The 288,358-nt window shown below is 38.0% G+C and overlaps 4 protein-coding genes, 3 long non-coding RNA genes, 2 other non-coding genes and 1 pseudogene across 12 annotated transcripts; 6 read left to right on the forward strand and 4 right to left on the reverse strand.

The window, feature by feature from the left end:
• Positions 1–29,021: 29,021 nt before the first annotated feature.
• Positions 29,022–33,097, reverse strand: LOC107826314 (uncharacterized). 3 transcript variants are annotated; one of them, XR_012699905.1, is made up of 6 exons: positions 32,728–33,097; positions 32,023–32,628; positions 30,819–31,106; positions 30,327–30,702; positions 30,022–30,170; positions 29,022–29,225 (listed from the first exon to the last, which is right to left on the reverse strand). It is a non-coding gene; the product is annotated as an uncharacterized LOC107826314 (long non-coding RNA). The 3 variants fall into 3 exon arrangements; XR_012699906.1 differs by lacking the exon at positions 29,022–29,225 and having other exon boundaries at positions 29,823–30,170; positions 30,819–31,045; XR_001657248.2 differs by lacking the exon at positions 29,022–29,225 and having other exon boundaries at positions 29,823–30,170.
• Positions 33,098–34,124: 1,027 nt separating this feature from the next.
• LOC107826315 (uncharacterized) lies at positions 34,125–38,615 on the reverse strand. 2 transcript variants are annotated; one of them, XR_012699907.1, is made up of 5 exons: positions 38,245–38,615; positions 36,347–38,146; positions 35,826–36,248; positions 35,074–35,530; positions 34,125–34,490 (listed from the first exon to the last, which is right to left on the reverse strand). It is a non-coding gene; the product is annotated as an uncharacterized LOC107826315 (long non-coding RNA). The 2 variants fall into 2 exon arrangements; XR_012699908.1 differs by lacking the exon at positions 35,074–35,530 and having other exon boundaries at positions 38,245–38,612.
• A 94,287-nt stretch (positions 38,616–132,902) lies between these two features.
• Positions 132,903–138,156, forward strand: LOC107822364 (uncharacterized). The gene is made up of 6 exons (XM_016648897.2): positions 132,903–133,140; positions 134,105–134,166; positions 134,251–136,500; positions 136,639–136,735; positions 137,215–137,292; positions 137,380–138,156. Exons 1-6 carry the CDS (start codon positions 133,032–133,034, stop codon positions 138,003–138,005), a joined length of 3,222 nt encoding a protein of 1,073 aa, XP_016504383.1. The 5' UTR covers positions 132,903–133,031; the 3' UTR covers positions 138,006–138,156.
• A 19,993-nt stretch (positions 138,157–158,149) lies between these two features.
• On the forward strand, positions 158,150–158,221 carry TRNAK-UUU (transfer RNA lysine (anticodon UUU)). Its single transcript has one exon. It is a non-coding gene; the product is annotated as a tRNA-Lys (tRNA).
• Positions 158,222–168,196: 9,975 nt separating this feature from the next.
• Positions 168,197–171,785, forward strand: LOC107814940 (glucan endo-1,3-beta-glucosidase 7). Its single transcript, XM_016640443.2, has 4 exons — positions 168,197–168,385; positions 168,859–169,523; positions 170,246–170,572; positions 171,006–171,785. Exons 1-4 carry the CDS (start codon positions 168,319–168,321, stop codon positions 171,333–171,335), a joined length of 1,389 nt encoding a protein of 462 aa, XP_016495929.2. The 5' UTR covers positions 168,197–168,318; the 3' UTR covers positions 171,336–171,785.
• A 3,100-nt stretch (positions 171,786–174,885) lies between these two features.
• On the forward strand, positions 174,886–175,957 carry LOC107814938 (uncharacterized). Its single transcript, XM_016640442.1, has 2 exons — positions 174,886–175,089; positions 175,520–175,957. Exons 1-2 carry the CDS (start codon positions 174,886–174,888, stop codon positions 175,955–175,957), a joined length of 642 nt encoding a protein of 213 aa, XP_016495928.1.
• Positions 175,958–181,661: 5,704 nt separating this feature from the next.
• Positions 181,662–181,733, forward strand: TRNAE-UUC (transfer RNA glutamic acid (anticodon UUC)). Its single transcript has one exon. It is a non-coding gene; the product is annotated as a tRNA-Glu (tRNA).
• Positions 181,734–182,834: 1,101 nt separating this feature from the next.
• LOC142170635 (uncharacterized) lies at positions 182,835–185,789 on the forward strand. Its single transcript, XR_012699910.1, has 3 exons — positions 182,835–183,807; positions 184,529–184,714; positions 184,838–185,789. It is a non-coding gene; the product is annotated as an uncharacterized LOC142170635 (long non-coding RNA).
• Positions 185,790–196,361: 10,572 nt separating this feature from the next.
• On the reverse strand, positions 196,362–225,961 carry LOC107819550 (DExH-box ATP-dependent RNA helicase DExH12-like; annotated as a pseudogene).
• Positions 225,962–259,881: 33,920 nt separating this feature from the next.
• Positions 259,882–261,735, reverse strand: LOC107826005 (deoxyuridine 5'-triphosphate nucleotidohydrolase-like). The gene is made up of 3 exons (XM_016652935.2): positions 261,386–261,735; positions 260,394–260,485; positions 259,882–260,303 (listed from the first exon to the last, which is right to left on the reverse strand). Exons 1-3 carry the CDS (start codon positions 261,544–261,546, stop codon positions 260,113–260,115), a joined length of 444 nt encoding a protein of 147 aa, XP_016508421.1. The 5' UTR covers positions 261,547–261,735; the 3' UTR covers positions 259,882–260,112.
• Positions 261,736–288,358: the final 26,623 nt, after the last annotated feature.

The following is a 288,358-nucleotide window of genomic DNA, read 5'->3' on the forward strand; positions in this document are numbered from 1 at the left end:
TACAGTTCAGATAATATCAAAGCGGTAAAAAGCAATATTTCACACTTTAAGCACAAACATGAAAAAATAATAAAGCCAAATTTAACAGTTACTGTAAGCTCGAATTCTTGAACCCTGAACCAGAAATTCTGGGTTCTTGTCCCCAGCAGAGTCGCCAGAGCTGTCACACCTCTTTTTTACACACCTGAGGGGTATAAGAGAGTTTTTCCAATTTAAGTGGCATTATTCGAAATGAGATTATTTATTTAATTCTAGAGTCGCCACTTGGAATATTTTAAATGGTGTCCCAAGTCACCGGTTTATTTTAAATCCCAAATCGAGGAAATTTCGACTTTCCTTTTTGAAGTCTGCGAACCAGAAATTTTAAGTAAGGAATTCTGTTAACCCTGGAGAAGGTGTTAGGCATTCTCGGGTTCCGTGGTTCTAGCACGGTCGCTTACCAATTTATACTCGACTTAAATTGTCTAATTACTTATTTTAGAACCTATGTGCAATTATCTTTTTACCGCATTTAAATCACTTGATTTATTCGTAATTAAAGAATTGAGTTACGCGTACGTATACTCTTTTCCTTTGGCACGTCAAAAATCATGTCATGCGAACGTGTCCACAATTAATAACGCTTCGTTGATTCATTAGGAGAATTTGGTTGAAGGAGCGCGAACGAATCCCTCAAGTCTTTTAAGAGTTAAATTTGCAATCATATTACGCGAAAGTATATATAATCACAATACTAATCTAAATCGGGCCTAAACCAAATTACGATTGTTCAAATTTTTAAATGCAATATTTGTGAGGGCCATGGATGATTTAATTTATTTATGGCACACCTCAAACATTTTCTATAAGTGTTGGTTCTTAATCTAATCTTACGAGTGCCATGAATTATAAATTTTGTTTGGCATGACACACCTCACTTATTTTAACAAAAGGAAGTTGCATTTTTATTTTAACAATTAATCACGCTATATTAATTATTAAGAAAGTTTTGCCGAAGTTGCGCGAACACATACCTCAATTTATTTTAGAATCATAATTATATCACGCGAACGTGTACACAATCACGATGGTTTATTTATTAATCATGCCTAAAGCATGCTACAAACATTTGTCATTTTATATCTAAGTCGTGAAGTTAATACGGGGGCCACAAATGATAAAATTGTGAATGGCACACCTCAAGCTATATAAACTAAAATTAATTAATAGCCCATGGAAACCCATTTTTATTATTAACAAAAGTTTGATCGAAGTTGTGCGAAGGCATACTCCGAATTGGTTATTAGAATCATGATCATGTCACGCGAACGTGTACACAATCACGATAATTGCTAATTCAACTGCAATGACTAACTAAATTACAGAAACTACATATCCTCCAGTCCAAGTAATTATCAAAACATAACTTGTGGAAGATTATTATAGAATTCCTTTTGTGAAGATGAAACAGTGTAAAAATCACATATTGCACTTCTTAAAGCACTTGAAGAATGGAAAGATGCTAAACATTATAGAAAAGAAAGAGCTTTCTGTTGGGAAAAGTTCTTATCTCCTGCGTATATCATTAATCAAAAAGGTCACAAATAAGTGTCATTACAATATGTATACGTCTTCCAAATGACACTTATTACAATATTACAAAATGTATATATTAACAATTACTTTATATGAATTAATGAATATAATCCTTAACTGAAAATTGGATGGTTTTCTATTATCAAAATGACGGGCAGTACCGTTTTCTTCTCCTTATAACCAAATTAATCATGTTTCCTTACTTTGTTGTAAATCAAACAGAAAATAATACTTGCAAAATAAACTCAAAATGAATCCACACCATTACCATTAGAGAAACATAAGAAGAAGTAAGAATTGCACCTGAAAAATAAAGTTTCAATTCCTCAAAGCATTCAGCAATTACACAGACAAAATCGACACCGCAGCCATGACAGGAACTCAAATGGACGGGAGCTCGGACCTCGACGGAACCTTGTCGGAAAATTTTAAAAAAAATAGTCGGATCTGATTTTGTAGAACAAAGTCACTAAAATAACTAAAAAATGAGAGGAGAACAGTGGAGAGAGACAAAAATGTGATTTCGTCGGCATTAATGGAGGTCGCCGGAATTTCTCGAACTAACTGAAGTCCCATGAATTCCTGTTCTTTCTTTTATTGTGTGTGTGTGTGTGTATCTGTTTCCAATAGTGAGGACGAAGAAGACAAAATAGTGGTCGTCTGGGGTGGGGTTCATGACCTTGTATTTTTCAATGGCTGCCCGTGTATATCCAGTGTATATCGGGAGTATCTCTAGTGTATATAGAATGTATAGTGACTGTATATCGAGTGTATACCCCCTGTCTCCTTTAAGAAGAAGCCATCCCTTTTTTTCGTCTGTGTTTTGAACTTCTCCTTTCGTTTCTTCTTACTTGAATTTTTTTTCTCTCTTCTTTTTTATTTTTATTTGTGAAGTGTATTATATAGATGTGTATGTGTGTTTTTGTGTAAGATCGTGTGTGTGTGGCAGTGATTGTGTGTGTGCGCATGATGTGAGATGTGAGGGAGTGAGCACTAACATAAGGAAGTAGGGATTGGGACATGACCAATAACATGAGGAAGTGGGGAAGTCAATAATATGAGAAAGTGGAAAAGTCACTACTATGAGGAAGTGGAAAAGTCACTAATATGAGGAAGTGGGAAAGTCACTAACATGAGGAAGTGGAAAATGGGAGTTAGGAGGAGAAATCGTGGGGCGATTGAGGAGATCATGGGTAAAAGGGATATTATTTTGTATCTTTCTTAATTTACTGATTCTTGTTCTTCCGTTAGTTTATTATTTATTTTATTTTAACTTTTCTTGGCACCCCTTTTTTTCTAAAGTAAAACATATTAAAAGTAAGATAAAAAAATTTAAAATATTAAGATTAGACCTAAAAGAAATATTTACACTAAACTAGTATAAAATTTGAGTGCGGTCAAAAATTAGGTGTTCACAGAGACTATACTCTCGAACACTCATATTACCCCTACTTGAGGTCATGAAACTAATCAACTCGGGCCTATCGGATCTCCCCGCGGTAAGTACTGGTCAAGAAAGGCATCTGAAAAATTCTACCAATTAGCTGGAGGTGCATCACGTCCCGTGGACCTTTCCCATCCCTCATACCAAAGGATGGCTATAGCTGTGAGTCGAAAAGCTGCTAGATCAACTGCCTCTTTCTCCGTGGCATGCATAACACGAAAGATCCTGTGAAGGTGATCTATGAAATCCTACGGGTCCTCCCTCTGACCTTTAAACTCCCAGACCCCTCAAAAGGTCCTGCACTAGCGGATGCCCTAGCCTGTTGCTGGGTAGCTATCAACTGTGTCAACAAATGCACCGCACTCCTCAAGTCCTAATTTGATTGAAGCGGAGGGGGACCACGGTAATAACTCTGAATAGGAGGTGCACTGATAGGAGCGGGCGGTGCACTGTAGGCTAGCTAATCTGTATAATGCATATGAGGACCACAACCATCTGAAGCACCATGGGATGCCTGGAGCGCTGAATGAAACGGCCTGGGAGGATGGCCTCTAACAAAAGTACCTTGACCTCCAGATGAGTCCCCACTGAATCCAACGAAGTGACGCGGCCTCTTGTCAGACCCCTAACCACTCCCCTGAGCTAAAACCATCTCGACTCGTCTGGCAACATTGGCTGCCTCCTGAAACGAAATCTCACTCCCAGTCTCCTTAGCCACCTGCTATCTGATAGGCTGAGAAAGTCCCTCAATAAACCTCCACACCCTCTCTCTCTCTCTCTCTCTCTCTCTCTCTCTCTCTCTCTCGCTCTCTCTCTCTCTCTCTCGGTAGGAAGTAGAAGAATAGCATAATGGGCCAGATCCACAAATCGAGTCTCGTACTGAGTGACAGTCATAGAATCTTGCTGTAGACACTCGAACTACCTCCGATAATCCTCTCTCTGAGTGATAGGAAAGTACTTCTCAAGAAATAGCTGAGAGAATCGGTCCCAAGTAAGAGCCAGCGACCCAGCTGGTCTGGCTAGCATATAATCCCTCCATCATTTCTTGGCGGAACTCGACAAATAAAATGCAGCAAAGTTGACCCCATTGGTCTCCACTATCCACATGTTCCATAACACCTCATGACAACTGTCTAGATAGTCTTGGGGATCCTCTGAAGATGCACCGCTATAGTGAACTGAGAAAAGCTTGGTAAACCTATCCAATCTCCACAAAGCCTCAGAAGATATAGCTGATCCATCACCAGTCTATGCTGCAACACTCGGCTGAATTACCCTAATGGGCTGAGCTGTTAGAGTCTAAACCTGAGGAGCCATCTACTCCAGAGTGTGGGTAGCGGGAGTCCGTGCTAGTCCCCCAGCCTGAGAGATGGTTGGTGCCACAAGAAATGTGCCGGTCTGACCAACACTCTTCATAAGGCCCACTAGACGGACCAAAGCATCCTGAAATACCGGGGTGGCGATGAACCCCTCTAGGACCTGATCTGGTCCTACTGGGACGATTTGGGCCGGAGCCTCCTCATCAAACTCTACCTGAGGCTCTACCACTGGTGTTGTTGCTCGGGGCTGAGCTCTGCCCCTGCCTCGGCCTCTAGCACAACCTCGGCCTCAGCCTCTGCCTCTGCCTCTCGTAAGAACTGCTATTGGGGGATTTGGTTGCTGCTCAGCTGAAGATGCGGTACGCGTTCTCGCCATTTGCGAGAGAACAGAATAAAAGAGTTTAATCAACAATGATATAATAAAATCGTACGACAGAGAAGAATAGAAGTGAAATTTTTCCTAACTCCATAGCCTCTGGAAGATAAGCACAGACGTCTCTGTACCGTCCTCCAGACTCTACTAAGTTTGATCGTGACACGTGAGACCTATATAACCTAGTGCTCTAATACCAACATGTCACGACCCAAAATTTTCATCGTCAGGACCGTGATGGCGCCTAACATTTAACTTGTTAGGCAAGCCAACATTAGAACAATTCATCCATTCAATTTAATTAAACAACGAAAGATAACAAGAATAACTGAAATATCAATGTGGAAGATAAAATTGCCAAACATCTATTACATTTCCCTGAACCAGGTATCACAAGTGCACGAGCTTCTAAAGTAATACACATAAAGGTTTAAAATAAGTACAACGCTGTCTTGATGAAGTTGTACAGCTAAAAAGAAGAGAGGATGGGGACTCCAGAAGCTGGGGACGCTGCATAGCCAACCTCAAGTCTCCGTATCAGTCTGATATGAGCTCGCTAATAACCGCTGCTAGGACCATCTCCAAAATCTGCATAGTGTGCAGAGTGCAGTATCAGTACAACTGACCCCATCTACTAGTAATTGCCGAGCCTAACCTTGACAAAGTAGTGACGAGGCTATAGTTTTCATTCTCTATTGACTGTTTAATTGTACGCAGTATGTAATAATGACAAAAATAATGGAAATACCGAACATAAATTAAACAGTCAATAGAGAATGAAAACTATAGCCTCGAAAATAAACCAGTGTTGACCAGAGTTACCAATCTTTACTGGTTCAAACAAAAGTATATTTGAAAAACAACGCCGCTCAGGAAATGGAAATATGTATATTATTGCGGCGCGCAACCCGATCCCACCAGACAACACACAATCCTCCCTTATTCTATCGTATTAATAACAATATCAGTAAATAATACATATTTGTTGTGGTGCACAACTCGATCCCACCATATATCAACATCAATATCATAATTTACCTTTATTTTACCATATCGATCCACCCTTATTCCACCTGTTGCGGCGTGCAACCCGATCCCACCGAATATACATATCCACTCTTATTCCACCATATTAATCCTCTCTTATTACACATGTTGCGGCGTACAGCCTGATCCCACCATATCAATACCAAACACTCAATGTGCACAGACAAATCAACAATCTAAATCACAAGGCCTTTACGATAACTATATACAAAACTAAACCAAGAAGAAACCTTGTTCAATATAGAATCTACACAAATAATACTACACAGCGAGACCAATCCAGAATATGCCTTGAAAGTACCAATAACCCACATAAGAAAATAATATGACAACAACAAGCTACGAAATAACCAATACTTTCAACAAAGAGAAACAATGTCTAGCAAGTAGCAATTAAGCATGTAGCAGTTAAGGCAGAAAAAGATAATATAAGAAGAACGGGAAGGAAACAGGCAAAATAGATAAATTGGAGGCGCATAGGTACTCGTCACCACACCTATACGCCATTCACATGGATTTCATATAGCAAATAAGTCAAGACTTCCTAATCCTTCGAGTCAAAGTTAGATACGACACTTACCTCGCTCCACGAGCCACTCAATGCTCAATTTACCGCTTTTCCTCTAGTATCCACCTCCAAACCACTCGTATCTATCCATCATTAACTCAATAACATCAATTATCGCTAAAGGAATCAGCTACAATGCACAAATTTAGAATTCCCAAATTTTCCCTCAAAAAGTCAAAAATTGAGCCCGGGCCCGCTTGATCCAAACCCAAAATTCGGACCAAAATCCGATTACCTATTCACCCCCGAGCCCGGAAATATAATTGGTTTTGGAATTCGACTTCAATTTGAGGTCTAAATCCTCAAATTTCGAAATCCCTAGTTTCTACCCAAAAATCCCCAATACCACCATGAAAACCTTAGATTCTTGGTTGAAATCTTGTAAAATAAAGTGAAAGATTGAAAGAAACTAGTTAAGAATCACTTACCTATGATTTGGGAAAGAAATGGTCTTTGGAAAATCGCCTAGAGGATTTCTTGTTTTGAAAATTTTGAAAAATAAGCAAAAATCCCGTTTAAATCAAGTTTTACTAGCTACAAATGTCGCAAATGCGACCTGGGCTTCGCAAATGCGAGAAGCCCATCATATTTGCGAAGATTCTCACATTTCTGCCATCTTCGCAGATGCGGAGAAAAGTTCGCAAATGCAAACTAAGCTAGCCGCAAATACAATCCAATGATCGCAAATGCGAAGACTGTCTCCCCCTGTCCCAGTTCGCAAATATGAATGTTGGCCTTCCCAGCCACTCTTCGCAAATGCGATGAGTGGATCGCAAATGCGATGCCTGACCTCGCATTTGCGACGTCTGAAGCCTGCAACAAAAATATAATGCACCAAAAGTGTTCTAAGTCCTATTTTCACACCATAGCCAATCTGAAACTCACCCGATCCCTCGGGGCTCTAAACCAAACATGCACACAAGTCTTAAAACATCATACGAACTTGATCTAGTTATCAAATCGTCAAAATAACACCTAGAACTACGAATTTAGCACCAAATCACATGAAATTCTCAAGAACACTTTAAAATTCCTATTTTCACAACCGGACGCCCAAATCACGTCAAACTAACTCCGTTTCTTACTAAATTTCACGTAAAATTCTTAAATATTATAATGAACCTATACTGGGCTCCAAAACTAAAATACGGACCCGATACCAATAAGATCAAACATTAATAATTTCTTAAAAACCATTAAATTTTTAGACTTTTAATTTTCGTCAAAAATTAATAACTCGAGCTAGGGACCTCCAAATCCAATTCCGGGCATATGCGCAGGTCCCATATTTTGATACGGACCCACCGGGACGGTCAAAACACAAATCTAGGTCCGTTTACCAAAAAAATTGACCGAAGTCAACTCAAATAAGTTTTTAAGCAAAAATCCTTATTTTTATCAACTTTCAACACAAAAGCTTTCCGGAAACACGCCCGGATTATGCTCGCAAATCGAGGGGAAATAAAATAAGGTTTTAAAGGCCTCGGAACATAGAATTTAATTTTTAATCATAAGATGACCTATTGGGTTATCACAATTAACCACCATTTCCTATATATAGCCTACCCGTTCATTAGCGCACGTTACAATCACGATAAGGTCCTAATTGATTTTGGACTGAGAGGACCTATATTAGTAGAGATTTACATAACGGTCAAGCCTATGGTACCTTTTGTACGCATGTGAACTTCTTTGAGAGTAAGGGTGGCAAGTGGGCCGGTCCGGGACCGAGACTGGCTCGGGACCGCGGGCCAAATAGGCCGGGACTAGTAGGACCAGTATTCGTGGTCCTGGTCTGATCTCGTGGGTTGGTTCAACAGTTTGGGCTGCTAGGACCGGGACCAGACTGGTCCCTGGCTGGCCGTATGATCCCAACGGTAAAATTTGAAGAAAAAAAATTTGGCCGTTGGAAAAATTGTAAAAACAGTCATTGGGCTTTCAAAAATAGTCGTTGGCTATTTAGAAAATAGCCATCTAACCCCCTCCCCCCAACTTTGTTTTAACCCCAAATTTTTTATAATTACACTTTTCCCTATTTTCAACTATAAATACTCCCTCATTCTTTTATGTTTCTTACAAAATCATCAATCTATCACAATCTCTCTCTAATTTTCTTCTATACTTACTACTATTGCTTACTTTACTGTTACAATTTGTAAAAAAATTGTGAAGTTGGTGAATTGAAGTCTTCAAGTCTTCAATGATAATCAATTTTCAACAAGTTGTTCGTCAATTCGGTAAACTTGTTCCAACTCTTGAGTTTTAATATTATAGTTTTGTTTGTTTTATTTATTTTCTATTACTTTATTAATTAATATGGCTTCCTTAACAAAAAATTGGTAAAAATAAGGGAAAATCCAAGAGTGGCGAATCTAGTGGTCATGTTGTTCCTCCTCCACTGCCCCCGGCTACCCGAACCAAACCCCATATCCGTTCTACACATGATATTCTTGATAGCGATAATAGTTTATTACAATTTACTGAGAATCAATTTTGCCATAATATTGCAGCTGGTGAAAAATTAGACCATGAATTAATGAATTCTCTTTATTCTAATCCAACTATTGATGAAAATGATGATGAGGAAATTGATTTTATTGAAACTCAATCGGATGATGATACACCTACTAGTACTAGTTCAAATCAATTTCATCCGGGAATTAACACTGTTACCGTAGTATTTTATATTATGATCTAAACAAAGATCGGGAAGAATTGGCAAAAATGATAATTGTTATGTGCTTACCCTATAGTTTTACTTCTGATCCTAACTTTGTGCATTATATTAGAAAAAATTTTAATCTTACTTATAAAGGTTTTCCTCGCACAACCGTAAAGAGCGATATTTATAAATATAAACATGAATACGAACAATATTTGTGCTATTTATTTACTCACATAAATTATCGTGTTGCTATTAACTCTGATATTGGTAGAAGTGGCAATGACTCTGATTACCTTACTGTTACCAGTCATTGGATTGATGAGGATTGGATAATGCAAAAACGCATTATTGCTTATAGAATAATTAATTCACGTCACACAGGGCAGTTTATTGCTAGCACAGTTACGGACTAGTTTATTTTTTTAACATCTTTTTGTCTCTAATTTTTATTTAATTTAAAAAAAATTAGTCGTTGGGTCCACTTAGCCTGCAGGCCCGGCCCGTTTAGCTCGAGACCATGACTTCATAGGCCCCGTCCCGAGTCGGTTCCTACAAAAAGAGCATTTGACCCGGGACCATTAGGCCCATTTAATTTGGGACCGGCCCGGGATCGGGATCTTTTAGACCGCCCCATTTAGGGACCGGACCGGCCCACTTTTCACCGTTATTTGAGAGACTGAGTGATTTCCTCTATTGTTTGAAGTCCTTAAATTACGTTCGAATTTTAGTTGAGCGTGTGGACTATCTCTCTCTATTTTGTGGTGAGGGCACATGTTTCATGATAGATAGGTGACTCTATTGGGCTTTTTAGTCAAAGTAAGTAAGTTGGCCTGAAAGTAGTTATGCTAGGGAGTCAGTTTGTGAGGTTGAGATGTCCCGAATTTGCTATTTGATTAGGTTGAATTGTTCAACAGCGTTATAGGCATGGTTTTAACATGGGGAAGAAAGTACAAGAATGCATATGCAAAGGATAATTGTTGGTATCAACCATAGTCAGGCGTGCTTGAGCTTAATTGAAATGTGTGGCTTGATAGTGATAAAATTAATTTTGTTCGATCTACTGTAGATTGATTTTACTTTGATCAAAGACGAATAAAGGTTTAAGTGTGGGGTAGAGATGTTGGGTATATTTCTATATGTTTTAATGTTATGTTACTCATGTTTTAACCGCTTTTCTGTGCTTTTTGATCTTTAAAATGCCCAACAAATGTTCATTATTGGTTTTATGACTAATTAAGTTGTGTGTGATGATTTAGGATGTTTGGAGTGCAAAAATATGAAGAAAAGGTGCTCCATCTATAGGAGAAGAGGGTGGATGTGTTGCATCCAACCTAGGAAAAAAGGGTATTTGGTTTATCCTTGGTAGTGAAGTCGGGAGAAGGCATCTACCTTAGCATGTACACCTGGGCACAACAAGGATGAGGGAATAGAGGGTGGATGCGAAGCATCCATCACAGCATCCGATGCTGAGAAGTTCAAGTTGAGGCAGACACGAAGCATTCACCCCAGCATCAATCCCTGAGGCTGGGTCAGGATAGGAAAAGGAAAACGTTGGCGCACAACATTTATACGTAATATATAAGACAAAATGCTTCTTTTAGGTCATCTAACATACGAGGAAGCAGAGAAGAGCCATCACAGAGTTTGGAAATCACGGAATTCGTCTTGAGTTCTTACTTTTTCCTTCTTTTATTGATTTTTATGTATTCTTAGGAATTACTTAAGATTGCTACCATGAGCATGCGTGGCTAAACTCATTCGTTCTGCGGTTATGAGTGCTACATGAATGTTGACGTTTGAAGTTTAAATTGATGAGTTTGATTTTATCATATTGGGTTGTTTATTTAATCTTGTTCGTAATTATTTTGTTGCATAGCTAATGGTGAAATATTATTCACGAATCTAGAGTTGAACTCGAATGTTGGAATTCTAGATTGCACATAGGATTGAATAGAGAAAGTTCTTGAACTCGGACATCGGGAATAGATTTGCAATTAGGATAGAAATATACCTAATTGTCTTGCTTGGTTGAAACACATGAATTGTAAATGATTTCTTGTTAGTCTTAATTATATAGACATATAGGCATTAAGTTAACTTGAATAGGCGAGTAAGAACTCGACAGATTCTTATGAGTAACATTAACTTTGTCAATCAACAAATCAAATAAATTAATTGGTCAATTTAAGTCGAGAACGCAACAAGATTGTTAGCTAGCCTATGACCCTGGAATATCCTCTCCTACTGATTTTTATCCGAAATTTCCTACTTGTATTAGTCGATCTCTAGTTTATTTAACTGCTTGATAGTTTCTTTGGTTGTTAATTAATTACCTACACATTTTGAGAAAAATCTCTTGAATAGATAAGTTGTTTGAGTTTGAAGCAATCAAAAGTTAATCATAAGTCTCCATGGGAACGATACTCTACTCACTGCTTTATTACTTGACGACCATGTATACTTGCATGTGTGTTTGGTCGCAATAGCACATCTATCAAATGGATGAGCACAATGCTTTTCTACAAGGGGATCTATTTGAAGAGGTATATATGCAATTTCCACAAGGGTATAACATCAGGAGGGGTCCAAGACCAAAGTGTGCAAGTTAATAAAAATCACTCTATGGTCTAAAGAAATCTTCCAGAGCGTGGAACTTGAAGTTGACAGAGGCTTTTCAAGATTTGGGCTTTGTTCAAAGTCATTTTGACTACTGTTTTTTTACATAACAGAGAGGTTCAACCTTAGTTGTTATTTTAGTCTATGTGGATGATCTCTTAATGGCTGAAAATGACCCACACATAATTCAGTCTATTGGAGACACTACTAGAAATCCGGGCAAAAACGTCCAAAAAAATCGATCAAAGTTGGTCGGTAATGGCCAATAATCATCCAAAGGCGACCATTTATGTATGGATGGTATTTTGAAGGTCGGGAGGGCATACCAACCAAAGTTGGTCGGAAATTACCGACCAATATTGGTCGGTATGCATTAGACAACAATCTGACAATATAATTGGCTTACCAACCAAAATTGGTCGGAATATTATTTTATTAATTTAATTTTACCGACCAAAGTTGGTTGGTGTATTAAATTTATTAATTTTTCATACCGACCAACTTTGGTCGGTACTGGAAAATGTATTTTTTATATAAATTATTAAAATTCTAAAAAAACAACCAACTTTGGTCGATAATGGAAAATATATTTTTTTAAAATAATTAAAATTTAAAAATACCGACCAATGATGGTCGGTAAACTGAACAGTGCAGGCAGAAAACCGACCAAAGTTGGTCGGTAATGTTGAATTCTGGGAATCCATTGTACATTAACCGACCAACATTGGTAAGTAAACTGCAATTTAATTTTTTTTATTAGTAACCGACCAAGGTTTGTCGGTTTTCTAAATTTTAATTTTGACAAAAAATGCTTATTTTGGTAGCTACACCACTTGCCAGCATACCAATACCTCTAATTCACATCTAATAATCACCAATTCACCTCATACAACCCCTAATTCACCACAAATCCAACCGAATATCCAACAACAATAACCAAACATCCAGCTAATACTTTAAAACTAACAAATTAAAGTTCAATTGAACATCACAATCAAAAACCAAGCAAAAACTAATTACAACAAGTTACAAATTATTCAATCTAATTCAAAACTAGTTCTATTAGTCTAGTTCAAAGTATATCAAAGTATTGGTCAAGGAGGTATTTTTTCTACAACATCATCACCATCTGATGAACTTTCATCTACAAGACGGTATAGAGAAAGGTCTTGTGGAGGACGGGAAGAACGATCACGTCGAGATCGAGCCTCTGGCGATGGCTTATGAGACAGGGGCAATGGAAAAGCCCAGTAGAAAGGAGAGTTCTCATCTAAGCTTGCATACCAGGGAATTGAGCATCTCTAAGCATTTCTCTTTCCTTTGTCGTTTCTACCTCGGATGTAAGCTTTGACACTGTCTCCCACATAGCCAAGAGGCTCTCCCTATTAAGTTCCTCGCCCTGTGAGGGAAGTCCATATTCCTTGCATTCCACACCTATAGCGACGAAATATTTTCGTAGGAAGAGTGTATACATTCCCCCATTTTGGACCACCAACAGCCTCCAACCATATTCTTTCAGCATTCTCGTCCGAAGGTTGGGTTGGCTCACCCGATTCACCTGCTAGCTGACTACGAATGAAGTCCTCCACATTACTTTGATAGCGACCCTACATTATTTTAAATTAAATTAGTATTTAAAAATTCTTATAAAAGTAAATTATATCACTTAACGAAAATTGAAAGCTTACATATGCAGTCTATGCACGGTCCTCGACCCACCTACCTCCATCCCCCTCTTTCTTCTTCTTTACAATATGTGTCTCCTTGAATAGCTCATCATGGCTCATTGGACACTCATACTTCTTTTCCTGAAAATAAATTAATCTAGTTAATAAATAAAATTGATATACTTAGAAAAGTAAAATACTTTAAGCAATTATCAATCTTCTTTTTATTGTCCCCGGGCTGATAGCACCCCCAGTGTGCAAGGAGCCTCCCCTCTCGGATGAGCGAGCTTTCTTTCCTTTTTTGCTTCTCTCTAAGAAATTCGCGGTCTGCCATTGCCTTAACAAATCATTCCATAAATGCTCAAGACACTAGCCAGGCCTATTGTTCTTCTTTCTACCATCTGAGAAATGATCCGCCAATCTCTTGCGAGCTTTATGATTAAAATTTGCAGCCACTTCCGTGCTATAGCGGTCTTCTCATACACACTTTCTCTGCATTTCAAAAGTTAAATATTAGGTGGAAACATCATAAATATAAATTATTATACTGCTTAAAATTATATTTATATTATTTAGATAGTAAATATTAATGTGATTCAAAATTTTAACCATGTTTGACCTATTAACTCGTTTACTTAATGATAATAACTTCTTTCGTTTCTTTAATTTGTGATCCATATATATATACATGTCTGTCACGACCCAAACTGGAGGGTCATGACTAGCACTCGGGCCATATTTGCCGAGCACCAACGTACATTTTATCTAGCCTTCTTTATTATCTTTAAGGGCTGACAAGATCAATATAAAGGGTAGACATGGATCATAAAAAACCAACAATGAAAGATAATGGCATGAACATATATAACATGGGATGACCAAAGAGTCAAGAAACTATATATAAGGTACGAACTACCACACTGCCATGAAAGACTATACAGCAAAAAAATCAACCGACAAGGCATACTAAACTATAGATGAGTCGACACCTATCTATGAGCCTCTAAAAGAACATAAGTGCTGCAACATTGTAGGAACAGGACCCCGACATACCCATAATATCTATAATACCAAGACCACGGCAAGTCCGAAGAAGGGATCTCGCCAATAACCACTGAACTGGGTAGCCTACTATGGTGGGGGAGCCACATCTACCCATTTATCAAGACCTGCAACACGACATGTACCATCCACAAATAAAAAGGACGTCAGTACAAATAAATTACTGAGTATGCAAGGCAAGAAAGCATAAGCATGAATAATAATATAAATAGGGATAAAGAATATACAACTTGTAACATTCGGGTACCTCTGAGGGCTACTAACATGAAATGCATAATACAAATATACGCCTATATGGACATGAAATGCATGATACATAAACTTTTAAAACATACGCCTATGTGGACATCATCATCATCATATCGTACCCGGCCGTAATAAGCTAGGTAAAAACGTACCCGGCCATCATAAGGCTCGGTAGAATCGTACCCGGCCACGTGGAGCTCGGTAAAACCCAACTGATCAGTGGTTGCACAATAGGTATCGTACCCGGCTGTCTATAGCGCGGCTCGGTAGAGTAAAATAGATACATATATATAATGAATGTTGGACTCATTGGAATAATATTCTGAACCTTTCGGAGTGACGTAAAGTCGGTATCCACTGTACACGTTATTAGGACCAACTCTTCATCATGAATCTTATAAGAATCAGGAAGTACTAGCAATATTGATAACATAAGAATAATAGAAGCAACATCAACATCAATCGCTCCATAAGAAGGAAAACAATGTAAGTACTGCTAGCTTCTAAGAGTAAAGTATCTTTAGAAGCTCGTTCATTACATTATGTACAATCGAAGTCGTGCAAAATAAGGAAAGGGATAGCCTCACATACCTTGTGTATACTGCCCAACCTCAAGCTATACAAATGTGACGACTCCTGAGTCTACAATAGGAGAAATGACATTATCGTTACCGTTTAAGCGTCATAACTGTTATGTATCGACCGCAACCTATTTTACGATGAAATGGACAGCACCTCCCCTATTTATATGACTTACCACAATTCAAAACAATCACCAAACAGCCAAACAACATCAATTATAATAATATTGAGCCTCCCAAAATAGTCCACCAAACAACAACACTACTATCAAACCTTTCGATATATATTTCACAAGTTCTAGCTTTAACGACTTAGCCGCAACTTGGATAATATTAAATGCGTGTAAAGTAATAGATTCCTTACCTTTAAACAGAAATAACAACTCCAATTTGACCTTAATTTTCCACGAAATATCCCTCCAATGTTGCCACAAGAACAAGGAAGCGAAACTAGCAATCAATTAGGGTTTTTCGGCACTAGAATCATATTAGAAGACTTGAAATCACTTAGGGTTGATATTAAAAACTTAAGGGAGTATTTATAGAACATAAACCACTTTAAAAAACCTCCCACACGAGCTGGAACAACACAAAAATTAGCAACAAGAAGAAGAACAAGAAACTTACTAGCACCACGGGATTCCCGACACTTGATTTGTGTTGTTTTCCCTTTGTTTGGGTCTTGGATCATGAGAGGAACTTGAGAGAATGTTTTTAGGGTTCTAAGGTCTGAATACACTGAAAAATAATGACTTAAAATGGGGTTTTGGCATTTTATATATATCCATGTCTTAAACCGCCTATGTGGGCCCCATAGAGAGCTGCTTGGCGCAGTCTCGCAAAAATACGAATATCTTTCTACTTCAAGATTGTATCGACAAACGGTTTAATGAGTTGGAAACTACACTCATAGATCTTCAGTTTGGTGGGTAGATCACCCCGTAATTCCAAGTAAATTTGGAGAAAAGCTTAGTAATATTTGACCTAAAGTTTAGGTAAAATTATGAACCTAAGTTGCGATAACTTTTGTCAACTTTTGTTTCATAACTCGTTTGACTTCAAGACTTATGATACGGATATTATATGATTCAAATACCTTAAAATACGACCTCTTGAGAATATATACATATCACCTCTAGGTTTACCCGGAAATATGGGTTATAACATCCTTGATTCGTTTAACTTCTAATACTTGTTAACCATCCTTATACACCCTTGTACCATTTAAAACCAATAGGATTAACTTCTTATCATCTCAAAGATAATATCTTCTTGGATTTATGTCGCCCAACTTACGGCATGAGCTAACATACGTGAATATGGGTTGTAACAATGTCAAAGATATTTAGTATTAATTCTTCTATATTTTATTCATTCATCCAGGGGCGGCTCAACATAATATGGGGCCTAAGGCGAAAATAAAAAGTGAGGCCTTAAATTTTTTTAATTATATAATTTATCGAAATAAAAGAAGTTATAATCAATTTTAATTATTGCCAATGTCTAACCAATTTGTTTAATAGTGTTATCACGTTGAACTTTATTAATTTAGTTTTGAAAAACTTATTCAACCGAGGCAACTGATGTAGAAATTATTAACAGTAATTAAATTAATATATTTTACAATTAAGTTTCTCAGTTAGAGTATTCTTCTGCTTATACAGTTTCTCTTAGCAATTTTAATTCTACGTATAAGTCGCAACAAATAATATTGTAATAACTATGTTTCAAGAGTCACTCAATATTAAGGACGAATTTAATACTAGTTACTTATCAAAGTAGCTTGAACAATATCTACAAAGGCACTCAAAGAATTAATAAAAATTGTTCTAAACTAATGTTGTACGAAGATCGATTTAATTTGGAACGAATTAAAGACAAAAATAACTAGCAACTACAATTTAAGATGTGTAAAACTTTTAGCTATAACTATTTTAACCAAATAATTTAAAAATTCATCAATAGTACATAATTATTAAATATTATATATATTATTCATAGATTTTGGGGACCCAAGTATTTTAGGGGCCTAAGGCCATTGCCTTAGTGGCCTTAGGCTCCAGCCGGCACTGCATTCATCACTAATAATGCATGATATAGATTAATCGATATAGGTCGAGACATTTTATTTTTAATATTCATCGATATAGGTCGAAAAGTTTTGTTTTTAATATTCATCGATGCATATAGGTAACTTATAAGTCGATGAATCAATTTACAAATAGATATATTTGATGATGATCAATTATATATACAAATTAGATTATTGCTTCTTCACAAGTCTATCCCCAAAAAAACCCGACCTTGTGGCCCTAGCGCTTCACGTATATATTTACACACTTCGTTGTATAACTATATATAGCTTATATATAGCTTGTTATAGTATGTGTTAATGTATTCATTATTTGTATTACAAAATAAAGTATTAACGGATTACATTTATATTATTTAGATAGTAAATATTAAAATGATTCACAAGTTTGACCATATTTGACCTAATAACCGACCAACTTTGGTCATTTAGTTTCCAGGAAATAAAATATACCGACCAAAGTTGGTCGGTAAATGCTTCCCCTGCAATAACCGATCGACTTTGGTCGGTAAAATTAAATATAAATTCTATAAATTTTATAAAATATTTTAAATAATAATATAATTATTAAAATTTAAAAAAAGTGGGTCCACATTACCGACCAAAGTTGGTCGGTAATAAAAAAGCTGCTTTGACTAAGCAAGTCTGACCACTTCGGTCAAATTTTTTATCAATATACCGACCAACTTTAGTTGGTATGTAATTTTAGAAAATGTAAAATAATTGTTTGTAGTTTACGTCCGTGTTGGACGGTTTTTTGATCGCTTTTGTTGATCGACCAATATTGGTCGGTATGGCTTGATCGATTTATTTCTGGTAGTGAGACAACCTACAGAAGAAGTTCAAGATAAAAGATTTGGGTAAGTTCAGGTTCTTTCTGGGCATAGAATTTTCCCAAAGTAAAGTTGGGATTTTAATAAACCAAATAAAGTATGCCCTTGATTTGATTGCTGACTCTGGGCTAGGGAGAGCTAAGCCAATGTCTACCCCGAACCTTACCAAAGGTTGGTAGGGAGGCTGCAATATCTCACTATAACTTGGCTTGATATAGCCTACGTTGTTCAGGTCCTAAGCCAGTTTATGCACAGACCAAAGAGGTCCCACATGGATGCAAGTCTGAGGGTGATCAAGTGTGTGAAAAATGCACTAGGGTTAGGCTTATTGATGTTTTGATGTCTTCACAACAATCTAACAATTTGGTACTAGCATGCCCGTAGTCAAGGAAATCTGTCACAGATTATCTAGTCAAATTTGGGAGTTTCTTAGTTTCTTGGAAGTCCAAGAAGCAAAATACAGTCTCCGGGAGCTCGGTAGATGTAGAGTTTAGAAGTATGACCTCCACAGTAGCAGAACTATCATGGCTAGTGGGGTTGTTCAAAGAGTTAGGTGTTCCTGTTTAGCTACATATTGCCTTGCACTGTGACAGTAAAGCAACTATTCAAATAGCTTTCAATCCCATTTTCCATGAGCGAACAAAACACATCGACATTGGTTGTCACTTTGTGAGGGAGAAATTGCAGCAAAGTCTTATTCAAACTTATCATATTAATACCAAGGCACAGCTGGCAGACATCTTCACTAAGGGTCTTGGAAAAGCACATCATTTTTTTTACTTATCGAGCTGGGGGTTGAAAATTTGTTCTTACCTTCCAGTTTAAAGGAGAGTGTTGAGATTAGTAGTGCTAGTGGTGGTTAGCTTTATTAGCTGTCTATTAGTTATAACTAACTTACACTAGAGTAGAGTTAGAGTGACTAGAGTTAGCATTAACTATAGTTAGTTAGGCAACAGAGTTAGTTTTGTTTCTTTACACTATATATACGTGTACAGATGCATTTCATAATTAGATTGAAATATTACACATTCATTCTCTGCAATCTTTTTCTCTCTTACAACTAATAGAGGAATTCAGTCCTTGGCAGAGCTTCATGGATAGCTGAATTCAACAAGATTAATTCAGGATAAGATAACATAACGGTAGATGAGACTTGAGAGTTAACCGTAAAGAAGGGCGGCAAAGAAGTTGACGACGAATAGGGTACGCAAATACTTGGACGGCTGTAAATCGAATAATTTTATCAGAGGGAAACCGTTGTTTTATTTTGACTAGGACATTTTAACTTTTGTTACGTGTTTCTTACGTCTAATAACGAGATGATTTCAGAATTTTCACATTTTTATAATTAGATGAATATATTTCGACTTAAAAATAATTACAATTTGTGATCCTTTAAATATTCTAAATGCCACGTATTTTCGATTCGTTGAAAATATTGGATCTTGTATCAAATAAAATTAAATGGAAAATGTGTACTTTGTTCCATTTATACATGGAATATATTATTATAATATATTTAAATTATATTATTCTCAACAAATGAAGTACAATACAAATTTCGAGATTTAACTATTTATTGTAAGGTAGAAAATAATATTTACAACACCTTTATGCTATTATCTATATCTAGAGGACCATAACATCTATACTATATTAAAAGCACAAAGGCCCTTAGCGAAATGTCGTTCGCCTTTTTTACCCTTTTAACATGTAGCTCACGCTGGACAAAATAGTCATTAATTATTTTCCTAATATTTAAACTTTTCAAATTAATTTAAAGTTTGACTATTAAATCTTTCCTTATTTGAGTTAGGTAAAAAAAATTATTTCCTTATTTAAATTAATTTTTTTCAAGGAATTATTAGTTGAGCTTTTCAATATCTTCTAAAACAATAGTAATTAGATGACTTTAGAAGTGGTTATCCAAGTTTTGACAATTCTTTTTTCTGAATCGAAAAAAAACCTGTGGGCTTGTCAAAGAAATAAAAAAAATATATACTATAATAGTAGGCAACATTTCAAAAATATAGTGAATTTCTAAAAACAATTACAACTCTGTTATATTGGTTGTACCTTTTTAATTAAGGAAGAAAATAATAAAGTTCTAGCCAATTTTTTATTAATTTGACCCAAAATAAAAATACATATTAAAATAGATAGTTATTTGCCTATAAAAAATAACAAATAATACACAATTGGTACTTTATTATTTTAGCTAAAACTATTTTATTTTGCTAGAAAAGATAAAATATATAATTGGATCAAATAGACACGATATCTAAAGAAGAAATTAAAAATACAAAGTGGATAAAGTATACGTTTGTATATTAACATGAAGCAAGAAAAAATACATAATTATATTGTAATAAATAAAGAATTATATTAATGATTAAAAATATTAGTACATCTTATCAAAGTTAATTTTTTATTTTTTTCACTTTTACGCGCCTAAATGAGAGTGCAAGTATTACGCTGTTTACCACGTTAACGTCCAGGAGTAACAACAATCAAATAGCCAACTTTGGGGGTAATTAAGACTACAATTTATTTAGGGATGTAATTGATTTTGTGCAAAGTTTAGAGGATTTTTTTTAACATAACCTCCATATTTTTGGCTCATATACTAACATGGTCCTTTTAGAATTCATTAACGGTAATTAATCCATTACAATCTTACAGCTTATTTGGATGGTTGTTACCCATCGTTTTATAATATATTTGTATTGTATTGTATTGTATTGTATCATTTTATAAATACAATGTTTGGATAGATTGTATTGTTTGCGGTTGTTAAATAATATTTTGCTGCTTGGTTTGATTGTATCGTACTGTACTATAACTGATAAGTTTACTAAAACACTCTTAATTGTTTAAATATTAAATTTATCAAGAATTAACGCATAAAAATAATTTAAGAAAACCTCTTTCTACTAATTTATCACCAAATATGTCTTATAAATAGATTAAGCAATTAAATTCATGCAAATTCTAACAAAATTAGCAATTTTACATTGGAGTTAAAAGCGGCAGAAGTTCCGGAAAAGAATGGACGAAGACAAAGTAGGTTATAGGTGGGAGATTTGGAGTGAAAAAAGAAAAAAGCAAACGGTAAAATAGAATTATGGAATAATAAGTTAGGGCATAATTGGAAAGTAAAATAGGAAATAATCCCACCACACCAAATCGGTTGTTTCAAAAAATGGAACTTTTCATTGTTCCGGAACAATGAATTTAACAATATAATACAATCAATTTTAATGAAACAATCAAAACAAACATTGTTTTGGGATAATAAGTTATACGATACGATACAATGAGTAACAATCATCCAAACAAGCTGTTAGACTCTTACTTCTATAAAAGAAAATATCGAATGCATAATTATGTGCTTGCACAAAAAAAGAAAACTCACTCCAAAATAAAGAAATAGTAGATTAATCAAAATGTAACAGTTAAATAATACCTTTTGCAATAATAATTTAGTCTTATCTAATATGTTAAAAATAATTGATATGATATTTCTTATTGATCATAGAAATAGAACAATTGTATTTTGGTCTTGAGAGTTTCCTTAAGTTAGCTAACTAGGATCAATAATTTTTAGAAACTTAATCTTTTGTTAATTTTTAATTTATAACTCAAAACACAAATTTTAATATAATATTTATATAATTTTCTAAAATCTTATATTCGTTAAGATAGGTTATACGCGCAACGCGCGTATTCTAAAACTAATTATATTAAAAGCACAAAGGCCCTTAGCGAAATGTCGTTCGCCTTTTTTGCCCTTTAAAATTTAATTTCACATTAGGCAAAATAGTCATTTAATTATTCTAATATTTATTAAGACTTTAAAATCAACTAAAAATCTTGCATATTAAATAATTACCTTATTTGAACTACTAGGTAAGAAATTCTAATATTAAAAATCAAATGTTAATTAAAGATTTACCTTATAGAGCTATAATATAAATATAGTAATTAACTAATATATAAAACGTAACATAGAAACTTCAGATAGCTTATATATACTTTCCTTATGGCGTTGAATCAAACGGTAAATAAGGAATAGAAAGAATCAAATCAAATTTGACATTAGTCTTGTTTATTAATGTTACTCTGTAATTTTTCTTCTTTTATTTTTTGGACTATCATTACCATGAATCCATGACAAAGAATAAGTTGATCAAATATTTTATATAAAAGACTTTCTGTGGATTAAGTACGTAATAAATAATAGAAATTAATATTATGTGTATCTATCTATATTTATATCTATCTATACTATATTAAAAGCACGAAATCCCTATCGAAATATCGTTCGTCTTTTTTACCTTTTACAAGTGCATTATATGTTGGATATACTTGTAATTGTATTCACTACTCTATTTTTATTTTTATTTTTGTGGGCAAAAAAAAAATTGTAGTGTGCTTACTTTTAGGTTTAGGATTCTTTAGAATTTTTATTGTTTGGGATTCTTTTCTTACGGAATTTTGTTTCCTTTAGGTTTTGTTTCCTTTAGTTGTAGGAATCTTTTAGATTTCTTATTTATTACGATGTGCATTGTAAATGTAATTAATTTTTAAGACATAATTATTTTCTATCACTATTATTATATCAGATTCAAAAATTCATTCATATTAAATTGGTACAATTACACTCCTATTCATAATCAAGGAAATAAATAAAAACCTACTTAAAATAGAAAAGCACCTACATAAAAGAACGGTAACAATGAAAAGAATGTGTTTGGCTACAATTCTATTGTGTGTGAAAACAACCAAAAATCACTTATTTTGGACCGGAGGGAATAATTATTTTCTATCACTATTATTATATCAGATTTAAAAATTCATTCATATTAAATTGGTGCAATTACACTCCTATTCATAATCAAGGAAATAAATAAAAACCTACTTAAAATAGAAAAGCACCTACATAAAAGATTGATAACAATGAAAAGAATGTGTTTGGCTACAATTCTATTGCTTTCCCAACCGTGTTGCTTTAACGTTGTTAAAAGAACCATAACAATGAAAAAAAAATATTATATTAGTTTTATTTTTGGCTTGATATCATGTGATTTGAAGCTTTAGTTAATAAGTTCACTTCCATAGTCTTGGTATTATCTGATATATCATTTTGGCGGATGTATCATTCTTAAATCTTATTTTTATTTTCTTGATGCCTCCCATGATGTTTTACGTGTAGTTTTTGTTTCATGGCTTTGGGAAATTAATTTTATGTGTTCCACGTCATACCGTAAATTAGTGACAGATATATCGGGCCAAGGTCAGCCTTCGAGGTTTGGAAGAAATATTCTTATCCTACCCGTGGATTGTTGCAGTTTACTTTTAATCAAGAAAAACAACTTTAATTGGCGTTGCTTTAATATCAGGGATATGCGCCGATCTATTTAGGATGTGTAAATTTCTATATCCATCAATTGCCTCTAGAAAACTAGAGTCCTCCAAAAAATATTGTACTATTTAGGAACACAATTTTAATTTATTTCTTTTTTAAAATCCTACTCAGTTAAACGCTATCACATAAATTGAGACATTGAATATATTACTATAGGATATGCTAATTCCTTATTTCATGTTGTAATTTTTAGTACTTTGGATGACACTGTCCCTGATTAACAAAGCTATGAGGTAGACTATCCATTCATATGTCTTTCGTTGTTGTTGTTTTGTGTTTATTTTCAAGTTTCTTACTTAACGTATGAACTTCTCTTAAGGTTTATTATGAATTTCAACAATCTTTTATGCTTAATTTGATTTTCATCATGAGAGGAAGACCACCAAATATTTTTACATGCTGATTTCTACATCTATGGCGCGACTTAGGGTTACTGAGGACATGGCCCTAAACAGGGAATTGTGGAGATCGAGCATTAAGGTTGTAGGTTAGGGAAAATTGTGATGTCTTTTTTACAGCGCACTAGAGTGAGACTAGCTAGTTAGGAATTAGTCTTAGGATGCTATTGATCAACTACTGATGATGGGCTTTATCTTTTGTGTATTAATACCCTACATATTCTCGTATTTCCTATATCTCTTATATTGTTGTTACTGTGTTTTTATGCTATTTATGTTATGTTATGGATTTTATGGTATTTTATGGTATTTTATTATGAGTTTATTGATAGTACTAATATAGTGTCTCTTGTTGCCTCTTTGAGCCGAGGGTCTCCTGGAAACAGCCTCTCTGCCCCTCGGGGTAGAGGTAAGGTCTGCGTACATATTACCCTCCCCAGACCCCACTTGTGGGATTACACTGGGTTGTTGTTGTTGTTGTTGATTTCTACATCTATGCAATATAACAACAATTGGAATGCATGACACATTTTTTAATAGTCACATCTTGGTCTCGAAAAGAATATCAGGTAATAAAAGAGAAAATATTCATATTAGAATATCTTTTATAAACTCATTTAGGGGGCTGTTCACGGTTTGGTGGAAAACCGATCCAAACCGAAAATCAAACCAAACCGATTATGTAACCCGATATTTTTTTTTTTTTGATTTGGATTGGTTTTGGTTTTAAATTTTAAAAACCGATAATATTTGGTTTGGTTTTGGTTCTATTATAAAAAATCGAAAATTAAACCGAACCAAACCGATTAATTATATACAAAATTTAATAATTATTTATATACAATATAATATCTTTTTCTAAATAATTTTAAATATTTTATGCAATTTAATTGTTATTTTAAATTTTGGTTTATCCTACTTATATCTTAAAAGATTGTCTAAGCCCAAAACAATAAGAATCGGCCACACTTGCTGACTATCTGAGTTCAACATTTCACAAAGAGGCTCTCCATTCTTTACCTCGCCCTTCTTTGGAAAATTATTTTCCCAAAATGTGACATCTCGCGATTCAATCTCAGTAACACTCCCATCTTCTAATTCACCAATGAACATATACCCTTTGGAGTGTTCTGAATATTTTATAAAAATACATTTCTTGCCCTTTGGACCTAATTTACCAAACTTGCTAAAAGAATCTCTTACATATGCATCACTTCTTTTCCTTAAGAGACTTTAATTCTCTAACCCTCCGCACATACTTTTGCCTAACAGAAGAGGTAAAAACAAATCCTACCATAAGAGTAAAGAAAGCAAACTCAAATTGCAGGACTACAGTGGCTAAAGCTTGAGAAAGCAAACTTTTAGTTTGTTTTTTTTTATCATTCTTTTCATATAAAGAGGTAAATAAACTTTAAGTTCCGAAAGAAATATATAAAAAAATATAAATTTAGCAAATTATTTTCAGATTATTGTCTAGTATTGCTTTACTATTATCGATTTATTATTAGCTTACTAAGAACCAAAAAATCGAACCAAACCGAACCAAACCAATGACAACCAAACCGATGGTTTGTATCTAATTTGGTTTGGTTTTGGTTTTAAAATTTTAAAAATCGATTAAATTGGTTTGGTTTTGGTTTTAATCAAAAACCGATCAAATCGAACCGTGAACACCCCTAAACTCATTAGTTCCTTACTCATCATATGGCCTTTTACTTAATTAAAGAACCTTATTTTATTTTCCTTGTATTAACGAAGAATTTCATTATTTTCTTGTACGGTAATATTAGAAAAGTAGCAAACCTTTATTTTTGGAATTTTTAAGTTTTATTCTAAATTTTCATGTTCACAATAAAAATAAGAAATATTTCAAAATACACATTTTCTTACTTTTTTTAAACCTTTAAATCTTTTTTTTGATAAATTATAAATTTATGAAGCCCGAAATGAGATGTTGATAGATATTATTTAATACAAATATTACACCAAAACTTTTCACCAATAAAGGTTTGATATAATGAAAAGAATGGGTTTGAATATCTCTCAAATTAATTTCGCCAATATTTTATAAGTCGCTCACTTTTTGTGAAAAGTCTGCTACAATTGCACAATAGTTCAAATTTTGATAAATCACATTTTGTTTTTATATATGTGTCACCAGTTACCATAGTAAAGCTCATATGAATTTTGCATCATGTTTTAGTGTTTTTTTTCAGTTCAATTGGTATATACGTATCTTATTTTGTTGGTCGCATCTAAAGAATTATTAAAGCGCATGTATACTATTATAAAGTATGAAACCCTAAGCGAAATATTTATTAGCTATATTAATATTCGATAAAGATAAAATATAAAATATATTTAAACTTTGATTTAACTTCATATTTTGGAATTTGAAGGGATTTTTTTGGGAATAAAAATTGAAGTTAATTATAAATTTACCAATATTAATGTAGTTAAAAGAGCACATCTATTAAAATTACAAAATATTCCTCCATGACATTAGTTATATAAGTTTGATATAACTTAAAGGAACTATATCTCATTTTTCCTATTTTTGTTAATGTTAGATACCGTATAAATTTATTGTTTTGACATATAACTTTTTATAATTACGCAAAATGACACGTGCAACGCATAAGTATCAATTTTAAAAGATGTTGTGTGTACCCCATATATATATATATATGTATTTATTTATCTATACTATATTAAAAGCACAAAAGTCCTTAGCGAAATGTCGTTCGTCTTTTTACCCTTTAAAAATCAGTTTTACATTGGATAAAATTGTAATTTAAATTGCTTTCCTAATGGTTAGGACCTTAAAATCAAGCCAATTTTTTTACTAAATCAAAACTTATTTGAATTAGGTAAGAAGTTCTTAACATTTTCTAAATTTTATGATCTTTTCAATTAATAAAAGAATAATGGCATTATATCAATTCATGGTAAACTTCTTCATATGCACAAAGTACACGTTAGGTTTGACTACTTTTTCTTTTTTGCTTAAATACAATTAATCATTTAAATTATATTAGAATACATTTATTAGTGGTAAATATTTATACAATTATGAGAAGTAAATATATCAACAAAAATATACATTCCATGTTAGATATAATGATAACTGCCATTAATATTTTATATGTTGGATATTTCAATTGATTTTCTAAATTTTTAATGAACTAATATCTTAATTGTGTATAAATTCAGTATCTTAATAAAAAAATAGAGAAATTTTCTTAGGAAACTATATAGCCGCTCTCAAAATAATAACCGAAAAATGTATATTTTTTGTATTTATATATACATTATGTATGTTATATACAAAAATTATACAAATTTTATATATTTTTTTCTGCTACTGAATGTAAATAGTTTCTGGCATAGGCTAAAAGTGATAATACTTCTTTTTCTTACTCTTAATTATATAAATATTATATTTATCACGATGTCAATTATTATTACACGTAATTCATTTTTATTCTAAATTTTATACATTTTTTATTAATAGACGTAAAAACACATGCAACGGACGTACCCTAAAATAGTACTTTTAAGAAAATGGAACTCCTATTCATTTTGTTAGGTACAACAACTCCAACTAGCTACGTCATCAGAGAATGACAAAAGGAGCTGTTAGAATACAAACTTTAACTAACCACTCCTATTCATTTTTGTTAGGCACGGAAAAACTTGGACGGCTGTAAATGGAATAAATTTATCAGACTGAAATGGTTGTTTTATTTTGACTAGGACATCTAAATTTTCGTAACGTGCTCCTCACGTCTAATAACAAAGATATTTTCAGAATTTTTCACATTTTTATAATTAGATGAATATATATTGACTTAAAAATAATTAAAGTTTGTGATCCTTTAACTATTCTAAATGCCATTTATTTTCGATTCGTTGAACATTTAGACCTTAAATCAAATAAAATTAAATGGAAAATGTGTACTTTGTTACATTTATACGTCAAATATATTATAATTAGATTTTAAAATTGCAATTTTCTCAGATATGAAATACACTAAAAATTTTGAGATGTAACTATTATATTATTGTAAGCTAGGAATACTAATATTTACAGCACCTTTTTTCCTAATGCAATTATACCTCCAAGAAAATGGAACTGCTATTCATTTTGTGCCCAGCTACAACCACAATACTCCAACTAAGCTATCATCAGAGAATTAAAAAAATGAGCTGTTAGAATACTAGCTCAGTATGAAGATTAAAATTAATGCCACAGTATGAATATTACATTACTAGACATTTAAAAATGTTATTAATTCAATCTCTTTGTACTTCCAACCCAATATTTTATACTTTTGAGTAGGGGTGTCAATGATTCGGTTCGGTCAAGAATTTTATAATATTTATACCATACTAATTTTTCGGTTATTCTATTATGTATAACCGAAATTAGACTTTTCGAAATCGTCCCAATCATCTCGGTTTCTCTTCGGTATCGGTACGGTTCGGTAAATATTCGGTAATTTTTTTTAAATGTCATCTAAAAATCACTATTATAAGTAGAATGCAATAACATACGTACTTTTATAGGACTTAGCAAAACTCTCTAGATATTTTTACAGTTTAAAAGGTGATAAATTAAGAAAATATAAAAGATGGCTAGAGTATAGATCCATCAATTATTCTACATTAGCGTAAAAGAAACTAAGCAAATACAAAAAATATAAATCACACGAGTGGAAAGATATTAACCAAGATGGGTCTAAAGAATAAAGTCTATAGAAGATTAAATATCCAAAAAAATAAATCTAAATCATACGAGAGGAAACATATTCAATACATTGTAGTTTTCTACTCATAATCACTACAATATCTTGTGTTTTGCTAGTGAATATGTTGAAAATAATTTAGTTTCAATAGGAGTAGCATAATAAATTTGAAAATTAGGATTTTAAGTTTAATTATTTGTTGGCTTGTAACTATTTAATAATTCCAAGGTCACGGAAAATTTTTAATGCTTTATCATTTTTAAACGTAATATATAAATATATTTTTCACATTGTAAATTTATTCGGTACGGTTCGGTATATTTTTCGGTTCCTACCTTAATTATCGGTACGGTTATATATTTATATAAAAACTTGCAATTTTATTAAAAGAAACCTAAAAATCGATTCGGTACGGTACGGTTCGATCGGTTTAGTCGATTTTAAATATCCATTGACACCCCTACTTTTGAGCCCCAAAGATGTTACCGTAATCACGAAAATTTGATGAAGTAGCAATACTCTAGTTGATTTTTAGGTGCGACCAACCATACGGAAATAGCAATCTGTAAGAAGATTAAGGATTGAAATGTTAGTTCCACCATTGCAATTACTAGCAGCAGAGAAATATTTCAAATATGTGATAATACAATAACTACATCAAGAGAAATAAACACAATATTACACTTTCATTAAAAGGTACGTGATCCAGTGGTAGTGCCATTGTAAAGTATATGTAGCTACATGTTCGTACAAGCTTAATTTAAAGGTGTTAGTTCCCAGAAAAAATACAAAGGTAAAGAAAAAAATGCTACAATAATACCCTACAGTTCAAATTAGGGATCTAGGTGGATTCGAACCACCGACCTCTCGAATGCAGTGGCATCGAGCGCTCAACCATAAACCGAGCTCTTAGATCCATTGAAAACAGCATCTTATGACGTTACAATTAATTATACTAAATAAAGAAAGTTGTTTTTTAAATATAAGATGAATAACAGAACCCCTTACATTGATTTAGTGGTGAGAAATAGGAAGAGTGTTTGATCACTAATCTGTTGGAGGTGACAATTAGAAGAAATGCATTAACATTAACATAACGACACATTTTAGTACACCCCAACAAACAGGGTGAACAGTGAATCAATAATCAATAATAATAATAATAATAATAATCTAAAATATTATAACTTATTAAAAAGATGAACATGTACTGCCCAAGACTACCACGTCACCCAACCGTACTGTGTCAAGAAATATTGCAAAAATGTATCCTGCATGCAAGTTCCCTTCTACTAATAAATACAATGCCAATCTGAAACCAAATTATCAAGGGGAATTAACGGTCTCCCCAAACTGTACCTCTATACTACAAAGACAATCTTATGACTGGACAGTCGAACCGGCGGATTCGCAACAGCAGACCGCCTGTGTAAAAACTGGTAATGCCACATTCTTACAAACATGAGGAACGGTCCGGTTTGCAGGCAGGCAATTAAATTATTCATGCCCTGCAGGAGAAAAGCAATTTAAATATGCTCACAAATATCAAAAACAAGAATAAATTAAAATAGGTTTTACAAAAAAAACTATAATTAATAATGAGATCCAACAGGACAAAACATTTTATAAATGTGCAAGAGCACTGGGTGTCGGAATAAATTTACCTCAGAATGCCAGAAAGCACAACACAGTTCAAGACTAGATATCAGTTGCTTGTTGCCTGTTACAAGGTTTTCCTGAGAAAATACTTCCAAAAAGAAATACCATACCAACTCTTCAAATGAGCTAGCTTCAGTTTTCCATTCAGAAAATACGCTTCTTTAAATTCTTTGGGATATACAGACTTGACAACCTCCGTCTGACACTTCATCTTGGATGAACCTGCTTGCAAAACCAACTGGTGTTGAAACTTTTGCTCACAGCTCGCAAACATAATGAAAACCACAGACCCAAACAAGCAACAGCAACAAGCTCTAACATCTTCCGTCACACTTCATCTTGGATGAAACGACTTGTAAAACCAACCAATGTTGAGACTTGCTGATCACACAAAAGCACAGCTTCAAAACATAATGAAATCCATAGATTCAAACCAGCAACAGCAACACGCTTCTCACATATTCCTCACCAAAGCGAGATATCCAGGAGAAAATTACCTGGAGCAGAAAGCACAACACAGGCCATCAAATCTTCAACAGCAGCAGCAGGTCCATTACTTGATGATCACGGGTGAACAAAGCTTCACAATCACTAGAAGCAGCACTATATGTCAAGATGCAGCACCAAAAATTTGAACTTCAGTCAGCACCAATGCGCCTCCAGCTTATTGGAAGGAACGGCCACCCACCATCATTTGATATGCATCAAATCTAACCGGAATACACTGAATTGTTTTTAAGGTCAAAGTTCCAAACCTGCCTACACAAGGTACCCCTCCCAAAAAACTACAACAGGGGTACCATAACAAAGAACTCCCATTGGAATGAAACTATTACATCATAGATCAAGAGAACACAGCTAAGCACCGACTAGACTCTTGCCAAAGAAGACATGACTACTTAAAAACAATAACTCATGAATACTAAATAACTAGGTATTATTTACTAAGTAATCAAAAATTGGTATATATAAAAGGAGAATACCGAATTAAGTTGAATATGCAGAATTAATGAAAATGGAAGTTTCAGTTTCGCGAGCTTTTGTAATAACACCATGAATTTCCGCAACATTTCGTAAGATGACAGCTTGTTAATTCCGCTATTTTATCCACCATATAGATAAATAAACCAATTACTATTCCAATATCACTACTGATTATAGTTTCTTAAATATCTGGGGAAACTTTAGGCTTAAACAACGAGATCAAACCTTATTAGAGAATAATAAGGAGCTTAGATACAACTTTGCAATACCAATTCTAATTTTATGCTCCATGACCAATCGCAACTAACAGTTGGTTCCATTTTCAGATTTCATTAAAACATAAGCTTACCATAACCAATAAAGGTGTAATTACCATTTTCATGGAACATCATGAATTAGGGATCCTATTTAGGAGCATAAATTTTATTAAACCACTTTGTGGGAATATTATGAGGTGCTCAAATTGGCAAGTTCACAAGCCAATTAACAGCGGCCAAAATATATTCTAAAGTAACTTCCAAAAAGAGGTGCAAGTGCTTAACATAAAAGTACAGCATGTGAGCATTTCAGCTTTTTTTAAATATTTCCAGAATTGCTGTCAGGAAGTTTTTATATGAGTATTAGTGTACGCGTGATAATTAAGGCAATTATTTTAGAATTGACTAATATTATGAAAAATGTGAAAGTTAACTTAAACTAAGAGAATTGATATTGTACCTCTAGTGACGTGCTGCAGTAGAAACGTTGCTTGTGTCCATCACCGTGGTGAGCAAATCAACATGAATTACTTGTCCTTGAATAGGCCTCGCCTCAAAATACACAACAGTAATCACAAGGCCTATTCAACGACAAGTAACCACTGATCGACGCAAAGTTTTTGAACGCAGGAGCAAGGAAAGAACAGGAAAAAATAAAAAAGAAGCAGACAGACGAAGAGAGGAGAGCCGGGCAAAACTCCGTGCCGTCTCCTCTCCCCAACACCGAAAATAAATACTTTTATTAGGTACTTTTGACCTGCCATGTGAGCGCACCCAACATGGCAAAGGCCTGGTAACATGAACAATAAATACCTCACTTTTTCCTCTCATATCTCACACAAAGTCACTCAATCTTTCATCCTCTCGTACATATGCATGCATAAAATGAAAAAATAATGCACATGAGCCATTCAAATAATTATAGACATCAAATTAAACTATTATAACCTTAGATACACCATCACGCTAGCAGATTTCAATCCCCGACCGATGATCACCGGTCCAAACCGATTGACTCAAAACGACGGCAGCAACGATTCAGTAGTCCTTGCATCTCTATTCAGATCTGTAACATGTAAAAGGATTAGCTTGGTTTCAACAAACATAACTTGCTTAACACATCTTCTCCAAATAAACAAAACTCAAATAAGCATATTTAGCTCACCGGTAAAGCTCTAGCAAACTACGGTTGAAGCCTCGGTAAAATAACACCTTGGTTGCTCAAACTACTGATCCAACCTCAACATATCTCTGAAGACCAAACAGATCTGATGCTCACCTACATCGAGCCATTGCGAAAAGCATCAGATCTACAAGCTCCTCGTCAATCAACGGCCATAGTCGACGGAAATCGAACAGTTACACAGCTCGGTTGATCAATGGCTGAGCTGTTACAGAAACACAGCACAACCATATTCAAAAGGTAGATCGAAAACCGATCTACACAGATCTGAACATGAAATTTGAAGAAGATAAACTACGAAGATGAGATCTGGAGATACAGATATTGGGCATAGATGGAAGAGGTAGGTATGAATGATAGGAGGAGGTCGTAATTTATTGAGAATTTAGAAGGATCTAACGGCTCAGATTAATTTAGGATAAGTGGTTGACGACGAATAGGGTACGCAAATACTTGGACGGCTGTAAATGGAATAATAGCCTGTTTGAGGCCAAAATTGTTTTTTTTTTACCAAAAATACTTCTTTTTTTTAACTTGAGATGTGTGGCCAAGTTTTTTGGGGAGAAAAAAATATTTTGGGAAGAAGTAAAAATAGCTTTTGAGAAGAAAAATATAATTTTTTTTCAAAAACAGAAGTAAGAGCAGTTTTAAATTTTCTTCTTACCTAAAATACCATTAATAAAATATAGTATATACCAAAATAACCGTTAACTTAATACTTAGGATATTAATGTATAAATATATCTTCTTATTTTTAGGATAGCTTTCTAATATATAGTGATTTTAATGGTGAATGCTTTTATATTTATTAAATATATTTTAATATATTTTACTTATATTAAAAGAATTAAGTACTTTTTAATTTTATTTTCGTACTTTACTTAAATGAAATACAAAAATTAATTATTGCATGTAATGATAAATTTTTGAGATTATTTATTTACTTATAATATTAACTATTAAGTAAATTTATTCATGTCCTTATTCGTAATTTGATACTTAAAAGCACTTTTTGAAAACTTGGTCAAACATAAATTATTGTTCAAAAGTGTTTTAGAGTGATTAACCAAACACAAATTGTTTCTTTCCAAAAATACTTTTTTTTAAAGTACTTTTAAAATAAGTATTTTCACATTTTTATAATTAGATGAATATATTTCGACTTAAAAATAGTTAATACTTTTTGTTATTCTAAATGCCATGTATTTTCGTTGGACATATTAGATCTTAAATCAAATAAAATTAAATGGAAAATGTGAACTTTGTTCCATTCATACATGAAATATATTATAAGTAGATTTTAGTATTATAATTTTCTCAAAACTGAAGTACAATACAAATTTTGAGATTAACTATTTATTGTAAGCTAGGAAATAATATTGACAACACCTTTATGCTATTATTATACTTTTAAGAAAATGGAACTCCTATTCATTTTGTGTTAGGTACAACCACAATACTCCAATGCTTACATCATCAGAGAATTAAAAAGTGAGCTGTTAGAATACTAGCTCAGAGAGCAATACCTAATAACAACTCAATCGAGAAATATGAAGATTAAAATTAGTGCCACAGTATGAAGATTACATTACTAGACATTTAAAAATATTATTAATTCCATCTCTTGTACTTCCAACTGAATATTTTATACTTTTGAGCCTCAAAGATGTTCCTGTGATCAAGAAAATTTGATGGAAGTATCAACCCTCTTTAGGGGTGTTTATCACCCATACGGAAATAGCAACCTGCAGGAAGATTTAAGCATTGAAATGTTAGTACCATTGCTGCAATTACCAGCAGCAGGAGAAAATATTTCAAATATGTGATAATACAATAACTACATCAAGAGAAATAAACACAATACCACACTTCCAATGGTCGTACTAGTTTCAAAGTATCTGTTGTTACATAGTCGTAAAAGCTTAATTTAACGGTGCTGGTTCCCAAAAAAAAAAATCAAAGGTAAACACAAAGTGCTGCAGTAAATAATCTACAGTTCAAATTAGGGATCCGGGTGGATTCGAACCACCGACCTCTCGAATGCAATGGCATCGAGCGCTCAACCAAAAACCGAGCTCTTAGATCCATCCATCCAAAACAGCAATTAATGACAGTAGAATTAAATTATACTGGACACGAAGTTAAAGTAAAGAGAAAAATCCTTTTTGTGGTCATAAATAATCATATAAAGATAAATTATTTCCAAATAAGTGAAAACATTCTTTTTAACAAAACTAAAAAGAATAAGTTCACATACATTGCAACATAGGGAGCATTAAATATGAAAAGTTGCCTTTTTTAAATAAGATGAATAGAAGAATCCTTTACCATGTTTAGTGGTAAAAAATAGGAACAGTGTTTATCACTAATCTGTCGGAGATGAGAATTAGAAGCAATGCATTAACATTAACATAGCCACTCATTTTAGGGTCCCATCAATTGATCCATTGTAATTCCAGGAAGCTCTCTTATTTAGTACCCCAACAATGACTGTTTGCAGACTGAAACAACAATAATAATAATCTAGAACATTCTCGAGTTTAATAACTTGTTAAAAAGATGAACATGTACTGCCAAGACTAGCACAAAACCCAACCATACTCCGTCAAGAAATATTGCAACACTGTATCCTGCATGCAAGTTCTCTTCTACTAATAAATACAAAGCCCATCTGAAACCAAATTATCAGTGAAATTGACGCTCTCTCCAAACTGTATCTCTATAATAGAGAGACAATCTTCTAATTAGACACTGCCGAACCGGCAGATTCGCAACAGCAGACTGCCTGCGTAAAAACTGTTAATTGTCAACATTCTTACAAACATGAGAAACGCTCCAGTTTGGAGGCAGACAATTATTCATGCCCTGCAAGGAGAGATTTTAAATATGCTCACAGATATCAAAAACCTATTGCTAAAATTAAAATAAATTTTACGAAAAAAACTATAGCTAATAATATGATCCAACAGGACAACGATACTTTATAAATGTGCAAGATCACTGGATGTCTGAGAAAATTCTACCACATAATAAAAGTGCAGAAAATTATACAGTCTTTAGATGAAAACCAAATGAATTACCTCAGAATGCCAGAAAGCACATGAACAACACAGTTCGAGACTAGATATCAGTCGCTTGCTACAACGTTTTCCTGAGAAAATACTTCTAAAAAGAAATACCATATCAACTCTTCTAAGGAGCTAGCTTCACTTTTCCAATCAGAAAATAGTAAAGGCACAGAAAATACGCTTTCTTTAAATTCCTTTGGATATACAGACCGACATCTTCTGTCACGCACTTCATTTCTGATGAACCTGCTTGCAAAACCAACAGGGGTTGATACTTTTGCTGATTACACAAAAGCACAGCTTCAAAACATAATGAAAACCATAGATCCAAACCAGCAACAGCAACAAGCTCTAACATCTTCAGTCAACACTTCATCTTGGATGAAGGCTTGTAAAACCAAGCGATGTTAACTTGCTGACCACACAGAACCACAGCTTCAAAACATAATGAAAACCACAGATTCAAACCAGTAACAGCAACAAGCTTAGAGTTTCACAAATTCCTCACCAAAGTGGCATCCCGGAGAAATTACCTCATGCAGAAAGCACATCAAACACAAGGCTATCAAATCTTCAACAGCAGCAGCAGCTCCATTTCTTGATGGACACGGAGAAAACTAAGCTTCATATTAACTAGAAGCAGCATATACATCAAGCGCAGCACGAAAAATTTCAACTTCAGCCGCCAGCACCAATGTGCCTCCAGCTTATTGGAAGCCACAGCCACCCACCATCATTTGATATGCATCAAATCTAACCGGAATACACTGAATTGTTTTTAAGGTCAAAGTTCCAAACCTGGCTACACAAGGTACCCCTCCCAAAACACTACAATAGGGGTACCATAACAAAGAACTTCCATCGGAATGAAACTATTACATCATAGATCAGGAGAACACAGCTAAGCTCCGACTAGACTAAGAAACAATAACTCACTACTATTGACTAAGTAAACCAAGAGTACGCATTTATAAAAAGAATAAACCCGAATTAAGTTGCATCTGCAGAATTAATGAAAATGGAACATTCAAGTGTCAGCGAGATTTTGTGATGCCAACACAATGATTTTCCGCAACATTTTGTAAGAAGATAGCTACTTAATTTCAGCTATTTTATCAACCATATCGCTACATAAACCAATTTATATTCCAATATCACTACTGATTATAGCCTCTTAAATATCTGTGGAAACTTAAAAGAGTAAACACTGAAATCTAACCTTAATGAGAATAATACACAGTTCAGATACAACTTTGCAATACCAGTTCTAACGTTATGCTCCTTGCCCAATCACAACTATCAGATGATGGTTCAAATTTCAGATTTTATTAAATAAAACATAAGCTTACCATAACCAATAAAGGTGTAACCACCATTTTTTATGTGACATCATGCATTAAGGTCTTATTTACGAGCGAAAAATTTATAAAAACAATTAATGGGAACATTATGAGGTGCTCTGTATAAAAAATTGGCAAGTTCGCAAGCCAATTAACAGCGGCCAAATTATATTCTTAAAGTTACTTCCATAGAGGTGCAGGTGTGCTTAACATAAGTTACTTCCAAGCTGTGAGCATTTCAGCCTTTGTATAATATTTCCAGAAGTGCTGTTTAGAAGCTTTTATACGAGTATAAGTTAGTGAAGGTGATAATTAAGGCAATCAGTTTAGAATTGATAAATGTTATAAAAAATGTTAGTTAACTTTAACTAAGAGAATTGATATTGTACCTCTAGTGGCGTGCTGCAGTAGAAACGTTGCTTGTATCCATCGCCGTGGAGCATATAGCAAATCAACATGAGTTACTTGTCTTTGAATAAGACTCGCCTCAAAATACACAACAGTAATCACAAGGCCTATTCAACGACAAGTAACCACTGATCGACGCAAAGTTGTTGGACGCAGGAAAAAAGAAAGAGCAGAGCCAAAAAGGACACGAGACACGCAAAGAGAGCAGAGCCGGGCAAAACCCCGTGCCTTCTCCTCTCCAACACCCAAAATGAATACTTTTATAATGTACTTTTGACCTGCCATGCGAGCGCACCCAACATGGCAAAGGCCTGATAACATGACAATAAATACCTCAATTTTTCCTCTCATAACTCACAACGTCGCTCAATCTTTCATCCTCGCGTACATATGCATAAATAAATAAATAAAAACTAATGCAAATGAGCCATTTAAATAATTGTAGACAATAAATTAAACTATTATAACCTTAAATACACCATCACGCTAGCTGATTCAACCCTCGATCGAAGATTACCAGTCTAAACCGTTTGATGCAAAACAACGGCAGCACCGATTCAATAGTCCTTGCATCTCTATTCATATCTGCAATATGTAAAAGGATTAGCTTGTTTTCAACAAACATAAATTGCTTAACACATCTTCTCCAAATAAACAAAACCCAATAAGCATATTTAGCTCACCGATAAAGCTCTAGAAAACAACGTTGGAAGCCTCGGTAAAATAACACCTCGGTTGCTCAAACTACTAATCCAACCTCAACAAATCTCTGAAGACCAAACAGATCTGATGCTCAGCTCCATCGAACCATTGCGAAAAGCATCAGATCTACAGCTAAGGTCAACCGGCGGCCACACGTTGACGGAAATCGAACGATTCCACCGCTCGGTTGGCCAATCGCCAAGCTTTTATGGAAGTACAGTAAATCCACATTCAAAAGGCAGATCGGAGGACGATCTACACAGATCTGAACATGAAATTTGAAGAAGCTAAATTACGCAGAAGAGATCTGGAGAATACAGAGTTGGGCATAGAAGGAAAAGGTATGTTTAAACGACAGGAGGAGGTCGTAATTTATTGAGAATTTGGAAGGATCGGACGGTTCAGATTAATTTGGGATAGGATATTTAACGGTAGATGAGTTATAACCGTAAGAGGCGGCAAAGAGGTTGAAGAGGAATTAGGTACGCAAATGCATGGACAGCTATTATTGGAATTATTTTATTATTATTAGGGGGAAGGTTCTGGATGTAGTGTTTGACTAGGACAGTTTAACTTTTGTAACGTGTTACAACATGCTTCTCACGTCTAACAGATAATATCATAATTTTCGCATTTTCAAAATTTTACTCCCTACGTTTCATACGATGAAGCAATATTTTCTTATTAGGTTTATGTTATATTTGATAAAATTTAATTTAAAATTTTTATTCTATTCATATTGATACGTTCTAATAATCATAAAATGCTATAATATATATTTAATTATAATTTTGAGTGAATAAAATAATATTGCATAAATTAAATTAAAACTGAAAAAAGGCGGTAAGCGCGAATGAAATGCGTAGCATTTTCGGCGCAATGCATCTGGACCTACATTTGGTGCGAAATTTTTGCCTTAATACTCAAGGCTAGTGCTCACGTGATCCACGCCACAAGGCTTCATCGTGGCTTAACAAGTGTAGGTTCAAACTAATCAAAGCCAATTTAGACATAAAGCAGAAGCAGACCCAAGATTTGAGCATCACGGATATTTACCCTAAAATTTGAGTAACAATTAAATTTATATTGTAATTTTTGTCTTGGTTTTCATCGAGCACTTCGATCTTCAAGTTGTATACTCCGCCATCGGGCTCGAGCTAGGTCCGTTTAGAGTTTTCCCTCGAAGCAGGGAATCGGGCATACCTAATTTCAACCGTATACAGATAGTCCCCGCATTTCTTAGAATAAGATGATAAGAAATGATTTGAGCCTCGATTTTTCGGAGCCCCTGATGATGATGTCATCCTCGTGACGTAAGCGCTCGAAGTAACCAAAGTCGGTTCGCTTCCCCAAAACATTAAATGTTTGCCAGTGGCGGTCGGCCACTAGCGCCGTTGAACTGTCGTCGTTTGCCTATAAATGCAAGGCTCCTTATTCGAATCAAAACCTTTACTTCCGTCTTCAAACCACCTTCAAATTTTTCTGATTTCTCCCCCTCTTCATCTCTCTCTCTCACTACCTGTTATTTCCGCCTTTTTAACGCCAAAAGATATCAAACTACGCCTCTTTCTGCTTCCTCTAACCTAAATCAATGGCGAAAACCTCCAAAATCGTTCCTCAAAAGGAGAAAGCTTCCTCCTCATCTTCCTGGCCAGCCGGCGAAAAAGCGTCGGCCCTTCACAAGATTATTCCCAGCCCATGTGTCATAAAGAAAGACTTCAAAATTGAAAATCCCCCCGCGATTCCTGGCCGATGTGAGAATGTATCGAGGTATATTTGCTCGATTGAGGAGAAGCACCTCGAGGCCATTGTATTGAAAAAAAATTGTATTTAAATATAAATGTGGTGTGTCGAGACACGTAGACTGGTCAAATGGTCAAAGAATTACAACTAGCCAAGGGGCTCGAGTTGCAACAGATAGGAGCAAATGGCAAAGGAAGAGGCACGGGCAGTTATTCAAATAACTCAGCGCCCGTACCTATCTAAGTCATTTATGTCCGAGAATCAAAAGGAATGAATCTGACAATAGAAAAAAGTGCAGATACGGCATTTAATAGGCATTAAATGTGGAATACGTTAGAGAATTTGTATTGAATGTAATGATTATGCAATGTAGCATTCAATGTCTTTAATTACTCATAATAGCTTCATTATGATTTGGGCAAAATATATATCTCCAAGATATCTATAAAAGGGAGATATCTAATCAATTGTAAGGATACGAAACACTACTGAATAAACTTTGGTTTACTTGTTTTTCTCTTGATTACTCTCTGCTACATAAATTACTTCCTTTTATATATTCTTTTGATTATCAGTAACCCGTGTTCTTCTAAATTCTAGTTTTGACTAAAATTTCATTTTTTGGTTAAACAAATTGGTTCCGTTACCAGGAAACTGATAATATATTTTCTTTTCACTTAACTTTCCTTATTGCGTCAATTATGTCGAACAACAATGACAACACTCAAGGAAACCAAGAGAACCAACAAAATCAAGGAGATCCACATAATATTAACACTCAAGTTCCTACTCCACGAGACTCTCCACGGCAATCTCGTAAGGGTACTCCTGATGGGTCTTAAATAAACGAGCATGCTCAATTTGAAAATGTTGAAGCTGTTGATGAAGCTTTGCAGAAATTAATTGTTGCTCAGGTCAACAAAGCTGTTGAGGCACTTGTTAATCAGTTACCTGTTGCAACACCCACACATACTCCAAATAATAACATTTTGGAAAACCCTCGTTTCGGGATTGTTAACTCAGGCAACGGTGGAACTCCTAGTGAATCACAGGAGAGAGAACCAGGTAATGTAATTCATTCTGATTTACAAAATTGAGTACTAACCTTGCAGAAACAACTCAAGGAGCAAAATGAGCGCATAGAGCAGATACCCGGAGTGCCGCCCATAATCAAAGGGGTAGATATGGATAGATATTCGCAACAACCCTGGAAGTCAAGTGCTGCTCCATTCCCAATTCCAAAAAAGTTCAAAATGCCTGATATTCCAAAATATAATGGAACAACAGACCCACGAGATCACGTGACTACATTCACAACGGGCGTAAAAGACAACGATTTGACTAAGCAGGAGATTGAATCAGTATTAGTCAAAAAATTTGGTGAAACGCTCACCAAAGGAGCACTAACATGGTATTCTCTTTTACCCGAAAATTCTATAAATTCTTTTGCTGAGCTTGCAGATTCTTTCATCAAAGCACACTCGGGAGCTCAAAAAGTAGGGAAAAGAATGGAGGATATTTTCAAAATCAAGCAAGGGGACTCAGAACTGCTTAGAGAATTCGTGGACAGATTTCAACGTGAAAGAATGACATTGCCACGTGTACCTGACAACTGGGCAGCTATAGCTTTCACAAGTAATTTGAATGAAAAAAGCTCGGAAGTTACGAGGAGACTCAAGGAAAGCCTTCTAGAATTCCCAGCTACAACGTGGAATGATGTTTATAACAGGTATAGGAAGCTGAGGATTGAGGAAGATAATGTTCCACGATTTCAAAAAGAAGAAAAGGTAAGTTCGAGACGTGCGGAGACCAAAAAAAGATCCGGTAAAAACAGGTACAAGCCTTACATGGGACCTAAGGGAAAGGACTCGCGGTCAAAGCAAGATAATCAAAGGTACGATCACAGATCAAGAAACAGAGAATCAGGTTCTTCATCAAGATTCAGGAACGAGCAAAACAACTATGAGTCACGAGATGATGATAGAAATTTAAAAGCGAGATTCGGTGGTTACAACTTCAACGTCAGCACCTCTGAGCTCATAGCTGTTTTGAGAAGCATCGGAGATAAGGTTCGATGGCCAAAGGAAATGAGATCGAATCCAAACAGGCGCAACCCTAACCATTGGTGCGAGTTTCATAATGAGCACGAACATAAAACAGCAGATTGCAGATTTCTACAAAGTGAAGTTGATCATTTATTAAAACAAGGATATCTTACTGAGTTGTTCAGTGATAAAGGCAAGCAAGCTTACATGAAAATAGGCAGGAGCCTCCAAAACCACCTTTTCCCAAAAGAACTGTCAACGTTATAAGTAGGGGTGAAGACGTCAATGGTATATCATATACTACAACTAACAAAATTTCCAAAGTAACAATTACCCAAGGGAAAATGGTGCGGTATATTTTAGAGGAAGACAACATTACATTTAATGACGTAGATGCAGATGGCGTAATAACCCCTCATAATGATGCACTAGTAATATCTTTAATTTTACATGATACTAATGTGAAACGAGTTTTGATTGATCCAGGTAGTTCTATGAACATTATTTTGCTAAGAGTATTACGTGAGATGCAAGCTGAAGATAAAGTGATACCAAAGGTGCATACTCTATTGGGATTTGATAATTCTAGTGTCCTCACGAAAGGAGAGGTAACACTCACCACATTCACTGAAGGAGTCGTCAAAGATACAAAGTTCCAGGTGGTAGATATGGAGATGTCTTACAATATGATTCTTGGGAGACCATGGATCCACGAAATGGATGATGTTCCTTCAACCTTGCATCAAGTTATAAATTTCCATCGCCATGGGGAATCTGTCAAATTCGTGGAGATCAACATACAACCAGGGCTATCAACTTTGTTGCAGATACAAGCACGAGAAATGAAGGTAAATAACAATCATAGAAGGCAGTTGAGGACACCACAACACAAACCTCAACTGAACAAGGGCAAACAGATGTAGATTCAAGGCCTGATACCATTCAAGAACTAGAAGAGAATGAAAATATCAAAACAACAATAGAGGAATTAGAGCCTGTAGTGTTATTTGCTCAATGGCCTGATAAAAAAGTCTATGTTGGAGCCAATCTTAGCCAAGATATGAGAGGTAAGTTAATTTAATTTTTGAAAACTAACATGGACTGCTTTGCTTGGTCCCACTCTGACATTACAGGAATACCACTGGAGGTGATGACTCATAAACTAAATGAAGATCCATCATACCCTCCTGTCAAGCAAAAGAAAAGAAAGCATGGAACTTTCAAGAATAAGGTGATTCAAGAAGAAGTCTAAAAATTGCTAAAAATTGGTTCCATTCGTGAGGTAAAGTATCCTAACTGGTTAGCTAACACTGTTGTAGTTTCAAAGAAGAACGGTAAGTGGCGGGTTTGTGTAGATTACACAGATCTTAATAAAGCCTGCCCTAAAGATTCTTTTCCACTACCACACATAGATCAATTGATTGATGCAACTCAGGTCGCGAACTATTAAGTTTTTTAGATGCATATTCAGGTTATAATCAGATTAAAATGGATCCGGGAGATGAAGAAAAAACTTCATTCATAACAGACAGGGGGACTTACTGTTATAAAGTAATGCCCTTTGGTCTAAAGAATGCAGGTGCAACGTATCAGAGGTTAGTTACCAAAATATTTCAAGAGCATTTAGGAAAGACTATGGAGGTATATATAGATGATATGCTTGTTAAAACTCAGTATTCAAAAGATCACATATCACACTTATCTGACACATTTTCAATTTTGCGCAAATTTAATATGAAGTTAAATCCCGAAAAATGTGCATTTGGCGTTGCATCAGGTAAGTCTTTGGGTTTTCTTGTTTCTAACTGTGGTATTGAAGTGAATCCTGCACATATTAAGGTCATTGAAGAAATCTCTAATATACTTTCAAACAAGAAAGAAGTTCAAAAATTAACAGAGAGAATCGCAGCCTTGGGAAGATTCATTTATAAATCATTAGAGAAGTGTTTTAAATTCTTCTCAACCCTTAAGAAGCATGATCATTTTGAATGGAATGAGAAATGTCAACAGGCACTCAAGAATTTGAAAACGTACTTACCAAATCCATCTTTACTGGCGAAACCAAAGGCTGGGGAAAGACTACTCATTTACCTTACTGTTTTAGAAGTTGCGGTAAGCGTTGTTTTGGTCCGAGAAGAACAAGGTAAACAATACCCTATCTATTATGTTAGTAAATCTTTGTTAGATACGGAGACGCGGTATCCTCAGTTAGAAAACTTGCACTTGCATTTGTCACGCCTCCTTTTTCACCTACACCCCCCCCCCCGCTAAGAAGGGGTATAGAAGGGAGTTTTTCCAATTAAAGGACAATCGAAACGGGATTTTATTTAAAGATTCAGAGTCACCACTTGGGAGATTTATGGTGTCCCAAGTCACTGGTTGAATCCCGATCGAGGAAAAGATTGACTCTGTTTAACAGTCTGTGCACCAGAAATCCGGATAAGAAATTCTGTTAACCCGGGAGAAGGTGTTAGGCATTCCTGAGTTCCGTGGTTCTAGCACGGTCGGTCAATTGTCATATTCGACTTGATTATCTGATTTATACAATTATGAACCTAGTGCAAATTTTAACCGTTTACCGCTTTTGTTATTATTTATTCAAAGAATTACAACGTCGTGAGAATGCATCTCGAATTGCGCCACATAAATGTACCCACAATTTTCGATACGTTTCGACCTCTTTGAGATTTGGATTTGGGTCACATAAATGTGCACCCGAGTTTAGGAAGATAACATTATTAAATACGCGCCTAAAGATACTAACGCGTTTGTTATTTTTGAGAAAAAGCCGTAAAGTTCGCTATGCGGCCTGTCTCGAAATCTAAGCATTTGAAATAATTTTCCGTTGAGGGCCCCACAGTTTGTGTATTCTTATTTGTCGAGGCTCGTCACATTCATTATTTTTTTAAAGGAATTTGCAACGTCATGGAAATGCATCTCGAACCACATCACAATCAATGTACCCGTGATTAACGATATATTTCGACTTCATTGAGATTTGGATTTGGGTCACGTAAATGTGCACCCGAGTTAAGAAAGTAAATTATTAAAAGTACGCGCCTAACAATGACTAACGCGTTATTACTTTGGAAAAAAAGGCCATGAAATTCGCTAATCGGCTGATCCCGAGTTCTAAGTAATTAATATATATACAATCGTGAGGGCCCCGCAATCGGTGAGTTTTGCGAAGCTCGTCTCATTTTATTAATTACAAGACAAACCTAAAACGACTACGATTTTCTATATTTTGTTCCTAAGAATAAAGAAAAAGAGGCCCTAAATAATTGGAGTTACTTAAACAAAACATATTAATAAGGACCCTTTAGCAATTCTGGGCTCAAGTAATTGGCCCAATACCTGCTGAATTGAAACCAACCAGCGAGTTGGGCCTTTAGAACATGCTGCTCAGTCTGAGTTCCCATTGCAGAGCGTGAGCCACACCTTGTGCTCAACTTGGCCCATTAGCAAAAATCAGGCGAGATCAACAGCAGCATTAACGTATCCGTGTTATAATTCAGGGTCTAGTTTTGTGTTAACACACACGTGATGTACTTAGCATGCTGAGTTTGAAATTCTACACTAATTCTATGCTAATAACGTTCAGCCCAGTTTTGCTTCAGCTCCTAGTTAATAATACTTCCAAACTCATGTTGCAATTAACCTTAACTAATTATCCACAATCATTCAAATATCTAATTATCAACTAAAAATGCAAGTCCAGAATTAATTTTCAAACTTATGTCTTTTAACAGAGCTAATCAACAAACTATTCTAGGCTAATTAGTGATAAGCAAATCCAACAGTCAAATTACACGTCCAGCTCTAAACTAACTCACAATTACCATTACTAAATACAAAACAATGTGACTCCAGGATTACACTGCCATTTATTAGGACGAGTGAGTACTGTGAATCACAAGATCGCTTTATGTTTTGAATAACTTCTGATTTTTCAAAACTTAACTACACTAAATGAAATTAAACTACCACATGTTTAACGAACGATCAAATGTCCCGAACAGTCCATGAGTTTAACAGTTCAAACCAATCTAAATCATTGTAAAACAATTTTAATTACAGTCCAAACTACTACAATCAACTATGATAAAACATGGCAAGAACTAAAGCTTCCAATGAAGTTATAATTCCATTTATACTTCCTAAACCAGACAAACAATAAAAATAGCTATTCTTTTTCAACTTTTTCAGCTTTCAGAATTCAATTTTCAGTCCTCTTTCTACAGACCTCATTTTGCCCTCTTATACAGACCTGCCCTCCTTTCCACTTACTGCCTTGCCCCCCCTTTCACTAAAAATTTGAATTATTCCACTTTAAATCCCACTAAGGAAAATTTTTCCTTATTTTCAGCCCCTCATTCCCTTTTGTTCCCCATTAGTGTATTAATTTAAAGATACTAATATCCCACTAACAAAACACTAACGTTAAAATATTATCCTAACTGTTTCATTCCCAAATTACCCCTAAAACCCCTTAATATTACTGTCCCTAATACAATTATTCAACTGTATTAAAACTTTTTTAATTCTGAAATCTGTTCCATCTAACAAAGATTTGAAAACTAAACCTGACTAAAAGCTATAACCAAACTTATTGATAGCTAAATGACTAAGGTTGAATTCCAATTGAAACAAAATGAACTGAATTTAAATCACCACACAGAACTCAACAGAATCATTTAAACTGAAATTGACAATTGAATCAAAATACACATGAATGCAGGTAACATGAATGCAGGTTTATTGTCAGCCTATTGATAATGCCCTGAAGCTAAGTATCCATAGATCAAACATACGCAACAACCATTTGACGAGCTTATTGATTTACAAACAAGAACGAACTAATCGACGAAACTATTTATAACCTATGTTATTAATCGACAGAACATAAACTGATGGAGAAGAGAAAAAATAACGGACAATAGATGAATTACAATGAACCTAATTTAGGTAAACCCTGAGTTGATTGAACTACTCAAACAACATTGGAATATTTAATCTAACCAAAATCAGAAAAAGAAACAGAATATATATACTGGATTAACTTAAACTAAAACCCCTAAAGAAACGACTAATCATACAGACAAACAAACACATAGAAAAAGAAAAAGAAGTTAAGAAGACCTCACTGTTCTTTTCTCGGATTTCAGCCATATGCCCTTTCGAACTTGATTTCCAGTTAGTATTATACGTTTATTTCATCGAAAATAGACTTATAATACTAACCAGAAACCATTCGACTCTGACAGCTTCGAAACAATCTCGAACTGTCGAGCCCTAGATCCGCCATTCGATGCATTTTTACTCGGATTTGAACCAATCTGGTTATGTATTAGCAACGAGGAGGTCAAGGGGATTATTGGGTGTGATTTTGGGGTTAAGTGGACAAGCTAGGGTTTGGGACGGGGTCTTTGATCGAAGATTCGAGAAGCTGGGATATGATTCGAGGACAACGGAGTGGGGATTCAGGTTGAGGGTAGTTAGAAGGCTCAGGGGTGTTAATTTCATGGCCATCGGAGCCGGCGCCGCCACCGGAAGGCTGTGGTGAATGGTGGCGGCTGCTAGGGTTCATCCCTTTAAATCTAGATTCGAACCATTCTAGGGATGTTCGAGGGAATCTAACTACGGATTATGAAAGAGGGGATCAAGGGGGTTCTGAGGGGTGAGTTTGGTGGCGAACGGAGCCGGCGCCGCCGGGTTTATGGTGAAGGAATGGGGTGGCGGCTATTAGGGTTCCTCGTCTCTGAAAGAGACGAGGTTTGGGAGAGAATGAGAGGGGGGGCTTGGTTTGGGGGGCGGGGTTCGTTTGGACAAATATATATACTGAGGGTGAGGTTAAATCCAGGCCGTTCGATCAAACGAGATCAACGGCTTGGATTGTTTGATTGGTTTGAACGGTGTCATTTGTTAAGGTTAGAGGCTGGATCGGGTTCAGTGGGAAACGGTTTAGGGTCGGGTAATGGAAATGGGGCAAAATTCTGGTCGTTGGATGTGGATGAATGGACGGTTGAGATCTATTGAAATCAAAACGAAGTAGTTCTGTCCCTATACTACGTCGTTTCGATGGTTTCAGAGGCTGGAAGTTTGGACCGGGTATGGGGTATGTTTTTGGGCTGGGTTAATTGATTTGGGCTTTGGGATTTAATTTAGATTTAGCCCAAATTTTATTTCCTCTCTTTATTAACTCTTTTTTTTTCTTTTCCTCTCAAAAATTAAAACTCAAAATCTTAAATTAAATTATAAAATACCAAATTAACTTAAAAATACTAATTAACTCTAACTAATAATTATCACAAATAATTAAATGACAAATTAAAAGAAAATCACACAATTTAACTAAAATTACAAAAATATGTTATTATTATTTTTTTGAATTTTCATTTTTGTAAAACACCTAATTATTAATTAATTCCAAAAATATAAAAATCCAATCTTAAATGCAAATGCTATATATTCTTTTTTTTAATGCATTAATAAATTAAACATGCACACAGATTTATGCAAACAAACAGGAAAATCGCACAACATTTCCTAAAAATAACACATAATTAAAGAAAAGACCTAATTTTGGGAATTATTTTGGAGTTATTCGTATGAAACAAAAATCACGTGCTCACAGCTGCCCCTCTTTGTCCGGAAACACGAAAAGTTTTCGTGCAAAGATAAAGTGAGCGGATATGAGCGATTTTTGCCTGTTTGAATACTCTGTGGGAAGCATTTTTTGAAAGATTTGACCGAACCTCTGCTTCAAAGGTTTCCTACATATCCTTGGCTATAAAGGAATCAGGTCAATGTAGTTCGGGAAGTTTTGGGTAGCTGGGACTACCCTGGGACTGCCTTTTGCTGTTACTGTTGTTGCTGCTGATGTTACCTCTTACTGACCTCCTTATTACACCTCGATGAAAGATAAAGAAATTATACTAAGCTATGATCTATGAATTACAAAGATTTATTGTCGAGCTTGGTCATGTGACTATTGCTGCCTTGTTGCCTTGTGTTTCCTCTGAAATTTCTTTACTTCTAATTTGACTTGTATTCCCCCTTGATCGCCGATCTCGCACTGTTTATTTCCCTTCTGGCGAGCTTCGCATTATTTTCCTTTCAAATTGTGGACTGCCTTCCTCTGCTGAGATTTTTGTTGTTTCCCGCTGGGGATTTTGCTTGCATTTCTCCGCTTTACTGACTTTGACACCAATTACTTCTTAAAATATAACACCTCCATTCTTCAGGCGGGCTCCTGATTTCAATAACTTTTTCTTAAAAAATATAACACCTCCATTCTCCAGGTGGGCTCCTGACTTCAACAACTTTCTTAAAATATAACACCTTCATTCTCCAGGCGGGCTCCTAACTTCAACAACTTTCTTAAAATGTAACACCTCCGTGCTCCAGGCGGGCTCCTGACTTCAATAACTTCTTAAATGTAACACCTTCATTCTCCAGGCGGGCTCCTGACTTCAACAACTTTCTTAAAATATAACACCTCCATTCTCCAGGCGGGCTCCTGACTTCAACAACTTTCTTAAAATGTAACACCTCCATTCTCCAGGCGGGCTCCTGACTTCAATAACTTTCTTAAAATGTAACACCTCCATTCTCCAGGCGGGCTCCTGACTTCAACAACTTTCTTAAAATGTAACACCTCCATTCTCCAGGCGGGCTCCTGACTTCAACAACTTTCTTAAAATGTAACACCTCCATTCTCCAGGCGGGCTCCTGACTTCAACAACTTTCTTAAAATATAACACCTCCATTCTCCAGGCGGGCTCCTCACTTCAACAACTTCTTAAAAATACAACACCTCCATTCTCCAGGTGGGCTCCTGACTTCAACAACTTTCTTAAAATGTAACACCTCCATTCTCCAGGCGGGCTCCTGACTTCAACAACTTTCTTAAAATGTAACACCTCCGTTCTCCAGGCGGGCTCCTGACTTCAATAACTTCTTAAATGTAACACCTCCATTCTCCAGGCGGGCTCCTGACTTCAATAACTTCTTAAATGTAACACCTCCATTCTCCGGACGGGCTCCTAACTTCAACAACTTTCTTAAAATTTAACACCTCCATTCTCTAAGCGGGCTCCTGACTTCAACAACTTCTTAAAATTTTAACACCTCCATTCTCCAGGCGGGCTCCTGACTTCAACAACTTTCTTAAAATGTAACACCTCCGTTTTCCAGGCGGGCTCCTGACTTCAATAACTTCTTAAAAATACAACACCTCCATTCTCCAGGTGGGCTCATGACTTCAACAACTTTCTTAAAATGTAACACCTCCGTTCTCCAGGCGGGCTCCTGACTTCAACAACTTCTTAAATGTAACACCTCCATTCTCCAGGCGGGCTCCTGACTTCAACAACTTTCTTAAAATATAACACCTCCGTTCTTCAGGCGGGCTCGTGACTTCAATAACTTGAATCATCTTCTTTCAATTGCTTCCCTCAAGACTGGTGTCTTATTCCTCCGAAAACTGCTGGGGACAACACCGGTGTTTTATTCAAAAATATATCATTTTCCTACTTCAAAGACTATTTTCTTTAAAGATGGCGCTTTCCTTCCACTGGAATTACTTCCCTCTGACTGGTGTTTTCACTTCTCTGAAACCTGCCGGGAATAACACTACTGGGGAATCATCTTCCTTCTTTAAGACTAGTTACTTTCCTCCCTTTAACAATGGTGGGGATGGCACTGATTCACGGACCACTACCCTTAAAACTCGGGTTATCCTGCTTCTTCCAAGACTGCTTTCTTTAAAACTTGTATCGCCTTCTCTAGTATACTGCTGGGGATTTCACTTCCTTCGAAACTTGTGTTATCTTCCTCTTCCCCAAGTGGCTATCTTATTTTTGAGAAAATTTTCGCAATGAGAGAAAATTTTCTGCCCCAGTTTGATAATCTTCTTTGTGGCCATGTCTTCCTGCTGTTAATAATATTTCATTTCCCTGCTTCAAATCAAAGAAGAATTTGTTAGTTTAAAACATGGTGAGTGGTCGTGCCACTCCTGTCGGGGATGGTTTTCCCTTCTCCCTTTCCGTGCTTTGCGTTTTATTACAAAAACTTGCTGGGGGATGATATTATTCGCTGGGGATGATATTCCTGCCGGGGATGGTTTTTCTTTTTCCTTCCCTCTCCGCTCTATGTTGTCCGACCATTGCGGAACTTGGTTGAGAATCTGTCGGAGTTGTTCCTATATCTCGCAAATCTGCTGGGGATCGTCGTAATCTGTTAACATGCTATTTTTTCCGTTTTTCTCCAACTTCCCCTGGAAATTTGGTCTAGGATCTAGACCCATTCATCAATTGGTCTTACGACAAACTTCTTTTCGCTTTGTTGCCTTATCTTTGGCCTATCCTATCCACATTGTGTTTTTGCACCATTTTGGCAGCTGGTATTAAGCTTTGAAAATCCTTTTCCAAAAACAAACTGCTGGGGAGGTAAAGTCTTTAAACCAAGAAATAATAAAAAAAAATGGTGATTTCAAAAAAATAGAAAAAATAAGAAGTCTTTCTGAACAAATGTTGGGGAAAAAGAAAGAAAAGAACTTATCTGAATGATATAACCGATCCCAACGATCATGTCGTGCATTCTGGATTAATCAACCCAGTCTATTCGTATTAATCAATTTTTTGGACGGCCTCATCCTGCTGGGGATAAACAGGCATGCAGCTTTTTGCCAACTGCGGATCCTTCCCGCCAATCTTGTCTTGTCGCCTCATAGTGCCCTTCGAGGGGTTTTCACTAATAAGACTCTCTCATTTCTCTCAACTCCCGTCGCCTTATGGTGCCTGTGAAGGTTTTCACCGATAAGACTCTCTCATTTTATTTTATTTTTCAGCTGGGGATTGGAGTGCTGCCGATATGACTCTCTCTACTGGGGATTCTTTTCGGCTATCAATTCATTTCCAGTTCATGCTCCTCTTCTCTGCTGGGGATCGGGGTGTTATCCCCGACTTCCGTTTGCATGACTGGGCACCTCTCGGATACTCGGGAGGTCTTTTTGGACATCAATATGGGTTTCGTGTATGGCTACAGAAACGGAGTATCAAGAGTTCAAAATAATTTTGATGGGTAAAACAGTACAACTCTTGGAATCACACTTTCTTTCCAAAATTACAAACATAAACTTCTGCCCAAGTTTTTCTTGCTTGGGGATTTTTATTTTTTTGTTACACTATGACCGAGCCGTGAGGCGCCTACGTATCCTTCTTTGAGAAATCAGGTCAAACGTAGTTCCCAATTCCTTTATTTTCTTGTGACTTTCTTTTGTCTTTATTATCATTATTTTTCTCTTTTCTTTTTTTATTTTATTTTAATTATTGATTCCAAAAGAGGGATATGAAAGAATAAATAAGGCTCAAAAGGGGAAGCAAAGGTTAAAGTGTTTGGATAGAAGAAAGAATTGTCTCCGTCATTTCATTCTCTGATAAATGCCAAGTACAAACAAACAACAATTACAATTAAAAGAAGTCATACATAATATCTCTTAACTGCATCAGAATTGATAGCCATGTCGACGCATTTCCCTTCGATGTCTGTTAAACATAAAGCACCATTGGACAACACTCTGGTTATGATAAATGGTCCTTGCCAATTCGGGGCGAACTTGCCTTTTGCTTCGGCCTGATGTGGCAGGATTCGTTTCAACACCTGCTGTAAGCACGTGATTTTTGCCCTATGAAAGAATTACTCCCAAAAAATTCAAAATAAAACGATTTTTCCTTGGTATGCAATTTTTGAATTTTTGTATAATTATTTGTATTTTTGTCTTTGCATGTTTATTTGTTTAAATTAATAAAAATATAAAATATGTCGCATTTTCGTTTAGTATTTATTTTAGTTTGTTTTACAAAAATGAGAAAATCATAAAAAAAAATAATGTACGTTGCATTTTAGCATTTAACGTCTAAATTGTGCGATTTTATCGTTAATTGCTATTTAAATATGCGATAATAGTTATTTGGAATTAATTAGTATTTTTTGATAAGTTAATTTAGTTTATAACTTAATTTAGAATTTTAGTTTTATTAATTAGAAAGTAGAAGAAAATAGAGCAAAAAATAGAGAAAATCGAAATTGGGCCTCTTCTTCAAATTTGAACCACAGGCCCAAATATACCCAACCTTCTTCTACGACCCGGTCCATTCCAAACCGGGTCGACCCAGTCCATAACCCAAATACCCAACACCCCATCTCTCTATCTTACATTTCACAAAAACAAAACAAGAAAACCCTAAAAATCCCATCCGTCCCCCCCCTCTCTTTCCCTCTTCTTCTCCAAAACTCTCCAAGCCCCTCCAATGGCTGCCCTTCCCCCCGTCCTTCACCTTCAACACACAACACACACCACACATCAACAAACACACACTCATGCAACACACAACACACACACACACACATACACAACAAAAAAAAACACACACACACGCAGCAGCCCGTCCATGGCTGCTGCTTCTTCTTCTTCATTTGTCCTCAAACTCACTCCAAACAGCCCTCACCACTGTCACTCCGCCATGAACGACCAAACCAGCCCTTTAAACTCAATCCGCGACGCAGCCATACCCAACCACCATCGCCGCTGCTCCGAGCTCCGCCATTGACGAGCATGTAGCGATGTTGCTCATTGTTTCTTACAGCTCCTCCGTCGATGCTGTTGTTACTACTGCTCGTTGCTTTTTCCAGCTCCTTCGTCGCCTGCTGCTTCATCTTCTTCAGTCGACCACCAACGTCCATCGACAAACGACCACCCCCGTTGCTGCCTTGGCCCGTCCAGCGGCTGCTTCTGCTGCGTTTGTTGCTGCCACGACGAGCAGCTGTTTTAAAACCAAATCGCAGCTGCTTCACTTTTGTTTTCGTCGCCCTCAGTCCAAAACCCAAACGAGACCTCACCATTTCGTTTATTCGAGCTTTGGTCGAGGTCGTCGTTTGTTGTTTTGAGTTCGTCAAGGTTAAAAGGAAGGTGGGTTTGTTGTTGAATTCAAGATCCGTTAGGTTGTTGGCAGTCTTGGTGCGACAATCGTTTTCGGACAGATTTGTTTTCATCCAAGTTCTTCGTCGTTTCGATCCGGTTAGTGGGTTGAGTTTCATTTTTGTCCGTAATTTGTTTGATATTTTCGGATCTAAAATTAGATATGTTCGATATTAATTTCATGCTTATCGTTTTGTTATTTTCTTCAGTTTGTTTCATTTTTCTTGTTTATTTTGTAGAAATTGTTAGTTTAATTATAATATTTTTAGATTTAAATTGAAGTTCAATTAATTATTTGTTTTCAGTTTGTTTTACTAATTTAAAATGATTTAGTTTTAATATAGAAAAGTGTTAGTTTAAATCATTTGAATCCGTCATGTTTGTTGTTTAATTTAGATTTAATTCGTGTTCATTTTGTTTGAAGTTCGTTTTTAATTCAGTGATTTAATGTGAGTTTATGTTTTGGTTTTTAATTCTTTGATTTAGTTTGAATCATGTATCTTTGTTGGATTTTGTTGGATTTAATTTGAAGATCAATTGATTATTTGAGTTTAGTGATTTGAATCTGTTTATTTATTTTGTTTAAGTTTAATTTGAATTTGAGCTCATGCTTTGAATATATTTGTTTGTTATTGTTGGTGAATCTGAAAATAGATTTGTTGTGTAAAAACATTGTTCAGTCAAAATAATTCAAGTTGTTTCTTTGTTGTTCATCATATAGTTTGAGTTTGTTCATAAAATCTGATTAGGAATTGGTTATAGCTGCTATATTTTGGTTAGAATTGATTAGTTGAACTTGTTATAGCTGACGGGGTAGATTGGTAAATTACAGTGTTTTCAAGGTCAAAATGGTAATTTCAATAAGGTCAGAGGGGTATTTTTGGAATTAAAATTCTGAACAATTATTTATTTTGAGTGCTCTGTCCATTAAGATTAAGATAATATTAAAATAATCAATAATGGGGGGACAAGATATAATGGTGGGGAATAATGTAATTGTTTAATATAAGCATGAGGGACAAGATATAATGGGGTATTTGTTTAATGTAGTGGGGGACAAAACATTAGGTAGTGGGATTAAAAGGGGATAAGTGGGGAAATAATGGGTTTTATATTTAAAAAATGCTGAAAGATGGTAATAAATAGAAAGGGACTTGATCAGATTTTTAAGAGAAAAAGAAGAAGAAGGAAAGATAGAAAAAAAAAGAGTTGGATATTAAAGAGAGAAAAAAAAATCCGAAAATATTAAGACTTCAAAAAATAAAAAGAAAAACATTCTGGAAATCAAAAGAGAGAGTAGTATACACCCGATATACAATTTAAATATTCTGATATACGGATTCAAAAATTAAGGGTTGAACATTAATTAGTCTTTCAAATCTGAAAAGATTCCTTTGGCTTCTGTCCGTTGATTGTTGTCGGTGTTTCTGGATTTTTATCTTGATTTTAAAATCTGTCACTGGTTTCTCGTTGCTGGTTGTTACTGGTTGCTGGGGTTGCTGTTGTTGTATGCTACTGAATTTCTGCTGATCTCCCTTTTCTTTTGCTTCCAATATCAGGTACACGACTGTAACACTAGCTATTGCAAGCTAATAATGTGGTAGCATGAATACATATGAAGAATTGAATTTTGAAGTTTTAATGTCGCTTTTCTTTGTTCCTTTTATTGATTGTGTTTAGGCTATTTCATGTATTACTGAATAATAATTGGAATAAGAGAAAATAACATAAGTTAGTCTTTAATGAATCAGTTTGGCAAAACGGGTTAATTCACAAGTTATGAAGGTTTTAAGATTATCAACAGTAGGTTAATCGTGAACAAGTAGCTAAGTTTAGCTAAGGTATGAATTTAAACTGAATTTCGTGAATTAGGCATTAAGGCACGATTTGAGTTCAAACAAGATTAGAAGAACGTTTAAGTTTAATAAACTTTCTAATAAGCATTAGTAATTATGGTTAAATCTAGTTTCAAATGGTTGTGAATAATTAATCTCAATAGTTTTTTTTATAACAATGCGAGTTTTAATAGCTATATTTGATTCTTTTGAATATTAGTTGTCGAATTTTTATTTTATTTATAATTTCGAATTTTTGAGTAAAATTCCTTTTCATCAATATTTGTATTAATCTAGCAATTAGTATGTCATGCTTTCTTAAATAAATAGATAAAAAAAAGCTCATAATTAATTATGATTTTTCTTTCTTTATTTTAGAGACTAATTTTAATAGAAAAATGTAGTCTCTTTAAGATTTGTCCATTTAAAATAAATGAGACGAGCCTCGCCTAGTAAAATATGTAGATTGCGGGGTCCTCAAAAATGTATGCATTAATTATTTAGAACATCGGAGTTGGCCGTCTAGTGAAATTTTACGGCCTTTCCCAAAACAACAATACGCTAGTCGCTCTAGGCGCATCTTTAACAAATTATTTTCTTAAATATGGGTGTGCATTTATGTAACCCAAATCCAAATCTCAACGGAGTCGAAATGTATCGATAACCACGGGTGCATTGATTGCGACGTGGTTTGAAATACATTTTCACAATGTTGCAATTCTCCGTAAAATAATAACAATAAATAAAAATAATAAAAGCGGCTAAAGGATAAAATTTGCACATAAGTTTATAATATGTATTATATCAGATAATCTAGCCGAATATAATAGTTGAGCAACCGTGCTAGAACCACGGAACTCGGGAATGCCTAACACCTTCTCCCGGGTTAACAGAATTCCTTATCCGGATTTCTGGTTCGCGGACTGTAATACAGAGTCATTCTTTACCTCGATTTGAGATTAAAATTGGTGACTTGGGACACCCTAAATCTCCCAAGTGGCGACTCTGAAATAAATAAATAAATTCTGTTTCGATTGTCCTTTAATTGGAAAAACTCCTTCACCCCTTGCGGGGACGGAAAAAGGAGGTGTGACACCTGCTGCCCCACTTCAAATTTTCTGGGGCACACCTTCTTGTTGTAGGCTCTCGCCATTCTCTTTTGATATAACTGGCCATGACACACAACGGCCAATCTCTTTTCATCAATCAAATTCAACTGCTCCAAATGGGTTTTGACCCACTCGTCATCATCAATCTCAGCTTCAGCGACAATCCGAAGGGATGGAATTTCAACTTCCGCCGGTATTACTACTTCAGTTCCGTATACCAACAAATAAGGAGTTGCCCCCTACCGAAGTACGGACAGTAGTGCGATAACCCAACAATGCAAATGATAATTTCTCATGTCATTGTATGGATCCTTCTATCATCTTCCTCAGTATCTTCTTTATGTTTTTGTTGGCCGTTTCTACTGCTTCATTCGCCTTGGGACGATATGGGGTGAAATTGCGGTGTGTAATCTTGAACTGCTGACATACTTCTTTCATCAAACCGCTGTTAAGATTAGCACCATTGTCCGTGATGATCACCTTTGGGATCCCAAATCTATAGATGATATGGGAATGAACAAAATCCACCACTGCCTTCTTGGTTACCGACTTGAAAGTTTTAGCTTCAACCCACTTAGTGAAATAGTCGATGGTCACCAAAATGAACCTATGATCGTTGGTATCTGCCGACTCAATAGGTCCAATGACATCCATGCCCCATGCAACAAATGGCCATGGTGCTGACATTGTATGCAATTCTGTCGGCAGAGAATGAATCAAATCTCCATGTATCTGACACTGATGGCATTTTCGCACGAACTTGATACAATCATGCTCCATAGTGAGCCAATAGTACCCTGCTCGAAGAATCTTCTTCGCCAACACATATTCTATCATATGTGACCCACAAACTCCAGCATGTACCTCTGTCATAACTGTCGTAGCTTGACTAGCATCTATACATCTCAGCAATCCCAAGTCTGGTGTTCTTTTGTATAACACTCCCCCACTGAGGAAAAATCCATTTGCCAATCGCCGAATGGCTCTCTTTTGATCTCCGGTGGCCTGCTCCGGGTATATCCCCATCCTGAGGTACTCCTTGACATCATAAAACCATGGCTCACCATCCATTTCTTCCTCTATCATGTTGCAATAAACATGCTGATCACGAACCTGGATATGCAACGGTTCAACATGAATTTTGTCTGGGTGGTGCAACATCGATGCTAAAGTGGCCAAAGCATCGGCAACCTCATTGTGAACTCTTGGGATGTGTCTGAACTCCATTGATCGAAATCGCTTGCTCAAATCATGCAAACATTACCGATATGGTATGAGCTTCAAATCCCTTGTTTCCCATTCACCCTGAATCTGATGCACCAGGAGGTCCGAGTCTCCCAAGACCAAGACGTCTTGGACATCCATGTTTGCAGCTAATCGTAGACCCAAAATGCATGCCTCATACTCAGCCATGTTGTTGGTACAATAGAAATGCAGCTGAGCCGTAGCAGGATAATGACGTCCTATTTCAGAAATAAGTACCGCTCCTATTCCAACTCTCTTCGCATTTGCGGCTCCATCAAAGAAGATCTTCCAACCTGGTTCCTTGGTCATTTCCAACTCATCTATATACATCACTTCTTTATCAGGAAAATACGTCCTCAATGGCTCGTATTCTTCATCAACAGGATTCTCAGCCAAGTGATTGGCCAGTGCTTGGGCTTTCATGGCCGTCCTCGTCATATAGACGATGTCAAACTCCGTGAGTAATATTTGTCATTTCGCTAACCTCTCTGTGGGCATAGGCTTCTGGAAAATATACTTCAGTGGATCCAAGCGTGAAATGAGATAAGTAGTATATGATGACAGATAATGCTTCAATTTCTGGGCCACCCAAGTTAGGGCGCAACATGTCTTCTCGAGTTGAGTGTACTTAACCTCATATACTGTAAACTTCTTGCTGAGATAATAGATGGCTTGCTCCTTCCTTCCTGTAATGTTGTGTTTTCCTAGTACGCAGCCAAACGAATTCTCCAAGACCGTTAGATAAAGAATTAACGGTCTTCCCGGCTCAGGTGGAACCAACACAGGTGGATTTGATAAATATACTTTGATTTGGTCAAATGCTTCCTGACATTCTATCGTCCATTCTACTGCAGCATCTTTCTTCAGTAGCTGAAAAATGGGTTCACAAGTTGCTGTGAGTTGAGCAATAAACCTACTGATATAATTCAACCTTCCCAACAGACTCATTACTTCTGTCTTGTTCTTCGGCAGTGGCAAATCTTGGATGGATTTGATCTTTGACGGGTCCAACTCAATGCCTCACCGACTAACGATGAATCCCAACAGTTTTCTAGATGGAACACCAAATGCACACTTGGCCGGGTTGAGTTTAATATCGTACCTTCGAAGTCTTTGGAAAAACTTCCTTAGGTTTGTTACGTGGTCCTCCCGACGCTTGGATTTTATGATCACATCGTCCACGTACACCTCAATCTCTTTGTGTATCATGTCATGAAACACAGTAGTCATTGCTCTCATGTACATTGCCCCAGCATTCTTCAAACCAAATTGCATTACCCGGTAGCAATAAGTCCCCCACGCCGTAATGAATGTCGTCTTTTCCACATCTTCTTCATCCATCAGAATCTGATGACACCTAGCATAGCAATCTACAAAAGACCTAATCTCACGTCCGACACAATTATCGATCAAGATATAGATGTTGGGTAATGGAAAGTTGTCCTTAGGGCTAGCCCTATTCAGATTGCAGTAATCGACACACACCCTGATCTTCCCATCTTTCTTCGGCACTGACACCACATTAGCCAACCAATCAGGATATCGAGTGACCCGAATAACCTTTGCTTGCAGCTGCTTGGTTACTTCCTCTTTAATCTTCACACTCATATCCGTCTTGAACTTCCTCAATTTCTCCTTGACGGGAGGGCATGCCGGGTCAGTGGGCAATTTGTGAACCACTAAATCCGTGCTTAACCCCGGCATGTCATCATACGACCATGCAAAAACATCTTTGAACTCAATAAGTATTTTGATTAGTTCTTCCCTGATATTTGGTGCAATGTGGATGCTTATTTTAGTTTCCTTGATATCGTCGACATCCCCTAAATTGATAGCTTCTGTGTTATTTAGGTTGGGCTTGGATTTCTCTTCAAACTGGCTTAACTCTCTGTTTATCTCTTCGAAGGCTTCATCCTCATCGTATTTCGATTCATTATCATAGTCGACCTCTTGTATAGTTAGTTCGGAATCAGATTTATCTTTTAGACTAGGTTGAAGATCCGATGTGCACGCCATGTCATTAGAACCAATATAAAGGGAACTATTCAGAAAAAGAAAAGAAGAAAACAAAAATAAAAATAAAAAATAAAATAAGGAATGAAGAAGAAACTTTTTATTTTATTGAATTATGGGATAACAAGGTTTCACACTTTGATGAACACAATAAAACAAAGGAATCTGGATTACAACCCTGGAATAATCCAGAAAACATGAAGGAAAATCAGAGCCAACTACCAGGACTCCCTCTGAGTAGGAAGAGGAGTAGCTGTCCAATTGTTGACATTGGCCCTAGGCCTCACAAACTGTATGTCTGCCTTACTGGAACCTTCTCCAACTTCTATCATGTTGACATCAGCGAACAACCTTTCAAAGCCCTCATTCAAATCTCCATCTAGCCCGATCAGTAGTCCGAGAACTTTCAGGACCGACAACTTTCTGAAACCTGTTCTGACAAATGATCTGGATAGATGCGGGATTGGCTTAGGAAGGACCCAGACTCTTTTCTTCAACTTGCGGGCCCGCTTTACATCCGTTGCGGTAGGCTTGAATCCCAACCCAAAAGTATCCAGGTTCTTGGGCAAAGAAACTGGCTAGACAATACCCTGCAGATCAACCCGCAAACCTTTTTCGGGTACAAACCCGCTGTTTAACATCTCCGAGGCTATCATAAAGGTCACAGCTGCGATTCGGGGAAGTGGAAGGTCCCCGCCCTCAGGAATTTTGTCCACTGAGACTGTGTCAAAAACCTGATAAACCCATGGGCCCTTGTCATCGTCGGTTTCTATGAAGGGCACAATGGTATTACTAACGGCGCTTGTACCGTCATCCCCGTGTACCAAATATCTTGTTTATCCCATTCAAATTTGACCATCTGATGCAGTGTAGAAGACACTACTTTGGCTGCATGGATCCAGGGTTGCCCCAATAGAAGGTTGTATGATACTGCCACGTCTCGCACTTGGAATTCCATGGTGAATTCGACTGGACCAATAGTTAATTCCAGTATGATATCACCCACCATGTCAGTACCGCCCCCATCAAAACCTCGGACATAGACGTTGTTCTTGTGAATCCTATCATCATCAACCTTCAGTTTGTTTAGAGTGGCCAAAGGACAAATATTGGCACTAGACCCATTATCAATCAGTACTCGAGTGACCATCGAGTCTTCGCATTTCACAGTCAGGTAAAGTGCTCTGTTGTGTTCTGTACACTCTACTGGCAACTCATCGTCAGAAAATGTCACTCGGTTTACCTCAAAGATTTTGTGCACTATTTTCTCCAAATGGTTCACTGAGAGCTTGTCCGGAACATAGGCTTCATTCAGAATCTTCATTAATGCCCGACAATGATCGCTTGAATGGATCAACAAGGATAGCAATGAAATCTGGGCTGGGGTCTTCCTCAACTGCTCTACAATGGAGTAGTCATGTGCCTTCATCTTCTTCAAAAACTCCTATGCTTCTTCCTCCGTCACTGGCTTTTTTATTGTTATAGGATTGGCCCTTCTCAATTCTGCGGGAACAAAACACCTTCCCGAACGAGTTAACCCCTGGGCCTCGCATACTTCTTCCACAACCTCCTTCCCCTTATGCATCACTGTCACTTGACTGTAGCTCCAGGGCACAACTTTCTCACTTGTTATCGGCAACTGCATTACTGGCCTGATAACAACTGGTTCTACATGGGCCCCTTTCACAACTAACATTGGTGTGCTTGATACTCCCTGCAGCACTACCTTGACCGGCTCTGGCTTCTTCGCAACGACAGACGAACCTTTCCTCATTACCACAAATGGCTTGTCATCTACCCTTCCCAACTGTACCACTGCCTTTCCACTGGTCGTCTTCTCGCTTGGACTAGCACGATTCATCATTACCGTTTGTGAGGGTTTCTTGTGCTTCCCTCCTTCGTGCACTAGTTCGATCATGTAGGCCTCATGGTGCACCGGTAACGGGTTCTCATTGATGTTGGGTACCTCTAGTGCCTGAACCTCGATCTTATTTGTGTCAATAAGATCTTGTACGACAGTCTTCAACTTCCAACACTTCTCAGTATCATGCCCGGGAGCCCCCGAACAATATTCATAGCTTACTGAGTGATCCAGATTTTTGGGAAGGGGATTTTGCAATTTGGGCTCAACAGGACTTAATAGGCCTAACTGCCTCAACTTTTGTAACAGAGTAGTATAGGTTTCTCCCAGTGGAGTGAATGTTCTCGGCCTCTACACCCTTTCGTTCCTGAAAGCCTGATTTTCGCAGAAGCTTGGCCCTGAAGGGTTCCTGTAGGCCCTTGGTGGTGGATATGTGCTTTGCGGAGGTGGGTATGTGTTTTGTGGAGGTGGATATGTATTCTGGGGAGCGAGCGCATGCCATTGCGGGCGAGCCGGAGGCTGGGTGTAAGTTTGGGTGTGATGGACGGAGAAATGTGGCTCTTGTGGTGGATAATAGGGTTGTGGAGGGTTGTATGGAGTGTGTGGATAATTTGGGTAATGGGGTCTGGGTTGGTAGCGAGGGAAGGGCCTCTGGATCTAGACCAAGTACCTGCTTCGATTGTTGCGACCTCCTCTCTCTTCTTTTTCCCGAGCGCACCTCCCGTGCCGCTTTGGATAGCCTGAGTTGTGGCCTTGATTGCCGAATAACTCATTATTTTGTTGGACCTGAGTCCCTCTTCAACCATACCGCCCAATTTTACTACTTCATTGAAAGATTTACCAACCGACGTCACTAGGTGACCAAAGTAAGTTGGCTCCAAAGTTTGTAAGAAGTAGTCCACCATTTTACCTTCCCTCATTGGTGGATCGACTCTTGCTGCTTGTTCTCTCCAACGGAATCGGAATTCCCTGAAGCTCTCTCCAGGCTTTTTCTCAAGTTTTAACAGTGTGAGACGGTCGGTGACGATCTCAAGATTATACTAGAAATGACCTGCAAATGCTTGTGCTAGATCGTCCCAGGTATACCACCTACTAGGATCCTACCTAGTGTACCATTCCAGTGCGGACCCGCTTAAACTTTGACCAAAATAAGCTATCAACAGCTCATCCTTTCCACCTGCCCCTCTCATCTTACTACAGAAACCTCGTAGATGTGCCATGGGATCACCATGTCCCTCATATAGATCAAATTTTGGCATTTTAAAACCTGCCGACAATTGAACATCGGGGAAGGGACACAGATCTTTGTAGGCCACACTAACTTGGCTGCCCAATCCATGCATATTCCTGAAGGATTGCTCCAGGCTTTTCACTTTACGAAGCACTTCGTCCTGCTCCGGATTCTTAGCCGGCCTCTCAGTTTCTGCCGGGAGCTGAAGGTGAGGGGCGTAAGTGTATGGCTCGGGTGCTTTGAAGGTGAGTTCAGGAGGATAGTATTGGTTTTCGTGAACCTGAAACACTGGTTCATTGGATGACTTTTGCAATGTGTCGGGTAGAGGTGCCACGAAAACAGGAACAATTGGTGGAGGAGGGTTTTGTTTGGGTGGTGGAGCTTGGGGATTATAGGAAGTTTCCCCCTGATAGTATTGGGAAATGGGGAAGCTTGTTGATGGACCAGTGGGAGGGTGTTCCGGAGTCCGAGCCAGTGAGAGGGTAGGAGTAGGGGGAAGTATTGGTGATGTTTGTCTCCTAGCCCAGGCTAGGTGCATCCCAGCTATCTCTTGTCTCAACCTGTCTACTTCCTCCTTCATCATTTGCATCTCCGTCTTTTCCTCCTCAACACTTTAGTCCGAACCAGACATACTTTCCGGAATGGGCCCTTTAGATCTTGTATGGTAATGGTAATCTGCCAGAACGTTCTAACGAGCTAACTGTTTCGAAATCTCTTTCTGGTATAAACAACAAACTTGTTAGCATTAGAGTTTAACACATATTGCAATTTCACATTGGGGAATGCAATGTTCCTAGGCAGTTTAACCATTTCTAACATGTCTTTGCTTCAACTGCATGCGTAATTCCGGCTTATGTCCTTTCTTTTATTCAATTTGCCTTTTTTTAGTGATAGTCGAATCTTATGTGGATTGCCTACGTATCATGTCTCCGCATGAATCAGACCGGGCGTAGTTCTACCTCAAGTGCGGAAAATAAAGACACCATTTTTGGATTTTTCAACCTTTACTAGCAAAATGTTTTATTATAAGACAAAACATTTTTGAAAGGAAATTAACAGACATGATACAGACTACAGAATTTTATAACAAAAAAAGGGAAATACAAACTTCGACGGACAACAGACTCTGAAGACAAGGAAAATACAGACTCAAACTATGAATGTTTCAGAGTTTTGAATTTTGGCGCCCGCGGGGCGTCGTTCGGCTTCGCCGCGGATTTTGGTGCAAGGCCCTTTGCAGATCTTTCAAATCTTCCATGATCTGGTGGACATAAATCATTATTGAATCAAGGAAGGCGGTGCGGGACATATCCTCACAAGCTAGGCACTTTATGGTGATGCAGTGCCCGATATCGTCGATTCTTCCCTTGATTATGTCCCTTTCCATAAGCAATCGCTCTATTTGTTGATTCCGCGTCCCCAACATTCGAGCGTTGTAAAGGAGTTGATCCTGAAACTCATTCATCTGTTTCTCCATTCGGGCCATTAGATCATAGTAGTGTTTCCTATCTGCTCTGGCATCTCGGGCTTGTCTGAAGATCCGCTTTTCGAGAGTGGATATTGTTTCTCTCAATAGAGCGATGCTCCTTTCGTAGTCCCTCTTTATTTGTTGCATAGACCGTGCTCGCTGTTCTGCCTTCTTTATCCATTTCACCTGGATTCTCGCTAGACCAACTTTAGATTTTTCCAGGTCTTCTTGATACTCGAGGACTTTCTTCTTCAGACCGTTTATGAGCTTTTCATCAGCCCGACTTCTCTTCGGGTTTCTGGCAACTATTTTCATTTCCCGGATTTGAGCTTTGAGGATCTCGCTTTCCCAAGCTAATTTGTTCTTCTCTCCTTCATCGGCATCAACTGGCACCTTGTTCTCAAATTTCAGATACTTAATTTGTTGTTTCAGCTTGCCTATTTCGGCCCGGTATTCGCGCTCTTTGGCCAACCAGTCCCACGGTTCTTATGATGCCTCAACGAACTCTTGAATGTGAGGTTTTTTGGTTGGCCGTTCTAGCTCATCTCTTACAACATCTCTCTTCTTGTACCAAGCGATATAAGTCGGTGAGACTTCATCTCTGGTTAGGTCGTGCACTCGAGTGTTTACCGTTAAATACTGGCATTCATTCCATATAGAACGAACGACTTCTTCATGAAATTGGTCGTTGGTACCAATCTCGATTGCATAAACACTGAGATCTTCATCTGGGTGTATCACCTGACACCTCCCTAACTGTCTCATCACCTGGTAAGGCGCATAAGGCTGAATGCCTCAGAGTCCCATTAAGAGGAAGTAAGGACCCGTGGTGGGAATGTACACAATTTCTTCAACAGGAAGCCAACCCAATGTCCCCCCTATTTGTGCTGCAGTGATGGCACGAAGGCAAGATACCCAGTCTTCAAACCCTTCTGGCAATTTGAGCCCTGAAACCCTTGTGTTATATTCTTCAATGCAACCTTCATTTGTAGATCTATAGCTCGTATACTGAGGATGATGACACAAGTGCTCGATCATCCACATCTGCAATAACAAATTGCATCCTTCGAAAAAATCTGCCCCAGCTTTACAGGCTGTGAGAGCTCGGTATATCTCGGACACTATCATAGGGTAAAGCATGCTTTTGTTGTTGGTAATCAGGACCTTGACGACTCCATCCACCTTCAAATCAATATTTCTGTCTTTCCGAGGAAACACCACAATGCCCAAGAACACTACCATGAAGGCGAACCGCCTATGTTCATCCCATTTTGTCCGATTCCCTCTGTTGCAAACCCCGTTTTCCAGATCGTTGAACCCTCCTATATGCCCATACCTCTGGTATATGAACTGAGAAAACCCCCTATCCAATTTAGAGTACGGGACTCCCTTGCTTATCTTCAGCAGATCCATGAACTTGTGCGAATTGACGGCTCTTGGAGCAATCAGATATTTGTGCCTTAGCCCCTCAGTAATGTCCATATAACCTGCTACCTCTTCTAAGGTTGGGGTGAGTTCAAAATCCGAGAAGTGGAATACGTTGTGGGCCGGGTCCCAAAATGTAACCAAAGCTTTTATGATGTCACATCTGGGCCTGACGTTCAACAAACTGGTGAGACCTCCCAGATGTAGTTTGATCTTATCTCGCTCTGACTTTTCCAAATCCTCCCACCACAAGCGCAACTCCAAAGGGATCTTGCTCCTAACTGTTACTGGCAAACTTGGACCCGGGCTCATTCTGTATGTTTGTTTGGGGTGATTAACATTCATTGGACTCAAAGAAAGAATAAACTAAAATTGACGTACATTTAAATAAAACTCCGGTCTTGCCAATACGGCCTTTCAGCACTTCGAAGAAGATTTAAAGGTTGTGTTTTACCAACCGGACAAAAACCTTAAAAATGACCAAAAGTGACTATTTTCGCAAAAAACAGCCTTCCGGCGTCTTTTTAGGGACATTCGGCTATTTTTACAAGAATGGAATCACCCGACTTATTTTGACGAAAGATTAAAATTTTTGACATTTTTTTGGCTATTTTTTGCAAAAGGGGAGGTTGGACCTGATGAGGGCTGCCTACGTATTTCACATCCTGTGAAAATCAAACCGGCGTAGTTCGGGCCACGACAATAAACTGATTCTGACAACAAGACTTGTTTAAACAATTTACACTAAATTCATTTTTCATTTTTTTTGGATATTTTAGTATTGTCAGAAGCCAGTCAGCATACAAGTCTGCGACAAATAAATGCGTAAAACAAACAGGATGCAACAGGATGGTCTTTTCATTTCAGGTTGCTTGTCCTAGACGGACCTAACCCCTGTATTGAGTCCCCTAAGTCAAGTGCACATGATGTAAATAAGCGTTCCTACTAGGGATCCGGCATGGGGTTTTGTTATACTAGGTTTATCCTGGGTGTTTGTTCTAGAACTGGCTTACCCGAGCGGACAACTCAAGCCGAGGATGGGAACTGCGTACCGATAACCAAAAGATCATCCAGTTTTGCAACTCCTCCGAATCCTCGTTCTATTTTGGGATATGACACTAACAGAAAGAAGTCACGACCAGCGTGCACTCCTCAAGAGAGAGAAGTGAGGGATTTCGTAGCAGTTTATATATACAGTTCAGATAATATCAAAGCGGTAAAAAGCAATATTTTAGCACATTAGGACCAAACATGTAATAAAGCCAGATAATAAATAAAGCCAAATAATAACAATTATTTTAAGCTCGAACTCTTGAACCCTAAACCAGAGATTCTGGGTTACCTCCCCAGCAGAGTCACCAGAGCTGTCACACCTCCTTTTTCACCTACACCCCCCGCTAAGAAGGGGTGTAGAAGGTAGTTTTTCCAATTAAAGGACAATCGAAACGGGATTTTATTTAAAGATTCAAAGTCGCCACTTGGGAGATTTATGGTGTCCCAAGTTACCGTTGAATCCCGAATCGAGGAAAAGATTGACTCTGTTTAACAGTCTGCGCACTAGAAATCCGGATAAGGAATTCTATTAACCCGGGAGAAGGTGTTAGGCATTCCCGAGTTCTGTGGTTCTAGCACGGTCGCTCAACTGTCATATTCGGCTTGATTATCTGATTTATACAATTATGAACCTAGTGCAAATTTTAACTGTTTACCGCTTTTGTTATTATTTATTAAAAGAATTGCAACGTCATGAGAATGCATCTCGAATTGCACCACATAAATGTACCCGCAATTTTCGATACGTTCCGACCTCATTGAGATTTGGATTTGGGTCATATAAATGTGCACCCGAGTTTAGGAAGATAACATTATTAAATACGCGCCTAAAGATACTAACGCATTTGTTATTTTTGAGAAAAAGCCGTAAAGTTCGCTATGCGGCCTGTCTCAAAATCTAAGCATTTGAAATAACTATCCGTTGAGGGCCCTGCAGTTTGTGTATTCTTGTTTGTCGAGGCTCATCTCATTCATTATTTTTTAAAGGAATTTGCAACGTCATGAAAATGCATCTCGAACCACGTCACAATCAATGTACCCGTGATTAACGACACATTTCGACTTCATTGAGATTTGGATTTGGGTCACGTAAATGTGCACCCGAGTTAAGAAAGTAAATTATTAAAAGTACGTGCCTAACAGTGACTAACGCGTTATTACTTTGGGAAAAAAGTTCGTGAATTCGCTAAGCGGCTGATCCCCAGTTCTAAGTAATTAATATATATACAATCGTGAGAGCCCCGCAATCGGTGAGTTTTGCGAGGCTCGTCTCATTTTATTAATTACAAGACAAACTTAAAGCGACTACGATTTTCTATATTTTGTTCCTAAGAATAAAGAAAAAGAGGCCCTAAATAATTGGAGTTACTTAAACAAAACATATTAATAAGGACCCTTTAGCAATTCTGGGCTCAAGTAATTGGCCCAATACCTGCTGAATTGAAACCAACCAGCGAGTTAGGCCTTTAGAACATGCTGCTCAGTCTGAGTTCCCATTGCAGAGCGTGAGCCACACCTTGTGCTCAGCTTGGCCCATTAGCAAAAATCAGGTGAGATCAACATCAGCATTAACGTATCCGTGTTATAATTCAGAGTCTAATTTTGTGTTAACACACACGTGATGTACTTAGCATGCTGAGTTTGAAATTCTACACTAATTCTATGCTAATAACGTTCAGCCCAGTTTTGCTTCAGCTCCTAGTTAATAATACTTCCTAACTCATGTTGCAATTAACCTTAACTAATTATCCACAATCATTCAAATATCCAATTATCAACTAAAAATGCAAGTCCAGAATCAATTTTCAAACTTATGTCTTTTAACAGAGCTAATCAACAAACTATTCTAGGCTAATTAGTGATAAGCAAATCCAACAGTCAAATTACACGTCCAGCTCTAAACTAACTCACAATTACCATTACTAAATACAAAACAATGTGACTCCAGGATTACACTGCCATTTATTAGGATGAGTGAGGACTGTGAATCACAAGATCGCTTTATGTTTTGGATAATTTCTGATTTTTCAAAACTTAACTACACTAAATGAAATTAAACTACCACATGTTTAACGAACGATCAAATGTCCCGAACAGTCCATGAGTTTAACAGTCCAAACCAATCTAAATCATTGTAAAATAATTTTAATTACATTCCAAACTACTACAATCAACTATGATAAAACATGGCAAGAGCTAAAGCTTCCAATGAAGTTATACTTCCATTTTCATTTCATTCCAACTGGACAGCTACATGATTTGAGATTCAGGACATGTACCTGGTATAGACAATACAAGAAGAGGAAGAAGAGGGTCAGCAGCAGCAGTAGTAACCCACAGAAATGGCAACGAGCAGTGCAGCCACAAATAACCAGCAACTATATACTTCCCCAAGTATAGAGCAAAAATAAAAGGAAGAAAGTTCTAGCTAATTTCAAATCCTAAACCAGACAAATAATAAAAATAGCTATTCTTTTTCAACTTTTTCAGCTTTCAGAATTCAATTTTCAGTCCTCTTTCTTCAGACCTCATTCTACCCTCTTATACAGACCTGCCCTCCTTTCCACTTACTGCCTTGCCCCCCTTTTTCACTAAAAATCTGAATTATTCCACTTAAAATCCCACTAAGGAAAACTTTTCCTTATTTTCAGCCCTCATTCCCTTTTGTTCCCCATTAATGTATTAATTTAAAGATACTAATATCCCACTAACAAAAGACTAACGTTAAAATATTATCCTAACTGTTTCATTCCCAAATTACCCCTGAAACCCCTTAATATTATTGCCCCTAATACAATTATTCAACTATATTAAAACTTTTTTAATTCTGAAATCTGTTCCAGCTAACGAAGATTTGAAAACTAAACCTGACTAACAGCTATAACCAAACTTATTGACAGCTAAATGACTAAGGTTGAATTCCAATTGAAACAAAATGAACTGAATTTAAATCACCACACAGAACTCAACAGAATCATTTAAACTGAAATTGACAATTGAATCAAAATGCACATGAATGCAGGTAACATGAATGCAGGTTCATTGTCAGCCTATTGACAATGCCCTGAAGCTAAGTATCCATAGATCAAACATACACAACAACAATTTGACGAGCTTATTGGTTTACAAACCAGAACGAACTAATCGACGAAACTATTTATAACCTATGTTATTAATCGACAGAACATAAACTGATGGAGAAGAGAAAAAATAACGGACAATAGACGAATTACAATGAACCTAATTTAGGTAAACTCAGAGTTGATTGAACTACTCAAACAACATTGGAATATTTAATCTAACCAAAATCAGAAAAAGAAACAGAATATATATACTGGATTAACTTAAACTAAAAACCCTAAAGAAACGACTAATCATACAGACAAACAAACACATAGAAAAAGAAAAAGAAGTTAAGAAGAACTCACTGTTCTTTTCTCGGATTTCAACCATATGCCCTTTCGAACTTGATTTCCAGTTAGTATTATACGTCTATTTCATCAGAAATAGACTTATAATACTAACCAGAAACCGTTCGACCCTGACAGCTTTGAAACAATCTCGAACTGTTGAGCCCTAGATCCGCCATTCGATGTGTTTTTACTCGGATTTGAACCAATCTGGTTAGGGATTAGCGACGAGGAGGTCAAGAGGATTATTGGGTGTGATTTTGGGGTTAAGTGGACAAGCTAGGGTTTGGGACGAGGTCTTTGATCGAAGATTCGAGAAGTTGGGATATGATTCGAGGACAACAGAGTGGGGATTCAGGTTGAGGGTGGTTAGAAGGCTTAAGGGTGTTAATTTCATGGCCATCGGAGCCGGCGCCGCCACCGGAAGGCTGTGGTGAATGGTGGCGGTTGCTAGGGTTCGTCCCTTTAAATCTAGATTCGAACCATTCTACGGATGTTTGAGGGAATCTAACTATGGATTATGAAAGAGGGGATCAAGGGGGTTCTGGGGGGTGAGTTTGGTGGCGAACGGAGCCGTCGCCGCCGGGTTTATGGTAAAGGGATGGGGTGGCGGCTATTAGGGTTCCTCGTCTCTGAAAGAGACGAGGTTTGGGAGAGAATGAGAGGGGGGCTTGGTTTGGGGGAGGGGTTCGTTTGGACAAATATATATACTGAGGGTGAGGTTAAATCCAGGCCGTTTAATTAAACGAGATCAACGGCTTGGATTGTTTGATTGGTTTGAACGGTGTCGTTTGTTAAGGTTAGAGGCTGGATCGGGTTCAGGGGGAAATGGTTCAGGGTTGGGTAATGGAAATGGGGCAAAGTTCTGGTCGTTGGATATGGATGAATGGACGGTTGAGATCTATTGAAATCAAAACGACGTAGTTCTGTCCCTATACTACGTCGTTTCGATGGTTTCAGAGGCTGGAAGTTTGGACCGGGTATGGGGCATATTTTTGGGCTGGGTTAATTGATTTGGGATTTGGGATTTAATTTAGATTTAGCCCAAATTTTATTTCCTCTCTTTATTAACTCTTTTTTTTTCTTCTTTTCCTCTCAAAAATTAAAACTCAAAATCTTAAATTAAATTATAAAACATCAAATTAACTTAAAAATACTAATTAACTCTAACTAATAATTATCATAAATAATTAAATGACAAATTAAAACAAAATCACACAATTTAACTAAAATTACCAAAATATGTTATTATTATTTTTTTGAATTTTCATTTTTGTAAAACACCTAATTATTAATTAATTCCAAAAATATAAAAATCCAGTCCTAAATGCAAATGCTATATTTTTTTATTTTAGTTTTTAATGCATTAATAAAATTAAACATGCACACAGATTTATACAAACAGACAGGAAAATCGCACAACATTTCCTAAAAATAACACATAATTAAAGAAAAGACCTAATTTGGGAATTATTTTGGAGTAATTCGTATGAGGCAAAAATCACGTGCTCACAGCATTAATCATGACATCTAGAAATTTAAGACCTTACTTTCAGTGTCATCCAATCGATGTAATAACTGCCTACCATTTACGTAATTTATTACATAAGCATGAGTTATCAGGTAGGTTAGCTAAGTGGGCAATAAAGTTAAGTGAATATGAAACCACATACCAACCTAGAACTACTATAAAATCACAAGTGTTAGCTGATTTCGTGGCTGATTTTAGCCAGGGGATGCAATTAGAAGCAGAAAAAGAATTACAGGTATTCAATGGAGCTAACCCGGGAACTTGGACTTTATTCATTGATGGCTCATCTAATGTAAAAGGTGATGGTTTAGGGATTGTCTTGGTACCACCTACCGGTGAAACCATTCGACAAACTATTAAATGTCACTCCATAACTAACAATGAAGTGGAGTATGAGACTGTGATTGTAGGTCTAGAATTGGCACGAGAGCTTGACATAAATCAGATTATAATCAAGAGTGATTCACAACTCGTGGTTAGTCAAATGCTGGGGACTTATACAGCTAGAGAAGCAAGGATGCAACAATACTTAGAAAAGGTACGAGAATTGATAAAGCAATTTCAAACCTAGAAAGTTATACAAATACCAAGGGATGAAAATGTTGAAGCGGATGCCCTAGCTAATCTCGCATCTGCAGCTGATGTGGCAAGCGATGCAAACGCCTCAGTTATACATTTATTCCATTCAATTCTCGATCCTGATAAAATGAGGTAAATTTTAATAATTTAACTTGGGATTGGAGGAACGAGATTGTTGTTTTTTTGCAGTATGGTACCGTCCCTGATGATAAGAAAAAAGCTCATGCGCTTCGAAAGAAGGCTGCTCGATACTGCTTAAAGCAAGGCAATTTATATCGTAAAATGTTCGGTGGTCCCTTAGCAAGATGCCTCAGACCTTCGCAAACGGAGTATGTAATGAAAGAAATACACAAGGGACATTGCGGGAATCACACAGGAGGAAGGTCATTGGTAAGAACCTTAATTAGTCCAGGTTATTACTGGCCTAAAATGGAAGAAGAAGCAGAAAGTTTCGTGGCCAAATGTTATAAATGTCAAAGGTACAGTAACAATATGCATAGACATGTGGAGTTATTACATCCGGTCATTGCGCCATGGCCATTTATGAAATGGGGAATGAATATCGTGGTCCATTATTACAAGCAAAAGGACAGGTAAAGTTTCTGCTTTTACTCACTGATTATTTTACTAAATGGGTGGAGGCAGGAGAATTTAAACAAGTGCGAGAAAAGGAAGTCAAAGATTTTATTTGGCGGAATATCATATGTTGATTCGGTGTACCAAAGGAGATCGTGTGTGATAATGGCCCTCAATTTATTGGAGCTCAAATCACGGAATTCTTTCAAAGTTGGCAAATTAAAAGGATTACGTCTACACCTTATCATCCGGTGGGTAATGGGCAAGCAGAATCAACGAACAAGGTTATTATCAATAATTTAAAGAAACGATTAGAGGAATCAAAAGGCAACTAGCCTGAAGTGTTACCTGGAGTTTTATGGGCATATCACACAACTGCAAAAATAAGTATAGGAGAAACACTGTTTTCATTGGTTTATGGAGCTGAGGCTTTAATTCCAGTTGAGATAGGGGAACCAAGTACACGGTTCACACAGGCGACACAAGAATCTAATGACGAGGAGATGCGAGTCAATCTAGATTTACTCGAGGGGAGGAGAGAAGCTACATTAATAAGAATGACAACATAAAAGCAAGTCATAAAACGATATTACAACCGAAAAGCACGCCTCAGATTCTTCAAAGTGTGGGATTTCATGCTTAAAAAGGTTTTTCAATCTACAAAGGCAGCTAATGCGGGTAAATTAAGTCCAACATGGGAATGACCCTATAGAGTTCGTGATATTGCAGGAAAAGGAGCATATGAACTGGAGACAATGGATGGCAAGATACTACCTTCACATTAGAATGTTGTTCATTTGAAAAGATACTATTTCTAAGGAATACCCATGGTCAGGTATCACCATTTTAAATTTAATTTTTGAATTGTTAAAATTTTACTAACGATTTTAGATGATAGGCAAAAAGCTAACCCGTACTAAATGATGAGTCACGACCTGTAAGGCATACAGAATAACCTAAAATTCCTGGCCTAGGGTTACAATTATTCTAATAGAAATTCAAACGAGTTAAGCAGTCTTCGTCTATAATCGCACCTCCGAGTCTCGTATGTTTTTCCTTTTCAGGAAAAGGACCAAATGAGAGAAACTATCAAGTGCTCTAGGCTTCATACTTCAACACTCAAACACTTGGGGGACTATATAATATACGCAGACATGTGTATAAAGAAGGCAAAGAAGATTGAGGAAAAATCAAGCCTAAAAGAGTCAAGTGCAGAGTAAAAGTCACAAAGTCATGAGATGGAGCCACGAGCTAAGGCCAAAGGAAAACCTCACTATAATTAGGGTAAAGGCTATGTACTAAAACGGGTTACAAGGAAAAACCCCGTGTCTATTATTCTTCTTTTGTAAAAATCTGTTACAAGAAAAATAATTACGAGAAAGTTATAGATGTAATTCAAATACATGTAAAGTATTATTCAAAACTTTTCAAAGTTATTTCAAAGAAACATTATGAAGTTGAGACGTCTTCTTCATTAAGTGACGAAATATAAAAGGGCCCTCTTTTATAAAACTCATGTTTATATTAGTTAGTTATGAGATTAACAGAAGCATTTTCGAAGAACAAAAATGCAATTATTCTATAAGTCCTTAAAAATAAAGGCAAGAATAAAGCAGACAGAAGTTTAAGATAATAACATGAAATTTAGTCATACTATGAAAACTATGAAACTAGTCATAAAACTATGAAATTGTTTATACAAATTGCCCCATAAAAGACTTGGGGACTTGCATTTCCAAAACCAACTCTCAAATGAAGCTAAGGGTTTGATTATAATTTTCCAAAATAAAAACAAAAAAAAAATCATTCAAATGATTAAAACTGGTCATTGAGAAGTTTGTGGAATTGAAGTAGGAGCATCAATAGCAGCGGACTCAATTTGGGCAGGTGCATCAACAGATGCGGCTTCAACTTGGTTTTCAACAACATGCTCGATTGGGCTTGAAAAAGTTGGGATACTCGTATCAGCTTCAACATTCATGGGAGCTTCAACCACGGGAGAAGGGAAGTCCTGAGTTTGTTGAGATTTTTCAATGGTTTCATTGATCTTAGCTAACTCCGACTCCAGTTTGAAGTTTTCTTGGTCAGCTTCAATTAGGGTATCACGACGTGAATTCAAAAATGGCCAACTTACCTCAACAACAGATTTTTCTTCAAAGATCTCATAATCCTTTTCCCAATCAGCAATCTCATTCTTTAGCTCTTCATTTTCAGCCAAGGCAGAGTCATAAGAAGCTTGAAGAGAGGCATGGGAGCTCTCTAAAGCACGCACCTTATCAGCAGAGACTCTAAGGTCTTCTTGTGCTTGAGTTAAGCTTTGCACTAGCTCCCCAGTATAAACTTCTTTTTGACTCAAAAGAGCCTTCAACTCTCTGTTCTCTTCACTGGCCTTAGATAGTTGCTCTAAGAAGGAGGATTCGATATGTTCTTTTTCTTTTTCTACTTGGCTTGAGGAAGCTTTTACAACCATTAACTCTGAAGTTAAAGCCCACACCTGATGCTCTAAGGTACTCTTGCTCTCTTGTAAATCTTTCATATCAATTTGTGCACTCTCAAATTGTTCCTTCCAATTGATCGCCTCCAACTAAGAATCACGTGTTATCTTCTCTGAATCACGTGCTACCTTCTCCAAGAGGGGGATTCTGTTCATCATTTCGGTGCCAATAAGATTGGCCTAAAAAAGGAAGGGAAATAAGAATCCCAAAGATAAAAAATTTTACAAAGTAAAGAAGGGAGAGAAGGAAAATACCTTCAAAGTGGCATGCACGATATCATTCATTAGAGTCAGGGAACTATGGCTCTCCAGCTTTGCTTTTTCAATTGGGTCAATTAAAGGTTCCAGCCATACATCAATAGGTTGTTATCAGTAGGAACTTCAATAGTTACCCTCCTCATAGCGACACTTCTACTTGAAGAGCCCACTTCTATATGATGGACGATAGGAGGGGGAATTGTCAAAGGAAGAGCGGTAGAAGAAGTGAAAATAGTAGAAGAAGGAACAGAAACAGCTGGGGCTGGTAAGGAAGGAATCACAGGCACATGAGTTAAAAAAGAAGATAAGGGTATTTCATCTAAAATAGGCCCTAAACTTCCACTACCAAAACCACTGATGAAAAGTTGATCAATAGACTCACGGGTATCATTAGGAGTGACGTCATCGTCAGGAATTATTACTGGGGTTTCAACAAGTTCGGTAAGAGAAACAGAAAGACGAGGGGAAACTTCAGCTTCGTCTTTAGAGATGATGCGTCTCCTAGCTCGAGGCCTCGTCACCAGGGAGCCCCCATCTTCCTCTTCTTCAGAGTTTTTCTCTTCAAAAGCTTTCCTTTTCGTAGAAGAAGAACCCAAGACTATTTCTCGGGCTCTTTCTAAAGAGATACGGGTCCCTGAAGGAGTACGGGTTCCCGAAGAGACACGAGAGGCTGCAACTGCTTCAGCAGTAACTCCTCGAATAGCAAATCCTGATAAAAAGATGGATGGGAGTTAGAGCAATAAAGAAAAATATATATATGCATGAAAGATGAAATAATTTTTTTTACCATGAGTCTTTACTTTCCAACCATAACAGTTAGAAAGTGTTCTCTAAGACCTACTATCTATTGGTGCGATCTTCTGCAATTTATCTACCCAACCATAGAAATTGGGAATATCCTCCACAACTCTCATGGTTGCTAAAAAAGGGGGGGGGGAATTAGAGAAGTTGATAAACTTGAAGAAAAAAGGCACGAGAAGGATAAAAGACTTACGTGCAAAATTCCACTTCTCAGGGAAGGGAACGTTATCCTCACCCACTAAGCCAACAGTGGGGGCAACAACAAATCGGGCATACTAGCCACAGTCCTTGTCATCTTCAGGGCTCACCAAAACCCTCTTACTCTTGGACACTAGGGTAAAAATGCCATTACGGAAAAGCCTAGGGGAGTAAAGATGAATCATGTGAGGGAAATTAAAGGAAACATCAGCCATATTGGTTAAATGCCTCAAACAGGCAACAACCCTCCATATGATTGGGCCAATTTGACCCAAACAGACATTAAAGAAACGGCAAAATTCAAGAATGACTGGGTCAATAGCTGGTTGAACCCTAAAGTGAAAGGGTATGTATAAATAAAAGAGAACCCAATCAAGTAAGAAGTAATTCTCTAATTTGGATTAGGGATAATAATGGAAAATCATTACTCCAATGGCAGTCTTTGCGAACTACAGGAGTCAAAACTTTTGTAATTTGAGTGGGGTAAGCATCAACACGATCTAAAGCGGAAACCTGGTTTCTAACAGATTCCCTATCATGGTAAAAAGATAGTTTTGTAGGGACTATCTCCTCTACTAAAGGCTCACGTAATGGTTTAGAAGGATTTTTACCCCTAGAAGAAGATTTGTGAGAAAGCGAACCTCTGGTTCTAGAAGAAGGACCAGAACTAGGAGAAGGTATAGACGAACCACCACCACGAGTAGACCCTAAGCTACGAAGCCTACCTCCCCTTCTATGCCTAATGTGGGCATTGGGAAAGGTATCAACAATGGGAACTCTCATAGGGTTAGGGTTTGGTGAAGACATGGCAAAGAAGAATAATGTGAGGAAGAAGTGAACTAAGATTTGATGAATTAAGTGTTCAATAAGCTTTATGTGGTAAAAGACAAGGAAAGAAGTTATATTCATATTAATAAGCAACCGCCAAAGGTAAAAGTGCAGTGATGGAAGGACCATAATAATGATAACTGGCACTTCGTGAATAGTGGAGCCGTAAAAAACCTTGAAAAGTGCTGCAAAACTATAGAACCAATGGAAAAATGACACATGTACGGAGCATTAAATGGAAGCGACAATTGAAGCGTCAATTTTGTCATAGCATTAATGGTGACAAAAATTCTCTTTTAATGAAATCCACTTCCCAAATATTCACTGATGAATAAATGGAAAGTGGGGGGACTATCGATATTGGGAAAAATTGTATTTAAATATAAAGGTGACGTATCGAGACACGTAGACTGGTCAAATGGTCAAAGAATTACAACTAGCCAAGAGGTACGAGTTGCAACAGATACGAGCAAATGGCAGAGGAAGAGGCACAAACAGTTATTCAAATAACTCAGCGCCCATACCTATCTAAGTCATTTATGTTCGAGAATCAAAAGGAATGAATATGACAATATAAAAGAGTACAGATACGACATTTAATAGGAATTAAATGTGGAATACGTTAGAGAATTTGTATTGAATGTAATGATTATGTAACGTAGCATTCAATGTCTTTAATTACTCATAATAGCCTCATTATGATTTGGGCAAAACGTATATCTCCAAGATATCTATAAAAGGGAGATATCTGATCAATTGTAAGGACACGAAACACTATTGGAATAAACTTTGGTTTACTTGTTTTTCTATTGATTACTCTCTTGCTACCTAAATTACTTTCTTTTATACATTCTTTTGATTATCAGTAACCCATGTTCTTCTAAATTCTAGCTTTGACTAAAATTTCATTTTTTGGTTAAACAGCCATGAAGAGGGATTGTGGTTGGGGGATGAGATCGTGGTACAGATCCCCGCCCTTGAGGAGAGTATCACCACTCATGTGGAAGGGTTCCTAAGTGTTTACACTTACTCCTTCACACTAGGTCCCATCAACCCAATCGCGATCGACTTCTGCAAGAGGTATCAGGTCACCCTCGGCCAAATCCACCCTTCTTTCTGGCGCATAGTGATCATGCTTCGCTATTTCTCCAGTAAGGTTGAGGGGCTAGAGTTCACCCTCAATCATATTATTTGATTGTATCGGCCTCAGCTAGAGTTGTGCACGGATCAGATCAAATTTGGATTTCGGATTTTGAATTTTGGAAAGGGCAATCCGAATCCGATCCGAATTAACATTGGATCGGATCATATTTTAAACTTTGGATCGAATAATTTTTTGGATTGTCGGATCGGATTGTCACTCAATTAAGTCATACCCATTACTCACCATTCCCCAAAGACATTTTAAAAGTTGCTGAATTAAATCATACTCACAAGATTACTCAAAAGCTGCTGAATTAAGTCCTAAAACACCACTCAATCAGAATCAAAAAAATTGAGTGAATAAACACCATTCATCTCCTAAAACACCATTCAATCAGAAAAATATCATTCATCTCCTAAAACAGTTCAGCTACTTGGAATAAACAAACCACAATCTGAAATATTACATAATGCAACGATTGTCTTTCAAACCAAACCAAACTGAAAACCCCAAACAAAAACAATCAATTATCCTTCAAACCATATTGTCATAGCAAAATAAAACAAACCAAACTACTAAAGTCCCCAATAGTTCTTTAATAGATTACACAAAACAAAAGAGTTCCAAGTTCCAACTTTTGGGAAGCCACAGATATACTGTTAACATAACAGTCAACACCAACCAGCAACCAGGCCTAATGTAGCTCTCAATCTCCGATTCTCAGTAGGACTGTGAGACAGCCAGTTAAAAATCTACAATTTCAAACAATTCAAAGAGCATTTTCAGAAAAAGAAGAAGATAGTTCAAGCTATCTAGATTCTAGAAACATACAACAAAACAAGAAGCAAGTGTATAATGAAATACCTGAGCTTTTACGACAAATGGAAAATCACTATATATCGATAATGCAAGGCTCTCTTCTCATATTAATAAAGTTTGTAGAATAAGATAGTAACACAAGAAATTAGTTTAGAAGTAATCTAAATAAACATACAAATAAAGTATACATTAAACACAAGTAATAAGATAGGCTTACCGCTTCAAGTTGTTCAAGATTATCTAAATCTTCTTCAATTTTAACTAGAGTTGTTGATTCATTCCGAAGTCAACTTGGACACATACAAGAGCTTGAACCAATCTAGGAGTCAATTAACTCCTAAATGGTCAAGTATGCGTCCGTCGGTGCTAAAGGCTTATTTTGAGGCAACACTAGAAATCGGAATGGCTAGCACATTACGTGCCATCTCAGCAAGAGTGGGAAATCTAGGTGAGTTCAAATTCCACCACCCAGAATTTTTAACTTTTCATGGTCTTCCTCAACATCTTCATGCAAATATTTATCTAATGCAAATATTTATCTAACAACATTTTAGAATCAACTCCGTCACATTTCTTATGTTTCTTTAAATCTAGCATGAATTTTGAGAGCAATGCTGAAGAAGATGGACCAGAAGATGGACATGAACCAGAACCACCATTTTTCATTGCATACATATTGAACAAAGTATCCATGTATGTTTTCACATCCTTTTGTATTTTCAAACCTATTGTTTCTCCAAACATAGCAGCAAGCGCAAATGAAGAGTATGAAACTTATGGCGTGGATCAAGCACACATGAGATAAAAATCATTTTGTTCATCTTATGTGGATCCCCCCAATACATGAAAGAGTATGAAACTTATGGCGTGGATCAAGAAAGCATATTCATTTTGCATCTAGTCTTTCAAAGAAGAATCAACAACACATATTTCAAGAAAGTGCACATTAGACGTAATATAAAGTGTACCTGATACTTTCAAGGTGAGTTCATAAAAAATTTCTAGAAACTTCAAAATACGTCTTACACTATCCCAATCACTACTTAAAAGTGGACTTGTAGGTTGTCCATCCTCATAAATGCAGTTAGAAATACATGATATCAAACCATAATCAATATCACAATATTTTGTAAAGGCTTCCTCATAAACTGTAGCAACCTTCAACATCAAATATGTGGAGTTCCACCTAGTAGGAACATCAAAGCACAATGATTTTTTAAAAGTTATCCTGTCAAGATCACAACATTCTTTAAACTTTTTCCATCTTGCGGGAGATTGTCTTATGTACCTAACAACTTGTCTTATTCGTTCAACAAACACACTCCCTTCTCTCAACCCATCAGTAGTAATACATATTCTCTGTTTTTATTCTTTAAGAATTGACTTCAAAGCAAGTCTCTCTTCATGGTACATCTCAAAGCAATCCCTAGTTATAGTAGTACGAGATGGAATATAAAAATAAAGATTGAAGAGTTCTCACAAAGTCTCTAAATGCATCTTTTTCAACAGAAATAAAAGGGAAGTTCATCTTTAATAATCATACGAGCTAAAGCCCTCTTACATGCCTCTTGATCAAATTTCCAAGGGATAACTGAAACATCACCTGTTTGACCTTTCTGTTGAAAAGCTAATGTTGTCGGGCTTGTTTCTACCTTGTAGGGATTGGTCATACATTTGGGAATATGCAATAACAAATTGCTTGTGCGCTATGCTTGGTATCAACTACATATTCTTCTGAACAATACTTGCATTTCGGCTTTTTCACACCCTCGACATCAGCGAACTTGTTGAAGTAGCGCCAAGCAATTGATCTTTCTTTAACCATTTTTCTTTTTTTTTTTCGAACCAGATTCAGATTCACTTTGTTGGTTGTGGAATTAGTTGAAGCATTACTTTCACCAAATTTTTTAACAATTTGAAGTTCATTTGGTGTCTCTGCCTCATTTTCCATCTAACAAAACAAAACAAAAAATCAAAGTAAAATCAGAAGTAGAAGAACAGAACATAAAAGAGACATAAAAGACAGAACATAAAGCCAAATTGATACATACATACAAAAATTGAAAAAAGACAGCAAGAAAATTCAAAATAAAGATGTTGTAATCTCTCTCTAACTCACACAAAAAAGCCACAAAAAACACATACAAAAATAACTATTTGATTTCTGCCGTAATATAAAAGGTGTAAAACACTACATTTGAGCTCTAAGAAAGAAAGAAAAGTAAATATGAAACCAATAATAACTAATAGTTAGAGAGAGATGCCAGTCTTACCGTCAATTAGGGTTTTGCGTCGTTTTCTCTTGATTGGAAATCGCATTGTAAAGTGCGAAGACTATTCCGATTAGGGCTGTGATTTCGGTTGAGGCTTGAGACTTGAGAGGATGAAGGTCATTTGCGTCAGTTGAGATTTGGACTTTGGAGTTCCCTGAAGAGTTGAGAGAGGCAGAAGTTTGAGACTTTGAGAGTTGAGACTCTTCAGTCTTCACTGAAGAGAGGCAGAAGAGAGGCGGAAATATGTGAGAGAGAAATATATCGATATAACCTGAGTGAGTGAGGAGCTGTGTGAGAAATGAATAAGCCTAACCCTAAAATTTTAGTGTAGTATTTATATAGGTACATATAATTTCGGATCGGATCGAATTAAAATCATACCAATTTGAATCCAATCCAAAAATCTGAAATTTTATAAAATATAATCTGTATCCTATCCGAAAATCTGAAATAGAGTAGATCAGATCAGATTTCGGATATCCGATCCAAATGCACAACCCTAGCCTCAGCTTTTCCGAGGGTTGATCAAACTCCAACGCCAGTCAACCAAGGCCTTCTTTGCTAGCAATGAAAAGGATAAGGACCGAGGCTGGATGAGTCGGTTCATGCGAGTGAGGACCTGCGACATCATCCTAGAAGAGAAAATGCCGTTCCCAGAGAAGTAGAACCCCGATCGTAGGTGAAGTTTTTTCCCAGTAGCCTTCTGTATTCTGTTTTTGCATTGCGTGATGCCTTTACCTTTTTTGCAGTGGCTGCTTTGATCCCCATGCAGTTGCTGACCTAGAAGACTGGGTCCGAAAACTAGTTGCGACCTCCTCGTATGACGAGCGCCGCTGGCATGACTTGGCGAGGGGCAGATGGGGAGCCAAACACCACGGTAAGTTCTTTTTGTAAGTTTTTTATGTTTTCCCTATTTATCAGAGATGTTACTTCACTCATACCTAGTTTTCATTCATGTAGGCATTGGAGATGTCTCTAAAATAAGGCCGGCCCCACTCGGGGAAGAAACCGAGTCCCCGATTCCGAAATCGAGGAAGGATAATAAGAGAAAACGGGTTTCGAAGCCTGAAGACCCCTAAGATATAAGGGGCCCTACTGGAAGACACATGAGGAATCTCATTCCTGTGGAGATAGACTTAGTCCACCAGCTGAACGATGAAGAAGAACACGAGTGTGAAAAATCGGCACTTGTGACCCGAGCTAGGAAACCAGTTGAAGCTGCCAAGCCCTCCGAACCGGTGACCCTACCTCGTGGTAAGGAAGCTCCGATAAAAGACACGGGCAAAGCCCCCGAATTGCCCGAGGTCGAGATTGTTCCTCGGCCATCAACAAACACACCGAAGGGGACAAGTTCCAAAATCCCCAGGCCTGAGCAGAGCACTCCGAGCGATTTGCTCGGGGCCATGACAATAGGTCACTCTCCTCCTCTACCAGCTTATTCTGAGGAGGCCATAAGGGAGGCTCGGGCTCTGTAAATGCCTGACTTAAGCGGAGTCCCCAGTGAAGAAGATCCTTTCCGGGATTGCTTTACTGGGGTCGATGATGCCGCCGATCTCAACGATGCATCTACCCTCTTTGAAGAGGCTCGACGCCTTTTCTCTCAAGTAAGTATTAATTCTTATCGTTGCAATTTTCTTTTTCGTCTTCTCCCCTTACACTAAATGATATCCTTTTTTCTGTGTAGGCTTTCACCAGGTTTAGGGCCGACATGAGCCACTGGGAGGCCGAGATCTAGAAGACCTCGGATGAAAGGAATGCCTTGAAGCTCCTTTGCAGTTAAAAGGAGGAGGAGCTCAAGGACCTTCGGGCAGACTTGGACAGGGCTCGTAAAGATTAGGCCGAGCTAGACAAGCAGGCAACTGTCATTTTGAAAAAGTATGGTCTACTTGAGCCAACTGTGGAGGCTAATACTTCAGTGTCTCAACTGCAGCAAAAACTAGATAGGATCGAGCTGTTTTGAAGGGAGGTCGATTAGGTCAAGGTCGACTACAACCGGGGGAAGGAGAATATGGACTGCCTTGCTGTGGAGAAGGAGGCTACTTTAGCCAAACTGGCATCGGTTGAGGCCCAACTCCGGGGCGCTAAAGAGAAAAGTTCGGCCCCGACCAAAAGGATCGATGAGCTCGAGGTCAAGCTTGCTGAGGTCATGGCTGAGGTCGAGAAGACAATGGTCACAACTGATAAAACCATTGTTGTATACTTAAGGGATACTGAGGCTGATCAAACTAAGCTAAGGGAAGTCTCCGACCGAGTGCGACAAAGAAATTATTTGGCCAAGTGCCAATCCCGGAGGGAGACCCTCGAGGAAATCCACGCTCGAGATTTCGACCTTACTGAAGAGATAGTTCAATCAAAGGCGCTCGAAGCTGATGCCAGATTTCTCGTCTCCTCGGACGACGATGACGATGATGAAGGCAGTCAAGGCAGGTCTGATAATGAAGAGGGGCCCGAAGAGGAAGCTACTCCTGAGGGAGAAACCAAACCCGGGCATAACTAGGATTTTTCTTTTTCTTTTTCTGTATTTTTTTTCTTTTGTAAGACCCCTTGTCGGTTTCTTGTACATATCTTTTTCCAGATATATATAAAAGAAAAATTTCCTTAAATGTCTTCTCAATTTTCATGAACATATTTCTTGCCTTGCAAATTTTTTGCATAGTTTCATGCTTTGAATGGCATGTTCGAGACTTTGTCTAGGATGGCTTCCTCGAAGTTGCCATGGTCGAGTTTGAATAAGGTTCAAACTTTGGGGCATAAACCCTTAAGGGCTTGTTGTTACACTCCGTACTTTAATATTAGGATAAGTCGTAGTAATCCATATGAGCTCGAAGGGATTAAAACCATTCATGAGATTATAGAGGAATTGTGACTATGTTATTGTAAGACCCCGTAAGTTTAACAACCTTGATACCGTTATATACATTTGATATGGTATTTTGAGTAGAACATTTTTGTAAAAAAGTTTGAAAAATATGATTTTATATAGTTATTAATATTAATACTTTTAAATATGCTTTAAATTATACACATATATAATATAAGAAAGTTTATGAGATTTTTTTTATTGTAAAGATAGAAATTATTTTCTCACAAGAAAAGAAAGTTATCTTTTTACCATTTTAAGAATTATGCGTAAGAGAATTTTTACTCTTTATATGAGATTAGGGAAATTATAAGTTGAGAATATATATATTTTTTTATATGAATGTTTTAATGAAATAATAGTGTATGTATTAATTTTATATGGTACCACATGACTATGATAGTAAAGTATATGATAGTAAGAGGTATAAAGTGTCTTAAAAGTGAGCAGTATTTTAAATAAGTTAAGATAATTTTTAATTATGTAGGTAATTGATTAATTATTAGGTAATTAATTAAAAAGTGGGATAAGATTTAAGCCCAACCTTGCAATCATCCATTCCACTTAGATAACTAAGCATTAAAGATTTCAGGAAGTGTGACACCAAGCCACCTAAAAAGTTAAGAATAATAACTATAGTATCTTATGAAAACAATTTTAAAAAACACTTTTCATAACTTCAGTAACATGACTTCTCTTAAGGTTTTTGTTAAAGAATGACAATCATAATCTCTTCAAATTTCAACAAGACTTTCCATATTTTAACGTCATTTTCTAAAAGAGCTTAATTCAAGCTCACATTCACTTAAGTTTACGCTGTTTAGATCTTATTATTTAGCATTCACATGATAAGTAGAGGCAGATACTTATTGACATTGCTCAATTATATTAAAAATCTTTCAACAACTCAATTAATCAAAGAACTAATGTTCATCTAGCTGGAGCTTCCAGCTATCTTTAATGGAAATTTAGGCCAAAGGAGGAGTCTGAAAATAAAAGCACGGATGAAGAAGATCCGAACACGCTAAAGAAATCCAAATCAAGAGAATCGACTCAGGTATGTTAAGGTTATTCCTTCTTTTTTTTGGCATGATCCAAGAAATGATACGTAAACGTAATGATATTCCATAAGTGGTTCTGCTCTTAGTAGTTAAGGATATCTATGTTATTCATTCTCGTAAAGTGATATTCAAGCATGTCTAAGTATGTATCTAGTTCCCTATTGAGGTATTTGATAAAGATGTTAATGTTTATAATATAGTAATACATGCATCTTCATGCATATGCATTTACCACCGAGCTTCGGCCGGTCGGGCAGTCAGTTATGTATCATTATTTACCACCAGTTGGGCAGTCATGCATATTTATTTACCATCGTGCTACGACCGGTTGGGCAGTTACATATTTACCACCGAGCTACGGCCGGTCGGGCAGACATGCATTTACCACCGAACTACAGCCGGTCGGGCAGTTACCATTGATTAATTGGGCAGTCATGCATCACACGATACGGATAATAGAGATATTCTAAAGGAGAAGCAGCGTGTATATATATATATATATGTGTGTGTGTGTGTGTGTGTGTGTGTGTAAGTATAATAAGTATGTATATACGGTGGCACTTCAGAGATTTAGGTTAATTCTTATATGTCTTCAATTAATGTTGACTTATTGTTATGTTTCAATTCTGCCTTACATACTCAGTACATTATTCGTACTGATGTTTTTTATTGGGGACGCTGCATACATGTCTGTAGGTATAGATATTCAGTTTGATGAGCCCTTATATTAGACGAGATTGACATTCAGCGAAGGATCGGTAAGACTCCACCTCATTAGGAGTGCAGGCGAGTCTATGAGTCATCGTGTCAGAGTTTTGCTACAGACTTATGGGTAGGCTGGTACCCTGTCTCATTTGATGTCAAATAATCTTAGAAGCTTTGTAGACAGAGGTTCATTTTGTACAGTATGTCAGAGGCCTTGACGACCTATATGTATTCATGTTTAAAGAACGATGGTTCATTGACATAGTGTTCGCCCACTTACAGTTATGCACTACGAGTTAGGCCATGTTGGCCCATAGTGGTTGCAGAAGAAGAAAATAAGTTACAGAGCGGTTCACTCTGGCCAGTAAAGCACCGGGTGCCAACCACGCCTCCCTAGGTTTAGGGCGTGACAAAGTGGTATCAGAGCGGGTCGTGTCCTAGGGAGTCTACAAAGCCGTGCCTAGTAGAATCTCACTTGTGGGTGTGTTGCGCACCACATTTATAATTGAGAGGCTATAGGGCATTTAGAAAATGTTACCCTTCTTTTGTTTCTAAACCGTGCCATAGAGCTGAGCCGTAAAAAGTCAGTATGAAGTTTACGCCAAGTTTTGTATGCACTAGAGGTGTAAGTATTACAATAGAGTTTTAAGGCATAATTTCCACCTATGTTGAAGGAGGTTATGAAAGAAACAGAAGATACGATGCGAGATTGAAAGGTAAGTAAGGTAAATGTGAAGAAGATACGAGATACTCCAGTACAAATGGTTGTTAATAGTCGAGACTTCGGATATAGTTTTGGTTTTAGTTTAAGTTATAGAGGAGACTTTAGTAATCTCTAAAAGTTAACATTCGAGGACGAATTTTCTAAGGGGGGAAGAATGTTACACCTCGTACTTTAATATTAGGATAAGTCGTAGTAATCCATATGAGTTCGAAGGGATTAAGGTCATTCATGAGATTATAGAGGAATTGTGACTATGTTATTGTAATACCCCATAAGTTTAACAACCTTGATACCGTTATATACATTTGATATGATATTTTGAGTTGAACAATTTTTGTAAAAAAGTTTGAAAAATATGATTTTATATAGTAACTAATATTAGTACTTTAAATATGCTTTAAATTATATACATATATAATATAAGAAAGTTTATGAGATTTTCTTTATTGTAAAGATAGAAATTATTTTCTCACAAGAAAAGAAGATTATATTTTTACCATTTTAAGAATTAAGCGTATGAGAATTTTTACTCTTTATATGAGATTAGGAAAATTATATGTTGAGAAAATATATGTATTTTTACGTGGATATTTTAGTGAAATAATAGTATATGTATTGATTTTATATGGTACCACATAACCATGATAGTAAAGCATATGACAATAAGAGGTATAAAGTGTATTAAAAGTAAGCAGTGTTTAAAATAAGTTGAGATAATTCTTAATTATATGGGTAATTAATTAATTATTGGATATTTAATTAAAAAATGGGATAAGATTTAAGGCCCCAAACGTGGCAATCATCCATAACACTTAGATGACTAAGCATTAAAGATTTCAAGGTGTCATACCTTGGCCAAGAAGTGTGACACCGAGCTTAATTGTGGGCCACCTAAAAAGAGTTAAGAATAATAACTATAGTATCTTATGAAAGCATTTTTAACAAACACTTTTCATAACTTCAGTAACCTGACTTCTCGTAAGGTTTTTGTTAAAGAATGACAATCATAATCTCTTTAAATTTCAACAAGACTTTCCATGTTATAAAATATAACCTAAAATAACAATACAGAACAAGCAAAAACAAATTAAGAGATATAGAGAGAAAGAGAGGAAGAGAGATTCTTATTTCTTCTTCAATTATTTGTATTTTTCTATTTATTACAAGGCCTTTATATAGGCATAAAAAGTGAAGAAAATATGTTATGAAATATGTCATTGAACATACAAAATATGTCATTGAATATGTCATTAAGCATTTGAGATGAAGATCATGGAAGAAGAGTAGACATCCACCATAATGTGATATTTATCATAACACTCCCCCTTGGATGTCCAAAGATAATGTGCCTAGTTAAAACCTTACTAGGAAAAAACCCTATGGAAAAAAAATCCTAGTGAAGGAAAAAGAGTACACATGATTAGAAATACGCCCTTTTATTGCCTCATTAAAAACCTTGCAAGGAAAAATCAGTGGGGCAAAATCTTGTAAGGGAAAAAAAGTACAACGCGTATTAACTCCCCCTGATGAGAGCATCAACTCACATCCTTGAGCCTTCGCATCCCAATTTTGTACACCAGTTTCTTAAAGGTTGATGTTGGTAGAGATTTGGTGAACAAATCAGCCATATTATCACTTGAACGAATCTATTGCACATTGATATCACCATTCTTTTGAAGATCATGTGTAAAAAATAACTTTGGTGAAATATGCTTTGTCCTATCTCCTTTTATGAATCCTCCCTTCAATTGGGCTATGCATGCTGCATTGTCTTCATACAAAATTGTGGGTAGTTTTTCACACTTCAAACCACATTTGTCTCGGATAAGATGTATTATAGACCTCAACCAAATACATTATCGACTTGCTTCATGAATAGCAATTATCTCAGCATGATTAGAAGAAGTAGCCAGGATTGATTGCTTAGTCGATCACCAAGATATGGCAGTGCCGCCACATGTAAACACATAACCTGTTTGAGATCGAGCCTTATGCGGGTCAGATAAATACCCAACATCGGCATAACCAACAAGATCAGGATTGCAATCATTGCCATAAAATAAGCCCATATCGGTAGTCCCTTTTAGATATCGCAATATGTGTTTGATCCCATTCCAGTGTCTCCTTGTAGGAGCAGAGCTATATCTTGCTAAGACATTAACCGAAAAAGTTATGTCAGGCCTTGTAGTGTTAGCAAGATACATTAGTGCACCAATTGCACTAAGATATGGTACTTCAGGACCAAGAAGCTCTTCATTCTTTTCTTGAGGTCGAAACAGGTCCTTATTCACATCAAATGATCGAACAATCATCAGAGCACATAATGGATGTGCTCCATCCATGTAAAACCATTTCAATACCTTTTTAATGTAGGCAGATTGATGAACAAAAATCTCATTTGTCAAATGTTCAATTTGCAAACCGAGACATAATTTGGTCTTTCCGAGATCTTTTATCTCGAATTCCTTCTTTAAATAATCAATTGCCTTTTGGAGTTCTGTAGGAGTTCCAATAAGGTTTATATCATCGACATATACGACAAGTACAACAAATTCCGATGTTATTTTCTTTATAAAAACACATGGACAAATGACATCATTTATATAACCCTCCTTTAATAAATACTCACTAAGACGGTTATACCACATTCTTCCTGATTGCTTTAGACCATGCAAAGATCTTTGCAATTTGATTGAAAATATTTTCCGGGACTTTGAATTCTGTGCGTTAGGCATTTTAAATCCCTCGGGAATTTTCATGTATATCTCATTATCAAGTGAGCCGTAAAGGTAGGCTGTAACTACATCCATTAAATGCATGTTAAGCTTTTCATGGACAACAAAACTAATGAGATAACGAAATGTTATAGCATCCATAACAGGAGAATATGTCTCTTCATAATCGACACCAGGCCTTTGTGAAAATTCTTGTGCAACAAGGTGTGCCTTATATCTTTGTACCTCATTTTTCTCATTCCTTTTGTGTACAAAGACCCATTTATAGCCAACAGGCTTAATACCATTAGGTGTTTGGACTACAGGCCCAAAAACTTCACGTTTTGCAAGTGAACTTAACTCTAATTGGATTGCTTCTTGCCATTTTGGCCAATCAAGTCTTTGTCGACATTCTCCAACAGATTGAGATTCAAGATCCTCACTTTCTTGCATAATGCTAGATGCAACATTATATGCAAATATGTAATCCACCACTATATCCATTCGATTCAAATTTGTCTCAATATAGATTGGATTTATTGATAGTTCCTTATTTTCTTGAGTCTCAGGCTCATTGATTTCCTCATGAATCTCAGGATTGGTTAAATCGTGAATTTCATTATGAGACTCTTTCGTAGTGTCATCTTGATCATTTGTTTTCCTTTTTCTAGGATTTCGATCCTTAGAACCTAATGGTCTGCCACGTTTTAGGCGTGCTTTTGACTCATTAGCTATGATACTAGAAGATTATCCAATAGGGACATCAATACGGATTGGAACATTCTCTGCAGGGATATGTGATTTTGTTATCCTTTTCAGATCCGTAAATGCATTTGGCATTTGATTTGCTATTTTCTACAAATGGATAATCTTTTGCACCTCTGTGTTACAAATAGAGGCATGTAGATCAAGATGAAGAGAATGATGTATTTTTCCACAAAATTTCACGTTTGGTTTCACTAATTTCTCCCCCTAATTTTGGGAAGAATGCCTCATCGAATCGACAATCTGCAAATCAAGCAGTGAACAAATCTCCCGTTAATGTTTCAAGGTAGCGAATAATGGAGGGCGATTCAAACCCAACATATATTCCTAACCTTCTTTGGGGACCCATCTTGGTGCGATATGGGGGTGCTACAGGCACATATACAGCGCATCCAAAAATTCTTAGATGAGATATATTAGGTTCATGACCCAAAACTAATTGCAACAGGGAATATTTGTGATAGTTTGTCGGTCTGAGACGAATTAGCAGTGCTGCATGGAAAATGGCATGACCCCAAACAGAAGTGGGCAACTTCGTTTTCATGAGTAACAATCTTACTATCAATTGCAGACGTTTAATTAAAGACTCTGCAAGGCCATTTTGAGTGTGAACATGAGCTACATGATGTTCCACTTTTATCCCAATTGATAAGCAATAATCATTAAATACTTGGGATGAAAACTCAGCAGCATTATCAAGTCTAATAGGCTTAATTGGATAATCGAAAAATTGTGCCCGTAATCAGATTATTTGTGCCATTAATTTTGCAAACGCGAGGTTGCGAGATGACAATAGGCATACATGAGACCATCTAGAAGATGCATCTATTAAACCCATAAAATATCTAAACGACCCACTAGGTGGGTGAATAGGTCCACAAATGTCCCCTTGTATACGTTCCAAAATACAGGGGACTCAATCCCAACCTTTGTCGGTGATGGTCTTATAATTAACTTGCCTTGATAACAAGAAGTGCAAGAAAATTCATTATTTAAAAGAATTTTCAAATTCTTTAATGGATGCCCATTTGAGTTTTCTATGATTCGTCTTATCATAATTGATCCAGGATGGCCTAATCGATCATGCCAAAGTACAAAAGTATTTGAAGCAGTAACCTTTTGGTTTAAGGTAGAATGTGCCTCAATTGCACTAATTTTTGTCCAATACAGGCCACAAGATAAAGATGGGAACTTCTCAATAATTCTTTTCTGGCCAGAGACATTCTTGGTAACGATGAGATATTCCATATTATTCTCATCTATTGTCTCAATATGAAATCCATTTTTGCGGATATCTTTAAAACTCAACAAGTTCCTCTTGGACTTGGAGGAGAACATTGCATTCTCAATGATAATTATTGTTCCCATAAGCAGAGTTATAGTAGCTCCCAGAGCCTTCAATTAGATTACTACTACCAGAAATTGTAGTAATATCTGCCCTATACATACTTAAATGAGAGAAATATTTCTTCTCTTTGAATATTGTATGTGTCGTACATGAATCAATTAAGCAAATATTTTTACAATTGAACTTTGATCCAAGCTTGCTTTGAAATATATCCATATTTTCTTCCCGTAGTTTGACATACAAAAGAAGTATATGAATAAATATTAGTTTTTTAGAGAAAAATGGAAAAGAAATAAAGTTAAACCAATAATTGAATATAAGCCTTTAATGCATTTTCTGGCAAATTCTAATTATTATACAAATAATTACGCAAAAATAATACAAGTACACATGACTAATACAACTACAATAAATTTATTTACACGTATAAATTATTTGCATTTTCCTACACATTATATGAAAAATAATTGATCCGTGTAAGAAAAGAACATACTCATAAAAAAAATTGAGGGTGAAGTAACAAAAGTTATTCCAGGGTGCTTGTAAACCTTTTCTTAAAGAGAATTAAAGCAACGTAAAGGAAAGTTAAAATTGTTAAAAGATCACTGAGACTAGAATACTAATTAATAGGATATTACTCCTTGTTTGTGAAATTTATAAAATTTCGGAAATAAAAATATTCTTAAGAACTATATAAGAAGAATTATAAAGTGCAATAAAAATTACGAGATGTTTATTCATTACATACTACGAGTAGGAAAGCATAAAAATTAAATTGCTCAATCATCTCTAACCATAGATCCATCACCGATCAAGTGGTTTATTTTTCATCAGGGTGTTCAAAAATATCTGCCACATCCAAGTGGGTGATGTCAAATTTATTGTCATAGACAAAATTGGCTTCAGGGCCTTTATTCTTCAGAGATGCTTGATAAAGCTCAACCAAATGTTTTGGTATGCGACAAATTTTTGCCCAATGCCCTTTTCCACCGCAACGATATCATTTAATTTCTGAACCCTCTGCGTTTCGCTTCTCATCTTTCCCTTTCCATTTTTGGAAGTTATTTTTCGGTGGAGGATGATTAACACCAGGAAATTTTCTTCCTTGGATATGGCCACGACCACGACCACGAATATGACCACGACCTTTCCCACGATTAGCATAATGGGAATACACCTCATCCTCTTTAGGAAATGGTGTAGACCTAGTGGGTCGATTTTCGTGATTTCTCATAAGCAATTCATTGTTTCGTTCAACCACAAGTAGAAGAGAAATCAACTGAGAGTACTTTGTGAAGCCTTTCTCTTGGTACTGCTGTTGCAAGACCATATTGGAGACATGAAACGCTGTAAACGTTTTTTCAAGCATATCATAGTCACTGATATTATCTCCACAAAGTTTCAATTTAGAAGTAATTCTAAACATAGCAGAATTATATTTAGAAACAGACTTAAAGTCTTGGAGCCTAAGATGAGCCCAATCATATCGTGCTTGTGGAAGAGTGACCAACTTTAAGTTGTCATATCTTTCCTTTAAACTATTCCACAAAACAAGTGGATCTTTCACTGTGACTTATTCAATTTTCAACCCTTCATCAAGATGATGGCGCAAGAAAATCAAGGCCTTAGCACAGTCTTGAGTAGATGCTTTATCTTTATCTTTAATGGCGTCTCCAAGACCCATTGCATCTAAATGGATTTCAGCATCCAATACCCATGTCATATAGTTCTTGCCCGAAATTTCAAGGGCAGCGAACTTTCTTTTCATAATATCAGACATACTTTAAAAAATACAAATTTGAGAAAAATTATACCTTAATTTTCTCAAAGATCTTCTTGAGATGGTAGAGCCTCGTGCTGATAACGTGTTATAAAATATAACCCAAAATAACAATATAGAACAAGCAAAAACAAACTAATAGATATAGAGAGAAAGAGAGGAAGAGAGATTCTTATTTCTTCTTCAATTGTGTGTATTTTCCTGTCTATTGCAAGACCTTTATATATGCATAAAAAGTGAAGAAAATATGTCATGGAATATGTCATTGAACATACAAAATATGTCATTGAATATCTCATTAAGCATTTGAGATGAAGATCATGGAAGAAGAGTAGACATCCACCATAATGTGATATTTATCATAACATTCCATACTTTAACGTCATTTTCTAAAAGAGCTTAATTCAAGCTCACATTTACTTAAGTTTACGCATGTTTAGATCTTATTATAGCATTAACATGTTAAGTAGAGGCAGATACTTATTGACATTGCTTAATAATATTAAAAATCTTTCAACAACTCAATTAATCAAAGAACTACTGTTCATCTAGCTGGAGCTTTCAGCTCTCTTTAATGGAAATTTAGGCCAAAGGAGGAGTCTGAAAAAAAAAAGCACGGATAAAGAAGATTCGAACACGCTAAAGAAATCCAAATAAAGAGAATCGACTCAGGTATGTTAAGACTATCCCTTCTTATTTTGGCATGATCCAAGTAACAAAACGTAAACGTAATATTGTTCTATAAGTGATTCTACTCTTAATAGTTAAGGATTTCTATGTTATTCATTCCTGTAAAATAATATTCAAACATGTCTAAGTATGTTTCTAGTTCCCTATTGAGGCATATGATAAAGATGTTAATGTTCATAATATAGTGATACATGCATCTTCATGCATCTACCCTGTGCTACGACCGGAAGGGCAGTCATGCATATTCATTTACCACCGTGCTACGGCCGGTTGGGCAGTTATGCATATTCATTTACCACCGTGCTACGGCCGGTTGGGCAATCATGCATATTAATTTACTACAGATTAGGCAGACATGCATTTACCACCGGGCTACGGCCGGTGGGGCAGCCACCACCGGTTGGGCAGTTATGTATCATTATTTACCATCGATTGGGCAGTCACAAATTTATCACTGTGCGAAGGTCGGTCTAGCAGTTACCACTGATCAGTTGAGCAGTCATGCATCATACGATATGAATAATAGAGATAGCCTCAATATATATAAGTACGTAAGTATAATAAGTATGCATACACGGTGGCACTTCAGAGATTCATGTTGATTCTTATATGTCTTTAATTAATGTTGACTTATTGTTATGTTTCAGTTCTGTCTTACATACTCAGTACATTATTCGTACTGACATCCTTTTGTTAGGGACGCTGCATTCATGCCTGCAGGTATAGATAATCACTTTGACGAGCTCTCGTAGTAGACGAGATTGGCACTCAACGAAGGATCGATAAGACTCCACCTCATTCGGAGTGCAGCCAAGTCTATGAGTCATCGTGTCAGTGTTTTGCTACAAAAACTTATGGGTAGGCCGATACCCTATCCTATTTGATGTCAAATAATCATAGAGGCTTTATAGACAGAAGTTCATTTTGTACGGTATGTCAGAGGTCTTGACGGCCCATATGTATTCTTATATAAAGAACGATGGTTCATTGACATAGTGCCCGCCCACTTAAAGTTATGCACTACGAGTTGTTTCCATGTTAGCGAACGATTATCACAGAAAGAATGAGTTACAAAATGATTCGCTCGGGCCAGTATGGCACCGAGTGCCAGCCATGCCACCCTAGGTTTGGGGTGTGACACTTGTGCCGAATAATGGTGAGCCCCCGAGCCATAATCAAGTTATTGTTTTATTTGGGCTCAGGGTAATCGAACCCTTGGGTTCGGATCGGGTGAGAACAAGGCCTCGAACCCTAAGTGTATTGGCCTTTAGACTCTTTTAGATCGGGCCGTTATGTCCTCTAAAAGAGCTATTATTTCCCCCTTTTCGGCTTAAAAGACTTAGTAAAAATTTCTTTATGCCTTAGCATGTGTTTTTACCCATTGGGTTTTTTGAGGGTCTGATGTCGATTGAGACCTCTTTGCTTTTTGTGCTTGAGCACGGTTATGTTAAGGTAATTTGATACCTCTTAAGATTTTACGACGACTGATTTTATTGAAACCCCTATTTTAATCATTTTGTCGGGAATAGCCTTTTAATCGGGTTTTTCAAAGTATTTTAAGGTCTATTGTTTATTGCGGGATTCGGACGCCTTCGAGCGCGTTATTTCGGCCGTAGCCTTCAATATAGCCGTAGACTTCTGGTATGTCTATTGGACTTATTCCCCAATAACATTTTGAACTTGTTCGAAATGTCAGTCCCCGAGTACAATGGCCTTAGCCTATGTGTCGAGGGGTGCCTCTTTGAGGTCTTATGAATTCGAGTTTATATAACTCGAATGGTTGACTATCAATGACAATCCCCAAGTGTTTGAGGTGTATTTGTGTTTGACCTTTGAGTCATTTCTCACAAAATCACAAGTATGGAGCTCGTATAGTAGCAAATTTCTTTAAGACACAAAGAGTTTGATATAGAAAGAATGCTTCTTTGAATAATTAATACATACATGTTTTGCTATCGGAGCTCGACTATTCTATATGGACACGGTTCATTCGACCATTTGACCCATTACAAGGTTTTACTATCGATACCCTTTGACAGGAAGTATTTTCCTTGAAAATATAACCCCCAAGGGTGATTCCCCCAATATTCGAGGTTGATTGAAAAGAAGCCTTGAATACTGTTGAATTTTTCTTAGGTAGCACATAATTGTTACCTCGTTAAAAACCTTGCCAAAAAATCCATTCGGGATAAAAACAGATTTAAGGGAAAAAGAGTGCAACGTGTGCTTTAAAACCTAAGATTTTCGGGCTGAAGAGTTTCCTGAATGCCTCGATCGAACACCTACAATAAGTTAGTACTAAATACAAATGGAAAAGGGAGAGAGTCATACCTCAGCAATAATATCATTTGAGTAGTGATACGTTCCAATTGTTCTGCAATTGTTTGCCTTCCATCGTGCCAAGTTTGTAAGATCCTTTTCCGATGACTTTGATGACTCGATATGATCCTTCCCAATTTGGGCCTAGTTTCCCTTTGTTTGGGTCTCGAGTATTGAGGGTGACTTTCCTTATAACTAAGTCCCCGATTCCAAAGTGTCCAAGATTGGCTCTTCTATTGTAATATCTCTCGATTCTTTGCTTATGTGCAGCCATCTGAACAAGCGCAACTTCAAGTTTTTCATCCAGTAGTTCGAGGCTAGTATTCATGGCCTCGTGATTTGATTCCTCCGTTGCATGTCGAAATCTGGTGCTAGGTTCCCCGACTGGCTTTGGAGCCATATACTAAGGAGAACGGTGTTGCCCCCGTGCTAGACTTTGATGTCATTCGATACGCCCAAAGAACTTCGGGTAGAACTTCTCTCCATTTCCCTTTAGTGTCGTTCAACCTTTTCTTTAAGTTTTGAATGATAGTCTTGTTCGCCGATTCGACCTCTCTGTTTCCACTTGGGTGATACAACGTTGATAAGATCCTTTTTATTTTATGTTCCTTGAAGAACCCCATTACTTTGCTGCCAATGAATTGCTTTCCATTGTCGTATACGATTTCAGTAGTTATCCCCAATTGACACACGATGTCGTCTCAGATGAAGTCTATAACTTCTTTTTCTCTAACCTTCTTGAAGGTCTGTGCTTTCACCCATTTAGAAAAGTAGTCAGTCATAAACAAAATGAATTTAGCTTTACATGGGGCCATTGGTAGAGGACCTACGATATCCATTCCCCATTTCATGAATGGCCATGGGGATAGGATTGAATGAAGTTGTTCCCCAGGCTAATGAATCATTGGTGAAAACCTTTGATATTTATCACATTTTCGAACAAATTCCTTAGTGTCTTTTTCAATGTTATCCCAGTAGTACCCTGCTCTAATGATCTTGCAAATCAAAGATTCAGCGCCAAAGTGGTTCCCACAAGTGCCTTCATGAATCTCTCGTAAAACATAATCGATGTCTCCCGGCCCCAAACATACTGCCAATGGTCCATCGAACGTCCTTCTGTATAATGTTTCATCTTCATCCAACGTGAATCAGACAGTTTTGGTTCGTAGATCCCTCGACCCTTTAGGGTCCGATGGAAGCTTTTCATTCTTTAGATATTTGATATATTTATTCCTCCAATCCCAAGTAAAGCTATTAGAGTTTATCTCGGCATGACCCTCCTCGACCACAGATCTCGATAACTGGATGACAGTCCCCGATATAATATCATCTTCCTTGACTGATGATCCCAAATTTGCAAGTGCATCAGTATCATTATTTTGTTCTCGAGGTACGTGATCCAGAGTCCACTCCTTGAAGTGGTGCAAAGTCACTTGTAGCTTGTCCAAATACCTTTGCATTCTATCCTCTCGAACTTCGAAGCTTTTGCTTACTTGGTTCACCACCAATAAAGAGTCACACTTGGCTTCAATGACTTCTGCCCCCAAGCTTTTAGCTAGCTCGAGACCTGCAATCATGGCCTCATACTCGCCCTCATTGTTAGTCAACTTAGAAGTTTTGATAGATTGTCTGATAATGCTACATGTGGGTGGTTAAAAAATAATGTCAAGACCGAACCCTTTCACATTCGAGACACCGTCCGTGAATAGGGTCCATACCCTCGATGATGTACCCAATTTTAGTAGAAGTTCCTTTTCTACTTCGGGAACGAGGGTTAGCGTAAAATCGGCCACGAAGTCTGCTAAAATTTGAGACTTGATGGCCGTTCTGGGTTGATATTTGATATCGTACCTGCCAGGTAAAATGCCCCATTTGGCCAACCGATCCGATAACTCGAGCTTGTGCAAAATATTTTAAAGTGGATAAGTGCTTATCACACATATGGGGTGACACTGGAAATATGGCTTTAATTTTCTAGCTGCGCTTATTAATGCAAGTGCCAATTTCTCTAAGTTTGGATACCTAGTTTCAGCATCTCCTAAGGCCCGACTTACGTAATAAACAGGAAACTGCGTACCTTGCTCTTTTCGAACTAGTACACCACTTACTGCTATTTTGGACACTGCCAAGTATAAGTACATCTTCTCATCTGCCTTCGAAATGTGGAGCGGAGGTGGGCTTGATAAGTATCACTTCAATTCCTCCAATGCTTGCTGACATTCCAGGGTCCATGCGAAATTATTGTTCTTTTTGATTAAGGAAAAGAACCTTTGGCTTCGATCTGATGAGCTCGAAATGAATCGACCCAAGGAAGCTACCCGTACAGTTAGCCTTTGTACGACTTTCACACTATCTACAACTGTGATATCCTCGATGGCCTTAATCTTATCGGGGTTGATTTTGATTTCCCGATTTGATATCATGAAGCCGAGAAATTTGCCCGAACCGATCCCGAAGGCACATTTTTCGGGGTTAAGTTTCATGTTATACTTCCTCAAGATTTCAAATGTTTCTTGCAAATGAGTCAAATGGTCCTCTGCACGCAGGGACTTAACTAACATATCATCAATGTAAACTTCCATTGAATTACCTATTTGTTCCTCAAATATTTTGTTAACTAGGCGTTGGTATGTAGATCCTGTGTTTTATAGCCCGAAGGGCATTACATTGTAACAATAAGTTCCATACTTAGTGATAAAAGAAGTCTTTTCTTGGTCTACTGTTGTGATGACCCAAAAGGTCATCTCTTGTTTAAGAAGTCAAATCTATATTCTGAGGCCTTAAAAACCTCCTTTTTTCTCATCCCGATTTGCATGCGCAGTCCGGGCGCGTTTCCGGAAAGCTTTTATATGAAATTTAAGAAAAAGAGTGATTTTGGCTTTTAAATTTGATTAAAGTTGACTTCGGTCAAAATTTTTGGTAAACGGACCCGGACTTGTGATTTGACGATCCCATAGGGTCCGTAGTAAAATATGGGACTTGGGTGTATGCCTGGAATCGAATTACGAGGTCCCTAACCCGAAAAAAGAATTTTTAAAGAAAATTATTTGCTGGAAAATATATAGACTTTTGGAAATGAAATGATATGTGATATGGATGGTATCAGGCCAGTATTTTGGTCCTAGAGCCCGGTACAGGTTTAAAATAATAATTAAGTCAAATCTGTGAAATTTGGTAAGAATCGAAGTTGATTTGGTATAAATCGGACCCATAATTGAGAAAAATGGAAATTTTAATGTTCTTAACAGTTTCATGAATTTTGGTGCTAAATTCGTATTTGTTGATGTTATTTTGATGATTTGATCGCAGGAGCAAGTCTGTATGATATTTTTAGACTTGCGTGCATGTTTGGTTTAGAGCCCCGAGGGCTCGGGTGAGTTTTGGATTGGCCACGGAGTGATTAGGACTTAGGAAACTCAGTTGTGCATCTGGTATTTTTGCACGTGCCTCTGATCTTGCAATTGCGAGATCAGGATTCACAATTGCAAAGTAAGTAGGCCTGGGAAATGCGACCATTATGTCGCAAATGCGAACCAGACTTGGGCAGGCCACCCTTGCAAATGCGAACTCTGGGCCGGAATTGCGAAGGCCCTTCTATCGCAAATGCGAAGGCAACAGTATTTCAAAGGGTTCGCAATTATCGCAACTGCAATAACTGCGACCTATTAAGTGGGATTTCATACGGGTTTTTCATTATTTTGCAATTTTCTCAAACCATGAACATCCCTAGGTGATTTTTCAAAGGCCCAAACTTCTCCAAATCATAGGTAAGTGATTTCTAACTCTTCTTCTTCAATCTAATTCATCTTTTTACATGATTTCATCTCAAAATCTAGGGTTTTTCATGGGAAATTGGGTGTTTTTGGGTAGAAATAGGATTTTAAAATTTTAGGGGATTTGGACCTCAATTTGAGGTCGGATTTCAAAACCAATTTCATATTTGAGTTCGTGGGTGAATGGGTAATCAGGTTTTGGTTCGAACTTTGAGTTTTGACCAAGCGAGCTCGGGGTCGATTTGACTTTTTGGAAAAAAAATTGGGAAATCTATATTCATGCATTAGAATTGGTTTATCTAGCATTTATTGATGTTATTAAATAAATTATGACTAGATACAAGCGAATTGGAAGTGGAACTGAGAGGTAAAGCGGTAATGGAGTCTTGATTCTATCAGTGGAATTGAGGTAAATGTTTGGTCTAACCTTAGCTTGAGGGAATAGGAGTTGTGGTCTTATTTGCTACGTGTTAGTGTTGAGTACGACGTATAGGTGTTGTGACGACTATCTATACGTTGGTGTCAAGCATGCCCGTGAGTCTTATACCATGATTATTGTGATTCTATTGTGTACGACCCATGCTTAAATTGATGATTATCAATGTTGAACATGACTTATGATAATTCGTGGTAATTGACCATTGTTGAGTATTGGCTCAAGTGAAGATCTATTTTGTAAAGTAACTATTCAAACGAGATTGGTTATAGCTAAATCCCTTGCCGAGATGTTCTTGTTTATATTGTTAACTTCCTTGCCGAGACGTATTATTTCTATTGTTTGGGTGAGGAAGAGTGTAAAGCACGAAGGGTGATGCCGTGCATGATATTGTGAGTGGGTGATAATGCACGAAGGGTGATGCCGTGCCGATATTGTGAGTGTTAATGCATGAAGGGTAATGTCGTGCCATGATTTGAGAGCTAATGCATGAAGGGTGATGCCGTGCGGATATTGTGAGTGTTAATGCACAAAGAGTTATGTCGTGCCATGATTATGAGAGGTAATGCACGAAGGGTGATGCCGTGTCGATTCTGTTGTTTCATATGGTGAGAACGAGAGTAAAAACACGAAGGGTGATGCTATGCACGTGTTATTGTTTCATTATTCTTGTTAATACAAATATGGTGTTCATTATGCTTCTCTATTTGGTTTACTGTTAGAATTTGATATTCCCAGCAGCATGACCCCTTCCCATCTTTATCTATTATTATTGTTCTATTAGTATATGACTTAACTGCACAGGTTTATATGGTTGTCGTGTCCTAGCTTTGTCACTACTTCGCCAAGGTTAGGCTCGGCACTTACCAGTACATGGGGTCGGTTGTACTGATACTGCACTCTGCACTCTTTTGTGCAGATTTTGGTGCCCGACTTGGTGAGTAGCTTGAGGTAGCTGCCTTCAGTCCACGGAGACCAAGGTAGATCTACTGGTGTTCGCAGAGCCTGAAGTCCCCCTTTTTCCACTTTAGTTTTTGCTGTCTCTTTTCATTTGAGAACATTTGTTATTCCCTTTCTGAACTAGTGTTTGTAGAAATTCGTAGATGTTCGTGAAACTTTGACACTAGATTCTTGGGTATACATGTATTGGAGTATTTAAATTGGTTATAACACTTTTGTACTTTATATCTGCTTAGTTTTAGTTACAGTTTATATCGGTTTGGGTTGATTGCTAATGTGTTAAAATCGTAGTAGTTGGCTTGCCTAACTTTTACGAGTAGGCTTCATCACGATCCCGATGGTGGAAAATCAGGGTCGTGACATCTGTATCCATTCGGATTTGATTGTACCCATAATAGGCGTCGAGAAAGGTAATGATCTCGTGGTCGGCCGTGGCATCGATCATGCGATCGATTTTAGGCAGGGCAAAAGAAACTTTCGGACACGCTTTGTTCAAGTCCTTATAGTCTAAATACATTCTAAGTTTGTTCCCCTTTTTGGGGACTACGACTACATTAGCTAACCATTCAGGATATTTTACTTCCCGAACGGATCCTATTTTGAGAAGTTTGGTTACCTCATCCTTTATGAAGTCGTGTTTTACCTCGGACTGGGGTCTTCTCTTTTGCCTAAGTGGTCTGAACTTGGGGTGTAGGCTCAGCCGATAAGTTGTTATCTCCGGTGAGATCCCTGTCATGTCTAAATGGGACCATACAAAGCAATCCATGTTATCAATAAGAAATTGAATAAGTTTTTTCCTGAGTTTGAGGGTCAACCCCGTTCCTAGGTATACCTTTCGTTTGGGTAGATACTCGATTAGTATCACCTGTTCCAGCTCCTCGACCATTGACATGGTTGCATCTGAATCTTCAGGAACAACAAAAGTTCGAGGAGTATGAATCCTCTTCTTCTTCTTTGATTACCTATTTCTCCGATTCGGTCGAGGCTGGGAACGGTGATTGCTAATTGGCCGTCTGCTTATCTTTGGTGCTCGATTTTTCTGAGGTTTAAGGTGCTGATATCGGTGTCACCTCGTCGACTGCAAATATTTCCTTTGCAGTGTGTTGTTCCCCGTAAATTGTTTTCACACCATCCATTATCGGGAATTTCATCCCATCCATTATCGGGAATTTCATCATTTGGTGAAGGGTCGACGGTACGTCCTCATGTTGTGGATCTAGGGCCTTTCGAGCAGTGCATTATATCTCATGTCGCCTTCGATGACATGGAATTTATATCTTGGATGGTCGTGGCCACATTTATTTTGTAGGATTATCTCCCCCTTTGTTGTTTTACTTGCCATGTTGAGGCCGTTTATGACTCGAGATGCAAGGACAATTTGGTCCTGCAGGCCGAGCTGCTCTATGACCCTCAATCTGATTATGTTTGTTGATCTACCTGGATCCATTAGAACACGTTTAACTTGAATTTTATTTAACAAAATAGAAATTACTAGGGCTTCGTTATGCGTCTAAGAAATGCCTTCCGCTTCTTCGTCATTGAATGATAAGATGCCTTCAGGCACATAATCCCAAGTCTGCTTTTCTCTGGTGATCGACACCTTAGTACGTTTGAATATAGGCCCTTATGAGATGTCAACTCCGCCAACGATCATACGAATAACATGCTGAGGCTCTTCCTGCTCATTCTTTCTGTTGGCGTCTCTCTCTCTCACTGAAGTGATTCTTATCTCGATCACTGAGAAACTCTCGAAGGTAGCCCTCGTTGAACAATCGTGCTACTTCCTCCCTTAGTTGTCTGCAGTTTTCGGTCCTATGGCCATGTGTGCCATGATATTTATACCTCAAGGTTGGATTCCTTTGAGAAGGATCGGTCTGTATAGGCCTGGTCCACCTGGTGTCTTTGATCCTTTCGATGGCCAATACAATCCCTGATGCATCAACACTGAGATTATACTCCGATAACCGAGGCGCTTCGGTAGGATCAGCATTCTTATCAAAACCACTCTTGCTCATAAATCCCCGAGAATTTTGTCCTTGATAATTTCTTCGATCATTCCGTGTAGGATTGTGCCCCGAGCCACTGTTTCTTCGATCTACGATATGAGGCTAATATCGTTCTCTATTCAACTTTGTCTTCCTGTCGATGTCCCTCGGGGCTTTAACTGCCAACCTATTTGGATGTACTGAGCTGGAGGGGGCTTCTAATTGGTCGTCCTTGACCCTAATCTTCAATTAATATCGATTGTGTACGTCTGCTCAAGTTACAACTGGATACTTGGCCAAATTTTGCTTCAATTATGGTGATGCAATCGAACTCTGCTCGTCTAACTCCTGGGTGAAAGCTTGAATGGCCCAATCATCTGTGACCAGTGGTAATTCCATGCGCTCCATTTGAAATCGGGACATGAACTCCCTCAGCATTTCATTGTCCATTTGTCTTATCTTACAAACGCCCAATTTTGTTGTTGCGGCCTTTATGGCCCCGACGTGTGCATTCACAAAAGAATCTGCTTACATACAAAATAAATCGATGGAATTTGGTGGCAAGTTGTGATACCAAATCATTACTTCCTTTGATAGAGTTTTCCCAATTTTTTTCAACAAAACAGACTCGATCTCATAGTCTTCTAAGTCTTTTCCCGATATCCCGCATGTGTAAATAGTGATATGTTCATTAGGATCGGTGGTCTCGTTGTATTTCGGTATATCTTGCATACAGAACTTCTTTGGAATGGGCTTTGGAGCCACACTCTGAGGAAAAGGCTTCTGTACGAACTTTTTTGAATCCAAACCCTTTAAGATCAGGGGTGCCCCCGGTATTTGATCAACTCGGGAGTTGTATGTTTCTACCTTTTTGTCATTGTCTTTATTTCTCCCTACTCGATTCTTTTGGTTAGCTCCTCGAACATTTTCATAATTGTAGGATCAGTCCCCGGTCCGTTACCGTTCGTCCTTTCTGGCACTAGCTCGGTACAACGAGTGATTTCCGGCTCGACCATACTCGGAGTTCTGTGTTGACTCTGAAGCTGAGCAATAGTGGCCTGTTGAGCCTGTAACATCTCGAATATTACCTGGAGAGAAACTCCCCCGTCTCCTACACCCTGTGTTCCTTGGCCACCATATCGGCCTTCCCTGTGCACACTCCCTCTGGGTTCTGTGCCTAAGTCCGCATTCAAGGTAATGTGCGAACTGACATTGACTAGATCGGCAATCGGCACTTCCCCAGGGTTAATCGGTGGTACACCGGCTCCTGGAGCAATTACATTATCGTTTTCCCCGTGAAATCCAAGACCATCATTGTCATGCACGGGTACGTTTTGTGAGTTTGACATGTTTTAACTTGAGAACAATATATTTTTGACAAGAACAAGTGTGAAATAACGTGTGTTATCAAAATCAATACTGAAACAATCACTATTATCCTTAGCCCCACGGTAGGCGCCAAACTGTTTACCCTAAAATCTAAATAACAATTAAACTTATATTGTGATTTTAAAGATATATGATTTAGTCCAACACCAATTGATAAATAAGAAATTAAATGTCTAAATTGAAGAAATAAAGCAAGTCAAACCAGTGTGCAAACCAAGTCTTGACCTCTATGGTGGCCCCGAGGTAGGTTAGCAAGAACAACAAAATTGTAAGGAAACTATGATGAATAGTAAGCAAGAAGTGTAGAATGTATATTTCTTTGTCAATGAATCGTCGTTGCAAATGAATGGGCTCCCCTTTATATAGTGGGGTCCTAAATAAGGTACACTTCTAATTACAGTAAGGAATCTCATTGTACAGCTGTCTAATCGCCAAATACAAGTCCGTTTCGAAATTTACGCCGGATTTTCGGGCCGTTGCGGGAATCTCGCTCTTTCTGTTATTAAATCATAACGGTATTATCTCGAGGTTGATCATACTGGGCCTTGGTTTTCATCGAGCACTTTGATCTTCAAGTTTTACACTCCGCCATCCGGCTCGAGCCAGGTCTGTTTTGAGCTTTCTCTCGAAGCAGCTCCCTGAGCCTACAAAATCGAGCATACCTGATTTCGACCGTATACAATGGGGTTCACGCTTAGGTATGAATTGCAGGAGCTCGGATTCAAACCTGGGTCATCGAAGGTACTTCAACACTTCTACAAACTAGCTCCTCTGTCTAGTTTTTATAATTTTAAGGGGGCTCATAAAATATTTAAGGGGTCCTTACTGTATCTATAGACTAGGCTTAGGATACGCGTGATGCGCTTGAATCCTATCTTAATGAGTATAATTTTTTTTAAATAGTATTGAGTTATAAAATAAAAATGTAAGTTCCTAAAGTTAGTCAGGACTATTGGTTGTGTATAACTAACTCAATAATTGAAGAAATTATCTCAGAAGTCCTCAATCCTCAATAATTCAACTTAACATTTGTTTTAGGTTTGTAATTTCATAATTTTAGTTTCACGATAAGAACCTTGAAAATTTAAATAATCTTAAAGGATATAACTTACAATATATAAGCAGTCAACTAAGAATCTACGAACTTTAAATAAACGCAAAATCAAAGTACAATAATAAACAAAAAAATATTTTTTTTAAAAAAAATAAAGCAAGCTAGTTAAGCTAGCTAATGAACTCACTCATATTTAGCTAAATGTATCATGGACTAAAAATTAAATATCTCATAAATTATCTTGTTGTTTTTGTGCCTATTATTGATTTATGTTCCACAATCCGCATAATTGTAATAATGTATTTAAAAAATTTTAAAGTTAAAAAGTATAATATTGAATAATTTTATTGGTGAAGAAGTCTTGTATATTTTTAAAAAGTGAACTATTTATGTTATTGTTCAAGAACCCGTACCTCTTCTTTCTTAAATCTTTTATTTTTCCTCTATCTATTTTTTATCATTTATATATAGTTTAATTGTAAACATATACAAAGTGAAATCTAATAAAGCTATAATATTATAACTTTCTACGTTGTTCAAATGAGAAACAAATTAATAAGTAAATTTTAATTAGTTTTAAACTCCTAAATATTAAAAAAGTAATTAAATGACTATTAAATGAAGTGTTTTTATAATATTTAATTTTTTTATAATAAATATCAAGTTTGAAATAAAAAGGAAAAGGTTGGTTTTAAATTATATACTTTCATTCTAGGTAAATAGTATTTCATTAATAGTATTTTATTGGACAGTAATATATACTCACGTTTTTTTATTTAATCAATATGTAATAATGGCTAAATGCTAAAAATTAGGAGTTCTCTTTAGTTTAATAAGAAAATATTTAATAAAGAATTGAGCGTCCTAAATATTTTAAAAGTAACTTAAATTACAATTGTATCCAATGTAATATATATTTTTAGAGGGTAAAAAAGTCGAACGATATTTCGCTAAAGACCTTCGTGCTTTTAATATAATACTAGTTTCAGGGTATATGCTTTGCACGTGTACCCTAACGAATGCACTTAATAATATAAATTTGGGTCCATGTCTGGCTGCTAGTCTTATTAGATTTTGTTCATTCTAGGGTTTAATTTTATCTATAATTGAGCATATAGCCAACAAAATTCTTGTCAAAACTTTATCAAATTTCTTCTTATAACATTTTTTGGGTTGTATTTTTGCATAATGACTATTTAAATGTTGTAACTTTTGAGGTTCTTCTTAATCTTTAAAATTTTTATACTTAGAGATCTAGGATAACGTTTATTATGTGAATGGTATTAAGGTTGAATGATTTTGATAGCTTTTTTTATGCGAGTACTGTTAAGGTTAAAATGATTTTCAGTTTCATTTTTTTCCCAAAGTACAATTTAACAACCAATAAATGCAACATATTAAAATTATCATCAAACTAACAAAATATTACTAAATTCAAGCATAAAAGAATTGTGCGATTTTGCATGAAGCATCGTTAGCATAACATGCATGAATTTAGGGGTGTCAATGTATCACGACCTGGATTTTCTATCCTCGGGAATCGTGATGGCGCCTACTAGTGTTAGCTAGGCAAGCCAATTCTTTAAACTAATTACTTCATTATCCAATTATTATTTTTTTTAACAAATATAAAGCGATAGCGTATAAACATCGGAAATTTAATTTAAGCGGAAGAAAATAATAAAATATCTGAAATCTGTATCTATTACAATTGCTTAGGCCTTAATCACCCAAAACCTGGTGTCACAGTATCACAGACGGTCTAAGACTGCTAAATACAAGGTCTGAAAACAAAAGACACACTGTTTCTGAAGCAAAAAGATGAAACAAGAAATAAAAGATAGAGGATACGCTAGGACCTGCGGATGCTTGCAGGTCTACCTTGGGTCTCCGCGTGGACTGAAGGTAGCCTCCAAACTACGGTTCAAGAGCTGCTCCGGGATCTGCACATAGTGCAGAGTGTAGTATCAACACAACCGACCCCATGTGCTGGTAAATGCCTAGCCTAACCTCGGCGAAGTAGTGACGAGGCTAGGACTAGACCACCAAATAAACCTGTACAGTTATATAATATACAGCGGAAAGTAAAGCAGGAATAAACAAGTAAAGATGGGAGGGGGAAGGCATGCTTCGGGGAATAACAGGTAAAAACAGAATATCAAGAGAATTATAAAGGAACCAAAATCCAACTACTAACAAGGATAAGGAAAACAAAGACAGATTTCACTTTCATTTCACATCTTGTTGCAGGCGTGCAATCCGATCCCATTTCATTTACCTCGTTGCAGGCGTGCCACCCGCTCCCATTTCAGGTATCTTGTGGCAGGCGTGCCACCTGCTCCCATTTCAATTATCTCGTGGCAGGCATGCCACCCGCTCCTATTTCAAAAATCTCGTGGCAGGCATGCCATCCGCTGCTATTTCAAATATCTTGTGGCAGGCGTGCCACCCGCTCCCATTTCAATTATTTCGTGGCAGGCGTGCCACCCGTTCCCATTTCAAATATCTTGTGGCAGGCGTGCCACCCGCTCCCATTTCATATATTTCTGTGGCGGCGTGCCACCCGATCCCAGTTACAAACCAACAATAATTACAAAGAATCCCGCCAAGGGAATAAGAGCAATATAACAACTTTCCCGGCAAGGGAACATTAATATTTCAACAACATCCCAGCAAGGAGACAATGGTATTTCAACAATATTTCGGCAAGGGAACAATAATATCAAGGCAAACACCCCATCAAGGGAACAATGATGATAATAACATGTGAGGCACAATAAACCACAACGGAGTCATAACAATTACAATACAAGACTCACGGGCATGCTTGACACCAACGTATAGATACTCGTCACCATGCCTATACGTCGAACTCCACAATTAACATGTAACAGATAAGACACAACTCCTAATCCCTCAAGGTAAGGTTAGACTAAACACTTACCTCGATGCCACAAACACAATTCACGTTTCAATTATAGCTTTACCCCTTGATTCCACCACCAATTCGCTCAAATCTAGCCACAAGTTACTTAATTACATCAATAAACGCTAAATGTATCAACCCCAATGCATGAAAATGAGTTTTTCCAAAGTTTTACCAAAAGTCAAAAATCGCCCCCGGGCCCACATGGTTAAAACTCGAGGTTCGAACCAAAACCCGATTACCCATTCCCCCACGAACCCAAATATATAATTTTTTTTGAAATCGGACCTCAAATTGAGGTCCAAATCCCCAATTTTAAAAAACCTAGGTTCTACCCAAAACACCCAATTTTCCCATGAAAATCATTGATTTTAAGTTGAAATCATGTTAAAAGATGTTAATGATTGAAGAAAACTAGTTAAAAACGACTTACAATTGATTTGAAGAAGAAACCTTTGAAAAATTGCCCTAGTGTGTTTATGTTTTGAGAGGATATAAAAAATGAGTTAAAATTCGTCTATGTATAAAAGTTGCAGGTATCAGATGTGGGAATTGCGAATTGCGAACCCCGACCTCTGCTAGGTTGGAAATGCGGAGGGGGTCTCGCAATTGCGAGATGGGAATTGCAAAGACAGGGTCGCATTTGCGACCCAAAAGGCAGAAAAAGGGAGTTTCACATTTGCGAAAGTAGTCTCGCATTTGCGAGACTGGGGCTGGCCTGGCTTCTTTCGCAATTGCGATCAGCCGCTCGCATTTGCGATATCGCATTTGCGAGCCAGGCTTCGCAAATGCACCTCGTGACCTATCCAAACCTCACCCGAGCCATTGGGGCTCTAAACTAAATATACACACAACCTCAAAAATACCCTACGGGCTTATTCGTGTAATCAAATTACCAAAATAACATCATGAACATCGAATTAAACCTCAAAATCAATAAAACTTCTCAAAACTTCTTTAAACATTAAATTTTGCATTTAAGGTCCGAATCACGTTAAATGGATTCCGTTTCTTACCAAACTTTATTGACAACACATATAAATCATATTGAACCTGTACCGGGCTTCGGAACCATAATATGGGCCCGATACCATAGGTTTCACATAACATTTCACTTTCAAAAACCTTTATATTTTTCAGAAAATAATTTCTTTCAAAAATTCATTTCTCGGGATTGGTACCTCGGAATTCGAGTCCGGGCATACGCCCAAGTCCCATATTTTCCTACGGACCCTCCGGGACCGTCAAATCACGGGTCCGGGTCCGTTTACCCAAAATATTGACCAAAGTCAAATTAATTCATTTTATAGTCAAAATTTATCATTTTTCACATATTTTCACATATAGGCTTTCCGGCTACACGCCCGGACTGCGCACGCAAATCGAGGTGATGCTAAAAGAGGTTTTTAAAGCCTCAAAATGCAGAATTCATTTTAAAAACAAGTGATGACGACATAAGAAGGAAGTACCTGAGTCGGAGAAAAGATGGGGATAACGGCTCTGCATATCGGACTCGGACTCCCAGGTCGATGCCTCAGGAGGCTGACCTCTCCACTAAGCACGAATAGAAGAAAAACTCTTCGATCTCAACTGGAGAACCTGCCAGTCTAGAATAGCTACCGGCTCCTCCTCATAAGACAAGTTCTTGTCCAACTAGACAGTGCTGAAATCTAACACGTGGGATGGATCGCCGTGATACTTTCGAAGCATGGACACATGAAACACTGGATGCACGGTTGATAAGCTCAGCGGCAATACAAGTCTATAAGCCACCTCTCCCACTCGATCGAGAATCTCAAACGGGCCAATGAACCTAGGGTTACCCTTCTTCCCAAATCTCATCACGCCCTTCATAGGCAACATTCGAAGCAATACCCACTTACCGACCATAAATGCCAAATCACGAACCTTGCGGTCGGCATAACTCTTCTGCCTGGACTGAGCTGTACGAAGCCTATCCTGAATGATCCTGACCTTATCTAAGGCATATTGAACCAGATCCTTACCTAATAACCGAGCCTCCCCCAGCTCAAACTATCCAACCGAAGACCGACACTACATACCATATAAAGCCTCATAAGGAGCCATCTAGATACTCGACTGGTAGCTGTTGTTGTAGGCAAACTCTACTAAAGGAAAAAACTGATCCCATGAGCCTCCAAAGTCAATGATACAAGCTCGGAGCATATCCTCCAAAATCTGAATCGTCCGCTCAAACTGCCCATTCGTCTGAGGATGAAACGTTGTGCTCAACTCAACCCGTGTGCCTAACTCTCGCTGAACTATTCTCTAGAAATGTGAGGTAAATTGCGTACCTCGATCCGTAATGATAGACACAGGCACACCATAAAGGCGAACAATCTCCCAGATGTAGATCTCAGCTAGCCTTTCGGAAGAATAAGAGACTGCCACAGGAATAAAATGCGCTAACTTGGTCAGCCTATCAATAATAACCCACACTGCATCGAACTTCCTCTGAGTCCGTAGGAGTCCAACAACGAAGTCCATAGTGATATGCTCCCACTTCCACTCAGGAATCTCAATCTGCTAAAATAAACCACTGGGCCTCTGATGCTCGTACTTGATCTGCTGACAATTCAAACACCGAGCCACATATGCAACGATATCCTTCTTCATTCTCCTCCACTAATAATGCTACCGCAAATCCTGATACATCTTAGCGGCACCCAGATGAATAGAGTACTAGGAACTATGGGCCTCCTCTCTCGAAGCCCATCCACATTAGGAACACAAACTCAACCCTGCAACCTCAAAACTCCATCATCACCTAAGGTAACCTGCTTGGCACCTCCGTGCTTCACCGTGTCTTTGTGGACACACAAATGGGGATCATCATACTGTCGATCTCGGATATGCTCCAATAATGAAGAACGAGCGATTGTGCAAGCTAACACATGGCTGGGCTCAGAAATATCCAACCTCACGAACTGATTGGACAAAGCCTGAACATCCAAGGCAAGCGGTCTCTCGCCAAACGGAATATAAGAAAGACTGCTCATACTGGCTGACTTCTTACTCAAAGCATCGACTACCACATTGGCCTTTCTCGGATGATATAAGATGGTGATATCATAGTCTTTCAACTACTCCAACCACCTTCTCTGCCTCAAATTCAACTCCTTTTGCTTGAACAAATACTAAAGACTCTTGTGATCCATGAACACCTCACATGCCACGCCATACATATAATGCCTCCAAATCTTCAACGCGTGAACAATGGCTGCCAACTCCAAATCATGAACCGGATAGTTCTTCTTATGAATCTTCAACTGCCGCGAAGCATAGGCAATGGCCTTGCCATCCTGCATCAACACTGCACCATCGGTGCCGTAGTCAAAGATGTCTTGAGCTTCTGAAAGCTCGCCTCACACTCGTTCGACTGCCTGAACTAGGCACCCTTCTGGGTCAACCTAGTCATCGGGGTTGCGATAGATGAAAACCCCTCCACGAACCAACGATAATAGCCTGCCAACCCCAAGAAACTCCGAATCTCTGTAGCTGATGCTGGTCTAGGCCTGTTCTTGACTGCCTCAATCTTCTTCGGATCAACCTGAATACCCTTTGCTGATACAACATAACCCAAGAATGTAACTGAACTCCACCAGAACTCACACTTCGAGAACTTAACATATAACTGACTATCCCTCAAGGTCTAAAGAACCACTCTAAGATGCTGCTCGTGCTCCTCCCGGCTGTGGGAATAGATCAAAATATCATCAATGAAGACTATCACGAACGAATCCAAGTAAGGACTGAACACTCGGTTCATTAAATCCATAAAAGCTGCTGGGGCATTTGTCAACCCGAATGACATCACCAAGAACTCATAATGCCCGTACCGAGTGCGGAAAGCTATCTTAGGGACATCGGATGCCCCAATCCTCAACTGATAGTAGCCAGATCTCAAGTCAATCTTCGAACATACCTTGGCACCCTGACGTTGATCAAACAAATCATCAATCCTCGGCAATGGATACTTATTCTTGATTGTAACCTTGTTCAACTGCCGGTAATCAATACACATCCTCATCGATCCATCCTTCTTCTTAACAAACAACACCGGTGCACCCCAAGGCGAAACACTAGGTCTAATGTAACCCGTCTCAAGCAAGTCTTACAACTGCTCCTTCAACTCTTTCAACTCAAGCAGGGCCATACGATACGGCAGAATAGAAATGGGCTGAGTGCCCGGAGCCAAATCAATGCAAAAGTCAATATCCCTGTCGGGCGGCAAACCTGGCAGGTCTGAAGGTAATACCTCAGGAATCTCACAAACAACAGGCACAAAATCACTAGCTAAAAGCTCAACATTAGAATCACGAACATAGTTCAAATAGGCCAAACACCCCTTCTCGACCATATACCGAGCCTTCACATATGAGATAACACTACGGGTAGAATGACTAGGAGTCCCTTTTCACTCTAAACGAGGCAAACCCGGCAAGGCTAAGGTCACAGTCTTGGCATGACAGTCCTAGATAGCATGGTAAGGTGATAACCAGTCCATCCCCAATATGATGTCAAAATTAACCATGTTCATAAGAAGCAAATCTACACGAGTTTCAAGACCTCCAATCACAACTATACATGAATGATGGACTCGATCTACCATAATAGAGTCACCCACCGGTGTAGACACATAAACAGGATCACTCAAAGAATCACTGGGCATAACCAGATACGGTGCAAAATAAGATGACGCATACGAGTATGTAGACCTTGGATCAAATAACACTAAAGCATATCTATCACAAACCAGAACCGTACCTGTGATAATTGCGTCAGAAGCCTCAACCTCGGGCCTTGCTGGAAGAGCATAACATCGGGGCTGGGCCCCACCACCCTGAACTACATCTCTAGGACGGCCTGCTGCTGGCTGGCCTCCACCTCTAGCGGCCTGAGCTATACCTCTAATACCTCTACCTCCACTTCTAGCACCTCTACCCCCACCTCTAGCTGACTCGGCGGGCTGTGGAACACTCGGTTCCTGAACCGTGGCACGGGAACCCTTATGCTAAGAGCTACTCGGTGCTCAAGGGCAATACCTAGCAATGTGCCTTGTGTCGCCACAAGTAAAACAAGCCCCCGGCTGCTGGGGCCGATGACCCTAGAAAATATTAAGCGGCGGTGCACTGATAGGAGCTGGTGGTGCACTATAGGACTATTGATCAAAATACTGTATATGGGAACCGCGACCACCTGAAGCACCATGAGAAACCTGAAGCACTGACTGAAAAGGCCTGGAAGGATGGCCTCTACCATACAAATCCCTACCTCCAAACGAGGTACCACTGATCGGCCTGAATGACAAGGCCTCTTATCAGAACCCTGACCACATTCCCTGTCTCTCTAGCCATCCGAAGATGAATCGGCTGAATAAGTCCCTCAATGAACCTCCTCACCCTCTCTCTCTCTCTCTTTTGGTAATAAGAGCATGATGAGCCAAGTCGATGAATCTGGTCTCATACTGGGTAATAGTCATAGAACCCTGTTGGAGATGCTCAAACTGCCTCTGATAGGCCTCTCTCTGAGTGATAGGGAGAAACTTCTCCAGAAATAGTTGAGTAAACTACTCCCAAGTCAAGGCTGGCGATCTGGCTGGTATAGCCAAGCAGTAATCTCTTCACCAAGTCTTGGCGGATCCAGACGAGCGAAAAGTAGCAAAATCGATCCCATTGGTCTCAAATATCCCCATGTTCCTGAGAACCTCATGACAGCTATCTAGATAATCCTGGGGATCCTCAGTAGATGCACCGCTGAAAGTAGTAGTGAAGAGCTTGGTGAACCTATCCAACCTCCACAAAGCATCGACAGACATAGCTGCTCCATTACAGGTCTGAGCTACCACACCCAGCTGAACTGCTCTAACTGGCTGAAGTGCTAGAGTCTGAAATTAGGGAGCTACCTGCTTTGGAGTGTGAGTAGCAGAATCTGGACTCATACTCCAGCCTAAGAGACAGCTGGTGCTATAGGGAGCAAACATGCCCGGGTGACACTCTTCATAAAGCCCACTAGATGGACTAGAGCATCATAGAGAACTAGGGTAGTAATAAACCCCTGTGGGACCTGAGCTGGGCCCACCGGAACTGCTAGGGCCGGAACCTCATCATCAAAATCAACCTGAGGCTCCACCGCTGGTGCTGCTGCTCGGGGCTGAGCTCTGCCCCTACCTCGGCCTCTAGCACGGTCTCGGTCTCGCCCTCCTCAGACTCGCCCCTCGTAGGAGCTGCTGCTAGGGGCTCGGGCTGCTGGTCAGTGGATGAGGAAGCGCGTGTTCTCTCCATCTGCGAAGGAACATAGTAGAAATTCAATTAGCATTGAGAAACCAAACCGCACGATAGGAAAGAATAAATGTGAAGTTTTTCCTAACTCTGTAGCCTCTTGGGGATAAATACAAACGTTTCCGTACTGATCCCTCAGACTCTACTAAGCTTGTCTGTGAACTGTAAGACCCATGTAACCTAGAGCTCTGATACCAACTTATCACGATCCGGATTTCCTACCCTCGGGAGTCATGATGGCGTCGACTAATATGAGCTAGGCAAGCCAATCCTTTAAACTAATTACTTCATTATCCATTTAGTTCTTTTTAACAAACATAAAGCGATAGCGTATAAACAACAAAAATTTAATTTAAGCGGAAGAAAATAATAAAATATATGAAATCTGTATCTATTACAACTGTTTATGCCTTAATCATCCAAAACCTGGTGTCACAGTATCACAAACGGTCTAAGACTGCTAAATATAAAGTCTGAAAATAAAAGACACACTGTTTCTGAAGCAAAAAGATGAAACAAGAAATAAAAGATAGAGGAGACGCCAGGGCCTGTGGATGCCTGCAGGTCTACCTTGGTCTCCGCGTGGACTGAAGGTAGCCTCCAAACTACGGTCCAAGATCTGCTCTGGCATCTGCACAGAGTGCAGAGTGTAGTATTAGCACAACTGATCACATGTGTTGGTAAGTGCCTAACCTAACCTCGGCAAAGTAGTGGCGAGGCTAGGACAAGACTACCAAATAAACCTGTGCAGTTATATAATATACAGCGGAAAGTAAAGCAGGAATAAACAAATAAAGGTGGGGGGGAACATGCTTCGGGGAATAACAGGTAAAAACAGAATATCAAGAGAATTATAAACGAACCAAAATCCAACTACTAACAAGGATAAGGAAAACAAAGGCAGATTTCACTTTCATTTCATATCTTGTTGCAGGCGTGCAACCCGATCTCATTTCATTTACCTCATTGCAGGCGTGCAACCCGATCCCATTTCACATATCTTGTGGTAGGCGTGCCACCCGCTCCCATTTCATGTATCTTGTGGCAGGCGTGCCACCCGCTCCCATTTCATGTATCTTGTGGAAGGCGTGCCACCCGCTCCCATTTCAAATATCTCGTGGTAGGCGTGCCACCCAATCCCATTTCAAATATCTTGTGGCAGGCGTGCCACCCGCTCTCATTTCAATTATCTCGTAGCAGGCGTGCCACCCGCTCCCATTTTAAATATCTTGTGGCAGGCATGCCACCCGCTCCCATTTCATATATTTCTGTGGCAGCATGCCACCCGATCCCAGTTACAAACCAACAATAATCACAAAGAATCCCGGCAAGGGAATAAGAATAATATAACAACTTTCCCGACAAAGGAACATTAATATTTCAACAACATCCCGACAAGGGAACAATGGTATTTCAACAATATCTCAGCAAAGGAACAATAATATCAAGACAAACACCCCAGCAAGGGAAAAATGATGATAATAACATGTGAGGCACAATAAACCACAACAGAGTCATAACAATTATAATACAAGACTCACGGGCATGCTTGACACCAACGTATAGATACTCGTCACCATGCCTATACGTCGTACTCCACAATTAACATGTAGCAAATAAGACACAACTCCTAATCCCTCAAGCTAAGGTTAGACCAAACACTTACCTCGATGCCACGAACACAATTCACGTTTCAATTATAGCTTTACCCCTTGATTCCACCACCAATTCGATCGAATCTAGCCACAAGTTACTTAATTACATCAATAAACTCTAAATGAATCAACCCCAATGCATGAAAATGAGTTTTTCCAAAGTTTTACCCAAAAGTCAAAAATCACCCCCGGGCCCACATGGTCAAAACCTGAGGTTCGAACCAAAACCCGACTACCCATTCCCCCACGAACCCAAATATATAATTTTTTTTAAATCGGACCTCAAATCGAGGTCCAAATCCTCAATTTTTGAAAAACCTAGGTTCTACCCAAAACACCCAATTTTCCCCATGAAAATCATTGATTTTAAGTTGAAATCATGCTAAAAGATGTTAATGATTGAAGAAAACTAGTTAAAATTGACTTACAATTGATGTGGAGAAGAAGAAGTCTTTGAAAAATCGCCCTAGTGTGTTTATGTTTTGAGAGGATATGATAAATGGTTAAAATTCGTCTAAGTATAAAAGTTGCAGGTCTCAGATATGGGAATTGCGAACAGGGGTTCGCAATTACGAACCCTGACCTCTGCTAGGTTGGGAAATGCGGAGGGGGTCTCGCAATTGCGAGATGGGAATTGCGAAGACATGGTCGCATTTGCGACCCAAGGCTGAACAGGGGAGTTTTGCATTTGCGAAAGGAGTCTCGCATTTGCGAGACTGGGGCTGGCTTGGCTTCCTTCACAATTGCGATCAGCCGCTCACATTTGCAATATCACATTTGCGAGCCAGGCCTGCTATGCACAACTAAAAATTTGCAATTTTTCTAAGTCTAAAATGCACCTCGTGGACTATCCAAAACTCACCCGAGCCCTCGGGGCTCCAAACTAAATATACACACAACCTCAAAAACATCCTTCGGACTTATTCATGTAATCAAATCACCAAAATAACATCTTGAACATCTAATTAAACCTCAAAATCAATGAAATTTCTCAAAACTTCTTTAAACATCAAATTTTGCATTTAAGGTTTGAATCACGTCAAATGGATTCTGTTTCTTACCAAACTTTACCGACCACACATATAAATCATATTGAACCTGTACCGGGCTCCGGAACCATAATACGGGCCCGATACCACAGGTTTTACATAACATCTCACTTTCAAAAACCTTTATATTTTTTAGAAAATAATTTCTTTCAAAAATTCATTTCTCGAGCTTGGGACCTCAGAATTCGATTCGGGCATACGCTCGAGTCCCATATTTTCATACGGACCCTCCGAGACCATCAAATTATGGGTCTGGGTCCGTTTACCCAAAATGTTGACCGAAGTCAAATTAATTCATTTATAGTCAAAATTTATTATTTTTTACAGATTTTCATATATAGGCTTTCCGGCTACGTGCCCGGATTGCGCACGCTAATCGAGGTGATGCTAAAAGAGATTATTAAAGCCTCGGAACGCAGAATTCATTTTAAAAACAAGTGATGACCTCTTGGGTCATCACACAATGGTTCGGTTCGGCCGGCTATTTTATAAACTCTATACCATACAAATTTTTCGGTTATTATATTATGTATAACCAAACTTAGACTTTACAAAACCGTCCCCATCATGTCGGTTTCTCTTTAGTATCGGTACGGTTCGGTTAATTTTTGGTATTTTTTTAAATTTCACTAATAAAAGAGAATGCAATACTATACATACTTTTATAAGAACTAGCAAAACTCTCTAGACAGTTTTACCGTTTAATAGCATGTTTGGCAAAGATTCTAAAATCAGCTTATTTTGAGAAGTGCTTTTTCTCAAAAGTACTTTTCTCATAAGTACGTTTGGCAGTTTGTGTTTGGCTAATTAATTTGAAAAACACTTCTGAGCAACAATTAGTATTTGACCAAGCTTTTAAAAAGCGCTTCTAAGTGTATTTTTTTCAAAAGTTCTTTTCAAAAAAATACTTTTGGGGAGAAACTACTTTTTTCTACTTCGCCAAAACTACTTCGGCTTCTCCTCAAAAGCATTTTTTTTTCTTCCAAAAACTTGTTCAAACACTTAAACTTTGAAAAAATACTTTTTTAAAGGAAAAAAGTACTTCTACGTTTGGAGAAGCTTGGCCAAATACGCTATACATGGTGATGATTAAGAAACATGAAAGATGGTTAGAGTTATAGATCCATCAACTATTTTATAACAGCGTAAAAAAACTAATCAAAGACAAAAAAAGGTAAATCACACGAGTAAAAAGATATTAACCAAGCTGGTACTCAAGAATAAAGTCTACAGAAGATTAAAAATTCAAAAAGATAAATCTAAATCATATGAAAGGAAACATATTCAATACATTGTAGTTTGCTACTCATAATCGTTAGAATACTTTGTGTCTTGCTAATGAATATGCTGGAAATAATATAGTTTCACCAAGAGTGGCATAATAGGTTTGGAAATTAGGATTTTGATTTTAATTACTTGTTGGCTTGTAACCATTTTCAAAATTCCAAGGCCCAAGGAAAAAATCAGTGCTTTATTATTTTTAAATTTAATATATAAATATATTTTTCACATATAAAAATATTCTGTACGGTTCGTTATTTTTTCAATTTATTTTTATAAAGAAAATAAAAACACTAAATAAAATTATAAGAAGAATAGATCTGCTAAAACCATAAGGTATACCAATAGATAGCATAGATATTTGCAAACCACGTCAATCGGAGCAAAACAAAGACTCCATAATCAGATTTAGAAACTAAAGTGTGATGATCCAAAAGGTCATCACTTGATTCACAAGTCAATTCTGTGTTCCAAAGCCTTAAAACCTCCTTTTTATCTTGCCTTGATTTGCGTACTCAGTCCGAGCGTATATCCGAATGCTTTTATGTGAAAATTTGATAAAAATATTAATTTTACCTTTATAATTGAATTTAAGTTGACTTCGGTCAAATTTTGGGTAAACGGATCCGGACCCGTGATTTGATGGTTCTGGAGGGTCCGTAGAAAAATATAGGACTTGGACGTATGCCCAAAATTGAATTTCCGAGGTCCCAAGCCTGAGAAATGAATTTTTGAAGAAAATTCTTTAACTGAAATTATAAGAGTTTTTGAAAATTTAAAGATGTTTGAATTTGATGGTATCGGGCTCGTATTTTGGTTTCAGAGTCCGGTACAAGTCTTATATGGTATTTAAGTTGTGCCTATAAAATATGGTAAGAAACTGACTTCATATGACATGAATCGGACCCTCGGTTGTGAAAATTTGAACTTAAGAGTTATTGAGATTTTTCTTTGATTTTGATGCTAAACTCGTAGTTCGAGGCATTATTTTGGTGATTTGATCGCACGAGTAAGTCCATATGATGTTTTTAGGGTTGTGTGCATGTTTGGTTTGGAGCCCCGAGGGCTCAAATGAGTTTCGAATAGGCCACGGGATGTTTTTACACTTAGAAAAGTTGTAGGTTTTGCTGCTTCTGGTGCACAGACGTTTTGTGCTTCGCGATCACGAAAGGGAAACAGGGTTGGGGAGGATTTTACCCTATGCGAACGCGAGATCTAGGTCGCGAATGTGGAGCATTAGGGGGTTTGCTCCACAGGAACGCGAAATGCGTAACTTTAGAATGGGCTGGTCAGGGAACCTAGGGAGAACTACGCGAACGCGACCCCTTTATCGCGAACGCGAAGGCGGGGCTGGGCTAAGCCTTCGCGAACACCAAGCTTCTCCCACGATCGCATAAGTCCTCAACTGGCAGCTCTTCACGAACACGATAGTGCTCACGCGAATGCGATGAACACTGTCGCCCAGCACTTAAAACAGTAGCAAAATCAAAAATTAGCCCACAACTTCATATTTTCAAAACTAGAGAGCATTGAGGCGATTTTCAAGAAGCAAGTTCTTCCCCAAAGTATTGGTATGTGATTCTAAACCTTTTTCTTTCGATTTCCCTTTGTATTTCATCAATCTTCATAAAAAATCTAGGGTTTTTATGGTAGAAATTGGAAATTTGGGTAGAGTTAGGGCTTTTTGAATAATTGGAATTTAGACCTCGTTTTGGGGTCAAATTTTGAAATTAATTGCATATTCGGGCTCGTGGGTGAATGGGTGATCGGGTTTTGGTCCGAATCTCGAGTTTTGACCAAGCGAGTCCGGGGTCGATTTTTGATTTTTTGAGAAAAATGATAGAGAACCTATAATTTATCATTGGGGTTGAATTCTTTAGCATTTAGTGATGTTGTTAAATTAATTTGGGTTAGATTCAAGTAAATTGGAGGCAAATTCTAAAGGAAAAGCGGTGTTTGAGGCTTGAGTTGGCCGTGGAAGTTCGAGGTAAGTGTTTGGTCTAACCTTAGCTTGAGGGAATATGTATTATGCTTTATTTTCTATCTGCTAGTATAGTGTACGGCGTATAGGTATGGTGACGAGTATCTATACGTTGGTGTACATCATGCCCGTGAGTCTTAAATTATGATCGTTGTGTTTCCTAATAAGTACTACAATTGCCTAAATTGTTGATTATCCATGTTGAGTAAGACTTATGATTATTTTCTTGGTATTGATTTATTATTGAGCATTGGCTCCAGTTGAGGTTCATTTGTGAAGTTAATTGTTGGTACAAATTTGGTTATAGCTAATTCCCTTACCGGGACGTATTTAATTCTTATTGTTGATTCCCTTACCGGGATGTGTTTATTCTTGTTGTTGATTCACTTGTCGAGATGTTGTAGTTGCTATTGTTTGGGTGAGGAAAGAGAGATAAAGCACGAAGGGTGATGTCGTGCACATTTATACTTATGAATATGGTGAGGAAAGAGTGATAAAGCACGAAGGGTGATGCAGTGCACATGTACATTGATATTGATGCATGGTGAGGAATAGAGATAAAGCACCATCAGTTGAGGATTAGGGAATCCAATGTCCCTAATACAGCTTTTCGCATGCGGTACGGGCATTATGAGTTCTTAGTGATATCATTCGGGTTGACAAATACCCCAACAGCTTTCATGGATTTGATGAACCGAGTGTTCAAGCCTTATTTGGATTCCTTCGTGATTATCTTCATTGATGATATTTTGATCTATTCCTGCAGTCGGGAGGCGCACGAGCAACATCTTTGAGTCGTTCTTCAGACTCTGAGGGACAGTCAATTATATACTAAGTTTTCAAAGTGTGAGTTTTGGTTGAGTTCGGTTGCATTCTTGGGTCATGTTGTATCAGCAGAGGGTATTTAGGTGGATCCTAAGAAGATTATGGCAGTCAAGGACTGGCCTAGACCCACATCAGCAACAGAGATCCGAAGTTTCTTGGGTTTGGTGGGTTACTACCGTCGGTTTGTGGAGGGGTTTTCATCTATTGCAGCCCCGATGACCAGATTGACCCAGAAGGGTGCCCAGTTCAGGTGGTCGGACGAGTGTAAGGCGAGCTTTCAGAAGCTCAAGACAGCTTTGACTATGACGCTGGTGTTGGTTTTACCCACAAGTTTAGGGCCATATACAGTGTATTGTGATGCTTCGTGTATTGGACTTGGTGCGGTGTTGATACAGAATGACAAGGTTATTGTGTATGTTTCACGACAGTTGAAGATCCACGAGAAGCATTATCCAGTTCATGATTTGGAGTTAGCAGCCACTGTTCACATGCTAAAGATTTGGAGACATTACTTATATGGCGTGTCGGTGAGGTGTTCACGGACCACAAGAGTTTGCAATACTTGTTCAAGCAGAATGAGCTAAATTTGAGGCAGGGGAGGCGGTTGGAGCTATTGAAAGACTATGATATCGCCATCTTGTATCATCCAGGGAAGGCCAATGTAGTGGTCGATGCTTTGAGTAGGAATTCAGCCAGTATGGGCAGCCTTGCGTATATTCTGGTCGGGGAGAGACCACATGCTTTGGATGTTCATGCTTAGCCAATCAATTCGTGAGGTTGGATGTTTCTGAGCTCAGTCGTGTTCTAGCTTGCACAGTTGCTCGTTCTTCATTAATTTAGCATATCAGAGATCGGCAGTATGATGATCCTCATTTGCTTGTCCTTAGGGACACGGTGCGGCACAGGGGTGCCAAGCAGGTTACAGTTGGAGATGATGGAGTTTTGAGGATGCAGGATCGTATTTGTGTGCCTAATGTAGATGACTTCGTGAGTTGATTCTAGAGGAGGTCCATAGTTCCCGGTATTCTATTGATCCGGGCACCACTAAGATGTATCAGGATTTGCGGTAGCATTATTGGTGAAGGAGGATAAAGAAGGATATAGTTGCGTATGTAGCTCGGTATTTGAATTGTCAGCAGGTAAAGTACGAGTATCAGAGACCTGGTGGTTTGCTTCAGAAGATTGAGATTCCTGAGTAGAAGTGGGAGTGAATTATTATGGACTTCGTTGTTGGACTCTCACGGACTTAGAGGAAGTTCGATGCAGTGTGGGTTATTGTGGATAGGCTGACCAAGTCAGCGCATTTCATTCCTGTGGTGGTTTCCTATTCTTTTGAGCGATTGGCAGAGATTTATATTCAGGAGATCGTTCGTCTTCATGGTGTGCCCGTGTCTATCATTTCTGATCGGGGTACGCAGTTTACCTCGCATTTCTGGAGGGTCGTACAACGTGAATTGGGTATGCGGGTCGAGTTGAGCACATCATTTCATCCTCAAACGGACGGACAAGCTGAGCGTACTATTTAGATTTTGGAGGATATGCTCTGAGCAAGTGTTATTGACTTTGGAGGTTCTTGGGATCAGTTCTTTCCATTAGCAGAGTTTGCCTACAACAATAACTACCAGTCGAGCATTCAGATGGCTCCTTATGAGGCATTATATTGTAGGCGGTGTCAGTCGCCGGTTGAGTGGTTTGAGATGGGAGAGGCTTGGTTGTTGGGTACAAATTTAGTTCAGGATGCCTTGGACAAAGTTAAGATCATTCAGGATAGGCTTCGTACAGCTCAGTCCATGCAAAAGAGTTATACTGACCGTAAGGTTCGTGATGTAGAATTCATGATCGGAGAGCGGGTGTTGCTCTGGGTGTCGCCCATGAAGGGTGTGATGAGATTTGGGAAGAAGGGCAAGATAATCCCTAGGTTCATTGGTCCTTTTGATATTTTTGATCGAGTGGGAGAGGTGGCTTACAAACTTGCATTGCCGCCGAGTTTATCAGCTATGCACCCAGTGTTTCATATGTCCATACATCGGAAGTATCATGGCGATCCATCCCAGGTGTTAGACTTCAGCACTATCCAGTTGGACAAGTATCTGACCTATGACGAGGAGCCGGTGGCCATTCTGGACCGGCAGGTTCATCAGTTGAGATCGAAGAGTTACCCTTCTATTCGTGTTTAGTGGAGAGGTCAGCCTGCCGAGGCAGCTACCTGGGAGTCTGAGTCTGATATGTGAAGCCGATATCCCCATCTTTTCCCCGACTTAGGTACTTCTTTTCTATGTCCGTTCGAGGACAAACGGTTGTTTTAGAGGTGGAGGATGTGATGACCCAAAAGGTGATCACTTGATTCACAAGTCAATTCTGTGTTTCGAGGCCTTAAAAACCTCCTTTTTATCTCGCCTCAATTTGTGTGTGCGGTTCGAACGTATATCCGGAATGCTTTTATGTGAAAATTTGATAAAAATGCTAATTTTGCTTTTAAAATTGAATTTAAGTTGACTTTGGTCAATATTTTGGGTAAACGGACCTGAACCCATAATTTGACGGTCCTGGAGGGTCCGTACAAAAATATGAGACTTGGGTATATGCTCGAAATTGAATTCCGAGGTCCCAAGCCCGAGAAATAAATTTTTGAAGAAAATTATTTAACTGAAATTATAAGAGTCTTTAAAATTTAAAGATGTTTGAATTTGATGGTATCGGGCCCGTATTTTGATTTCGGAGTCCGGTACAGGTCTTATATGGTTTTTAAGTTGTGCCTGTAAAATATGCTAAGAAACGGACTTCATATGACGTTAATCGGACCCTTGATTGTGAAAATTTGAACTTAAGAGTTATTAAGATTTTTCTTTGATATTGATGCTAAACTCGTAGTTCGAGGCGTTATTTTGACGATTTGATCGCGTGAGTAAGTCCGTATGATGTTTTTAGGATTGTGTGTATGTTTGGTTTGGAGCCCCGAGGGCTTGGGTGAGTTTCGGATAGGCCACGAGATGTTTTTACACTTAGAAAAGTTGCAGGTTTTGCTGCTTCTGGTGCACAGACGTTTTGTGCTTCGCGGCCGCGAAGCCATTCTTGCGATTGCGAAAGGGAAATAAGGCTGGGGAGGATTTTACTCTATGCGAACGTGATATCCAGGTCGCGAACGCTGAGCATTGGGGGGTTTGTGCTACGGGAACGTGAAACGCGTAACTTTGGGATGGGCTGGTCAGGGAACCTAGGGAGAATTACGCGAACGCGACCCCTTTATCGCGAACGCGAAGGCAGGGCTGGGCTAAGCCTTCGCGAACGCCAAGCTTCTCCTGCGATCGCGTAAGTCCTCAACTGGCAGCTCTTCGCGAACACGATAGTGCTCACGCGAACGCGATGAACACTGTCGCACAGCACTTAAAACAGTAGCAAAATCTAAAATTAGCCCACAACTTCATATTTTCAAAACTAGAGAGCATTATGGCGATTTTCAAGAAGCAAGTTCTTCCCCAAAATATTGGTATATGATTCTAAACCTTTTTCTTTCGATTTCCCTTTGCATTTCATCAATCTTCATCCAAAAATCTAGGGGTTTTATGGTAGAAATTGGGAATTTGGGTAGAGTTAGGGCTTTTTGAATAATTGGAATTTAGACCTCGTTTTAGGGTCGAATTTCGCAACTAATTGCATATTCGGGATCGTGGGTGAATGAGTGATCGAGTTTTGGTCCGAACCTCGAGTTTTGACCAAGCGGGCCCGATGTCGATTTTTTACTTTTTGGGAAAAATGATAGAGAACCTATAATTTAGCATTGGATTTGAATTCTTTAGCATTTATTGATGTTGTTAAATTAATTCGGGTTAAATACAAGTAAATTGGAGGCGAATTCTAAAGGAAAAGTGGTGTTTGAGGCTTGAGTTGGCTGTGGAAGTTAGAGGTAAGTGTTTGGTCTAACCTTAGCTTGAGGGAATGGCTATTGTGATTTATTTGCTATGTTCTAGTGTAGTGTATGACGTATAGGTATGGTGACGGGTATCTATACGTTGGTGTAAAGCATGCCTGTGAGTCTTAAATTGTGATCGTTGTGTTTCCTAATAAGTACTACAATTGCCTAAATTGTTGATTATCCATGTTGACTAATACTTATGATTATTTTCTTGGTATTGGTTTATTATTGAGCATTGGCTCCAGTTGAGATTCATTTGTGAAGTTAATTGTTGGTACAAGTTTGGTTATAGCTAATTCCCTTGCCGGGACGTATTTAATTCTTATTGTTGATTCCCTTGCCGGGATGTATTTATTCTTGTTATTGATTCCCTTGCCGGGATGTTGTTGTTGCTATTGTTTGGGGTGAAGAAAGAGAGATAAAGCACAAAGGGTGATGTCATGCACATTCATACTTATGCATATGGTAAGGAAAGAGTGATAAAACACGAAGGGTGATGCTCTGTACATGTACATTGATATTGATGCATATGGTGAGGAATAGAGATAAAGCACGAAGGGTGATGCCGTGCACATTTCTAATATTTATATGGTGAGGAAGAGAGATAAAGCACGAAGGGTGATGCCGTGCATATTTTCATTATTTGATTGCATTGGTGAGGATTGAGAGTAGAAGCACGAAGGGTGATGTCGTGCACTTATTGCGTGTTTGTTATGATTTCTTGTTGTTATCGGTTCAAGTGCCTTAATTATCTTATTCCACTATTACTGTGATTCTTTATGTTGGTATTTTTCTCCATAGCATGTTACCCCTCCCCTGTTACTTTTGAATTACTTCTATTACTGTTTTCTGCTAGATTCTATTTAATTACAGGTTATTTGTTTGTTGTGTCCTAGCCTCGTCACTATTTCGCCGAGGTTAGGCTCGACACTTACTCAGTACATGGGGTCGGTTGTACTGATACTACACTCTGCACTCTTTTGTACAGATCCCGGTACTGGAGCATACAGACCTTAGTTAGGGGTTGCTACCTTCAGTCCATCCGAGACCCGAGGTAGTCCTGCAGCGTCCGCAGGCCTTGGCGTCCCCTTCATATCTAGTTTCTTTCTGTTCTGTTTTTTTTCTATTTCAGAGACATACATGTACTTTCTTGTTCAGACCCTATTTGTAGTTTTTCTTAGATAGTCCGTGAGATTTTGACACCAGTTCTGGGTGGTTATGTTTATGGATTCGTATTGGTATTAGCCTAATTGTTAAATTTCGTTCTTCCGCGTTATTATTTCTGATGTTTATAATATGTTAACTTGCAATTATTGAGAGATTTAAAATGAAAAGGGTAAATTAATCGGAATAATTGGCTTGCCTAGCTTTCACTAGTAGGCACCATCACGACTCCCCAGGGTGAAAAATCCGAGTCGTGACATAAAGCGTCAAATATTATTATTTAGCTTAATATTTGTAGCACTCCAAAAACATTTCGAAGTGCTTAAGCGCTATTAAGAAAGTTGATGTGTGCTAATTATATTATTTTATGTGCAGATGAGGACTATTAATATGATGGATATTAATTGATATGATAATAAGTGTACGAGGCATATTATAAGTGATGTGGGGTCTAAAGAGAGCCCTAAGTCTAAGTCAAGCTGGAAATTACAAGATAGACTAAAGTTCCAAATGAGTATGCACAAGACCTAACTTTTGACGAACATATATATAGATATAAGGATTTATGTGGTGGACAACTTATCAAATGAAAGATCTTCGAGTCTAGTTTCTAACGCTCCAAACCGTTTGTCATTTGGACATTCCTACAAGAAGTTATGATGAAATTATCAAAGGATGGTAGTGAAGTACCGCCATAGCGTCCACGTCCGGGATTCGAAGAGGAGTGAACTGGTGATGCGAAGCATCCGGAGCCACATCCGAAACCCAGAAACTTGGGTCTAAAGTACAAGGTCGGATGAGAGGGTATTTTGGAGCTAGGATTTGGTGCTTTCATGGTAGATTCGACCTTTGGGGAAACTTAAGAATATAAGGTGAGTTTTTATGGATATTTTAAGTTAATAACATCCTATTAAACCTAGTATTAACATCATTCAATCTTTGAAATTCCTAAAATCTTTTAAGTTGTTTAAAAATACCAAAATTTTCAAATATTGGATTTTTATGGAAAAACTTCAAGAAGGTAATCCTAATTCTGCAAAATCATTTCTTATGAGTCAATGAGAGTAGTTATAATATTTTATTTCAAGTTGTTATGGTTGGATATTGATTTAACAAACCCTAGTTCGTGGCATGAATAGTGTTTTTGAGAAAATGGGGAAGATAAAGAGTGTTCTTAGAAATGAAATTAAAGGATACGGTAAACCTATGAAATCATTTTCTAGATAAATCAAAAGTGTTCAACTGAGTAATCACCAAATTGAATATTTTGGAAATGTTGATAAATGAAGACGATGAGTAGTAATTTGGCAGTATTGGAGAATTAATATAGTATCATTGACGACTTTAAATGGGTATTAAATGATAAGAGTGGAGTTGAATCTGCTAGTAAGTGAACCTATTTGGCGATTTGAGTTGTTGGAGGCTTGTAATCAATTTATGAGCTATAAATGGATGTTGATCAATATTTTAGATCATATTTTGATGTATTGTAGATATCAATTTGTTGGTGATGTTTGAGCATTTTAATCAACATTGGAATGATGGGAGAGGATTGAAAGTTTGTGAATGTTAATAAAGCGAAAGTGAGGTAAGTTGATTAAAACTTACTCTTCTAAGGGATTTTCTCTAAAAGCATGTTTTGAGTTAATGCTTAAGTTGTTTGCAAATATGCTTTCATGCTTATGGGGACAAACAAGTACGGATGTCTCCATGTACTAAAATATTATGTTGCATATGTAGTGTCGTGTTATTTTATAAAATTATTTTAAATCTTGTTGGCAATGATACTTAAGGTAAATATTATAGGTTTTTTTTTTCAAAACTTACATATTGATAAGAGTATACATATTTGAGTGCTAAAGATAAGTTTTCATGAAAAGTATTTCTTTTAAAAATTGATGAGTAGAATAACACGTGTGGTATCTTTTAAGGATTGATATTAAATTGCTAAATGTTTTAACATGTAAAAGGTTGTTTATTTAATTTTTGTTCAAATGGTTTAGATTTTCTATGAATGTTATGATTTGATAGAATAGATCCTTTGAGGCTACTATACTATGAATCTATTTTGAAGTATCAAATGTTTTGAGAGTCACTTGTATTCATCGAGATTGACTTCAGATATATTGTGTTCATCGTCATGAAACTACACGTGCACGTGTAGGCGTAGATGGCCACTTTGTGGTATAGACTACGGAAGAGTGCTCTCCCTTGAGAGGGTACTATTTTGCGCTATTATTAGCATGACTGAGTCGATTCGTACGACACTACAATGAGACGACTTGAGCAAGTAGAGTATATAATACTTGCCGTTAGGTACATAACCTAGTTGACCTTCTTGTGTCGGTGATGGTATATTACTCCTAGTGAAAGATACGGATGATTTTCTTATGTTTAAGCTTAAGGAGCTGAAAGTGATTTCAATGACTTAAAGCAAATGGAATGATTTTGTATGATTTTATTCAAAATCTTGGATTGACATAAATGTTTTAAAAGTTTATATTGTGGGTATATTTCACTTGTCTTTTATTTAAAATAATAAAGATTATGAAGTAATAAAATTTCTTATCGTTTTATATTAAATATTGATGCATTATTTTTATAAAGTTTGTCCCAAAAACTTAAGTTAGAGAGAGCCTATGACACTTATTGAGTACTAATGTGGTGTACTCAGCCCTTAGGGGCCTCCCTCCAGGGTCCGGCTTACTTTATATGTTTCAGGATGAGGTAGGATACGTGGCATGCGGTCAGGGCTAGGATGACTCTCTTCCTTAAGTATATGGTGAGGCACCACTCCTACTTCGTAGTAGCTATCATGTTGTTTTATTAATTTATGTTAGTTGGATATTAGCCCAAGTGTTTAATTTTATTATTTGGTATAGAGGCTCCATAAATAGTTGTAAAAAATTGTAGTATTGAAGTTATACACGACATACATAAAAATATATTTATTTTACTTAGTCTCTCGAGAAGGAATAGGAAAAGCTTTTGCCTCCTATTCAATCGTTGTTAACTCATAAATACTGAGTACATGCTTCAGATAAGCTTATTCTATAAGGATCAAACACTTCTCAAGAAATAGGAAAATAACATGGTAAGAGATTGGTCTTACTGATGCAAAAAGATTGAGCCATAATCGGATACTGCAAACACAAAATTTGGCTCGAGTTTAATTCTAAGGACCCTTTAGTGACGAAGCTCATTTTGAATATTTGATTATTTCATCTTGTCAGTCGGTTATTATCAATTAAGGCCAATTTAATCTGAATACATATTGCATACAATACTAAAATATTGTATTTAGATATGAATACTAAATAACTTAAATTGATTGATTTTATGCATTTGAATATTGATAAATCTCTATTTAATATCTAATTTATATAGAATTCGAATAAATTATCAATAAATAGTACATCTGCTCCTAATTAAGTTCATCCGGGTCTTCCTTCCATCTTTAAATTAAGGTTCAGATTCAATCGGCTGTCCTCTCTGATTGGCGAACGTCGAAAGAGAAGGCGAAGGAAGGAACTGATTGCATTAGTCTCAGGTCAGGTATATAGCCATGTATTACGAGGTTAGGCCGATCAGAGAATGCCAATTATTAATTAATAATAAAAGAGGTATCGAATCTTTGCTTTAACGACCAGCAGCGGGATGCTACTTACGAGCTGGTCAGGGACAGGTTCCGGTCACTCTAAATATTTTAGACAGCATATAAATTTACTTGGTAATATATATTGATTCTTAAATGAAGTATACTTTAAAAGCTAGTGGTAGCAGCTAACTATGATGACAATTATTAGGTGGCGTCGGTGGTGGTTGTGGTTTGTATAGAGGAAGTCGCAATGGTGATTGTGCTGATTGAGCACGGACTCGACCCGTAGACCTTCTCGGTAAAATATATCAAATTTATTATTATTAAAATGATATGAACGGTTTCGAAGATCCAACAAGCATTTTTTTTTTTTTGCATTGGGCTTCTTCATTAACTGATATAAATAGCTGTCAGTAAAGGTGATAATTGTGCGACAAAAACTAGCGATAGAGGTAGTTAGTTGGTGATAGTGCTAGTGAAGAACTTCTAAATAAATTGAGAGGAAAAAAAAACTATTTAGGTTCATAAACCTTCTAAAAAGGAACATACAGTACCCGTTAAATGGAATTTTATCATCTCTCACTTGAACATACAGTTCCCATTCCAGCATAGCTCAAAGTAGCTTTAGTAAAAGGTAACCAACCCATACCCAAAATGAAAGCTGCAAATTCTCCAACATAGATTATTCTTCTAGCTGATGTAACAAGCCAAAACCATGTTACGCCCATACTAGAGACTATCTTTAAGCTAACGAAAGCAGATAATAGAACGACAAAAAGGAAAAAACTTACTCACACCCGATATTTATGCTAGATTATAGTAGTTTATAAAGAATGAATTGATGTGAGAATACATACTAATTAACTATGGTTAGTGATAAAAATATATATATGAAAGACACGTCCATCTACTTATCGATTTGGATTTTGGTGTAAAAATTGAGCGTGAGTAATTTTTTTAATTTTTTTTTTTAAAATTCTCCTGAGAGGTAAATGTGACCAGAAGGTCACGGGTTCGAGCCGTGGAAACAGCCTTTTGCAGAAATGCAAGATAAAAATGTGTCTAATAGACCATTGTGGTCCAGCCCTTCCCTGCACTCCGCGCATACTAGGAGCTTAGTACATCGGGCTGCCCTCTCGGAAAGGAGATTGTTCATTGTTCATAAAGAAATCTTTTGTCTGAAGCTATTTGGTGCCCATACAATACATTGCTTGGATTAGAATGAAAGCCAAGCAACCACAGTGTTTTTGATAGAGAAAAAACAGTGAGTGAGAGAGCTAACTTTCACGTCAATCTTCTCAAGTGGTGTGTGATTAACAATTTTTTTTTTTTTCAAACATCAAAATATTATTGCTTTTTTCCCAACTTTCCACCTTACCCAACACTGAAAAAGCCTTCTCACCAAAATGACATAACAACTTCACATTACATTCCTATACCTTACCAATCTACTAGGAAATTGACCTGCAACACAATCTAAGAATATTCTTCCTTTTACATTTATTTGCTTTTATTGATTTTGCAGTTCATTTATGGAGATTTAGTCCAAAAACTCTGTTCCACATTCAGAGTGAAGTAAGACAGCAAAAATGTCAGCTAAGTCGGATTTCGCGCAGAAGCTACTGCATGATCTTAGGCTTCGTAAAGAAAGGGTGGCTGCTGCTCAAAATTCAAGCTATTCATACTCCACGAGTAGAGGTAAGTTAATGAAATGCTAATACATGATCTTTACATTTTACATCTTAAGATGTCATGATTGAATTATGCACGAGGATAAATAGAATCAAGATAGTAGATCACTTCTTCCTGAAGCTAGTAATGCAGTGATAACTTTGATATTTTAGACTGAAATGTGTTGAACTCGATGATAATTACACTGTGACAGAGAATTAGTACGTAGTTTGAGCACTTCGGCTCGTGCTCATGAGAGATGCAAGTTTGCATTGTTCAAAGACAAATTTTCAGAATAGAAGAATCACAGATAAAGGCTTTTGCAATATACAACTAAGAGTTGTTAACCTATCAAATGACTATTCATACTTCATTGAACTTCTGGTTTTCTTTCTTTTTCTCGTGTCCAAGAATGATTTGTTGACGCCCTTTCATGATTTGCACCATATCAATTAGAATATGTACCTTCTCTATCTTTGCTTCAAGAACTAGAAGCATGAGATGCAAGAGTAAATCAAAGAGAAGCACACAACTTATATAAAAGTTTAGAGAAAACATACTTGGAGTATATGTACATTCACCAAAATATTGTTCACAATCAATCAGGAATTCAAGCCATGTGACCAGGAGGTCACGGGTTCAAGCCGTGGAAACAGCCTCTTGCAGAAATGCAGGGTAAGGTTGCGTACTATAGACCCTTATAGTCCGGCCCTTCCCCGGACCCCACGCATAGCGGGAGCTTAGCGCACCGGGCTGCCCTTTTTAATCAATCAGGAATTCCACTGTTTCCACATAGGTGGAACAAATTTTTCTGCAGGTTTCACATAGTAAGATGTTAGAGACAGAAAAACTCTTTCCTACTACTAAGCAACAAAATGAAACTTATTTAGAACTTCTACATTTAGTCATATCATTCCTCAATTTTAAAGTTTGCAAAAGCATATGTTACAGATAGTGTAAAACTAAACTAGCGATACGTCTGAACTGACAGATGCTCATGCTAATCCGGGACAAATTTACAAAGGATCTCGACAAACAAAAACTCTAGAATCCGTAAGTTCACTTGACAATATCAGGACACCTTGAGAATTTCTTGTAACAATAAGTTCCATTCACCTTACATGTTACAATTTGCAGGTTAATTCAAAAGTAGGGAACTTAGGTAGTAGGTCTAGCACCAGCAACCGATCATTTCGGATTGAAGAATCTTCAGGACAGATTGTTCCCTATGCTACTGGAAGAGTACAGAACTCTGAGAAAGTGGGAGATCTTTCAATGGCGCTCGCCTTTGCTATTGAAAATGGAGGAAAGTTTACTAAGATGGATTCTTCAAGTAGAAATCCTGTGCTAACATTTCTCCATCAATTTGGTCAGAGATCAATGGATAGAAGTAAGATGGAAAGGAGAACCAGCATCGATAAGTATCAATATGCGAATAGTCAGTTCCCTTCCATCTCTCATGTTCATATCAATGAAGTATCGAAAGGGATACAAAAACTAAACCAGATTCTAAGAGCTTGTTCCAATGGCCTTAATTTTGATAAGAATTCAATTGAAGTTGGGACGGAACTGTTGAAAGGAGCAATGGATTTGGAAGAGTCCCTGAGAATGCTTGTGAACCTACAGGAAGCTTCGGATCATATGATCAAGCCACAAAGCAAAAGCAGGATTACATTGCTCGACGAGGATGAGGAAGATGACAACAGCATTGTCAAGATAGGCGATCAGAAGCAAGTAGAGCGGCCAAGATTTTCATTCGATAAGCCCTCTAAAAACTCATATATCACCAAAGAGACAACAAAAAATGACATCAAACAGCGGCTTATGGCCCTAACATACCCCAATGAAACTCCTAAACTGCACGAAAAGCAACCTCTCGGCCCTAAGAAATTGGTGGCCCATAAAAGGTCAGCTAGTTGTGCCCCGGACTTCAAAAATCTGGACCAGAAGAACCAGTCAAGTAGAACGAAATCTGGATCAGAGAAAGGGAGAATTTCAAATGTCATTGCGAAACTAATGGGACTGGATGAACTCCCAGCAAAAGAAGATAACAAGTCATCGAGGAAAGGGTCGGATTCCAAAAAGAAGCAACAGCCAGTTTTGAAGAAAACTGCAGGTCCTCTTGGCACTCCGGGCGCTGAGAATAGGTCATCTCTTAGTGTTGACAAAAACATGATACAAAGAAGTAACATGCTACCAGTTCAGGAGGCAAAATTCGCGCTTAAAGCTGAATATGTCCCTGCATCTCCAGGCAGGAGCAATGACATGGTTTCTTCTGGTAGAGTTAAACAACAGGAGGAGCGGAGTATAGCGGGTAACAAAGATACAGGTTCGTCGCCCTCGGGCTTGCCAATGACAAACAACATGATGGATAAGCAACATAGTAAAATCATCCAAGTAAATCAAGTACCAGGAGATCAAGTTAACTTCCGGCAGAAACAGAAAGAACAAAATCAGACAAGTGTTAAGGAGAAAATCACAAAAACAGTTGAAATCAAGGAGCCTATCCTGAAGAGTGACTCACAGCCAAAAATGCCACAAACATCGAGGGTGCCTCCAATCGATATTGTGTTACAAGAACTTACTGATTGCAAAGTGGATAAAATTTGGACAGAAAAGAAAGAGACAGACAGATATCTTAAAAAATCTGAAGGACAAGATGAGAAGCATCAGGCAGGTAAGAAGGAGAAATTGCTCTCAAATAAAACTGTGCAGGCAAGAAAACACAAAGCAAATCAAGTGGAAACCATAACTTTACCAAAACCAAGGAATCGTTCAGCAAGTTTAAAGAAGAAGCAGTTTTCTCTGAACCAAGCCACACTCGGTACAAAAAATTCTACAAAGTCCAAAAATGGAACACCTTCAAAAGATTTTTCTAATGGTATAAAGCAAGTTGCTCTTGCCAAGAATCGGAACTCTTCTACCTCTATAGTGATCACGCAAAGCAGCAAGAACAAAAATGCCGATCAAAATGCATTGTCAAATGAAGTATCATCTAGAGAAGGGAAGCTAAACAGTATCACTCAATCATCTAAGCAAGAGAAGCCAATCAATCTGCTACTTACAGAAAGGAAGGGATGTCATACCGAAATTCATAGAACTGAGACCTCTCCAAAAATAGAGGAGTTATCCGCAACTTTGCAAGACATGAAACTGCAGAAAGATGACAAAAGCTGCTACAGCAGAGAAGAACAGTTGACTGAAAGCTTGGCAACAGAAGCAAATGTGGACAACAGAAGATCCGACAAGCCAGATGTGAGCATGGAGATGCTCAATTTGCAGACAGAACTACATAGTGAAATAGAAAAGAGTCCCTCCTGCAATGAAATAATGGAAAAGGAATGCAACAACCTGATAGGTTCAGAAACTGTGATTTCAAATGAAAATGTAAGTTCATCTGTGAGAAGAAAATTCGATCTAATTTGTGAGCTCGACAAGTTTTTAATGATTCAGAGTAATTTTATGTCTAGAAACTAGTCGAACATGTGCAATATCTTCATAACATGCTTTTTTATATTCCTGCAGCATCAAGATAAAACACTGGAAGTACTTGAAATATTCATGGACCAGAATCATGGAGAAGATATGCCAAAGATATCAGAAGCTATCGACCAACTTAAGGGTATGTCAGACCATGAGTATTTATTTCAATTAGTTTGATTTCAGAAGAAGAGTAGTCAGATATTCTTAGTTTTAACACTTTGGTCGCCTTAAACCAGTATTATCACCTTACAATTATAGATAGCAGTCCTATTATCCCTTCACCCCAATGATTAGTGCTTTTCAAACTCCAACAAACCATAACCAAATATCACCAGCATCAAAACGGATGTTTCTAAGCCAAATTATTCTTACTCTTCAACCTTCTTCAAGTTTTGAGGTCTTGCAAAATAAGATAGTTCATTAGATGAAAAGCACAATAGACGAGCCGTGGAAACAGACTCTTGCAAAAATGTAGGGTAAGGATGCGTAAAATAGACCCTTGTGGTCCGGCCCTTCCCCGGACCCCGTGCATAGCGGGAGCTTAGTGCACCAGGTTGCCCTTACTAGATGATATATAGCTATGATACTGTAAGCTGGTTCTCATAGTTGATGTTGCAGGGATTCATCAAGAAGTCTCACAGAACATTAAGCTTTTCAATGATGAACAAAATAGAAGTTTTTCTGCCAAATTGACAGGTACTGATATAAAAATCTTATTCCATTCATTTACATGTAAATAAGATAAAAATTATAGATGAAGTTCCTCACCCTCTGATATTGCAGAAGAAGGAGGCACAGGAATCTCCAATCTTGTTAGAAACGATCAAGAAACAACTCTCCGGTTAGTGTCACAAGAACCATTGACAGAACCTGAAAAGCACTTCAAGGAGTCAGTTATTAAAAGTCAACAATTCCTAAACACAGCCGAGGCACTTTTCAAGCTCAATATACCGATCAGCATTCTCCATGCCAGCGATCAAAATAACCAAGGGGAAGACGTCAAACTTATGCTAGACTGCGGTTATGAGATAATGAAAAGGAAAGCGAGAAGACAGGAGCTAGCATTACATCCTTATGCAACAATGTCCATCGGATATATAAAGACAAGGTCTTTGGATGATCTTATCAAGCAACTCTGCAAAGATTTTGACACATTAAAGTTCTATGGTGGCGATGGGAATATGAGCGATGAATGTGATGCAGCAGACTACCTACATAACATGATCGGAAAAGATATGCATAACAGAAATCCAGATGTGAACTCCATGTGGGACTTTGGTTGGAGTGAACAAATAATGTTTGCTTTTTTTGAAAAAGATGATGTTATAAAGGATGTGGAGAAGCATTTGCTCAATGGACTCATCGACGAGATTACAATGGATTTATTACGAATAGCCATTTCAGTTTGATCGTTTGATAGAGTAAGAAAGTCATTTTGAGAAAGATCGTTGGTCTTATAATTATTGTGCAGTCTAAGTAGAGTTGAAAGTTATGAAGCAAGTCTTGTAAGTAGTAAATCAAAAGGCAAAGTTTATAAGTAACACATTTTTGGATTTCAAGTCTATGATAATTCATTTACAATCATCTTATTTATTTAATCAGCAGCCTTGCTGATACAACTACAGTAATCTAAGCTAAGTTGGACTCTTCGTTTTTGGTGCCGCACCCGTCTCCACACGGGACGGGTGCGGGATACGTCCCTGATTCGGTCAACGAACTTCGGATACTTTGACCTGAGTCCATCACAAATTTGGGGGAAATTGAGATTTTAATTTCTTAAAATTAAAAATAAAACAGATTTAAGATATGGAAAATGACATACCTTCAATATTGTAGTACTTTTGTCTCATATTGTGTTTTAAAAAAACCAAGAATACAAGGGATCGTGTTCGGAGTTCGGACTTCTGGCGCAAGTCTCTCCGCATTTTGGGAGCAGAGCATGCAGCAAAATCGAGCAATGGATCTTAGAAGAATTCCACTTTGAAGGCCTGTCAGGGTGAATGCGGGTAGTGGATGTAGCTTTTCTTCTGAAGCGTCTTAGTTCGTAGCTGCCGATTTCCCATAGAGGAACTGCTTCTTGCGTCTGCGGCCGTTGCAGCTAAACTAACGGAGGAAGGAGGAGGGGGGGGGGGGACATCAAATGAATTTTTGACAGTACTCATTAGCAGCAATATAGATGGAAGGCCTTGAATGACTTTCTTTTTCTCTTTATAGCTCTATTTTTTATAATTTTGAATTTTCTTAGCCGAATTTCCACATTTTGCCGAATCTTGACACTCGGATCCGTGCCCGTATAGGTGAAGAGAAATACAAAACTTTCATCTTTTCATATCGCTCAACACATATCAGGAGATCTTGACCAAAAAGAAAATGAAATCAGACACTCAACATGAATACATGATATTAGCTCTCACTATTAATCTCTCCTTGTAACAGACCTTAGGGATTTGTACATTAGTAAGCTTATCAACAACTACTAATAAGATATTAGCTTTCTTCTACTATTTTGCTGCCTTTCAATTTATCATTGCAATTACCCTGCTAGTGCCCTTTCTTCCTAATTGTTGGATTTTAGCATACACAATAACAAATATTTGTCCTGAAAGTATGACAAAGAAATGAACTTTGGACCTAACTCAACACCCACCGCACACTGATAGCCAAAATCTTTCTAACCCAAACATCTCCTTACTCACTTCTCGTCCAAAGCTTTTGATATCCGATTTCTCTCTTTCAATCATCCATTGTTACAATCCCAAAATTGCAGATTCTTTCCTCTTCCAAAGCTTTTGATTTCAGATTTCTCTCTTTCGATAATACAAAATCTCTTTCTTATTTATACAATAAAGAAGAAATTCGAAATTTTGCTCTACAATCAAGTTACGGGTAAGTCTTGAATCTTGTTGTCTTTCTTTATTTTGTCTAATTTTCAAGCTTCAATCTACATTAACAATGTCTTTTTTTCTAATTTATCTGTATTTTGTTCTTATTCATATTTTTTTTTATCCATTTTAAAACTGTCTCTTTAATATTCTTTTTTATTCCACCTTTTTTAGAACTAACAATGGGTAAGAAATCTTTGCATAAATTTGTGAGAAAAAATATTCTGGAAAATCTATTGTTGATACACTAATAGGTAACACAGCAGTTCGAAGATCACCCCGGAAACATTGTGAAAAAGTTGTGGGTGAAATACCTAGTTTTGATTTAGGTGTATTTTCACAAGAAGAAAAAATTAAAAATCGAATTCTAGGCATGCAATACCTGTATTAATGACGATATTAAAGTTAATGACGATACTAAATCAAAAAAGAATAATAAGGTTGATCCGGATTTCGGCTACCGTAAAGATGAATCTGATCACAAGGTATTGTACAACTTTAAAAATATTTCCTTTATGTTGTATTATGTGGCTATTTTAGTAATTTGTTTCTTTTTTGTATGTTTTTTGTATACTGATTGTATGAGTTTTTCAGAAAAATTATATTTATATATTTTTTTAATAATTAGTTGTACATATTTTGTATGTTTAGTGTATTACAAATGAAGTTGATTGTGTATGATAGTAATTCTTTGACATAAATGATTTTTTTTTGGTATTTTCTCTGTATGTTTTTTGTATGTACGCTATTTTTTGAATGTATCCGCCTTTGTAGCGTAGTGCTGTTGTTCGTTTGATAATGATATATTTATATATTATTTGTACATTAGATTGTATGTTTTGTATTGTGTTTTATATAATTAGATAATTTGTTTATTCTTGTATGTTTTTTGTATACTGATTATATGAGTTATCCCACAAAATTAACTTCACATTATTTTTTTATTATTGTTGCTGTACATATTTTTGTATGTTTAGTGTATACAAATGAATTATTTTTATCAATTTCATATGTTTATGCAATTTTAGAAATAATACTATCGATTAAAAAAATACTTTTTTGTATATACTTGTGTCTTGTTTTCTTTGTTGATATGTGGGGCGCTGCATTTATTTTTCAAAGATTTATCCTTACTATTTTGTTTGTTAATTCAGAGATAAAAGTTCTTTATCAAGGGGGGTGCGAAATTTGGTGTGACTCATTTGTTTACCCTTAAATTTGGATAACAATTAAAATTATAAAGTGGTTTTAAAAATACGTGATTTCACCTAATATCAATTGATAAATGCAAAGAGAAATAATAGGAATTAACAATAATATAAAGCAAACCAGTATTTGAACATGATTCAGCCATCGAGCTTGAATACCCTCGAACCAGTTTATGCAAAAATAGTTAAAATATAACAAGCTGATGAACAAGAATATAAGCCAGAAAGTATATTATTTGTACATTAGATTGTATGTTTTGTATTGTGTTTTATATAATTAGATAATTTGTTTATTCTTGTATGTTTTTTGTATACTGATTATATGAGTTATCCCACAAAATTAACTTCACATTATTTTTTTATTATTGTTGCTGTACATATTTTTGTATGTTTAGTGTATACAAATGAATTATTTTTATCAATTTCATATGTTTATGCAATTTTAGAAATAATACTATCGATTAAAAAAATACTTTTTTGTATATACTTGTGTCTTGTTTTCTTTGTTGATATGTGGGGCGCTGCATTTATTTTTCAAAGATTTATCCTTACTATTTTGTTTGTTAATTCAGAGATAAAAGTTCTTTATCAAGGGGGGTGCGAAATTTGGTGTGACTCATTTGTTTACCCTTAAATTTAGATAACAATTAAAATTATAAAGTGATTTTAAGAATACGTGATTTCACCTAATATCAATTGATAAATGCAAAGAGAAATAATAGGAATTAACAATAATATAAAGCAAACCAGTATTTGAACATGATTCAGCCATCGAGCTTGAATACCCTCGAACCAGTTTATGCAAAAATAGTTAAAATATAACAAGCTGATGAACAAGAATATAAGCCAGAAAGTATAGTATTGTCTTGATATGCGTGACTGTAAGGTGTTTACAAAATGATCAAAACCCTCTTTATACAGTAGAGGAATCCTATCTATGGTACAATTCTAATTACGGAAGTAAATCCCATGATTATCTTGAACAATCGCCCTTGATTTGATCTGTTCCGGAATTTCCGCCGTGATCTTTGACCGGTCACGGATATCCCGCTTTTCCGTTATTGCGCTTTGCTTGAAGTCTGCCGTATTTGGTCTCGATCGTTGCCGACCTCGATCTCGACAGGCACCTCGACCCCGAACTAGATACCTCATCTTCGTGCTCTGGTCTAATCCGCTATGAGGCTGGCCTTCGATGTAATTTCCTGGCCTTGATCAAATAGTAAAATCGGGTAGGCCTGGTTTTAACCGTATACAGATAGTCCCCTCGTTTCTTGGAGTGTAATGAGAAGAAACAAATTGAGCCTTCGATTTTATACCTCGACTTGTCATGACGTCATTCTCGTGACGTAAGCGATGGAAGTAACTAAAACGTCACGTCAGTTCATATATCGAGGCATTAAATGACTATCAGTTGTTGTCGGCCACTATTGATTCTGAACTGTCATCTTCATCCTATAAATGTATTCTCCTTCTCTTTGCTCAAACATTTACTCTTGATCTCTACTCTAATCTTCAAAACTCTTTACATCTCTTAAGCTTTTCAGTTCTGCACAATCTCTAGGCTTCGTTGTCAACCTCCCCTCAAAACACCATGCCTTATTCTCTTCTTCTTTCTCTAAACTCACACGAAAATGGCAAAAATATCAAAAATTGTTCCTCAAAAGGAGAAAGTCTCTCTATCGCGGTCGACCGACGACAAAACACCGGTGGAGCCGCACCCTGAGGAGTGCGTTCCCGAGAAGGGGTGTGTCCTTGATTCTGACTTCAAAGTCGAGAAGACTTCGTCGGTCTCCTGTCGGTGCGAGCCTATGTCGAGATATGCATGCTCGATAACTGAGAATGACTTTGAGAAGGTAAAGAAAGACTGCCATTGGGAAGATAAATAGGTGGTGATTCTGGCCCCCGAAGAAGACATCACTTCTTATGTGGAAGGGTTTCTAAGTGTTTACACTTACCCTTTCACCCTGGGCCCTATCGATCCCGTCATTATCGATTTTTGCCGCCAATACCAAATAACCCTTGTTCAGATCCATCCTTCTTTTTGGCAGATTGTCATTCTGCTCCGATTCTTCGCGAACAAAGCCAAGGGGATGCATTTCACCCTCGACCACCTCATCAGGTTGTACAACCCCCGTCTCTTTCAAAACAGGTTAATAAAACTCCAACGTCGGGCTACCAAGGTGTTATTCTCGAGCATAGATAAGGACAAAGATCGAGGGTGGATGAGAAGGTTTGTTCGAGTGAAGACTCCCGACCTAATCCCAACAGAGAACATGCCATTTCCTGAGGAGTAAAATATGAACTGTAAGTATAATCCTGCCTTTAGCTTCCATTTATTATTTAGTTTCCTTTGCTTCTTCTTATAGACATTCCTTTCTATGATGTAGTGGTCTCTTGGATGCCCGGAGCAATTTCTGACCTCGAGAGGTGGGTTAAGAAACTGGCTTCTACCTCTTCGTACGATGAGGCTCATGGCGCGATTTGGCAAAGGGCCGATGGGAAGCCAAAAATCATGGTAAGCCCTTTTTCACATATTTGATGATTCTTGCTAAAATGTTTATTTTCATACTTACTTGACTCCCTTTCATATAGGCCTTGGAAAAGAAGTTGTCATGAGGGTCCCGTCTGGGAAGGAGGAGGTTTTACCCTCGGTCCCGAAGCTAGCAAAGGACAAGAAGAGAAAAAGGGTCTCAACCTCCGAGACTCCAAAGCCTAAGAAGAGTAAGGCTCGTAAGTCGAAGAAAGACATTGTCGTCCTGCCTGTGGATGTTGTTCAACGACTAAGACACGAAGAAGAGGAAAATGAGGATGTTGGTTTCGAGCTGGTGGCTTGAACGAAGAAAAGCATCGAGGCCCCAAAGGCCGCTGAGCTGGTGAGGGTCAAAGAGATTCAGCCTCGAACCGAGGAGATCTCGAAAGAGGGTCGAAGCAAAGTCCCCGAGTTGTCGGGGGCTAAAGATGCCTCTTGCCGAAATGAGCAATCGGTGGGTGTGCCTGAAGGAGTTGACTCCGAGGCCCTTCAGAATGAAGAGAACGCCCCAAGTGACTCGCTTGGGGAAATAGAAATTGGCAATTCGTCAATCCTCCCTACATTTTTTTAGGGGCAAATTTGGGAAGCCCAGGCCATGGGGACCCCCGATATGGAAAGAGCCCACAAAGGGAGGACCTTTTCCGTGGTTTCTTCACGGGAGTTGAAGATGTTACCGACCTGAGTGATGTATCAAGTCTCTTTGATGAGGCTCAACGACTTCTGAGTCGGGTAAGCCTCAGCTCCCTTCATCGATATTACGCTTGTATTTATTTCTTCTTGCCTAATTTCCTTTCTTTCTACATAGGCTTTGACACTTCATCAGGAAGCATTTTCTAAATCCCGAGCAGAGCTGAGCCGATGCTAACCCGATCTTCAAAAGCTCATGGAGGAGAGAAATGCCCTCAAACTTCTTAGCGGGCAAAATGAAGAGGAGATCAAGGACCTTTGAGCCGAATTGGCCACAACTCAAAAAGAGAAGACCGACCTAATTGAGTAGGTAATGAAAATTTTTATAAGCTCGATGCATCAATTCGGGAATGACGACTAATACTTCGATCCTGCAGGTTCAATAGAAGGCTGAGAAGATCGAACAACTCCGTGAGGGGCCAACTTGAGGGCGGAGACTTTGGGGTGGAAACAGAACATGGACCACCTTGCCTCAGAGAAAGATACTGCTCGAGCCCAACTGTCATCGGCCGAACATCAGCTCCAAAGCATGAAAAAGGGCCCGAGCCAAGAAAATTGAGGAGCTTGAGGCTCGGTCGGCCACCAAACTTGCAAAGGTCACATCTGAGGCAGAAAAAGTAAAGGCTGACATGGAGGCGATTGTGATCGTCTACCGAATTGATGGTGAAGCTGCTCAAGCTCGAGCAAAGGAAGTTGCTGATATCGCTCAGACTCGATCATACTGGGCTGCCGAGCATGCCAAGTACCAGTCTAGAAGAGAGACTCTTGAGGAGATTCACGCTTGTGGCTTTAACCTCGCTATCGAGATCAAGAACGCGAAAGAGCTCGAGGCCGAAGCCAAAGCGTTGCTCTCTTCCGATGATGACGATTCCGGGAGCATGAGTGGATTCGAAAGCGGAGGGGATTCCGAAGGCAAAGGTGTAGCTCCTTAGGAAGATTAGGCACTTAGTATTTTTTCTTTTTGAATTTTTTGTGTAGGATCCTGACCGATCCATGTAAATATTTTCATATATAAAAGATTTCTTTTCTCTTTAATTTGACTTTATTTCAATTTCCGCCTCGTACAAATTCTATTTTGACCATGTCTTGAAATTTTTCATAAATTTGATCGAAGTTGGACTAGTGTAGTCTTTATAATCGAGTGAGTATTTGCTCGAATTCAAAATAGGATGACCCTTAGGTTTTAGTTGAATGAGGATGATTTCTCGAATTCAAAAATAAAATGGCCCTTAGGCTCTTGAATTAGGCTGATATGGCCTCAAAAGAATGGCTCTTTTCCCTTTTCGTCTTAGAAAAGTTTAATCATATAAAATTTTGTTATGCCTAGCAAGAAATGAGGTTGTCTCGAGAGTTTGAACAATTTGGTGCCCTTTTAGGGTTTTAGAGGGTTGATATTATTGAACCCTTTATAATTTTGCTGAGGGTAGCCTTTTTAACCGATTTTGTGAAGATATTAAAAGGCCTATTTTCATTACAGAATTCGAACATCTCCGAATCGTATTAGTTTGGTCGTAGCCTTTAATTTGAGATTTGCCTCTTGGGCTTGCTTCTTAATTACATTCTGAACTTGTTCGAAATGTCAGTCCCCGAGTGTAGTGGTCGTGGCCTATAAAAACAAGGGTTGCCTTTTTAAGGTCTGATGATCTCGAGATTTTAGTAGTTCGATTACATCGATTTTTCGGACGGCAGTCCCCGAGTACGGGGTAAGTTGTTCGAACTTCAGTTGTGATCGGCCCTTAAGCCTGTTTTCACAACAGACCAAAAGTAAGAATTTGTAAAGTAAAATTTTCTCTAAGGCATGGAATATTTGGCAAGGAAAAATACTTTTCTCAATAGATTGTTCATGTTTGTCTTTAGGGCTCGAGTAATCTACATGGGCATGGTTCGTTTGACCGTTTGGCCCTTGCAAAGTTTTACCTATCGAGACCTTGTTGACATGAAGTACCTTCCTTGTAACAAAGTTAACATCCGAGGGTGATGCCCCCAGTATTTGAGGTTGATTGTAAAGAAACCTCGGATACTGTTGAATTGCCTCAAGGTAGCACAAATAATGGTTGCCTCGTTAAAAAGCTCGCCAGAAAAACCCATTTGGGGCAAAAACCGATCCAAGGGAAAAAGAGTGCAATGGGTGCTTTAAAACCTAAGGACTTTGTGTTGGAGAGTTCCTCGATGTCTTTAATCGGACACCTGCAATTAGTTAGTATAAAATACAAATGGAAATGGAGAAGGTCGTACCTTAGCAGTAATATCGTTTGAGGAGTGATATGTTCTAATTGTTTGGTAATTGCTCGCCATCTATCATGCCAAGTTTGTAAGAACCCTTTTCGACAATTTCGAGGACCTGATATGGTCCCTTCCCGTTTGAGCCAAGTTTTCCTTTGTTTGGGTCTCGAGTATTGAGGGTGACCTTTTTCAGAACTAAGTCCCGGATTTTAAAGTGTCAAAGATTGGCTCTTCGATTGTAGTATCTGTCACACCTCCTTTTTCACTACACCGGTAAGGACATAAAGGATTTTTTCCATTTAAAGGACAGTCGGAACGAGATTTAATTATTAATCATTCAGAGTCGCCACTTGGGAGATTAATGGTGTCCCAAGTCACCAGTTGAACCCCGAACCGAGGAAAAATATGACTCTTTTACAGGCTGCGAACCAGAAATCCGAGTAAGGAATTCTGTTAACCCGGGAGAAGGGGTTAGGCATTCCCGAGTTCCGTGGTTCTAGCACGGTCGCTTAACTGTTGTGTTTAATTTTATCTGATCTTAATACATGCTAGCTTATGTGCCTTTTATAATTATTTTTAAAAGAATTGCAACGTCATGAAAATGCGTTTCAAACCACGCCGCAATCAATGCGCCTGTGGTTGTCAACACACTTCAACTTCGTTGAGATTGGGATTTGGCCCGCATCAATGCGCACCCGAATTTAAGAAGGTAATTTAATTAAAATCGCGCCTAAAGATTCTAACGTAATATTATTTTGGGGAAAGCCGTGAAGTTCGCTAAATGGCCCTCCCAAATTCTAATCATTTTTAATAAACCATTTATTGAAGGCCCCACATTTATTTATTTTGTTCGGTGAAGCTCATCTCAATTTATGAACCTATTTTCTATCATTATTTATTTTATAAGAATTACGATGTCGTGAAAACGCGTTTCGAACCCCGTCGCAATCAATGCGCCCGTGATTGTCAACACATTTCGACTTCATCGAGATTTGGATTTGGGTCGCATCAATGCGCACCCGAATTTAAGAAAGTGATTTAATTAAATCGTGCCTAAAGATTCTGACGTATTATTTTTTTTTGGAGAAGGCGGTGGAATTTACTAAACAACCTCTCCAAACTTAATCAATTAAATAATTTTACTGTTATCTACTTACTTTGTCTCTATGAATCCTAATTAATTAAGGCCAATACTTTGTCAAATCCGAGTTCAAATATCCAGGAAAAAGTGCAGAGAAGATGGGTCTTGAGCCCATAAGGCCCAAATCATGTAATTGCACATGCTGCGAGCTCAAACTCCTACAGCTCCAAGCATCGGGCCTAACGCAGGCCAAAATTTTAAACCCAATGATAGGCATTTGTAAAGCCCAGGGATCGAGCCCTTGGGGCACCCTTCGGTTTAACTAATTGCTTCAGGCTTTTAATGCACCTAAGCCCAATTCAAATCACTACTTGACCAAGACAGACCTGGGCTGCCTATTAATACGCCCTGGCCCAAATGAAAAATTGGCACAGTATGAAGCTATTGAATATGCAATTCAGATTAAAACCAAAATTGAAACCAATTACGCGTATTGAACTCAAAATCAGTTGTAACTTTGCAAATTTAACTTTAACAAACTGCTAAACTTAAACAAGCTGAAAGCTACAGCTACATAAACATGGAATGCAACAATCTGAACAGTCTGGAAATGGTTTGAATTAACAATCCCTAATACAATTCAGTCCAAATGAATCAGATATGTATAATCACTTATCAGTCAACCGATTACAGCTATATACATCCAACGAGCACAGATTGATCAAGGTGATTGCATTTCAACCCAGATTGTGATTACATCAAGGTGATTTTGAAAGTGTACCTAGAAATTGGAATATAAATAGAGAAGGGGAGGTTAGCTGCAGTAACAACTCAACAGCAGCTCAGAAACTAGGGTAATAATCCCGTCACAGTCAGTGAAGGAGTATTACAGTCCACCCAGGTTCAACAATTCAGAAGAAATGAGTTGAAATGCATAGCAAACTCAATGAATCAACCCAAAACACACTCAGGAATACCAACCATTAAAAATCCTAGATAAATGATTCCAAACTTGACTTGTTTGAATTTAGAAACCACTCGAAATTAAACCAGGAAAAGTGTTGTAATTCAGCTAATTGAATTTCAGATCTGGAGACTAAAGAATATGTTTAGTGGAAATTTTTTAGGCTGAAAGTTCCCCCCTTCCTCAAGGCACTTCCTGCCCTTTTATAGATGATCCCAGAGGGTTAATCAGATTTTTGGTTTTCTTTTTAGTCCCTCCCCTATTTTCAGTTTAGTCCCTCATTTCTTGACTTGTTTCCCAAGCTAATATCCTAAGTTGACTGAAATCTACACTAAAATACCCTTCTAGAAGGCCCTAGGATGCTCTTTTACCCCTAAAATACCTATACTACCCTTACCCCTATTTTGAAATTACTATTCCCAAAGAAACTGCCTTTTTCCATGCCTAAACTACCCCTGAAAGATTCTCCAAGTTACTGATTCTACCTATATTCTCAACAGCTATAACCAATCCCCTGAATTAATTCAAAACTAACTAGGACTAATTAATTAGAAGTCAGAAATTAACCAATTGAACTAACCAATCCCAATTGTTCAATCACCCAAAACCAAACAACTTTAAAAAAACAGGATCAGCCAATATTAATGGGGAAAAAATGGTACTGAATCCAAACTAATTAATTATGCCTATTCTACAATTAAAATTGTGATTAACTAATAAACGACACATGCCCCAATCTAAATTACAAATGCGAAGATGCTTTACTGATCAAGGAGCAAGGAACAAAGAAGATTTAAACTATACTAATACATACAAAAACAAAATCGTAAAATTAACAGAACACCTTAATGAAATAAAAACTTATAACTAAAACTGTAACTATGCAAGTAAAAAGGAAACAAGAAAGCTCACTGAAGCACGAGAAATCCCGGCCGATTGCTATCATCCGAATCTTTCCAGATTTTTGACTCATAACATCCCTAACCATGTGTTTTTACAATAAACACATGGTTAAGGATAGTACAGTCCAAAATCACAAGATTTTGTGTTAGGGTTTTGACCGAAAATTTTCAGATTTGAAGTCTGAGCTACTTCACCAGGATTCGAAGGAAAATAGTCATGGATTTGGGTTGAGGGAAGTCTGGAGATTGTGTGGTATGATTTTGGACGGGTTTGGACAAACTTGCGAACTGGCCGGAAAACTTAAAATCGATATTCGACGAGTTCTGGCCGGATTCGAGGAAAAGCAAATACAGGACTGGAAAGAGGTGGAAGAGGGGAGTTGATGGTGTTAATTGGGTGACCGTTGCTGTAGTTGACGTTCACCGCCGGCGAGGGATTTGGGGGCGGCGTGGATTAGGGTTTGTGAGAGTGAGGGAGACGATACAAATGGGGTAGGGGGGGTTTCAGACATTTATATACAAAACATCCTAGTTAGATCCGGACCGTTGGATTGATGAGATCCAACGGTCATGATTGAGGGCTGGGGAAACGACATCGTTTCATTGACTGGGAGGAGGACCGTGTAAGGGATTGGGCCCGGGTTGTTTGGTCGGTGGAAATGAGTATTGGGCTAAGGGAATTGGATCAAAATGGCCCATATTGGTCTTTTGAAGGGCCACCCCTTTTAAACTCTTATTTTTCTTTTTCTTTTATTTCTTTTATCCATTTTGTATTTTGTTTTCCACTTTGTGTTTCATATATATACCTATATATATTTTTCTGATTTTATAAAAAGGCAAAAATTAAAATGAATTCCCAACATATTTCAAAATTAAACTAATTAATTCCTAAAATTATTTTAAAAACGACTCCAGGACGAATTCGCGATTAAACAATTAAAAATGCAAAAATGGACTCTTTTTGTTATTTTCCATATATTTTGTTCTTAAAATCCCTAATTAATCTTAAAATATGAAGTTAAATCCTAAATGCAAATGCCAATTGTATTTTTGTATTTTCATATAAATTAAAAAAAATGCACAAATGGAAATGCAACCAATTGAAACACAATTCACAAAATTATGAGGAAAATCTTTTTTATTTGACTTTTGGGAATAATTCATATATAGGGCAAAAATCACGTGCTCACAGTATCTTTCAATCCGCTGTTTTTGTGCGGCCATTCGAACAAGGGAGGCTTCTCGCCTTTCATCTAGCAATTCAAGGCTCGTATTCATAGCCTTGTGGTTTGACTCTTCCATTGTATACCGAAACCTGAATCTAGGTTCCCCGACTTCGACCGGGATCAAAGCTTCGACACCGTAGACTAAAGAGAACATTGTTGCCCCCGTAATGGATTTCGACGTTGTTTGATACACCCAAAGGACCTCGGGCAACATTTTTATCCATTTTCCTTTGGCTTCGTTCAATCTTTTCTTCAGCTTTTGGATGACGGTCTTGTTTGTCGATTCATCTTGTCTGTTCCCGCTAGGATGATACGGTATTGACAAGATCCTCTTTATTTTGTGATCTTCGAAAATCTTCGTGACTTTGCTGCTGACGAATTACTTTCCATTATCGCATACGATCTCGGCAGGCATTCTGAATTGGCATATAATGTGATCCCAAATGAAGTCTATAACGTTTTTTTCTCTGACTTTCTCGAAGCTCTGTGCTTCAACCCACTTAGAAAAATAGTCTGTCATAAACAAAATGAATTTATCTTTACCTGGGGTCGATGATAGAGGGCCGATGATATCCATCTCCTATTTCATGAACGGACATGGGGATAAGACTGAATGAAGTTTCTCCTCGGGCTAGTGGATCATCGGTGCATCCCTTTGACATTTGTCGCATTTTAGAACAAATTCTTTAGTGTCTTTTTCCATATCGACCCAATAGTATCCTGCTCTGATGACTTTGTGAACCAATGACTCGGCACCAAAATGGTTTCCGCAAGTTCCCTCATAAATTTCTTGTAGAATGTAATCGGTGTCTCCTGGTCCCAAACATTTTGCTAATGGTCCATCGAACGTTCTCCTATACAGTGTTCCATCCTCGGCCAAAGTGAATTGTGCAGCCTTTGTGCGTAGAGTCCTTAATTCTTTAGGATCCGATGGAAGCTTCCCGTTCTTTAGGTATTCAATGTACTTATTCCTCCAATCCCAGGTTAGACTTGTGGAGTTTATCTCGGTGTGTCCTTCTTCGATTATTAACCTTGAAAACTGTACGACAGTCCCCGAGATAAGCTCATCATATTCGATCGATGATCCCAAATTTGGAAGGGCATCGGCCTCGCTATTTTATTCTCGAGGTGTTTGTTGTAGCGTCCATTCTTTAAATCGATGTAAAGACATTTGTAATTTGTCTAAGTACCTCTGTATCCGACTTTCCGAACCTCGAAAGTTCTGTTGACTTGATTTACCACAAGTTGGGAGTCACACTTGGCCTCGATGACCTCTGCTCCTAAGCTCTTAGATAACTCGATACCTGCAATCATGGCCTCGAACTCGGCCTTATTGTTAGTTAATTTCGAAGTTTTGATAGACTATCTAATTGTATTTCCTGTAGGTGGCTTCAAAACGATGCCCAACACGGACCCCTTCATCTTTAATGAATGCATGTTTTACCTCGGACTGAGGTCTTCTTTTTTGTTTAACCGGGCAAAACTTCGGGTTCAAGCTCAGTCGATGCGTAGTGATCTCTGGTAGGATCCCTGTCATATCTAAGTGGGACCAAGCAAAATAATCCATGTTATTTAAAAGGAATTGAACAAGTTTTTCCTGAGCTTGGGAGTTAACCCCGTGCCTAGGCATACATTTCGATCAGGCAGATGCTCGATCAGTATGACTTATGCCAGCTTTTCGACCATTGACTTCGTTGCATCAGAATCGTCAGGGATTACGAAGGTTCACGGTATGATATAATCATCATCCTCAAAAATTTCCTGCTCCTCTGATCGGGCCAAGGCCGGCGGCTGTGGTTGCTATTTGACTTCTTGTTTTCCCTTTGACTCCGATCCTTTTATTGATGACAATGCCAATACTGGTATTACCTCATCGGTTGTGAACATTTCCTTCTATTTTGATTTCTTCTGATGTTGGGAATTTCAAGACTTGGTGAAGCGTTGAGGGCACTACTCTCATATTATGAATCCAAGGCCTTCCGAGCAGCGCGTTGTACCTCATATCACCTTCAATCACATGGAAATTTGTTTCCTGGATAGTTCCGGTCACGTTTACTGGTAGAATGATTTCCCCTTTGGTGGTTTCACTTGCCATGTTAAAGCTATTAAGTACCCGAGTTGTGGGCACGATCTGATCTTGGAGGCCGAGTTGCTCTACGACCCTTGATAAAATAATTTTTTCTGAGCTACCTGGATCAATCAACACACGTTTAACTTGAATTTTATTCATAAGGATAGATATTACCAGTGCGTCGTTGTGAGGTTGTTCGATCCCTTTTGCATCCTCGTTATTGAAAGACAAGGTTTCTTCTAGTAAGTAGTCCCGAGTTCGCTTTTCCCTCGTGATTGTCACTTTGGTGCATTTGAATACCGATCCTTAAGGGATATCGACCCCACCAACGATCATATGAATTACGTGTTGTGGCTCTTCCTGCTCGTTCTGCCTATTCGAATTTGTATTTTTGAAGTGATTCTTGGCCTGATCACTTAGGAATTCTCGAAGGTGACCCTCGTTTAATAGACGGGCTACCCCTTCCCTCAGCTGTCTGCAGTCTTCAGTTCTATGACCATGGGTACCATGGTATTTGCACATTTGATTAGGGTTTCTTTGAGTTGGATCAGTCTGTAAGGGTCTGAGCCATCTAGTATCCTTAATCCAACCAATGGCTGATACAATAACTGATGCATCGATGCTGAAGTTGTATTCTGACAGCCGAGGTTCTTCTTTGGTCCCGTCATCCCTATCGAAACCACATTTGTTCATAATCCCCTGGGAACTCTGTCCCCGATTATTCCTTCTATCATTCCGTATGGGGTTGCATCCAGGCCCATTTCTGATCTCCAATATATGGCTGGTATCTATCTCTATTCGATCGTGGTTCCCGATCGACGTCCCTTCTAACTCTGTCCACAGGCCTGCTGGGATAAATCGAACCAATTGGAGCTCCCAATTGATCATCTTCGACCCTAATCTTCTACTGATACCGATTGTGTACCTCGGCCCAAGTGACAACTGGATATTCAATCAAATTTTGCTTCAATTGTTGTGAGTCTATGGAGCTCCGAGTGTTGAGACCTTTTGTAAAGGCTTGAACAGCCCAGTCGTCGGTGACTGGAGGCAAATCCATCCTCTCCATTTGGAACCGAGATACGAATTTCCTGAGCATCTCGTTATCCTTCTGTCTTACCTTAAAGAGGTCTGATTTCCTCGTTGCAACTTTAATGGCTCTAGCATAGGCTTTCACAAAAGAATCTGCGAGCATAGCAAACGAATCAATAGAGTTGGGTGGTAAGTTATGATACCATATCATGGCACCCTTCGATAAAGTTTCTCCAAATTTCTTCAATAGAATAGATTCAATCTCATCATCTTCTAAGTCATTCCCCTTTATTGTGCATGTTTAAGAGGTGACATGCTCATTAGGATCGGTGGTCCCGTTGTATTTAGGGATCTCTGGCATATAGAATTTCTTAGGAATGGTTTTTGGAGCCGCACTTCGAGGGAAAGGCTTCTGCACGAACTTCTTTGAATCTGACCCCTTTACAATCAGGGGTGCCTCTGGTATTTGGTCAACCCGTGAGTTGTACGTCTCTACCTTTTTGTCATTAGACTCAATTTTCTTTTCACCTGATTCGATCCTCTTAGTGAACTCCTCAAGCATCTTCATAATGGCAGGATCAGTCCCTAATTCATTAGCATTTGATTTCTCCAGTATAGGTTCAATTCTATGAACAACTTCTTGTGATGTTTCAAGCTCAATTCTGCTTGGTGCTCGATTCTGATTTTGGAGTTGCGTTATCGCAGCTTATTGAGTCTTCAACATTTTGAATATTATTCCAGGGCTAATTTCGCCTTCTCCACCGCTTTGCACGTTCTGATTGGCTGCTCGGGCATCTCTACAGACACTATTTCCAGGGTGAACGCCCAAATTTGCATTTAGGGTGACATACAAACTAATATCGACGGGGTCTGTGATCGGTATTCCCTCGTGGACAGCTTGAGGCACTTCGATCCCTGGGGCGGCTACATTATCATTTTCTCCATGAAAATCGAGGTCGTCATCGGAGTGAGTGGATACTGCTTGTGAGTTAAGACATATTGATCCTGAAATCAAAAACACTTACGAGAACAAGTGTAAAACAGTGTGTGTTATGAGAATTAATACCAGGAAATCACTATTATCCTTAGTCTCATGGTGGGCGTCAAATTATTTACCCTTAAATTTGGATAGCAGCTAAACTTATAAAGTGATTTTAAGGATAAGTGATTTCACCTAATATCAATTGACAAATGCAAAGAGAAATAATAAGAATTAATAATAATATAAAGCAAACCAGTGTTTGAACATGATTCAGCCCTCGAGCTTGAATACCTCGAACCAGTTTGTGCAAAAATAGTTAAAATATAAGAAGCTGATGAACAAGAATATAAGCTAGAAAGTATTGTATTGCTTTGATATGCGTGAATGTAAGGTATTTACAAAATGATCAAACCCCTCTTTATATAGTAGAGGAATCCTATTTATGGTACAATTCTAATTACGGAAGTAAATCCCATGATTAGCCTGAACAATCGCCCTTGATTTGATCTGATCCGGGATTTTTGCCGTGATCTTCGACCAGTCACGGATATCTCATTTTTCTGTTATTGCACTTTGCTCGAAGTCTATCGTATTTGGTCTCGATCGTTGCTAGCCTCGATCTCGACAGGCACCTCGACCCTGAACTAGATACCTTGTCTTCGTGCTCAGGTCTGATCTACTACGAGGCTGGCCTTCGATGCAATTCCCTGGCCTCGATCAAATAGTAAAATTGGGTAGGTCCAGTTTTAACCGTATACATCGCTGGCAATCATATACGGATCTTGAAATACTGGAACACATCAAGGAAAATTTGGCAAGTGAACAATTAAATTTATTTAGGGAGTCATGCTTTGAATACTTCCTCGATTTGCCCCCTAATATATGTACACAACATCAAATGATTAATGTATTGATAAAAAGGGAGTTGAATGACTATTATGCTGACATTTTCTCTGTAGAGATCAATGGTCAAAGGTTGAATTTTGGTTTGCGTGAATTTGGTATAGTTACTGGTCTAAAATGTGTTGCGTCGGAGGAAGATCTTGGGTTTGATCCACAAGTAAGACCAAACTTAATGGATAGTTACTTCCCAAACAAGGACAAAGTATAGAAGAAGCTTCTTCGAAATTGCTTCTTGACCAAGTCCTAGAAATGTGATGAACATGCATTCAAGCTTGCGATCTTGTACTTTATAGAGTTCTTCTTGTTTTCCACTGAGAAGGACATTACTGCAGTTGACATCTACAGGTTTCACATAGTAGATAGTGGACAGTTCAACTATTACCATTGAGGAATAGATGTTTATAAGGCATTGCTTCTTTTGGTACCGCATGTGCTTAGTACAAACGTGCATTACTATAGACTTGGTGGACTACCTCTTGCGCTTCAAGTTTGGATATACGAGTATTGTTCTATGGTTGATAAACAAATTGTCGTCCGTCTCCCCGGCAATAAAATACCTCATATTCTGAGATTGGCAAAATCCCAACTTTGGCAAAAAACCATAGAGAACCTTATATTCACTCCAACTTGGATCAAGGTAAAAAACTGTTTGTTTTTTTAATGCAATAGTTAAATTCTTAATATATATATAGTACATATACATCTGGCAAGTCAACATTGTATAATACAATATTATGGCATACAAAAAATAACACAATTATCATATAGTTATAATACATATTGAGTACATTATACGTATCACCATTGTATGGTAACTGTATCAGGCTATTTTTTGCATTTTCGAAGGACTCTGCAATGATATTATCGTTTGTCGTATTCCAGTCAAGCGTGAATTCCTTCAATGTTATATATAATGGATACATTCTGAACTTCTTGTAGTTCCTTTTCGTCTCTATATACACTCATAGCCCCATATCATTGTGAATTTTCATGGGAGGGCACTTGTCACTAACTATATATTTGATCTCCATTATTTTAACAGAGGTATCTATAGATAATTGCCGAGCAATGACTAAAATTAACTCATTGTAGCTTGACTCTATGTTAATTACAACTCCGTCGACATTGAAATCGACATACGACCAGTAATATCCCATCGGCCTGAGTGTTGAAGCATGATTGCCATAGTTGCCATTTGAATCTCTATCAGGCTTTGAATTAGACTCGATGTCAAACTTCAAAATTATATCACAGTGACAATAATTTTTCTTCTCCGGACTAATTTTGTTTGTCAAATATAGAAGAATACCGATTTAATCTATTCTATTTAGATTTTATGCTGCTCCGTTTATGGTAGGAAAAAGAAGAGATGGAGATTATGGGCAGAGATTGAGGTATTTTGAAGTAGATGAATCCCAGATACTTCGCTTGTAACTGAACGCGTTTGTTACAATAGTATTAAAAACCTACGGGCTTGGAAAGTTAATATACTTATTGTATAAAAATTGTTAAAGAAATTAGGGTATTTCTGGAAAACTATTAAACCTAGAGAAAATTGGTAATAAAATCTTTATTATAATATTACTAGGAAAAAATCCCAATCTGGACAATATAAGATAACCTATATAAGATAGGGGCCAGTATCGGATAAATAATGAATTAGCGTGGCCTAACTTTGATACCATGGAAAAGAAACGAACCTTAGAGCTAGCTTAACCCCGAAAGTTAGTTCATGAAGTGAGATTGTCCAAGACTATTTAAAGAAGCACATAAATATCGATGTAGGATTCACCAAAAATCATAAGGTACAAACTACACGTAAAGTAGTATGGAGGAAAGCAAATCAATGCCGACTTTCTTTGCAACCAAGGCGCACAAACATGAAGAAGATTTGCTAACGTGAGAAGATATAATCAAGGATATGGAGTTTCTTCTCCTGATATAAGCCATGTGGCTTATGAAAGATTTTAAGTTTTTCTAGTTTATTTCAATATACCAAAAAGAAACGTATATTATATACAATTCCATTTGTTGGCGCATATACAATTTTCTAAAATCATTTACACTGACAGAAGAGTTTTCACTTAGAATAAGAGAGAGAACATACAACCATCAATTATGCTATGAGATGACACCAATAATGGAATACTGAATGCAACTAGAATTTTCACATAGTTTCATCGTTATAAATGTTATACTTACCTTCTTTTCTTGTTACAACACTATAAACAATCACTAGTAACAGGGCGTAAGCAGAATTTTTTGTAAGCGGTGTCGAAATTTAGAGAGACGTACAAACGAAGAGATTACTTTAATGAAATCACACTTTAGAAAAACACAATTCAAATATAGTAGTATAGTTCTTCCCAACGAACTTTTATTTTTATAAAATGTACTCATAATAGACTCAGTACAAATATTACCCAAAAAAAACTATATAAGGCAGCAAAAATTTACTAAATAGCTCATTATCCACTCGAATCCATAGGACACTGCTTCTTTCAATAAATTTCCAGAAGAATACTAAAACATATTAAGAATAAAGTTGTTTTCACCGTGGGAAGTCGAACGCCTGACCACAAGTAGAAATTGGATTACTTCACCAACGGGCCAATGTAGTTGTTAACATCAAGTTGTGCCATTTATTATATTTAGACTATATTTCCTTTTGCAGATTATTTACATATATATTTAATAAATAAAACTTTCTGGCCAAGCGGTGTCTCAGCGTGCCTCCGCCCCTGACTAGTAATATCTATTAAACCCGAAAAGATTAGCCAGCTTGAATTATAGTACCTGCTCATATTGCAAATATAGTTTATGATTTTAGATTAAATTGTTTTAACTCCAAAGCTTAAACAGCTAGCCGTCTTAGCTCAGTGGTAGAGCGCGTGGCTTTTAACCACGTGGTCGTGGGTTCGATCCCCACAGACGGCGTAAGTTTAATTTTTGAAATGACTTTGTTTTTTTAAAGCATGCCCTGCTTATGAAAATTGCATCTTTTTTGTCTAGAGGAATGGGAGAGACGTATCCAAACACGTAACTACTTATTTTTTAAATCAGTTTTAGCACTTAAAAGTGTTTTTCAGTACCTAATACTTATTAGCTACTCTAAATCAGCTAAGCCAAACGGTTAAGTAGTAGTATTTGTGCAACACATTAATTTACTATACATATACTTTGATTTGAACCATATATATATAGAGAGAGAGTTGGATAGTCTTAATACTAGAATTAATTTCGATGACAAAAAAGTTATAGGAAGTGTAGTAATATTTTGTACTCATAGGTTTATAATCTTCAGTCACGTTTCATTTATGAGAAAGAAACAGAAAAATAAATAACCTTACTGTGGCTGTCTATTTCTACATTTCTTCTCTGCGTCCTTTTCAAACTTACGTGATAGTTAGGTCCTCTACCAAAACTTTACCAGCTGCCCTCCCTTTAGTTTCAAAATTAACTTTACAAAAAGAAGTTATGTGCATACTCAATTTAAATCAATCATCACTTTTTTTCTTTCTGTTCAAATTTAGCGTAGAACTTTTACTGTATACAGTGACGTACGTAAAAAAAATTCATAAGCGGTATCACAATTTAAAGAAGTGAACAAATGAATAAATTAGGTAATGATATATAGCAGTGTCATTTTCTATATTTATCTTCAACATACTTTTATTTTTCTTATATATATCTACGAACTAAAAAAATTTGACACACCGCATAAGAAAAGATGCATACATCCCTAACTGTATATACTTTTATTTGATTTGTATATATATACTCAGATAATTTTAATTAATATATTAAGTTTCAGACAACAAATTTCTAAGAAGTGTATAGCATTCTGTATTCGTCGATTTAAAACATTCAATCATTTTTATCTGTTTTTGAGAAAGAAACATGAATCAGCGACTATCCATTTCTGCATCTACTGCTGTGCGTAAATAGATTAATCAGTCTTCTCCGCTTCCTTTTCAAGCCTACGTGATAGTTAGGTCCTCATCAAAACTTTACTAATCATTACTTTAGTTTTAAAACTTTGTAATTGTTTACTCGTAAAACAGTACCGTTGAATTTATACATGGTTTATAGACAGGTGAATCGATTTGATCTCAAAATGAGAAATAAATTAAACAAGAATGTAAAACTTAGCATTGAAATCGAGATAAGACAACGAAAATCCTGATTTCGAGAGCAGAGCTTCCGGAGGCAGTAGTAACGATATTAATAAGCAAGAAGATAAAATATTATAGAGCTTTGAACAATGTATATTATAAGCTTGTCGGGAAATTCTCTCCCTTTACAATGGGTGTTGAGCTCACTATTTATACTTGTTCCTAGGGAACTGGGTCTTAGGATCAAACTCCTCTTATATGACGATTAAAGGGACCATTAGAATGTGTAATGGTAGGCAATGAATGTCATGTTCTCTGTAATGGACTACGTACTTAATGCTACAGAATATTCTCCACTAAATGCTACCGGATGACAAACATTTATTTTATCTTTATGAACATCATTTCCCTCGGGAACAAACAGGATTGTTGCCTTCGGAATTGATTGCCATTTGCATCGCTTTCCATTTGCCTTTGGCTCCACGTGTCGCATTATTATGCGAGCATCTAATATGAACATATTTTACCCTATACAGTGTTGGGTTTAAGCTTAAAATAAAGAGTGAATGAGAAATGAAGGAAAAATAAAATATTTGGATTTCCCTCCTTGACAAAGGGACATTGTCCCATATTGGAGGAGGAAAAGACTTTTGATGGGTACATATACAATTGCTCTTCTTCTAGCTCTTAAAGAGTTAAGAAGAAGGAAAGCTTCGTGTCGTCGTCATCGTCGCTCGCTTAGCTCGACTTCGGCTTCGACTTCGGATTTGGTCAAAGATTGATTGATTAATCTTTTTGGATAAAATTTCTTTCCGAATTTTTATTTAAACTTCCCTCCTGTTTTAAGTGATTGTTCTAAAAGATTGTAAACTTTCAGAAACAGTACTTTCATTGGCTATAAATTCGTTTGATTCCTCCCGTGGTTTTTGGTACCAATACACCGGTGAGTTAAATCGTTCTATCCTGGGAGGATAATATCCAGCACCGCGGGTACTTGAGGGGAATAATTTTCTTAAAGACACATTATGCATTTAGTGGGCTCGATTTATTCCGAAATTATATTTTTAGATATTATTTCGACATTCTGTTGCTGCTAACTTTCTGTTTCTGTTTCAGAAAGTTTACTATTTCGTTATTTATTATAGTAATACAGATTAACTAACATTCTTAATGAAATTATTTTATTGTAATCTGTATTCTGTTTTTGGAGATTAAAACTTGTGTGATTTTCTACTCCTTCTGAATTTTTCTATTTTGATTTGAAGATATAAAAACTTCATCGGAGTATTAAAATTCAGAAACGATTTGAAGAACATAAAAATTTCATCGTTTTCTGTAAAACAGTATATAAAAACTTCGGTTTTTATTTATTAAACGTACTATTTATCATTAATTGCAGTACTGTTTACTGTTCTGTTTTTTGCCATTAATTGAATTCTTCTGTTGTTGACAGTGAAAAATTACAATTGCTAATGAAAATCCTTCTACGACTATTGCAGCAACAATGATAGCCTCGTCAAGCCGAATTGTTGTTCCACCGGCCGAGAAATCGGGGAAATTTTTTGGAGCCAACTTCAAAGGATAGCAGGAAAGAGTGCTTTTCTGGCTTACCACACTTGGTATTCAGAAGTTCACCAGTGAAGATCCTCTCGTTCCTGTCGCCAACATGCCGGACAATGAGAAGTTTACGATTGTTGAGGCGTGAAAACAGGCAGACTTTCTTTGCAAAAGCTACATCCTAAGTGCTTTGGAGGATGACTTGTACAATTTGTACCGTGCTGGAAAAACTTTAAAAGAATTATGGGACACACTTGAGAAGAAGTACAAGACTGAAGATGCATGCTTGAAAAAGTCTGTGGTTGCCAAATTTATAGAATATAAAATGATAGACATCAAAATTGTTGAACCTAAGTTCAAGATCTTTAACTTATTTTTCACGATCTTATTGCTGAAGGTATGGTCGTGAATGAAGCATTTCAAGTGGATGCAATGATTGAAAAATTGCCTCATTCGTGGAGAGATTTCAAAAACTATCTTAAGCACAAGCACAAAGAAATGAAGTTGGAAGATCTTGTGATTCGTCTCAAGATTGAGGAAGACAACAAAACAGCCGAAAAGAAGTCTCGTGAAAATTCAACGATTATGGGAGCTAATATTGTTTAGGAGACTGCTCCAAAAAGTAAGAAAAGGAAGAGGTCTTCTGGACAGACTAAGGAGCAAACCAAAAAGAAATTCAAGGGCAACTGCTACAATTGTGGAAAAGCTGGTTACAGAGCCCCTGATTGTCGTCTCCCGAAAAAGGATAAGAAAGAGGGACAGACTAACATAGTGGAAAAGAATGATGACATTGAAAATCTATGTGCAATGCTTTTGGAATGCAATCTAGTTGGAAATTCAAAGTAGTAGTGGATTGACTCTGGAGCCACTCGATATGTTTGTGCTGTCAAAGAAGCATTTGCGACTTACTCTACTGCTGGTCCCAAAAAAAAGCTTTCCATGGGAAATACTGCAACAACCAAGATTGAAGGTTATGGGAAGATATTCCTAAAGATGACTTCTGGCAAGGTGTTAACGCTCAATAACGTTCTTCATGTTCCTACTATTAAGAAGAATTTAGTTTCTACTTCTTTACTTGTTAAGAATGGATTCAAATGTGTATTTGTATCTGACAAAGTTGATATAAGTAAGAATGAAATGTATGTTGGAAAAGGCTATCTCATAGAGGGCATTTTCAAACTTAATGTAATGGTTGTTAACAGTATGAATAAAATTTCAGCTTGTTCTTATTTATTGGAGTCAAATGATTTATGGCATATTCATTTAGGACATGTCAATTACAAATCTTTACGAAAGTTAATTAATTTAGAAATATTGCCTAAATTTGAGTGTAACAAATCAAAATGTCAAATATGTGTTGAATCTAAGTTTGTAAAATATTCTTATAAGTTTGTTGAAAGGAATTCAAATCCTTTAGGATTAATTCATACTGACATTTGTGTTATGACACCATCTCAAGGTGGAAAAACGTATTTTATAACTTTTATTGACGATTGCACTCGATATTATTATGTTTATTTGCTTAATAGTAAGAATGAAGCAATTGAAGCATTTAAGCAATACAAGAATGAAGTGGAGAATCAATTGAATAAAAAGATCAAAATGATTAGAAGTGACTGGGGTGAAGAATATGAATCTCCGTTTGCAAAAATATGTTCGGAATATGAAATTATTCATCAAACTACTTCCCCATACACACCTCAATCCAATGAAATTGCGGAAAGGAAAACCAGACGCTAAAGGAAATGATGAATTCTTCATTAATAAGTTCTGGATTACCGTAGAGTTTTTTTTTTTGGGGAGGGGGGAAGCTATCCTTACAGCTAACCGAATACTTAACAGAGTACTCCATAGCAAAACACAATATATTCCATATGAAAAATGGAAAGGAAGAAAACTCAGCTTGAAATATTTCAAAGTATGGGGGGTGTCTAGCAAAGGTACAGTTTCCTTTACCCAAAAGGGTTAAAATCGGACCAAAAACTGTAGATTGTATTTTTATTGGATATGCTACAAACAGTAAAGCATGTCGGTTTTTGGTTCACAAATCTGATAATCCCGAAATTCATTTTAATACGGTAATTGAATCAGATAATGCTGAATTTTTTGAAAGCATCTATCCGTATAAAACTGAATGTGAGTCATTAAGTGAAAGACCTAAACGACCATGGGAAGAACCAAAGTAAAATACTCCAAGTGAAGAAGATCCAAGGCGTAACAAACGTCAAAGTACATCTACTTCATTTGGACCAGATTTTGTGACATTTTTGCTAGAAAATGAGCCTCAAACTTTCAAAGCAGCTATGCATCTTTTGATTCAGCAGTTTGGAAAGAGGCAGTCAATAGTGAGATTCAATCAATTTGGATAACCATACATGGGAATATATTGATCTTCCTCCAGGAAATAAGCCTTTAGGTTCGAAATAGATTTTTAAACGAACAATGAAAGATGATGGCACCACTGACATATATAAGGCAAAACTTGTTGTCAAAGGTTATAGACAAAAGGAAGGCCTTGATTACTTTGACACTTACTTGCCAATAACGAGGATAACATATATTAGGGTGTTAGTGGCACTGATGGTCGTGTATGGACTTGAAATCCATCAAATGGATGTTAAAACAACTTTTTTAAATAGAGAATTGGAGGAAGAGATTTACATGGAATAACCTGAGGTTTTGTGGTTCCGGATAAAGAAAAAATGTGTGCAAACTTGTTAAGTCACTTTATGGACTTAAACAAGCACCCAAATAATGGCATGTTAAATTTGACCAAACAATATTGGCAAGTGGGTTTAAAATTAACGAGTATGATAAATGTGTTTACATTAAAAACACTCCAGGTCATGAAGTCATTGTTTATATGTTGATGACATGTTGATAATGAGCAAAAATATGCCAGATATAAATGCTACTAAGCGCATGTTGGCTAGCAAATTCGACATGAAAGACTTAGGAATTGCTGATGTGATCTTAGGAATCAGGATTCATAAGACTCCACAAGGTCTAACATTATCACAGTCTCACTACATTGAAAAAGTACTTGACAAGTTCAAGTATTTGGATTTCAAAACTGCCAAGACTCTAATTGACTCGAGTTATGCACTTCAAAAGAATGAAGGTGAAAGTAACTCATAACTAGACTATGCAAGAGTATTGGGAAGTTTTATGCATACCATGAATTGTACGCGACCAAATATAGCATGTGCTATTAGCAAACTGAGTCGGTTTATAAGTAATCCCAATCAAATACATTGGATGGCAATAAAACAAATTTTGGGGTATCTGAAACATACCCAATATTATGCGTTGATTGCAACAAATATCCCCCCGTGATTGAGAGATATAGTGATGCAAATTAGATCACCGAATCATCTGAAGTTAAATCCACGAGTGAATATGTTTTCACAATTGGGGGTGGAGCAGTGTCTTGGAAATCATCCAAACTAACGTGCATCGTCCGTTCTACAATGGAATCTGAATCCATAGTTTTAGATAAGGCCGGTGTAGAAGCTGAATGGCTCCGAAATTTCTTGGGAGATATTCTATTTTTGCCCAAACCTTTGGCACTTATATGTATACATTGTGATAGTCAAGCGGCAATAGGTAGGGCGAGGAGCGTTATGTATAACGAAAAATCTCGTCACATACGATAGAGTCACAATATCATTAGACAACTACTCTCTAGTGATGTTATCACTATTGACTATGTAAAGTCAAGAGATAACGTGTCAGATCCACTTACAAAAGACCTATCTAGAGAGGCAGTTGAAAGATCATCAAAGAAAATGGGGTTAAGGCCTAGGACAAGTCATCATGGCAGTAACTCTACCTAGCAGACTGGAGATCCCAAGAGCTAGGTTCAAAGAGATCAAATAAAGTTATGAATGACGATTCAACATTGTCAAATCTCAACCCATTCTCGTGATGAAGACAATGTTCAGAAATTGAGGTAAATCATTAAGGCATTTTGATGAGTCAATAAAGCTTAAAGCTTTTTAATGATTTGCTAAGTCTGGCAGAATATGACCAGATAGTGTGTCTATAGGATTACACGTTTAGAAATCACATATGTGAGTGTGAAGTGTAAGCCGCTTCAAGGGGAATGAAAGTAAATGCACATTATCTAAGCACTCATGAAACCAGGCAGTGTTCATGGCTGAAACGAATACAACCGTGATAACCGTAGATGGTTAAGGGTTGATTGTATGACTTATGTTGTCTAGGTATACAACAAAGCTCGACGGTTCAAAGATATCAAATCTATCGATTTACTGAGTATATTCGATATAAGTTCACTACGGAAAGTTTAAAGGAAAACCTACTTATTCAGATGCAATTAATTCTTGCATGTAAATCACACACTCGTCCATGCATTCCTTAGTCTTATAGCCATTCCCCATTCATGTGGGGATTGTTGGGTTTAAGCTTGGTTAGCTTAAAATAAAGAGTGAATAGGAAATGGAGGAAAAATAAAATATTTGAATTTCCTACCTTGATAAAGGGACATTATCCCACATTGGAGGAGGAAAAGACTTTTGATGGGTATATATACAATTGCTCTTCTTCTAGCTCTTAAAGAGTTAAGAAGAAGGCAAGCCTCGCGCTGTCGTCGTCATCGCTCGCTCGGCTTGGCTTCAGATTTGGATTTGGATTTGGTCAACAATTGATTGATTAATCTTTTTGGATAATTTTTTTAATTATATAATAAAATATTAATTAAATTAGCCAAATATCCAATTCGAACCGGATCCGTGCGCGACTCGATTCATTTTTTCCTGAATTTTTATTTAAATTTCCTCCCATTTTTTAGTGATTGTTCTGAAAGATTGTAAACTTTCAGAAACAGTACTTCCATTGGCTATAAATTCGTTTGATTCCTCATATTTTTCCTTACGAATTTTCTGAACTTCAAGACTTCTTCTTCTTCTGCACAAATCTATTCCAGTGTGATTTACTATCATTGAGTAGTTCACTGACACCGTAGTTTTTGGTACCAATACATCGGTGAGTTAAATCTTTCTATCCTAGGAAGATAATATTCCAGCACCTCGAATACTTGAGGGGAATAATTTCCCTAAGGACACGTTGTGCATTCAGTTGGCTCGATTTATTCCGGAATTATTTTTTCAGATATTATTTTGACATTATGTTGTTGCTAACTTTCGGTTTCAGAAAGTTTACTGTTTTGTTATTTATTATAGTAATACAGATTGACTAACATACACTAATATAAATAAATTATGTACATATTCACTTTAAATCAACTTTCACTTTTCTTTCTCTATCATTCTCTACATAGTTAAGGTAAATATAGAGACAAGCCTGAAAGGTCCAACTTAACTCGGTTGCACTAAAAGAAAAGAATAAAATGTTTACCATGTTTAAAACTTAGAAAACTTAGCAATGAAATGTTTGAATCTTTGAACTTTTACTTTCTCTTATTGCGAGGAGATTACTTGTCAACAAATTATACCATCCTCTCCTTCCTAAAGTTGGTTTTGCTTTATGTATTTGTCCTAATTCCTAAAGTGGAAGTTCACTTTATTATTTTGGGTAGGGTGTCTGCTGTCCACAAACACTCATACTAAAGTTTCTCTTTATCTTTTACTAACCAAAACTAGCACATATAAAAATTGAAAAATCAAATACATAAGGTTCTTTCTTTTAAAGAATCACATGCAAAAATCTCCTTCCATACTTTTAAGCGTGATTAACAACATTAGATGCAAGACGGAAAGGAATTTCATGGATTAGATAGCAAATAAGGTGATGAAATATAAAAAAATATACAATATTCAAAAAATCTAAGCAAAAAAGAAACTTTTTCAATGAGTATAGTTGAAATTCATTGAAAACATATAAATAAATCAATATACAAAATTTGAGGATAACTAAATCGAGTTCAAAAAGCGTTTAGGAAATAATACACAGAGAATGTAGGGACATGTTGTCACAGTTCCAAATATGCAAAAGCGATTCCTTAGCATAGAAGGATAAGCTATTCAAAGCACTTAGATTTTTGAGAAACCTAAAGATCATAGTATAATAATCTCCTTTTGACCTTCGAGGCTGACCAAAAACTGAAAGGGCTCGTCTGGTACGAGGAATAAGAGATAATTAATTAACTCCTTCTTTGTTCGGAGTTCACTATTTTATAAAATTGTTCATAATTATCTCGAAATTGTAGTGTTTTTTTATTCTTATGGGAGATTGGGATAATTAATCTGGAGATAATTAATTACAGAATAACTTATTTTCTAACCAGACGACCCCTAACTAGCTTACATAATTAATAATAGAATTGGCGTGAAAATACACATTAACTAACTCCATAGTTAAGCAAGTAATAATATATGTAAAACCACAAAATATATGTTTTTTGAGTTAGTGTAAACACCAAAATTTTTACGAGGTTGGATTATTTATTTATAAAAATAATTTTGATATAAGAGGGTTTCTCTAGATTATTTTCAGACTAGGCTCTCGCTCAACGGATCAAAGGTACGCCGCGGATAACAGTAGGCCAGCCGGGTCGTGAGCGCGGCGGGAACGGGCAACTATGACATAGATAGACAGATGCTAGTGTACTTCAGGAAACTAGCAAGTGATCAGGTGGGACATGGTGCAACTTGAGCTGATCGAGGACATGACCTTTAATAGGAGGGTGTGGAGATTGAGGATTAAGGCAGAAGGTAATTACAGAAAGTGTTCGCTCCAGAATGAGACTGATGAGTGATGATTGATGAGCATGATTATTATTTACACTTTGTAGTGATAATTGATTAAAACCTAGTAAATCTTTTGCTTTTAGAGTGATTTGAAAAGTAATCACATTTATTTTTTACAGTAGTATTTAAAAGGAGGAATTTCAAAAAGTATCAACGAGCTGTAAACTAATGTGTTTTGTGCAAGCATAAAAAATAATAAAGAATTCAGGCAAATAGTTATCCACCTAATCTCTTAAAGAAAAAATTAAAGTCAAATATATAATATATATATAATTCATGTATAATATAAATATAATTAACTGTGTCTAATTAATAGTATATAATTTATGTATACTGATTAGGAAAGTAAACATTGAATCTGGCCTTTATGCAAATCTCATACTGGCATCCATTGATTTTAAAATCTTGACTATTTTCACCTTTTTAAAATATTGATTAATTCCCACGGAATTTCTAACTCAATAATTGAACTTGAACCGTTTCCTCTATAAATGTCTGCAACTCACGTGCAATCAGCCGTGGTATAGAATTTCAAAACTTGAACGGTAGAATTTTACACTTTCCCTCTTTATATACAAATCATTATCTCCCTCCAAAAGCATAGAATATATACAATAAGCCTCTTTCTGCCATGGCTAATCTACTTCAGACTTCTTCCTTCTTCTTTCTCTGCTTTTTTCATCTCGCCCTATTCGCAGGTAAGCTTTTTTTAACTCCTTAAAATATGCATTTTTATTCACTTCGTTCTATTCACAAACTGATTATATCTCGATCCCAAATAAGTTAGAGTTAGCTATATGATTCTTTTATGTTCATTTCGTGCTACTCAAGTTCGTACTATTTCAATACTAAATAATTTATCTCGTTGGTACGTGCATCGAAAAATTATATTGCTCAAATAGAGCATTTTTCGCTAATATATAAATTGTTAAATTCGTTCAACATAAGAAAATAATTTAGTTTGTGCAAAGGAGTTCAAAAATTGCTTATCACATGCAAAAAAAATTGGTGTTGAGATTTTTGCATTTTTTTTTCAAATCCTCTTATTAGAATTACTCATATGCTAATATGCTAATGTTCAAAAATTCCTGGCTTGTTACTGAGCAAAATTATATACTATTTTTTTTTTCCTTTCCAAGTTTGTTTACTAATTATATTGCTAATATTGCAGAATCAGAGTCATTTATCGGTATAAATTATGGCCAAATTGCGGATAATCTCCCGGCACCGGAGGCAACAGCAAAGCTATTACAATCCACTTCAATTGAGAAAGTCCGGTTATACGGATCCGACCCGGTAATCATCAAAGCGTTAGCAAATACCGGCGTCGGAATCATGATCGGAGTAGCCAACGGCGATATTCCGCCTATGGCCTCCGACCCGAACTTCGCCAAAGGATGGCTTAGTTCAAAAGTACTTCCATTTTATCCAGCCAGTAAAATCATAGTCATCAACGTCGGAAATGAGGTTATGTTATCAAAGGATCAAAATCTGATGACAAATTTGTTGCCAGCGATGCAAAATCTCCAAAATGCCCTCAATGATGCTTCAATTGGAGGTAAAATTAAGGTATCTACGGTCCATGCTATGGCTGTGTTGAAGCAATCGGAGCCGCCATCTTCTGGAAGTTTCGACCCGAGTATTACTGATTTGTTGAAAGGATTATTGGAGTTCAATAAAGCTACTGGTTCTCCTTTTGCAGTTAATCCTTATCCTTATTTCGCTTATCAGAGTGATCCTAGACCTGATACCTTGGCTTTTTGTTTGTTTCAACCTAATTCTGGACGATTTGATGCTGGTACCAATATTAAGTACACCAGCATGTTCGACGCTCAGGTTACCTTTTTTCTTACTCTTGTCCATTTTATATGTATGAGTTTAGGTTGTATATACTGACAGTGTTTTAAACGGGTTATATCGATTTATTACATGGTTTCCAAGGTAATATGCAAAGTTATGTGTTGTTGTAAGTCAATATAACGTGATCGCGCGACACTACAATGACTGATTTATTTTTTTATTAAAAAGATTGAGATGAACGGGGACGTTTTCTAAAAGAAAGACTTCCAAGTTTTTGGAATTTATGTGAACTTTAGCTAAGAACAGAACATAATAAAAGCAAATGATTTTTATAAATGATGCCGACTAAATGATGTTAAAGTTTACTTCTTGTCATTACACTTGCATTAGATGGGATATTTACTTGTTTTTTTCGTTTCTTTTCTTTTCTTTTTTCGAGTTAGTAACTTGGTAATGTGAGAATAAGTGTATGATTTAGTCTATAAACAAGTTTAGCTAGCGTTTTTGGACATAGATTTGGTTGAAACTTGAAAAATAGAAATTTTGAGAATGAGATGAAAAATAGTTTTTGAAAGTTGAAATTATGTTTGGACATATATATCAGAAGTTGGCGTATTGTGAGTAGAAATCTTTAAAAAACTTCAAAAACTAAGCAATACAACTCTTGTAATTCGAATCATGTCATTCACCTTGATATGAAAGTGGTATTTGTGGCCATGTTTGAGAATCAAGAACCTAATTAATTTGGCTGTATGCAGGTGGATGCTGTAAGATCAGCGCTTAATGCCCTGGGATTCAAGGAGGTAGAGATTGTAATTGCTGAAACAGGATGGCCTTATAAGGGAGACAGCAATGAGGTTGGGCCAAGTATTGAGAATGCAAAGGCATACAATGGCAATTTGATTTCTCACCTGAGGTCAATGGTTGGAACTCCATTGATGCCTGGCATATCAGTGGATACCTATCTCTTTGCTTTGTATGATGAGAATTTGAAACCAGGACCAACTTCTGAAAGGTCCTTTGGACTTTTCAAGCCTGATTTAACAATGACTTATGATGCTGGACTTTCTAAGGCTAACAGCCAGGTAAGAAAGTCACTACAAAAACTACATTATATCATTTTTCAATATAGGTTTCTTGTAAAATTTGTATCGATCTATAGGTGTAATCTCTTGGAAACCATGCAGACCTAGCAACAATAGGGCGCAATGAAATGAAAAGACCTATACATGACACCAATTAGTTTGGATTAAGTTTTAGGTCCAGTATTTTGCAGGAGTCTTTTGGTGATGTCAAAGATTTATATGCTAGTAGAAAATATGGAGGACTTCTAGCTCTTTTTAATTTTTACTATTTTGTAAAATATTGGATTGAGACGAGCTCAAATGGAGCGAAATGGAACAACGAAGATTCATATAGCTGATTGCAACTTGTTTGGACTTGAGGCGTAGTTGTTGTTATTGTAGTTTCTTGATTTTTGTGATTATTAAGGTCTAAGAGGAGTTTTTGTCTTTGAAGGATCCAATGCCAAAAACTCCAGTAACTCCCTCAAACACTTCGATGCCTCCTTCGTCTCCAAAAACTCCAGTGACTCCCTCATTGCCAGAAACTCCGGTGACTCCCTCATTGCCAAAAACTTCAATGCCTCCCTCATCGCCAGAAACTCCGGCAACTTCCTCATTGCCAAAAACTCCGGTACCTTCCTCGTCGCCTAAGACAAAAAGTGTATCCAAGGCAGATGTATCAGATGCCCAGTTGCAATCAAATATCGACTATGCAGTGCAATTCAACCTGGGGGTGCTTGTTTTGAGTCAAATACTGTGGCATTCCATGCCGCATATGCTATGAATCTTCTTTACCAAAATTCAGACAAGAGTCCTTTGAATCCTTTGAACTGTGATTTCTCACAGACAGCCACCCCCCTCATCCACTAACTCTAGTAAGTTATTGTTACTAGATTTTGTGGTTTTTTTATTCCTTAGGTATTGTAATTTGTACCCAATATTGGATTTAATGTAACTATCTGCTGCTGGAAATGCGATTCTTTTGGGTTATAATGGGTCCAGTTATCCAAAGTGGAAGTACTTGAGAGCAGAGGCAATTTGTTGTAATATTTTGTAGGATAACTTTATTGGTCGGACTGTTTTCAGGTTAATGTTTTTTATGAAGTGGAGTACATTTTGCGTGAATAAAAAGATCACGCAAAATAGATCTATTACATGGCAAAGGAATTTATGTGATTCCTTCACCTTTATGTAAAAGAAGTTATAATGTTCAGTGAGTGTATGGTTTCAACTACTTTGTTAACTGTTCATATATATATATATCGAGTTGCAGTATATATTTCAGTGAGTGTATGGTTTTTACTACTTCGGTTTCCTATCATCAGCGCCAAATGTAGATCGTAATTCAGTGAAAATAGCATGGCCTAGCCAGTTTTCGGACTGGTAATTGAAAAATAGCTAATGTTTGCAAAATCATTAAAAAATAGCCACTATTTTAGCTGAAATACAGAAAGTTCCAGCATAATATTCTGGATTTTGGAGCTCCTGCATATAAACTTCCAGCATATTATGTTAGAACTCAAGCACATTATGCTGGAATCTCGTATGTAAAAAATTTGAACTCCAACATATTATGCTGGAATATTTTCGGATTTGGATTTTATCTTTACATAAAAAAATAGCTAAATTTCGGTTACTTTTAAAACTGTGGCTATTTTTCAATTACCATTTGTAAATTAGGCTATTTCTGGTTTCCCCCCATAATTCAAGGTTTCATTCGAACCCAGCAATTTTGGATTCACTAAATAAATGCAAACAATAGATTTCGAACCCAATAATTAAATTTGATGGGATAGAATTCGAAACTGAAACTACAATGTTCAAATTTTAGATCTGTCTATTATTATCATGAGTAAGTTTTGATATTGAAGCACAGGAGATGAATTGGTCCAAGTAAAACGATATTGATATAGATGAAACCTATGAGATTGAGGCAATACTCAATAGATTACGATTCATGAAGCAAGTTTATGTATTTAGCACTAAAAGCCAAAAGAAAAGAAAAAGGAAACAACACTTCCTGCATTTAGACTTTTTCGTCATGGACCTGAATTTCACTATTTGAGCTACGTTGCATCGTTACATTACGAGTTTAGGGTATATAATAAAATGATGAGACAACTTAATCTCTCACAAGACCTCAACTTCTCCGTTTAATCTAAGTTTAGTGGCTATATGAAGAAATTTTACGATTTGGTTTCTCATTTGCTGTTCCACATCTGCATTGGGCCCCTACTAATCTAAGCAAATTTTCCGAGATAGATAGAAGGGAAAAGTACAGAAATAGCCAATTTAAATACAAACTTATCAACCTCTAGCCTAAAATTAGACACTTACCAAAAGTAGCCCAAAATTAGAGATACACGTAAGGAAGGATTCTTCTATCCGAGAATCACGCTAAAGATCTTCCTTCCTTCCTTCCCTGTTTTTTCAAGCGTATCAATTTAACAGATCACGACATTCTCTACCTCTGTAAATCACGGCATTCTCTCTCAAAAAATTCTCAAAAGGAGCTCCAAATTTCACTCAAAATCGATCAATTTCACTCTATACCTTCGCAATTTCTGTGTAGATATAACTTTTGTAATTTCTGTGTAGAAGGAACTACGAAATGCAATCAAAATCAATCAAGGAATTAATGAGTTTTGACCTAATTTCAGCTACTTCAATGGCAAATTTACCAATTTTCATTCAGTATGGTGGCCGATGGAATGTTGACAACAGCTTTGTAGATTATAATCCAGATGCTGTAATAGTTACTCCAAATATAAGTTTTGAAGATTTTGTAGACGTGATTTCGAAACAACTTATGATAGATACTTCATTGAATGATATTGAAATCAAATACATTGTCCAAAACAGTTCTCCGCCAATAGTGATACATAATAGTATGGGTGTATGTGTATATCTTGAGCTGGAAAAAAGCTCAGAATTTACAATGTATCCCCTTTGAATAACATCGAGTGAAAAGGATATGGACATGATCTGCAACAATTCCAATTCTGCTGTGATTTCCTCAGAATGTGCACAAAGCTCAGTTGTAGAGGAGAGATACAATGGCGATATAATTAAGATGATCGAGTTTGGGGATGGAGATGACTGGAATGATATAGAATCTGATGAAAATACAATAATAACTGACCCCCAACAATAGATGTAGAAAAAGGTCAAATTTATAAAGACAAGGCAACGATAATCAAAGTCATGAGGCACTTGGCAGTAAAGGAAAATTTTCAGTTTAAGGTGCATAGATCAAGTGAAAGCAGGGATCAAAATATTTATTATATAATTATGTATCTCAATGTATATCGTAGTTGATGTTAGGAGCATAACTATGCAGAAAATAAGTTGTTGCTTGTAAGTATGTAGTTGTACACTTTTAAGTTATGGTTGTCACCGTCTAGTACTGTATAGTCGTTGTATTTTTTCATCTAGTATTGTTGATGGCAGTGTGTATCACTATATATCATTGTATTTCATGTCGCTCTATTTATTGATGGAAAAGTTTATATCCTTGTCGTAGGTACTACCTAGTATGCATCAACAACAACTGTGATTGGTATTTTAAGTCTTCGAGTCTGAGAAAAGCAAACGTTTTCAAGGTCAGAAATTTCAGCAAAGTGCACTCATGCCCTCTGAAAGACAGATCTTACGCACAACGTCAAACTACTGCAAAACTCATCGGCAGTCTTCTGATAGACAAGTATAAAGACCCAAAAACAATATACACTCCTAATGACATAATTTGAGACATGAACAAGCAGTATAGTCTTCAGATGACATATATTTAAGCATGGAGATCGAAAGAATATGCAGTTCAAGTACTGAGAGGGAGCACGAGCGAATCATATGAAAAGCTGCCAAGCTACTTTTATATGCTAGTTCTTACAAGTCCTATGTCGGTGGGTAAGTTTGAAAAAAACAGAGGAAGACTTGTTCATGTATGCTTTCGTTTCACTATATCTGTCTATAAAAGGATGACAGTATTGCAAACCGGTTGTTGTTGTAGATGGAACCTTTTTTAAATCGGCTTATAGATGAACATTATTGATAGCATCAACACAAGATCCAACAGGTAATATCCTACCACTCGCATATGCCATAGTAGATTCAAAGAATAATGCTTCATGGGAGTGGTTTTTTGCGAGATTCAAGGATGCATTTGGGGAAAGGGAGGGAATGTGCATAGTTTTGGACAGGCATGAAGGCATTGAAAATGCAGCGGCAACATTGTATCCACAAGTACCTCATTGTGTCTGCATATGGCATCTATGGAATAATGTAAAAAAAATTCCAAAAAAAACCATTTGCTGCTCAAAGACATATTCTTTGCTATGGCCAAAGCATACACAGTTGAGAAGTTTGATTACCACATAGCAGAGGTAGAGAAAATTGATAAGAGGCTCAAAGATTACTTAATGAATGTTGGCTATGAAAGATGGCCCAGAGCATATTTCACTGTCAACAGAACATTGGCGATGACTTCAAACATTGCGGAGTCGATCAATGCAGCTCTCAAGGCTGCTAGGGAACACCCAGTACTGCCTTTGCTAGACTACATAAGGAAATTGATTGGATGATGGAATGTTACAAACCTAAAGAATGCAGTAGAGTCATTCACTGATCTTGGGAAAAAATATGATACAATGCTGATGGACAATCTTGAATTGTCATATCAGATGAATGTATGACTGGAATCTGTAGATACTTGCGCATAGAATATGTAATCATGCCGAATTCACGGATCTGTTATATCTTGAACCCATTGTATGATTCTGTTAAACTAGTGTCAACCTACACAAAAGCAAAAGCTTTCAATTTAATGTAGCATTTATGCTTATCCCACTCCTGAAATATTTGTTGGTTTGACATGATATTAAGCTATTTTGAATCTTGCAGGCTCTCTAGTATATATATTTTGAGGGCATCTGCTTTGTCACCACTAATGATAGTTGATAAATTTTGTAGGTGACCCCTTCGACGAGTTACTTATATTCAGTACTTGACAAGGGTAAGCAGAGAATGATGTTCCTAAAAGATCGAACTTGTAGTTGTAGAAGGTTTCAGTTGGATGAACTACCATGTGCACATGCTTGGGCAGTATTAAAATACAAATACATTGATCACATTGAGTATTGCTCGATGTACTACACCACGAAGTACCTATTGAAGACCTATGAAATTCCAATTTATCCAATTCTTGATGAAAGCACATGGGAAATTCCTGCAGAAGTTCTAAATGAAAAAGTCTTGCCACCAGATGTGACTAAAACAATTGGAAGGCCAAGGAAGGGGAGGTGCAAGCCAATATCTGAAAGGGAACGAAAAAGGTCGATTTCATGTGGACAGTGTGGAGAAGAAGGTCACAACAGGAAAACTTGTAGAAATAATCCAAAGAGAGGATGAAATATGTCAAATTTAGAATTACTTGTTATTTCACTTTATTGAATATCATAGAGATTTAGAGGAATGCAATATATCAAGAACTATATCATTGTAGAATGTCATTTGAATTTTAGATATAAATAAATATTTGACCTATCATTTAAAATCGTGTTGCAAGTTTATATTATACATCTGTTTGATTAAAAAGAAGTTGTATCAGCTATGTATCATATTTGTATCATATATGTATCGCTTGTGCATCTCATTTGTATCATCTATGTATCGCTTGTGTATCACCTATGTATCTCTATGTATAGGCTCTTACTCATGCCTGTATTTGTGTAGTAACAAAGCTAACTAATGAAAAACAGTCGTAGCAGCTAGAAAACTATGCAAATAGTTTTAGAAATTTGCAAATAAGAGTGGCTTCATCAATACATATTTGAAAACTGTGTATCATATGTGTATCATATCTGTATCATATGTGTATCATGTTTGTATCATGTATGTATCATGCATGTATCTGCAAGAGACAATGTATCACAAACTACCGTATATTTTTCATATCTATAATTCACAACACAAAATCAAGGGAGAAACACCAAAATAAACTAAACTGCAACAATCCAATATCGCACTGAAACTCATTAAACCTTTATAACAGAGCAAACATCTCATTTGCCATACAATTCTTAAAAGTATTCATAAAATTCAAACACAAACAAATCTGATCCGTCTCACAACAGTGACAACATAACAGAACACAATACAAAAACAAAATTATAGAGTTCATCCAACAACAATGACAAAAGTAACTACTTCTGCTTCCGTGACTTATTCTGTCGACCAATAATCTCATCATCACTTTGCGCGTTCAGTTCCATCTTCTTTCTAGCATAATCCCACAAGAGAGCATCAAATCTGCGCCGGTGTGCATAGGCATTGAATTTTTTAGGAGGCGTCTTGCCCTCAATGAAATACTCGGCAAATGATGCCGCAAATACACTGCAATCACTGCAAAAATAAAAAGAACAACAACTATCAAACTGCAGAATCTAAAAACAAGACAGATTGTGTTGAAAGAAATTCATACGCTTCGACTTGTTGAGGCAATCCTTCGACCAGTTTTACATCAAAGGGGGTAATCAAGTCTTTTGATTTGTAGACACCAGTGCACCAATTGATATCTTTTTTGTTTAAATAGAAATGCGTGTGCACGAAAAAATGAGGCATCAACACAGAATACTTGGCCATGGTCTTATGAAATTTGGCTTGATGAGCAGCTCCACCGCGCATAGAGTCATACACATAAATACACTTATCCTTGAAGGACATCACAACTATTATCCAATGCCATTGTTCTGCAACTATTAATTGGCATTAAGACATGCTCGACAGTGTGCCATGGAACATTGGCATCCAAGACAAACCCCTGAATATACTCTGCAATGACATGTTTCGGAGTGCACACATCACTATCTCCATCTTTATCAATAAACGCCTGCCACAACTCATTAATTTTCTCGTCGAAGTACCAATCTGTGGTGGTGAATGTTACAAGTAGGTCTTTGTCATACTTCCCCTTCTTCCTCAGATAATAGAACAAAACATCAATGTGCTGAAACAAAACATAACAAATAACAAATCACTAAAGGCTCATAAGCTTTAAGCAGCTACAGTTTTTCAAACCAAAATCACAGAAAACAAAGGAAAATGAATGCTCACTGCTATCTCTTGTGCCAGGAAATAGCAATTAATAATCTGTTCTAACTTAAGAGGACTGAGTGTTCATGTGTACACTAGCTAAAATTTTAAAAAAAATACTGCAAAAGTTAATTCTTACATACCGAGTCATCCAAGGGCTGACCATTATATGCCAAAGTATAAAACCATTTTTTGTCTTCAACATGAAATACACCAAGATCATAAGCAGGATTGAGTTCACTAACATGCTTCGGGTAAATTTCATTCCTGGTAACATATACATACAAAAGAGTATAGTGATTTGATATAAAATAATGCTATAAGTGACAATATATTAAAATATAAAACTGAAAAAAACTCAGAAGTTGGAAACATACTTCTTTCTGGACTTCCCTTCTTTGACCCACGCAGCAAATACATTCAACAAAGAGCTGTTAACGCCAGTTCCGATTTTGCTTTGAAAAGGATGCTTAATAGCATAAATTTTCTTTTTTCCTTTCGTTGTACCAACACCAGTACTGGAACCTGAATCAAATACAGTAATGAACGGAGACTGCACGGCCTTTGCAAGACATCTCTTTTTTTCCCATTTGTGACGATACTTCAGGAAGTAATTCAGGATTGTACAGAACCATCTCCCCTGCCGCCTCATCAGCATTTGCAGTCGCACAAACAGCACTAGTACGAGATTCAGGAACCTTTTATTTCTTAGATTCTTCCTCTGTCTCCCCTGCCGCCACATCAACACTTGCAGGCGCACAAACAACACCAGTCCGGGATTCAGGAACCTTTTGTTTCTCATATTCTTCCTCCGTCTCCCCTGCCGCCGCATCAGCACTTACATTCGCACAAACAGCACCAATCCGGGATTCAGGAACCTTTTGTTTCTCAAATTCTTCCTCCGTCTCCCCTGCCGCCGCATCTGTAATCTCACCAATAATGCCAGCATGTGCTACATCTGGTGTGAAAGTTACTTTAACAACAAACATGTCAACTTTCACACTAGAAGGTCCTTCCAAAGCATTGACACCTAACTGATCTGCTACACTAGTATCTCTTTGAGAATGTGGAACATCTTTGCCTTCACTTCCACTGACCTATTTTTTTTAAAAGAAACGAATTATCAAAAACAACAAATAAAAGAAAAGGGGAAAATGCAGAATGCACAACTAAACACACCTGACAACCATCCATTTCAACATTTTCATTGCCACCAAATTCCATATTGCTCACAAAATCATTATTGTCTTGACGACCACTGGTGTCTTCCTCTGGATATGCACCATATTTGACTTCGCTTGCACCAAACTATTTTTAAAAAAAGGATATAGAAAGTTAACTAAAAAATAAAAAAAAAATGCACAACGGAAAAGAAGCACATACCTTGGAATTTATCAACTCAAAGAGCTCATTGAATTTATCAGAAACATAATCCATGAAGGAATTTAACTGCTTATGGAGCTACAAGATGAAACAAATAAGAAAGATAATAGACTTTAAATATACAATTTGAACAATACTTTCAAAAAAATATATAAAAAAGATCAATACATACTTGCTTCACATCAACTTTCAACTTCTGCAACTCACGGTCATAATCAACAGGTTGGACACCTGGCGCATTTTTTGGTGCCTTTTTTGGTGGGACAGGCTCCTTAATGTGTTTCGGGGGTGGCATAACAAAATCATCGCTATCATCAATAGGAAGTTTTCCCCTGTTACGTGATGTCAAATATTTCTGATACTCATCGGTAACTTCAATAGGCAAAGTAAATCTCCTTAGCTCTTCAATTGTAGGAGAGATATTTTTAAACTACAAAGGTAACCAAAAGTGATTCAGTCCTAGATGTATCAAAGATGTATAAAAACTATATGTTTGATGTATCATAATGAATTACAGTGTATTATAAATGTATATCCCATCAAGACATAAAAGATGGTACCTTATTCCCTATGTTGTTGAAGAAACCAGTAGAGAAGTCCTCACACGTTGGCCTGTCTGTCATTTCCCAATTCAATATGCGTGGTCTATGACATCCAACGCGAACAACAAACTTTTGATCGACTACAGTGCAACATTCATAGAACCACACCTGTAGTGTAAGAGGAAATCCACCAATCCTATAAAACTCAGACTTTCCCCTCAACCTGTCCCTCACCGACTTCATTAAAGCTCGAAACGCAATCTTACCCCATGGAAACGACACATACTCACTACTTTCGACAAGATGGAAATCACGTTTACTTATAAATGTCTTCTGAGCATGAGTGGACATTAGAAATGTGTTTATGAAATAAATAATTGCAATCTTAACTGCATCTTCATCAGACTGTCATTTCTTCTTCTCAAAACAATCAATAAGTGACTTCTTTGACACCACTTTAAAACAGAAAAATAAGTATCCACCAACCTATTGGGTCCACTGAATTTACCCTCAAACATATTCATTACCATAACAGTTTAAACCACTTAAAATACCAAATTCTCGAAGACCAAAACGTAAAACACATTCGTCATTCAATTTCACATAAAATTGATCACACTTATCTTGAACCAACTCCCTAAACATTAAAGAACGAATAAGTTGTGCCTGGATAGCAACTCGAGGTAAATCAAGGAAATAGCCAAAACAGCTTTCCCTAAACATCCGAAGCTGGACATCAGTCAACTTTGACTGTAAAACCGATACAATGTCCACATTAGTGTATGATGACCAATGAGTAACATGAAACGACTCACCAACTGGAATATAGAGCTTCCAAGGCTACAAATACATGACACGAATTAAAAACAAAAAAATACAAACTAAATCCAAATTTTAAAAGAAGAGTCAACAATAGAAAAAAGTATAACTGAAATTGTATATACCTTACAAACTTTGTCAGAAATTTTAACTTTTTCTGCCTTCTAAACCTTATTTTTTTAGTTTGACACCCAAATTCACTTCGTCCTCCACGACACGTTTTCTCTTACCTTGATCGACATCTATTATAACCCTCTTGCTCTTCTTTTTCTCAGATTTTCCAACAATATCCTTTCGAGATTCTAACACTTTAACACTGTCGGAAGGATTTTGTCTTCGCATATTTTGTTCATCAATCGATTTGTCAACTAAAACCGTGGTTGAATGAGGAGATAAACTCATCGACCTAGTTTCTCTTCTCATGTTGCTCGATGTCTCAATTGAAACCGACTTTGAATAAGGTGATGAACTCATCGAACGAGTTTGTCTTCTCATATTGCTCTGTTTCAAAATTGATACTAGGTTCAATGACAAAAAAAGTTTTTAAAAAATATACGAACAAAAGGTTACAGAAATTTGTGAAGAAATTAATACAAAAACTCGACCAAAATTTACAAAATCAGTCGCAAAAGCTTAAAGAAAAGCAACATCGATTCTACAAAAACAAATGGAATAAGAAAAATATACAAAATAAGAGGTTTTCTACTCCAAATTACCTGGAATCAGACGAAAATAACCGAAAATGTATCTGTTTTGTCGTCAATTTCAGTAATTTTGGTTGAATTTAGGAAAAAATCGCAGAAAGAGAGAGAGAGAGTTTTCTATACGAAAAAAACGGATACAAAAAAAACCGACATTAATTGAAACTATTTGGACCAAAAATAACATTTGAGCCTTTTTTAGTAGATATTTTGTTTTGGGCTATTTTTGATTAGGAAAGTTTGTAGAGTGACATAGGTGGTAATTTCCCTAGATAGAACCAAAGTCAAAATTCATAGTCATTCTCTTTCTATTAGTTGGAAAAGAGGAAACTCAATTTACATCAATTAATATTGAGGAGTAAAATATGCCCTGGTTTTGGCTTTTATTCGACTTGAAGGTCCTAAGGTAATAGCTTAAGTGTAGAGGTCAAAATTTGAATGAGTTTGAATTCCTATGAACAATTAGACCTTTCCTATTTCATAGAATAAATTACGCAAAATCAAACAAAAACAAAGTATAGCTTACTACTACTATTTTGGTATAAAATTGTTAAGGTATCTCCTCCAACAATAAGTTCCGTTATTGTCCAGCGGTTAGGATATCTGGCTTTCACCCAGGAGACCCGGGTTCGATTCCCGGTAACGGAATTTACTCTTTTATTCATTCCTTATTTTTTCTGTTTTTCTCAAACCCAATGGTTTTGTAAGCAAGTGAAAAATGTGTTCGTTTACTGCTTTGGGTCTCACTGAATTGAAAGATCGGAAAATGGCCAAATATATCTCTGTATGTTCAAATATACCCCGTTTTCGTTAAATTTGTCTAAAGTGGACATCCAATCCTACGTGACATTAAATATTTGATGAGGTGAATGCAACATGGCTTGCCACCTCAGTGCCCCTAACCCATTTTACCCCTCCCTTCTATTTTTTTCTATCACTAAAATTTCTTTCCCCTCCACTACTATTGCCACCATTACTACTACCATAAAAAATATTATATTTCAAATTTTAGTCTTTTATATATGGATTAGGGGCGCTCAGGTGGCATGCCATGTGACATCTACCTCATCAAATATGGATTGAATGTCTACCTTGAACAAACTTAACAGAAGAAGAGTATATTTGAACCAATAATATTACAGTAGGGATATATTTGGACCCAAAGTATAACAAAGAGTATATTAAAACATTTTCTCATAGTACAGGGATGTATTTGGCCCTTTGCCATTAAAAGATCCATTGATTATGCAAAAAGTTTCATTTCAAGTATAAATAAAACTTACCCAGACCGGGTGTTATACCAAATCATATTAATTTATTGTAATTAAATAATAAATTAAGATAAAAATATTTATTAATTAACTAGGATCTAGTGATAATCATATTTGTGAAGATATATGTTATGTATTTATTGAATTGACGACTGACACGAATCGATGCATGTCGTATGATACTTTGAGGTGAAGAAAACTTTTTGCTAAATTCTGGAAAAAAATATATAATAAACATGCTTAATATTTTATTATGAGGGCCTTAACTCTTTCCCTATATAGGGTTAAAAAAAGTCTTGAAAAAACAAGACATTCAATTGATCAAAGAGTACTAAACTTTAACGCTCTTGACCACCAAAATAGAAAAAGAAAAAGGTTACTTATCTTCTAAGGCTGACATCAATCTTTCTGATGAAGATTTATTATATGTTGTTAGCTTTCTTTTCAGTGTCATTATATTATTTGTCATTCATTACAAGTTATCTCTCAAATTTTCTCTATTACGAAATATGAAAGAGATTTTGTGCATTAGAAGGAAGAACCATGTGAGAGGAAATTGTAACTTGGGTTACGTTTAAGAAAGTCAAATCTAATATTCAAAAACAATCAAAAGAAAAGCAGAAGATTCTTTCATTTTCTCTATTTAAATATTTTAACGTCAAATATAATTGATCTAAACAAGAGATATTATACAACATGTCCAATTCAAGCTATAGGCCAATGTCATATGGAATTCCTGGTTCATCTCTTTTGCTATTATTTTCCCCCTGAGAAATCTACATATTTAACTTTTTTTAAAAAGATTTTATTAGAACTATGGGCTTTTCTGCAGCTGAATTGCCACCCCCTCTTTCTATGATTACCATTTTCGCGATTATCATCGCGTACATGGTAATTTGTTACCTCGTTCTTGATCTAATTGATCAACAACAAGGTGATACCAACGATGAAATTTCGCGAATGGATGTTTGTGCCTCGGGGTTATCTGTTGAAGAGTTGAAAGAGATAAATTGTTTCTACATCAAAGGACAAGCAAATTCAACGTGTACTATTTGTTTAGATATTCTTTGTGATGCAGAATTGTGCAGAAGTTTTCCAGCTTGTAATCATGTGTTCCATGCTCAATGTATTGATCCTTGGTTAGCCAAAAAACCAACTTGTCCAACTTGTAGAATGCCATTTAGGCCACAGTTTTCATTCTTACAGTAACTCCAAGGCTTACATTTTAGTGGTATCGGTGGCACAGGCGGAGCCAAGATTTCAAGCTTATGAGTTTGAGATTCTAATCATTTTAAGTTTACTGGTTTTTAAATTAATAATTTATACATATTTAATGGAATTTTAAGACAAATACAGCCTACAGGGGTGAACTAAAGCTACTGGATTCAGCCGAACCCATTTCCGACACTCTGCTCCGCCCCTGATCGGTGAGAGTCTTCCATACAATCGGTGTGAGTTTAATTCCCACTGTCTCCCTTTCCCCTCTTCCCGCCTAACAGAAATTTTTTTCAGAAAAAAACATTCATATACTGTTACGTGTAGCATTCCTATTCAGAAAATGAATTCATGAATATTAGGCTGAATTTTAGACTTTTATCATTACTGGAGTGCCCTGTTTCATGTTGTAAATAAAGAGTACACAATTACTTTCAACGGCTAAAATTAATTCAAAGAGATTATGGTTTCAATAATTCTACTTTTGCGATTCATCTAGTCAATCGCACATCAATGGGTGAAATGGAAGGTTACATAGAAATGGGAGGTTTGGGCAATGACAAAGTCAAGATTTTCACTAAGGTGTGTCAAAATATAAAAAATTAAACACTGAAAATACAAGGGGATTCAACGTATAGTAAATATGCATAAAATAAAAAAAAATTACCTAGTGATATAGTGTAATTACCGGCGAACGGGTGTCCTTGGTTATTCGTGACTCCACGGAAATCTAGAGATCATAGTAGTTCGCCAACACCGTTGTTAGCATGTTAGCACGAGAGTGGACCGGGGAATCGAAAATGTGTTTGGGACGCACGGGGCATAAGGGCATGTATACAACATTCAACAACATGAATTAGAATTTAGAGGCAAAGCAGAATGTAGAGTTAGTAGTTCGAAAATGAGTGTAATCTTATTATATGTATACATTTTAAAAAATTTCATATATATATATAGAGAGAGATCGGGCCGAAAGCAATAACAAGTTCCAGCCGAATCCACATAAGTCAGCGTGCCAGTTAAACAAATATACAGCTGCTGTACAGACAGAGACATATAGCTTAGAGCTATGGCTTGGACTTGCATCTGCTAATTCAAATGAAACATCATTTATTATCATTGATGAACATTCAACAACCTCCGGTATGGCATGGAGCTCAATGATTTCTTTTATTTATTATTATTTGTTATTTTTATAAGAGCATGGAGCTCTATGCTATATTAACTTTTCTGAAAATCTTATCTAAGCAATGGGTTTCTCTGCAGCTGAACTCCCATCCCCTCTTTCTTTGATTGCTGTTTTTGCGTTCATCATCGTGTACTTGGTAATTTCTTACCTTGTTCTTGATCGAATTGATCAAGAGGGAGATCCCAACGATGAGATTTCTGCAATAGACCCTTGTGGCTCGGGATTATCTGTTGAACAAGTGCAAGAAATCAGTTGTTTCTACCTCAAAGGACAAGCAAATTTGACGTGTGCCATTTGTTTAGACAGTCTTTGTGAAGCAGAATTGTGCAGAAGTTTTCAGCTTGTAACCATGTATTTCATGCTCAATGTCTTGATCCTTGGTTAGCGAAAAGACCAATTTGTCCAACATGTCGAACACCATTCAGGCCATAGTTTTCATTGCCAGAGTTAAGAAACCATTAGAAGGCACAAGCACATTGGGCCGAAGCATAAAGGAGTTTACAACGACAACTGTTACAACATTCACCAGCATGAACAGATACCAAAATGTAGAGCCAGAGGATATGAAAATGAGCTCAATCCTTTTATATGTAAATATTTTGATTTTTTTTGAATATGTATACATAGTTCGAGGTGAAAGGAATGAGTTCAGTTGAACCCAGGGAGAGCATGAGAGCTAAACAATAACAGTTGCATAACATACATAAACACACGGCTTCTTCAGCAAATCACGGACTTGGATTTATCAATTCAAATACCACAACCTTTATTATTGATAAACCTCAACAACCTCTGGTATGGCATGGAACTCAATGACTAGCTGTACTATGTTATCGCCAACTTTTATCTCAAAATCAACATTAGAATGGTTGAATAGTATCACGAAAACAGGATTCTTGTCTAAATCAACCACTCCACCCCAATTTTTTATTTTTTGTTGCTCGACGGTTATCATACAATGTGCTATAGCTTGAGAGATGGCAAATTCTATCAGGAAGTGCAAGTATCACTGGCCTGATAACACTTTTTAGCAGCATTTTCAAACTTAATATAACAAATATTCTTCTTGCAAAAGTCCATCTTAGGGGTTTAGCAAAGGCTCCTGCCTCTGACAGTACCAAGAAGAAGTTACAATATTTATCTATACATATAATATGTGTGTGTATACTAAAAGCATACTCATCCTGAACAAGGGTGGATGTACTAAAGAAGATAGGGATTTTTACATACTTATACACTATTGAAAACTTTATTACCAACTCTATTCAAGTTTCAATTTAATTACATCTTATATACAAATTTATCAATTATATACAACAACAACAACAATAACAACAACAACTCAGTAAAATCCCACTAATGGGGTCTGGGGAGGGTAGTGTGTATGCAGACCTTACCCCTACCCCGAGGGAGTAGAGAGTCTGTTTCCGAAAGACCATCGGCTCAAGAAAACAAAAGGACAAAAGGAGACAATATTAGTATCACCACATAAATCATAGGAAGAATAGGAACAACATGAAATACAGAAGAAAGATGCAAAGCAAAAGCGATAGCTAGTAAATAGGTCTTGCACTGAAAAGAGAAATAGTAAGACACAACATTGTCACTAGCTATCTTAGACAAAAACCCTACTAGACTAGTCTCACAATGGCACGAAGTAAGGCAAGACTCACTACCTCCTAACCTACAACCCTAATATTCGACATCCACATCTTTCTATCAAGTGTCATGTCCTCGGAAATCTGAAGCCTCGCCATATCCTTCTTGATCACCTCTCCCTAATACTTCTTAGACCGCCCTCTACCTCTTCTCGTGCCCTCCGTAACCATCCGCTCACACCTCCTTACCGGAGCATCTGGGCTTCTTCTCTGAACATGCCCAAACCATCTTAGCCTCGCTTCCCGCATCTTGTCATCAATGAGAGCCATGTGCACCTTCTCCCGAATATCATCATTCCTAATCTTATCCATCCTAGTGTGCCTGCATATCCACCTCAACAACCTCATTTCTGCTACTTTCATCTTCTGGATATGTGAGTTCTAAACAGGCCAACACTCAGCCCCATACATCATAGCCGGTCTAACCACCGCTTTATAGAACTTACCTTTGAGTATCGGTGGCACTCTCTTGTCGCGCAGGACTCCAGATGCTAACCTCCACTTCATCCATCCTACCCCAATACGGTGTATGACATACTCGTCGATCTCTCCTCTCCCCTGGATAACCAATCCAAGGTACTTGAAGCTGCCTTTACTTGGGATGACCTGTGATCCAAGCCTCACATCCACGCGCACTTCCCCCGGCTCAGTGCTAAACTTATACTCTAGGTATTCTGTCTTCGTCCTGGTCAGCTTGAAACCCTTAAACTCAAGAGCATTTCTCCAAACCTCCAGCCTCTCGGTAATATGGCTCGCGACTCATCAATCAGAACTATGTCATCGACGAATAGCATACACCATGGAACCTCCCCTTGATTATGGTGTGTTAACGCGTCCATAACTAGGGCGAATAAGAACGGGCTTGAGTGCAGAACCTATTACAACCGAAAAATGCTCAGAGTCGCCTCCTACTGTCCTAAACCGAGTCTTAGCCCCATCATACACGTCCTTAATCGCCATAATGTAGGGAACCAACACACCTTTTGCCTCCAAGCATCTCCAGAGAACTTCTCTAGGAACCTTGTCATACGCTTTCTCTAGGTCAATGAACACCATGTGCAGATCTTTCTTCCCCTCTCTGTACAGTTCCACCAACCTCCTAACAAGGTGTATAGCTTCTGTAGTAGAGCGACCCGGCATGAGGCCGAACTGGTTGTCGGATACAGACACTGTCATCCTCACCCTCGCTTCAACCACCCTCTCCCACACTTTTATGGTATGACTCAGTAATTTGATACCCCTATAATTGTTACAACTCTGGATATCACCTTTGTTCTTATACAATGGAACCACCGTACTCCACCTCCACTCATCCGACATCCTCTTCCCCTTAAAAATCATTAAACAACCCAGTCAACCACTCCAATCCTGCTCTCCCCACACACTTCTAAAATTTCACCAGAATCTCGTTTGGCCCAGTAGCTCTGCCCCTACTCATCTTACACATAGCTCTCACGAACTACTCAACCTCGATACGACTGTAGTACCCAAAGTCACGGTAACTCTCGGAATGCTCCAATTCGCCTAGCACAATATCCCGATCCCCTTCTTCATTCAGAAGTTTATGAAAGTAAGTCTGTCATCTCCTCTTAATCTGCACATCTTCCATCAATACTCTACCATCTTCGTCCTTGATGCATCTCAATTGGTCCAAATCTCGAGCCTTACTCTCTCTCAACTTGGCCAGCCGAAATAACTTCTTCTCCCCGCCTTTTTCCCTCAGGTCCTCGTACATATGACCATAAGCCGCAGTCTTAGCCTCCGTGACCGCTAGCTTAGCTTCCTTCCTAGCTACCTTATACCTCTCCATGCATGCTCGCTTCCTCCTCAACAATGTTCCCCACTAATTTCAGGTATACCGCCTTCTTCGCTTTCACTTTACCTTGCCCACTTCATTCCACCACCAGTCTCCTTTGTGCCCACAAGAGTCGCCCGTCGAGCCTCTAACACCTCTCTCGCAGCCTCCATTATAGAGTTTGTTGTCATTGACCGCATAGTGCTCGCGTCACCACTGCTCCTTCAAGCTCCCATAGCCGACAATCGCCCCTCCAACTCCTGGGCTTTATCCTTAGTTAAGGCTCCCTACCTGATTCTCGGTCTTCCTCGAGCAGACCTTTTCCTCCTCTTTAACATAATACCAATGTCTATCACCAAGATCCTATGCTGCGTTGCGAGTATCTCATCCGGAATCACCTTGCAATCCTTGCACAACCCTCTGTCACACCTCCTAATGAGGAGATAGTCAATCTGAGTCTTCGCCACCGTATTTTGAAAAGTAACCAAATGCTCTTCCCTCTTCGGAAAGCTAGAGTTCGCAATCACTAACCCAATTATATACACTTTAGGAATTAAATGTGTATCCCGTTATATTAGGAATCAATTATTTCTCATCCTTATTCTCTCTCCCTCCTGTGCTATCTCTCTCTCTCTACGTCTCTCTCTCTCTCTCTCAATCCCTAATTCCAGTAATGTAGAGCAAAGGAAAAGAGACCAAAAATTCCACCATTGACAGCCATTAAAAAGCTTTGAAGCTTTGAATTCGAATTTGGGTTTTCAAAAACCATTATTTGGTTGGATTGAGTGTTGTTGCAAATAATTGGAAATATTGTTTGAAGTTTATATCTCAATTTTGAGGGTGTTTTAGTGAAGATTAGACTTGATTTTGGCTGAATTTCAAATTGAAACTCGAAGAAGAAGAAGACATAACATACATTATACTTATGAAATTGCAATAAAGTTGTAGTAAAATTATAGAAAAATTGTATTCTGTTGTAGTTATATTTTTTTTCTTATTTAAATATTGTAGGAAAGTTGAACAATATTGTATAAAATTTGTATAAAAAATATATTTAAGTTGTATGATATTGTAGTTGTATATTGGGTAGAAATAATGTGTGAAAGTTGTAGATAAGTTATATAATATATAATTAGTTGTATGATATTGTAGTAGTATTTAACTATGTAAAAATAATGTATGAAAGCTGTAGATAAGTTGTAGATTAGTTGTAAATAAATGTATACTGTAAGTATTGAGTGTGATCCAAAAGGAAATAGCTGGAAAAATCTCCGGATCATAGAAAAGAGATAAAGGCTAGTTTAAATAAATACTTTTAAAATTAAGGCTATCCCACGTCATTCTTAAGAGGTGTATTAAATATGTAGCTAAATCCCTTAGATTTAAAAGTAAGTATTTATTTGGGAAAGTCATTTACAACGTAATATTACACCGTGGATGTTTGACATTATTTCTAAAACAAATAATTATTCTCCTGAACAGACAAAAATCGATTAATAAAAGGACAACTTTCCATGTTGTGAGTTTATGCTCGATTTAAGAGGAAAGAGAAGAGGAGAAAAAAAAGGAAAAGAGTGTAACTAAATCCCTTGATTGAGGGTACAAATAATGGATTTGGGAGCCTTTTAAGGTGGATTGTATATATTTTGTAACTAAAATGTGTTTAGGTCGGGTAAATACCAAAACATGGACATTTTTCGTAATAAGGTTTGAAATAGTGTATAAGTATGTAAAAATTCCAAGAAGATATTGGGTTCATCTGAACCCAATAGCTTTAGCTCAAACCGTATAACATGCGTTAGAAATCTGCTAAATAAGTACAAATAATAGATTCCTAAACCAATAAATTAAATGATTGTCGTAGAATTTGAACTCGAACTCATAATGTTCAAATCCTAGATCCTAAATTTGACCTCTTAATTTGTCAAAACATGTGCGCGCACACACTCACATAGTCAGGATTATGGGGTCCATCTCCATAAATGAAGAAGAAGAAAAATAGATGTGATAAAGACTTCTAAGTCTTTTTTAGCAGCCACTGTTTTTGTTGAATTGCTCAAATTTAAGAGTTTGAATATCTCTTTCTTTTGATGTCACTGATGACATCTGTAGGGATATAGAATCTCTATAAATAGATAGCTTCTGAGCCATTTGTAATACACCACACAGAAAGAGAAGCAACACATCCTGCCTGAGGTTTCACAGACAAGGTATAAGAAAATAGTCTGTGAGGAAAATAGAGAGTGAGCGATATTGTAGTGAGGTGAGAATATCAAAAGAGGGTTATTTCTTTTGAGTGTTGTAGTGGTCTTTGGAGTATTTTACTCGGACCTACAAAGTGTAAAATTCCTTACTATAGTCATATCAGTTTCTCCTCTCGGAGCCGTGATTTTTCCCCTTATTCAAAAGGGTTTCCACATAAAATCTTGGTGTCATTATTGCTGCATTTCTATTCTTGCTGATTTAACCATAACTTAGTGTTCCGCATTTATTACTAATACCGCGAATATTATTTTTGCGAGTCTATTATTCCCAACAAGTGGTATCAGAGCCAAGGTTCTGTCTGAGTATGTTCTGTGGTTGCAGCACAGTCTGAACTTCCACTTCAGAAAAGAATTACTTTGGTCTCATAATAAATAGTATTTGTATATGTGATAAAATATGGAAGCCAACACTAATAGAATGATTACTTTGAATGACACAAATTATGCCATTTGGAAGGGCAAAATGAAAGAATTGCTCTATGTTAAGAATTTTCATCAACCGTCCTTCACCACTATAAAACTTGATAATAAATCAGATGAAGAGTGGAATTTGTTACATAGGCAGGTTTGCGGCTTTATTAGACAGTGAGTTGACGATAATATTTTGAACCATCTTTCTGGAGAGACACATGCTCGGACCCTATGGGAGCACCTTGAAAGTTTGTATGCTCGGAAAGCTGGAAACAACAAGATATTTCTGATAAAGCAGATGTTAGGTTTAAAATACCATGATGGTTCTACGATGACAGATCATCTGAATAATTTTCAGGGGATTATGAACCAGTTATCTACTATGGGCATTAAATTTGATGAAGAAATTCAAGGCCTGTTTCTACTTGGTTCCCTACCAGATTCTTGGGAAATTCTTAGAACTTCATTGTCAAATTCTGCTCTGGATGGTGTGATCTCTATGGATCTTGCCAAGACCAGCCTTTTAAATGAAGAGATGAGAAGAAAATCTCAGTGTTCCTCCTCATCAGATGTCTTGGTGACTGACTCTAGGGGGAGAAACAAGAATCAGGGTTCTCAAAATAGAGAACATAATAGAAGCAAATCCAAAAGCAGACTTAAAAATATTGAGTGCTATCATTGCGGGAAGAAAGGGCACACAAAGAAGTTCTGCCGGATTTTGAAAAAGGAGAATAGAGACAAGGAAGAACAGAAAGAAGATGGCAATCGTGTGGCCACCGTCACTACAGAAGATCTTATTACTGTCCTTGATGCGAATCTGATAAGTATTGCTTGTGATGAGTCAAGCTGGGTTGTGGACAGTGGTGCCGCATCTCATGTGACATCAATGAAGGAATTTTTCTCATCCTATACTCAGGGTGACTTTGGAACTTTGAGTATGGGTAATGAGACTGTATCTCGGGTGGCTGGTGTTGGAACTTTGTTTGGAACTAGTATTGAAACTAAACTAATTTTAAACAATATAAAACATGCACCTGATGTTCGTTTGCACTTGATCTCTATTGGTGTTTTGGATGATGAGGGATATGTCAGTACTAATGGTGTTGGAAAGTGGAAACTCACTAAGGGTTCCATGATTGTGGCTCATGGGGAAAAGTGTCGTGGTCTATACTGGACTACGACCTCTACCTGTGTTGATATGGTGAATGCCGTAGAGAGCAATAACTCTTCAGTGTTATGGCATAAGAGGCTTAGCCACATTAGTGAAAAAGGACTAAATGTATTGGCCAAGAAGAAATTAGAAAAATGTGAGCACTGCTTGGCTAGAAAACAAAAAAGAGATTCGTTCCAGTCTCATCCTCCTTCAAGAAAGACAAAGTTGCTTGAGTTGGTGCATTCAGATTTATGTGGTCCAATGAAGACAAGGACTTTTGGTGGTGCACTTTATTTTGCTACCTTTATTGATGATTGCTCAAGGAAACTTTGGGTCTACATCTGGAAGACTAAAGACCAAGTGTTGGGTGTCTTTAAGTAGTTTCAGGCTTCAGTTGAAAGAGAAACAGGAAAGAAGCTGAAGTGTATTCGTACTGATAAAGGTGGTGAATATTGTGGACCGTTTGACGAATACTGCAAGCAACAGGGTATCAGACACCATAAGACTCCTCCTAAGACTCCTCAGCTTAATGGTTTAGCAGATAGGATGAACAGGACCTTGATGGAAAGAGTCAGATGTTTGCTTTCTGAAGCAAAGTTGCCGAATTCCATTTGGGGTGAGGCTTTGTTGACCGCCGCACATGTTATTAATCTATCCCCTACGGTTGCTTTGCAAAGTGATGTTCCAAACAGAGTTTGGTATGGAAAGGATGTTTCCTATGACCACTTGAAAGTGTTTGGTTGCAAAGCTTTTGTACATGTACCTAAAAATGAGAGGTCAAAATTAATTGCCTAGACAAGGCAATGTATCTTCATTGGTTATGGCCTTGATGAGTTTGGTTACAGGCTATATGATCCAATTGAGAAAAAGGTCGTGAGAAGCCGTGATGTTATCTTCGTGGAGGATCAAACCATTGAAGACATTAACAAAGCGGAGAAGCTGAAATCTCCAAGTTCTGAAGGTTTAGTTAATCTTGATCAAGTTCCTCATACAAATACAGATGACGTTGGTGGGCTCAATGATGATGGCGATGCCCAGAACCATATTCCAGATCAGCATATTGATGGTGATGGTGATAACAATGCTAATGCTGATGAGGTAAATGCTCCTACTCACGAAGCTGTGGACGAGTTAGATATTCCACTCAGGAGGTCTTATAGACCTCGTACTCCTTCCTCCCGTTATTCACCCAATGAGTATGTATTACTCACTGATGGGGGAGAACCTGAATGTTATGTGGAGGCCATAAAAGATGAGCACAAGGATCAATGGATTGAAGCCATGCAAGATGAGATGAAATCTCTGCATGAGAACCATACTTATGAGTTGGTGAAATTGCCTAAGGGCATGAGAGCTTTGAAGAACAAGTGAGTGTTCAAAGTTAAAGCTGAAGAATAGAGTTTGAAGCCCAGATACAAAGCTAGATTGGTTGTCAAGGGATTTGGTCAAAGGAAAGGTATTGACTTTGACGAAATATTTTCTCCTGTCATGAAAATGTCCTCCATTCGGACAGTTCTTGGTTTGACTACCAGTCTTGATTTGGAGATTGAGCAGATGGATGTGAAGACTGCTTTTCTTCACGGTGACTTAGAAGAGGAGATTTATATGGAACAACCTGAAGGTTTCAAGGCAAAAGGTAAAGAAAATCTTGTATGCAAACTTAAGAGGAGTCTATACGGATTGAAGCAAGCTCCCAGATAGTAGTACAAGAGTTTGAGTCTGTTATGGGGGAGCAAGGCTACAAGAAGACTTCTTCAGATCATTGTGTGTTTGTACAAAGATTTTCTGATGATGATTTTATCATCCTCTTACTATATGTGGATGATATGTTGATTGTGGGTAGGAATACTTCCAAGATTGTCGAGTTGAAGAAACAGTTGAATAAGTCTTTTGCAATGAAAGACTTGGGTCATGCTAAGCATATCTTGGACATGAGAATTACTCGTTCGAGAAACAAAAGAAAGCTTTATTTGTCACATGGGAAGTACATAGAACGTGTACTGGAGCGCTTTAATATGAAAAATGCTAAGTTGGTTCGCACACCCCTTCCTAGTCATCTGAAGTTGAGCAAGAAGATGTGTCCTACAACAACGGAGGAAAAAGAGAGAATGGCCAAGATTCCTTATTCCTCTGCTGTCGGAAGTTTGATGTATGCAATGGTATACACTCGACCTGATATTGCTCACGCAGTTGGTGTTGTCAGCATGTTTTTTGAAAATCCCAAAAAGGAACATTGGGAAGTAGTCAAGTGGATACTCAGGTATCTAAGAGGTACTGTAGGAGATTGTTTGTGCTTTGGAGGATCTGATCCAATCTTGAAAGGCTATACTGATGCTGATATGGCAGGTGACATTGATAACAAAAAATCCACTACTGGATATTTGTTTACATTTTCAGGGGGAGCTATATCATGGCAATCTAAGTTGCAGAAGTGTGTTGCACTTTCAATAACTGAAGCAGAGTACATTGCCGCTACAGAAGCTGGCAAGGAGATGGTATGGCTCAAGCGGTTTCTTCAAGAGCTGGAATTGCATCAAAAGGAGTATGTCGTCTATTGTGATAGTCAAAGTGCAATAGACTTGAGCAAGAACTCCATGTACCATGCAAGAACAAAGCATATAGATGTGAGATATCATTGGATTCGTGAGCAAGTGGAGAACGAATCACTTCAAGTCAAAAAATTCACACGAGTGAAAATCCTGCAGATATGTTGACCAAGGTAGTACCAAGAGACAAGTTCGAGCTTTGCAAAGAACTTGCCGGCATGCGCTCAAACTAGAAGTCCGATGTTACTTCCTTCAGGTGAATGGGTCTGGAGGGGGAGATTTGTGGGGTCCATTCCCATAAATGAAGAAGAAGAAAAATAAATGTGATAAAGACTTCTAAATCTTTTTTGGCAGCCACCGTTTTTGTTGAATTACTCAAATTGTAGAGTTTGAATATTTCTTTCTTTTGATGTCACTGATGACATCTTAGGGATATAGAATCTCTATAAATAGAAAACTTCTGAGCCATTTGTAATACACCACACAGAAAGAGAAGCAACACAATAGTTGCGGAGAGTATTTCTCAGGCATTGTGAGAAATAGACTGTGTAGAGGAAAATAGAGAGTGAACGATATTGTAATGAGGTGAGAATATCAAAAGAGGGTTATTTCTTTTGAGTGTTGTAGTGGTCTTTGGAGTATTTTACTCGGACCTACAAAGTGTAAAATTCCTTACTATAGTGATATCAGTTGCTCCTCTCGGGGCCGTGATTTTTTCCCTTATTCAGAAGGGTTTCCACGTAAAATCTTGATGTCATTATTGCTGCATTTCTATTCTTGCTGATTTAACCATAACTTAGTGTTCCGCGTTTATCCCTAATACCGTGAATATTATTTTTGCGGGTCTATTATTCCCAACAAGGATCTCATAGATAGATCAGCAATACTAGTCAAGAAATTACTAATACATAATACAATTTAATGATATCGTTACCACTTCCAGAATCACTAGATTCCCCCTTCGCGTGCACTGCAAACACAAAATTTACAGAGCGAACATTCGTTTGGGTAAAGTGGCCTTATCTGATAATCTTCTCACATTCAAGAATGGTATGTAACTCTTAATAAATTCAGAAAGATCAGCTGCATTTTGGACTGCAAATTTTGTGATTTTTCCCATTGGCCATCAATAAAATTTACAGAACCAGAACTGCTAATGCTGGAAGAAGAGTGAACAAATGGTCAATTTAGACCACTCTCTTATTAACTTCCTTTCAAATTAAAGAAGCTACTCCACTTTTGACTGCTTGATCAATGATTGTTGTATTCGTTAGAGGATTGTCGTATCTATGTGAGGGGTTTGAAGTTGATTCAAGATTCCTTTTTATGCATTGAGTATTTGAAATTGATTGATCCGACTAATTCGGATTCATGTTGTGTTGTGTAGGACATAACAAAGGAAAGTATCTCTTACCAGGAGGCAGGACCTTTTCTATTTTCAAGACTTGAGCTCGATCGAGCTATTTGGTTAATGTGGAGAAATATCATCCATCCGAGCACACTCCTAGTGGGGGCTTTTGGCTCGCTTTGTTTCTGATTTAATAGGATACAAAAGCAAGTGATCACAAAAATCCCAAATACCCCCCTCCTTGAACCAGCAGCATTTAGATTACAATACTTAGCTACAAATAAAATGCATATTACCGTGAAAAAAAACAATAGTTCATGAAACAAGTCCTCCACGAGGGAATTAGAAGTAGGATAAAGCATAGAACTTACTCTCAGTAGATTGTCTACAAGAGTACATCAAGCAGCTAGAGCAAGCTACCGAAGAGTAAAGCTAAACCACTCCGGTCAACTGTCATCTTCAACCATTCCCTCTTTTACATCAAGTGCGAAAGTATATTCCTGATCACAACCTAGGTAAGAATCACACATGAAATAGAGTGTGTACGTCCTCGTTCCAGCTTCTGCAGGGGCAGCAAAATCAAGCTTGATCTTTGACTTCCTTTGCAGACTAACCCTCTTAATGGCTAATAATTGGTTGCTCTTCGTATCTCCCACAACAAGCCACCATCCTTCTTCCTTGGCCTTAGGATATCTAGGTGCAAACACAGGTCCAACCTCTGTTCCACCCTCAAGATCTCGCTCAAGAGTCACCTGTAAACTCACATCATCTCCTGCTCTCACATAACCACCGTCCAGCACATCATATGTCAAATCAACGTTTGGAAACCGGTTACAGAAACGGGCAATATCCATAAACTGTGGCTCTGACATCTGCAAGATCTCATGCCTCTCCTTATCTTCCATCTCCACTAAATCAAAAACTGTCTCTATACTCTTCCCCGGATTTTCATGGCACTTCTTGGCCAATTCCTTTGTGAAGTGTGGAAGTTGGAGAAGCATAGAGTCACGCTCCCATATTCCCTGAGTGACCATCTGGCTCACTTCCATTGCTAGAAGTGCCAGATTCAGCCATCCGTTACTGGATATTACATCAACCATTGCTTGGAGCAGCCTACTAGCACAAAGGAGTACCTCTTGCTGGTCAGAAGCTAGATTCCCACGCACCATTTGCCTGGAGAAATGAGCTTGCAACAGAGCATTAGCCTTGACATGAGGGTCTACATATTTGGGATTCTCAAAAGGGAAGCGCTGATGATTAATTAATCTTCTTATCAACTCCTCTTCGCCAGGTCTTATTGGCAGCTGTTCATACTCCGATGCTGAAGCCAAAATTTCAAGCAAGCCCTTCAACTTCGTTTTGGAGGTCAAAGAAGAGCTAAAACGTTCTATCGTAGTGTAACTGATGTAATAATATGATGCAATCATGCCAAGATTCAGGGGCAAAAGAAAAAAGTCATCTTCCACAGTAACACATTTGCTCAACTCTAAGTCACCGAGAGTATTCTCCACCTGCTCCGAGAGGTGATCCGAAAGATGTCTGTGACTAATACCCTGCAGATTATAGTAGTTTGGATTCTGAGTTAGCCTTCTGTACATATATGTCCATGTAAGGTAATCTACAGCATCCTGCTTGTTCTGAATAACACCAACAACCACCTCCGCATTGAAATTGTCGTGGAGATAGTGTTGCAAATGGCTCTCCACGGGGAATGCTTCGTATAAGAACTTCTTGTAGTAGTCCTTGCGTGGTGCATGGCAGAGGATGACACACTTCCCCGAGCTATCTACAAGAGGTCGACTGGCATGACCCATCATCTGCAACAAATCACTCACTGGATAATCACTGCACGCATTTTCCCTACCATCATAGTACTGAGTTCCCATAACCACCATCAGATGGGCAGAGAGGGGCACTCCCCAACACATTGTGCTGCTCATTACACAAACTTGAATCCATCCAGTTTCAAACAATGTCTTCACTATATCCTGATCTGTGCTGGACAAGCCTTCGTGCAAGTATCCAACACCATACTTAAGTGTCTCTTTTAGCATGGGCTCGCTGATCCTCTCCACAAAAGGCTCTAGCTCCACTCCGGAGTGCAGCAAAAACACAGGTGCTTCTTCACTGTCCATGTCTGAGTAAGTCATCAGATCCACCGCAGTGAGGCGTGCATGCTTCCTCGTGGGGACATACACTATTGCTGGTTTTCCTATCCTTGCATGCTGTACTATTGCTGTATACGTGGGTTTTGTCATGGCTTGCATCCTAGCCTCAAAGTTTGCAATATCGACACCCTGAATATGCATTTCCAGCGGCACGGGCCTTACACCCGGAGGAAAGTTGAAAACACCATGAGCCGTAGCCCCAATCCATTCCCCCAAATCCTTGGCATTAGCCAGAGAAGTCGACAAAGCAACAACTCGAATCTTGTTCTCGACCTGGCTTGAGATATATCGCATCCGAGAGACAATCACCTCCAACACAGGACCGCCTTGGCCACCAATCAGGTGCAGTTCATCGATGATAAAAAGACTTACTTGCTGAACATACTTTCGCTGTTTCCAGCGACGAGATAAAGCATCCCATTTATCAGGCGTGCTTATAATTAACTGACCCTTCTCTAACAGTTTCAAATCAGTTGATGTTTCCCCGGTTAATTCGACCACTCTTATTCCAAGAGAATCTCCGAATTTCTTCTTCCAATCACTGTAACGCTCCTTAGCAATGGCATCAAGGGGAGCTATATACACTGCACGTAAGATACTACCAGATCCTTTCTGATGATCCCTCAATATGGCAAATTCAGCACAAATGGTCTTCCCACTACCAGTCGGAGCTGCGACCAAGACGTTGTCATCTGAGTTGTACAAGACTGTAAAAACCTGAGTCTGAACAGGATTGAAATGCTTAAAATCTTGATAAAGTGCTTCATAGGCTGAATTCCTCAATGCAGTAACTGGCAGAGGTTGCAAGTCTAGTAACTCCGTGGGAGGAGGATACTTCTCTGGTAAAATCAGGTGCCGGAAAGAAACAGGTAAAATAGTTTGGGACCCTAGCCATCTGTCAGACACAACATGGATGAAGTATTGAGGAGGCAATGGTTCAAAAATTGGGACTGTGAAGTTCAAAGTATGGTCCTCATCAATGTACTGCTTCTTCAGCAAGAAGTATTCATGATGAAGAATATAGTCCCCGTCATTATTTTCCACAATTATCCAGAAAGTTTCCATATAACCATGGACCTTGTCCTCCCACTGGAAATCTGGTGTAATAGTCAATTCTACCCTCAAAACCGAGCGGGTAATTGGCTGAACATGTGCTGCAAGGTTGAGCTTTGGAAACTGATGAATGAACTTGTGAAGTGTTCTTCCCATCTTTGGAAAACGGATAAGTTCCCCCAACTCTTGTGATGAAAGATCATAATACCGCTCCCAAGCCAAATCTTTCTTCTCCAATTTCATCAAGATTTCATTTGGGATGCCCTTGAATTGGCGAAGTGGTGTCTGCACACTCCACATCCTCTTACTTATCATCTTGCACCATTTCAAAGCCTTCTGAGCTAATACAGCCCACCCTCTTTTCAGAACTATCTCAAAAAGGGCTCGCATCAGACGTGCAGCACTCTGCAAAGAAAATCACAAAATTCAAAAAAAAAGAAAAAAAGATGGACTTGGGTTACACCATAGTCTGCACCAAAGAAACAAAAAAGAAACAAAGAAGCAACCAGAAAATGTTCACGTATGTGCCAAACAAACCTGAGTTACATAAACCATGTCCGATGACAAAGACAACCCTTCAAGCTTCAGCTGTGAAATATATGCCTGCAGTAGAACATTGATCTTGGCACTGGGCTCCTCAAGACTCTCTTTGACCGGAATGGGAACACGATCCAAAAGCTTTGCCAATTCCATCTTCACATCTTGCCTTACTGTTACATATTTAAACTCCTCACTGAGAGAGAAGAGCCTACACAGCTCAATATCAGCCATTGTTGGCTTCAAGTGCTCATTGAATGTGGAAATCGTCCCATGAGTTATATAGTAATGGCTAGCAATACGACCCAAGTCAGTCACCTGGAAATATCCACTTTTTCTGGCATACTTAACCAGGTTGTTTTGGTCCAGTAATGTAGCTGCAGAATGAACCTGCAAAACAAGTATGCCTTTCAAGACACTGGAAACTCTTTGATGCTCCATGGCCCAACAATGAAAAAAATTTACAATTTTAAAGCTACGCATACTTATCTGGAAAAAGAAAAACGACACAATAACTCAAACAACAATACAATGACAGAAAATTTGCAGATCCATGAACTGTTAGTACTATGAACTGTCAAACCTCCTTTTTGCGCGCCTACCCCGAAGGATAAATGCGTGAGAGAGTTTTTCCAATTTAAGTGACAATATTCGAAATGGGATTATTTATTTAATTCAAAGTCGCCACTTGGGAAAGGTTTGACTTTTGGTGTCCCAAGTCACCGGTTTATCTTGAATCCCAAATCGAGGAAATTTTCGACTTTCCAAATGAAGTCTGCGAACCAGAAATTCTAAGTAAGGAATTCTGTTGGCCCGAGGGAAGGTGTTAGGCACCCCCGAATCCCGTGGTTCTAGCACAGTCGCTTAAATTGTTATGATGGCTAAATATCTGATTTAAATACATGTTATAACTTATGTGCTTTTATTAAGTTTAAACCGCTTTTATTATTATTATCTTTTATAGAATTGCAACGTCGCGAAAATGCACCTCGAACCACGTCGCAATCAATGCACCCGTGGTTGTTAATACATCCCGACTCCGTTGAGATTTGAATTTGAGTCACATAAATGCGCACCCGAATTTTAGAAGGTATCTTAATTAAAATCGCGTCTAAAGAGTCTAACACGTAATTATCTTTGGGGAAGGCAGTGAAGTTCACTAGACAGTCCATCCCAAGTTCTAAGTATTTAATATATACATTTATGAGGGCCCCGCGATTTGTGCATTTTATTTGGCGAGGCTCGTCTCATTTTTCGAAGGGATAAACCTACAGCGACTACATTTCTATTATGTTTGTCTCTAAAATGAAGGAAAATACACGCTAATCAAATTAACATACTTGGCCAGCTCCGGCCTCTTATTAATTATCAGATTAATTATTTATGAGGCGGGGAATTGTTTCATGCCTTATTCCATGAGCGAGCATGCTTTTAACTTAATAGAGGAAATTGCATACAATATTAATAAAATGCTAAACTCACGCTAAACAATCTTCGAGTTGAATTTAAACTAACTTATTTAAACTAGATTAATGGAATTAACTATTAGAGGATGCTACTAATGGGATCCGAGCATTGTCCTATAAACTGCCTAACGAAATCCAACTTGATAGAGTCTGTTCAAATGACTTAAAACTATATTGCATCTTTGCCAAATTAGAAACAACCTGCCTTACGTGTTTAAGAATAAGAATAGAGATGAGATTTAACTATCGATATACTAAATACCTGTGCATTCCATGTCATATAGACAACTAAATAACTAAGATCAACAGTGTTAAACAAACTAAGTTTCAATTAAGTACAAGCTAACTAATGTATTTTCTATTGAGTTACAAAATAAAGAATTACGCAAAGCTAACAACATTTTATAAAGCTGTAATTACAGAAGCAAATGATTAAACTCCTTCGCATCTTTCATTTCATGCTTTTACTGTTACATCAATGTGGAATTCTAGTGTGTACCTGGATGTTGAAACACAACAAGAAGACGAAGAAAATAGAAAAATCAGCAGCAGCAAAAGAATGGCAGCAGCAACAAACTATAGTCATAGCAGCAGTAGTAGATTCAAACCAACAGCAACACCAATTCCAAACCAGAAATAACACTCCAACAAAGCCCGAAATGTTTTGTAAACCCAACAGCAAAAATCAACACCAAAAAAAACTCAACAACTCTCTCTTTATACAGAAACAAACTCTCTCTATATCCTTTTCTGGTTTTAAACTCTTGGGTCTCTGCCCAGTTTTCTGATTCTAAACTCTTGGTTCGACCACAAATCCCCTCTATTCTCTGATTCTTTATGTTGCTGAAAACTAAAGGGAGATAGATTTTTAGAGAGGTTTTGATGGCTGAAACTCTTTAGTTTTTTCAGGGGTGTCCTCCTTTTTTTCTGATCTTTTCCCTCCTCCTTTTATATCCTTATAGAAAGGAAGAAAACTCCCTCCAAAGACAGGCTGCCCAGGGCTTAAAATAAGCCTTAAAAGCTGTCATCTCCATTTGGGATTGTCTAGGCATGGGGTTTCTTTTACTTTAAACTGCTGAAACTCAGAAAGGCAATGGATACCCTGCTGTACAGCAGGTTCCACTACCATTCTCAAGTGCATCTTCAGCCTTTTATTATTAAACTTACCTTACACCTGACTTCTCATCTGTAAAGATGTCAGCCATGGTGTATTTGCACTATAGACTACTCTAATGGTTCAACCCATACTCAAACTGGCAGTCCACTAAACTTAAGTTCTGAAATTTTCATTAAAATTGCAGCTATAACTAATCCTTAAGTGGTTCTTGATTCAACTGAACGGGATAACACACAGTGTAATCAATTCTCAAAAACCTCAGTAAACAAATCAACAACACGAGTCAGATTAACACTATTCCAAACTGGAACTAATTGATGATATATATTGAATCGACTACGCGAATTACAACCACACAATTAATAGGAAATGGTTAGAATCCAACAGTATTAATCAGGTGATTCAAATTGCACTGCCCAAAACAAAAGTTGCCCTGGAAACTAATTGATCGGATTCATTTTCAATCAATTATATAGTTTACACACATACACTCAATCAGTTAATAGAGAAAAACTCAACCAAATAAAAAGGTCCGGGCAAGGTGGACAGAATAGTCGACACAAAAATAAAAACAAATCAATACATTTAAACACACGAACAGACATTACAAAACAAACAACATGAACTGGCAAGGAAAAAGAAAAAGAAAAATACCTTAAAGAATTGAAAATCAGATGACCTTGTCTCGGATTTTGAATCGAACCTCTTTTGGGGTTCTCAACTGAGAACACTTCGATTAAGGTCTATTAGACCCCAACCCTCTCGTCTAATTGGACAAAACCCTCAGATTCCGGATTTCTAGGGTTCTTGGGCCTGATTTGGGACTTGGGGTTTTCTGGTTAGATTCGGACCAAACCAAGCTTGGTTTGGTCACGAGGGAGGTCAGGGGGGGTACCTGGTATGGATTTGGGAGGGTTTGGCGTAGGTTGGTGTCCGGCTCGAATCTTCAAACGAAGATTCGAGACGGTGGGGGAAGATTCGAGACCCATGGTTTGTAGATCCATGTTCAGGGGGTCGAGGTGTACTAGGGATGTTAGTTTGGTGGTCACCGGCATTGTTGCCGCCGGGTTGCAGGTGGGGGAACGGAGGGGCGACGCTAGGGTTCTAAGGGGGTGTCTGGGAAGGGGACGATGATGAGGAGGGGGGGTCTGGCTTAGGGGGCGTGGGGGTAAGGGTTTGGGCTTATATAGTTAGGGGGAAAATTAATCTAGGTCGTTAGATCATCAACAATCGATGGCCTGGATTAACCAGCTTAAATGGAAACGAGGCCGTATGGGTTAGGTGAGACCGGTGGGTCTCTGGGTTAGATGGGTCGGGTTTAAACGTGGGTATAGAGATGTGATCTTGGCCGTTGATCATTCCGAGATCAACGGCCCAGATCAAGCATGATCAAGACGACATCGTTTGGACGTCCCTGAGGCCAACTGATCTGGACCGGGCTAAACAAATGCTTTGGGCCCGATTTGGGTCCAATTTGAAATGGCCCAATTCCAATTTTATCCAATTTCAACTTATTTCTTTTATTTTCCCATTTATAATAAAAATCCAAATTTACAAAATTCTAAAAATATATTATAAAAAATTTAAAAATCAAAATTATATCACAAGACACCAATTGATTTTTGGTAATAATTAACACACAATATCATATATTAATTAAACAAAAATCAACCTTTAAACGATAAAAATGACAAAATTAACAAAGACAAATATTTTTTGTGATTTTTTATTCATTCAAAACCAAATATGATTCAATTAATTTCTAATAGTAGAACAAGATCCCAACTTTATGCGACATACATTTTTGTATTTTCAATTGATAAAACTAAACAATCACAGATAAAAACTACAAAAATGCCAAGCAAATTCACAAAATTATACACAAAAGACAATTTATTATTTTTTTTTGATTTCTTTTGGAGTAATTGTCGTGTGAACAAAAATCACGTGCTCACAGCTGCCCCTCTTTGCCCGAACACATGCGAGGTTTTCGTGCAAAGATAAAGTGAGCGGATATGAGTGATTTTTGCCCGTTGGACTATTCCGTCTGAAGCACATTTTTGAAAGATTTGACCGAACCTTTGCTTCAAAGATTTCCTACATATCCTGGGCTAAACAGGAATCAGGTCAATGTAGTTCGGGAAACTTTGGTAGCTGGGACTGCCATGGGATTGCAATGCTTGTTGTTACTGCTGCTGTTGTTGTCGCTACTGCTTTACCGACCTCCTTATTACAAACAAAGGAAATTGAAACTGAACTAACTACTTATGCCTGCCAACCACTAGTTACAAGATTCCTATCTATAATTCTTTTGCAGCTTGATCTTGGGTCTTAGCTGATTCTGCTTGTAGACTTCGATCCGAATCTTGATGCTCGCAAGTTGTAGGCGCTTGTTTATTTCTGCAGTATTGAGTGAAACGGGATTGGCGGAGCTCGGGAATTTAATCAAATTTTGAGCGACCTGCCCTTTGTTTGTTCCAATATTTGGGAATATCTTCTTTTGTTCTTTTCTTCTTTTCTTTATTCTGGATTGAGACTCAAACCGTAGGTCATCTTGATCCATGCGCCTCGAGGTCAGACCTGCTGAGACAACAAAACAAACGAACGAAATTTTCTGCCCCAGTTTCACTAGGAAAATTTCGTGAGTTAATTGCCATAAAAATCTACAGGATTGATGAAGGGATTGGAAACCTCTAGTCTAAAAAGCACAACTCAGGGATTGGAGCCCTAATGTCGCAAAAGGTAAAAATGCGCAACTCAGGGATTGGAGCCCTAATGTCGGCTAAAGGAAAGTTGCTCAACTCAGGGATTGGAGCCCTAATGCTGGCTTAAAGAAAATTGCTCAACTCAGGGATTGGAGCCCTAATGTCGGCTAAAGGAAGCTCGCTCAACTTAGGGATTGGAGCCCTAAATTGGGAGGATTGCAAAGCAAATGCCGGAAAACTAACCGGGTTATGTCGGGAGAAAAGGAAAAAGGGCTCCTGGGTTATGCCAGGGAGGTGCACGGGTTATGCCGTGAAGAAAAATAGGTCCCCGGGTTATGCCGGGGAGGAAAGAAAAAGGGGCCCTGGGTTATGCCAGGGAGATCCACGGGTTAATGCCGAAAAAAGGGAAAGAGTCCTCGGGTTATGCCGGGAAAGTCATCGGGTTCTGCCGGAAAAGGGCAAGAGTCCTCGTGTTATGCCGGGGAAGTCATCGGGTTATGCCAAAAAAGGGAAAGAGTCCTCGGGTTATGCCGGTAACGTCATCGGGTTATGCCGGAAAAGGTCCACGGGTTATGCCGGGAAGATTCATCGGGTTATGCCGGAAAAGGGCAAGAGTCCTCGTGTTATGCCGGGGAAGTCATCGGGTTATGCCGAAAAAGGGAAAGAGTCCTCGGGTTATGCCGGTAAAGTCATCGGGTTATGCCGAAAAAGGTCCACGGGTTATGCTGGGAAGATACATCGGGTTATGCTGAAAAAAGGGAAAGAGTCCTCGGGTTATGCCAGGAAAGTCATCGGGTTCTGCCGGAAAAGGGAAAGAGTCCTCGGGTTATGCCGGAAAAGGTCCACGGGTTATGTCGGGAAGATTCATCGGGTTATGCCAAAAAAAGGGAAAGAGTCCTCGGGTTATGCCAGGAAAGTCATCGGGTTCTGCCGGAAAAGGCCAAGAGTCCTCGGGTTATGCCGGGGAAGTCATCGGGTTATGCCGAAAAAGGGAAAGAGTCCTCGGGTTATGCCGGTAAAGTCATCGGGTTATGCCGGAAAAGGTCCACGGGTTATGCCGGGAAGATTCATCGGGTTATGCCAAAAAAAGGGAAAGAGTCCTCGGGTTATGCCGGGAAAGTCATCGGGTTCTGCCGGAAAAGGGCAAGAGTCTTCGGGTTATGCCGGGGAAGTCATCGGGTTATACCGAAAAAGGGAAAGAGTCATCGGGTTATGCCGGTAAAGTCATCGGGTTATGCCGGAAAAGGTCCACGGGTTATGCCGGGAAAAATTATCGGGTTATGCCGAAAAAGGTCCACGGGTTATGCCGGGGAAATCATCGGGTTTTGACGGGGAAATCATCGGGTTATGCTGGGGATATCATCGGGTTATGCCGGTAAAGTCATCGGGTTATGCCGGAAAAGGTCCACGGGTTATGCCGGGAAAAATTATCGGGTTATGCCGAAAAAGGTCCACGGGTTATGCCGGGGAAATCATCGGGTTTTGACGGGGAAATCATCGGGTTATGCCGGGGATATCATCGGGTTATGCCGGAAAGATCATCGGGTTATGCCGGAAAAGGTCCACGGGTTATGCCGGAAAAAATCATCGGGTTATGCCGAAAAAGGTCCACGGGTTATGCCGGGGAAATCATCGGGTTATGCCAGGGAAGTCCACGGTTTTTGGCCGGGATTTGGATAGAAAAAGCTCTTTGGGTTATGCCAGGGAGATTCACGGTTTATACCGGGATAGTTGAGGAATGAGGTCCCATGCTACCATGATTTGTTTTTCTTTTGAGGTTTTCATTTTTATTTCTTGTCTTCTTTCTTTTCTTTGGTTTTCCTTTTAATATTTCCTTTTATTTATCAAAATGCATGAAAGAATTCTGGGGAAACTTCCTTTTTGGTCGTTTTCCTGCTGTAAAGCTGTTTCAACGCTCGCGCATTTCATTTCTTTTGAGCTATACCTGCTTCTTGCACGGTTGCTTTGAGTAAGACCTGTTTTCAACAAAGAACAATTTATTAGTTGAAACGGTGGTTGGTTTTGTGGCCTTGATCGTCTCCATCGTTTGATCCCGTCCCCATTTCCATTGAGAACTGTGCCGCTTGTTGGCCTTGAGGGTGAATCTCTTTCACACTGACCAGGTTCAGGCTTAGGATTACATGATGACTCTCCCGTGTGGGCTCTATCCTTTGCTTTATTTTGCCCTTAGGAACTTTGCCTTTGACTTTCTTTCCTTTCGAACGTCTTTACTTTGGAAGCAATCAACTACCATGGTCAGTCGGGATTGGACTGACGCACTACTGAGGCTGTGTATTTTCTTTGACTCTTGCCAGGCGGGGCCCTGTGAAACCGGTCCTGCCACCTTTTCTTTGTAATTGTTACGAAATCAGAGTTAAACCGAAAAGGATTCAAAGAAAACTATGCAAAAGGAAAGCATATGAGTTTAAAGAGAAGCGTCCCTTTCGGGGGAAAAGAAGGACTTATCTGGGGTGCATGCTGGCTTCAAACTGACATGACATGCTTCTTGGACTGGATGCCCAATCCACACCAAACTCCAGCTTCTCATGAACCTATTGATCCGTGTTTCCAAACCAGAGAACCTTGCCGGGACTTTTAGTGATGAAATATCCTCTTTTCGGCCGACAATGCCCTTTGCGGGTTTTTTCTAATCGACCTCTCTCATTTTTGATTTCTCTACTCTCGTCGCCTCATGGTGCCTGAGGTTTTCACCGATAAGACTCTCTCATTTTATTTCTCTCAATTTGACTTCTATCAGATTCAAACAATGACGTTTTCCACTTTCCTGTCTTTGCCAATTGATCAGAAGGACTTGGACAAGGTCTTTGGGGTAAAATGATTTTGGGCGGAACTACAACTTTGGAACTTTTTCGGCGGTCTCATGGCCGAACCATTATAACTTCTGCCCCAGTTTTACTTTGGGGAACTTCTTGGATTTTATTTTTGGTGTGACTGAACCCCAGAGAGAGGCTGCCTACGTATCCTTTCGGAATCAAGTCAGACGTAGTTAAGGCAATAATTTTTGTTTTGTTTTTGTTCCCGTTTTGTTTTTCTTTTCTTTTTCTTTTCTTTTGCTTTCCTTTTTTTTTCTTTCCCCCCCTTTTTTTCTTTTTTCTTTTCTTTCTTTTCTTTTTCTTTTTGTACTTCCGGGTTCCAAAGAGGGTAATCAAAGAAAGGTAATCAGCTCAAAGGGTTTGCGAAGGATTGATGGTGTTTGGATAACGGGAATGAAAGCCTTCGTCATCTCAACTGTGCAAAGACATCGCCGGAGCGATTTAGACATAGTACTGCATCTGCATCCATAGCTTTGTCGGGGTCATTTCTTTCGATGTCGCCCAGATACAAATGCTCCTCTTGGCAATATTTTCCAATGATGTATGGACCCTTCCGATTATGAGCAAACTTTCCTTTTGCTTCCTGGTGATGAGGAAGAATACGCCTTAACACCAGTTGCCCTACTTCAAAATTTATAGGCGCGGGCCATTCTTTGTTGGTACAATTGCTCGTGACAAACTGCAGTCATTAAGGTCAACGTTCCATACGAGTCTAGACCCACTCACTGTCCTCAAACTCTGCTTCAGTGACGGACATTTCCCAAACCATGAACCAATTTTCTTTAGTTGTTCCTATTCTTTTTAATTTTCTCAAACTCTCTATATTTCAATTTTGACTCATTATTTTGAAGTCTGACAGAGTTCTTGGGATCTGGGCATGAAGTCCGCAAGCATGTCATGTTATTTAAAGCTGCATTATTAGAATTGAAGAGAACTAAAAGAAAACATAGCAAAACTCTGGAAAAAAAATAAAAAATAAAAAATAAAGAAAGTGAACGATGAAATATGATTTCATTTCTTGGAATTGGGAAGATAACAGAGTCGACATTCAGGTAATTAAAACAGGAAACTAAAGAAAGCATCTGAGGTACACCCTGGGATAGCTCGCGATGCAGAAAAAGTGGCAGGACAGGTCTACTAGGACTCCCGCTTGATCAGGAATGGCGTAGCCTTCTAGTTTTGAAGCTTGGCATTTGGTCCCATGTATGATACCTCAGCGGTGCTAGTGCCCTCTCCTGGCTGGACCATGTGTGTTTCGCATAGCATTTTCCTCATTGCCTCACATATTCCCTCACTTACTTCAACCGTGAACACCTCATCATCTTCCTATTTACTGTACTTTGGCTTCTGTTGTATGCGTCCAATAACCACTGGCTCATTCAACCGAGGTGGTTTGATCGTCCCCCATACCACATAGGCCTGCTTGGATACATCAATTTTTTTTTTTCAGTTCAGTCTCGGTGATTTTACTCTTCTTTTTCTCTTTCTCTTGCTTAGGGGTTGCCTTGGGCTTTCTTTCTGTATTAGCAATAGCAATTATGGCCTTAAGCGCCAGATCAAATTCTTTGTCTTCACAAATCATCCCGATTATTGGCCCGTTGTTGTGAGCGGGCAGCGGATTATTGGTCACATTTGGGACATCCTCGTCTTTCAACACAATTTCCCTTGCTCTAACAAATTCTCTACCGCTTGTTTCAATGTCCAACAGTTGTTTGTATCGTGCCCTTCTACCCCTGAATGGTATGCACACCTGACACCCCGCTGATATGATGGTGATTCCGGGTTTTGCCCGTTTGGGGGTATGGGTTGCAATAAATTCATCTGGACAAGCTTGGGGAACAGGGTGGAGTAGGGTTCATCGATTAGTGTATAGTTGGGTCTCCTGGGTGGTTCCCGAGGACGGAAGTTATTCTGGGAAGGTCGAGGATTATAGTGGTTTCGGTAAAGATGCTGATTTCTGGGAGGTGGAGCTTGGCCCCGATTGGCTTGCTGCGGCGGCTGGACATAAGGCTGGGTACTCATGACCATGTAGGGTTGAGGAGCATAGGTCACATTTTGGTGGGGGTAATAATGTTGCGGGGTTCTTTCTGAAAAACAGGGCCTGAGGTTACGATATTCTCCTGCTTCTGATGCCGCCATGGACGTCTCTTCCTTTTTCTTCCCTCTTGTCATTCCTCCGGACCCGCTTTGGACGGCTTGGGAGGTTGCCCTTATGGCTGCCTGACTCAAAATTCTACCCGTTTTTTCAAACCATTCTCCACCATCTCCCCGATCTTAATCGCTTCCGCGAAAGGCTTTCCCATGGCTGACATCATGTTTTGGAAGTAGTCTGATTCTTGAGCCTGGAGGAAAGTAGTGACCATTTCTATCTCGTCCATGGGAGGTTTTACCCTTGATGCTTGCTCGCGCCATTTAATAGCATATTCTCCGAAACTTTCCGAGGGTTTCTTCTTCAAGATTGACAAAGCATTTCTGTCCGGTGCGATGTCAATATTATACTGAAATTGTCTTACAAAATCTCTAGCGAGATCATCCCATATATGCCATCGAGATATGCCTTGCTCCATATACCATTCTGAGGCTATTCCTACCAAGCTTTCTCCGAAGTATGCCATCAACAATTTTTCTTTGCCGTCGGCTCCACGCAATTGGTTGCAATACTTCTTGAGGTGAGCAATGGGATCGCCATGCCCATCATATTTCTCAAACTTTGGTGTTTTGAAACCCACGGGTAGGTGCACGTGAGGGAACATGCCAGATCAGTATAGGAAACACTCTTCTGCCCGCTTAAACCTTGCATGTTTTTCAAACTCTGCTCGAGGCTCCTCATTCTTTTTGCCATCTCATCTTATTCAAAAGCCTTGAGATTTTGGTCTTGCCCCGGCGTAAACTCGTGTTGAGGCTATTGAGGGTGAGTGCTGGTGGTAAACCGAGTTGGTTCCAGTGAGAAGGATGGTGCTTGGAATGTGAATGAGGAAGAGTCAAAATTGGGCCTGTGTGTAGTGGGTTGTGCCACGATTGGACAGGGCGGTGCGGTAAATATGTTTGTAGCTACATCCGTCGTTGACATCCAGGGATAAGACTCAAAGGGTGATCCAGCAGAGTGGGCTGAAATGGCCGGGTACCCGAATGGGGTAGTTGGATAGCTTATGGGGACGTTGGAAGTCCCACTTGTCCTGGAGGACAACTCGGGGAATCCAGGGATTACACTCGGTGGCTCTTTTCCGTTATTCCAGTCATCCAACATTTCCAACATGCGAAGCCGCAAAATTCTGTTTTCCTCAGCAGTTGCTGACTCGGGAGTTGGGATAGCCGAGATTGAACTCTCCTCGGAGACTAATTGTCGGCAAAGGAATTTCGGAAGACATCTCTATACTTCCCTTTGATCTCGTGAAGTAAGCGTGAATACTCTTTCTCGACTTAGTGACGGGCAACCGAACACTTCCTTTCGACCTCGTAAAGTATGAATGTGAGGCCAGACCTCCACCAAACCAAACCACCTTTTCTAAAAACCTGAGCTTAGCAGCAAGCAAATGGTTAGTTTGAAACAAATAACAGACAGGTAATCTCACGTTGGGGCGTGATGCACCTATCAGTTAAGTGAATTTCTACATGTTTGCAACGATGACATGCGTCATTCCGGCTTCTCTTTAGGCTTCCCTTTATTTATCATATACTTTATTTTTTTATTCTTATTATTATTATTTTTTATATTATTATTTTCATTATTTACAGTTAAAATGTGACCGGATCCGATGAGGATTGCCTACGTATCACGATGCCGCGTGAATCAGATCATTACGTAGTTTGGACACATAAAAGGTAAACAACAATAAAATATTTTTTTTTGGAATTATTTAAAGACGAACAATAGGCTCGAAAGTCAAATGGCCCACATTCTCTAATCAAAAGAAATACAAACTCAAGCAAAATAAAATGACAGATTCCTTCCCCTATATGCCGATTTTGACCAAACGGCTGTTTTTGCAAACGCGACCCCTTCCTAATTTCACATGAATTTTGAGGCCGAGGAGATTATTTTATGACATTTCTCAAACTTGTCCGTTCTTTTGCAAAAATAGCCTTTTGAAAACTGAAAGATACTTCTAAGGCTATCTCGGCAATAACGGTTTAAGACACTGCCAAAGCTGGCTCGGCTTATTTTGACCAAAAGCCCAAACGGTATTCACCTGACCGCCAACTCTTTGTTTTTTTTTCAAATTACAATAAAACCTAGTGTTGCAAACACGACCCTTCAGCGCCTCGGGGACGAAGATTTTTAAGGCTGTGTGGGTCAACTGGATCAAATCTAAAACAATGACCCAAAAGTGGTTGTTTATGCAAAGTCAGCCCTCCGGCGTCCCTTTCGGGAACATTCGGCTATTTTTGACAAAAACAATCACTTGATTTATTTATGACTCTTTTTTTCAAAATAGTGACCCGATATTGGGAACACGGCCTCACAGAGCCTCGGGGACGAGGATTCTAAGGTTGTTGGGCAAATTGGTCAGAATTCAAAAAAAAAAGATCAAAAATGGCTGTTTATGCAAAGTCAGTCTTCCGGCGTCCCTTTCGGGAACATTCGACTATTCTTGACAAAACGGCATCACCCGACTCATTTATGACGAAATTAAAATTCTAACATTTTGGCTATTTTGAAAAAAGAGGAGGTTGGACCCGATGAGGGTTGCCTACGTATCTCGCACCCTATGAGAATCAAACCTGCGTAGTTCGGGGCGATCAGGAATATGGAAATAAACTAAACCTTTTTTTTTTCTGAATACAATCTTTTAAAGAAAAGGAGATAAAATATTTTTCTGGATTTATATATATATATTTTACTATTTTTTGAAAAGAGATGAAGACTAAAGAAATATTTTTTCTTTGAATTTAAAACCCTTTTTTTTACTCTTTTTTTTTGAAATTTCGAAAAATCTTTTAAGGAAGCATTTGGACTATTAGTCTGAATTTAATGAAAGAGGTACTACAAAAGAAAAAATATTTTTTTTTGAATTTTGAATTTCCCCCCTTTTTTTTAAACAAATACTTTTTTTTGTTTTTGGATTTTGAAAGCGATTAATTTTTTTTTATTATATATGTTTTTTTAATAAATCAAACTAAAAGACAAATTTTGTTTTCATTTTTTTTTTAGAAAATTTCGGCGAGGTTTTGACACTACTTAGACATTGGTTTTATTTTTCCAAAATAAGTAATTACCTCCCTACGCTGCTATTTTTCTTTTCCCTCTTTTTTGATTTTTTTTTAGAAACCGGTCAGCATGCAGAACCGAAACAAATAAATGCGCAAAACAAACGGGATGCAGCAGGATGGTCTTTTCATTTCGGGTTGCCTGTCCTAGACGGACCCAACCCCTATGTTGAGTCCCCTATGTCAAATGCAACATGATGCAAATAAGCATTCCTACTAGGGATCCGGCATGAGGTTTTGTTATACTAGGTTTATAACCTGGGTATATGTTCTAGACTGTGTACCCGAGCGGACAACTCGAGTCAAGGAGGGGGCTACGTACCGGGGACCCGCGAGATCGTCCGACTTTGTAACTTGTCCGGCCTCTTTCTTATTTCAGGTATTGACACTAACAGAATAGGGAGTCTCGACCAGCGAGCTTCTCCCTGGAGGTAAGAAGAGAAGGGTTTCAGCACAATTTATATACAGTTCAGATAATATCAAAGCGGTAAAAGACAACATTTAGCACGTTATGCCAAAACATGTAATAAAGATCAGATAATAAAGCCAAATATAACAATTATTCTAAGCTCGAATTCTTGAACCCTGAACCAAAAGTTCTGGGTTAAATCCCCAGCGGAGTCGCCAGAGCTGTCACACCTCCTTTTTGCGCGCCTACCCCGAAGGATAAATGCGTGAGGGAGTTTTTCCAATTTAAGTGACAATATTCGAAATGAGATTATTTATTTAATTCAGAGTCGCCACTTGGGAAAGGTTTGGCTTTTGGTGTCCCAAGTCACCGGTTTATCTTGAATCCCAAATCGAGGAAATTTTCGACTTTCCAAATGAAGTCTGCGAACCAGAAATTCTAAGTAAGGAATTCTGTTGACCCGAGGAAGGTGTTAGGCACCCCCGAATCTAGTGGTTCTAGCACGGTCGTTTAAATTGTTATGATGGCTAAATATCTGATTTAAATACATGTTATAACTTATGTGCTTTTATTAAGTTTAAACCGCTTTTATTATTATTATCTTTTATAGAATTGCAACGTCGCGAAAATGCACCTCGAACCACGTCGCAATCAATGCACCCGTGATTGTTAATACATCCCGACTCCGTTGAGATTTGAATTTGAGTCACATAAATGCGCACCCGAATTTTAGAAGGTATTTTAATTAAAATCGCGCCTAAAGAGTCTAACGCACAATTATCTTTGGGGAAGGCAGTGAAGTTCAGTAGACAGTCCATCCCAAGTTCTAAGTATTTAATATATACATTTATGAGGGCCCCGCGATTTGTGCGTTTTATTTGGCGAGGCTCGTCTCATTTTTCGAAGGGATAAACATACAGCGACTACATTTCTATTATGTTTGTCTCTAAAATGAAGGAAAATACACGCTAATCAAATTAACATACTTGGCCAGCTCCGGCCTCTTATTAATTATCAGATTAATTATTTATGAGGCGGGGAATTGTTTCATGCCTTATTCCATGAGCGAGCATGCTTTTAACTTAATAAAGAAAATTGCATACAAGATTAATAAAATGCTAAACTCACGCTAAACAATCTTCGAGTTGAATTTAAACTAACTTATTTAAACTAGATTAATGGAATTAACTATTAGAGGATGCTACTAATGGGATCCGAGCATTGTCCTATAAACTGCCTAACGAAATCCAACATGATAGATTCTGTTCAAATGACTTAAAACTATATTGCATCTTTGCCAAATTAGAAACAACCTGCCTTACGTGTTTAAGAATAAGAATAGAGATGAGATTTAACTATCGATATACTAAATACCTGTGCATTCCATGTCATATAGACAACTAAATAACTAAGATCAACAGTGTTAAACAAACTAAGTTTCAATTAAGTACAAGCTAACTAATGTATATTCTATTGAGTTACAAAATAAAGAATTACGCAAATCTAACAACATTTTATAAAGCTGTAATTACAGAAGCAAATGATTAAACTCCTTCGCATCTTTCATTTCATACTTTTACTGTTACATCAATGTGGAATTCTAGTGTGTACTTGGATGTTGAAACACAACAAGAAGATGAAGAAAATAGAAAAATCAGCAGCAGCAAAAGAATGGCAGCAACAACAAACTATAGTCACAGCAGCAGTAGCAGATTCAAACCAACAGCAACACCAATTCCAAACCAGAAACAACACTCCAACAAAGCCCGAAATGTTTTGTAAACCCAACAGCAAAAATCAACACCAAAAAAACTCAATTGAACTTGAAACAACTCTCTCTTTATACAGAAACAAACTCTCTCTATATCCTTTTCTGGTTTTAAACTCTTGGGTCTCTGCCCAGTTTTCTGATTCTAAACTCTTGGTTCGACCACAAATCCCCTCTATTCTCTGATTTGTTATGTTGCTGAAAACTAAAGGGAGATAGATTTTTAGAGAGGTTTTGATGGCTGAAACTCTTTAGTTTTTTCAGGGGTGTCCTCCTTTTTTTCTGATCTTTTCCCTCCTCCTTTTATATCCTTATAGAAAGGAAGAAAACTCCCTCCAAAGACAGGCTGCCCAGGGCTTAAAATAAGCCTTAAAAGCTGTCATCTCCATTTGGGATTGTCTAGGCATGGGGTTTCTTTTACTTTAAACTGCTGAAACTCAGAAATGCAATGGATACCCTGCTGTACAACAGGTTCCACTACCATTCTCATGTGCATCTTCAGCCTTTTATTATTAAATTCACCTTACACCTGACTTCTCATCTGTAAAGATGTCAGCCAGGGTGTATTTGCACTATAGACTACTCTAATGGTTCAACCCATACTTAAACTGGCAGTCCACTAAACTTAAGTTCTGAAATTTTCATTAAAATTGCAGCTATAACCAATCCTTAAGTGGTTCTTGATTCAACTGAACAGGCTAACACACAGTGTAATCAATTCTCAAAAACCTCAGTAAACAAATCAACAGCACGAGTCAGATTAACACTATTCCAAACTGGAACTAATTGACGACATATATCAAATCGACTACCCGAATTACAACCACACAATTAATAGCAAATGGTTAGAATCCAACAATATTAATCAGGTGATTCAAATTGCACTGCCCAAAACAAAAGTTGCCCTGGAAACTAATTGATCGACCAAATTCATTTTCAATCGATTATATAGTTTACACACATACACTCAGTCAGTTAATAGAGAAAAACTCGACCAAATAAAAAGGTCCGGGCAAGGTGGACAGAATACTCGACACAAAAATAAAAACAAATCAACTAACATTTAAACACACGAACAGACATTAACAAAACAAACAACATGAACTGGCAAGGAAAAAGAAAAAGAAAAATACCTTAAAGAATTGAAAATCAGACGACCTTGTCTCGGATTTTGAATCGAACCTCCTTTGGGGTTGAATGGACTTTAATCAAAGTGTTCTCAACTGAGAACACTTCGATTAAGGTCTATTAGACCCCAACCCTCTCGTCTAATTGGACAAAACCCTCAGATTCCGGATTTCTAGTGTTCTTGGGCCTGATTTGGGACTTGGGGTTTTCTGGTTAGATTCGGACCAAACCAAGCTTGGTTTGGTCACGAGGGAGGTCAGGGGGGGTACCTGGTATGGATTTGGGAGGGTTTGGCGTAGGTTGGTGTCCGGCTCGAATCTTCAAACGAAGATTCGAGACGGTGGGGGAAGATTCGAGACCCATGGTTTGTAGATCCATGTTCAGGGGGTCGAGGTGTACTAGGGGTGTTAGTTTGGTGGTCACCGGCATTGTTGCCGCCGGGTTTCAGGTGGGGGAACGGAGGGGCGGCGCTAGGGTTCTAAGGGGGTGTCTGGGAAGGGGACGATGATGGGGAGGGGGGTCTGGCTTAGGGGGCGTGGGGGTAAGGGTTTGGGCTTATATAGTTAGGGGGAAAATTAATCTAGGCCGTTAGATCATCAACAATCGATGGCCTGGATTAACCAGCTTAAATGAAAATGACGCCGTATGGGTTAGGTGAGACCGGTGGGTCTCTGGGTGAGACAGGTCGGGTTTAAACGTGGGTATGGAGATGTGATCTTGGCCGTTGATCATTCTGAGATCAACGGCCCAGATCAAGCATGATCAAGACGACGTCGTTTGGACGTCCCTGAGGCCAACTGATCTGGACCGGGCAAAACAAATGCTTTGGGCCCGATTTGGGTCCAATTTGAAATGGCCCAATCCCAATTTTATCCAATTTCAACTTATTTCTTTTCTTTTCCCATTTATAATAAAAATCCGAATTTACAAAATTCTAAAAATATATTATAAAAAATATAAAAATTAAAATTATATCACAAGACACCAATTGATTTTTAGTAATAATTAACACACAATATCATATATTAATTAAACAAAAATCAACCTTTAAACGATAAAAATGACAAAATTAACAAAGACAAATATTTTTTGTGTTTTTTTATTCATTCAAAACCAAATATGATTCAATTAATTTCTAATAGTAGAACAAGATCCCAACTTTATGCGTGACATACATTTTTGTATTTTCAATTGATAAAACTAAACAATCACAGATAAAAACTACAAAAATGCCAAGCAAATTCACAAAATTATACACAAAAGACAATTTATTATTATTTTTTTGATTTCTTTTGGAGTAATTGTCGTGTGAACAAAAATCACGTGCACACATGAACTATTACTATAACGTCTAAAGAGGTCTGTCAAAGTAGCTTTCAGCCTCCACTCTGCTTCAGTGGAGTTCTGTATTAATATGCAGCACGTGCACACAATGGGTTTTAGCTCATATCATATCTCCAACAAGGACACTGGGGCTTAATGATCTAGGCAGTTCTAACAGACCACAAAATGCAAACCACTATATGCCATGTTCATGTGCAGCTGTCCCATCACACAGACATTACCTGTTCCTCAACATTCGTGACAACTCAAGATTTTAAACATGCATAATATGAGCAAACAATTTCAACAACAGGTAGTGGAATATAAGATTCTTACCAAGTCTGCACGCCTTTCCTCCAGAGTATAGTCACTTTTGAGAGCATCAGCAGCCAGACCATAAAGAGTGGGATTTCGCATCATTCGAACATAGAGGTAAGTATAGAGGAGCCACTTACAAGCCTCTCTGGCATTAGCCATGTACTCTGCTAATGATACCTTTTAGCAATTATCTGCGTTCAACTGATCAGCCAACTTAGATATAAACTGACTTTCAATAGGAAGCTGCTGATTCATTAAAGAAAGATAATATTTCAGCTCACTGTGTCCAGTTATGATGATTCCTTCACCATAAGTGTCATACTGAGGCCTTCCAGCACGGCCAAGCATCTGCATAACATCAAGGGGACTGAGTTCAGCCCAGGCTCCTTTTTCAGGATTGTATATCTGGGTGCCTTTTATGATGACAGTATGGCAGGTAAATTGACACCCCAGGCTAAGGTTGCTGTTGAAAACAACACTTGAACATGGCCACCAGCAAAAAGTTCCTCCACAAGTTGACGATCAGTCCTAACCAACCCAGCATGATGAATTGCGAAACCATAAGGTAAAAGATTTTTGAGATCATTGCTCTTGACAAGCTCTGTTTGAGACTGAAGAATTTCCCGAGCTAAACTATCCTCCTTCAAAAAGTTACTAAGTGTGTCATTAGCAAAGTGCAGAATCTCGTATTGCGCGAGCTGTTTTAGTGGTTTCCTTCCTGGAGTGTACAAAAATAAGCACTTGATGCTTTCCCGCCACACTGATTACCTTCTCATAGCAAACATCATTCATCAGCTGGAATCTCTGCAACGGCTTCTTAACAGTGATTCCAATATACTGTTGAGCCAATGGGACAGGTCTATAACTATTGTCAAAATAGAAGAGGCCCTTCTTCAGATCAATTCTCAAAAACACAGCCACATCCTCATAATTTGGGAGAGTTGCTGATAATCCAACCAGTCGGATATGATCTTTCGTGGTCTCAATTTGTCTGATAGTTCTTGCAATTATACTTTCCAAAACAGGACCTCTGTTGTCATGCAGAAGATGTATCTCATCAATGATAAGAAGTTTAACTAGCTGTGTATAGGTGCGATCACCTGACTTTCTGGTTATGATATCCCATTTCTCCGGGGTTGTCACAATAATATGAGTTTCTTCAATCAGCTGACGAGTTAGTGTTTGATCTCCACTCAATTCTTTCACACTGACACCATAGTGTTCCAAACGCCTGGAGAGATTGCCAACTACTTCAGCGACTAGGGCTTTCATGGGCGCCACATAGACAATCTTATAATTGTTATGGTTGAAAGATCCATCTTCATTACGGTGCAATCCGATTTGTTGAAGTATAGCGAGCATAGCTACATTAGTCTTTCCAGCTCCAGTGGGAGCACACAGTAAAATATTTTCAGGAGAAAATAGGGCAGTTTCATATACTTTACTCTGCACCCTGTTCAATTGGGCCATCCCACTGAAAGCTGGCTGTGCCCACTCTGGAAGGGAAGAGATCTTCACAAGAGCTTCGCCGGGAGCTAATGGCTTTGGCATCAATCTTGGCACATGAACTTCCTCATAACCCTTCATATGAATCCTACAAGATGTCTCCTGAAGCTTACACACTTCATTTTCCATGACTAAACCACCCTGATGGAAGGCAAGGCTGTTAAGATCGAGCAACTGACGATGACCCATCAACCAACCATTATCAAGATCCCTATCAGCATGTCCCTTCCTTTTCAAGTCACCATCTGCTCTAGTCTCGTCTTTAAGCCGCCTAGCTTCTTCCCTAATGCTTTTCTCCAAATTGTTTTGCCTCTCTTTAACAGTTGCCCTAGTAGCATGCAACTGTTCTAATATTGCAGCATGGTCTGGCCCTAAACCCAACATTTCTTCTTCAATTTTCTTCCTCTTTTCTTGGTCTTCAGCCCTTGCAAGACGGGTACACCACGCTATCTGCAGCCGGTTTTGCAAAAGATACTTTATGAGACTGAACTTCTCAAATTGCAGATGCACCAGCAGCTTGATTTCCACTTCATGGTCATCACCTTCAGCCAGGATTTTAAGAAGCTCCTCAGCAAGTATTTGACTATGTTGGGCATCAATCTGCTGCTCATAAGCTTGAGAAATCTTTCTTTGAAGCCAATAAACATCTATTGTTGCGGAAGCCAAATGTATATAGTGTGAATAAGTCACAACTACTATACCAAAAATTATGACAGCCACCAAATAATAAATAAGACAATAAAACAACAATAAAGGGAACACCAGAATTTACGAGGTTCGGCTAATTTTGCCTACTCCTCGGACACAACCAATATTTTATTTCACTCCAAAAATACAAGTGAAATAATACTAAAGAGAGAAGATACAAATGCCTTAAACAGATGAGAAGGCAAATGAGAGGTGTGTTTAAATCCTAAACATTAAGCCTTCTTTTATAGGGGGAAAATCCCTCCAACTTTTGTTTTCCCACCGATGTGGGACAAACATTTTGCCAATTTCAACAAATCTCCACCTTGGCAAAATTCCACATCTTCAATTTTCTCTCAATAACAAATTTTGGTTGTGTCTTCATCTTCAATCTTCAGTGTTCAACAATGTTGATCAAATCCAAACAATGTTGAAACTTGATCGTAGTCACCACCTTTGTCAGCATATCAGCAGGATTCTCCGTAGTATGAATTTTCTTCACTATGACTCCACCTTCTTCTATGATTTCTCGTACGAAATGATACCGAACATCAATGTGCTTCGTCCTTGCATGATACACTTGGTTTTTCGCTAATTGAATAGCACTTTGACTATCACAAAAAATTGTGATACCTTTTTGTTCAACACCAAGCTCCTTTAGCAATCCTTGAAGCCAAATTGCCTCTTTCACAACCTCTGTAATAGCCATGTACTCTGCCTCTGTTGTAGACAAAGCAACTGTTGACTGCAAAGTAGACTTCCAACTAACTGGTGCCTTTGCAAAAGTAAACACATAACCAGTAGTTGATCGTCGTTTGTCCAGATCACCCGCAAAATCTGAGTCACAATATCCAACTACAGACTGATTGTCTTCCTGCTCAAAAACTAACCCGACATCTACAGTATTATGAATATACCGTATAATCCACGTCACAGCTTGTCAATGCTCCTTCCCTGGATTGTGCATATATCTGCTAATAACTCCAACAGCTTGTGAAATGTCAGGCCTTGTGCAAACCATTGCATACATCAAACTACCAACAACATTTGCGTATGGTACCTTTGACATATACTCTCGTTCAGCTTCATCCATTGGCGACATATTAGTACTTAGCTTAAAATGGGGAGCAAGTGGAGTACTAACTGGCTTAGTCTTGTCATCTATGCCAAAACGTTGTAGTACTCTTTTCAAATATTCTTTCTGAGATAAACAGAGTTTCTTTGAACGTCTATCTCTTATTATCTCCATGCCAAGAATTTTCTTTGCCTCACCCAAATCCTTCATCTCGAACTCCTTCTTCAGTTGAATTTTCAACTTATCAATTTCTTCTGAATTCTTGGAAGCTATCAACATATCATCAACATATAGGAGAAGATATACAAAGGAACCATCTTTAAGCTTGTGCAAATACACACAATGATCGTATTTGCTTCTCTTGTACCCTTGCCGCAACATAAACTCGTCAAATCGCTTGTACCATTGTCTAGAAGATTGTTTCAATCCGTACAACGATTTTTCAAGTTTGCACACCACATTTTCTTTTCCAGCAACTTTGAATCCTTCTGGCTGAGTCATGTAGATTTCCTCCTCCAAGTTTCCATGTAAAAACGCAGTTTTTACATCCATCTGAACTAGTTCCAAATCCAATTGTGCTACCAAAGCCAACATAATTCTAATGGAGGAATGTTTTACAACTGGAGAAAATACTTTATTGTAATCAATTCCCTCCTTTTGAGCATATCCTTTGGCCACCAATCTTGCTTTGTAGCGAACATCTACTTGGTTAGGAAATCCTTCCTTCTTTGCAAATACCCATTTGCACCCAATTGCTTTCTTTCCCTTCGGGAGATTGGCCAATCTCCATGTATGATTCTGATGAAGGGACTGTATTTCATCATTCATGGCAATCCTCCACTTATCTTCTTCTGAACTTTGGATTGCGTCTTTATAAGTGGTAGGAACATCATCAGCTACAATTGAGGTTACACAAGCAACTGTCTCTATGAGACGAACAGGTTTCGTTATTGTTCTTTTTGGCCTGCTGGTTGCTATTGATTCAAGTTGTTGTTGAGGTTCCTGAGTTGGAATCTCCTCTACTGGCTCTCCTTCCAGAGGGTAATCTTCATTTGTTTCCTCCTCTGCTTCTTGTGTAGGAAAAATAAATTTTCCCTCAAACTCCACCTGCTTAGAAGCACCTTTATTTTGTTTGGTATCTTCTGTGACCTTATTTACCATAGCAGATTCATCAAAGGTAACATCCCTGCTGAATATTACTTTCTTTGTCATAGGACACCATAAGCGATATCCTTTGACTCCAGAAGTAATTCCCATAAAAATAGCCTTCTTTGCCCTTGGATCCAATTTTGACTTCGTCACATGATAATATGCAGTTGAGCCAAACACGTGCAAAGAGTTATAATCTACAGCAGGTTTTCCATATCATTTTTCAAATGGTGTCTTGCCATCAATAGCAGCAGATGGTAGACAATTAATGAGGTGGCATGCATATATAATTGCCTCAGCCCAAAATTCTTTGCCCAAGCCAGCATTGGACAACATACACCGTACCTTCTCCAGCAAGGTCCGGTTCATACGTTCTGCCACTCCATTCTGTTGTGGTGTATGTCTAACAGTGAAGTGTCGGACGATGCCATCATTTTCACAGACCTTATTGAAATGATCATTTTTGTATTCACCTCCATTGTCTGTGCGAATACACTTGATCCTCCTGCCTGTTTGATTTTCCACCATCGTCTTCCATTTGAGAAAAATTCCTAGCACTTCATCTTTGTTTTTCATTGTATACACTCACACTCTTCGAGAAAAATCATCAACAAAGGTTACAAAATAGTGCTTCCCACCCAATGAAGGTGTTTTGGAAGGATCCCAAACATCAGAGTGTACATAATCCAAAATGCCTTTAGTATTATGGATCGCTGTACCAAATTTAACCCTTGTCTGTTTCCCTTTGACACAATGCTCACAAAACTCCAAGTTGCAAGCCTTGACTCCTTTTAACAATCCTTGATCTGATAGAGTTTTCAAGGATTTTCCTCCAGCATGTCCCAAGCGCATGTGCCATAGCTTGGTTGCTTCTGCCTCTTTGTCGTCACTGGATGTCACTGTCACTGTCCCAATAACTGTACTGCCACGATAGCGGTACATATTATTATTCTTCCGATTAGCCTTCATTACCACTAGTGCACCGGAGCATACTCTCATCACTCCATTTTCTGCAATGATTTTGAACCCTTTTGATTCTAGGGCTCCCACAGAGATGAGATTCTTCTTCAAATCCGGTACATATCAAACATCTGTTAATGTTCTGATCATTCCATCATGGTTCCTTAATCGTATTGAACCAATGCCATATGAGGTAAGAGGGTTGTTATCCGCTGTGTGGACGACTTCATATTCTCCTTCTTGAAATTCCACGAACCAGTCCCTGTTGGGACACATATGATAGCTACAAGCCGAGTCCATCAACCATATGTCTGATGATGTTGATGACTCTGTTGTAACTAATGAGAAGTCTGAATCATCACAATCAGCTACATTTGAATCCATAATGGCCTTTCCATTGTTATGTTTGGCCTTATTCTTCAACTTCGGACAGTCTTTCTTCCAGTGCCCCTTTTCTCGACAAAAAGCACATTCATCTTTGCTGGGTCTGGATCTTGACTTGGATCTTCCCTTCTTTGTCCTCATTTGATTTTGAGGACGACCCCTCACAAATAGTGCTTCTCCTTCTCCGCCCTTCTGTTTTTCTCGCTTTCTTTGTTCATAGCTGTACAAAGCCGAACAAACTTCTCTGAGAGAAACTTCGTCATTTCCATGGAGTAGAGTAGTTTCAAGGTGCTCGTATTCATCAGGAAGTGACGCCAACAACAATAAGGCCAAGTCACCATCATCATAAGTTGTATCCATATTTTGCAAATCTGTGACCAACTTATTGAAACTGGTGATATGTTCATTCATCGTGGTACTAGGAACATAGGTGAAGTGAAACAGTCTCTTCTTCATGTACAATTTATTTTGACTGTTTTTCTTCAAAAATTTATCCTCCAGTGCTTTCCATAATTTACTTGCAGAAGTTTCCTTTGTGTATGGATATTTCTGCTCTCTAGCAAGGTAGGATCGAATGGTACCGCAAGCAACACGGTTGATAATTCTCCAATCTTCTTCTCCAATAACATCTGGTTTCTTTTCTTCAATGGCCAGATCTAGCCCTTGTTGAAAAAGGACATCTAGAACCTCGCCTTGCCACATCCCAAAATGTCCGGACCCGTCAAATATTTCTACCGCAAATTTCGCATTTGACACAATTCTTGTCATAAGTGAAGATGCCAATGATGACGTATTGTTGACACTTGATGTAGATTCTTCTTGTTTATTGTCTCCCATCTTTGACACAAATATTATTTAATAGCTGACGACACAAATCAAGATTATTTCCTTTCTGGTGTGGAAGATCAGACTAAGCTGCAACCACAGAGCATACTCAGACAGAACCTTGACTCAGTTACCAAGATAAATCTTTTCTGATGTGGAAGATCAGACTATGCTGCAACCACAGAGCATACTTAGACAGTACCTTGGCTCTGATACCAATTGTTGCGGAAGCCAAATGTATATAGTGTGAATAAGTCACAACTACTATACCAAAAATTATGACAGCCACCAAATAATAAATAAGACAATAAAACAACAATAAAGGGAACACCAGAATTTACGAGGTTCGGCTAATTTTGCCTACTCCTCGGACACAACCAATATTTTATTTCACTCCAAAAATACAAGTGAAATAATACTAAAGAGAGAAGATACAAATGCCTTAAACAGATGAGAAGGCAAATGAGAGGTGTGTTTAAATCCTAAACATTAAGCCTTCTTTTATAGGGGAAAATCCCCCCAACTTTTGTTTTCCCACCGATGTGGGACAAACATTTTGCCAATTTCAACATCTATATCCTGAACATTCAAGGCCATCCCCTTCTCAAGTTCCTGTGTCTCATCATCATCAATCCACCGCCCATTTGCATAGTGCCAGCACCATTAGCTTGCACATCATCATCATCCTCTTCATCCTCTGGCACCACATCAAGGTTACTTTCTTCTTCATCTTCTTCTTCATTCTCCTCAAACTCAACTGCTACACCAACATCACCATCAAGAGCTTCATCAACATCGCCTGCACCAGCCACTGCAACATCACCATCACCTTGATAGTCAGTGATGAGTCTGCCAATTGACACCAACTGCTCAAATACCTGGATGGATATGGGATTCAACAAATTCTCGATTTCTTTTTTCTTGTCGGGGTTCTTCAAGTTATCATTCTTTAGCACAGCCAAGATCTCATCAGCTGCCCCACACACAATGTTCAGGGGCTGTCCACCTAATTGCTGCTGAATGATACTGAGCATGGCCTCATAAGCAGCCCTAGTTTCCTTGGTTTTTGGCTGGTAAACGCCTTGCTCTGTCGAGGTAAGGACACTTTCTTCCTGAAACCATCTCCCCTTCTTGCTCGGCCTAGCGGGCTCAGAGCCAAGTCGTTCCCGTTCCTTCTTCTTCCTAGCCCTCTGAGTATTCTCATCCAACTCAGGAGGTCTACCCCTGTAGACACGATCCCCAAACAATTTGGGGTCTATTTTTCCAAACAGAGACTCAGGTTCACCGGAGGGTTCATGTGTGTCTCGTGGGCGAGAATCAGTTGCTAGAACAAGACTGGCATTGGCACTATAGTCATGCTGTTTGAAACGTGCATGTGCCTCCGCACCACCACCAATGTTTGACATCTTCAATCAATCAGATATCAACAAAGACCGAAAAATCAATAACAACAGCAACAAAAACAGTCCTATTTAGAATTCTCAAATAAACAAACTAAGAGCCAACAAATTGTGCGCAAAAACTTGAATTCTATTGTTAAAAAAAAAAAAAAAAGGAGCTAGAACTACAAAGCAACCCTAGGTTTATATAGAATAAACTGAAAAAATCACTAAATCAATGTGTCAGGGGAAAATAAACAAAAAAGTTTGCACGTACCAAATCGGAGTAACTCAAAATCGTCTGTCGAAGTAGGAAATAAATTAGGGCAGCTCGAAATTGCAATGTAGTATGTAGACCGAAGCAGAGAGGATATTCAAATTGAACCGCCTCTGCATGGGAGTTGAATGTCAAGAATACGAGGCCTTATACCTTTTTGGAGAAGGCCCTTGGCATAACGTCACTACTACTATCTACCAAAAACAAGGATTTTTAACACTTGAATCTCTCAACACAAGAATTATTTATTTGATTGAAGAATAAATTATCTTGGATTTATTTTCATCACTTTGAAAAATATATACACAATCTCTGTAATATACTTATATAATAGCAATTTACTATAAAAAAACAAGTTTTCATCGGAACCGAATTTTTAAGTTATATTTTACCTCTTTATAACAATTTTTTACCTATAATCCATATTTATAGCAGAATGCTCATGTAGATCTCTAATATTATTAATACTAATTCTAAATTCGGCACACAATTTTTTTCATTGAACAAAGTTATCTTCTTGCATAATATATAAAATTTGAAGATCTACACGTGATATTTTCATTTGACAAATCTATATAAATATATAAAAGAGGGACATAGAAGTCTGACGTGGCACATCCCATATATGAGTATTCTTATTTATCTTTTTTCCTGTTTTTTTTTTGCATTTTTTCAATCTTTTTCCTACAATTTTGTTCTTTATTGTAATTTAAAAGCTCAAGAGTTGTGTTGTTCCAATAAAGATGGAACGGTTGTGTTCTTCCAATAAACATGGAAAGGTTGCAACTACTAAAAATAATGGTAGCAGTTTCAAAGGATGTCATAATGAGTAAATTACATAATGAATATAGTGGTGGCAATTAATACACCACTCCTCCTCATAATAACCAACCTTTCACCCAGTTTATTCTTTATAAAACTTAATACAAATAACATATATACATCGACCAAAAAAAAAAAAAAAAGAAGAGAAGAAGAAGCTTTTGAACTCAGAATTGGATTTGCAAGAAAAATATTATTAGGGAGTTAGAGTTCAAACTTCCACGAAAGAAAAGGACAAATCACGTTTTGCTGGCAATATATCTGTTGCATCAGTAATTGTGCTATGCATTTACTGATAGATTTCATGTTCTAAGTTCCCTTCTCATTCTTCTAATACTTTGCTTTTGATGATTGTACTTTTTAATGACTAAAAGGTTAAAATATTTTTATCATATGGATATATTTATCGCGATATTTAGGTAAGTTCGATTCTTACTTTAATCCATTACAAACTTTTTGTTGATGCATTGACTGTCATTTAAGTATTTTATAACATTAGTTAAGAGGTATTATGGGGCTTCAGTGCGACAATCTTGCTTGATTAATTATGATTGAACTTTTAGAAAGTAATCAGAAATTGTATCTAATGTCATTTTAAGATCTCTTTCGAGTTAGTACATGGAATAAATTTTTCCTCAAGCTAGCTCTCTGTTACTTCTCACAGAAGTATGGCAACGTCAATACTCAAGTCCAACATTGATTATGTGATGAACAAAAAAAATACACTCACTTATTTTTTGAAATACCAAATTATTGTTCCTTTTGATTTATTTTATAGGATAGCACCAGAGGACATGGAGCAATTACATGGATATAATTTCAAGTAATATTTCTATTCAGTTACGTGATCTATGTAGCTAATGACATTGAAACATGCAATCCCAACCTTAATTATGACAGATTATGAGAGGAACAAATGATACACTTGAGGTACTTTTTATAATATTTACTTACTCTTACTGTTAATGTTTTTAATATTAGTGTTTCCATTGCTCTTACACCATCTTCCTTTTTATATTATGTAATATTTTAAAGTGCGAACCAATATTCCAAATGTTTTTCATGTTCTCATACGAGATTCAGTATTCAAAACTCCGCAATATCAGTAGCTTAACATTTTTGGACTACTTTCTGAGAATTATATTTGAATTTAATATTTTGACATTTGATAATTTTATTCAAAAAAAAAAATGAATGGGTAGATAAATAAGAAAAAAAAAGTCAAAAAAAAAAAAGAAGAACAAGAGGAAAGGCAAAAGACAAGAAAAATGTGTAGTTTCACCTATATGGATTAATAAGAGAAAGGATCAACTATCTCTACAAATAATAAAACTTCCATGCGAGCCGGGCTGATATTAACCAAAAAGATACCCTCCTCGAAAGGACCTGAAATCAAAGACCCAGTCAGGGATAGAGTTGAGAATGACATTAAAATTGAACAACTGTGTAGGAGTACTAATAAGTTTTGTAAGGGTATAGTTTATTTAATTGAGTGAAATTAGGCCAGTAATCTTTCTGAATGTGATATCTGAGAACTGTGATTCTTCGCATACCTACTGCATACTTCATCTAAAAGTCTTTTTGTTGCATTCATCGTTTAAAATTTTTACATTAAATCTTAACGTATTGGTCAAGAGAGAAGTTGTATGAGCAATTCAATTTTGATAAATATTTTCATCTTAAGAATTTTTGTATGATCATCATTATTTTTCTCCTTTTTTTACTTCTTTCCCCTCATTTTTCATTTATTTTATTTTTAATAGCCCAATATGCCATTAATTTCTTTCATCTTTATTATATCATTTATACTCTTTTCCGAAACGTCTCCTTCATTCCTAACGCATCCTCATCCTTCTTATTAGTTTCATTCTCCTTCCTCATTTAAACATATGCATTATTTTCTTTCTACACTCATATTTTAATATGGTTGTCTTTTAATTAGTAATTAATTATCTTTATATGTACTCATTTCATGCTTGCATATGTCTTAATTTTTTTTAATAGTTTTATAGGATAGCATAATATTAGTCGCACATATTTTGTTATTTTTTCGGTTCGGGAGATATAATTTTGACGGATGTTGATTTTGTGTAATTTTTCTTTTTCAATAAGGTGAGATTCAATGACAATCTTATTTTTGTGGTAGTATCCTAACCTATTTGATCATTTTTTTAGGTTCATGGGACATATTTATGGCTGAAATCTTGGCACATGATGGTCATATGTAATCTTTCTTTTTCAATTGGTTATGCTTATTGACAATCTCACCTTTGTAAAGAGTGTGCCTGGGTATTTATATGGAATAGTGTACTTTGCAAATTTGTGTGTGTGTGTGTGTGTATATATATATATATATATATATATATATATATATATATATATATATATATATATATATATATATATATATGTATGTATGTATGTATGTGGGGTCGCGTAATTTGACATATTTATCCCTAAGAAACACATTTATAATTATCATTCCGTTTTTCCCTTCAATTATTCTCTTTTTTTGGAAATAATTAATCGAATAACATTTATATGTACTATATTTTTTAAAATTAAAGAAATAAAATTATAAAGGATTTTTTTATATTTTATTAATTTATTTTTGAGACCGCGCGAAGTGCGGCAAATTTACTAGTTATTTATATAGAAGATTCAACTGTTAAGCTCTTAAATTGCTTTCCAAGGAAAGCTATCGAATATCATTTTTGCTGAAATTTTGGACACAAATCTTCTCTAATTCAAGCGTTGTAAGAAAATAAATTCTACGAAACATTATACAATTACAAAGTTTTCTATCGATCTTGAAAGAATTTGTTTTTCTAGTAGCTTTAAAATGTGCACCTTAGAGTTTAAAATCTTTGTACGTTTAGTTATAAATTTATTAATTATATATTAGCTTTCTTTAATATCTAATTAGTTAAATATACATATCTTTTGAGATTTTCAATTTAAATAATTTTTTTATATATAATAATAAAAAGAAAAAAATAATTTCTGGGTAGTTTTTGTCTATAACAGCCAAAAAAATCTAAATGTCAAATGTTATTATAGGTGTCCAACAGTCATTCACTGTTAGACAAGGATACTTTGTACAGCCTATATATGTTCACTTTGGAGTTTATAGGGTTTTAACTGTTATGAACAAGCATACTTTGTCCAACCTATATATGTTCACTTTGAGTTTAGACAAACCGTTCCTATGGTTGGAAGATCAATCTTTCCACAGGTAATGTAATTTCTTTCTTTAATTATATGAATTATTTCTCAAAGATTAATTCCACGTTGATCCATTTATCTAACTTAATGGTTTCAGATGTAAAAGAAACATCAAACGAAGGATGAAAAGGCGCAGTTGTCCAGAGTTCGTAGCATTCAAGATTTGGAGATCGCAATAATTTACTCTAGCAACTATTTTTAAAATCAAGACGGCTAGCTTCTTTCTAAATTCTGTTTAACTCTCTATATATAGTGATGAATAAAGGAATAGACGAAACTCTGATCGATCAAGTTACAAGTAACTTTGTGTTTTAAATTTGAATAGGATTTTTTTTGTTAGTCTAAATTGTGTGTAAAACAAATTAACAGTTTTTTCCTTAAATCTTATAGATGCTAATGACTGCTGCAGATGGCTTCCTTAATACTTTGAGGTGAATAAATTTTTTGATTAAATTCTGAAAGACTAGAATTAAAGGTACTTAATATTTTATAATGAGGTGCTTTATTCCTTGATTCCTTCGACATGTGCCATTTGTTTTGATTTGCTTTGTGTTGCAGAATTGTGCAGAAGTTTCACAATTTTCATTTTTACAGTAACACCAAGGCTTACAATTTAGGGTATAGGTGAGACTCTTCCATACAATCCACGTTAATTCTCACTCTCCTTTTCCCTACCCACCTAATGTGATACAATTTATTGGAGCTCAATGACTTTTATTATTATTATTATTGGAGCTCTGTGCTATGTTAACTTTTGTAGAAATCTTATCTGAGCAATGGGTTTCTCTGCAGCTGAACTCCCATCCCCTCTTTTTTCGATTGCCATTATCGTGTTCATCATCGTGTACTTGGTAATTTCTTACCTTGTTCTTGATCAAATTGATCAACATGGAGATTTTAACGATGAGATTTCTGCAATAGCCCCTTGTAGCTCGGGATTATCTGTTGAAGAGTTGCAAGAAGTCAGTTGCTTCTACCTCAAAGATGAAGCAAATTCGACGTGCCCCATTTGTTTGGATAGTCTCTTTGAAGCAGAATTGTGCAGAAGTTTTCCAGCCTGTAACTATTTGTTCCATGCTCAATGTCTTGATCTTTGGTTAGCCAAAAGACCAACTTGTCCAACATGTCGAACACCATTTAGGCTATAGTTTTCATTCTTATAATAAGGAACTATATCTTCAACATTCGTATACCGTTACTTGCAGAGGCGAAGCTAGAATTTCAAATTTATGGGTTCGGAATTCTAATTATTTTAATTTTTTTTTTGGCAATCCGCTAGGCAAGCGCCTAGGGCTAGTTTTTTATTAATAAAAGAAAAGAAAAATATAACAATTAGGAAAAGTACAAATAAGGGGGACAATTGCACCGGTATTGTTACTCATATACCTTGGCTATATAATCACTTCTCTACGCCTCACATTTCCTTATGATGACAGCCTCATGTAGAGGATTCATGGTGTAGCTGCCGGCAAAGTCTCACGAGGGCATATAATCTCATAGCCATGTGGATATTTTTCAAAGACATAGGACCAAGGCAACTCAAACCGGGCTAAATCTTACCTTACTAATCCTATTGAGGCAAAGAAAAGGCCTCACCTATTAACAAACATGTAAAAAATAAGAACTTGAACGGAGAATTCTAATTATTTTAAGTTATTGAATTCTAAATTAATAATTTGTACATATTCAATAAATTTTTTAACACAAATATAAGATTTGAATCAAAGTTATTGGATCCGGCCGAACCGTTCCCACCACTCTAGCTCCAGGTTACTTCAAGGCTTGTAGCATGTCTATTCATAAGATAAATTCATCTTTATTAAGGTTGAATTCCAGCCTTTTATTATTACCGGAATGGCATGTTTGTAAAAGATGTGGTAGTATTTTCAAAATAAATGAGTCCAAACGTCAATATGCATGTAAAGAGTTTTACACGTGGCAAGCCTTCTAGAAGCTAGGGACAAATGGCTTATTTTGTCCATGTTTAACCAAAAATAGGGATTTCGGTCAAAGTTTATTTTTAGAAGAACTCGGGTTACTGATAATCAAGTAGAAATAGGAATAATTGATGTAAATAATGATTGAATAGAAAGCAAAGTAAATCAGTATATTCCAATAGTATTTCGTGTCTTTACAAATGTTCATTCCTCACCTTTTATAGCTATTTCTAAGTAATACGTTTTTCTTCTTTCACAATGGAGTCATTATGGACAATTAATGGCATTTAATGTAACGTTATAATTGGTAATCATAACTGATTCAATACAAATTCCATAACGTTTTCCGTAATTAATGCCTATTAATTACCAATAATATGTATATATACCCCTTTTTCTATTTAGGTTCATTCTTCTGATGCGACTTTTGAATATCAAGAGGTTCGAGCACCTATCCTTTCTGATTTTCTTGGATCTCTGCCCGTGCCTGCTGAAGCTCGTGCCCCTTCAACTACCCTTTGCCAGCTGTCATTCCATTACCAGTCCACGTGTCATGACATGTCACCTCATAATTAATTCTATACATGAACTTAATTTTTCCCAATACAGATAGTCCCCCACTTGTCATTTATTCATCAATAGAATATTTGGGAAGCGGATCTTATTAAAGCGAGAATATTTGCCGCCATTATTCCTTCTCTGGAACTGATGCTTCATATGTCACTTCCATTTAATGCTCGTGATGCGTGGCATCTTCTGATTGGTTTTGCAATTTTGCAGCGCCTTTTAGGGCTTCTTTACGGCTTCATCAATTACGAAGTGACAGCTTCCATCATGACGCTTCCATCATTACACCTTTTCCTTTGACGGTAGCGTCTGAGTATAAATATAACTTTCGTCTTTGTCCTTCTCATAAAAAGTTTATAATATTTATTCTTGTTCTCTTCTTCCTTGTACTACTATTCTTTAAACCCTAACCCTCGAAGAGTCCCCACTGTTGATGACCTTCCTCTTGCTCCTGTTAGAAGCATGAGATGAGGAAGACTTTGTAATTTAGGGTCTTCATCGATACGGGGCTCTTCTATTCCTCCAGTGAGTTCTACTCCACCTTCTAGAATTAAGGGTTCTCTTTCTCATAGATCTTCGTCTAGAAGTAAAGATTCTAATGAACCCCTTCGTGAGCCTTTGGTAGATGAAATTGTTCCTGCTGAACTATCTTTTTACACTGATAGAGAATCGATCAGAAACCAAGTTTCTTCTATGTCTTCTTTAGATCGTGTTGATATTTACCTATCTTAAATCACTAAAGGTCTGATCTCTGTTGTTCGTAGGGATTGCCACTGGAGACATGATTTCCCCATTATAATTCCCAATGCGAACCAAAGGATTACATCTTACTTGACCGGGTTTTCTTTTGTGTATACATACCCTTTTACACTGAATTTTAAACCCCCCATTGATCCTGTTATCATTGAATTCTATCATTTTTTCGACGTTTGTTTAGGATAAATTGGCCCCATTGTGTGGAGGGTTGTTGAATGCTTAAGGCATTTAACCAATATGGCTAATTTGCCTTTTACTTTCTTCCATTTGATTCATCTCTAGTCTCCAAAACTTTTCCGCCATGGGATTTTCACTTTGGTAGCGAGAAGTAAGAGAGTGTTAGTTGGCCCAGAGGATGATAAGAACCGTGGCTGGTATGCCAGGTTTGTTGTTGCCCCCACTGCTGGTTTATTGGGTGAAGAAAATGTTCCATTTCCTGAGAAGTGGAATTTTGCACGTAAGTTTTCCTTTTACAACTTTTTCTATATTTTCTTTCTATTTTTCTCGCTACCGTTTAACTTTTTCCTCTTTTTCAGCAACCATGGGAACTGTTGATGAGATTCCCAATTTCCGTGATTAGGTAGGAAAGTTATTGAATGTTGCTCCAATGGAAGGTAGATCTTGGAAAAACCTGTCGCATAGGTTTGATTGGAAGGTGAAAACTCATGGTAAAGGCTTTTCTCATTTCTTCTTCATATTTTTATTTACCCTTTCTTCAGAATTTGTTTTGATCCTTCTTTTTATCAGGATTTTCCATTCGAGGTATTAGTGCTGATGATGTCGTAGATTTTAGAGTTTCTTTGGAAAGAGCTCAAGAGATAATCTTGGGTTCTTCATCGAAAAGGAAGGCTGATACGACCCAGGATTCCGAAGAAGAAGAAGAACAGGAGGGAAGTTCCTTGATTAAAAGGCCACAGGCCAGAAGACGCATCTTTTCAGATGATGAAGCAACTTCTCCCCGTTCTGTTCCCATAACTGAGCCTGTTGAAGCCATCTTGGTGATCACTGATGATGACACTCTTGCGGCAACTCGTGACTCTGATGATCAGCTTTTTTCTCGTGGGTTTAATAGTGATAATTTGGTTTAGTTTATGATGAAGTACCTCTTGCCTCATTTACGATGCTTGTTCCTATGACGTCTTCTTTACCATTTGTAACTGCTACCGTTGCTGCTCCGCCCCATGCTGTTTTGACTTCTTTTACAGATCCCCTACTACTGTCCTTCATTCTGAAGTTGGTTCCTCGAGTGGAAGTGGAGCTATGAAGCAGATTATCATCGAGGTTCTTGCCGATGGTAACCTTTTGACAAAGTCAGGTTGGGCTGACGTGTGGTTGAAACCTCTGATCGGTCTAGTTGAGAAATCCAAGATCGAGAGTGGCACATAAATGATTAAGAGGGTTTTTCATACGGAGCAGTTGTAAGCACGTGATTTTTGACCCTCCCCGGGAATTTTTACGCTCTTAGCTTAAAATATCTAATTTAGGACTAATAGAGCTATTTTAACTATTTTTTACTTTATTTCGTTGCAAAAAGAAAATTTCAAAAAATATATATATAAATTTTAGTTTATGTATTTCCCATAAACTTGAAAAATACAAAAATTGCACTTTATTTTTGTACCTTATATAATTTCGAAAAAATACAAAAATAATAATTCTATTAAAGTTTTATAGGCATTTTTAACTTTGAAAAAATACAAAAATATTACCTCATATTTTATCTTAATATTTTAAAACGAAAATTACAAAAAAATAAAAATAAAAATAAAATAGTTTTATTAATATTTTGTAGCTATTTAAACCTTGAAAAAATATTTAAAAAAGATATAGTTTTGTTTAAATACTAGTCTTATTTTTGGTAGTTATTTTGCTTACATAGGACTAGTTAAGCAACGTGTTTCTATTTCTCAGGTCCGGGCAAAAGAATAATATTCGAGTTCAAACTACCCGGTTTTAGGCCTAATTTTCGGACCTAGCCCATAATTAACCGTGTCCAGGACACGTGGGGAACCCCACCACGCGTGGGGGACATATGCCTCGAACCCCACCACGCGTGGGGCTCATTTTCATGGGCATTGCATTACAAAACACGGACCAACGAAAAGGGACGGGGAACTTTTAAAAAAATGGGAAAAAGGGGTACTGTTCCCTTTTCTTCTTCATAAAGAAGAAAGAAAGGAAGAGAACGAAAAGAAAAAAAACGAAAACAAAGAAACACTTTGGATTTTTTTGAATGGAAGAAAGAACGGACTTTTGGAAAAGTGGGGAAGATACTACTGTTCATCTTCTTCTTCTTTGAGAAGAAGAAGCACAAAAACCCTACTGTAAACGACGCCCTAACCGGAACATAACCATCTCCTCACGTCGACCACCAAACCAGTCGCCCTCACGTCCAAGCTCCAGCCATCGCGACCAACCAGTCACCACCTTCCGGCACCCCCACGTACCATCCCCGTCAACCTGCTGCCTCAAAACCACCATGGACGACCGCTAAAAAACTCCCTCCATCGCTGCACCCCGACGACCTCAGTTGTTCGTCGTCCCAGTACGGTCATCGACCACGTACCATCCCCGTCAACCACTGCCCGCAACCACCCCCGTCGTCAACTGTCCAACGACTTCTTTGTTGCAGCTTCACGCAACAGTGCTGCGCCGAAAAATACAGCAGCTGTTGCTGCGTCGCTGCGTTGCTGAGTAGCTCAGTCGTTGCTTCAGTCCGGTGAGGTTGTTTTGTTCGTCGAGGTCCGGAACGTCGAGGTCGTTCCGAGTTTTCGTTGTTGTTCCTTGTTCGGTGAAGTCCGGTTCAAGTTCCGTAGGAGGCACTGTTTGTCGTTCTAGGATTGTCGAGGTTCGAAGGTTGGTGTTCTTCGTCCCTTGTTTCATTTTGTTCGTTTCGCATGTTATGATTCAAGGCAATAAAATGAAAATATTCTATATTTATGAATGTCAACGATGCAATTTTTGTTGTTGTGTTAAAAATGGTATTTTATGTTTGGTTACTGCATGCTTAAAGTAAATATGAGCATATGAACGAGGTTATTCTATTTTTCATTTTTACCATGGATATTATTACCTGTTAGAATCGTTTTTTTTGTTTAATCTCGGATGGCTTCACTAGTAGGAAATCGTAGTTGTTTTAAGTTTGCCCTTAAATAGTAAAAATGAGACGAGCCTCGCAAAAAATAAAAAAAATAAAAAAGAAAAAATGCACAAGCCGCGGGGCCCTCTAAAGCCGCGGGGCCCTCTAAATGTATGTATTAAACACTTAGATTCCGGGACGGGCCGTTTAGAAAATTTCACGGCCCCACCTAAAATAATAATGCGCTAGTTGCTTTAGGCGCGCCTTTAATAATGTTATCTCCCTAAACTCGGGTGCACATTTATGTGACCCAAATCCAAATCTCAACGGAGTCGAAATATGTCTCTAGTCACGGGCGCATTGATTGTGGCGTGGCCCGAGATGCATTTCCATGACGTTGCAAATTCTTTTAAAAATAATGAATGAGACGAGCCTCGACAAACAAAAATGTAGAAGCTGCGGGGCCCTCTAAATATATATATATATTAAAAATATTTAGAATAAAGGAGGGCCGCTTAGCGAATTTCGTGGCCTTCCCAAAATAATAACACGATAGTCTCTTTAGGCGCGTGTTTAATAATCTACTTTCTTAAACTCGGGTGTGCATTTCATGTGACCCAAATTCAAATCTCAAAACATCAAATAAAATGCGTTCCGGATTGTGAGTGCATTTCATGTGACGCAGTCCAAGGACGTGTTTTAAGCGATGTTCACATTCTTGCAAAAACAATAATAATAAAGCGGTTAAAAGTTAAAATTTGCACATAAGTTCATACTTGTATAAAATCAGATAATCAAGCCGAATATAACAATTGAGCGACCGTGCTAGAACCACGGAACTCGGGAATGCCTAACACCTTTTCCCGGGTTAACAGAATTCCTTATCCGGATTTTTGGTACGCAGACTGTAATATGGAGTCATTCTTTTCCTCGATTCGGGATTAAAATTGGTGACTTGGGACACCCTAAATCTCCCAAGTGGCGACTCTGAAATAAATGAACAAATCCTGTCTCGATTGTCCTTTAATTGGAAAAAACTCCCCCCTGCGCCCCGCGGGCGCGGAAAAAGGAGGTGTGACAACAGTTACGACTCCGCTGGGGACCTTAACCCAGAACCACTGGTTCAGGGTTAGAAATTCGAGCTTAGATAAATTGTTATATTTGGCTTTATCTGATTTTTTACATGTTTTAAGCCTAATGTGCTAAATGTTGCTTTTACCGCTTTGATATTATGTGAACTGTATATAAATTGTGCCGAAATCCATCTTCTCTCTGAGTCTTCTAAATCATGAAGAAGGGCGTACTTCGTATGACTTCTTTTCTGTATAGTGTCAAATCCCAATTTAGAACGAGGTTCGGATAAGTTGCTAAGCCGGTGAAGCTTCTGTATTCCCGGTACGCTGCCCCCCCTCGGCTCGAGCTGTCCGCTCGGGTAAGCCAGGTCTAGAACAAACACCCAGGTCTGAACCTAGTATAACAAAGCCACATGCCGGATCCCTAGTAGGAACGTTTATTTGCATCATGTGCATTTGACTTAGGGGACTCAACACAGGGGTTGGGTCCGTCTAGGACAAGCAACCTGAAAATAATAGACAATCTTTCGGCATCCTATGTGCTACATGTTGTATTTAGTCAAGGGCGTATGGGTCATTGGGTCATTTCCAGCATGATGTTATTTTAATCAAAGCATGGGGAACATTTGTGGAATCCAAGAAGCCTTGGAATTCCCTATGTCCCCCACGCTTGCTTTTTGGGAAAACACATGGGGAACATTTGTGGAATCCAAGAAGTCTTGGAATTCCCATATGTCCCCCACGCTTCATATGTTGGGAAAAGCGCATGGGAGCATTTGCGGAATCCAAGAAGTCTTGGAAATCGTTATGTCTCTCATGCCACATTTTTGAAAGAAATAATAAATAATAATAAAAAAAATTACAAATAAAACAAAGCATGAAAATTCAAAAAAGATTTTGTATGTTTTCATTATTTTCCACAGATTAAAAATAAATCGTGAAAAAAGAGGAGAAAATAACAGCATAGCAGTCCGAGTAGAGTCGAAACTCTGCCGAAATTCTAAAAAATGAAAAAATGTCTTGTTAGTTTGTTATATTAAAAGCAAAGGAAAAATAAAAAAAAATCACCATTGTTCTGTCTGTTTTTAAAAAAATATTAAGAGAATAGTTTGTTTTGCCATTAAATGAAAATGAAAAAGAGTTTGTTTTTTTTAAAAAAAATGTTTTATTTTATTTTATTTTGTTTGTCTATGAAAATGCCAGAAATAAAAATAAAAAGAGTTTTATTATTTGTTCCAAAAATAAGTATATATATAATCCAAAAAAAAAAAATTCAAAAGAAAGTTCAAAATTCAAAAAAAGATAAAATAGATAAATAAAAATCCGAAAATATTTTGATTCTTCTTTAGAAAATTCAGAAAAAAAAAACATTTTAGAAGCATTTCTTTTATTAAAGGTAAAATTTCAAAAAATATTTTCTTCTTCTTTTTTAGAATAAAAAATAAAAGAAAAAAAAAGCAAATGAAATTCAAAAATATATCTTAGAAGTGTTTCTTTTAAAAAGAAAATCAATCAAAAATAAAAAAATATACTTCCTTTCTTCTTTTAAAGTAGTTCTTTCAAATTCAAAAAAAGTTAGTTCATCTACTTATCCTTGATTGACCGAACTACGCGGGTTTGATTCTCACCGGATGTGAGATACGTAGGCAACCCTCATCGGGTCCAACCCCACCTTCTCAAAAAAGAAGGAATGTTTTATGTTTTTCGTTAATTCGTTTGTTTGTTATAAATGAAAATAATAGAATAATAGTCTATTTGATTGTTGTGAAAATAATAATAAAATAAAAAAAATAAATATAGAAAATGGAAAAGGGTCCTCTCAAAAACAGTTTATTTACCCGAACTACGCGGGTTTGATTCTCACCGGATGTGAGAATACGTAGGCAACCCTCATCGGGTCCAACCCCACCTTTGCTAAAATAGCCAAAAACAAAAAAAAATAATAATAAAAGAATAACATGTCAAATTTTAATTTTGTCATAAAGAAGTCGGGTGACGTTGTTTTATCAAGACATAGCCGAATGTTCCCGAGAGGGACGCCGGAAGGCTGACTTTGCATAAACAGCCACCTTTGGGTCATATTTAAGATTTGGTCCCAGTTGACCCACACAGCCTTAAAAATCTTCGTCCCCGAGACGTTGAAAGGCCGTGTTCGCAATATTGACTTTTCTAATTTTGAAAAACGATAAAAAGAGTTATAAATAAGTCAGGTGATGCTGTTTTGTCATAAATAGCCGAATGTTCCCAAAAGGGACGCCGGAAGGCTGACTTTGCATAAACAGCCACCTTTGGGTCATGTTTAGGATTTTGGTCCAGTTGACCCACACAGCCTTAAAAAGCTTCGTCCCCGAGACGCTGAAGGGCCGTGTTTTGCAACACCAAGTTTATCATAATTTGAAAAAAAAACAAAGAGTCGACGGTCAAGTGAATAATAAGCCGAGCCAGTTTCGGCCGCGTCTTAAACCGTTCTTGCCGAAGTAGCCTTAGAGTATCTGTCAGTTGTCGAAAGGTTATTTTCGTAAAAGAACGGATAAGTTTGTAAAGTGTCATAAAATAATCCTCCCCGGCCTCAAAATTCATGTGAAATTTGGAAGGGGCCACATTGGCAAAAATAACCATTTGGTTGCATTTGTCGAACAGAGAAAGGGAGTTAGCCTTTTGTTTTTGAGTTTATAAATCTTTTGATTAAAATAGGCGGGTTGTTCGATTTTCAAGTTGGTAGGTCATCTTTAAACCTTTGAAACCCAGTTTGTTTTAATATGAAAAGTGAAAAGAATAATTGTTTGTTATGGTTTATCTCTTATTGGTCCGAACTACGCAAGGTCTGATTCATGTGGGGTCATGATACGTAGGCAATCTCCATAAGATTCGACCACAACAAAAAGAAATAAAAAAAAAAAAGGAAAAATGAAAAATCAAAAAAGAGAAAAGAAAAAAGATCGAAAGAAAAAGGAAATACAAAATAAATACAGGGGTTCCCAAAGTACTTCAAAGGGGCAAATAAACAAGTCGGGGTGACGCATGTTGTTTAAAGCAAAGCATGTTAGAAACGGTTAACTGCCTAGGGGCATTGCATCCTCAATGTGTTGTTGTCAAATCTGTTAAACTCTAAACGCTAACAAGTTTGTTGTTTTCCGAATCTCAAACAGTTAGTTGTTAAAGAATTCTGGCAACACACCCTTACCAAACTATATCCAAAGGACCGATAACAACAAGCATGGCTACTTCAGAGAATAGTACCGAGGAAGAAAGGCCGATGAGCCAGTTGTTAAAGGAAGCGATGGGAAAGATAGAAAGGATGGGACTAGATATGAATGCAATGCAGGTAGCTCTAGCCAAAGCACAAAAGAGCCCTGAGCCATTGGGGCACATGCCGGAATACCCTCACTCCGGCCCTTCAACAAGCCTCCCAAATCCCCGTTACCATCAAGAAAGAAGCCCTCATGATTCCCAGGCTCCACCACCCCATCAACCTCTCCCAACACCCAATATTCCCATTTTTGTGGGACCTGCATCAGCCCCTTTGCAGCGAACGACCAGTGAGCCATTGTTTCAGGCTCACGATACACAATACTATCCCCCTGAGCCTACATTCCATGCACCCGAACCACAGGCTTACAATCCCCATTTGGAAGTACCGGCAGAGGTTGAGAAGCCGGATAAGGCCCCTGAACAGGATGAAGTGTTGAGAAAGTTCAAAAGCCTGGAGCAATCCTTCAGGAACTTACACGGGCTGGGCAATCAAGTCAGCGTGGCATACAAAGATCTGTGCCCTTTCCCAGATGTCCAACTCCCGGCTGGGTTCAAGATGCCCAAGTTTGATTTATATGAAGGGCACGGTGATCCCATGGCACATTTGCGGGGATTCTGTAGCAAAATGAGAGGGGCAGGAGGCAAGGATGAGCTTTTGATAGCTTATTTCGGCCAAAGTCTGAGCGGATCTGCACTGGAATGGTATACCAGGCAGGATTTCAGCAGGTGGTACACGTGGGATGACCTGGCACAGGCTTTCGCAGGTCATTTCCAGTACAATCTCGAGATAGTCCCTGACCGTCTCACATTGCTGAGGATTGAAAAGAAGCCCGGGGAAAGTTTTCGTGAGTTTGGTTTCCGCTGGAGAGAACAAGCGGCCAGAGTTGATCCTCCCATGAAAGAGGGAGAAATGGTGGACTACTTCTTGCAAACACTTGATCCAACTTACTTTGGTCACTTAGTGACAACGGTTGGGAAATCCTTCAATGAAGTGGTAAAGATAGGGGTCATGATAGAGGAGGGCCTAAGGTCTGACAAAATCCTAAATTACTCAGCGCTCAAGGCAACGACCCAAGCTATTCAGAGCGGCGCGGGAGGTGTGCTCGAGGTCGCATCAGTCGAAGCAGGTACTGGGTCCAAATTCAGAGGTCCTTCCCCTCACTACCAGCCCAGGCCCCACACTCCATACAACCTTCCACAACCCTACTATCCACCATCAGAGCCACTCTTTTCAGACCATCATGCCCAAGCCTGCCCCCGAGCTCCATATAATCCGCCTCAATATTATCCTCCGAACAAAGTCCGGTCGCAGGGTCAACTATCAGGTCACCCCCGCTGGCGAGAGCCAGCACCACGTAATGCATTCTTGCCTTCACAACGTTTTCAATCACCCAACGACCCTAGAAAACAGGGGCATGGGGGAAAACAAAGGCAAGGAAACAATTTCACGCCAATTGGGGAGTCCTACGCAAGTTTGTTTGAAAAGCTAAAGCTTTCAGGACTGATTGAGCTGCTCCTTGGCTATACTCCAGATCCATATGCAAAAGGGTTCAATCCTGCTGTACGATGCATGTACCACTCTAATGTCCAAGGACATAGCATTGAAGATTGTCGTTCTTTGAAAAAGGAAATCGAAAGAATGATTCAGGAAGGGGCAATTGTGATCAACGACAGTGACAGGGAGCAGGCGAATCATCTTGAGAACTTGTTGATTGATGTTGATAATACTGAAGTTGGGGATGGTCTTGGCAATGTTGATATAGAGCTCAATGGCTAAAATGTCATGCTTTGCAGTTGGAAGATACTCCATTTTGGGTCAGCCGGAGATGCCGTGCTTGGATGGTTGGAAAAACACTCCATTTTGGGTCAACCGGAGAGGATCTTTGATGGTTTATTTTGTTCTCATTTCCGTTGTTCAGATTATTAGGATTGTAATTCCGATTTATTTTGTGTCAATATCTTTCCGCTTATCTTTCCGTTTTGTCATAGCGGTTTGTTTAAGTTTTGTCCAAGTTGTTTAGGATTTTATTCCGGTTTTCTTTGTTTTTAAAACCATTTGTTCAGTCCAATGCAAAAAATTCAGTCTTTGATTATTCCCAGTCACCTTTCTGTTTAGTCATTATGTCATTTTTATTCAGCACTGATTCTAGTGACATGACATGCGCACACAGTTTGGGCCTAGTCTTTAAAGTTAATCATAAAACCCCAGAAAGGCGATCAAACCATTTAAAGAAAATAAGGACGGTTTGAGATTATTTGGAGCCCGAGTCATGTGGAACTGGGGTAAGTTCAGCACAAAGAAAACCGTTAAAAGCAAGATTCGCCAAATTGGCATAAGGGGCGTTCATGATAATGAGAGTATCGCCCAGTGGTGTTTAGAAGTGACAAATGAACAAACAGATGTCGAATATAATTGTCAAATCTAGCACCATCGGAAGAGACTATAAATCTATTGATTAATGGTGTTGTTTGCACTTGGCATGTCTTGAAGACTGGAATGACGAAGGCATTTTGTTCTGCTACCTAAACACTTTATCCTTCGTTACCCCTTTTAGCCTTATTTATTTTTCTTTCATACCCCTCGTTCGGAATCAGTAACAACGAAAAAAAAGAGAAAGAAAGAAAACAGCAACGAAAAAAAAGAGGAAAAAAAAATGAAAAGAGACAAGAAAAGAAAATTGATAAAAAGAAAAAAAAGAAATGAAAAAGAGGAATTGGGAAATACGTTTGACCTGATTTCTCAAAGAGGATACGTAGGCGCTTCACGGCTCGGTCATAGTTTTGAAAAATGAAAAAAAAACAATTAAGATATCCCCAAGCAAGAAACTGGGGCAGAGGTTGCGGTCGTTGTAAATAAATCTAATTCCGAAGGTTGTAACTAATAACCCAAAAAATTAATGTATTTTTGAGCCTTTTATACCCTTTCTTTCTAGCCAATCCAAAAACCCACATTACGGTCCAAAGAAAGACCTTCCGATCAGTCTTCAAAAGATGTCAAGTCAGACTAATGAAGAGTCTTGCCGGCGAGCACTTTCTGTTCCACAGCAAAAGGGACTCTAATCTCCAGCAGAAAGAGGCATACCGGCGACACTCCAAATCCCCAGCTGGAAAGTGATACAAATGAGAGAGTCTTATCGGTAAAAACCTTCACAGGCACCATAAGGCGATGAAAGCTGAGAGAAGAACCCAAAAATGAGAGAGACTTGATAGTGAAAACCCTTCGGGCACTACAAGTCGAATAAGATTGAGAGTCAGAGGGGGAATCACCAATTGAAGATCTTAAAAGATGATTGACGGTAAAGGATAGGCCACATACGCATGTCATGGCCATTAGAGTCGGTGTCTGCATTTGATAGGGTTTTTATTTATAGTTTCTTTTGTTAAAAAGTCATGTTTATCTTTTTCCTTTCATAGAAAAATCCCCAATAGAGTATGTCTGGTCAGAACAAGTACGAAATGACTTCAAATAGGCCATCAGCTTTCCAAAATGAGATCTGACTAGTAAAGCAGTGAAGAGGGATACCGTTGCCTTTATCAAAAGTTATAAACCTCAAGGCCAAGGCCCATGGACAAAGCAAGGAAAGCAGTGAGCATGATTTGGAGAAATCCATACTAGACTAAAAGGTCGGGGAAATGCCAGTTTCCGAGCTATGCCACAAAAGAAGAGGGATATCCCCAGCAGAAAGGGATTGTACCCAGCAAATAAAATCGTCCCCAACAAGTTGTGCAACACAAAGCAAAGAAGGAAAAAAGGAAAAGCCATCCTGTTGGGAGTATCACAACCAACCACCATGTTTTAAACTAACAATTTTGTTTGATTTGAAACAGGTAAAGGAAATGGCATTGATGCCAGAACTGCATGCCACAAGGGATATTATCAAACGGGGGCAGAAAATTTTCCTTCCATTTAGAAAATATTCTGGAAGTCAGGTACCCCCAGCTGATAACATTTTAGCCCCCCAACAGGTAAGTAAATCAAGGGAGGTAGTCTTTGAAGGAAGAAGCTATGCAAAAACAAAACAAAAACAAAAAAGGGTAATAAAAAAAAGGAATAATAATAAAAATGGGGAAGGTAGAAAAGGAAAACTCATCCCAATCCCCAGAAAGTATTCGAGGTAAGACATTTTCAAGTCTTAAAGATATTTTGGGTTCATCCGCCCTCAAATAGGATATGTCGGGTTCATCCGCCCTCAAATAGGATATGTCGGGTTCATCCGCCCTCAAATAGGATATGTCGGGTTCATCCGCCCTCAAATAGGATATGTCGGGTTCATCCGCCCTCAAATAGGATATGTCGGGTTCATCCGCCCTCAAATAGGATATGTCGGGTTCATCCGCCCTCGAATAGGATATGTCGGGTTCATCCGCCCTCAAATAGGATATGTCGGGTTCATCCGCCCTCAAATAGGATATGTTGGTTTCAGTCTTTTTATTTTAAGTTTTGAAGACAGGCGCCCACCTGAATAACGAGAGGAATACATTTCTGTCTTTTTATTTTTTGTTCTAGGTCACCCACCAGTATAATGCGGGAATACTTTTCTGTCTTTTCATTTTTGTTCTAGGTCACCCACCAGTATAACGCGGGCATATCATTTTTCATATCTTTACCAACAGGCGCCCACCTGAATAATGAGAGGAATACATTCAGTCTTTACTTTTAAGTGTTGAAGCCAGGCGCCCACCTGTATAATGAGAGGAATACATTCAGTCTTTACTTTTAAGTGTTGAAACCAGGCGCCCACCTGTATAACGAGAGGAATACATTTCAGTCTTTTTTTTACTTTCAAGTGTTGAAATTGGGAGCCCGCCCAGATAACAGAGGCATAAATTCAGTCTTTTTTATTTTTAAGTGTTGAAATTGGGAGCCCGCCCAGATAACAGAGGCATACATTCAGTCTTTTATTTTAAGTGTTGAAATTGGGAGCCCGCCCAGATAACAGAGGCATACATTCAGTTTTTTTATTTCAGGTGTTGAAATTGGGAGCCCGCCCAGATAACAGAGGCATACATTCCACGCCTTTACCCATAGGAGACGCACTTCCTAAGAAAGTTTCACCAGTAGGAGACGCACTTCCTAAGCAAGTTTCACCAGTAGGAGACGCACTTCCTAAGCAAGTTTCACCAGTAGGAGACGCACTTCCTAAGCAAGTTTTATCAGTAGGAGACGCACTTCCTAAGATAAGTTTCACCAGTAGGAGACGCACTTCCTAAGCAAGTTTCACCAGTAGGAGACGCACTTCCTAAATCCATTGTACCAGTAGGAGACGCACTTCCTAAAAAGTTTCACCAGTAGGAGACGCACTTCCTAAGTTTATTTCACCCAATAGGAGACGCACTTCCTAAGCAGTTTCACCAATAGGAGACGCACTTCCTAAGCAAGTTTCACCAATAGGAGACGCACTTCCTAAGCAAGTTTCACCAATAGGAGACGCACTTCCTAAGCAAGTTTCACCAATAGGAGACGCACTTCCTAAGAATAGTTTCACCCAGTAGGAGACGCACTTCCTAAGAACAAGTTTCATCAATAGGAGACGCACTTCCTAGATTCATTTCACCCACAGGAGACGCACTTCCTAAGTTTAGTTCTACCAGTAGGAGACGCACTTCCTAAAGCAAGTTTCACCAGTAGGAGACGCACTTCCTAAGCAAGTTTCACCAGTAGGAGACGCACTTCCTAAGCAAGTTTTATCAGTAGGAGACGCACTTCCTAAGATAAGTTTCACCAGTAGGAGACGCACTTCCTAAGCAAGTTTCACCAGTAGGAGACGCACTTCCTAAATCCATTGTACCAGTAGGAGACGCACTTCCTAAAAAGTTTCACCAGTAGGAGACGCACTTCCTAAGTTTATTTCACCCAATAGGAGACGCACTTCCTAAGCAGTTTCACCAATAGGAGACGCACTTCCTAAGCAAGTTTCACCAATAGGAGACGCACTTCCTAAGCAAGTTTCACCAATAGGAGACGCACTTCCTAAGCAAGTTTCACCAATAGGAGACGCACTTCCTAAGAATAGTTTCACCCAGTAGGAGACGCACTTCCTAAGAACAAGTTTCATCAATAGGAGACGCACTTCCTAGATTCATTTCACCCACAGGAGACGCACTTCCTAAGTTTAGTTCTACCAGTAGGAGACGCACTTCCTAAAGCAAGTTTCACCAATGGGAGACGCACTTCCTAAGCAAGTTTCATCAATAGGAGACGCACTTCCTAAGTCAGTTTTACCATAGGAGACGCACTTCCTAAAGTTCAGTTTCACCATAGGAGACGCACTTCCTAAGTTCATTTCACCCATAGGAGACGCACTTCCTAAGTCAGTTTCATCAATAGGAGACGCACTTCCTAAGTCAGTTTCACCATAGGAGACGCACTTCCTAAAGTTCAGTTTCACCATAGGAGACGCACTTCCTAAGTTCATTTCACCCATAGGAGACGCACTTCCTAAGTCAGTTTCACCATAGGAGACGCACTTCCTAAAGTTCAGTTTCACCATAGGAGACGCACTTCCTAAGTTCATTTCACCCATAGGAGACGCACTTCCTAAGTCAGTTTCACCATAGGAGACGCACTTCCTAAAGCAAGTTTCACCATAGGAGACGCACTTCCTAAAGCAAGTTTCATCAATAGGAGACGCACTTCCTAAGCAAGTTTCACAATAGGAGACGCACTTCCTAAGAATAGTTTCACCCTTAGGAGACGCACTTCCTAGTTTAGCTCATTCCGATTCAACCATAGAAGACACACTTTCTAGTTTAAGTCGTTGAGGTTTTTATTTTTAGCAGACACATTTGCTAGCAAGAGTTTTGGTTTTACTCATAGGAGATGCACATCCTCGCCTAGTCTTTAGTTCACTCTCATCATTGCATCAGTAGTGTAAGTGAGTTACAATTTTGCTAACGACTCACAAACCTTCCCAGCACAAACTGGGTTAGGAAATTTTGTTTGTTTTGTTTGTTTTGATTGTCAGGGACCCGCCTGTAGAACGGAGAAAACATTTTTCAAAATCAAGCAGTGACCCACTGGAGAGCAGAAGGATTACAACAAAAATCCCCAGCACTCAATCCAAGATAGAAGCAACAAGAATCTCGCCCCAAGAATGCGAGTCAACAGTCTGAGAGGGTCAACAAAAGCTAGTCACAAAAAAAAAAAAAGAAGAAAAAGAAAAAGAGAAAAATGAATGAATCCGAAGCACGGATGTGGAGAACAAATGTGATCTGCTCAAGAACTAGCGCCTACAACTAGCAAGTATCAAGGTTCAAGTCCAAAAGTCTGTATGAAGCACCATTCAAGACTCAAGACCAAGTTTCAGAAGACTTAAGAGATAGGAATCCTTGTAACTAGTAGCTGATAGGCTTAGTTAGTCTTTTTCAGTTTTCATTTTTGTTGTAATGACAGGACCGCGGACCGGAACCTCAACGGAACGGCACCTCGATCGGCTCTTCACCTCGGTACACTTCACTATCTCTCTCATTCCAGAACTACACGTGGCATGATTCCTGTATAACCAAGGATATGTAGGCAGCTTAGATACCAGGGCTCGGTCACACTCCCTCCCTTTCCTTAAGTGTAGTCCGTCTAAGTAATGGTCGGGTCAAAAACACGTCTAGTCGTTCTTTGTCGGAAAACTCTTCGTGTTTCCAGTCAAAGAGGGGCAGCTGTAAGCACGTGATTTTTGACCCTCCCCGGGAATTTTTACGCTCTTAGCTTAAAATATCTAATTTAGGACTAATAGAGCTATTTTAACTATTTTTTACTTTATTTCGTTGCAAAAAGAAAATTTCAAAAAATATATATATAAATTTTAGTTTATGTATTTCCCATAAACTTGAAAAATACAAAAATTGCACTTTATTTTTGTACCTTATATAATTTCGAAAAAATACAAAAATAATAATTCTATTAAAGTTTTATAGGCATTTTTAACTTTGAAAAAATACAAAAATATTACCTCATATTTTATCTTAATATTTTAAAACGAAAATTACAAAAAAATAAAAAAATAAAATAAAATAGTTTTATTAATATTTTGTAGCTATTTTAAACCTTGAAAAAATATTTAAAAAAGATATAGTTTTGTTTAAATACTAGTCTTATTTTTGGTAGTTATTTTGCTTACATAGGACTAGTTAAGCAACGTGTTTCTATTTCTCGGGTCCGGGCAAAAGAATAATATTCGGGTTCAAACTACCCGGTTTTAGGCCTAATTTTCGGACCTAGCCCATAATTAACCGTGTCCAGGACACGTGGGGAACCCCACCACGCGTGGGGGACATATGCCTCGAACCCCACCACGCGTGGGGCTCATTTTCATGGGCATTGCATTACAAAACACGGACCAACGAAAAGGGACGGGGAACTTTTAAAAAAATGGGAAAAAGGGGTACTGTTCCCTTTTCTTCTTCATAAAGAAGAAAGAAAGGAAGAGAACGAAAAGAAAAAAAACGAAAACAAAGAAACACTTTGGATTTTTTTGAATGGAAGAAAAAACGGACTTTTGGAAAAGTGGGGAAGATACTACTGTTCATCTTCTTCTTCTTTGAGAAGAAGAAGCACAAAAACCCTACTGTAAACGATGCCCTAACCGGAACATAACCATCTCCTCACGTCGACCACCAAACCAGTCGCCCTCACGTCCAAGCTCCAGCCATCGCGACCAACCAGTCACCACCTTCCGGCACCCCCACGTACCATCCCCGTCAACCTGCTGCCTCAAAACCACCATGGACGACCGCTAAAAAACTCCCTCCATCGCTGCACCCCGACGACCTCAGCTGTTCGTCGTCCCAGTACGGTCGTCGACCACGTACCATCCCCGTCAACCACTGCCCGCAACCACCCCCGTCGTCAACTGTCCAACGACTTCTTTGTTGCAGCTTCACGCAACAGTGCTGCGCCGAAAAATACAGCAGTTGTTGCTGCGTCGCTGCGTTGCTGAGTAGCTCAGTCGTTGCTTCAGTCCGGTGAGGTTGTTTTGTTCGTCGAGGTCCGGAACGTCGAGGTCGTTCCGAGTTTTCGTTGTTGTTCCTTGTTCGGTGAAGTCCGGTTCAAGTTCCGTAGGAGGCACTGTTTGTCGTTCTAGGATTGTCGAGGTTCGAAGGTTGGTGTTCTTCGTCCCTTGTTTCATTTTGTTCGTTTCGCATGTTATGATTCAAGGCAATAAAATGAAAATATTCTATATTTATGAATGTCAACGATGCAATTTTTGTTGTTGTGTTAAAAATGGTATTTTATGTTTGGTTACTGCATGCTTAAAGTAAATATGAGCATATGAACGAGGTTATTCTATTTTTCATTTTTACCATGGATATTATTACCTGTTAGAATCGTTTTTTTTGTTTAATCTCGGATGGCTTCACTAGTAGGAAATCGTAGTTGTTTTAAGTTTGCCCTTAAATAGTAAAAATGAGACGAGCCTCGCAAAAAATAAAAAAAATAAAAAAGAAAAAATGCACAAGCAGAAAAGAAAAAATGCACAAGCCGCGGGGCCCTCTAAATGCATGTATTAAACACTTAAATTCCGGGACGGGCCGTTTAGAAAATTTCACGGCCCCACCTAAAATAATAATGCGCTAGTTGCTTTAGGCGCGCCTTTAATAATGTTATCTCCCTAAACTCGGGTGCACATTTATGTGACCCAAATCCAAATCTCAACGGAGTCGAAATATGTCTCTAGTCACGGGCGCATTGATTGTGGCATGGCCCGAGATGCATTTCCATGACGTTGCAAATTCTTTAAAAAATAAGAATGAGATGAGCCTCGCCGAATAAAAATGTAGAAGCTGCGGGGCCCTCTAAATATATATATATATTAAAAATATTTAGAATTAAGGAGGGCCGCTTAGCGAATTTCGTGGCCTTCCCAAAATAATAACACGATAGTCTCTTTAGGCGCGTGTTTAATAATCTACTTTCTTAAACTCGGGTGTGCATTTCATGTGACCCAAATTCAAATCTCAAAACATCAAATAAAATGCGTTCCGGATTGTGAGTGCATTTCATGTGACGCAGTCCAAGGACGTGTTTTAAGCGATGTTCACATTCTTGCAAAAACAATAATAATAAAGCGGTTAAAAGTTAAAATTTGCACATAAGTTCATACTTGTATAAAATCAGATAATCAAGCCGAATATAACAATTGAGCGACCGTGCTAGAACCACGGAACTCGGGAATGCCTAACACCTTTTCCCGGGTTAACAGAATTCCTTATCCGGATTTTTGGTACGCAGACTGTAATATGGAGTCATTCTTTTCCTCGATTCGGGATTAAAATTGGTGACTTGGGACACCCTAAATCTCCCAAGTGGCGACTCTGAAATAAATGAACAAATCCTGTCTCGATTGTCCTTTAATTGGAAAAAACTCCCCCCTGCGCCCCGCGGGCGCGGAAAAAGGAGGTGTGACAACAGTTAATGCATGATTATCAGATTGAAGCGGACAACTGGAAAGAACAATATGAAAGCCTTCAATTTGATATGGAAATGTTAGAAGAAAGCAAATGCACCTTAGAGCAGCAGTTGAAGGTTTTGACTTCAGAGTTAGCAGTTGAGAAGGCTTCCTCAAATCAAGTTGACAAGGACAAAAATCTCCTTGAGACATCATTTTCTAAGCAACCCTCTAAGGCCAGTGAAGAGATTAGAGGATTGAAGGCTTTGCTAAGCGAGAAAGAGGTTTACGCCGGCGAACTCGTGCAAACACTTACTCAGACCCAAGAAGATCTCCGTGAGTCTTCTGATAAGGTCAGTTCTTTAAAGATTTCACTTGCTCCTCTGCAATCTTCTTATGATACTGCCTTGGTTGAAAATGAAAAACTCAGAAACGAGATCGATCAGTGGGAGAGAGATTATAAGATTCTTGAGGACAAGACTGCTATCGAAGTGAGTTGGGCTATTTTAAACACGCGCCACGATACCCTTATGGAGGCTAGCCAAGAGGATTTCAACTTGGATGCTAAGTTAGCCAAGATAAATGAGACCATTGAAAAAACTGAGCAAAGCCAAGATTTTCAGTCTCCCATGGCCGACACTCCTGAGCATGTTGAAGATGATATGGGTACGGTGAATGCTCTAACTCCTTCAAGTCAACCCGAACCTTCTGCTGCTAATGACACCACTTTAGATCCTCTTTCTGCCCCTTAGTGAAAGTTTGTGAAGTGTAATTCCCCTACTTCTTTTTTTCTTGGTAGTTTTACCCCTTATCCCATTTGGGGGTTTGATTTTTGGAAATGACAAGTCCCCAGACCTTTTCGGAGCATTTTGTATAAATGACAATCAGTTTATGACTAAGTCCATGCTTAGTTAAAACTTAATACTATGAAGTTTTTGTTTGACTTAATTATCTTGAGCTTCTATTTTGCTCTTTTTTGCCTTTATATTTAAGGTTTTGTTTGTTAATTCGTGGGGTTTTTGTCTCACCTTTTTTGCACTTTTTGTTTTTAAAAAAAATGCTTTTATTAACTTCATGGATATCTGAATCAAACATGAATTTATAAAAGAGGGCCCTTTTATATTCGACACTTAATGAAAAAGACATCTCAACTTCATAACAGTGTAAATATACGAAAAAAAATAGTAACACACATGTTTCTTAAAATAACTTTGATAAAGTTTTCATCTGAACTTTGTCAAATTTAAGTAACATCTTACATGTATTTAAATATCTTCTATAACTTTTCGTAACTGTTTTCATTACCATAGTTTTGCAACAAAGGAAATAAAATCCAAAGGTTTTTGTTTTATACCCATGACTAAACATTGCCTTTAACCTAAACATCATAAGATTTTGAAATCTATATGAAGGTTTTTTGATTGGCTTGTGTTATTGGCTCGTGACTTTGCTATGCACTTGATATATTTGATGAGTAGACTTTTGGTCTTAACTTGAAGTTAACTTGCATTCAATCTTCTTTCCCTTATTTATACATATGTACTATGTATATTATATAGTCCCCCAAGTATTTGAGCTTTAAAGTATGAAATCTCGAGCACTTGATTACTCTTTCCATGCGGTCTTTTTCCTGAAAAGGAAAAACATGCGGGACTCGGAGGTACGATTTTAGATGAAGACTGCTTAACCCATTTAAATTTCTATCAGAATAGTTGTAACCCTAGACCGGAAATTTATATTTTCCACGTGTCTTGCAGGTCGTGATTCATCACTTTGTACGTGTAGCTTTTTGCCTATCATCTAAACTCATTAGTAAAATTTCAACAATTCAAAAATAAAATTTTAGAAATAGGATACCTGCCCGTGGATACTTCCTTTCCTTAGAAATAGTATCTCTTCAGATGAACATCATTCCAATGTGAAGGTAGAATCTTGCCGTCCATTGTTTCCAGCTCGTATGCTCCTTTTCCTGCGATACTGTGAATCTTGTAAGGTCCTTCCCAAGTTGGACTTAACTTTCCCGCATTAGCTGCTCTCGTTGATTGGAAAACTTTCTTGAGTACGAAGTCCCCAATCTTTAAGTATCTTAGACGAGCTTTCCTATTGTAGTATCATTCCATAACTTATTTTTGCGCTGCCATCCTTATTAGCTCAGCTTCCCTCCTTTCTTCAAGTAAATCTAGATTTATTCGCATTTCTTCTTCGTTTGACTCCTCATTTGCTTGTGTATATCTCTTTCTTGGCTCCACTATTTCAACTTGGATCAAGGCTTCAGCTCCATATACAAGTGAGAACGGTGTTTCCCCCGTACTTATTTTTGTTGTTGTGCGGTAAGCCCACAAAACACCAGGTAACACCTCCGGGCAATTGCCTTTGGATTCCTCCAATCTTTTCTTCAAATTGTTGATAATGACTTTATTCGTTGATTCAGCTTGTCCATTACCCACCAAATTGTAAGGAGTTGAAGTAATCCTTTTAATTTGCCAACTTTGAAAAAATTTTGTGATTTGTGCGCCTATAAATTGCAGGCCGTTATCACAACAATTTTCTTTGGTACGCCGAATCGACATATGATATTTCGCCAAAAAAATCTCTGACATATTTTTCTCGTACTTGTTTAAAAGCACATGCTTCTACCTACTTAGTAAAGTAGTCAGTGAGTACTAGCAAAAATCTTACCTTGTCTTTAGCTTGTGGTAGTGGTCCCATGATGTCCATCCCCCACTTCAAAAAAGTCCATGGTGCAATGCCGGATGTAACAATTCTGCAGGTCTAAGCATACTATTACTGTATCTTTGGCACTTGTCACATTTAGCCACAAAATATTCCGCGTCTTGATCCATTTTGGTCCAATAATAACTGTCTCTAATCATGGTTTTCACTAAGGATCTTCCTCCCACGTGATTTCCACAATGCCCCTCGTGTATTTCTCTCATCACATACTCTGTTTGTGAAGGTCCGAGGCATCTTGCTAAGGGGCCACCGAACATTTTACGATAAAGATTGCCTTGCTTTAAACAGTACCGAGCAGCTTTTTTGCAAAAAGCTTGAGCCTGTTTCTTATCTTCAGGGACAATACCATACTGCAAAAAAGTGACAATCTCGTTTCTCCAATCCCAAATTAAATTATTGAAATTTACCGCATTTTTGTCTTGATCAAGTACCGAATGAAATAAATGAATTACAGAAGCATTTTCATCATTTGTCACTTCTGCCACTGATGCAAGATTAGCTAGGGCGTCTACCTCGACATTTTCTTCTCTTGGTATCTACACAACTTTCCAGGTTTGGAATTGCCTAACCAGATCACGTGCCTTTTCCATGTATTGTTGCATTCATTCCTCTCTGACTGTATAAGTCCCCATAATTTGGTTAACTATGAGCTGCAAATCACTTTTGATTGCGACCTGTTCTACGCTAAGCTCGCGTGCCAGTTCCAAACCTGCAATCACAGCTTCATACTTTGCTTCATTGTTAGTAACAGAGTGGCATTTTATGGCCAGTCGTATTGTTTCACCCGTATGTGGTACCAAAACAATTCCTAGACATGCCCCTGTTACATTCGATGAACCATCAGTAAAGAAATCCAACTTCCTGGATTAGACCCGTTAAATACTCAGTTCTTTTTCTGCTTCTAGTTGCATCTCTTGGCTAAAATCGGCCAAAATATCTGCCAGCCCCTGTGACTTTATTGCAATTCTAGGTTGATATGTAATGTCATATTCACTCAATTCTATGGCCCACTTGGCTAACCTACCTGATAACTCGTGTTTATATAATATATTACACAGGGGATAGCCAGTTACTACAGAGATGGGGTGACACTGAAAATAAGGCCTTAATTTCTTAGATGCCATAATTAATGCAAGTGCAAATTTTTCTAGATGAGGATACTGAGTCTTAGCATCTAATAATGACTTGCTAACATAGTAAATTGGAGACTGTTTACCTTGATCTTCACGAACCAAAATAACACTCACCGCTACTTCTGAAATAGCAAGGTAGATAAGTAACTTTTCCCCATCTTTTGGTTTTGCGAGCAACGGTGGATTTGACAAGTATACTTTCAAATTTTTGAGCGCTTGCTGACATTCCTCAGACCATTCGATTTGATCCTGCTTTTTTAGAGCTGAAAAGAACCTAAAGCATTTTTCTGATGATTTGAAAATAAATCTTCCCAAGGCTGCAATTCTTTCCCTCAGTCTCTGTACCTCTTTTTTACTTGTAAGTATATCAGGAATTTCCTCAATAGCTTTAATCTACGCGGGATTTACTTCAATATCATGCTTAGAAATAAGAAATCCCAAAAACTTACCTGATGAAACACTAAATGCACATTTCTCGGGATTTAGCTTCATGTTAAATTTACGGAGAATCTGAAATGTATCAGACATGTGTTGAATATGATCCCCTACTTGTTGTGACTTGACCAACATATCATCTATGTAGACTTCCATGGTTTTCCCTAATTGTTCTTGAAACATTTTGGTCACCAACCTTTGATATGTGGCTCCAGCGTTTTTGAGGCCAAATGGCATTACTTTGTAACAGTAAGTCCCCTTGTCTGTTATAAATGAAGTTTTTTCCTCATCTAGGGGATCCATTTTGATTTGGTTATACCCTAAATATGCATCTAAAAAACTTAACAATTCATGTCCTGCAGTAGCATCAATTAGTTGATCTATATGCGGTAATGGAAAAGAATCTTTAGGACAAACATTTTTTAGATCAGTATAATCTACACAAACTCGCCACTTACCATTCTTTTTTGGTACTACTACAGTATTAGCTAACCAATTTGGATATTTTACCTCGTGGATAGACCCAATTTTTAAAAGTGTTTGCATCTTATCTTGAATAACCTGATTTTTGAAAGATCCTTGCTTTCTTTTCTTTTGTTTGACAGGTGGATATGATGGATCTTCATTTAACTTGTGAGTCATTACTTTCGGAGGTATTCCTGTCATATCAGAATAGGACCAAGCAAAACAATCCACGTTAGTTTTCAAGAATTCAGTCAACTTACCTTTCACTTCGTGGCTTAGGTTGGCCCCAATGTAGACTTTCCTTTCAGGCAAAGGTGTGAATAATTCTATAGTTTCCAACTCTTCAATCGTTGTTGTGATGTTTTCATTTTCTTCCGGTTCTTAGATTGAATCGGGCCTCGAGTCTACATCTGTTCGTCCGTGTTCAGTTGAGGCTTGTATTGCAGATCCTCAATTAGATTCTGTAATTGCTATTTTTCTTCATTCTTTGTGCTTGAATCTGCTACGGAGTTGATGCTCCTAGATGTTTGTTGATCATCACAGATTTGATGTATTCTCCATTGTGAAGGGAATTTAATAACTTGATGTAGGGTAGATAGCACAGCATCCATTTTGTGAATCCATGGTCTACCAAGAATCATATTATAAGCCATATCCATCTCTACCACCTGAAATTTCGTATCTTTGAAACTCCAACTGCGAATGTTGTGAGTATTACCTCCCCTTTTGTTACTACACTTGAATTGTCAAAACCAGATAAAGTATGCGCCTTGGGTACCAGCTTATCTTCGACTTGCATTTCGTTTAACACTCTTAGCAAAATGATGTTCACGGAGCTACCTGGATCAATCAAAACTCGTTTTACATTAGTGTCATGTACAAGTAGAGATATTACCGGTACATCATTGTGTGGAGTTATTACGCCATCTGCATCTGCATCATCGAATGTAATACTTTCTTCTTTTAAAACATGTCGAACTCGTTTCCCGTGTGTGACTATAACCTTTGAAACTTTCTTGGCTGTCGTATATTTCACGCCATTAATTTCTTCTCCTACGCTTATAACATTAATGGTCATGTTCTCCATATATGCTTGCTTACCCTTTTCACTAAACAATTCGGTTAGATATCTTTGCTTTAACAAATGATCAACTTCACCTTGCAGCAATCTACAATTTGCCGTTTTTTGACCATGATCGTTGTGAAACTCACACCAGAAATCAATATTTCGCCTATTCGGGTTTTATCTCATTTACTTTGGCCACCTCACCTTATCATCCATGCTTCTTAATACTGCTACTAACTCTGATGTGCTAACATTGAGATTGTAATCGCCAAATTTTGCCTTCGAGCCTCTATCACCATCTCGTGTCTCTCGTGTGTTTCGCTCTTTTCCAAACCTTGATGATGAGCCTGACTCTCTATCTCTTGATCTATGATTGTACCTTGAGCTATCCTGCTTTGAACGTGAGTCTCTTTCTGTTGGTCCCATGTAGGGCTCATATCTGTTTTTACCAGACCTTTTTTTAGTTTTCGCACGTCTCGAACTTCCCCTTTCCTCTTTTTGAGACCGAGAGATGGTATCTTCTTCTATCCTCAACTTCGTGCTGTATCTGTTGTAAACATCATTCCAAGTTGTTGCTGGAAATTCACATAGACTTTCCTTGAGTCGTCTCGTGGCTTCTGAACTTTTCCCATTTAAATTACTGGCAAAAGCTATAGCTGCCCAGTTATCAGGTACACGCGGCAACATCATCCTTTCACACTGGAATCTGTCTACCAATTCTCTGAGCATCTCTGAATCTCTGTGCTCCCGAGTGTGCTTTGATAAATGAATCTGCAAGCTCAGCAAAAGAATTTATAGAATTTTTGGGTAAAAGAGAATACCTTATTAATGCTCCCTTAGCGAGTGTTTCACCGAATATTTTGACCAATACTGATTCAATTTCTTGTTTGGTCAAGTCGTTGCCCTTTACACCAGTTGTGAATGTAGTCACGTGGTCTCGTGGATCAGTCGGTCCATCGTATTTTGGAATATCAGGCATCTTGAATTTCTTCGAAATCGGTAGAGGAGTAGCACTGGGCTTCCAAGGTTATTGCAAATATTTGTCTAATTTATTCCCTTGATTACAGGCGGTACTCCAGGTATTTGCTCTATGAGGTCGCTTTGCTCCTTGAACTGTTTCTGCAAAGTTAATACTAAATTTTGTAAATCAGAATTGACTATGTTACCTTGTTCTCCATCACGAGACTCGCTGGAAGTTCCACCACTGCCTGAATTAACGAGTCCAGAACATGGGTTTTCCAAAGTGTTGTTATTTGGTGTTGGTGTTGGTGGTGCAACCGGCAACTGACTGGTAAAAGCCCGGAGAGCGTTATTGACCTGTTGAGCAATTAATTTCTTAAGAGCTTCATCGAGGGCTTGTTCATTCGCAACTCTGTCATTTTGATTTGATTCAGATCCGTTTGGAGTCCCCACTCGTGACTATCACTGAGAATATTGTGGCAAATGAGGTGGGGTTCTGTCATCTGCATCGTTCACTTGATGTTGCGGATCTTAAGGTGGTAAATTGTGTTGGTTATTGTCGTTGACATTCGAAATGATTATTTTTGATAAAAGAATCGATTTGGAAAGCAGACGATTATCAGATTCTCGGTAACAGAACCAATTTGTTTAACTAAAAAATAGGGATTTCAGTCAAAGCTTATTTTTAGAAGAACTCGGGTTAGTGATAATCAAGTAGAAATATGAATAATTGATGTAAATAATGATTGAATAGAAAACAAAGTAAATCGGTATATTCCAATAGTATTTCGTGTCTTTACAAATGTTCATTCCTCACCTTTTATAACTATTTCTAAGTAATACGTTTTTCTCCTTTCTTAATGGAGTCATTATGGACAATTAATGGCATTTAATGTAACGTTATAATTGGTAATCATAACTGATTCAATACAGATTCCATAACGTTTTTCGTAATTAATGCCTATTAATGATCAATAATACGTATCTATACCCCTTTTGCTATTTAGGTTCATTCTTCTTATGCGACTTCTGAATATCAAGAGATTCGAGCACCTATCCTTTCTGATTTTCTTGGATCTCTGCTCGTGCCTGCTGAAGCTCATGCCTCTTCAACTACCCTTCGCCAACTGTCATTCCTTTACCAGTCCACGTGTCATGACATGTCACCTCATAATAAATTCTATACATGAACTTAATTTTTTCCAATACAGTCCAAGTGTCATCTTGCATAAAAGAAATTTGACAAGTAAGTAAAACACTTGTCTTGTGTAGAAGCTTTCCTTAGACCTATATATAGCCATGATTAGGCCATCATTCTTCAATCATCAAACACCAAGAAAAACTAATTATTAGCAAAGAAGAAATTCTTCTATCTTCTTTCCATCCTATACGTCCCTCTCCAACTAATTTCTTCTTCTATAATATTTTAATTGGCATAAGATATTAGTTGCTCTTTCTCTTCCAACTTGCTGGATTTATTATTTAATTTTGTTGATTCCTGTATCCTCTAAATAAATAGAGATGAGCTTGTTTAATTCTGGGGAAACATTTCACATTGCTGAAATAGTTTTTTAGGACAGTGCCCAGCACGACTCAAGCCAGTTGGTGTATTTCCGCTCACAAATAATTTTATTGCAGTATTATTATCGTTATTTTCTGATGTTATTTCCCTACACAAGAAGACTGTATGTACATTCTTTTCTACTACTCCAATTACTTTATATAACTGAATTGTTTCAATCATTTTCACTTTTCCGATTCATATAGTCAATGACACATCGAACAGATAGAATGGATGATTATTGGGATTAAAGGGCACAAATACATTAGGCCGGGTGCATAAAGGCGTTTACAATGACAACTATTACAATATTCACCAGCGAGCAGGAGGATGGGGTACACGCGCAAAGTATGTACTCTAAAACTAGTGTCTTAAAATAATAACAACTGCATAACATAGCTTTTCCAGCAAATCCTGGAATTGGATTTGCCAATTCAAATGCTACATTAGAATTTTTAATAGACCTCAACAACCTCAGGTGTGGCATGAAGCTCAATGACTAACTGTGCTATGTTATCTCCAATTTTTACCTCAAAATCAACATCAGAATGGTTGAATAGTATCACGAAAACAGGATTTTTGTCTAAATCAACCACTCCACCTCCAACATCAATGGAATGATGCCAAGCCACACCTGATCTCGCAGCTATGTATGAAACAAAAACAGAATTAAAAGACAGGTCGAGCCACTGTAATTTGTACAGAAAATGTACTCAGATAAGATGTTGCAACCTACCAATACGACCATAAGTTCCTGGAGGTAAATCTATGCTTAAGTCCGTGGGAATTATAGCCTTTCCTCGAGCTGGCACCGTAATGTCCCTTGCACTACGAACAAATTAACGATCGTGAGTAAGAAAAATATTTGATCGACGATTATCAAAGAATTCTGCAATAGTCAGACTAATTGCTGGAAGATTATCAAACAGAGGTGGATCCAGTATTTGAACTTAATGGTTTACGACTCAAAATTAAGCCATTTCCTTACCGTTTTCCTATAAAACAGAGAAGAAGGCAGACTAACTGACATTTATAACTACCAAAGAAATCCTTCTGAAACATAATAGTACAATGAATATTTTACTACTACAATAGATACCCGAGAGCATTCAATAAATATTTCAAAGAAGAGAAGCGAGTGCATCCGCAGTGGCCCCAACCTAAGTTACTCGGACTCGGGTGCTGGTTTCCGATATGAGTGCGGATGAGGTTGGATCTTTCATAATCTATGGATCCCTGTACGGATACGGGTGTAGTGATTCAGCTAAAAATAATTCAAATATCTAAAAATAGAGTTATAAGAATATATCTAAATTATGAAATATGTGAAAGATTTATTAGGTAATTTTAGAAGGAAAAAATATGGATCAATAGGAGAATCCGAGAAGGAGATAATAGGAAAAAGACTAACATAGAAATTCTATACACAAAGTATTTCACTTTCTTCCATTTCACCGTAACAGCGTAACTTTTGTTTTGATTCCAAAAATCGTTGTATCTATCCCAAATGTTGGTTTTGGTTAAAGTACCCAAACTCGGTTGACTAGATCCAGTACGGATCTCACACTCACACCAATACCCGTGTCGACACGGGTGCGGCACCGAAAGTAAAGAGTCCGAACAACTTAGGGCCCAACTGGCTAAATACTACAACTGTTATTATACTTAGTCTGGATATAGATCAGCAATACTAGTGAAGAAATTACTAATACATTGTTGCAAATTTACCTGAAAATATCATAACCTGCAGAATGAGCGAACATTCGTTTGGGTAAAGTGGCCTTATCTGATAATCTTCTCACATTCAAGAATGGTATGTAACTCTTAATAAATTTAGAAAGATCAGCTGCATTTTGGACTGCAAATTTTGTGATCTTTTCCTCTGCCATCAGTAAATTAGATTACAAAATCAGACCTGCTGCTGCTGGAAGAAGACTTAGTAGATGGGTCAATTTCAACTACTCTCTGGTTAGCTCTTTCTAAATAAAAAAATTAAAAGAACTACCACTGTTATTCTAGCTAGCTGATGCGGAGCCAGAGGGTTTCAACTTTTTTGGGGTCTGAATTTTAGCATGACAAGTTCAAATACTAATATTTGAATTCTAAATTTAATATTTATACATATTTGATAAAAAAAATTTAATACAAATATCTTATTTGAGCAAAAGTTATTGGGCTTGACGGAACTCGTACACGGACTAATTGAATGATTGCTGTAGTAGTTGAACGATTGTCATTTTCTGGATCACTATGTGGGGGCCTTTGAAGTCGAGTCACGATTAAATTCGTTTTCCTTAAAAGTCATTTTTTATTGTATTTGATTTGATCATTTTTTATTCTATCATCTCTTTAGTCCTTGTCGGATTGCGACCACAAATGTAGCATTTTAGTAACGTGACTATTACTAGACTATAATTTTGGGAGCAAACATAGGACAGTAGAAGAAGAAATGTGGTACTATTCAGAAGCGAAGCTAGCCTATTGTGTGCGTTTCCAATTGAATTTAGTCATTTTTGCTTAAATATTATATTTATATTAAAAATATTAGTACTCATCAGAAAATTAGAAAAACAAGCAAACATTAGTTCAATAAATAACACATAAAATAATTTAGAGCACACAAGTTCCTTGTGTGTCCTTAAGGAATTTAATCCCTTCATTATTACCCAAGGTTTTGGATTAATTCCTCCCATAATAGAACAGAATAACTATTCTGTAATAGCGGCATTACAAATCACAGAATTTCAGCGAACTCAACAAACGAAGCAAATCACACTTAACACTCATGTTTATTTGAAAAATAATACAACAATGTAAAAAAAAAGTGAGAAATTTTCAAATATTTCATATCTAAAAAATGAGGTCAAGCCTCTAAATTTATAGACAAAAATAAGGTGAATAGAAGAGGTACAATTCAAGAGGTGCCTCTTCCATTTCCCATTCACACCCTTTAGATAAAAATCCAACAATCTCTCACTTGAATGGGGAATGGCTATATGATGAAAAATGCATACAACGTGTGGGATTAATCGCATATCGATAAGTAGGTTTCCCTTTGAACTTTCCGTAGTGAGCTTATGTTGGATATACTTGGTCAATCGGTAGATTTGATATCTTTGTGCTGTCGAGCTTTGGTGTATAAAATCAACCATTAGTCACACAATCAATCCTTAACCGTCTTTGGTTCCCATTGTTTTGTTCGTTTCAGCCATGAACACCGCCTGGTTCATAAATGCATAGAAAACTGGCCTTACTGAATTTTCTTTGAAGCGACTTACACTTCGCACTTACATAGGTGATTCCTAAACGTATAATCCCATAGATACACTATTTGATGATGTATCTAATATACCCTGTATCAAACTTAAAAATTATTAAAAATCCTTAATGTTTTATCCTTGGTACTGAATATTTTCTTATCATGAGAATTGACCAAAATTTTATTTGATAATGTTGAATCGTCGCTAATGACTTTGTTTGATCTCCTTGAACCTAGATATTAGGATCTCCAGTCTTCTAGGTAGAGTTACCGCCACAGTGACTTGTCCTCGGCCATAGTCCATTTCCTCTGATGATCTTTTAACTACCTCTCTAATTAAGCCATTTATTAGCGGATCCGACACGCTAGAGAGTAGTTGCCTAACGATCGTATGTGATGAGATTTTTCGTTATACATAATGCTCTCAGCTCTTCCATTGTCGTTTGACTGTCGCAATGCATGAATATAGGTGCCAAAAGTCTGGGCCAAAATGGAATTTCTTCCAAGAAATTTCGTAGCTATTCAACTTCTTCAACGACCTTGTCTAAAGCTATAAACCCAGACTCCATTGTAGAGCGATGATGCATGTCTGTTTGGACGACTTCCAAGACACTACTCCTTCACCAATGATAAAAATGTATCCACTTGTGAATTTTATTTCTGTTGATCCGGTAATCCAATTTGCATTATTATATCCCTCAATAACTGTGGGATAATTATTATAATGCAATATATAGTCTTGGGTATATTTCAAATATCTCAAAACTCGTTTTATTGTCATGAGAGTTCAATGCAAACTTTCATATGTCGTAGACTAACACGTCTCGACTTTCTATTGCATAACTAATTATTGACTATATTTAGTATAACAACATTATATTAGAACAACAGTCGGAACGGTTAATCTCAATTGTGGTCACAACTTTTTAATATATAATATATTTTGCAATCACTCCGCCTTTTTTGTATGCTATTTATTCATATTCCACAAATAGAATACATGTTTATACGATATGCAAATTATAACACCTTTGTTCATGAAGCAAATTCAACTTGCTATGAATTTTTATCATTTTCATCATCTGATTCACCATATTATAAACCAACTTATTATTATATTCGTTCATGAACGGTCATATCCATACAAAAATATACAGACGTATCTTTCCATGAAAATTCACAACCTTCCAGGTGACTCCATTTCATAAATGTTCAATAAAGAATACATCCTTTCTAGAAAGACACGTGAACTACTTAGAATTGGTAGTTTCATCAACTAGTCATCACTAAGATTGAACAAGTAATGAATTTACTAACTACCATATCAAAGTTCTTCTAAATAATATAGACATTGCGTCTAACATTGATTTTTGTCATGCATAAGCTAAACACCCCGCATTTTAAATATTTCATGTGCCTTTTCTTTTATTACAAACAATGACTACATAATTTAGAGTATTCTTAATATAAATACATTTGTTTACACTCATTAGTTTTGAAATCATTTGACAATATTATTTGGTCAAATTTCCCATGTCATTATTTATGTACTTATTTTAGTTCATAAAGACTTAACACGTCTGCATATTTTATTTTCTTTTTCAAGAACGACGAATCCTTGGTTGTTCTACGAGGATTTCTTCCTCCATATAATAATTTAAAAGGGTGTCTTCACATCCATTTGATGAATTTCAAGATTGTATACCGTATCCAATGCTACTAACATTCATATGTACGTAATACTCGTAGCCGACGAGTATAGGTCAAAATAGTCAATGACTTCTTGTTGTCTACACTCTTTGACAACAATTCTTGACTTATACATGTCAATAGTGCCATCATCCTTTATTTTTCTCTTGAAAATTCATTTTGAATCCAACCATTGGTTCCCTAGAGTATATCAACTAACTCCCAAGTATGGTTATTTAATATTGATTCTATCTCACCATTGGCTGCCTTTTTTCCTTCAAAAAAAGACATAACTTCTTTATACATTTGAGGTTCATTTTCCAACAAGAATGTTAGAAAAATTGGCCCAAAGGAAGTAGTTGTCCTTTGACATTTACCACGTCTTAGATTTTCCTTATTAAACGTATTTTCATTTGCTTCTTCTCAAGATCGCTTATATTTTTCACTAGACGACTCACATTCATTTTTATACAGATAAGTATGATTCGATTACCGTATTAATATGAATATTGGGATTTTCTGATTTATGAACCAAAAATGATATGCCTTATTATTTCTTGCATATCTCATGAACACACAACGATTTTCGGTCCAATCTTTACCCTTTTGGAATTAGGAACTTGCACTTTAGCCAAGCACTCCCACACTTTAAAATATTTTAAGTTGGGCTTCCTTCCTTTAAATTTTTCATATAGAATGGTTTGCGTTTTGCTATGAGAAACTCGATTGAGTATTCAGTTAGCTATAAGAATAGCTCCCCAACAAGTTCTGGATTAAATTATACCAGAACTTATCAAAACGACATTCATTAGCTCCTTTAACGTTATATTCTTCTTTCCGCAATTCCATTGAATTGCGAGTAAGGGGTCATTGTTTCATGAATAATGCCATATATAAATATAAAATATATTTCTTCAAAATTAATAAACAGTGACTTATGTTTGTGTCACGATACATCCAGAATTAATAAACAGTGAAGTTTTTAATCTTCAAACCGAGTAATTTCTGACACAACCAGATCTAATTAATAAATCATCAAACTGATTTGACAACCAAAATTAATAAATGGTAAAGTTTTTAATCTTCAAACTGAGTAATATATAACACAACCAGAATTAATAAACAGTGAAGCTTTTAATCTTCAAACCGAATAATATCTGACATAACTAGATTTAATAAACGGTGAAGTTTTTAATCTTCAAACCAAGTAATAAACCGGAGTATGATTTTAGTCTCCAAAATGAGTAGAAAGTCACTTAGACTTTAATCTCCGACAAATGAGTAGAAAGTCACCAAAAATTTAATCTTAATGTATGAGTTAAAATTCACGTAAATTTTAATCTTGAAGCAGGAGTAGAAAATCACAAAGATTTAATCTCCAACACGAAAAAATATTATTACGATTTTAATTTTCTTTTCAAATAGCTTTCCAACTAAACCATTGTTACCCATCCATTTTTTCCATTCAATTGACCATATGCCAATGATAATGGCGCCAATTGATAAGCAGAATAGATTCCAGTTTGTTTTTATCAGTGAAGTCATAAATTTGTTTTTGGATTTAAATTTCTTCTCTCGTATAGAAAGAGACTCATCTATTTGCAGTTTTCCCATTGGGACTCAGGTATACTGTATATCAAATTTCATCACTTAAAGATCATCGGTGCTTGTAATACTGAAGGTTTCTCATATTTTTAAGTTTTAACAATTGAAATACAAGAATTTTCAACTCAACAAAGCAGCAGTCTTATAGTAAAACATTAACAAGTCATACAATCCAAAAGCAAAGTGACCAAATGTTGTTTGATCACGAGATTGGCATTCATCATCATAGCAACCTAAGATTCTTTTATTATTCTAGTCACGTCAGAATTGGATATATGCATTATTAGAGCAGCTACATGTTGATTTGTAGCAGATTTCAAAAGCGCGTCAAAGGAATTCGAGCAAAATTCTTTTGAGACAGTAATTCGACCACCTGGAACACTTACTATTTCCTATTGTTTTTACCGTCTTGGAGATGTATTTTGCCTAGTAGAAGATCGAACCACCATTGTCCAGACTTCCCCAGTTGATTTCCTTGCTATTCCATCGTCCTTAGATTTAACATCCTTTGATCCAGTAACATATCCAGCAGTTTTCCCATTACTGCTGAAATTTTCAGCTTGCAAACCAATCTCACGATCCTCCTTGTTACTTTTAGGTTCAGCAGCTGTGTGATGACCCGACCAGTCGTCTCATGAGTTACTGCTCCATTTTCCCATTTTTTGCTTCTTATTGCTTTGTATAATGGTTCTACATGTGATCGGGTTGATTGGTTAGGGTTCAGAAAGGATTTGGTAAAGTTTGAGACACTTAGTCTCTTTTGAGGAAGGTTAAGTTGGAAAAGTCAACCAGATGTTGACTTATATGTTAGAGGGCTCGGATGTGAGTTCCTATGGTTCAGTTAATTTCGAGAGGTAATTTGGGACTTAGGAGAGTGATCAGAACGAGTTTTGGAGGTCCAAAGTAGATTTAGGCTTGAATTGGCGAAAGTGAATTTTTGGCGATTTTCGGTTGGTAGGTGAGATTTTGATATGGGGGTCGGAATGGAATTTTGAGAGTTCTAGTAGTTCCGTTGTGTCATTTGGGATGTGTGTGAAAAATTTCAGGTCATTCGGACGTGGTTTGGTTGGGTTTTTGATCAAAAGCGAAATTCAGAAGATTTTGGAAACTTAGGTTTGAATCCGATGTGTTTTGGTTGATTTGATGTTGTTTGAGGGGTTTTGAAGCTTGGTACAAGTTTGAATAAGGTTTTGAGATATGTTAGTGCCTTTGGTTGAGGTCCCGGGGACCTCGGTTGAGTTTCGGGTGGTCAATCAGACCATTTCATGAAGTTTGGAATTGCAGAAATCTGCTGCTCAGTGTTGCAAACAAATGACCTTCGCATTCGCGAGAGGGGAGCCGTGATCACGAAGGGTTAGCTGGAGAAGGAAGAGATTTTGGCCTTCGTGTTCGTGAGGAAGGCTCCGTGTAAGCGAAGGGCTGGGAAGTGATTCATCGCATTCGCGAGGTAAGCTCCGCATTCGTATAGAGGAAATTGGCCAGCTGGGTTTAAGGTGTTTTGTTCATCGCGTTTGCGGGTAAGGGAGCTCGTTCGCGAAGAGTCAGGTTGTGGAACCATCGTATTCACGAGTGGCATGATGCGATCGCGAAAGAGGAAATTTGGTCAAAGGTGATTTGTGCTTCGCGAACGCGAGGCTTTGACCGTGTTCGCGAAGAAGGATTTCAGGCCTGGGCAGAATGTTTAAATACTCGTCTTTCCGCGATTTTGGGGTTTATTTCTTCCATTATTAATCTTTTTTGGAGCTTTTTGAAGGGGATTGAAGAGGGATTCAAGGGGAATCACTTGGAGGTAAGATTCTTGAACTTAAAACTCGATTCTAATGTGAATTCCACCTAAATAATCATAGAAATTAAGCTAAAAATTGAAGAACTAGGGCTCTAAATTGGAGACCTAGAATTTGGGATTTGAGGGGTCGTTTGTGGTTGGATTTTGATGCTTTTGGTATGAATGAACTCGGGGAGTGATAAGGAATACATTAATGTGATTTTACCGGAATTCGAGACGTGGGCCCGGAGGTCGGGTTTTGGTAATTTCGAGATTTATGTTGTAAATTAATTATTTTTGCTTGGGCTTCGTTCCCTTAGCATATTTTTGACGTCCTCGTTCTGATTTTGGATAGATTCGACGCGAGTGGAGTCTGATTCGAGGGCAAAGGTGTCGCGAGCTAGAGATTTGACCGGATTGAGGTGAGTAATGATTGTAAATGATGTTATGAGGGTTTGAAACCTCGGATTGCACATCGTAGTGCTATATTGAGGTGGGGTCGTGCACTGTTGGGGATTGTGACTTAGTCCATCTCGAATGACTATTTTACCGCGTATTTGACTAAAATATATTTGCTATCATCATGATTTGCTGAATGTCATATTTGGACTTCGTGCCAACTATTTGAACCCTTCAGGGACTTTTATTGATATTTCCTCACTGTTTTGACTTTATACTTGAACTCAGTCCTGATATATTTTACTGTTTTCGTACTCAGCCATGTTTACTCTGTTTTAACACTTAAATGATTTTTTAAATGATATTTTGGGCTGAGAATCATGTTTTACTATTGCCCGAGTGGCTTGTGAGGATTTTGACTGACTAAGGCCGAGGGCCTATGTTGTGAGGAAATATTTGATACTGATTATGAGGCCGAGGGCCTGATATATGTACGCCACGAGGTGGCTTGATTGATATGAGGCCGAAGGTCTAGTGATGATGCCACGAGATGACTTGATATTGCGCTTGGGCCGTAAGGGGCCCCTCCAGGAGTCTGCACACCCCCAGTGAGCGCGGGTACCAATTGTGATTTGAGATTGAGCCCGAGGGGCTGGTACTGTTCTGAGATTGAGCCCAATGGGCTGGTACTATTCTGAGATGTTGCCCGAGAGGCAGATTTGTTGACACGGTGCTCGAGAGGTGAACCTTTATGTGTTTATCTTTTCTTAGCTGCCTATCAAATTACCTGTTTAATTGTTGAAAAAGGCTTTTCATGAAGTTAAATTTGAGTTAAAGGATTTTTTTGTACCTATCTTTCACTAGTTTACTATTTTAAATGGTTTTACTGCTTCATTATAACATGTTTTGTGCCTTATGTGATTTCCTGCTTTCAGTCTTTATTTTTGATTATTACTCACTGAGTTGGAGTGCTCACTTTACTCCCTGTACCCTGTGTGCAGATTCAGGCGTATCTGGTTCCGCTCCCGAGTGCTGATCATTTCCGGGTTAGACGGATCCGAGGAGTCTCTAGGTAGTTGTTGGCGTTCGTAGCCCGAAGCTCTTCCCTATCTTAGTCTTTCATGTTCTTAGTTTTCTATATTAAACTCTGTAGTTATATTTGGAGTATTCCATTTAGATAGATACTCATGACTAGTGACACCCCGGTATCGGGCTGTGTTAGGTTATTTTCTGCGAATTATGCTATTATCTGTTAACTTTGGATTATCTCATCATGCTTTAGATTTATTTCTTATGGTTTAACTGTTAATAATTGGATATGGGAAGTGTCGGCTGACCTTGTCTTCACGAGAGACGCCATCATGACCGGGTCCGGGTTTAGGGTCGTGACAAGTTGGTATCAGAGCCTAGGTTACATAGGTCTCATGAGTCATGAGTAGGTTAAGTAGAGTCTCGCAGATCGGTACAGAGACGTCTGTATTTATCCTCGAGAGGCTGCATAACCTTTAGGAAAAACTTCATATTCTTGAAATTCTTGGCGTGCGAATTTGTTGATCCGAGTACTAAACTTCTATTGTTTTATTCTCTCACAGATGGTGAGGGCATGCGCTATCGGTCAGGATGGATGACCACCAGTACCACCAGCTGTGGCCACCAGAGGTCAAGGATGCGGTCATGGTCGTGGTAGGGGCAGAGTAGCTAGGGCAGCACCTGCAGATCCCTCAGCTGCCCCAATTCAGGATCAGGTCCTAGTTATGGACGCTCCAGTAGCACCAGCTGTGCCCATTGTGCTTCCGGGTATTTAGGAGGCCTTGGCTCAGATCTTATCAGTTTGCACTAGCCTAACTCAGGTGGTTTCATCCACTACGGCCGCAGCTTCTTCTCAGGCGGGGGAGGCAATCAGACTCCTGCCGCTCGCACACCTGAGCAGGTCGTGCATGAACTTTAGATGCCGGGGGCACATCCAGCCCAGCCGGTTGCAGCTGCTCAGGACTATGTAGTTCCTGCTATGCCGGAGGATGAACAGCGTAGGTTGGAGAGGTTTAGTAGACTACAGCCTCCGACCTTCAATGGTGCAGATGGCGAGGATGCCCAGGGTTTCTTAGATAAGTGTCAGAGGATGCTTCGTATAGCAGGTATTCTGGAGACCAGCGGGGTTGCTTTCATTACTTATTAGTTTCTGGAGCTGCCTTCACTTGGTGGGAGGCTTTTGAGAGGTGTAGGCCTGTTGGTGCAGCACTCCTTACCTGACAACAATTCTCAATTCTCTTTCTGGAGAAGTATGTGCTGCAGTTCCACAAAGAGGAGCTGTGTAGGGGTTTGAGTGGTTGCGTCAGGGAGAGATGACTGTAATATAGTATGAGATGAGGTTCTCCGAGTTAGCTCGTCATGCTATTTGGATGGTTCCGACAGATAGAGAGAGGATTAGGAGGTTTGTTGATGGCCTGACTTATCAGCTCCGTATTCTCATGACTAGGGAGAGGGTGATTGGTGCTATCTTTGAGGAGGTTGTAGACATTACTCGGGAGATTGAGTTTGTTCGTTGCCAGGAGCGCGAGGAGAGGGAGGCCAAGGGGCCTCGATGATCTGGTAGTTACAACGGTACTCCTTCGAGAGGTTAGTTTCAGCACGACAGAGGCCGTCTATTCAGGCATGCTTATCCAGCTCGCCTAGGTTATCATGGGGGTGTCATCGGGTCATGGTTCTCACAGTTCTCATTAGGTCAAGTCATCACTTAGTGCCCTTCCAGCTTAGAGCTCGTCCCGTGCTCCATCAGTTTAGGACTCTTCTATGCCAGGTGCATCTTCTAGTCACTCTGGTGCGAGGGGTTCCCTTCAGTCTCCTTCTCCAGCACCTGGGAGTTGTTATGAGTATGGTAAGATGGTTCATATGTGGAGGCATTTCCCTCGTCGTCTTGCGAGTTCATCTCAGCATAGGGGTCAGTCATTGGCTTCAGCACCAATTACTTCACCACCACCTGCCCAGCCAGCTAGGGGTGAAGGTCAGTCAGCTAGGGGTCGCCCCAGAGGAGAGGTCGATCAGGTGGCGGTCAGGCCCATTTCTATGCACTTCCAGCTAGACTCGATGTTATTGTTTCCGATGCTGTCATTACAGGTATTGTTTCAGTCTGCCACAGAGATGCCTCTATATTATTTGATTTCGGTTCCACCTTTTCTTATGTGTCATCATACTTTGCTCGTTATTTGGGTATGCCCCGTGAGTTTCTTGCTTCACCTGTTCATGTATCTACCCCGATGGGCAATACTGTTATTGTAGACTGTGTATATCGATCGTGTGTGGTGACTATTGGGGGCCTGGAGACCCGTGTGGACCTTTTATTATTGTGTATGGTGGATTTCGATGTCATTTTGGGCATGGATTGACTATCTCCATGTCGTGCTATTCTGGACTGTCATGCTAAGACAATCACATTGGCTATACCGAGTGTGCCATGGATTGAGTGGCAAGGTGTGACTGATTATGTTCCCAGTAGAGTGATCTCATTCTTGAAAGCCCAGCTTATGGTTGTGAAGGGTTGTCTTTCGTATCTAGCCTTCGTGAGGGATGTCGATGCTAAGACTCCCAATATTGATTCTATTCCAATTGTGAGGGATTTTCCCAATGTGTTTCGTGCAGACCTGCCGGGCATGCCACCGGACAGGGATATTGATTTTGGTATTAACCTGGTGCCGGACACTCAGCCCATTTCTATTCCACAGTATCATGTAGAACCAGCGGAGTTGAAGGAATTAAAGGAGCAACTTCAGGAACTCCTTGATAAAGGATTCATTCGGCCTAGTGTGTCACCTTGGGGTGCGCCGGTTCTATTTGTGAAGAAGAAGGATGTCACTATGAGGATGTGCATTGATTATAGGCAATTGAACAAGGTAACAATTAAGAGCAAGTATCCTTTGCCTCGCATTGATGATTTATTCGACCAGCTTCAGGGAGCGAGAATGTTCTCCAAGATTGATCTCCGTTCAAGTTATCACCAGTTGAAGATCTGGGACTCGGGTATTCTTAAGACAGCTTTTAGGACCTGATATAATCATTATGAGTTCTTGGTGATGTCTTTTAGGCTGAATAATGCCCCAGCAGCGTTCATACATTTGATGAACAATCTGTTTCGGCCTTATCTTGACTCGTTTGTCATAGTCTTCATTGATGATATTCTAGTATATTCGCGTAATCAGGAGGAGCAAGTGGAGCATTTGAGAGTTGTGTTGCAGAGATTGAGAGAGGAGAAACTTTGTGCAAAGTTCTCTAAGTGTGAGTTTTGGCTCAGTTCAGTGGCTTTCTTGGGGCACGTGGTGTTCAACGAGGGTATTCAGGTTGATCTGAAGAAGATAGAGGCGGTTTAGAGTTGGACCAGACCATCCTCAGCCACAGAGATTCGCAACTTTCTTGGTTTGGCGGGTTATTATCGCCGTTTTGTCCAGGGATTCTCATCTATCGCATCGCCCTTGACCAAGTTGACTCAAAAGGGTGCTTTATTTGTATGGTCGGACGAGTGTGAGGAGAGATTTCAGAAGCTCAAGACAGCATTGACCATAGCTCTAGTATTAGTTTTGCCATCAGCTTTAGGTTCATATACCATGTATTGTGATGCTTCGAGAGTTGACATTGGTTGTGTATTGATGCAGGAGGGTAGAGTTATTGTCTATGCTTCTCGTCAGTTGAAGCCCCATGAGAAGAACTAACCCGTTCATGATTTGGAGTTAGCTGCCATAGTTCACGCGTTTAAGATTTGGAGACATTACTTGTATGGTGTGTCTTGTGAGGTGTTCACTGATCATCGTAGCCTCCAACACTTGTTCAAGTAGAAGGATCTTAATTTGAGGCTACGGAGATGGTTAAAGTTGCTAAAGGATTATGATATAATAATATTGTACCATCCGGGAAAGGCCATTGTGGTGGCCGATGCTTTGAGCCGAAAGGCAATGAGTATGGGGAGTTTGGCATATATTATAGTTGGGGAGATACCTCTTGTAGTTGATGTTCAGGCCTTCGACAATCGGTTCGTGAGGTTAGATATTTCGGAGCCCAGTCAGGTATTGACTTGTGTGGTTTCTCGGTCTTCCTTATATGATCGCATCAGAGAGCGCCAGTATGATGATCCGCATTTGCTTGTCCTTAAGGACAGAGTTCAGCATGATGATGCCAGATATGTGACCATTAGTGATGATGGGGTGTTGAGGATGCATGGCCGGATTTGTGTGCCTAATGTGGATGGGCTTCGGGAGTTAACTTCGGGAGGTGATTTGGGACTTAGGAGCATGATCAGAATGGGTTTGGAGGTTTGGAGTAGATTTAGGCTTGAATTGGCGAAAGTGAATTTTTGGCGATTTACGATTGGTAGGTGAGATTTTGATATAGGGGTCAGAATGGAATTCCAAGAGTTGCAGTAGTTCCGTTGTATCATTTGGGATGTGTGTGCAAAATTTCAGGTCATTCGGACGTGGTTTAGTTGGGTTTTTGATCAAAAGAGAAATTCGGAAGATTTTGGAAACTTAGGCTTGAATCCGATGTGTTTTGGTTGATTTGATGTTGTTTTAGGGGTTTTGAAGATTGGTACAAGTTTGAATAATATTTTGGGATATGTTAGTGCCTTTAGTTAAGGTCCCGGGGACCTCGGGTGAGGTTCGAGTGGTCAATCGGACCATTTCATGAAGTTTGGAATTGCAGAAATCTGCTGCTCAGTGTTGCAGACAAATGACCTTCGCGTTCGCGAGAGGGGAGTTACGATCGCGAAGGGTTAGCTGGAGAAGGATGAGATTTTGGCCTTCGCGTTCGTGAGTAAGGCTCCACATTCGCGAAGGGCTGAGAAGTGATTCACCGCATTCGAGAGGTAAGCTCCGCGTTCGCATAGATTGGCCAGCTGGGTTTGAGGTGTTTTGTTTATCGCGTTCGCGGGTGAGGGAGCGCGCTCGCGAAGAGTCAGGTTGTGGAACCATCAAGTTCGCGAGTGGCATGATGCAATTGCAAAAGAGGAAATTTGGTCAAAGGTGATTTGTGCTTTGCGAACGCGAGGCTTTGACCGCGTTCTCGAAGAAGGATTTCAGGCCTGGGCAGAATGTTTAAATACTCGTCTTGTCCACGATTTTGGGCTTTATTTCTTTTATTGTTGATCGTTTTTGGAGCTTTTTGAAGGGGATTGAAGAGGTATTCAAGGGGAATCACTCGGAGGTAAGATTCTTGGACTTAAAACTCGATTCTAATGTGAATTCCACCTAAATAATCATGAAAATTAAGCTAAAAATTGAAGAACTAGGGCTTGAAATTGGAGACCTAGAATTTGGGATTTGAGGGGTTATTTGTGGTTATATTTTGATGCTTTTGGTATGAATGAACTCGGGGAGTGATAAAGAATCCATTGATGTGATTTTTACGGAATCCGAGACGTGGGCCCGGGGGTCGGGTTTTGGTAATTTCAGGATTTATGTTGTAAATTGATTATTTTTGCTTGGGCTTCATTCCCTTAGCATATTTTTGACGTCCTCGTTATGATTTTGGATAGATTCGACGCGAGTGGAGTCTGATTCGAGGGCAAAGGTGTCGCGAGCTAGAGATTTAACCGGATTAAGGTGAGTAATGATTGTAAATGATGTTCTGAGGATTTGAAACCTCGGATTGCACATCGTAGTGCTATATTGAGGTGACGCACATGCTTGATGACGAGCGTGGGGTTGTGCACTATTGGGGATTGTGACTTAGTCCGTCCCGAATGAATATTTTACCGCGTATTTGACTAAAATCTATTTGCTATCATCATGATTTGGGTTGAATGCCATATTTGGGCTTCATACCAACTATTTGAACCCTTCAGGGACTTTTATTGATATTTTCTCACTGTTTTGACTTTATACTTGAACTCAGTCCTGATATATTTCACTGTTTTCGTACTCAGCCATGTTTACTCTGTTTTAACACTTAAGTAATCTTTTAAATGATATTTTGGGATGAGAATCATGTTTTACTATTGCCCGAGTGGCTTGTGAGGATTTTGACTGAATAAGGCCGATGACCTATGTTGTGAGGAAACATTTGATATTAATTATGGGGCTGAGGGCCTGAGATATGTACGCCACGAGGTGGCTTGATTGATATGAGGCCGAGGGCCTAGTGATGATGCTACGAGATGACTTGATATTGCTCTTGGGCCGTAAAGGGCCCCTCTAGGAGTCTGCACACCCCTAGTGAGCCCGGGTATCCATTGTGATCTGAGATTAAGCCCGATGGGCTGGTACTATTCTAAGATTGAGCCCGAGGGGTGAATTTGTTGACACGGTGCCCGAGGGGCGAACCTTTATTTGTTTATCTTTTCTTAATTGCCTGTCAAATTACCTGCTTAATTGTTGAAAAGGCTTTTCATGAAGTTAAATTTGAGTTAAAGGTTTTTTTTTACCTATCTTTCACTGGATTACTGTTTTAAATAGTTTTACTGCTTTATTATAGCATGCTTTGTGCCTTACGCAATTTTCTGCTTTCAGTCTTTATTTATGATTATTACTCACTGAGTTGGAGTACTCACTTTACTCCCTGCACCCTGTGTGCAGATTCAAGCATATCTGGTCCCGCTCCCGAGTGCTGTTCATTTCTAGCTCAGGCGGATCCGAGGAGTCTCTAGGTAGTTGTTGGCGTTCGTAGCCCGGTGCTCTTCCCTATCTTATTCCTTCATGTTCTTAGTTTTCTGTATTAAACTCTGTAGTTATATTTGGAGTATTCTGTTTTGTTAGATGCTCATGACTAGTGACACCCCGGTATCGGGCTGTGCTGGGTTATTTTCCGCCAATTATGCTATTATCTGTTAACTTTGGATTATCTCATCATGTGTTAGATTTATTTCTTATGGTTTAACTGTTAATAATTGGATATGGGAAGTGTCGGATGGTTTTGTCTTCACGAGAGGCGCCATCACGACCGGGTCCGGGTTTAGGGTCGTGACAAGCTGCTTGTGAATCTTCCTTTTGCACAACCTGCTCGCTTCCATCATTCAAAAGAGTTGTTTTTGCACCAGCAGTAGATTAATGAGCAATGAGCTGAGTAGCATATTTAGCTTCCACAACTGTTGATTTATCAGTTGTTTTACCCAATGTAACAGTAGGTCGATCACCATCTGTCACACAAACTTTTGCCTTCTCAGCATTCGTACTCACCCAATGATGTTGAATACTCCATTTAAATTCCTTATGATTGTTAGTACTTGTGAGCACGTGATTTTTGCCTCACATGAATTACTCCTACAGAATTCCAAAAGTTAGATTTTTCCCTTTTAATTATTTGTTATTTTAGGAATTATTGTAGAATACATTGCATTTGCATTTAGGATTTAATGTTACATTTTTAGAGTAATTAGTAAATTAGTTTGTTTACAAAAATGAAAAAATCACAAAAATAGTTCATGTTGCATTTTCACTCTTTAATTTTGAATTTTGTAGCTTTTTCTTTTAAATTAGGGGTTAATTAATTTTTGTAAATACTATACTTGAGTAATTAATATTTTTGATAGGTTAATTTAGTTTTAAGATTAAATTTAGGTTTTATTTAAATTTGGAAAAGGAAAAGAAAATTAGAAGTTGAAAGAAAAAGGTAATAAAAGAAGAAGTCTGATTTTGGGCTAATTTAAGTCAAATTCCCCTAGGTCCAAATCGTTTTTCCTCCATTACCCGTCCAAACATGACCAAATCCGGCCCAAACTCAGGTCTTTACACGGATCAATTAGACGACGTCGTTTGGAGTTCTCAACTCTAGTTCAATCTGAGCCTTCCATTTCCCTCCATCGAATGACCATCAAGGCCCTTCCCCAAATACATAAAAATGTCCAAAATCCCCAGAGACAAAGTTAGTTCTCAAACAGCCCGCTCACTTCGTCTCCCTCATCTCAAAGAACCCTAGCGTCGCCCCTGAATTCTCCATCACCGCTGGTGGCGGTGCCACCTCAAATAGACTCCAAATCTACACCATGAAACCCCCATGGCTCCCTCTCCCCCAATCTTTAACTGGTTTCCCTCGAATCTTTCCAAAACTCATCGAATCTTGATTCGAAATGTGAAGCCCTAAAAGCCCAAAATCAAATCTGTGCATGCAAGGCTATTTCTTTGAGTTTCCTGAGAGTTCAAGGCTGTTTTACCACAAAATAATGATGTTCGCTTGTTCTTGACCAAGAACAAGCGATTGGCATTATTTTGGGTTAGCTCATAATGTCCGTATCGATTTCGAGCCTAGTCGGTGAGTTCCCTTCATTTTGCTGTACATTTTTGTGTTATTGCACCTCTTATTCCTCTTTATTTATTCTCCCTTTCTTTGGTTAGATTTTTTTTTACTTTGGCTGAAAACTCGACCAAGTTTCTGAGCCTAGATTGATTTCTGTTTGTTTGTTCCCTTTGCTTTTCTTTTCACATCTTTAAAGCTTTTCTCTGTTTCTTGGTTTGTTTAGTTCTTATTAGTGCCGTGCTTAAATCCCTGATTTTGCCTTTGTTTTAGTATCATGTTTAATTTAGTTAGGTCGTTTCGATTTAATAACCTAGTTAACTCCATGCCCATTTATGTTATTAATCAGTCACTTAGTTCAGATTTTTAATTGTTGAAATCATTTCAGTGTTTGTGTTCTTCTGTTTCCTATATGCTTACAGAATTTAGTTGGATGATTTTGTTGTTTGGGCTTTGGGTCGTTTCTGACCCATTTGCAAAGAGCAGCCCGTTCATTTTGGTTTAAGCTATTGGGTCAAATTGACTCATGAGGTAGGATGGGGGTAAAAACAGGATTCTAAGGGTTAGATTAGGAAATTTAGGTGGGGGAATCTTATGTAACTGAATAGGAAGCTGCCTAGAAGGTGTGAATGGGGCTAATTTGAAAATTGATTTTTTAAGTTAAGGATATAACAGCAAAAATGAAAATTCCAAAGGGATTAAAGTGCAAAAACTGATTTCATTATTGTTGCCCTAAGGCTTGCCTATAAAGACATTCTTTCTTCATTCACAAGGGAGATTTTTAGAGACTAAAAAAAACTAAAAAGGAAACGACTGGTTTTGGAAAACTCTGAAAAACAACACTGAATTTTCTGCATTTCTTTGTTCAATTTGGTTTTGGTTTGGGTTTCAAACTCCTGAATTTGGAACCTTTAAAAGATCTCTGACTCATTTGGAAATCGAAGAATGGTTTGAAAGCTATTTTGCTGCTTGGTTTTGGCTGAAATCATTGCTATTTGGTTCCATTTTTACTAGGTTACTGCTGTTGCTCCTTCTTAACCTCAGATTTTTCTTTGTTCATTTGCTGTAACCAGGTATTTGCTGAACCTCATATGGCATGGCTCATGAAAGATTTGCTGTTGTAGTTTGAATTGGAAGCTTTGGCTTATGTGTTTGATTAGTTTCATCTTTTTATAGTTTGAATTCATTCAAATCTGCATTAATTTAGTTCTTTCTCAATGTATGATCTGCTCCTTTTATGTTATTAGATACAATATTACTAGATTAAACTTGATATGTAAACTTTGATGTTTATTCCAATCCAGTGGTTTGGGGTGTGACGTTACTGAAGCATGTTTTGAATGTATATAGACTTTTGGGAATTATGGTGTTAGAAGGTTTAATTGATTCACACATGTTTAGACCTATTTTAGTCAAGCTAAAATTAGTGTTTGTCTTGGTATTAATTTCTAATTTGAGCTTACAGAAATAACAAGCATAGTTTGGAATATAAAACCTTCAATTGGAGTCTAGACTAGTAATTGTTTTCTTCTATTTTGGAACCATGTAGTATTGTTGGGTTAAATGTCGTGACAATATTAGATGTTAGATAACAAGAAGATCGTGAATGAGTTATTGTAGCATTATATCTTCATCATAAATGTGATTTAACACTAAAATGCACTTTGTATCTGTTTTAAAGATAATCAATAGTTTTAATTTTCCATGAAACAATGTAATTTGTAATCAATTTTATGTGTGCGAATCGTGCAATGGGGCTATAGCGTGTGGCCCAGTTGTTTCAGAAATGCTGTCCAGCTTGTTTTCATCTACGCCTTTGAGCTTTAAGTGAGCCCAATTTTCCTTTTTCTTCGTGCATGGACGTCCGAACATTCAATAGAAGTTTTGGGCCTGACATTCCAACCTATCAAGTGTTTAAACTTCAACGTAACATTAGTCTTTTTGATTAATGGTTTTAGTTTGAACATTACCCCTTTAAAAATAATAATTTTGAATTCCCTTGGCCTTTTAATTAATTAGCTCCCCCAAATTAGTTTGAGGTGCGCCATATTAGCCAAAATATACAATTTATGGCCCTCAAAAGTTAATTTAGAAACCCTTTTGGTTAGAATAATGTGAGGCGTGCCATGCCCAATAAAATCTTAAATGCATGGCCCTCATTTAATTAATTTTAAATCATTAGAAATTGAGGCGTGCCATTTAGTTGAATTTTCCATGGTCCTCACAAAGTTTAAAGTGCGTAGTTGCTTTAGGCGCAATATTTAAATTAATTTCCTTAAACTCGGGTGTGCATTTCATGTGACCCAAGTCCAAATCTCAACAACGTTAAATAAAATATGTCGAGGACCACAGGTGCATTTCATGTGGCGTGTTTTAAATAACGTTGAAGCTTCCTAAAATCATTAAAAGCGGTTAAATAAGTTAAAATATACCATAGGCTAAAACATGTAATAAATCGGATAATAGGCCAATTATTATAGTTTAAGCGAATGTGCTAGAACCACGGAATCCGAGAATTCCTAACACCTTCTCCCGGGTTAACAAAATTCCTTACTTAGAATTTCTAGTTCACAGACTTCAAAAATGAAAGTCGAATTTCCTCGATTTAGGATTTTAAAATAAATCGGTGAATTGGGACACCAAATAAAATATTCCAAGTGGCGACTCTGGATTAAATAAATAATCCCATTTCGAATAATGTCACTTTAATTGGAAAAAACTTCCCTATATGCCCTCGGGGTGTAAAAAAGGAGGTGTGACAGCCCTAACGACTCTGCTGGGGATCCAAACCCAGAACTTCGGTTCAGGGTTAAAGAATTCGAGCTTAGGATAGCTGTTATAGTTGGCTTTATTTATTATCTGATTTTTTTTACATGTTTGAGCCTAATGTGCTAATTGCCTCTTTTACCGCTTTGATATTTTGTGAACTATATATAAACTGCTACGAACCCTTCTTCTCTCTGAGTCTTCTAAATCATCTGGGGAGTGGGCACTTCGTGTGACTTCTATTCTGTTTAGAGTCTTATCCAATTTTAGAACAAGGTTCGAACAAGTTGCAAAGCCGGTAAAGCTTCTGTATTCCTGGTACGCTTCCCCCCCTCCCGGCTCGAGCTGTCCGCTTGGGTAAGCCGGTCTAGAACAATACACCCAGGTTGTACACCTAGTATAACAAAACCTCATGCCAGATCTCTAGTAGGAATGTTTGTTTGCATCACGTGCATTTAACTTTGGAGACTCAACACAGGGGTTGGGTCTGTCGCATATGTACCCGAAATGAAAAGACCATCCTGATGCATCCTACTTACTACTTGTGCATTTATTTGCTTCGGATTTGCATGTTGACCGGCTTATGAATAATAGGAGAAAAGTTGAGAAAAAGAAAATCAATGTGAGGGCTAAGAGAGATAATTTCTTGTTTTTTTGAAAAAACCAATGTCCAAAAATATACGGAAACTTTGCCGAAATTTTGAAAAAAAAAGGGAAAAGAAAAAGAAAAACTTGTTTTTTTTTAAATAGTTGGTTTTGTTTTTTCAAATTGGCCCGAACTATGCCAGTTTGCTTCTCACTGGAGCAAACACAACCTTAAAATCTTCTTCCCCGAAGTGCTAAAAGGCCGTATTTGCAAAGCCGGATTTTTTATGAAAATTTTGAAAAAAATAGTGATAACTTTTTCTTGAGTCAAAATGAGTCATTCTTTTTTTTATTAAATCACCCTAATAAATGTGCAGGATGAGAACAGATGAAAATGAACCCTTTGCAGCTCTTAAGGAGATCCCCTTATAGCTCCACATGTGGTGGAACGACTTAGGAAAAGTCAGCCGAGGAACCGCGGAAAAAGTTTTGGGTGGTCTTGTCGGAATTTTGAACATCAAGCCAAGATTGGACATGATTGAAGCCTTGATACCTTTTTGGGATCCAACTCGCAATGTGTTCCGCTTTTCTGATTTTGAGCTCACACCCACGCTAAAGGAAATTGCGGGTTACGCCGGCCTTAACGGAAACATTAGAAGTCAGTACTTGGTGTCACCGAGACCAGTATCTCCTCACAAGTTTCTGGATATGTTGAGTATTAACCAGGATATTCAGGATGAGAATTTATCTGAAGGGTTTTGTACTTTCCAGTTCTTGTACCAACGCTATGGCAACCCCCAAGGTTTTGAAGCACCGAATATTGGTCTGACCCATGCCAGAAATAAAGATAAATGGGAGGCACGGTGGGGTTTGGTTTTTATAGTAGCATTCATGGGTGCTATAATCTGTCCGCAAAAAGACAACAACATAGAATTGGGCCTCGTGGGAATGGTTGATGTCGCAATCAAGAAAGCTAATGGCACCCTGGTTCCCATGATCTTGTATGAGATTTACCAAGCTTTGACCATCTATCGAGAAGGGGGAAAATTCTTCCAAGGCTGTAACCTACTCTTACAACTGTGGATACAGGAACATCTCTACCACCGTATTAGGTATATGAACTACGACAAGACCGGTTTGAATTGCATCGAAGAATTTGAAAGCGAGTGGAGGGTGTTGAATTTCCAGAGGGTACCGAGGCTTGGTTTGCACACTTAAGTTCTTTAACTTTGGATAAAATTGAGTGGACGTTCGGATGGCTCCCTGCCACCGAAGTCGTATACATGTCAGCTAAAGTGTGCTACTTTCTCCTAATGGGCATCCGGAGCATCCAGCCATATGCTCCTCACAGGGTTTTGTGCCAACTAGGAAGATTTCAAACCGTCCCCCATGATGAAGATTTGAGTGTACATGTCATCGAATTGGTCCCAAAGGCTGTATTTCCTGAAGGAAGAGTTCGCCAAGTTTCGAATGAGTGCAGATTTCTCGAACCTAAGACTATGGTGTGGGATCTAGCTAGAGGTGAGGTAGACCCCAATTACATGATTTGGTTCGGTTTAAGGTTTCAGATTCCCAACAGACCTGCTAAGAGACCCCATGTCCAACAATTTACTAGCAACTCGCAGGAGTAGTGTGGCTGGTTGGCAAAAGAAGAAAGCTATAGGGCTAAGATAAGTATATTAGAGGGACAAATCAGGGACCTCCAATTTGGCAATAGTATCAAAGCTATCGCAGATGAAGGGGAAAAGAAGAAGCTAACTCAAGAAAACGAAGCCCTCAAAGCTCAGATCCAGAAAATGAGAATAGCCGCTAGAAATCCGGAAAGAAGCCGAGCAGATGAAAGACTTATAAGCGGTCTGAACAAGAAAATACTTGAGTGTCAAGACGACCTAGAAAAATTTGAGGCCAGTCTAGCAAAAGTCCGAGCACAATTGGCAAAGAATACAGAAGGGCGGGTAGAGTTTGTGCGACAAATGAAAAGAAAATATGAGGGGACAATCACTAATCTGAAGAGAAAGCTAACCACCCATGAAAATGAGGTGGACAAACAGGCTAGGAACTTCAAAGCTGATAAGGGAACATTGTTATGCTTTGATGGCCCAGATGGTGGAAGATATGCAACAGTTGCAGAATCAAAGTAATCATGACACTCAGGTGCTAGAAGCTCGGAATTAGCAAATTGCGCGCCTACTTCAGGAAAAAGGTATTATCCGAGAGAGGGTTAGAGCCATTACCGACTACATCGTCATGAAATGCCATGCTTGTGAGGACATGACTCAAACGACTTTCTTCGCTGTAGTAATGACATTTGTCCGCCAGATAATGAGCGATTTGGAGCGGCTTCAAGGGGATCTCGCACGTAGGCCCGTGGCAAGACCGTATGATGTCCCATGATCCCCAAGAGTCGAAGCACTTATGTACTCATGATTTTTCATTTATCGAGTCTGTATTTCAGTTTTTAGTTTAGAATTTATTTTTGAGTCTCTTTGTAGTTTTAAAATTCCAAGAAATTGAGTAGTTTGAAGTCTTTTGTAATAGAAAGGTTTAGGAGTTTTTATTAATGAAAATTGAAAATTCCTAAAAAATTGTTTCTTTATTTTTCGCATTTATTTTCTTGAACTACATAATGATCTGATTCACGCGGTGTCGTGATACATAGACAATCCTCATCGGATCCGGTCATGATTTTTTTAAATAACTCAAATAAGAGAAGGATGTGAAAGGAAAGAACCGAAAGAAAACCCAAAAAGAAAAAAAAAGAGAGCCAAAGAAAAACCAAAAGAAAAACGAAAAAAAAGCAAGGAAAGAGAGGGAAGAAAAGAGCGGAAAATAGGAATATAAGCACAAAAAGCCAAAGTGGAAGAAAAGAAAATTGGGGAAAAGTAAGCAAAGCCGGGATGAAACATGCAACCATGGCGAAACACGCAGAAACACATTTAACTATATAGGTGCATCACATCCCCAACGTGCGATTACCTATGTGATTAACTGCTCCAAACTGACCGGTTTGTTGTCTACTTTTAAGTCTAGGTTCTATAGTAAGGTGGTTGGTTTTGTGGTAGTCTGGCTTCACATCCATACTTCATGAGGTCAAAAGCAAGTGTTGAAATGTCTTCAGAAATTCCTCTGCCAACAGTTCCTATTCCGGAGGATAGTCCGATCTCGGCCATTCCAAATTCTGAGTCTGCAATTACTGAGGAAAATAGGATTCTGTGTCTCCGCATGATGGAAATATGGGACGCCTGGGCCAACGGAAGAGAACCACCAAGCGCGATCCCTGGATTCCCCGAGGTTTTTCCCAGGGCAAGTAGGACCTCCAACATCCCCATAAGTTATCCAAATACCCCACTGGGATATCCTACCATTTCTGCCCACTTTACAGGAACACCTTCTAAGGCTCGCCCCCTAGTGTTAATTTCAGGTGCGACTTCAAACATATTCGCTGAGCCACCTTGTTCAGCCACGGCACAACCTACTCTACCCAGGCCTAACTTTGATCCACCATCTTTCACCTTTCAAGCACCATCTTTCCCAATGGAACCAACCTAGTTCACTACTAATTCCTACCCTCAGCAACCTCGGTACGAGTTTACCGTAGGGCAAGAGAAAATCGCAAAAACCCTTGAACAAGAGGAGATTACCAGAAAGATGAGGAACATGAAGCAAAGTCTAAAAAATATACAGGGTTTGAGCGGGTAAAAGAGCGTATCTTACGCTGACTTGTGCATGTTCCCGCACGTACATTTACCCTTGGGTTTCAAAACCCCGAAGTTTGAAAAATATGATGGGCATGGGGATCCCATATCCCACCTCAAAAGGTACTGCAACCAACTGCGGGGAGTGGGCGGAAAAGAAGAGCTACTCATGGCTTACTTTGGAGAGAGTTTGGTCGGCATTGCTTCTGAATGGTATATGGATCAGGATATATCTCGTTGGCATATCTGGGATGACCTGGCTTGGGACTTTGTCAGGCAGTTTCACTATAATATCGACATCACCCCTGACAGGAATTCATTGTCAAACCTAAAGAAGAAGTCCTCGGAGAGCTTCCGAGAGTATGCTGTCAAATGGCGTGAGCAAGCAGCCAGAGTCAAACCTCCAATGGACGAAACAGAGATGGCCAGTGTCTTCTTTCAAGCCCAAGAGGCTGATTATTATCAAAACATGATGTCTGCAATGGGTAAGTTGTTTGCCGAAGCCATCAAAATCGGTGAAATGGTTGAAAATGGGTTGAAAACAGGGCGAATCTTGAGTCAGTCTACTATAAGGGCTACCTCCCAAGCAATCCAAGGCGGGTTTGGAGGAGTAGCAAACCGAAAGAAGAAGGAAGAAGCAGCAATGGCAACTTCAAGTGCAAGAAAACCCCGTCCACCCAGACCTTTTGTCTCTGAAAGAAACCCAAAACATTGCTATCCCCACCAAGATGTGGCTTATGCTATGGTTCCTCAGCCATACACAGTGATGAATGCCCAACCCTACGTTAGGCCACAACAACAATTTAATCAAAATCGAGCTCTATTTCCCAAAAATCAACCTCCTTACCATGCTCACTATAATCCTCGACCTTCACAAAACAACTTCCGTACCCGGGAACCACCTAAGATACCAAACTTCACACCCATCGGTGAGTCTTATTCCAGCCTTTTCCCCAAACTTGTTCAGATGGGTTTGTTGCAGCCGGTACCCCAAACTAGGTAGAACCCAGCGTCGCCCGCTTATAGAGCTGGTACTTGATGTGCCTACCATTCAGGGGCAAAAGGGCACGATATAGATGACTGTTGGACCCTGAAGAGGGCTGTGGAAAATTTGATAGAAAAAAGGAGAATAGTGCTAAAGGACGAAGACGTTCCTAATATAACCAACAATCCATTACCGGCCCACAACAACAGGCCGGTTATTGGAATGATCTGTGAAGATAGAGAATTTGATCTAGCTCTAAAAGCCATCATTGCCATAGCCAATGTGGAAAAGAGGCTAAAAGTGTCGCATAACAAGAAAAGGGGGAGAGAAAGAGTAAAACTACCCTTCAGAAGACCGAAAAGAAAGTGGAAGCTGAAACTGGGGCAGGGCCCTCCAAAGATGTCGTTCTCTATATTCCTCGAGGCCATAAGAAATAACAGATGCCATTGAGTCCTCCTAGAAGATTTGAGCTAAACAAGGGAGCTAAAATGTATGTACCCAAGGGGACCTGTGTGGTGCGGGGGCCAATAATCCCACCAAGGCTGAATAAGCCCGTGGTTATTGGCCGTGCACCGTAAAGGCCCATGACAGATCCCACTGACGTTCCATGGAATTATAACAAAGCGGTAGTAGCTTACAAGGGCAAAGAGATCTCAGGAGAAGTTAAGGAAGGCTGAGAAGTACCTCAATCTGGAGGAAGTGAATAATGCCACAAAGAAGCGTTTCCCACCTAAGAAGCCAGTGAGTGCTGAAGAAGTAGAAGCGTTCTTCTAGAAAATGAAAATGGTAGACTACGAGATAATCGACCAGCTTTGAAAGTCTCCTGCCCAAGTCTCCTTGTTGTCTTTCCTAATGAATTCAACTGAACATCAAAAAGTGTAGATCAAAACTCTTAATAAAGGATACGTGCCTATTGAAACCACTGTAGAATAGTTGGAGAGGATGGCAGAGAGGTTTTTTGCAGTCAATCAAATCTCTTTCAGCAAGAATTATTTGCCCCCAGAAGGGGCACATAACAAAGCCCTTCACCTGACAGTTAAATGCGAGGGGTATTATGTGAAAAGGGTCATGCTAGATGGTGATTCTAGGGTAGATATTTGCCCTCTCTCAACTCTGCAATGCATGGAAATCGGTACTGAGAGAATCAGACCCAACAACGTCTGTGTGCGTGCCTTTGATGACATAAAGAGAGATACACTAGGTGAGATAGATCTGATCCTGACTATCGGCACGGTGGACTTCGAGGTGACCTTTTAGGTTTTGGACATGGATACTTCCTATAATTTCCTCTTGGGAAGGTCGTGGATTCACGCAGCAGGGGCTGTGCCTTCTACTCCCCACCAGATGGTGAAATTCGAACATGAAGATTAGGAGATTGTAGTTCACGGGGAAGATTGTGAGCACGTGATTTTTGCCCTAAGCAAATTATTCCCAAAATTCAAACAAAATGATTCTTTTTCTTTATTTTTACAATTTTTGTGCAGTTTGGCGTCATTTTCTTAAAGTTGTTGCATTTTATTTATGCATGATCAATTCATATAAAATACAAAAATATGCATTTGCATTTAGGATCTAATTTCATATGTTGGTATTAATCAACGATTAATTTGTTTTATAATAGAATATATGGAAAATAACAAAAAGAGTCCATTTTTGCATTTTTAATTGTTTAATTACGAATTCGTCCTGGAATAGTTTTTAAAATAATTTTAGGAATTAATTGGTTTAATTTTGAAATATATTGGGAATTTATTTTAAATTTTGCAATTTTATAAAGTTAGAAAAAAAAAGAATATACAAATTAAAATACAAAAATTAAATAAAATAAGTCAAAAGAAAAGAAATGAAAACATTAAAAAGGGCTGCCCATGATTTAGGCCAATTAAACCACAACCCAGACCTCCCAAACCCGGCCAGCCCAGAACCCCTTCCCCACCCGGTCCAATACACTAAAATCAAAACGACGCCGTTTGGCGTCGATCAATCCAAACCGTCGAGGTTAACAAGATCAACGGCTTAGAGGTAGGGTAGGCGTACTATAAGACTGTCCGAAACGTTCCCCCCTACCCCATTTCCCATCGTCTTCCTCACCCCTCTCAAACCCTAGCCGCGCCGCCCTAAAATCCCTAGAACGCCGGTGGCGGCACCGTCGTCCAATGGCGCCTAAATTCACACCTCCTCCTCGCCTTCATATCCTCTTTCCAAAACACCAAAAATCATCCTTCGAATCAATTCTAGCCTCTCGAATCTTGATTTTAAAATCAGACCCAAAATCCTATTTTGTCCAAACAGCCTCAAATCGATACCTGATAATCCCCTGACCTTCCTTATCTTGAATCCCTGGGCGAAATCCCTCGAATCTTTCTGAAGCTCAGCAAATATTGGATCTAGGGTTGGTCAGCTCGGGCCTGTTTTAAAGAGCTTCAAAGTCAATGGATTTCTGTTAACCTTACCTGCCTATTTTGGTTAAAATAGACAAGTAACGTTAACCAGAATTCAATTTCGATGGGTTAATCCGCGTGGAGTCTGAGTGAGTTTCTTTTCTAATTTCTATCTGTTTCTTTTGTTCGCCCCCTGTAGTTGTGAGCTTTGTTTTCTTTGTTAGTTAGAAGTATTCATGTCTGCCTCTTTTTGTTTGATTCTAATTTCTTCTCTTTTACTGAATTTCTGTTAATCGTTTAAATAAATCGTCAATTAATCGTTAGTTTAATTAGGTTCTCCTTTGTTTTGTTCATATGAGGTT

Source organism: Nicotiana tabacum, chromosome 16 (assembly GCF_000715075.1).
Source record: "Nicotiana tabacum cultivar K326 chromosome 16, ASM71507v2, whole genome shotgun sequence".
Taxonomy (NCBI): Eukaryota; Viridiplantae; Streptophyta; class Magnoliopsida; order Solanales; family Solanaceae; genus Nicotiana; species Nicotiana tabacum.

Excerpts from the sequence above, each read along its gene's own strand:
- LOC107822364 (XM_016648897.2), top strand. The coding sequence starts at position 133,032 with ATGTCAGCTAAGTCGGATTTCGCGCAGAAGCTACTGCATGATCTTAGG. Across the intron at positions 133,141-134,104 it reads TTCATACTCCACGAGTAGAG|ATGCTCATGCTAATCCGGGA; the intron begins GTAAGTTAATGA and ends CTGAACTGACAG. Across the intron at positions 136,501-136,638 it reads CTGTGATTTCAAATGAAAAT|CATCAAGATAAAACACTGGA; the intron begins GTAAGTTCATCT and ends ATATTCCTGCAG.
- LOC107814940 (XM_016640443.2), top strand. The coding sequence starts at position 168,319 with ATGGCTAATCTACTTCAGACTTCTTCCTTCTTCTTTCTCTGCTTTTTT. Across the intron at positions 168,386-168,858 it reads TCATCTCGCCCTATTCGCAG|AATCAGAGTCATTTATCGGT; the intron begins GTAAGCTTTTTT and ends CTAATATTGCAG. Across the intron at positions 169,524-170,245 it reads CCAGCATGTTCGACGCTCAG|GTGGATGCTGTAAGATCAGC; the intron begins GTTACCTTTTTT and ends GGCTGTATGCAG.
- LOC107814938 (XM_016640442.1), top strand. The coding sequence starts at position 174,886 with ATGGCCAAAGCATACACAGTTGAGAAGTTTGATTACCACATAGCAGAG. Across the intron at positions 175,090-175,519 it reads AGGCTGCTAGGGAACACCCA|GTGACCCCTTCGACGAGTTA; the intron begins GTACTGCCTTTG and ends TAAATTTTGTAG.
- LOC107826005 (XM_016652935.2), bottom strand. The coding sequence starts at position 261,546 with ATGGCAGAGGAAAAGATCACAAAATTTGCAGTCCAAAATGCAGCTGAT. Across the intron at positions 260,486-261,385 it reads GCAGGTTATGATATTTTCAG|TGCAAGGGACATTACGGTGC; the intron begins GTAAATTTGCAA and ends ATTTGTTCGTAG. Across the intron at positions 260,304-260,393 it reads AGGAACTTATGGTCGTATTG|CTGCGAGATCAGGTGTGGCT; the intron begins GTAGGTTGCAAC and ends TTTCATACATAG.